Source organism: Cnephaeus nilssonii, assembly GCF_951640355.1.
Source record: "Cnephaeus nilssonii genome assembly, chromosome: 15".
Lineage (NCBI taxonomy): Eukaryota > Metazoa > Chordata > Mammalia > Chiroptera > Vespertilionidae > Cnephaeus > Cnephaeus nilssonii.
This window is the reverse complement of record NC_137086.1, coordinates 23,764,492-24,008,284: the sequence shown is the minus strand read 5'-3', so window position 1 is coordinate 24,008,284 and position 243,793 is coordinate 23,764,492. Positions and strand designations below refer to the sequence as shown.

The following is a 243,793-nucleotide window of genomic DNA, read 5'->3' as shown; positions in this document are numbered from 1 at the left end:
GAGTATTTACCCCTAATTTGTATTGGGTACCTTATAGGGTAAGGGGTAAGCTAAAGCTGGAGGAGGTAGAAACAGGTTCAAAGAACAAGGTTTCTAAAACGTGTACTTGATAGTGCAATAAACTGCCGGAGAGACCAATGTAAGATAATGATGACTGTAGGGCTAAACTAAGGTGACCAGATTTTAACATTGGTAAAGCGGGACACCATTGACCGGGTGTGTGTGTGTGTGTTCTTGATTAAAAATTTGGTCTATATGGAGCAACAAAAATTTTCATAGAACGCAAAAATAGTATTGTAATATATTTTTTTAAATGTCAACATAAGTACAATTTACAAATATAATAAATAAAAAATTATGTATAGTATTTATTATTTGGCATATTTCTCATTTCAGTGAATTTTTTTTAGTAGATTGCTGTCGTTGTTTAAAAGGTCATGAATTTGCCGTAACGTAAGTCGTAAGTGTCACTTTCAAGGCCGGCGCTAGACTTTTTGCCGCCACTATAAAATATAAATAATACGAGTACTGTCTGCTAAATTCAAGAAAATTTATGTATTTATGAAATAAATAAATAAATTACTTACCTAAGTTATCTGAATAGCTGATTTGTAATGACATCACTTGTTTAACTAGCTTACTAGCACGCAGTACGATGTGTATCGTCTGAGAGACAGTTACAAAATGTTTTCGTCGTTGCCAATCCCAAAAAGTGCCATTGTTCATTAAGTCCAAACAATGGTGGTCGAATTCTAACAACTGATCAACAATGCGAACTTTGATAAGCAGTTCTCGATAATCAGTTCTCAGCAATTATTTGTTATTAAAGTTTAACATTATAAAATTAACAAAAATAATATAAAACTCATATCCTGGCTAAAGAGCCACCTGGCCGCCGAAAACCGTATATTCCCTTCCCGTTCTCCCGCCGTTCCCTAGCTTGTCGTGCATTCTTTCCAAAAATCGAGACTTTTTTAAAACGCCGCGGGACGCGGGACAAATTGTTAAAAATCGGGACTGTCTGGCCAAAAGCGGGACGTCTGGTCACCTTAGGCTAAACTCTTCTGTGAAGGTAGAGGGAACCTCCTGGGCTGTGTGAGGGTTTACCAGAAGTCCTAATCAGAAAATTTGGATATTTTCATAACTCCGAAGCAAAACTCTACGTTGGATCTTAGGAAATAATGAAATACGCTAAAAAACAAGTTAAATAAAAACATTTAAAAATTGGATTTTAGAGAGTGTAAAGCTTGACTGCTTTTTATTTTTCTACTGCAAATTCAAATAATGTAATGAAAAGAGAGCAAAGCAGTTCCAGAGAAAGAAAAACAGGGAGGCGGGTCCGCAACTGCTGTCCGTCAGGCTCCACCTCCATCCCTCCCGCTCAGCCCTCCCACCCTTCGCTCAGGGAGCTCAGCCTTCCTGCAGTCAGTCAAGGAGAAGCGAGGCGGGACTTCCGGAGTTTGAAAAACTTCCGGCGGGAACCGGAAGACGCGGTCACACACACAGAATCCCGGGCCTTTGGATACGTGGTGCGGGAAGGTGAGCCGCGCGTCCGCTTGGGCGGTGTGCCTGCGGGCTAGGTTGAGCCCGGCGTCCGGGCTCCGGTATCCTTGGGGCCATGTGAAAAGTTCTGAGCGCTCATTTGGGGAATAACATCTCTTTTTAAAAGTGAGAAGTTTTTACTGTTTGAGTTCTGTATTGACCAACTTGCATCCGGAAAAACCCCTCGTAGCGTCTTAGTAAAAAATGCAGCTCTTAGCTCATAGCGGCAGACAGAGGAAAGCCCGAGCAAGCCTAGGTTGTGTTTATACCTCAGATTTTCGGCGATGGGGGAGGAAGCATCCTTTTCACTATCAGATCATGGCAGAATCAACTTCATTCTCAGCAGTGCGCCTGGCATCTAGGAGGCGCTGAACAGCTGTCGAGGAAAGGATGAGTGGAATGTCTAGAACTTTTCCTGGAACCTCCTACCTGATAGCATGTTATTCATATAATGTATGTGGAATGGGAAACAGGCCTAGGCTTGGTGTTTGGGGCTCTGAGTTCTGTTCGTTCTGCCACATAGCTCTTCCCTTAGAATAAACCCTTTAACCTCACTGGATCTCATTCATAAAAGAAGACAGCAAGCCTCTGATTTCTGAGGCTCTTCCAGGTCTAGTATTTGTTTTTATTACTCAGTTGGGTATCTGCTGGCATTCAGAGCACTTATGATGGTACTCCCCGCCCCCCCCCCCTCCACCCCGGGGAACTTCTCTAGCTACCTCTTAAAAAGCTGTTCCCCTCTGCTCTACTTCTTAAGTTTTTAAATTGTGTTTTTTTTTTCTATTTTAATATTCGTGTGGATGCCGGTTTCTCCGTGCCCTTCTCCCGATTTTCACTTGCCCTAGTTTAGTGCTTTTCCCCTTAGTAACATCACAGAAACCTCCCAAGTTATTGATTTGAATATGCTCATGTGCCCAGAGAAATAAGACAGCTTGGTAGACTGGAACATCTCAAGCAACTAAGAATAAGAATGGTCTTCCATACCGTCACTTTTTCAAGAAAACATTGAGTGCCATGTGTGATTTTGCCTAATAGTGATGGGGAAAACAAATGCATACAGTATTCCACTATAGCGACCATTTAAAAATATATTCTTAGGTTCATTGAACAAGTAGTTATAGAGCAGCTATTAAATGCCAGGCTCTGTGGGATGCAGAAATGAATAAGGTTAACGTGGTTTCTTCCTTCATGGTGTTTACTGTCATGAAGTGAGCAGGGGGGGATGCAGACAAATAAGGATAGTTATATAGGTTATATTTTATGGTACTGTATAAAGGAAGTAAACGGTCCTATAATATTATTTGAGGACACCCATTTTAGGCCTAAAATACTAAGCTCTAAGAGATGAGAAGGAGCCAGCCTATTGGTGAGCAGGAAGAATAGTACTCCACCCAGAGTGAACTTGAGGTGGGAAAGAATCATGCTTGTTACAGGAACTGAATATTATAGGAACGACGGTTGTGGAGATATAGCAAGTGGTAAATATAGTTAGAAAGGTAGGCGGGGGTCAGTCCTGCCGGGCACTTTAGAAGGCAATAGTAAAAAAATATGATTTGATCACCAAATGGGTTTTAAGCATTTTCTAAATGACCTGGACTGGTATGTGGCGAATGGGTTGTAGGGGCAAGAGTGGAAGCAGAGAGGCCGGTTAAGAGGCTGGTACAGTAGTCCAGGTGAGAGATATTGGGGACTAAAGTCTCACTGAATACTATAGAGATTTAATATATATTTTTGAGGAAAAATTTGTGACTTACTAATAGACTGGATGTGGGAGATGAAAAACAGATTTGCAAGTGAAACTTGGGGGGATAATGGATATTTTCATTGTCTTGGTTGTGGAGATGTGTATACATATGTCAAAACATCGAATTTGTATATTTAAAGCATGTACAGTTTATTGCATGTCAATTATAGCTCATTGAAGCTGTTAACATTTTTTGAAGGTTCTGGCTTAGCAAAAAATCATCTATCTTAGGTGGATGGTGGTGCAATTTATTGAGGTGGGGTAGGAGTGGGTTAAGTAGGTGATATAGGTATTTAAAACCATGGAAATAGCCTGGCCAGTGTTGCTCAGTGGTTGAGTGACGTCCTATGAATCGAGGTCACGGTTCAGTTTGATTTCTGGTCAGGGCACATACCTGGGATGTGGGCTGGATTCCCAGTGTAGGGCGTGCAGGAGGCGGCTGATCAATGATTGTAATCATGGATGTTTTTATCTCCCTCTCCCTCTCTGATATTAATACAAATATATTAAAAACACCACATGGAAATAGATGAAATTGTGGTTAATGTAACAAATTCTGTGACACACAGTAAGGGAATGTTAGAGAATGGAGGTAGATAAACAGTTCCTAAGAACATTGGTCTTTAAACATCAGTTTAACCCTAGATAATTTATCAGCTAAAATAAATCTGCTTATTTCCTGTATCATATGATGTTTCTAGCTATTTGTCTTAATTTTTTAGAGTTGGGCCTTTGAATTTGGTAAATATTTTTCAATGGCTTTAGTAATTGTTATTTAAATATTGAAACTTTTATTATAAGGGAATGGATTATCTTGTTTTAGGAATAACGTGGCTGCTTAGTCACTCAATATTGCCAACTTTGCATATAAACTTCTTTATACTGTAAGAAGACATAGAAGAGGGAAAATAGTTCTTACAGTTTAATATAGTTTATAGTTTAGATGTAGTTTAATAAAGAACTTTATAGTTTGCTGTCTGATATACCATCAAGAACACTTGTAGTGTACTTAAGCATATAATTCTAAAAATCTATGAATTGTCACCCTATAGGAGCTAATATTTTTTACCAAAGATGGCTCACACTCATTAGGCTTTTGAAATCATTGGAAAGGTGTTAGCTGCTCTTATAATTGGCAGCCACATAAGAGGGGAAACCTGTGTTTGGGCTTTAAATGACCCCCATTCTCTCCCCCCACTCCTCCGACAACATTTTCTAATAGCAGAGCTCTTGGAGTGTTAGTTTTGCATGACATGTTTTGCAGACAAAATAAGTCATCAGTCATTCAGGTGATTCAAATCATGCTGATTTCATGTTCTATTTCTTCCAGATGTCATCATTGCCAAGAAGAGCAAAACTAAAGGTCCAGCCTGCAGTACCCATAGATGAATTTTCTTCCTTCTCTGAGTTGTAAGCATATTGTTTTCTTTTTATGGGGGTGGGGAGGGTGGGAGAATGGTGTATATTTTAGGGAATTAATGCATTCTTTCACTAACTTCTAAGTCATTTGGATTGAAGAAGGCTGTGCTTTTTTTCAATCATTCATGCAACAGATATTTATTAAATTCATGCTTTGTCCCAGGTTCTGTTTCGGTATTGGTACTGTTGAACAAGGAGAAAGAAAGTAATGAACTAAACGTTTAAAAATACTATGTTTTTATTGGTTTCAGAGAGGAAGGAAGACGGAGGAAGGGATAGAAACATCAATGATGAGAGAGAATCATTGATTGGCTGCAGCCTGCACCCCCGCCCCCCCCACCAGGGAACGAGCTCACAACTGGCCATGTGCCCTGAATCAGAATCAGACCTTAATGTTCATCCACTGAGCCACACCAGGCAACAAACTAAAAATTTAACATAATATTGACACTATAATGTAAGCTACATGAGAGCAAGGAATTTTTAAATACAGGTGGGGCAAAAGTAAGTTTACAGTTGCTCATATGGAAAATAATACAATAATTGATAAATAATAATACAAGAATAAACTCTGTGTTTCACATACAACTACAAATCTACTTTTGCCCCATCCTGTATTGCTTTAGAGCAAGGTTTCTCAACCTCTACACCATTGATCAGATAATTCTTTGCTGTGGGGGACTGTCCTTTTCATTATAGGAAATGGAGCAGCATCTGGGGTATCTATCTACTAGATGCCAATAGCATCTTCTCATTCTCCTTGACCCTCCTGTGAGGACAAAATTGTCCCCAGTTGAGAACTTCTGCTTTAGAGCACCATAGTAGGTGCCCTGAAGAAAGGACCGATTAATGTTAGACAGTAATAGTACTGTAAGGAAACATAAAAGAGGACGAGATAAGAGAGCATGGTGAATGGTTGCAGTGGGAGACATTTTGGTTACAGTAGTTGGGAAAGTTCTTTTGGAGTGTGTGGCAAGAGATCTAAAAGATTTGGGAGTGCAATTAGCAAAGATCTGAGGAATAGATGGGTGTTCCAAGTTGAGGGGACAGCAAATGTGACAACCCTGAGGGAGGAATGAGCTTGGAGTGTTCAGGGAACAGCAAGACCAGAGTCACCAAGGCAGAGAGGGACTGGAAGTGAGATTAAAATGGGTGAGAAGTGGTTTGATTCGGTATATATTTTAAAGATAGAGTAGATAGGAATTGGGGAAGACTGGAGGAGAATCAGGTGTGAGGGTGGTGAAATCAGACGATCTGTTTGGGGCTTGGTAAGTTTGAGATGATTGCTAGACATTGAGTGAAAGTGGGCATTCTCCTGAGTTTAGGTCAAGTTGGAGACATAAAATTGAGATTCCTCTATATTCAGCTATAGGATGAGATAAGGTCATCTAGTAAAAAGAGTGTAGAGAACAGAGAGCTGAGGACTAAGTCTGAGAGGTTCCCAAAATTGAAAGGTTATGGAGAGGAGGGTGAGCAAGCAAAGGGTCTAAGGAGTAGCTGCCAGGGAAGCAGGAGGAAACCAGAGGAGCAGTGTCCGTTAGGTGTGAAAGACGTGCTCTAAGGATGAGTGCCTGGTGCTGCTGAGAGGTCAAGTGCGATTAGGAATGAGCGTTGACTAGCTGTCTTAGAACTGCCTCATGTATAATAAAATAATACCTGTACTGAGCTTCTCTTCCTAATAAATGAAGTCATTCAGCTCAGTTTGGTAATGGCATGAAGAGCAGAACCCTGGTTTTCTGATTCCTTGGTTTTCTAAATGTTATTCTTGTAATTCACCTGTTACTGTGCTATGTCACTTTAATGCTTTTCGGTGTTATTTCTTTATTTTTGACTGCTTTTAGGCTTTAGTTAGTGTCTGCCTCTGAAGATAACTCACCGAGAGACCATCAGTAGCTTCACCTATCGTAACTATGCTCTCCTAGGGCATAATTTAGCTAAGCAGTCATCCAATCATGCTTTGCCTCTAGGCAGAACTTAAACATTAAAAAAGCCAAACATCTCTATTCACTAATCAGTGAAGGAAGTAGTTATCCTTCCTGCCAATATTTACCTTTTACATTGTGGGAAGACATAAAATTAATTGGATTGACAGAGCATGATGCTCCTTTACCAAAGTTCACATGCTGCTTTTGCTCTGCTGTTGCTATGAGTTTGATTCTTGAGTTGTTAGAAATGTCCTGTAGCTGCACCTGATCCCGTTTCATCAGGAAACAGATCCATTCTGTGAAGGAAAAAAAGGGCTAAGTAAAAATAGTTGGAGCTCTGCCTGCATGGATCAGTGGTTGAGCATTAACCTATGAACCAGGAGGTCACGGTTCGATTTCTGGTCAGGGCACATGCCTGGGTTGTGGGCTCGATCTCCAGTGTGGGGTGTGCAGGAGGCAGCCAATCAATGAGTCTCTCACCATTGATGTTTCTCTTTCCCTCTCTCCCTCTCCTTTCCTCTCTGAAATCAATTAAAAAAAAAAAAAGATGCATCTTATTTCTTCCCACTCTGGAAGGTCTGGGAGCGCAAAAAACAAAACAAAACAAAAACAAAAACAAAAAAACCCACAACAAAAACAAAATAGCTGGAAGGGTCTTGGTAGTGGCTTTTTATGTAATTGAGTGTGCTTCCTAGAGTCATTTCCCACTCTTTACATGGTTTGAATAACCTAATACAATTTAAATGAATATGGTTAATACTTCGGCAATTATTTAAGTACTTTTCACTGTTAAAGTGGAAAACCTCACAGTGACTATTGTGTGACATGCTCCAGTACATTGCTGACTGTAATAAATGACTTCCTGTGCATTGAGTGTATGTGTGTATATAGTTGTCTGTTAAGTGAGAGGTGAATAGAGAGACCTGTGATTTACAGCATATCGGGGGCTATTTTTACATTGGTCTCTGATTAACTCTTGTTTCAATTTTTAGTAATATCTGTTCATAGCTTGTGCTCATATCACTCCATTTTATATTAAACACCACATACCTTATTCTTTTTTCAAGATGTATGTTTGTCTTTTTTTTAATTTTTTTTTTTACTTTGACATTTGGCTTCATTTTTCCTACAGTTTTTCTGTCAATTTACTTCTAGATCATCTGCCTCTGAAGAAGATGACAAGGAAGATAGTGCCTGGGAGCCCCAAAAGAAAGTCCCCAGAAACCCTAAGCAACCTGTTTGCAAGGAATCCAAACCGAAGAGGGTGCCCCGGGGGAAGAAGAATACCCTAAAGACCAGTGATGGCTCGGAAGGCGTGGTTGTTAAGGAGCTGGTAGGTCCGTTAGCTGGACACAGGGCCACTGCAGTGCTTTCCTAACTGGTGATGTTACTGTCTCCTTTATTTAGTGCCCAAATGAGTGCCAGGTCTCATTCCTTTACACCTGAGCTATCACTTGGGCACATATGTGGTGGGGGCTGTGCATCAAGTGGCCTCTGGACGTGTGTGGACTGCTTTGCAAACTCCTGACACTACCCTGCTGTCACACTTTCTTCTGTCCTGTATCCATCTGCATAAATTGGTGGCAGGTGTAGCCTGTTGCCTTTTATCAGTGTGTGTTACTCTTTTCTCTCTAAATGGTTGATTTTTTTTCCCCCTCCCCCTGGGCGATCCCCCCCCTCTGTCCCTCGGACGCTGTGCTGCCACTGCGGTGGGCGGGTGGTGGGCGTCCGTCCCCCTTGTGAGAGTGAGACAAACCCTTGTGTCGAGGGCTGACTTTCAATAGATCGCAGCGAGGGAGCTGCTCTGCTACGTACTAAACCCCGACCCAGAAGCAGGTCGTCTACGAATGGTTTAGCGCCAGGTTCCCCCTTTCCGGCCGCACCCCGTTTCCCAGGACGAAGGGCTCTCTGCACTGGACTCCGGTCCTGATGCGCGGCGGAGCGCACCACGCCATGGTGGCATGGTGGTTGGGTGCGACGGCCCGCTGGCGGGGACAGCGGGGGACCAGCTATCCGAGGAAATGGTTGATTTTTGCTTGCAAATTTTAAATCTTGGTTTTTCTGTCTGTGTAGACCTATCCTTTAGTCATTTTTTAAATTAACCTTTTTATTTCTAGATAATTTCACATATAGCTGTAAAAAATATACAGAGATAGTATGTGCCCTTCATCCAGTTTTCCCCAATGGTAACATCTTTCAAAATATAGGAAAATATTACAATGAGGATTTGACGGTTATAAAACCCACTCAACTTATTTAGATTTCCCCAGTTTTCTTTGTATTCATTTATGTGTGCGAATATGTGTATATTTAGTTCTATGAAGTTTTATCACGTGTAGGTTTGTGTATCCACCACACAGATCCTTGTGGTTCCATCACCACAGGGACCTAGTGCTACTCATTTATAGCCACACCTAGCTCCTTCCCACCCTTCCTTTCCCTCATCTCCTCCCAGCCCCCAATTTCTGACTTCTGGCAACCACTAATTTGTTCAAGAATGTTATATAAATATAATCATACTAGAGGCCCGGTGCGTGAAATTCGTGCACAGGAGTGGGGGGCGGGTCCCTCAGCCTGACCTGCACCCTCTCCAATCTGAGAGCCCTCTCGCAATCCGGGACCTCTGGCTCCTAACTGCTCACCTGCCTGCCTGCCCTAACCACTCTGCCTGCCTGCCTGATCCCCCTAACTGCCCTCCCTGCTGGCCTGGTCACCCCTAACTGCCCTCCCCTGCCGGCCTGGTCACCCCTATTAACTTTTATTTTAACGTTATCCCTTTCACACACAATTGTATTTGACTTCCTTATTGGCTTCTCCCTCTCACACAACTTTTCTCTCTCCTTTATGTAACACTTTTTCCTACTGACTCATCATTTATAAACTTTTCTTTCCTCCTTATTTCCTACTTCTGTTCCATCATCCTTCTTCCCATCTTTCTCCTACCCTCCCTCCCTCCCCACATTCCTTCTGTCCTTATCTTTACCCCTGCCCTCCCTCCCCTTTTCCTTCCTTCCCACCTTAATTTTTTTCTTCACTTCCTCCCTGAGACCTGCTTTGCTCCCTCCCCCATTTCTTCGTTCTTCCCATTTTAAGCTCTACCGGCTCCCCTTTAAAAATTTTCTTCCCTCCCTCTTTCTCTCTCATCGTACCTTTCCCATACATTCTTCTTACTTCCACTGTTTTAATATTTATCTATCTACCTGCCTAATTATTCATTATCATTTATCTTTTTTCTTTTCGGACTCCTACTTTTAAAATCTGTCCCCAGTACACAACTATACTTGATTTTCATTATAGCTCCTACAGTTCACTCACACATCCTCTTTCCTTCTTTAACTCTGCTCTCTACTGACTCCTTTATAAAGTTCTTCCCTCCCTGCCTCCCTCCCTTCTTAAAGCTTCTGTTCGGGGGGGGCGTGTTAACCCCTAGCGCAGGGCTCAGCCCCAGCCAGGTGTTTGCTGCCTCCCCTTCCCCGGCCTCCCTGTCGCTGTCCTGCTCCCATTCCCTGCCCGGGACACCCAGCCCAGTGAGGGTGGCTGAGACCTGCACAGCCCAGGTGCTGCTGCTGCCACGAAGCAGGAGTGCCTCCGCCCAGAAGGCCTCAGACCATCCACCACTCCGTCCTGGACCCGTGGGTGCCTCCCCGCCAATAGCCTGTGCCAGGGGGCACCGCCCTCCTCCTGCGTCTGGGCAGGGCTTCTGCCCCGCCCCTCTCTAGGTGCACCTGCTCTCTACCCCCACTCCCCCCGGCAGTCGCCAACCCCTCCTGCATGGAGCCCCGCGTTTCCTTCCCTTTTCCATTCCTGCATCTTTTTTTGTTTCCTTTCTGTATTTCTGTTTCTCTTCTCGGCCTGTATGCATGCAGGCCTGCCTTCCTCTCCCTCTCCTTTCTTATCCCCTCCTATTGTATCTTATCCTACCCTGGGCCTTACAGCTGCCTGAGCAGAGGGCAGGGACACAGCCTGCTGATCTGGTTGTGATGTGACGCTATAACGGATAATTTGCATATTTCTCTGTTATTAGTATAGATAGTGTGTAACTTTTTGAGATTGCCCCCCCAACATAATCTTGAGATTCTTCCAAGTTATTGTGTGAATAATTTGTTCCTTTTCATTGCTGAGAAATATTTCATAGTAATTGGTTTTTGTCTTCTAATTATTGTGTGTTTTCTTTGTGATTTGATAGAATAGTTCTGTGCTTATTGCTGATGTTAATTTGGAAGACAGAAAAAATAAATTGGATACTGTACAGACTCTGAAAACAGCAAAGACAAAACGAAAAAATTCAGCTCAGTCACCTTCAGCTCCAAGGACCAAAAAGCTGAAAGTTGATGAAGAAACCAATAAAGCCAGCAACTTCAAGAGTGAAAGTAACAGTACAGAGACACCATCCACAAGCACCCTGTGGGAAGGGGCATGCAAGAAGGAAGAGGATGAAGATGACTATATATCTGGTCAGTCCCCTTTAAAGAAAATAAAGACCGAATCATGTCCTCAGGGCCAGCCTGTCAGGTTTCCAGCAAATGCCAGCAATGTTATAGAGGAGGCGGAAATGAACTGGGACATAGTACAGGTATGTGCAGCCTTTTTTTTCTATTTTAGTACAGTTGATTCCTTTCCTTTTGACTAGCATAGGAGTGTTAGTGGCCAAGGGAAGGGTTGGGAGTTTTCTCTTTTTGGTTTGTTAGTGATTTCAGGAGGCTTTGGTCACTGGTTCTTTTCCTGGGTATGCTGCTTTGTGTCATAGCTTATTGTCGTCAGCTCTTTAGCTAAGAGCTGTGACCTCAGGCAAGGGATGTCTCTGAGGGATGTCTCCCTCAGGCAAGGGATGTCTCTAGTGATCATTTGCTATATAGACAGTATACCAACAGATTGGGCCCTTAAAGGTTCATTGTTAAGTTTTTGCTTTGAATTTGGACTGTATTTCTCTATAAAGCCGTGCAAGTGATTGGGTCATTGGCCGTTGTACATCTATTTAATACAGTGTAATCTTGTAATATACTATGAACAAGACCTAGCAGTTTCTTAAAGGAAAATTCTGTTTGAATTCCAACTTGAGGTACCATAATTATATCAGGGGAAGTCGGATTTATCCCAGTTTATTTTGCTGCTTTGGGGATAGTAGAGAAGAACTGACCTTAAACAGTGATTCTCAACCTTTTTGTTTGCCCCAACACAGTCTGAGAACATTTCACATAATAATGGCATTGCCCCTCAGGCTACCTTGGGGGTGACCTCCTTCCCTGTTGTCTGTCCTGGGATTCTGATGTGCACTCCTTTCCTGGCTGTGTGTTGCTGCTCTAGAGCCAGGACCTCTGCTGGATCCTAATACTACTCAGTCTGGGAAACTTTAGGTGTGATTTACATTTTGGGGTTTAAAAAAATTTAACAAGATGTAGTCATCTTTGTCTAACCTTGAATTAACTTTTACAGACAGTTCTTGTGGTATGTGTGGATTTCCTTTCCTATGCCTTTTTATTCCCCCATAAACAGGAGAAACTCCCCAATTTTGTGGGAGAGAAAATAATTTCCCCATAGCAGTGCATTCGTGCTTTCTAAATTGACTGAGAACAGAGGCAGGTGTTGGGGAAATGGCGCCTGAGAAGAGTGAGAGTCAGTGATGCCATGTTGGTTGGGAAGGCCTGGAACAATTGAATGCCTATAATCTGTGTATTATCTGCTATAAAGCAAAATGTATGTCCAAGGTCTCTGGGGAAATCCTGAAAAGTACCTAGTTAGTTAGGAGTGGTCAGTGGAAATTACTTGTATAGAAATTATTAATTATTAGTAACTAGAGGCCCGATGCATGAAATTCGTGCAAGAGTAGGCCTTCCTTCCCCCAGCTGCCAGCACCGGCTTCCCTCTGGCTCCTGGGACCCGGGCTTCCTCGCAGCCCTGGCTTCATTCGTCTGGTCTAATTAGCATATGACGCTTTTATTATTATAGATTGAACATGTGAGAAATGACCTTTTTATTTCCTTCATTTTGTGTGATAATCTCCATGAACCCTGACAACCATGACACCTGATTCTCCCCCCCCCCCCCCCCCCCCCCAATTTTCAAGGCATGTTTCCCAACTCTGAAAAGTTGACTGTTCTCTCAGGAACATCACTGTTTTGTTTGGGGAGGGAAAACTGCATTGCCCGTACTTGACTTATTTATAGGCTTCACATATAAACATAGTGTCTATTTACTAATCAGGGATTAGAGATCACTGAGCCAGAGAACCTGCTTCTTTTCAGGCCTGTCCCCCAAGCTGCAAATGTGGGGTTGCCACCAGAAACTAGTTTTTGTCAAAGTACATTATATTATTATGCAAATATGTTGTGAATACCCTGAGCATTATAAGAATTTGAAGAGGTGACTAGCTGCAAGCAGTTTCTGAGAAAATCAAATGCTCCAAAGTGGTGATTGATATTATATGTCTCTTTATTTTGAGGGGTGTAGGGGTAGGGGAGTGGAGCAGCCATATGTAATATTTTTGCAAAGTTTCTAAATTAAGAAGGAAGAGCAAGCAAAACCTCTTCATTAGCTATTTATCCCTTTCTTGTAACAGCTGATGTGTGATTATATGGGTGAAGAAGACTCTGGGATGACAAAATTGGGGAAAGAAGTGGGACAGGAAGGAGGTGAGCTGAGTTGGCTTTCTCTCTGCAGTTTTGCATATCAGCACAGCATCACTCATTAGGTCAAACTGTTTATTCCAGGATGAATTAAGTAAAACAAAGTTTTTGTTACTAATATATAGCTGGTAGTTTTTAAAAACTATTTTGAAGTATACATACAGAAAATTGTAGTTAATGTATACAGTTTATGAATGTTCAAAAGTGTCATCATATATCCAGCTTCCAGATCAAGAAACAGAACATTAACAGCACCCTGGAATCTCCCTTCATAACCTTTTCTAACCAATGCCCTCTCCTATAACCACTCTGATTTCTAACAGCATAGATTAGTTTTTCCTTTTGCAGTCTTTAACAAAACTTTCTGTGTCTGATAAGTGATCCAATAAAATGAACACATAAGGGTGAAAAGAATAGCAGGAATTAACAGCTTTCAGAAGGAATGTATTTAATTGCTGGTTTTTGGAATGGTGTTGAATAGAACATTCTCAATTCTACTCATTAGAGTGTCATTTAATTTCAGTGTTAGCTCTTTTAAATTGTAGATGCTGCCTAAGGCTGATTAAGGCTCTGGTTTATTAACTGATGCCTAGATTTTATTTATTTTTTAAACTGAAGCAGTGAGAATATAGACTTGAAGGAGTAAATCTCTGGACACTGGGAGGATGCCATTTTGTTAAAGGTTTTAGACACTACAGGGGCAGTATGAAGGCCATGTCTCACTTCACTGCAGTAGGATTCAGGAAGAGAAGTAAAGGCAATTGATTAATTTGTGTTTTTGCCTGAAAAGAAAATCATCTTGCTTTGTACACAATCAAATTTTTGAAAGGGTACTATACTAGTTGCCCGGGGGACTGGGCAATTCACTTAACTTCCTTGGGCCTCAATTTTTGTATTTGTAAAATAGGAATAATAATAGTACTGCTTATATAGTTTAAATGAGTTCATATTGAATGTGTAAAAGTGTTTAGAATATAATAAACCCCAATATAGGTGCTAGTTTAGAATATAATAAGCCTCATAATGAAGCATCCATCTTATATAAAAACTGCTGTTTGAAATTTTAACCCTGCTATTTGGCTTCTGTAAATGCTTGCTTGCTTAAATAATAAGGAAAATAAGACTACTCCCACTTCACAGAGGCCATTAAACCTTCCCTGGATGAAGTTATCAGTGCTGGCACCAGGCCAGCTCTTTGGTTGAGGTCTCAAGGCCCCAGCACATAGGGGCTCTATAAGAACTTGCAAAGGGGGCCGGAAACACCCCATATTTGGGAGACAAAGAAGGTAAAAACATAAATAGGAAAAGTTCCTCCATGTTGGGGTCCAGAATTTGAGAGACATTTTCCTCTGGGCCCACGCGTAATAATAAATGTAACTCCATCTCTCTAAGCGTTGCTTGGTTCTCCGGTTTTCTGTAACAATATAGGTGTTAGTTTAAAACACTTCACAAAAAGTACCTCTCTATTTAAAATATATTTTATTGATTTTTTTACAGAGAGGAAGGGAGAGGGAGAGTTAGAAACACCGATCAGCTGCCTCCCGCACACACCCAACTGGGGATGTGCATGCAACCAAGGTACATGCCCTTGACCGGAATCCAACCTGGGACCCTTGAGTCCGCAGGCCGACGCTCCATCCACTGAGCCAAACCGGCCAGGGCTCTATTTAAATCTTATAGGGGAAAAAAATCTCAAGACTGCCTTCTTTTTTACTTTACTCTCATTCTTATCTACCAGTTAACTATACAAATTATTAAAGTAATAAAAGTGGGAATGGTTTAAAAGTAAGAAACTACAGTAGTTCTCTGCCTTACTCCTACCCATCCTTAAGGCTTGCTCTCTACTTTTAACTCTTAAACATTTCTTTGTTGTTAGCCTCGTTTTTTCTAAAATACAGATTGCTGGGCCCCAACCCAGAGTTTCTGAATCAGTCGATCTGGAGTGGGGCTCAATAATTTGCATTTCTAAGAAGTTCCCAGATGATGCATGAGCTTCTACTTTGGGGATCACACATTGTGAACCACTGTTCTAGTCCACAAATCTCATTGACTCGTAGGGGTTACAGGCTATTGATTCAACAGCTGAAACCAAGTAATGAGCAGGTCAGTCATTTAGTGGCTTAATAGTGGCCATAGGCTAAAGTTCAAACTCTTTACAGAATTCATCATTCACCTTTTCATTTTTCACCTCAACACCACTTGTACATTTTAGCATTGCTGGACGTATAGCAACTTAAAAAATGTGCCTCGGTTTCTCATCAGTGGCTTTTTATATGCTAGTCTCTCATCCTGGAATTCCTGCCCCCATTTGGCTGCCTTCATTTTCTTGTTGCTTTTCCATGCTTTAGATGTTTCTACCTTCCCTATGCTCTTAAAACAATCAATATATGTTTCTGACAGAGTACAAATCACCCTGTAGTTTAACTGCTACCCTGTCTGTCTGTCTTCTGTTAGTGTAACCGGACAAACAGTGGGTCCGTGCTGCCTGTCACTATTCAAGCCAATTAAGCAGAGACAGGGGTTGACTCATATATGAGCATTTATTCCAATATTGCAGGCAGTATGGGAGAGCAGCAGGTCATCCACAAAAATCTGCTCTCTCCAGCCCACCATAAGCTAGCTGCTTATGTAGATAAAAGTACAAAGGAAAGGAGGCAGAAGGGCAAATGGGCAGTTTACAATATGCAAAAGGACTGGGAATCTTCCAAGAACTTAGTGATATGCAAGGGCTGGAGTTACATGGGGAAATAGCCAAAGAGTAGGCCAAATGGGCAGTTAACAGGTAAGCAGACTGGAGATTTGCAAAGGCCTGCAGGTATGCAAAAAGGGCTGGGGATCTTCAAAGGGCTGGTGATTCTGACTTCTGGCTCTGGTTTCTGCAACAAAGTTGTTAATCTTTCCATGATTCTCCAAATGCATCTCCAGGTCAGCTCCCAGGTCCCCAGTGTGACTGCCAGCTAGGTTAGAATGTGCTGTCTTTAATAAGAATAAAACAATCACGGTTAACAGAGCATGGTTAATATTTCTTACAATTCTAGCTGGTTCCCTAACATTCTATTTATGCTTCTATCATTAGCTTGTGAGCTTGTTGGGAAGAGGGACTTGGTTTTTTATATTTGATTATCACTGGCTTGGTGTGATTATTGGCATATAATATGAACTAAAATAAATGTTTAACTAAATTAAGACAGAAAAAATCGGATGATTTGGAGGCTCAAAAGTTCTGATTGCTTATATGTAGTTTTATTATTCTTAATTTCAAGGAACAAATTTGCCGTAAGTGGCAGCATACACGCTCTTTAAAAATTTAAAAAAAAATTGATTTCAGAGAAGAAGGGAGAGGGAGAGAGAGATAGAAACATCAATGATGAGAGAGAATCATTGATCAGCTGCCTCCTGCACAACCCCTACTGGGAATTGAGCCCACAACCCATGGGATTGGCATGTGCTCTGACCGGAAATCCAACCACGACCTCCTGGTTCCTAGGTCGATGCGCAACCACTGAACCATGCCAGCCAGGCAGCATACACACTCTTAATACATGTAAACCCACAGCCAGTGTATGTGCCCTGACTGGGAATTGAATTGGCGATCTTTTGGCGCATGGGACTATGCTCAAGCAACTGAGCCACTGGCCAGGGTTGCATTAATGTTTTATCTCACTTCTAGATTGCTAACTCCTTGAGGACAGTGACGTTTGGGGCCAAGCTTTGGGAAGGAATTTTTAAAATATGCTGTAGTGGTTGGACTTTTACCAGTAGATAGGTAAGAGTCATTGGAAGTTATGATCAGAAGAAGAAAAATTAAAAATAAAGGACTTACTATATCTTTGTTTTAGAAATATAGTCATTAGTAATGCAGAGAGGTTGGATGGAAGGTCTAAAGAACATAAAAACCTGATCTCTGGCTCAGACAAAATGTACTTGCAGAAAGGGAGTTCCACTGGAAGGAACAGGCATTTCAGAAGTTTAGTTTGCTTCTTTGGTGACGGATTAGATGGCTGCGATAGAGAACACACTGTGATATTGAGGACATTGATTAGAGGTCTTTTGGTTGCAATAAGAGAAACCCCAGTTGAACTAGCTTAAGCAATAAAGGAGATTTATTGACCTGTACCAGTATAACAGGTAAGTTTTATTTATTGACCTGCGTAACAGGAAAGTACACTGAAATATTCTCTTCATGGTTTTCTTTACACTGTCATCCTCAGCTTCAAGGTTCTACATGTCCAAATCGTTTTTCTCCAGAGAAAAAATATCTTGGTCCAGAGTTCTAGCCCAGATCTTGAGCTTCTTGATGGCTGGACCAAGATACAATTAGTGTTATTTATTTCATCTCCAGTTTTGAAATTCAGTCTATTTTATATATTGACTTGATTTTATTAGCTAGTTGATTATGATACTTCTTTAATGATTTTTCTGTCCTTTCATTTTTTTTGGCAGATCTTGTGCATCAAGATTAAAACACTAATAAAACTTAAGGCCTTTTATATTTTACTTTGAACAAATCTGCCTAGGTTTTGAGAAGAGTTACCGAAATTGCATTTCATTCTTTTTCTTCTCTAGGCTGACTTCTCTAAACTCTTCTGCTTACATGTACATTGTGCTGAAACTTTTACATGTAGACTTGAGTGTGTTTTTAAAACTTAATTACTTTGAATTTGGAGTGCTATATGTGTATGATACAAAATGCAAAGATACAGATATTTCTATCCTAGCTCTCAGCCAACCATTTACCTTTCCTGAAAGTAAGCCCTGTTTCCACTTACTGTTAATCATTCCAAATCAGTCCATATAGGAGTAGTTGTATGACATCCTACTCTGTGGGCATATCATAATTTACTTACCAGTTCCCCATTGCAAAATTAGGTTTTGTCAAACTTTTACCCTGCTGGAAACAATTCTTCCCCCCAAATCGCTATAAATGTCCTTTTCAAGAGGAATAAATATATCAGGATAAATTCCTAGGAGTGGGATTAATGCATTAAAGCATTTATGTATTGTAAATATTGATAGATGTTGTCAAATTGCTCTTCTCTGAGAGGTTATACCATTGTACTTTCTCACTAGCAGTGACTCAAAGTTCCTTTTCTTGTCACTTACGCCAGTACAGTGAATTACCAACTCTTTGATCTTTGTGACCAGTCTGAGGGAAAAAAAGGTGCATATCTCATTGAGCCCTATAGAATATAAATGATACAGACTGGTTTCAATTGTATTTTATTAAATTAGTGAAATGGCTGTTTTATGATTGTCAAATTATATACTATGTATATACATATTTTTTTAATGAAAAAATTTTAAACCGCAGCAAGTAATTTCTAAGCGATTGGAGAACATTATTTGATACTGTATTTTAAATTACATATTATAATATAGATGTTTAATTTTTAGGATTCTAAATCACTAATTATACTTAATTTACAGGTTTTATCTGAGAGAACTAATATTGAACCTTGGGTTTGTGGCAACATCATTCGTCTCTTTAATGATGATAATACAATTCCCTTCATTGTACGTTATCGAAAAGAGCTCATTAATAACCTTGATGCTGATTACTTGAGAGAAGTTCAACAAACACTAGAGGAGTTAAGGTAAGAAACCTGGGAAGAGATAAGCCTAGTGTGAGGGGAAAGAGGGCATGTGATCCAATGAGGAGAAACAGTGAGGAAGTGAATGACAATATATTTCAACAGTTTCAGTGTTTGTTTTGCATCTTTATTATTATCTGGTTATAGTCCTATTCTGACAGAGAGAGTCAGTTCTAGTTTACTTACTTAGGGCTGTACAGAGTCCCTCTGCTGGTGTGTTTACGCATAGCTTGGGCATGTATCAAAAAGGTGGTTTTCAATGAAAGTGTGTGCCTAAGAGTTTGACTGTCATCTTTCATAGAAATGATTGTGTACTGCATAATGGCAAAATTAGGACTGCCAGCAGGAAACGCAGAAAAATAAAATGTTGTCTAAATCTTCAACAGCTTGCACAAAACTGCCCTCTTAATACTATATAAAGACCCTTAGTGGAAAGTTCTTTGGCAGTATAGAGTTTGGAGGAAATATGTATATTTTCTTTTTCTATTTTTTTAGAGGGGATGGTAATTTTATATCGGGATTGTAAGTTTTGCACAGTTATAGAATGGAACGTACCCTTTAAAAATATTATGCCTACATACTTATTGTAATAACTCAGGAATACACATGTAGAAACTATAAAGACTGTAAGACTTTGTATTATTCAGTAAAGTTTATGAAAACACTCTTCATCATTCATGCATTTATTTCATGTCTTCTACATGCCAGGTGCCATGTTAGCATATGTTCTTTAAGTCTACAAAAAGAATTTGATTAAAATTTCATATACTACCATTAAACCATTCTAAACGTATTAAGGGTTATTTTTACAACAAGTCCAATAAGCTTCCTGTGATTTTTGGGGAACTTGCAACTCACTAACCTTTCCACCTCTTTTGTTGAAGTTTTTAATGCCAGGAGAATTAAAATGTTAGTATGTGGAGAGTTATTGTACGTTATTTAATAAAGCTCATTAATAAGCTTGATCCTGATTACTTGAGAGGCAAAAATCACTTAGCCAACTGAGGGAGTCACTATTAAAAAGTAAATTAAAGAATATGATTAAAGAAAAGCTTTCTGTATTTTCTCTAAATATGCCTCTTTTCCTTCTATGATGGTCAATAGGACATTGGTCTATGGTCAGAATGACTCTGGTAGGCTCCAGCCCCCAGGCTCCCAGGACTGTAAAAGGCATATAGAATGTCATCTAAGGACTGCATATACTTCATCTTTAATTTGAAATCTCCTGCCTTTTTCTTTCTTTCCATGATTAGATTTAATTTTATTTTTTATCATTTTTATTATCTCCCTGTCTTTTGCCCATCATTTTAGCAATAGCATTATTAGGCAGATCGTGTAAATAGGAACAGGTAATGAAATAGGATGAAAATAACAGTAGGATTGTATATTCACAGTGAAAAATTATTATAAAGTGGTAGAACAACAGTGCTTTGCCCTTGGCCCCCCCTCCCACCCCACCTGTGCACTGATCCCTGTACATTGATTTCTGGGATCAGCTTCTCTATGAAATTCCAGTTTGTTTGTTTTTTGTATATTTTATTGATTTTTTACAGAGAGGAAAGGAGAGGGATAGAGAGTTAGAAACATCGATGAGAGAGAAACATCGATTCAGCTGCCTCTTGCACACTCCCTACTGGGGATGTGCCCGCAACCAAGGTACATGCCCTTGACCAGAATCGAACCTGGGACCTTTCAGTCCGCAGTCCGACGCTCTATTCACTGAGCCAAACCGGTTAGGGCGAAATTCCAGTTCTTTGTAGTGGAAAACGGTATTTAGAAATCAACTATGAGTGTCAGGTGTACTCGTCTTGAGCAGTGATACCCAATAGCAATGAGTACAACTTTCACCCATAAGTTGGTGTCTAAGTAACATCAATAGTAATTAATGGATTTTGATGGTTATATTATGTAGGAGGAGATTCTTGTTTTAGAAAATGCACATAAACTACTTGAATGTGATGGCAACTTATTCTCAAATGGTTCAGGGCGGGGGAGGGGGGGGGAGAAGTACTTTTTACTTTACCTGCAACATTTCTGCAAGTTGGAGATAGCTTCAAAGAGAAAGTTTTAACCTATAGGTCTTGTATATTATAAAAGTTTTTATTTTCAGGGCTGTTGCTAAGAAGGTTCGTGGTACAATCCAGAAAATTAAGAAGGAGGGAAGGATGTCTGAATGCTTGTTAAGAGCTTTGTTAAACTGTAAAACTTTTGAAGAACTAGAACACGTGGTAAGGAGCCCTTTTTATCTTTTAATGAAAACCAGATTTAGGTCTATATAAAAAGCTAAAGTCATCAGTCATCATTACTTAATTCAACAAAAGATTTATTCTTTGTTAAATAACTATCAGATGCATATTTTTGCTAGGCACTTGGGTTTACAAAGATGAAGAATACATAGTGCTTGGCTTTAAGGAATTCTCAGTCAAATAGGGAAAATGAGATGAGGTTATAGTAGTGTGAAGCTTAAGGAGAATCCTGACATGAAGGCCTAGTTGTGAGTGTCTTCAGCATGTATTTGGTATTTGAAACCATGAGAATAGAAGATTTCACTCCAGGGGAGTTGGTGAGGAAGGCAGGTCAGGGTGGACCACTGAGGCGTGGGTGGCGGAAGGGAGAGCTTAAGAAGGAGACATGGAAAGAGTAGTGAAGTATGAGGAGAATCAGATGATGATCCTGTGGAAGACTAGGAAAAACAGTTTTAGAAGGAGGTAAAATAATTAACCATTTGTACGCAAGTGGCATATATTTTTAATTAAATTCAAAATATCGTGGCAGTTAACTGGTTAAGTGTAGCAGAGAGGTTTGGCAAGATACGGAGGGAAAAAGGTATATTTGGTAATTAGGGGATCCTTATGGATCTTTCTGATATCACTTTGAGCATACTGTATGGAAAGAGCAGTGGTGATGGCGGGTTGAGGAGTGACTGTGGGTTAAGAAGTAGAAGCATTGAATATAGACAGCTTTTAGAGGAGCTTGCTGGAGTTGAGGAGAGGACCTTACAGTTCTTACAGTTCAGGCACTGAGTTTTTAAGATGAGTGAATCTAAACAAACAAATTTTAAGCATACATAAAAGTATAAAGAGTCAGATAAAGAACAACTGTCTTCATGTAGCCAGTATTATCTAATTAATATTAATTAGTCTCTGAAGGAAGATGAAGGGGTTGACATAGGATGTCTTTAGCATTCTCACCATGTCCTCTAATTTTGTGTCCTAATTTTAACTTGCTTTATAAAACTGAATGATGTGGTATGTTTTCTGAATTTTCTTTTCTAGTCAGCTCCATATAAAACCGGGAGCAAAGGCACCAAAGCCCAGAGAGCAAGGCAGTTGGGATTAGAGGAAGCAGCCAGGACACTGCTTGAGAATCCAGGGATGCTCAATCTGCTGTCTTACATTCAACCCAGTGTGAAAGGTACCTGCTTTACTTAAAGAGATCAGCCCTGTTTCTTTTTAAATTTGAAAACATATATTAAAACGTTTGTTTAAGTAATAATGGCTGTACAAAAAACATAACATATAAAGAATAAGGAATTCTTACCAAATAAATCCCAGTACACTTCTTGCTTAGCCATTCAGCTTTTCTTTTCTTTTTTTTTTTAAATATATATTTTATTGATTTTTACAGAGAGCAAGGAAGAGGGACAGAGAGTCAGAAACACCCATGAGAGAGAAACATCGTCCAGCTGCCTCCCGCACCCCCCCACTGGGGACGTGCCCGAAACCAAGGCACACGCCCTTGACCGGAATCGAACCTGGGACCCCTCAGTCCACAGGCCGACGCTCCAACCACCGAGCCAAACCGGCTAGGGCCAGCTTTTCTTTTTTGATGAAGTATCTGTTCTAGACTTTTGTCCATTTTTTAATTTTGTTTATCTTTTTTCTTTAAAAACATTTTTTATCCTTATCCAAGAATATGTTTATTGATTTTTTTTTTATTTAGAGAGAGAGGAAGTGGGACAGATAGAGAAAGAGAAAAAGAGAGAGAGAAAGAGAGAGAGAGAGAGAGAGAGAGAGGAAGAAGAAGAGAGAAAGAGAGAAGAAACATCCACGTGAAAGAGAAATATATATTGGTTGCCTCTTGTATGCACCCCCACCAGGGATTGAACCTGCAAACTAGGTATGCGTCCAGAAAGGAAATGCAACTTACAACCTTTTGCTCCAGCCAACTAAGCCACTTGGCTTGGGCTGTTTCTCTTTTTCTTACTAATTTACAATTATTTTAAGATATTCTTTTTTGTATGTACTTTTTAAAAATATATATATTTTAGTGATTTTTTACAGAGAGGAAGGGAGAGGGGTAGAGACTTGGAAACATCGATGAGAGAGAAACATCGATCAGCTGCCTTTTGCTCACTCCCTACTGGGGATGTGCCCACAACCAAGGTGCATGCCCTTGGCCGGAATCGAACCTGGGACCCTTGAGTCCGCAGGCCGACGCTCTATTCATGAGCCAAACCGGTTAGGGCTGTACTTTTATTTTTTAAAATTTATCTTTATTATTGAAAGTATTATAGACTAGAGGCCTGATGCACGAAGATTCGTACAAGAATGGGCCTTCCTTCCCCTGACAGCCGGCACCACCTTCGCTCCGGCCGGAGCCGCCTTTCTGCCTTAGCTCTGGCCCGGAGCTGCCTTTCCGCCTTCCCACACTGCCCAGAGGCCCAGAGCGGCTGGAGTGGTGAGGAACGCCTGGGTCCCGCCCTCGGCTGCTTGGTTCCTGTGTATGCAACTTAACCTGCCAGCTTTGTTGGGTTAATTTGCATACTCACTCCTGATTGGATAGTGGGTGTCACGAAGGTATGGTCAATTTGAATCTTTCTCTTTATTAGTGTAGATATCTCCTTTGTTTTTTTCCCATTGACCCTCACCTCCTCACATCCGCCCCTCCTAAGCCTTAGCCACACTATTGCCTGTGTTCATGGGCTATGCTTATATGCATACAAGTTCGCTGGTTAATCTCTCCCCACCACCACTTCCACACCCCCACCTTCCCTCTGAAATTCATCAGTCTGTTCCATGATTCTATGTCTCTGGATCTATTTTGTTCATCAGTTTCTTTTTTTAGTTATCTGGGTTGCAGATCTTTTCTCCCATACTTTCTTTATGCTTTATCTTGGTAAATAGAAGGTCTTAGTTTTATTATTGTTAATATATTAATTTTTTCAATTTATTGATCTTTTAAGATATAGTAATTGCTTTATTTCTTTTAAAAATAATCTCTTTACATCCTAAGGTTATAAGGATAATAAGGATTCTTCACATTATAAAGATTCTCCTATGTTGTCTTTTAAAACTTTGTCCTATTTCTAAAAATTTATTATAAAGTCATATCTTGTTTTTGGAAAGAATTTCAACAGTGTCAGCATGCATGAAGAATAAAGTGAAGTCCTCCTCTTACACTTGTGCTCTCCAGGAGTAAAGTGTTTGTCTTTTCTTGAAATGTATCTGCCTGTCCTTTTGTGTGTACCTGTGCACAAGAGAGAGAGAGGAACGGAGTAAGGCCGAGCTATTTCTAAGAAAAACCCAAGGAAAGTGACAACTGACATTTTGGTTTCATTGTCAAAATGAGGGCCTTAGATCAAAGTTTGTTGAATAAGTGGCCTTTTCAGGAGTGCTGATAGGATTTAATGGGGAGAGTGATGTTCTGGTGATTCCGACAATCATTCTAGTTTATCTTGGCCTCTGTTGATTTTTTAGGCTAGGAGACGTAAGTATCTGTAGGGGGCAGTATCTGATAACAGAATCTATAAAACTGTAGAGAATCACAGCATACCATGATCTCGGTTTTTTAAAAAAATCAGCAAATGTGAGTTTGCAATTTAATAAATTGAGTATGTGTGTCTGTAAAAATATATATCTGTTCATATACAAATAACACATCTCAATATCTGTTTTGAAAAGGATAATAATCACAAGAAGAAGCAAGTTAATATTATTTGAGTATAGAGATGGGTTGAAATGAGTAAAATTCAAGTTTATTTTTTTTTAAACATGTAGTTTTAGTTGGATTTTTAAAGGGTTGCAACATTTAATAATTTAAAGTAGCTGAGACTGTATAGCCATGTATTAAGATTGGTCACAGTGGAGACTGTCTATGGCCAATCATAATATGTAAAATTGAATGCCAAAGCTTCAGAGTGTTAGATGCATAAAGGTTTATTGTTTATTTTAATTTTTCTCTTATGGTTGATTTCCTTTCCTTTTATTTTTTATCCCCTGTGCTACAAGGTTTCCTTAGGTCACACTCATATTGAGTTCCTACTGGGTAGGTTTGATAACCATATCTCTCTAGATTGTCATATATGGTGATGCTTCTGAACTATATGTGATGATGGATACTTGGTGATACTTCTGATGATGGGAATTATTCATGGCCCAGCACAGTTACAGTACTACTAACGTGTTTTTCCATAACATGCTTAATCTTTGTAAATACTAGTACTTCATGAAGTAGGTACTATTACTAGTCCTCTTTTATAGGAAACTGAGGCACAGAAAGGTCAAGTAACTTGCCCAGACTCACACATTTGGTAAATGGTGGAACAAGGATTAGACCAGGCAGCTGGCTCCAGAGCTGCATTTTTCTTTCTTTTTAAAAAAAATATATTTTATTGATTTTTTCCAGAGAGGAAGGGAGAGGGAGAGAGAGTTAGAAACATCGATGAGAGAGAAACACCAATCAGCTGCCTCCTGCACACCCCCTACTGGGGATGTGCCCGAAACCAAGGTACATGCCCTTGACCAGAATCGAACATGGGACCCTTGAGTCCGCAGGCCAGTGCTCTATCCACTGAGCCAAACTGGTCAGAGCCAGAGCTGCATTTTCACCACTAGGTTATATGGCAGTGATGGCGAACCTATGACATGCGTGTCAGCACTGACACGTGTAGCCATTTCTGATGACACGCGGCCGCATGCCGAGGATGAAACATTTGCTGCTCCTGAGGATGAAACATTTGCAAAATAATGTTTTTTCCCTCAAAGTGACACACTACCCGAGTTATGCTCAGTTTTTTGGCGAAGTTGGACACACCAAGCTCAAAAGGTTGCCCATCACTGTTATATGGTATATGAAGGTCCTTTGTTATTGCTTTTGAAGACTTGTTTTTGTTGGAGAGGGAAGCTAGTCATTGCCATGATACTTTTGTATCTTAACACATTGTGGGCCAGTAGTTTTATTGCTAGCTGTACCCAGTGGCCAGATAAGTTTCTATTGAACGAATACAAAAAGCGTTTTACATAAATTTTAAAGGCACGCTTTAAAATTAAATACCCATTGAATTTTGAAGTTATTTATTATATGTTCTTACAAGCTAATCTTTTTTTAAAGTATGATACTTTGTAAAATTCTGTGTAATATGAAGGGAGAATTCTCGTGATCCGTCCGCAATGTGTTAAGTTTGTCAATTTAAGGTTCTTTTTGACTAGAATAAATTTATTGTGATTTAATAACAATTAAAAAACAATCTATAGTTCTTGCTTTTGTTTTCTCTTTTGTCTAAAGGGCTTTCGACACTCCAGGACATAGAAACAGGAGTGCAGCATATTTTAGCAGACATGATTGCTAAAGATAAAGAGACACTTGACTTCATAAGAAAATTGTGAGTAATTCTTGTACAGAGTTTTTCTGCTTTGTGGATTCATGTTGTTAAGGGATGCATGGTTAGTGCTAAGACCAGTGTTCATTAAAAACTTTTTCAACCTGGCTGGTGTTGCTCAGTGGTTGATCATCGACCTATGAACCAGGAGGTCATGGTTCAATTCCTGATCAGGGCACATGTCCAGGTTGAGGGCTCAATTCCCAGTAGGGGTGTGCAGGAGGCAGCCAATCAATGATTCTCTGTCATCATTGATGTTTCTATCTCTCCTTCTAACTTCCTCTCTGAAATCAATAAAAAAAAAAATTTGTTTTAAAATAAACTTTATTTTCAGACGTGTTTTTTTTTTTTTTTTAAAGTAGCAGAACTCTGTTCAAACAACAGAACCCTAATGTATAAAACAGATAAAAGTAAAGTTGTTTTAATTGAATTCTGAGCAGGGAGCCTGAAACTGAATACTCATCTTCCTAACATTGAAGCACCTCAGTGGAGGACTTTGAGGAACACTGTTTACAAACCACTAGGTTACACAAACTATGCTAGAGAGAGATTCATATTCATTTAGAGTGGGTGGCATTGCTTTTAAACATATTATGCCATAGGAATATAATTTTAAAACATTTCATTTCTAGTGTTTACTGTGATTAGGCTAACGAAACTATTTCATGTCAGGTATGGCTAAAAGTACTGACCTCAAAATGAATTTTAGCTGATGGAGAGCAGCTTATCCATGGTATCACAGTCCCAGTTTGTACGAGATTTTTAAAACCCTTTGACCTAAACCCTACTCAGGCTTATGGATTTTATGCCTCATTAAAATAAGATATTTTTTAAAATTAATTTTTGCTTTTTTAGAGAGAGGAAGGGAGAGAGAGAGACAGAAAATTGATGTGAGAGAGAAACATTGATTAGCTGCCTCTTGCACAAGCCCCAAGACTGGTTATCAAACCCTCAACCTTTTAGTGTACCGAACAACATTCCAACTGACTGAAACACTTCAGCCTGGGCTTAAATTATTTTATTTTTTAAAATATATTTTTATTGATTTCAGAGAGGAAAGGAGAGGGGGAAAGAAATAGAAACATCAATAATGAGAGAGAATCATTGATCGGCTGCCTCCTCCACGCCGCCCACTGGGGACCGAGCCTGCAACCCGGGCATGTGCTCTTGATTGTAATTAAACCCAGGACCCTTCAGTCCGCTGGCCAACACTCTATCCACTGAGTCAAACCGGCCAGGGCTTAAATTATCTTTTAAAGAACAATTTTTAAAAAATTAGATTTTACTTTGCTTACTTACTTTAATTAATTTATTTATATTTTCCCTTTATCTTTTTCATCACCATTTACCTCCCTTTATCCTCCTCCACCTCACAGTCACCACATTGTTGTCTGTATCCATGAGTTTTTTCTTTTTTTCCCTTAAAAAAAAGTAATTTAAAACTTAATTTTGATGTTCCCTGACCCTCTGTTCTTCCTCTCTCTCCACATATGCAGCTGTGTGAGCTGTGTAGAGAAGAGGAAAGGTAGACATGAATCAGTTGACTACTGTAGCTTGTCAGGGTCATGTTAATTCAGAGGAGAGAACTTTGCTATTTTCTCAGTGACCCTAGCAGGAATGAGTTGAAGTAGGAGAATTGCCCAGCTTTTAAAATGTGTTATAGGTAACTAGAGGCCCAGAGCACGAAATTTGTACACGGGTAGGGTTCCTAGGCCTAGCCTACGATCTGGGCCAATCTTCTCCGGCTGCCAGCAGCTGGCCCCTCCCCCTGCTGCCACTGTTGCCGGTTGCCCTTTGTGTGTGGGGCGATAAGGGCCACGGGGCGATTGGGCCCCGGCGCCGCCTATGTCTGCCGCCACCCACCCCTGGTTCTTGGTGGGCGATTGGAGCCTGCCGGCCCCGGGGAGGAACTGAGAGGTTGGTCGGCAGACCCTGGTCAGGCGTTCTTGTGTTGAGTATCTGCCCCCTGGTGGTCAGTGTGCATCATAGCTGACCGGTCGTTCTGTGGTCCAATTGATTTGCATATTACGCTTTTATATATATATAGATTATACTGCAAAAACTTGGTTGTTTCAATACATTGTCAGTGGGAGCTCTTCTGACACATTTTCTTCTTTTTAGTTTTTAATTGATTCTGACTGGCTTACTTGGTGGTTAGAGAAGGATGATATTTCAACCAGGATTATTGCTCTGTTTCATTGTAGATAGTTTTGATCTCTTATATAACTGCAGATGGAATCTGAATCATTTAGATATTTTATGGAAGGATTGTATTGATACATAAATAGATCAGTAGGACTTAGGATTAGGCAAAGAGTCCTCTTTTAAGGGTCCAATAACTCATAGTTGGGTATCATTTAAAAATATTTGGTAGTGGCTTAACTTTTTTTTTTAATCCCCATCTGAAGATATGTTTTTATTTATTTTAGAGAGAGGAAGAGAGAGGGAGAGAGAGAGAAACATCAATGAGAGAGAAACTTTGATGGGTTGCCTCCTGTATGTTCCCTTACTGGAATGGAACTCGCAACCTGGGTATGTGTCCTCACTAGGAATTGAACCTGTGACCCTTTGGTGCATGGGATGACGCTGAGCCACACTGGCCAGGGCAGTAGCAGCTTAATTTTTTTTTTTTTTAACCTATTCCATATAACATGTTTCCTTACTACACATATTAATAAACTAGAGGCCTGGTGCACGGAATTTGTGCAGGGGGTGGGGTGTTCCCTCTCAGCTCGGCCTGTGCCCTCTCACAGTCTGGGAGCCCTGTGATGGATCGCCCTGCAGAGGGAGGCCCCGCCCACCCACTGCATTGCCACTGGCCAGGTAGCCTGGGCCTCCCTTTTTGGGGCGATCAATCACAGGGCTCCAAAATCGATTGCCCCAAAGAGGTAGGCCCTGCCCACCCAGCTGGGGCTCCATGATGGATCGCCCCCACAGAGGGAGGCCCCACCCTCCTGCTGCAGCGCCGCCGCTGGGTAGCCTGTGCCTCCCTCTTTGGGGCAATTGTGGAGCCCCCTCGATTGATCACCCTGCTGGCTGGTGGCCTGGGTCTCCCTCTTTGGGGCGATTGTGGAGCCCCCCTGATTGATCACCCTGCCGGCCGGTGGCCTGGGCCTCCCTCTGTGGGGCAATCATGGGGCGATGGCTGGGCCCCCGACCAATTGCATCGCACCCACCTTGGCTGGCCTGGTGCCAGTGGGTGTCATAGCGTGGTAGAACGGATGGTTGTTCTGCTGTTCGGCTGTTCGGTCTATTTGCATATTACAATTTTATTATTATAGATAACCTGTTTATTTTAAAATTTGTTTATTTGAACAGGTGCCAAAATAGATATATTTCTATTCAGTCATCTCTGGCAAAAGTGACCTCAAAAAATGTAAATGAGAAAGATGTTGGTAAGTTTCATCTCTACCAGAATTTTTCATGCAACATAAGAAACATCCAACATCATCAGGTAAATAAGGAAACTCCTTATGCATGCTGGTAGTAGTAATAATGATAATACTTTGGATTTGCCTACTTACTAATGAATTAAAGAATTTTATGTCAACTATTTTCTTTTTTCTTCATTGAAATTCTTGTAATATTGTCATATCCTTTCCATTTCATAAATGGGGAACTCAAGGCCCAGAGAAGTTATAGGTGACACTAAGAATTATTAGCATAGCTGACAATATAACACCTCAAGTATCATGACTTTCTGACCCGTGACCTTTCTTATTAGATTCTGCTTACACGTATGCTTGGATTTGAGCTCAATTCTGGATCTTTTCCATGTGAAATTCAAATTAAAGATATTTTCTTTTAAGAGTTTTATAGCTTTAGTTCTTATGTTAAAGTCTATGATCAATTTTGAGTTAATTTTTGTGTATGGTATGAGGAAGGGTTACAACTTTATTCTTTTGTATGTGGCTATTCAGTTGCCTCAGCATTATTTTTTTAAAAAGACTGCATATTTCCCATTGAATTGTCTTGGCATCCTTGTTGGAGATAAGGTGACCTAGATACAGATTTGCTTCTGGACTCTTAATCCTATTCCATTTAGTAGGTCTGTTCTTACTAGTATGCCAGTAACCCTGTCTTGAAATTAGAAAGTGGGAGTCCTCCAGCTTTGTTCCATTTTTCTCAAGATTGATTTGGCTATTCTGGGTCTGTTGAATTTCTATATGAATCTTAAAATTAGTTTGTCAATTTTCGCAAAGAACCTAGCTGGAACTTAATAGGAATTACATTGAATCTGTAAATCAATATGGAGAGTATTGCCATTTTAGCAATATTAAACCTTCTCACCCATGAACATGGGATGTCTTTCCATTTATTTAAGTCTTTAGTTTCTTTTAACACTGTTTTGTAGCTTCCCGAGTATAAGTTTTGCACTTTTTTTGTTAAAATTGTTCCTAAGTATTTTATTCCTTTTGGTGCTTTGGTAAATAAAATTTTAAAAGAATTTCTATTTTCAGAATGCTTATTGCTAGTGTATGTAAATTGATTGTCCTGAAATCTTGCTGAAATCTTAATTCTAATAGTTTCTTAGTGGATTCTTTAGGATTTTTTAATATATAAAATCATACTCTCTGCAAGTGTAGTTTTACTTTTGTCTTTTTAGTCTAGGTGCTTTTTATTTCTTTTCTTTATTAATTTTTGCCTAACTTCCTTGACTGGAATTTGCAGTACAGTGTTGAATAGAAGTGGCAAGAGGAGATGGATCTTAGATGGGAAGCATCTAGTCCTTCACCATTAGTATGGTGTTATCTGTCGGGTTTCTGTATGTGCCCTTTACCACCTTGATGAAATACCTTCTATTCCTACTTTGTTGAGTATTTTTATCATGAATGACTGCTGGATTTTGTCAGATACTTTTTCTGCATGTGTAGAGATGATCATGTACTTTTGTTTTTTATTTCATTGGTCTGATGTATTACATTAAGTGATTTTTGTATGTCAAACCAAACTTGCATTCTTGGAATCAATCCCTCTTGATATGTTTTTAGATTTGGTTTACTCATATTTTATTGAGGTTATTTACATCTCTATTCACAAGATATAATAAGTATGTTGTGTGTGTGTTTTCCTTGTTGTGTTTTTTTGTGTGATGTACTTGTCTGGTTTTGGTGTCAGAGTAAATAGAAAGATTTGGGAAGTTTTCTATTGTATTTTTTTGGAAGAGTTTGTGGAGAATTGGCATTAATTCTTTAAATATTTTATAGAATTCAGCAATGAAGCCATCTGAGTCTGGACATTTCCTTGTAGGAAATTTTAAAATTACTAATTCAGTCTCTTTACTTGTTTTCGATTGTTTCAGCTTTTCCACTTTTATTGATTCTGTTTTGGCAGTTTGTATCTTTTTAGAATTTGTCCACTTTATCTAAGTGATCTAATTTGGCAGACAGTTGTTTGTAGTATTCTCTTATTCTTTTTATTTTTGTATCATCCACAGTCATGGCCCTTCTTTCATTTCTGATTTTGCTAGTAATTAGAATGTTTCTTCTTTTTTTCTTGGACAGTCTAGTGCAGGGGTGGGGAACCTTCTTTCTGTGAAGGGCCATTTGGATATTTATAACATCATTCGCAGGCCATACAAATTTATCAACTTAAAAATTATCCTGCTATATTTAGTCAAACATTTAATTAACTCACCCCTAATGCCTTGGCAGGGCCAGACCAATTGATTTCTTGGGCCTTATATGGCCCTAGTCTAGTGAAAAGTTGGTCAATTTTGTTGGTGTTATAAAGAACCAAGTTTTGGTTTTGTTTATACTTTCTATTGTTTTTCTATTCTCTATTTTGTTACTTTCCCCTGTGTTTTTATTATTTTCTTTCTTTTGCTTACTTGAGGTTTGCTTGCTCTTTAAGGGAAGTTTTTAATATGTTTTAAAACAATTGCTCTTTTAATGTATTAATTTAAGATCATGAGCAGGCTGATATGAGTTTAAATTTCTCCTTTACTGCTTATGATTTGGGACAAATTATTCTTAGAAAATTATATAAAATGAAGATGATAATGCATGTATGTTTGGTGGTTTTGGAGATTAAATGAGGTAATGTATTTAAAGTACGTGGATGGGCCTGACAATTACTAAGTATTCAATAAATGGTACAAATTAATAGTGATTAAATATTTTACTCAGGAATTTGTCTATTTGTATTTATCTTAGCAATTTCTTTTCACAAATATAAAACGTATATCCTATCTCTAGATGATCATTAATTTTCAATTAGTTGAATCTGAAATGAGATTTTAGATCACCAAAGACTCTTCTGGTGAATGCCATAGGTTCTGTACTTGTGTTTTATTTTTTAAAATCTTATAAACTATATAAAGAAATGATTATTTTTAATACATTTTTGGTAAATAAATAAAAAATTGATATAGTTCTAGGTTGGGTAACCACCTGATTTGTTTTATAAATGATGACTGGTTAAATTGATCATTTATATGTTTTGTGGATCATAGTCTTTGCCATATATGTGTGTACTCAGATTCTGGCAATTAACCGTGGAGAAAATTTGAAGATACTGACAGTCAAGGTCAACATTCCTGATGGAGTTAAGAATGAATTCTGTAGGTGGTGCATCCAAAACAGGTCTGTTTATAGATTTTTATAAAATTTCCTTTCTTTTTTTTTCTAAAATACTATACTGATATCTATATGTACTAATATGGAAAGATGTCCATTATCCAAAAACACAAACCAACGATGACAGACAATGGATATAGTATTTTCTGTAGATTAAAAACATTATTGGGGTGGTGAATTCACAATACAATATATAGATGATGTAATTTTAGAATTGTAGCCCTGAAACCTATATAATTTTATTAACCAGTGTCACCCCAATAAATTCCACTTGGAAAAAAAAACGAATTATGGTTTAGCATGCAAGACAAAGGAATCAAGGCATTCTTGGGAGAAACCATAGCATATGTAAAAGTTTTTTCCTATAAGCAAATGGGGACACCTTGGTTTGGCCTTACGGGGAGTGACCCCAGCAGACATCAGATAATAATGCTTTTTTTAAAAAAGCACTCCATTAGGATGTTATCGCCTTAAAAGACTATCTTCTTAGCATATTGTCCCATGACGCAGGACGTGTTATCTTTCCTAAATGGCCAAGCTCCATGGCATGGTGTATAATACTCTTAATGGCCTGCTCATTGCCGTATTTTCTAGCTTATCTACTAGTATCTAAACCTCCCTCTGTCCCTCAGAAACTAATATTTTATGCCCTAGTAGTACTAACCTACTTGTAGTAATTTTTTTGGTAACTTTCTTATATCTGAAGATTTTGATCATTATTATAATGCTTTGGAGACTCTTCCTAGAATAGGATAGTTTTTCCTTCCTTTAGTTTGTATGACCATGGATACTAGGTTTTTAAAAATAACTCCAGATGCCATAGTTAATAATTTTCCGTCATAATCTCTCTACACAGACTGTTACTTTGACTTCAGTAAAGTTATTCCCCCTTTTCTGTTCCACTTCCTCTTTCCTCTTCCAAGAGCCGTTTCCTGGACTTGTTATTGGTACATCAGTTTTAGTATAGCTATTTTTCCCCTCAGGTGGAGACCACGTCGCTTTGCAAGGCCGGAGTTAATGAAGATTTTACACAATTCAATAGATGATTCTTTTAAACGCCTTATTTATCCTCTCCTCTGTAGGGAGTTCAGGTATGCATCTTGTCTAATTTAATTTTGTATACTGTTTATTACTATGTATGATAATAAGCCTATTAAAGCATGTCATAATAAGTATTAGTTGACCCATCAACCAATCCAAAGAACTGAGTCCCAATCACAAAGTCTTAAAATTAAGCCTAGATTTCAGTCTATAGAGGCATTCACATTCATACATCACAAAACAGCTATTAATTATGATATACTTATCACATCTTGACCCCTACTGTGTACCTTTTCCAGTTCTGCAATACAGTCTTTCAGTTTGACAGTCAAGCTAAACAAAGGGTGTTATTGATGAGAGATTTGGCTTGGGAGAAACAAACCAAGAAGTTAATGGAGAAGTTAGCTGGAAGCAGTTTTATGGATAAAGAGAGCCAAAAAAAAGCATAAGGGAATCAGTGGAACACATGATGAATTTATTACTATGAAGAGAGAAAGGTAATATAATGTTTTTCACTCCAAATGCGAGTCATTTGGATGAGTAATTATCAGCAATGATGAGCAAACATTAAAAGGTTATTAAAGGAATCATATAGATGGGATCAGCAGAGGGACTAAGTTATAAAGAAGAACTGCAAAAAAGGTGAGGTACAGTTTTGTCTCTAAGGGAGGAGATGGAAAGAAAAGTAATGTTAGGAGGCAAACCCCTCTTTTCTCTCTAGCCTTGGTCTTGGTAGGCAATCTTTAGAAACCAGCCTTTTCTACATTCTTTCTTATGTGCCACAGATTTTCTTCATTCTCACTTGTTCATAGGTTTCAGCAAGGGTTATCTTGGATCTCTAGATTTACTAGTAGTCATCTCTTCAACCTCATTAATTTATCGTAGCCTTTATGTTTGTTTCTTTTTCTGGACCTGGATATTGAGGTTAGAGGTATTTAGAGCAGAGAGTGAGGAGGTACTATTAAAAACAACACATCGTTCCTTTGTCCAACTTCTTTTTTATCAAAGACATTTTCTCTTGATTCATCCTTTTTAGCCCAGACATCCCTTAAAAATAGTATTTCTTTTGGAAAACTATTTCATTTCAAGTCTGTGTGAAGTAACATCTCTTATTTTTGAGTGGGGGGGCATCAAATTTAAAAATAAGGGATTCTGTTCTTATTGAAGTAAAATAGAAACTTAACTTATTTAAAATTTCATTTCCTTTATCTTGTTTTCTCATGTTGCATATAATGTCTAGTGGCACTTTCGACATTTTTGTATATATTCAATTTGTACAGCTTCACTGCTTGTGGAATAATTTCATTGAGAGTTAATGAAAGTAGTTTGGTGTAGAATTCTTTAATGTATAATCCTTCTCTGACTTCCATTAGTGACAAGCAAGAGCACTTTCCTTCTCTTTTTGTAAAATGCCTGTGGTTAAAGAAATATATCTTATTTCATTCCATAAGTTGGTTTTCAGACATTGTCTATAGATGTGTCTCTCAATAGAAATACTTGTAATTACCTGAACAGCAGTTGAGGGGGGAAACTCTCAATGGATTTTTTTTTTCCAAAAGAAAATTACTTTAATTCTCTAATTAAAAGGAAAATTTTCCTAATGTAGAAAAAAATCAGTAAAACAAAGAAAAAGCACTTAATTTCACTACCTAGACATAACCATTGTGTACCAGACTTTTCTCCATTCGTGTATGAATTAAGTGAGATCATTTAGACTATTATTTTGCAGCCATTTTATTCAGTTGGCTACATATAATTCGTAGTCTACTTCTGCATTTCTTATTTCTCTGATTGTCATGATCATTCATTCATGTGTCATTTTTTACACCTACCTCTTTCTTAAAGCCATCAGTTATTAAGTGCTATTTTATCATCTTTCATTATATTTTGAATTTGGAATTATGTTTATCTCCGTGGGGGATAGTTGGTTCAGGACATCATCATTTTGTCTGAATTATTATAATAGGGTCATAGATGATCTCTGTCTTGTTTCTTTTTCCCATACATATTCCACATTGCCATCCTAAAATTGCCATCTGGTTATTTCATACTCTTCTACTTAAAATCCTTCAATGGATCTTCCTTGTCTCCAGGAAAAAATGCAAAATCTTTAGAAGAATGTGCTTGATTGACCCTTTGTGATCTGGTTTCTTTTTGTCTCTATAGCCTTATGTCTTGGTATTTCTTTTTACTTTAGCATATTAAATTACTTGCTTCTTCTATGATGAGCCATGAGCTGCTTCCATTGTCTGGAGTATTTTTTCCATGCCTTCTATCTACTCTCCCTACCTTTGTTTGCCTATATCTATTACTTATCCTTCTTTGATTCACCTGAGAAGATATCTCTTAGAAAGTCTTTCTAATTTAGCTATCCTCCCTATGTGTTCCCATTAGTATAGCACTTACCATTGTTTTGTACTTGTCTGTTTATTTTTCTGTTTCTTCCACTAGATAGTGGTCTTCACGATAGGGATCTTGTCTTTTCAGCTTTGTATCTCTCATACCTTATATAAGACTGACACAAATGCTCACTCAATAAATAAAGTTAAAAGTGAAGATCTATAATGATACTTTTCATTGTTGCATGGCTAACTGCAGGGAGAATGACTGAAGTGTTAGGGAAAATGAGAGAAGAGCCTTAGGGAACTGAATTAAGCCAGAAAAGCAAATATTATTAGATCTATGTGCCTTCAGTTACATAAAACATTCTACCTCAAAACTGATATGAAATGTACTTTGACTTGCTTTTGAACTCTCACTTATCTTGTGGCCAATGGCATGCATTTTTTTAACCTGGTCTAATAAAGAAGAGATACTTTTTATAAAATCTTATAACTTTTTTGGATAAAATTGGGAAGTTATTTATATGAACCATAGTTCTAGACTGGCATTAGTATCTATGGTCATATCAAATCACTGAGAAAGACAAAGGGGGTAGATACAGGGAATAGAATAGAGTGAGACTATAACATTGAGAGATACATCGGTGAAGGTGTAAAACTTAAGTATTGTTGGAGGAGGCTACTTATGACTCAATAGTTTATCACTCTAATTATGTGCTTATATTTTTAATTTGCTGATAAACTTTAATTTGACATCCATTTGCTGTCCAAATCTTTATACATCCTGTCTCTCTCATATACACAGATGTTTATACATACAGATTTTGTACATAAAAGAGAGCAGAGAGAGAAGAAGCATAGGTATGATGAACTTGGTAGGTTTGATACCACGAAGTTATTTGTGATACTGTGTTTCTGCACTTAGCAAAAATAGACTCAATATAATTTTGTATATGGTGTTTTCTTTTTAAATAATTTTGTTAATAAATGCTCTTGTGAGGAATCCTATATAATAAGGAGCTAATATGGAAATGGTCGTCACGCCCTCATGCCCTCGCGCCCTTATACCCTTGCGCTGGGGCTGGGGGTCCTGAGGCCGGGCCGGGGGACCTGAGGCCGCACCCCTGCCCCGGCACTGGGGCCAGGGGACCTGAGGGCGCCCCCCTCGCCCGGCGCCAGGCTGGGGGACATGAGGCTGTGCCCCCCCACCTGGCGGGGCTTGATGGCGGACCTGAGGCTGTGCCCCCTGCCCTGCGGGGCTTGATGGAGGACCTGAGGCTGTGGTACCTGAGGCTGCGACCCCTGCCCTGCGGGGCTTGACGGGGTGGGGTCGGCTGGGTCTGGGTCTCGTGCGATTTGGAGGCGTGGGCGGGTGGGTGGGAACTTGACTCTAAGTCCCGCAGCGCGCCCCCGAGTCTGACAGGAGGGAGATTTTCATATACATTTTACAAATTTTCTTTCATCTCTGACACTTCTATTATAGCTAAAGTGCAAATAGCAGTAATAAAATATTTCCTCTAATTAATTCCCTTTTAATGTGCACAAATTTCGTGCACCGGGTCACTAGTAACTGTATAAAATGAATTCTGTTCTTTTTCTGGAAAATAATTTGGGTGAATGAAAAACTACATTCTCCTTTTTTTTTTCTTTTTTCTAAAGAGCCAAACTAACATCAGATGCAGAGAAGGAATCAGTGATGATGTTTGGACGGAACCTTCGTCAGCTCCTTTTAACAAACCCTGTTCCAGGGCGCACCTTGATGGGAGTGGATCCTGGTTACAAACATGGTTGCAAATTAGCTATCATTTCTCCTACCAGTAAGCATATCTTTCAGCTTTTATATAAAAGTTGTTTGATTGCTCATACGTTTCACTTCATATATTTCATGAGGACTTAGAAATAATGTTAATTTTTCAAGTCTTAGAAAATGGTTTTCTCATGTACAGGGATGTGTGAATCAGAAAATCAAACTTCATATTCATCTTATTTGTTAACCAACCCCCTCCCCCTAATTCTGTCTTCCTATCACATCTGTTTATTGTGATGCATTTATATGTGATAGATACATTTTATTTTATTTTTACAGCACAGGAAGATAATCTTTATTATATTTTAACTAGAGGCTCGGTGCACAAAATTCGTGCACGGGGGGGGGGAGTATAGGGGGGGGCGGTGTGTGTCCCTCAGCCCAGCCTGCACCCTCTCCAATCTGGGACCCCCTGAGGGATGTCCGACTGCCTGTTTAGCCCCAATCCTGGATTGTGCCTAAACCGGCAGTCTGACATCCCTCTCACAATCCAGGACTGCTGGCTCCCAACCACTCGCCTGCCTTCCTGCCTTCCTGATTGCCCCAACTGCTTCTGCCTGCCAGCCTGATCACCCCCTAACCATTCTGCTGCCAGCCTGATCGACGCCTAACTGCTCCCCTGCCGGCCCAATTGCCCCTAACTGCCCTTCCCTGCCAGCTTGGTCACCTCTAATTGCCCTCCCCTGCTGGTCTGGTCGTCCCTAACTGTCCTCCCCTGCAGGCCTGGTCGCCCCCAACTGCCCTCCCCTGCTGGCCCGGTCACCCCTAACTGCCCTCCCTTGCCAGCCTGGTTGCCCTTGACTGCCCTCCCCTGCCGGCCTGGTCGTCCCCAACTGCCCTCCCCTGCAGGCCTGATTGCCACCAACTGCCCTCCCCTGCAGGCCTGGTTGCCCCTAACTGCCCTCCCCTGCAGGCCTGGGTCTCCCCCAACTGTCCTCCCCTGCTGGCCTGGTCACTCCTAACTGCCCTTCCCTGCAGGCCTGATTGCCCACAACTGCCCTCCCCTGCTGGTCATCTTGTGGCGGCCATCTTTGACCACATGGGGGCGGCCATCTTGTGTGTTGGAGTGATGATCAATTTGTATATTACCTCTTTATTATATAGGACTAGAAGCAGCAGATAGTAAGTTCACGAGATATTTTTTATTATTCTTTTAAGATCAGGCTTCAATAACTAATAATCAAAATGAGTCTTAACTGCACAAATATTTTGGCCACTATTATAATCTTCAATGGCACAAAAGCCAGCAGTATAAGGTAACATAAAGGCAGTGAATTTTCCACAGGCTGAAAATGTAGATCATTGCATTAAACTCTCCCCTTGTATTTTCTTAATATTTTTCTTAAATATTGAGCAATTATTGTTACTCAGCGAAGTATCAAACATGCACACAGTGTTCCTACAAGGATACTGTCTTAATATTGTCAGTATTAATACCAAGCTTTTCTTTCTCCCCAAATTCAATGAATTATGGTTCCAGTCCCTATATGTATTAGTGTTAGTGGTAGTATGCAAACTTGATTTTGTTTCAAGGTTAATCAGCGGTTTAATTTCACATTTGGTGGCCAGCTGTGTTCTTTAATTTTTCATATTTTATTTATTAAATAAATTTAACTACATTTCATAAGTCCTGAGATTTTAATAATCTGCTAGTGATTGTATACTTTTAATTTACACTTCATTCTAATTAATTTGAACCCCACATAAGTATTTAAAATTATTTACAGATGGTTGAAACTAAAGCAGTGGTAAAATTTACTACTTGTACAGTTAGACTGCTAATAAGCTTTTTAAGAGCTGCATACTTTATGCGTTTTTTTACTTGCTAGGAGCAGTTTTTAAAATTACAGCTGTGATTCTCTGTCAGCAATTAGTGCTTATCACTTTGGTTCCTTCCACATGGATAACCAGCTTCGCTTTTTCCATCTCTTGTAAAACAACTTTATTTTCTTCCCCAAACATAAATGTTAATTGTCCAACTGAATAGGTGCCAAAAGAACTTAGAATTTTACAGCAGATTGATAACTATGATGAGTAGCAGAGAAATATGCAGTAACAGGCATTCAATACATGCTTGTTACACATGGGATGCGTGAATTGTAAGGCAACTTAGATACTTTTCATGGTACTCTGTAGCTCATTTTGTTCAACAGGGTAATGCAAGGTTACCAGATTTAGTTTGCCCTCAAATGTTAATCCAAGATTTTGAAATTTTAAAAACTGTTTTAACAATTCTCAGAAAATGTAAACAAGTTAATAGTAGTTGGTACTCCACTATTAGTTGAGAGAAAAAAGGAACAATTCCTTTCTACTAAGTCATGTGTACAACTAAGAAGAAATGCAAAATTAAGGAGTGTTAGCTAATTATTATTTTCTCTAGATTTATCCTTGCAACATGTTTTTTATTTATCCCTGTTAAAACATCTCAGAAGCTGAAAGAGAATTTTATTGTTTGAGTGGATTTCCGTGTCTCATTAGGTACATAATGTTAGTGAAAAGCTGGTCAAAATATAAGATTGTATTTTCACGTCATGCTATTTTTTTTTTGCTGACATTAAACTGTTCCTATTGAAATAATTCTGTAAGGAGTAAAATTAAAACTTCTTACAGTACTTACCTGGCAGAGGAGCTACCATGATCATGAAGGTGGTTTTCCCAGGGTGAGGCTTATCCATTGCACTCCGGATGTGCTGACCCCTGCGATTTCCCCAAATGTGGGAAACTCGACTGCATAATTTGTGGTAGTGGGGGACTGCGTTCACGCTAAAAAAAAGAAAAAGAAAAAACAACAACAACAACAAAAAACTTCTTACGGTACAAAATTATAAATATGGCATTATTAAAATAATGTAAAATTAGATACAAAGGAAAAGACTGTAAGGAAGTAAGACTAAGATATAACAGCTGCTGGGTTTATGGATTTTCATATTTTATCGCCAAATATTCTTTTATATGATTATATATGACTTTATAATTAAAAATTGAAAAGGTATTAATGATAACTTTTAATAGCAAAAAAGCATGCTTTGTAAAAAAGGGAATGATTCTGTATATAGAATATGAGCTAATCTATAAACTTACTATGTGATTGCTTGCTTATAATATTGTTTTTGTTGATTGCTTTGAAGCATGTTGCATACTTGCCATCTAGCATATTAATAAGTAACTAACTTACTTTTTAAAGAAAGGATACACTGACAAATTCTTAAGTTAATGGCTTTGGCTAAACATTTTTAGTGTGTCACAGACAATAACAGTGGCGAAAACATTGACTATACGGTTCATGGTGTGGTTCTCCCATCTTCCATACAGGCTCCATCAGATGTGGTATCCCCAAAAGCATGAACTGGCTGCGAAAGCCATCTGCACTCCCCTAGACCACCATAGATTTATAAGCTTTTCCCAACTTAACCAGACGTACTAAGGATTGTTCCACTATCCTTGCAGTCCATTGGTTGATGTTCTAATTGTAATCTTCACTACCCCACCTTGAACAATGTTGTGGCTTTCATTTGCATTTAGGTCAGCCTTGTTGCAGTGGTGATGGTACTTCTCCATGGTGGCACCTGTGTGATTCATTTTAATTCTTTATATATTTTAAATACCACAAGACATTTTTATTGTTTTGGCCTGTAAATTTTTTTTTCTATTACTCATATATTTACCCTTTTTATTACTCCTCACTCTATTCTACATTTCTCTGTTTTCATTTGAGATCATTTTCTTTCTGCCTAACTTCCTAAGTTGGTCACATAGCTCATCATTACTTTTATTCTTTAGGTAGTCACCCTAAAAAATTTAAATGTATATTTTTTCTTTTTTTTCCATTAAATAGATTTTTAGCTAAAACATAATGTAGTACAGAAAAGCTTACAATTCATAAATATGCAGCTGAAAAAAATTATACAAGGTAAAGAAATTCATGTATCTATAACCCAAATAAGAAATAAAAATATCCAACGTCATATATAGTAAGTATTCAGTAAAGGATAGCTTTTACTATTATTGATAAGTATTATGAAAAATTAGTAATGGTTTTATGTAGCAAAATAGAGTCCTTGTAACTTTGAATGTACCAAAACTTTATAGTGCTTAGGGAGAATCTGATTTATTGAATATGAACGATTCAGGCTGCATTTTAAAAGACAAACCTGTTTCTTTTTCTGTTTCAACTGGCTTAAATCATTGGTGTGTTATGTTTTGAAATGTTTCATAAGTTGGCTTCTCTTCATTTTTTTCTAAGGTCAGATTCTTCATACTGATGTGGTTTACTTGCATTGTGGACAAGGCTTCCAAGAAGCAGAGAAAATAAAGAGGCTTTTGCTGAATTTCAAGTATGAAAATAAGTAACATTTTGAGTATTTCAGTGGCTCAGCCAGTCAGAGACACCTTTGAAGCCCCTAATTTGGAGGGAGGGATTCAGGGGAGTGCACTGGTAAGAGGGAAGGGACCATGTAAAACAGTGCTGGGGCAGATTGCTGGAGAAATCTCCCTTTGGAGACTCCAGAGGAATTCTCCCTTCCTCTGCCACCTTCTAAACAAAGGTGGTAATATGAGCAAAGTGAGCCTTTAATTTTTCTGTTTGGTTCTATATTTTGCTCCTTCTCTTCTTCTTCCCTCCCTTCTTTTTTCCTTCTTCCTTCTTTCCTTTCTTCATGGATCTGAAGGAACGGATATGGTAGTAGTTAGAAGCTTCCTAAATTATTTGACAACATATCACATAATTCAGTCACAATGACTTTATTGTGGCTTAGAATTCACCTAACCATGTCTAAATTTGATTCCTTCTAGATGGGAATAAAGCTGACTGTTATTGAGGTGTGTGACAGCAAAATAGTCCTCCACTGCCTGCTATGCCAAATGAAAAGGCAGTGTTTTGTTTTTAAAAATATATATTTTATTGATTTTTTACAGAGAGGAAGGGAGAGGGATAGAGAGCCAGAAACATCGATGAGAGAGAAACATCGACCAGCTGCCTCCCGCAAACCCCCTACTGGGGATGTGCCCGCAACCAGGGTACATGCCCTTGACTGGAATCGAACCTGGGACCCTCCAGTCCGCAGGCCGACGCTCTATCCACTGAGCCAAACCGGTTAGGGCAAGGCAGTATATTTTAATCTTATTTTTATTTACTTAACTTAAAAAATATATATTTTTATTGATTTCAGAGAGGAAGGGAGAGGCAGTGAGAGATAGAAACATCAATGATGAGAGAGAATCATTTATTGGCTGCCTCTTTCATGCCCCCTACTGGGGATTGAGCCCACAACCTAGGGCATGTGCCCTGACTGGGAATCGAACCATGACCTCCTGGTTCACAGGTTGATGCTCAACCACTGAGCCATACCGGGTAGGCTGTTTTTTATTTTACACGTGTCTGTCTCCCTTATGAAACAGTGGAGAAGTTGCTTGGATGTATGAGAGAGCAGGAGCATTGTGCAGTAGCATTTGTGCATTCTGTACATTTTCTTCCGATTGATTTGGAAGCATGCCTTGAGCTCATCCAGTTTCTCCTCCTGTTTCTCCCTTGAAGCTGCAGCACAGTGGTGATTGGAAATGGAACTGCCTGCCGGGAAACAGAAGCTTACTTTGCTGACCTGATAATGAAAAATTACTTTGCTCCACTGGATGTTGTTTACTGGTAAGGATGTTAGGAATGTCTGTTTTCTTTGAGAAGCAAAGGAACTTCTCAGGTTCCTTCTGTGATGTTTCCTCCCTTCTTTTTTAAAGCTATGCATGTTGTTTGCTCCCAAATCGCCTCTTGCTGTTCACAGGAGCTTTGCAGGACAATGTACAGTGTCCGCCTCTTGCAGAAATTTGAGTTTCAGTATTCCGAAACTTCTTACAGAAGCAGCAAGTTAGGGCTTACTTGGTTTCATGGGATTTTCCTGGCTTTACATTGTGAGGGCTCTGTTTAACTACGGACTAGTAAGTAGGACTGGATAACTTAGTCTTCCTCTCCCAAAGTTTTGATGCCCATGAATCATTGGCCTTCAGAATTAAGAGCCAAGGTAAGTATTACAAATGATGTTTAATATGGTATTTGTAATGACTGAGAAGATAGGGATTTTTTTCTTCTTCAAATTTATCACAATTCAATCTGAATTGGGATTCTTAAGTTAATAGGGTGATATCTCTTAGATCTTCAAAAATTTCAGCCATTGCTCTTCAAATCTAACCTCTGTCACATGTTTCTCTCTGATCTCCCTCTGAAATTCTAATTATATACATTCAGCCTTTCACTCTTGTCTTCCGTGCTTATTTTTCCCTTCATGCTTTTTAACCTATCTCTTTTCATTTCTTACCTCCTTAGCCTACTTTGTGGTCTTTTCTCTAGTTCACTAGCTTTTTCTTTATCTGTCAGACCCATTCATTGACGTTTTTATTTCAGTTATATTTTTTACTTCTAGAAGTCCTATTTGTTAAGTTTTTCAGTGCTTCCGAGAGATAATGTACATAAATGAACTGCACATATTTAAAGTTTTCAATTTTATAAATTTTGACACATGTATACTTGAACGAAACTATGACCACAATCAAGTTAATGAACATACTCATCCCCCCATTTCCTTGTGTTCCTTTGTAATTCACCCTTCCTTCACTGCCTCCTCCCTCCCCCAGGCAATCTCTGATTTACTTTCTGTAACTATAGATTACTGTACATTTCTAGACTTTTATGTAATTGGAATCATACAGTACATATCCTTTTGCTAGCTTCTTTCACTCAGTCAGTATCATTATTTTGAGATTCATCATGATGCTGCATATATTGATAGTTTGTTCTTTTTATTACTGAGTAGTATATCATATGGCTAAATCACAGTTTATTCATTTACCTGTTGATGGACATTTGGATTGTTGCCAGTTTGAGCTGTTACAAATAAAGCTGCATGAATATTCTTGTACTAGTGTGTGTATGGACATATGCTTTCATTTCTCTTGAGTAAATAAATAAGAGTGGGCTGTGCTGTATGGTAGGTGAATGTTTAACTTAAGATACTGCCAAATTTTTTTCTAAGGTGGTTGTATCCAATTACCTTCCCACCTGCAGTGTACCAGAGTTCTGTTTTCTTCATATCCTCATCAATGTGCTTGGTATAGTTGGTCATTTAAATGTAGCTAACCTAGTGGATATTCAGTGATCTCTCATTATGGTTTTAAATACATTTCCTAGCAATTAATGATATTGAGCATCTTGTTTGCTTTTTTGCTGTTCATATATCTTCTTTGGTAAAATATTTGTCTAGATATTCTTTCCACTTAAAAAAATTAGATTATTTTTCCTCCTCTTATTGAGTAAGAGTATTTTGTATTTATGCTGAATACAAGTCTTATATCAGATGCCTGTTTTGTAAACATTTCTCCCAGTCTGTAACTTGCCTTTTCGTTTTTTAAACATGGTCTTTGAAAAGTAGACATATTTTATGAAGTCCAGTTTATCAATTTTTTAAATATAGTTCTTGCATTTTGTGTCCTATTTAAGTAATGTTTGAAAAACTAAGGTCATTATGATTTTACCATATGTTTTGTTTTAGACATTTTATATTTTAAACTCTTTAATTTAGGCCTATAGTCCATTTAAAGCTAATTTTTTCATAAAGGTGCAAAGTTCTTTTTTTGCACATGGGTCTGGATTATTCTAACACTATTGAATGATTTTCTTTTTCCCATTGAATTGCTTTGGCATCTTTGTTGAAAATCAAAGATGACTATGTACATACAGATCTATTCCTGGAGTTTATTCTGTTTAATTGATCTATATGTCTTTATACTAATCTGTGTATCTTTATTACCACCCAGTGCTGATTTATATAGCTTAATAAGTCATGAAATGAGATAGTGTAAGTCTTTCAATTCTGTTCTTTTTTCCCCCAAACTTGTTTTGGCTATTCTAGGTCCCTTGCACCTATATATAAATGTAGAATCAGCAACAGTTCCCAGAACATATTAGGATATGTGAGCTGGACTAATGTGCTCTACAAGTAAAATTACAAACTAAAATCCTTTCCAGATTCTCTGGAAAAGTTACATTAGTGGATAGATTTTCCTCAATTAAGTTTTCTCATGTTAAAGAAAACTTTCCAAACACTTTTATTAACACATGCCAAAGCTTTATTGTAATTTTGTTACAAGGGAAAAGACTTCTAGTAGGCCATTTCAGAGATGCACTCTTGGTAACAAATTTTTTTTAAAAAAAGGAATATAATTTAAGATAGTCACATTAGAAAAAAACCCAAAATGGTTTGGGTGACTGGTTTGCTAAGTGTTAAAACCCATTAAAATATATGAGAAAATTGTTTAAGCATTCTGTTAAGAAGGCTAAATTTTTATTTTATTTTCTTTAGAAGAAGGCTTTGAATTATATTACATGTGAAAGAGTCTTTGCCAAACCAAGTTTAGATCAATGTTTATTTTACACCCATGCATTTTCATAATTTTTAAATACCTGCTAGTACCTAGTATTTGATTTAGCCCTTGTATATTTAATTGTGTTATTTTAAATGCACATAGTCCATTATATTTTGAATAGAGCACATTGACTTTCCAGGGCTTTGTAATCAGAAAAAGATTGGGAGCTAAAAGTAAATCAGTTTGTATGTACTGGCTGCAAACTCTCAGTCAAGAGTGGATTTTAAAAGGATATATGCAAAGCTGAAAAAAGTATAAGTAACCAAGGATATATGTAAGAGAAGAGTCACTAATCTGCCAAAAATATACTGGAAGACCAAAGCTTAAGGTCTGCAACCCTCCCTCATCTTAATTAGTGATTAACAGAAAGTGGAATTGCTCAAATCTTGATTTGTGAGATAGAATGATTTGGGGACTGAAGATAGAATTGTATCAATAAAAGAAAACTGGAAGGTTAACTAAAATAGGGTGACAGTAAGAGAGCTTCTGTTTTTTTATTTTATCTTCTGGCCCAGATGAAACATTTTCTGGAGTTCTAGGTGGACTTGGAAATAAAATATTGATACTACTGTTTGTAAAATTCGGAAATTGTTCAACATGGGCAAATGTTATTTTGATGTTCAAAAGGGGAAATAAGATAGGTTATGCAAATGACTGTTGAGTGCAGTTTTGATCAGACAAGATTATTTAATTTAAATTATAAAAGGATGACTTACAAACACTAGGTTAGGAAGGAACAAAGAACAATCATCACTGGGAATCAGCATGCATTTTTTAATTAATAAAACATTTCAGTCTTCTCCCATTTCATTTTTCTTAGGAAAACTAGACTGGTAGACACATAGAGATTTTAGCACATCTTTTGATAGTCTTTTGATAACCTTATAGAGAAATTAGAGAATTGGAGATTTAGTTAGGTTGTTACCAAAAAGATGTTAGTTATCTAATGGATTGATGATTAGCGTGAGGTCTCTAGGTGCATGCCACAGACACTGTATTAGTTAATGTTTTAATCATTAATTTAGGTTTGGAGGCATGCCTTTCAAGTTTGTGGACATTGAGGTTTATTAGAATTAGGGTCAAAAATATTTTTAAATACTTGAGTTGTTGGACCTACTCTAACAAGATGAACTGTAACAGGGATAAAGATTTTTGTGATGCTAGAGGCAATTTTCAGTAATAATTTTGATGGGCTGATTTTCTCAGGTTTCCTTGAAACAGACCGAAGAAAATTCTCTCAGCGTAAGGTGCAGCGGATTTCCCAGGTCCTGAATCACCTGGATCTGATTTGTTTTGTTTTGGTTTAAAGAAATTGACTTCCCAACAATCATTAAGCTTAGCTGTACAACTTAAGATGTATTAAGCTATGTAAAGCTTATAATGTTGTGAAGTTAAAATTATACGGAGGAAAATTTGTGGTTGTTGTTACTTTTTTCTGACTAGTGCAATAGTTTAAGTTGTACATGTGGAATGTAAAATCAGTTTCTTCATTTATCCTCCTGTAGTTTCTAGTAGTGATGAAGACCATGAATTAACCTTGAAACTTGGGACAGCCTAAGTTATTTTTTGGATGTCAGTTTGATTATTATGCTTAATAACAAGTTAAGGTGATATACTATTAGTAGTTGTCTCTCTTCTTTGGAGGCTTGAGACAATGTGCTGTGATGGTCCAAGCTATTGTTTCCTTTTACCTATTGATATTCTTCTCCTTTTCTGTTACTATTATAAACTCGTGTTTATAAGACTTCCTTTCTGGGATGTTTGTGACATTAAATAAATTTAAAAATAAAATTGTTTTATAATAAATATAATTTATTTTCATTTTGTTGAAACAGCCAGAATATTTTTAAAAATGCGTGTTTAAGTAGACCATAATGAGGTTTGTTAGAAAGGAGGTATAAGAAATGAATAATTATGGTGTGTGTGTGTATGTGTGTGTGGTTTTAAAATATTATTTGGATTCGGATTCACTTTGACAGTTTTTGCTCAAAATAAAATACACTTTGCTAGTTATGTAACCCATGTGTTTCTGTATCCCTAAGTCCAACTTAAGTATCTACAGGAGTTCCCTTAACCCACCCCCCAGCCCTCTTTAACTGTAGCCCCTCTTACAGATCTTTGTTTATTGACTTAGATTAGTACTGGCCTTGAGCCCAGTGATGGTCATTTCTCGTCTTAAGGTTTTGGTTACAAATCTGCTTTTGTTGCCAGATCCAATAAAGATTCTTGATTGTTTTTGTTCGTTTTATTACAAGTTCTTGCCAAAGATACAGTATATTATAACCAAAACAGATGTTCTATTTTAGACAAGTGTATTTGCTATAAAAGAACTTAAAATATAAATTAAACAACAATATGTTCAGCATTAAGGTAACAATTGATGAACTTTGGGATTTTATGAGTGTTTTAATAACCTTTATAAAAGGAAGAAACACACCTTATTTTGAACAATTGTTTTACTTTGTGTATGCACAGTCTTAGCTTGTGTCTGTACAGATTTAGGTCCTCCTAAACCCTCCTACAAACTAACATCTTACTGTGATCTTGAAAGTAGAGTGGTGTTTACCAATTTCATATATATGCCATTCTGTTATTTCTTAAAGCATACATCATAGAGACAACTGTTGAATAAAAAAGAATTGTTTTTAAGATTATAATGCTTAATATAGGTAGGTGAAATAATTGTACATAGACCTTTTTCTAAATGGTGTACTTGTGAATTTAGAAACCATATTACAGGGTTGTAGTGTAGATCATTTGGGACTTGAACCATCTCTGATTTGGACCCAGTGCAGTCTTGATTTATGCCGAATTCTGTGTTGTAGTGAACACAGGTGTGTAGTGAATACAAGATGTGTGTATTTATAGGCTGTAATTTCAGCTCTTTTTAAAATCATGGTTCCTAGAATAAATTAGATGTGTAAGGGATAAGACTGCATTATCAACAGACTACTAATGGAATGAGTTTTACCTTGAGATTGTTAACTCTTTGGCCTATTCTTACTCATATTTTCCACTTTTCTTTGGCATTAAATAGCTCACCTTTGGCCAACACCTTAGGAAATGTGTTCAGTTGATTATTGGGGAACATTTAAGTTTTTGTTTGTGTTTTAGACCTGTTTGGGTTGTACAGAATCATTTCGGTTCTGTCTCTTATTTCATTTGCATTAGAAAAATGCAAAATTGCTAGAATCCTTTGTTGTTGAGATCCTTTTTATTTGGTTATATAGGACTTGAAGATTCTCTGGCCAGAACTTGATATTTGCAAAAAGGAGTTCTTAAATCTACCTTATTTGTGTTTTATATGTGTGTGGGGGTTTTTTGAGGAGTAAATCTTTTGATTTCAATATATTTTATATGGCTAAATCTTTGTATTATGCTCTCCTAACTTATTGAAATAGCACTTTCAAGTTCCCCACATCCGTACATTTCTAAGGTTACACCCAGCTTAATTCCCATTACTTTTCCGCTTCACAGCACTTGCATTTTGAAGGGACCCTAACATTTGGGTTCGCATTATGATAATTAGGTTTCAGGGGCATGGGGGATTAAAGATGTCTCAGGTCTAGTTGCAGAAGAAAGTTCAGAAGCACTTGTAAAACTTGCCTGATTGGTGAGTAGAGGTGCTTGTATTTATTCACTACTCATGCAGCATTAATCCGTATTTCATCAGGTACCTACAGTGCTGTAATTCTAGATGTGACCTTGGGACTTGATTTACTTCAGCTTCGTTTTCTTTATTAATGTGCCATGAAAGAGGTACATGAAAGATAGCCAACATCAAAGTACCTTTTAAAGTAAAATGGTTGATAGGAATTCCTTGGTATTTAACACTCTCTGTCAAATATTTCAGCTGGTTTGCATCCTTTTACAAGCTATTGCTTGCTGCACTAAAAGAAATTTAAAGCAGTTGTTTCAAGGCAGGGGTTGGGGGAGGAGGGCATGGTTATGGTGGTGGTGGTGGTGGTTGGGTGATAATAGTTAGGGAGAATAAATGAGAATTTTAGAATATATTCTTTTTCAACTGTGCTCTTCCCAAGTTGGTCTGTTTGTGTTTTCATTTGGGTCAGGTAGTTTTTAGTCCAGTGCAGTGCTTATGATTAGAGTGAGGAGGCACTCGTCTTGGTTATAAGACAATTGAAGAGGATTGGAAAAGAAAATTCATCAAACCTCTGTGAAAGAAAGAATAAAAGTCAGTGTCAGTATCTTATTCAGAGATTGTTTAACTACTTTAACTTCACAGCCTGTTTATTCTTTACTGAACCATCTAAGAAAAAGCTTTAAACACAGTAATAGGGGAAACTGAGATTTAAGAACAAAGGAAACGGGACTCAGGGAAAGCTTGCCATATACATTGTGGAGTATTTATTTTCCAGGAAACACGCATTTTAGAGGCAATTATGTTCTAGGCTTAATATATAAGGGTAGAACTTCTTGTAACTCAGTTTTGAAACTCTGATTCCTTCTTTGACTCATAAATATTTGTTGGCTGTTTCTCCCTACCTAAGAGAAATGGTTAAAATTAAAAGTATTTTGCATTTTAGATAATCACAATTGTGGATCTATTCCTAATGTCTTTACCATAGAACTATCTCAGTCTGAATAGTGAAAAGTATAAATCAGAGAATGTTTTAGAAAATAAAATCAACTGGCTTTCAAATTTATACTTTATGTTCAACTTACTAACATAACTTTACCTTGTAGAAGCTTTTCAAAGTCTGTTGTAATAAAAACTTTTTGTAATTAGTATTTGTTAAAATTAAAATGTTTTAAAAATAGCATATCTTCTTGATATTCTGTAATTTTGTTTACACTTACTGTTTAACTAATTTTTATTCATATATGGTGGGAAAATAAATTTCAGCCTAGACCTGATCTTGGTGATTTATTGAACTCAAGTTTTTGGCCTGTAAAGTATAAGAAGTCAGCCCTACAACTGACACAGAGGAGTTTGGTAATGGCCTTTTTTTTTTCCAAGGAAAGTAGATATTAATAACAGGCAATCCGTCAACATGGAATGTGCTGCAGAGATTCCTGAAGCGAGATACCTAGTGTATGTGGGCAGTGAGCAGTGTATGTAGTTCATTTGGCATTTGAGTTCTTGATTGAGGAATGGGGTAGGAGAGCTTCATCGCTCCCATTTGTTGATATAGGAAATGCAGTACTTCTTGCTGCCATTGTCACATGTATGGCTCACCCCAGGCATTAGGAAGATTGACCTGGGGTTGAGAGAGTAGTTGAGTATTAGGAAATAGGTAATAGAATGAGAGCTGGAAGATGTATACTCTTCCATTCATGTTCTCTTTTTCTTTAATTCCTTTCCCCCCCTCTTCCCTGCATATTTAACAGCATCCTCTTTTGATATAAGAAAGGTTCTGTTAATAATATATGACCCATCATAGTCATGGGAATTGGGAGACATTGAAGTGTGATACTGCATCAGGAAAAAAAAAGCATTTTCGCTTTCCTAAGGCAGAGCACTGTGGAGTCCTTTGGTTGACAGAGTGACTCATGCTTTGATTTTGTTTTTAAAGTTCTGACGTTTTGTGTATCCTATCTAATTAGGACCATAGTTAAAACACATGAATTGGTTCGATATTGTTTATTTAATCATTCAAACATATTAACTATAAGTTAGTCTAAAGCTTGATTGATAAGGGTCAACATAACCAAGGATCCTAAGTGGTACTTATCATTTACTTAGTGATAACCAATTTAAGCTTGCAAATGATTTACTTGGTGATAACCAATTTAAGCTTGCAACTTCTACCAGCTTAGAAGTTGATCAGTACTTTCTTTTGACTAGTAATTTCCTGGGATGTAATTTTCCATTCTTTTACTCTTGTCCTTTCTGTGTCTCCCGTTTTAGATATATCTTTTTTAAACATGAAGGGCAACTTTATGAGTTTGTTGCAAGGATTAAGTGAGTTAACGTGTGAAAGTACTAGAAGAGTGCTCCACTGCTGTGTATAGCAGAGGCAAATTCTAGCCTCTTGGAAGAAAAAACACTTTAAATATAGGTATGAAAATTTTTCTAGAGTTTCCAGGGAAAATGAATAAACAAATACTATATATGCCTGAGTTAGCAGAAATCACAAAATTTGCTTTTGAACCAGCAAACATGCAATTGTTGGAATTATCACATAAAGAATGTAGTACACATATTTTGAATATTTTTAAAGATATAAAAGTATCATTCTTAATCAAATTGCCTTGTAAATTCCTTAAGTGATCCCCTGGGCCTTGGAAGTACAACAGGCCACAGGAACATTTTGCATCGCTTTTTGCTTTGTAAAGCTTTTCCCTGGGCCAGTGAAGGCCAAGGTTTGGTTTGAAAGGGGTGGGGTGTAAGGTGAGGTGATGATGAGGGCAAAAGAATACCCATGTTGGAGAGGTGAGGACCCTTGAGTATGGGAGCATGGTAAGGACTATAAAGTTGTTCCCTTTATCTTTCATCTTTGTTTGAGGAAAGTAAACTTTTGTTTCTTTTTCAGTGCCCTCCTTTAAATCTATCTAGTTCTTAACCTCATATTTTTAGCCTTTTTCATTTTCAGGAGCATACATTGAGAAAGCCATAGAGAAAGCGCAACTCTTCCATTTCTCTGAGCAACATGAGATTTAGATAAACATTTTAGTTGTAAAAACTAAAAAAAAAAATAAATACATGCTTTGGTAGTTTGTATATTGGCTCATTAATGTAAACAAAATAATCAGATCAGATATTTGTGTTTAAAGAGATTTAATTGTTTGAATATAGCTGTGTCCTTTATATAGAGAAAATTTAGGTCATTATCCTGTGATCTGTCCTTTTCTAAATGATTGCTTTATAGTCTGTAGAAAACATAAAGAAGATGTTTCCCTGGTTAATTCTGAAGAAAGCTCCAGACGTGTTATAAAATGTAAAGTGGAAGATTATTGCCTACCTATCCTTGGCTGTGGTTTCTAAACAAGGTGCTATGGATTAAGGTAATGAGAGGCATGACCTGGGGCTTTGAGGCCTCAGCCAGTTCTTTCTTCCCTCTCCCACTCTACTTACAAACGACTGGGTTGTCAGCCTAGTTTGGAAATTACAATGCTGTTTTGCCATTCATTCTGTTCAAAGTAATCTCATATTAGCAGTGATCAAGTAAGTTGGGAGGGGCTGTGGATAATTACTTAATATCCAGTAGGTTCTTTAAAGAGTCAGGCTTCATAGAAGAGCCAGATGTGGAGAAATAGGTGTCAGCATGATTGGTGAGGGGTGTGGTGGTGATGGACTCACTGCCTCCCTAGTAGGGGGTATGTGTGGTTCTTATCTAGGAGCACAGATTTTAGAGCTGTACAGTCCTGGGATTGATTCAGCTCTGTTTCTTAATCTCTCGGAGCTTCTGTTTTTTAATTAGTAAAATGAGAATAATAATATCTACCTTTCAGGAATATGAAGATTAATGAGATATCTGTTCTATGCTGAATATAGTACATAGCTCAAAATAATGGTTAAAAATATGGGCTCTTGGGTCAGACTATCTGTGTTCATATTATAACTCTGTCACTTACTAATTGTATAAACTTGAGCAAATTACCTGACCTCGTACTTGTTATCGTATATAATAAAAGGCTAATATGCAAATTGACTGAATGGCGGGCGGAATGACCGGTCACTATGAGTTGCACTGACCACTGGGGATAGATGCTCAACAAAGGAGCTGCCCCCTGGTGGTCAGTGCGCTCTCCCACTCAACCAGAAGCCAGGCTCACGGCTGGCAAGCGCCTCTTCTGCCTCCACGTCAGCACTAAGCCGTCAGTTGGGCATCCCCTGAGGGCTGTTGAACATCCCTCATGGGCTCCCGTACTGTGATAGGGCGCAGGCTGGGCTGAGGGACCCCCCGAAGTGCACAGTTTTCATGCACCGGGCTTCTAGTATGAGATAATGACAAGATTGTGGTGAAGAGTAAAGAAATTATTACATATGTAGCACGACAGTGTGTGACCGTATAATAATATAAGTCTCCTTTCATTCTGAAGTTTCACACTTTTTGTCCAGTAGGATCTAATTTCATGCACTCTCTCTTGTGCCCAGATTCTCACTGAATTTGCTATTCTTGAGCTTAACGCACTATTAGACCCCAAGTGTCTTAGTCATATTGCTCAGTGGTATGTTTTCTCACGAGATGCACAAATTCCTTTTAAAATTAAAGAGTGACATGAAGTGATAAAAGGACTGAATAAAGACATTTGATAAAGAATATGATCTGTCATAGCAGTTCAGAATCTAAGACAGACTTGGTTAGAGTTTTTGGTTGAAAATGCTTTGAAAATTGTTAGAACTATAAAATTTGATGGTATAAGGAGGTTGTTAATAATTTTAAAAGTAGATTAAATGAGAATTGTAACACTTTGAAAAGCATTTATTCCAGAGAGACTGTGATGAAATAGATATTTCTTTTGGAAACCTAGACTCAGACTATTTATTGATTTCCATAATGATGGAGCCAGGGGTCTCAGACAGTTTATACACCCTCCTTCCATTTTATTCTTGCTGAGAAGGGTCCAGAAGTGTGATGTGTATTTTTTTCACTTCAGTGATGAATTGTTTAAGCATGTAAGAAAATTATTATTTTGCCTGATTTTAGCCTGAAAGCTAGATAAACGAAGTCATAGTTAAATCATTTGTGTTGGGAAGTGTTTCTGAATGTTGTTTTTGCACTTTAGGGAATGATGTGTCCTAGCAAAGTAATGTTTTTCTTTCATAGGTGAGTTGCCAGATAAATTTTATTTCCCACAGTTGATTTTTTTGTGATAATTTATACCCATTGCTGTGAAGTACTTAATACTTCTGGTTATCCACTATGCTGCCTTACCACACCAAATTATCCTACTGATATGCAGGTCACTGCTTTGTAGAATGTGATTTCATAAACTGGAAGGACACTTAGTAAGAATTTCAAATAGTTTGTTCTTTTGTTTAAAAGAAAAAAAGGCTACTCCAGTCAAATATTTGCCTCCAAATACTGACTTTAGGAGTTACATGGGAAGTATTTTTACTTTATTACGTATCAGTTTGTGTTATAGTATGAATATTTCTAATTTAAATTATGATGTCCTTTTCTTATAGGTTGATAAAAATAGATTTTAGTAAGTTGTATAATTCAGACTTTCTTTGTAATAACAGCCTATAGGTTTACTACTGCTTCTCAAGAAGCTTAACGCCTTTTACTTGTTTCTCACAGTAAACCCCTAGTTGGAAGTATTATTTGCATTTACAGGTGAGGAAACTGAACTGTAGGCGGATATGCATGAAAGACTTAGCAGAATGGGGACTCAAATCCAGGTTATCTGATTTTAAACCTCAAGCTGTTTCCAGTACACATGCTTTTTCATTTCTCTAGTTTTTAAATATGGCAGGTATTTTCAGAAAGTTTGACTTAAGGTAATAAATGCCTATTTTAAACACTCTTGAATTTACCTTTTACCTTTGATCATTCATTTGAGATGGTGGAGACAAATGGCAAAAATCTTCTGAACAAGGCTGAGTTTATATTTAGATTAATCCATGTTCATCAGCTTCTTAGCATTAAGAACTTTCTCTAAATTATACATGATATGGTATTAGAGGCAGAATACCCTCAAAGATCTAGACTAACTCCTCATGTCCCAGAAAGGACCTGAGGCTCTGTGATCAAGCCAGCCAGATTTTGGTCTTGGTGGGTCCTAAAACTCTTTCAGAGTTTATTATTAAGGTAGTGGAATGCAACACCTCTTTTGAACATTTTCCATCTTCTTCAACTTTTAAATGTTTTAGACTTCAGCATGAACTAAATTTGTCTCAGTGCCAAATTGAAACTAATTTACTCTTTTATTAACTGCTCAGTGTTTTTTTTAAGGGAGTGTTCTCCAGGAGAAAAACTTTCAGGGGGTAAACTAGCCCTTTTTATGTTACTAAAGTTTTTTAGACTATGTAGTACTAATATGTTCTCATCAGTACCCAGATAGTTTTTGAGCCTGAAATCTCAGCAGATGACAGGAAATAATCACTGAGGGATTACCTTTGGACTAGCTTCTTTTGTAAAAAAAACTGAATTTAGAAAAAGGAAGAGAGAGAGAGAGAGAGAGAGAGAGAGAGAGAGAGAGAGAGAGAGAGACCAAAATGTGAGAGAGATACCTGCAACCTGAGTGTATGCCCTGACCAGGAATTGAACCTGCCACCTTTTGGTGTATGGACAACGCTCCAACCAACTGAGCCATGCTGGCTAGGGCCTAACAGTTTTATATGATGAAGCATGTAGAGGAAGGAAGAGATCTGTGTGCCAACCTGTAGATAACCATTGTTGGAGCAATGGGTTAAATGTAATAGAAAAATAGTGACATGACAGGAAGGAAAGAGTTTGAAGGTAGAGCTTGATTTGTTGCTTTTGTAGGGGAGGAAAAACTTTACCCTTGACTCTAAGGTCCCTTGCTGGGCTTGAAAATGACCAGAAAAACAACAAATTTATTTGACATAAGTTTTCCATGACATGAGAGCCTTCATTCTGAAATGAAGACTCAAAGAAATGATTAAGCCTGAGCATATTTGTACTAGATTTGAAGAGTGGAAAGTTGTGAAAAAACGTGATGGGAGACAAAAAGTATCTGATCTACGAGTAATAAACTGGAGGAATCTTAGAAAAGGCCTGTCCGTTTGGATTCCTCTTGGCCACACACCTGTCCTCGGAGATAAGGATGCCCCTCTCCTCCAAGTTCTGGGAGGACACCTCTCATGAGTGACCTAAGACCTGCTTCAGGGCAGAAGGGGAGGGTCAGAGAGCCCTTTCTGTACCTGCTGTTTCTCAGATTCTTTCAGCTTAAAATAATTATTTCTCTCAAAGTGGCATATTTTGGGGTGACATATCCTGATTCCCTTCACTTTCTGATGATGCTTCCTGTTAGCTGAGCCAAGGGTAATTTGTAAGTGGTTATTGTGTTCTTGCTTGGTGCTTCTCACCATGAGATTTTACTTCTTTCCATTTCCATGGGAACATAAACTAGATGTAGTTTCAGGGTTACAGACCTGTCTTTTCTCTCAGAGTAGAGATGGAGGTCCACGTTTCCACAATTAACATAGATATGGTACAGGCTTAATGAAAAGAATTGTTCACTTATGCAAATTCTGGACAGAAAAGTCCAAGTTAAAAGCTCCTAATGGAAGGGGGTCATGATGTGGCTTTACCCATGAATTCTTTACACTATGAAATTTTATGTGATAGTTCCTTTAGCTACTAAACTCTCTTGTTGCATTCGGATGCATTTACAGTGGAATTTGACTTGTGAAAAGTCTGGTTAAGAGCAGATTTTTATGAATTCATCTACAGGTAAAGCAGAATCATCACCTTTTTGTTCAAAGCATAAGTTAGCTAGTTGTGTCTTGGAAATAGTAGAGACTTCAATATATGCTTTTGGTAAAAATGCCTGAATTTGGTGTGCCAGGAAATTGTGTTATTCTTTGAAATTTTAAAATATAACTTCAATGGGTAAGCATAATTTGGTATGTTGATAGGATTGTCCTATGTAATTCGGGTTTTCTTTACATTGGGTTAAATGATGGATATTTTCCCTGAGTAGACCAGACTGAAAGTTTTTCAGTCCAGAATTGTAGTTAGCAGTAGGGCTCTGGAAATTAAATATACTCAAGTCATGCAAATGTGTATTAAACTAAGGGAGTATAGTATATTCTACAGGTAGAAAACTTGGGGAAATGTGAGTCAATTACGTGGAAATTTTCTTTTCCTTCCTTTAAACAGTCTTCATGTTTAGAAACATACTTAGAAAAACAATGTTTTAACTGTGGGTCTCTGTGCTGCTTTGCATAAGAGATGGATGATAGTGATGGGGGAGGAGAGAAGGGATTCTAATGTAGTATTTTAGCCCCTTTGCAGGATAAGGCGACGCAAAGAAAACAGCCATGCTAAGTGTCTCAAAGGGCCCTTGTATGGGTATTTCAACTTAAAAAGGGATTAGCGTTGGAAGTCTGTGATCATGTCAAACATTTGTAATTGAAGGTGGCTGTTGGAAGTAAGTCTTAACATAACTGGATTCTAGCCGTCTTACTGATGATGAGGTAAGTGGAGTGAATAGGAAATCATCTGTTTGTCATCGCTTGAGCCACAAAGCCAAGAAATTTAGTATCTGGGACTGGAGATTTTAAAAAGCAGCAGCACTGGGAAATGTTTGATAATCCAAATCAAAGAGGCTTTTTGTGAAAAGTACACAAGGAATACATACATGGGAATATATACCATTGAATTTTTGTTTTTAACCCTGCCCCTTGCCACAGTTAAAAATGAACCTTTGGATGACTTTAGTAGCCACAGGTCATAAGGATAGTAGCCATAGGTCATATAATGAATGATTCTTGCCAGACTGTAAGCCTGAGTAACTTAAGTCCATGTCTCATGTAAACAGTCTTATTTTGTGAGCTTGTTTGTCCTGTTACCTACCAGTATATTCCTGTCCTTTGAAATCAAGTTTTAGAGCTTTTGGGGTTAGTTCTTGGACAATCAACAGTTTTTTCTAGTAGATGAACATGATGCCCAATTCTGTGGATAAATTACAGATGTACTTTATGAATCCATCTGGACTTTCAGGTGAAAAAGATCTAGTATGATTGGCTGCCAAAGAGCATCTGTTATATCTCTGCACTTAACGCTGCTAATGGATGAACACATCTGCTACAAAGCAGTCTCAGAGTGATATGCAGCTTTTGGAAAACAGCAAAGTGAACAGGAAATGTTCTTCTCAGGATTTTACTTGCTCATCCGAGGCCGTAGAGAGGCATTAAATGATTTGTGGTGGATTTGATTTTCCTGAAGCACCTTCTATACCTGATATTCAATCGGTTATTGTGCCAGGGGATGGGTGCAATGACCTTGTCAAAGGAGTGAGCAGGGATTTCTTTGCCTGTGGTTTGTTAGTTCACAATGAATATCTGGATCTCTAACCTTGGCTTTTTATGACTCTGTAATCCTAGGTAGTCATTCACTATGAAAACGCTTGTGTTTCTCTTTTTTCTTTGTATTTGTTCATTTGAAAAGCCTTTCTAAAGGAATTGCAGCCTGCGTGTGATTATAGCTATCAGTAGCACTTTAACTGCTGAGATGAAACTTTTCTCTCTGGACTCTGCTAATTTCAGATATCCATAGAAAAAGAAAAAATTTCCCCGTTACAAGGCCCAACTTTACTAATTGGTTGCTGCTCTTTGGGTTGAGGTAGATTCCTTAGGGACGGCATTTGATAGAATAATTTTTGACATTTAATTTGACAAAAAACAATTTAGGGAAACGACTTAGACATGCGCCTGAAGTGAAGTCTCCTGCTCTGAGTGTGATACTTGGAACCGGGAGTGCTTTTGATCGTCTGCAGCGCTTTGTAAATAAATCCTGGGGGCCATTTAACATGATAATTCAAGCTTCTTGGCAGGTGTTCTCATAGGAGCATTACCTAAAATACTTGTATATAGTTGAAAGACTTTTTTCTATAGATATTATGGTGGGGGGGGCTAATGCAGTAATGTCTAATCTTTGTGACAAAAAACACAGCTTTCCGTAAGGACAATAGATTTAGGTAAAATGTGTAAATTTTATGTTTCCTCATTTGTTAACTAGAGGCCCGGTGCATGAAAATTCATGCACTGGACGGGGGGTCCCTCAGCCCAGCCTGCCCCCTCTCACAGTCCCAGAGCCCTCAGGGGCGGGAGGTGACCCGGCAACCATGGGAAAGCGACGACCCATCACACCTCTGCTGCTGCCACTGCTAGCAATGCAAGCCTCGGCTGGCCCTGGTTACCTGAGCCTTGGCCGGCCCTGAGTGCCTGGGCAGCCGCCATCAGAGGCTTGACTGTACCTCGGGCCGGCCCTGGGTAGCTGGGCAACTGCCATCCAAGGTGTCCTGCATCTCAGGCGTCAGCTGGGCAGCCTCCATCTGATGTCTGGCCAGCCCTGGGGGGCTGAGGAGACGGGTACTCCAGAGGCAGGTGCGTGGAGCGGCCGGACCCGCCTGGGGGTGGGCCCGGCCTTGCTGTGTGCCTGCCACCCCGGCGGGGCTGAAGGGACTGGGCACTGCCATCTTGTGGCTGTGGGTGCTGCCATCTTTGAGGGTGTGACAGTCAATTAGCATATTCCCTCCTTATTGGCTGTGGGCGCCGCCATATTTGTGAGGGTGTGATGGTCAATTAGCATACTCCCTCTTTATTAGATAAGATTATATTATAGTCTACGTCTTCCAACTTGGAAGTATTATTTGCTTTAAAAGTTTGCCCCTGGAATTGAAAATGTTGGAATAGACTAATTTCAGATACAAGTTTTTTTGTGTGTGTGTGTGCTGTTGTATAACTCTAATGGAAAATTTACATTTTTAAATGAAGTAAAAGCTTGAAGCAAAGATAGCGTATATACACACACATATCATGTATGCTAATCTGTTTCTGAAAAAAATATCTTATAAATCTTTGTTTTACCAAGTACTTAGGGCAGTGGTCGGCAAACTGCGGCTCACGAGCTGCGGTTTGCCGCTCTGTTGACGAATGAGTTTGCTGACTACTGACTTAGGGGACTATTTAAAAGGCCAAATTGGAACTGAAATGGGTGTTTGTAAAATATCTGCTGACAGTTGACTGGTTTCTAAGTCTGGGAAGTAGGTTGAAAGAAGAAGAAAAGTGATTTTTAATGTCTTCTTTTTGTGTGTATGTGTTTCTAATAAGTGAGGTTTTGCTTTTTAACCACTAGATAAGGTTAGAAATGGATACTCTCAAACTTGCTCATAATGATAGTGATTTATTCCAGGTGAGGAAAATACATTCATTTTAACCCCTGAGATTAGGGTGGGTAGAAGGTTTGGAGAAGCAGGTTGCTTAGGGTTGATTGGTTACATTCTGTTACTTTTTCTGCAAGCCATTATTAGATTGTATCCTACATATTTTGGTGAAAAATATATTTTTTAAAATATGTTTTTATTGGTTTCAGTGAGAGAGAGGTAGGGAGAGGGAAAGAAAGATAGAAACATTGATGAGAGAGAGACATCCATTGCTGCCTCTTGCCTGCCCCCTGCTGGATCGAGCCCGGAAACCCGCCGGGCATATGCCCTAACTGTGAATCAAACCAGTGACCTCTTGATGCATGGAATGATGCTGAATCCACTGAGCCACACCAGCTGGGCTAGTGAAAAATATTTTAATGAAAAAGTTACTTTAATGAATGTACCAGTCATGTATGTGTATGTGTGTGCTCGCTTGCTCCCTCTCCTGAAAATATTATCTGTTTGCTTCCCTTCCTTCTCTCTTCTTTCTTTTTTTTCCTCCCTCCCATTTAAATATGAGGAAAAGGTTAACATCTTTCATATTATTGTGTATGAATGCCCATGATCATAAATAATTTGTTTCTTGAAGATTTATGCTTTAAATCATAGTTATATCCATTTTTAATAAAATCATCTATTTCATTTAGCAATTCAGTTTATAATTGTTCATAAAGAAGAAATACCACTACCCAATTTTCCTCCAAGGATAAAAAAGTCAGTTATGCTTGGGTTTGTATTCTAACATCTTTTTGTTTGTTTTTTTAACTTTCAAATGAAAATGATGTTGAAATATTACTCCACATTTGTGTGATGTGCTACATTAATATTACTTTAGAGATTGTAATCTTATAATTGTCCTATGTTTGAGTTAGAAAACTTGAAATTAACAGGAAAAATTCTTTGGAGCTCTTTGATATAAAATATATTTTCAGAACAACATCAAGTCATTTAAAATTTACCTTGGAATGGAGATTTCATACTTAAAACAAACTAAGGGGAGATGAAATAATTCTAAAATTTCTTTCAGTCATTGTGCAGAGTTCCTGCTGGAGGTGATTGCCAGCACTGGGGAATCAGGAAGTCTGTAGTTTAAATTCTTCAGGATCAGATTATATCGAGGATTTTCTTTACACATGGTGTTAAGTACATACAAGTGACAGTTATAACTTTCTTACCTTGGGGAATCTCAAGAGCACAGCTTTAGCTTTCTTCTAATCTGTGTTATTTTCATATTTGTTCTTAATTTTCAGGAATATACTTGTAAGTTATGCTGTGACTGAATATCTGAACAACCTTCTAACTTTTGTTAATATATTGTGTTTTTAAAATTCCTTAAGAATCTACTGAGCAAAATTTAAGAACTTGGGACATGAAACTTTTTAATGAAGGGATGGGTAGATGTCATTGTAGTACTTTTAGGTAAGATTAGACCAGGAGGTTATGTTTACTCATGTGTTAGTCTTAGGATCTACACCTCCCCCGCTTCCCCCCACACGCACCCATGATTTTGTCTTAGTATTAAGCACTGTTGATATAAAATACATTTGTCAAATAAGATTTGACGGTCAAGATTTAAAATTGCCCGGGATACCATAGAGATATTAAAAGATTTGAGAGATCTAGAGGGAGATTTGACTGCATGTGGATTCATTTTTAAGTTTTAGAGAATGTCTAGTGACTTTAATAAGCATGGTCTTTTGTACTTTGATTTCATCAAAGAGGTTGTTGCAGAGTATCATTGGCCTACTTACATTTAGGTGCCCTAGTTTGTACTCTTCCTTTGTTGTGGAGTGAAACTGGTGGCTCTTTACAATGACATTGGAAATGATGAGATAACTGTGTCTGGCTTACCCTACTTCTGCTTGTATTTCAGTTGAAATATATACCAAATCCTGTTGCTGTGCAAAGCTTGTCCATTTCATGAGTCTGTTTACCATTTGCATGATTTTGAGCAATGAATGTTCTTTGACATCAGCATCACTCTTTGTTTTCAGCAACACTCATCTTTATTATACTGTAGACCTGAACAGAGAATAGTTTTTATCCATGTTTATGAAAAAAAACCCCACAATTTCCTCCTCTATTTGTAAATGGGTAAAGCATATTCTGGAAAGTCTGGAGTGAAGTTAGCAAATGGGTAAGAAAAAAGACAGTAGACAGCCCTAGCTGGTTTGGCTCAGCGGATAGAGGGTTGGCCCGCAGACTGAAAGGTCCTGTGTTCTATTTTGGTCAAGGGCATGTATCTTGGTTGCAGGTTCAACCTTGGCTCTGGTCAGGGCACCTGCAGGAGGCAACCAATTGATTTGACTCTCTCACATGGTGTTTCTCTCTCTCTCTCTCTGTCTCTCCCTCTCCCTTCTACTCTCTCTAAAAATCAGTGGAACAATATCCTTGGGTGAGGATTAACAACAAAAAAAGTAGACATGGAAAATTTTAATCCAATCAAAATAACTTGTTTTATGGAAATGGAAACTTACATACTAAACGGTGAACAATAAATAAATTTAGACAATTTTACTTTTATTTAGTATTTATCTTAACTTATTTAATTTTATTTAAAACATTTGATTTTCAGAATGTAGGCTACATAAGTGAGAGTACTTAGTCAAATGTAGGTCTGTGTTTAGTATTTACTTTTATCATTTCTATGCTGTATACTTTAGTTGGCCTTAAAATAAGATTTGAAAATACAAAGATGAGAAGTTACTTGAGCAACTGCACAGAGTTGAAGAGTGGTACTTGCTGGTTGCTTGGAAGGCAAGACAAGATCATGTAGACTCCAGTGAACTGGTTTAGTGTGAAAATAGGCATAAGTGTATGGCAAATAAATAAATTTGAGTGGGGTCGCCATAGGGACTAAAAGTGTTGTAGAGGGAAAAAAAAAACAATTTGGGAGAGAATTAGAACATGCTTGTTCTAGATGGTTCAGAGGTCCTCGCATTGACATTATATTATTTTAAAATACTACTAACTTGAATCTAAGCAAGGTCCTATCTTTTTGTGTGTGTGTGTGTGTGTGCTCTGCCTTTGAGATATGAGAGGAAATACAGTGTTTTGAAGTGTTCATGTTTGGCCCACTGGTCCCTTTGTATGTTCCAATAAAGTATAAAAATATAAATGATACTGAATTTTCTTTCCCATGGGTGAGTTATGTCATTTATCATGCACTGCTTATCTAGGCGAATTCGAGTGTGTGTCGTTTCTGATGTATCTAATCAGATGACTTGATAGCGAATGCTCCTTAACAAGTAACTTATTTTATGCCTCTCCAGCATCTCCTGCTTTGTGTATTCCTCAGAAATCATTAGTGTTTCTTGGACTCAGATCTGAGGAGAAAAAAGTAGACCATGATGCTATGTAACCTCTGGAACAAAAATGCTTATTGATTGACCTTCATAAACAACTTTCAAAGGCTCCAAGGCTTTCTTATTATTGGGAAACTCTGAAAAGATGATTGGAAGGAGAGGAGTGAGCAGAGGGTAGGTATCTAAATAGAAAGAAGTCTGACCTACCAGTCCAGAGGCCAAATTTTGGTTTGTTTTTTAAAAATTCTTGGTTTCAGATGATCTCAGTCTAATTTCATTTAACTCTTTCGTTCTCTCTTACCCCACAGATAAAATGAAGAGGGTACGTATGACCCTGACTCTCTTATAGGAACGTAGTTGATTTAGCAGATTGTAAAGCACTTTCATAAAGCTCTAAGTATTAGGCAAATGCAGGAGATTGATATAATTTCCTTTAGAATACCTGAAAATGACTTTGAGAAAATAATACCCACTTTCAAGATGAAGTAAAGCATTCTGTGGACACTTTATTCTCTGCATCGAAGGAGCTAGTTTGAGCAAGTTAACAGACAGACAGGTGCCATTACACTCAGCTCTTTTACTTTTGTGAAAGGCTTGAGTTGAATGTTTTTCTGGGCAGCTAATCTTTGGCATCACAGCTTTGTTCTGATAGTGGCATCTGGCATGAGATTGATTTAAGCAAGTCTGAGGTTTGCTCTTTTCAGAATGTGCTCTCTAGGCAGCTCCTGTGCGGCTCTGACGTGGCCACATGCTGCTGCTGCTTTTCCTGCCTCCCAGCACCACTTGTGAGGCTAAGGCATTCTGACACCTGCCATTTGGAACCTTTACTTCCTGGAAAATGTCAAGATTTTTGGACAAGCTGAAGACAGATTTAACTGATCATTCTTCCCTTCCTCAGGATTAGGCTGAGGGCACTTGTTCATAGATGGATGAATCGCCAAAGTGGTACAGTCCTATGAGTTTTGAGAAGGCCACACAGGCTTTATACAGAAGATTGGGATGTATTAATCTCCTTGATCCCTATTTGGTGTGATAGTAACTTGCTGTTTGTATAAGCAAACGTTTTAGTGATTATCTTTTTGCATTTCACTGGATAGATGGTGAAGGTTTTGGGGTAGTTCTTACTCCTCATTGTTATTAAGACTCTCACAAGGAAATTGCAGATTTTTGAGGATGGACATCTCTTATGATCGTATTGCCATGCAGAGGCACACACTGATGACAGTCAGATCTTAAGTGGGGAGGAGTAAGACCTCCTTTGTGAGGTCCTTGCTGCTGCTTTCCTTTTTTCCACTGAGCCATCTTCGTGTTCTAGGTCCAGAGTACTGATTTGTAAATAAAAGGCAGAAAAATGATCACCTAATGAGGGTGTTCCCCCTGGTAACTGTAGTTGATTAGGGAAGGGACTTGAACTCTGGTATAAAAGAAGGCCTAAAAATTATTATTTTTTGCTTATTCTTTCCTTTCAGTCTTTCAGAATAATTATAATGATTGTATGCTATTTCGGAAACTCTTTCCTCTGTTTCACATATCATGATTTTTATCTCAATCTCAAGTTCAGTAATATCACAGAGATGGTAATAGCCTACTGTGGTATAATTTGGGAGTGATGTTCCAGTGACTAGTTATTTTGAATTGCAAAAAATGTAAAGAGGTTAGATGAGATTCCCTGTAAGTTACTTTATTGGGAGCCAGACTGTGTTGAGAGACAGGATCACATAGGAAACTACACTGAGTTGCCAGATTATTATGATCTCTGAATGCATAATAATCTGGCCACTCAGAGTGTGTGTGTGTGTGTGTGTGTGTGTGTGTATTAAAGGCCCAGTGCATGAATTCGTGCATGGGTGGGGTCCGGCCATCCTGGCCAGGGGGAGGGGACATGGGCGGTTGGCTGGCCTGCCTGCTGGTCAAACTCCTGGTCGAGGGGACAATTTGCATATTAGCCTTTTGTTATATAGGATATACACTGAGTGGCCAGATTATTATGCGTTCAGAGATAATAATCTGGCCATTCAGTGTATATCCTCTCTTTTGGCATCTCTTTGGACAGCTTCTTCTTAAGTGACTTCACGTGGCTCAGAGGGAAAGGGAGAATGAGTATTGGCCAACTAGCTTTTCCTTGTACTGCAATTTATGAAGACTAGTAGAAATATAAAATATAGGCTGTCCCAAGAAATGTATACACACACTTTGAATAATTATAAAGGTTTATTAAAATACATTTCATTTTAAACTTATCAGCTGTTAAAATGTATATACATTTTTTGGGGACACTCTGTGTATCTCCAGCAATTTGAAAACAATGAGGACTAATGGATTGTATGTTATCAACAGAATATATGAATTGGAACATAAATATTTGAAAGCACTTTACAGTGGAATCCTGGTAGTTCTTAAGTAAACAAAGCTTGTTTGGGTCCTAGGTCAACTTGAATTATATGAAGAAGGATTTTTGTTGAACATTTAAATAGATTTTCTTCATCTTTTAACTATCCTATTGTTATAGTTTTTCCAGAGTCACCGAACATGTCTGTGGTCATGGTTATAGGAATAGTATTTATATCAGTTTCTTTATCTTACGATTTGCCTTTTTGATATCAATAATCCTCAAGGAGTAAACATGTAGTATTTTTGGTTTCACCTTGGAAATGAATAATCTTAATATTGCTTCTACCTGAATCAAACATATCCTGTATATTCTTAAAGTATGTTTTATGCATTTGCAAATATGGCCCCATATAAGGCTTGAATGTTAGCTGCCAACTTGACTCCTCTTAACTCAAAGTACATTGGATTTTCAAAGAAAGGGTTGTATTCGTATATGACTTACTTTAAAAGGTCCTGAGATGAAGAAGAAGAAAATTAGATAAAAATATCAAAATAAATCAAATGTAACTCTCTGGTACTATGCTCTTTTTTATAATCTCTACCACTGTGTAACATTTATCTTTGTTCCCTTTAATTTTTGTAAGGTTGACATCTTTCTTATTCTTTAAGCATGGTGTCAATGATTCTGAAAACACTGGCTCAGTAGCCCATGTTTTGTAGTGCCAGCAGGCCACCCCATGTTCCCACTTTAGGTCCATTTGCAGCTGAAGTTGTTCATTCCATAATGTATTAAAGCCAGTTTATTGCAAGTTCTCTGTTCTTCCTAAAAAGGGTGAATATGTTTAGGATGATAGTTATGATAGGCTTTGTTAAAACAAAACAGAAAAGCAGATATTGTGAGTGACATTTACATATTGTTTATGCAGATGGAAACCACTAAGCTTTTACATTTTTCCAGAGTTTAATTTGTTGTTAATTTTTTTTTTTTAAATTTTTGAGGCTTTGCAGCAATGGTTCTCAAAGTATAGTCTAAGACTTCATTAACATTTAAAATTTTGTGTTCCAAAAGACCATTAAGAGAATGCAAGTGCAAGCCAAAGATTGGGAGAAAGTATTTCTAAATCTTGTATCTGATAAAGGACTTGTATTTAGAATACATAAAGAATACTTATAAGTCAGTAACAAGGAGACAGGCCAATTAAAAATGGGCAAAAGATTTGAGTAGATATTTCACTAAAGAAGATTAGAAAAGGCCAACTAATATATTGTGGTTATGCTCAGCATCATCAGTGATTAAAGAAATGTAAATTAAGCTACAAGTAAATACCATTTCATAAGTACTAAAATGGCTATTGTCAAAAAGACAGTCAGTGACAAGTATTGTCAAGAAAATGAACAAACTGGAACCCTCATTCATTGTCCCTACACAGTTTCTTACAAAAATTAAACATAAATTTACAATGATGCATTTCCACTCCTGGGAATCTGTTCAAGAGAAATGGAACATATGTCCACATAGACTTATAAATTAATATTTTAGCAGCATTATTCATAATACTAGAAAATTGGAACCAGCCTAATGGCTGAGCAAAATGTGGTATGTTCAGAACAGTGGAATACTATTCGGCAATAGAAATGAACATTGATCTGAAGGAGACACACTTATAAATTAATATTTTAGCAGCATTATTCATAATACTAGAAAATTGGAACCAGCTCAGAATGGCTGAGCAAAATGTGGTATGTTCAGAACAGTGGAATACTATTCGGCAATAGAAATGAAGTGTTGATTCTAACAGTGCGTATTAATTTATGATAAGTGCAGAGGCTGGACAGAAAAGACCACATATTTTATGAGTGCATTTATATGAAATGTAAGGTGAAAGGTAAATATATAGAGACAGAAAGTAGATTAGTGGATTCCTGGGCCTGGCAGTGGAATGAGGGCTACAAATGGGCATAAAAGGATCTTTTGGGGACAAAAATGTTCTGAAATTGGATTTGGGGGATGGTTGTACAACACTTATTAAAAACTAGAGGCCTGGTGCACGAAAATTTGTGCATGGAGGGGGGTGTCCCTCAGCCCGGCCTGCCTCCTCTCACAGTCCAGAAGCCCTCAGGGGATGGCCTACTGACCACTGGGGAGAGGGCCTAAGCCGAAGTCTGGCCTTCCTCTGTGGTAGGTGACCGAGCTGATCAGGGGAAGGCGCCGCCTCCATCACCCTGCTTCTCTTGCCACTGCCGGCCGCTGGGCTCATGGGTGCCTGAGCCCCGGGCCTCACAGCCGCTGTGGCTTTGTCTGGATGGACTGTCTGAATGGACGTCAGGAAGATGTCTGCCCTAATTAGCATATTACCCTTTTATTAGTATAGATCGTTGAATTATACATTTAAGATGGTTGACTTTTATAAAATGTAAGTCGTGCCTCAACAAAACCTTAAACTGGTGATCCTAGGACCAGCAGCATCAGCATCACCAGAGAACTTGTTAGAAATGCAAAATCTCTGTCCCACTGAACCAGAAACTATGGGGGTGGGCCCAGCAATCTGTGTTTCAACAGCCTCCATCAGATTCTGACGCAGGATCCAGACTGAGGACCACTGCTCTGAGTCAAGGAAAGTTAAATAGAGACATGGGTAGTTTTGGGTACAGTTTATGTACATTCAGTTGACCCTGTTCCTGTAGCTATAGGGAAGGTTTGAATTAAGGGCTGTTGTTGTAGAGTTAAAGAAAATTACAGGGCAGTGGGAGTAAAAATAAACTGGCCTTTCATGTTCTTGCTGTGTCCCCACGAGAAGCTTCACGACTGTGATGTTTGTGTACCACATATGTTAGTAAATTCCTGGATTTTTGTAGGCTTGCTGTTACTTAACGAACATAGCATAAACAGGTTCATTTGCCATAACGACAGTGGAAGTTTAAATCCTTGAAAGGAATTATTTCTTCTAAATATTTACACAGTGTAATATAGCAGAGTCAGAAATGTGTAGTGATCCCAAAAAGTAAAGATCCAACTGTAGATAACAAAGTAAATGAAGCAGCCGGCTGAACTGAACCACTCAGCCTCCCCTCCATCTGTTCAGTGTACTTTTAAAATCACGATTAGAAAAGGGGTTGATTAGAGTTGTCTTCTAATGCATGGCATGTACACTCAGGGCTGTCCCCCTCCCCTACTCCAGCGTGATCTGGATGGCCCAAAGAAATTCTGAAGGTTAAGGCTGCTCCAGAAAAGGGCTAGAGACCCAAACAGGAGGCTGCTGGTTGGTGAATGCATTAGATAAAGTGTGTAGTGTCTCCCTTCACTGTGGGGTGATGACTTCTGCAGAGGTGGGTGGGGATGGGGGAGTCCCCTGAGGTCATCAACAGTACTGTTTATTAGTGGGTAAACCCCATAGATATATTTAAGCTAAAAAGAAAAAAAAAAAGTAAAAATCAAAGGTTGGTAGAAAAGAGGAAATGAAGCAAACTTTTCATAAGAAAACTTTACAGTTCTCTATGTACAACTCTTGATTTATATTTGAATAAAATTTCTCTTGGAAAAAAAAATGGATCGTAGATGCAAAACGACAATAGGCTCAGTTAAGTTGATCTTTGTCAGGGTAGATACCCAGCCTAGGACATGACTACCCACCATAGATTGCTTTTTAATTTAAAAAAGTTTTAATTAAAATAAAAAAAATGAGCACAATCTGTTGTCATATGGTAAATACAAATTGAGCACATAACAATTTGACAGTTTTGGAGTTCACCTCAATAATCAGGAGAAACATTCCGAAACCGGTTTGGCTCAGTGGATAGAGCTTCGGCCTGCGGACTCAAGGGTCCCGGGTTCGATTCCGGTCAAGGGCATGTATCTTGGTTGCGGGCACATCCCCGGTGGGGGGTGTGCAGTAGGCGGCTGGTCGATGTTTCTCTCTCAGCGATATTTCTAGCTCTCTATCCCTCTCTCTTCCTCTCTGTAAAAAATCAATAAAATATATTAAAAAAAAAAAAAGAATCATGAGAAACAGCCCTAGCCTCAGTGGATAGGGCGTTGACCTGCAGACTGAAGGGTCCTGGGTTCGATTCCAGTCAAGGGCATGTACCTTGGTTGCAGGCTCCTTTGCAGCCTGGTCCCCTGGTCGGGGTGTGTGCAAGAGGCAGCCAATCGATGTGTCTCCTTCAGATCAATGTTTCTTTCTCTTTCCCTTCCACTCTCTCTAAAAATCAATGGAAAAATGTCCTCGGGTGAGGATTAAAAATGTAATAATAAAATAAATTTTTAAAAAGCCTATATGAACAATTGCTATATTAAAAAAAAAAGAATGAGAAACATTTTTTGATGTGTGTGTGTGTGTGGGAGGGTATGGCAGGTGGGTTGGCATCATGTTCTTTAAATCAATACATTTCAAAATGTTGACCAAAGGACAGTTTTAATTACAAAATTAGATTAGTATTTGTTCCCCGCTCTTAGTTATTGTGTCTTGTTAGTAGTGAGTGTGGCATGTTTACAGTATAGTTGTAAACACCACCTTCTTGCCCAGTTAGTGAGTGTTCTTCCCTTAAGCCTGCTTTTCTTGTCCTGGAGTCAGTGGGGCCTTGTCTTTTTGCTTAGTCTAACACCACGTAGGCACCAGGCCTTGTGGTTGCTCCAGTGACTTTTCCTTGAGTTCCCTTGGTGGTATTGGTGGTATTGTGTAACACATTCAACAACTTCATTGTGGAAAAAGAAATAAAGGAAAGCAGAAGAAGGTGAAGATAAGGGGAAAAAATTAAAAGGGATGCTAACTATGGAGGGTGGTAGAGACTGTAGAGACTGACAATTGCTGCTGGTTTCATTCTTTGTCAGAAATTGCTTCTACCCTATTGGAGGGACTCAACCTACAAATAGATATAAGTAAGCTCTCTGTCTTCTTTGTTCTTCAGTTTGATTTGCTTTCCCCTACAATGGCATTAGAAGGTACCAGTGATTTTGACATGTCTATGGACAGCATTAAAAGTGTAATGTTTTGATACATTGTGGGTACATTAAAGCAGCTCAGCATCATTGAACATAAATCTGTGATGCTAATTAGCAGAATCAGATTCTTACATTGGATACTATTGTGTTTATGGCACAGAAGGATAGGTAGGTAGGTAGCAGGTGCTTTGAGGAATCTGAACTCCAAATTAAAGTTCTGCTCGGTAGTTGTGAATTTGTGTCTGTCCTTTTTAGCTTTCTTTGTGGCTGGAAAATATTATTTTCATCTGATGAGGTATGAGGCGCTGAAGGGAAAAGTAGCCAAGGGTATTCTGTGCTGTTGAAATACTGCCGTGTATAGAAGATGTGCTAGGATGTCCATGTGGGTATACACTCACCCTGTGTTTGGTAGACATGCTAAGTTCTTCCAGGCTTGTTATGGATCCTGCGTGTAATTATTGTAGTATTGCTAGACTTGTTCTCTTTGGAAAATGCTCATCTTTTGAAAGATAGCCTAGAATATTTTGTTTAAACTGTGGTAATTGGAGAATTGCTTCTAAGTGGTCTTCCACCAGATGGTGCTGGTGTTACATATCTCAAGGTAAACTCCTTCGGTGCCATTGAGATCCTGATGTGTTGTACTTTCTCTCTCTTTCTGTTTCACCATATTTTTAGAGTTTTTTACACATGCTGCTTTTCTGGTACACTACTGTATCACCTCACATCTTTTTGTTATGAATTGTGAACTGGTTATGCCATGATGGTCATGAAGGATAAGAGGCCAGAGACTAAGTAAAACTTTAGAATACATGATATGTGCTTTCTGGTAAGATTTTTCATCATGTATTTGCTTCTTATCTGACCTGTGTGTACAAATTGAGAACTTCTCTTGACTTTCCTGCTTAATCACCTTTCTTTTATGTTATAACAATATCATAAAACATTATTGCTTGAGATCTCCGAGAAGCCATGTTTGAAAATTATTAACAATAATTGATATATTTACCCACATTTAAGTTTAAAATAACTTCAATAACTTTAAAAGAAAAAAATGTTGGCCATATGTGGTATTGTATTTCCTGGCCCATTAACAATTGCCATTTTAAACTTAAATTTTAAATTTTTTCTGTTTATAAATAAATTATGTTAACATAAGGAAGCATGTAATTACAATTACATGGTTATTGAAAAAGAATTTAAAGAAGTTAAAGGACTGACTTAAGTTCTATTAACATTATATTACATAAACTATTTTTTCTTTTGTATATGTCTATATTTTTAAAATATCAAAGTTGGACTTACAATTTTGAAACTAATTTTTTTCTCTTAATTTTGTAACAATAATTTTTAATGACAATATAGTTTTCCATTTAATGAACCTTTAAAGATAGGCATTTTGTTTTTAGTTTCTTTCAGTCAGAGCTGTGCTATGATGAATAGTGCTTCAAATGTTTTGTTATTTTAAAATTTCTCTCCTATATATTCTTAAAAATATAATAGCTCGTTCATAAAGAATGCATATTTTTGTGACTTTTGGTCCATATTTTCAAATTACCATCCAAAAGAGTTGTACAGTTTGAACATCTTTAACAGTATACTGTTCAGTTTGTTTCCCTGCATCCTCTTCATCCACAGATTACCTTCCTTTTTCAAGTGACTAAGGAATGCTTATTTGAGATTCCCTGAAGTGATAATTTGTCACTAAATAAAGGACTTTAAAATTGCTTTGCTATTTTCTTAGTGAAGAAAAACACTAAGCCTTACTAAACATTAAATCTTAGACCCTTTTCTTTATGTGGTTTGGTTTTTGGCCTCGTCTCTTGTTCCTAAGATACAAACAGCTATTCTTTCATACTTCAGAATAGATTATCTCATATGCAGAGCAAAGAATTTAGATCTGTGTTTGTTAACTTTTTTAGCACTTATTGAGAAACGTAGGTCATTTAACCTTCTCTTCATATGAATGTTTCTCTGTGAAAACTTGGAAGAATGGTTTTTTTAGATAAATAATTTATAAAACTTTAGTGAAATGGTCTATGCATTTAGTAATTATTTAGTATATATATATTTTGTGGAAAGAAGGAAGAAAAGAGCTACTAGATATTGATAAAGCTTAAGGAATTTTAGTATACTTTGTGAAGAATTAAAAACACATATATATTTTTTTATCTTACCAAATAGCTGTGTTTTATTTAAGTGGATTACTTTTGAATTAAATTCTCCTATTAACACAAGGAAGCATGTAATTTATTCTAAAATAATAAAAAACAACAACAAAAGCTCTTTTCCTATTTGGGGAGTGGGGAAAGGGCCTGGAGGAGACTCATACAGAGGCTTCATGAAACCTTGTAAATGAATGTGAAAACTATTAGCCCAATAACTTAAAAAGACCGAACAGCTAGTTTTCCTGTCTCATGAAAAGAATTCCCCATCTCAATTTGCTAAAAGAAATTGCCATTCTCTTACTGTCAGAATGAATAGTTACTGTAAGAAAACTACTTGCAAACCTGGTTTTAAAAGATACATCAACATAAAATCTGTCTTGGTAGAAGAGACTTAGAGCTGTGGAGATACTAATTTTGAAGTTTAAACGAATGCTTCTTTAAAAAAATAAATATATTGATACATGGACAGATTTATATAACATTGAATTTTACTTAAGATAACAAAGATTAGTATTGTTAACTTAGTTTTTGTAAAAAAATTTTTTAAATTTAAAAGTAAATGCATCTATATTGTGGGCATTTTACCTGCTTTTTTGTATGAGTGTGTGTGTTTTTTTAATATAAAAATTTAGAAAGAAAGTTCCAATTCAAGAGAGTTAGCACATTAATATATAGGTCTGGTAAAATGAAGTCCAATCATAGCTTCTGAAGTACACCTTCATATATTTAAAGTTTGCGATATCATATGTATCTATTGAGATGTTTGTCTGAACCAGTCATTTGAAGGGGCTTCGGTGTACTGTAATACTAATCTCAAAACCTTAGTTCAGTTGCAACTGTATCAGGCAGATCCCCTCCATCGAATAAATTCTGCTCAATCTTGTCTGCTTTATGGCACAATATGCAAAATAATCAAATTGCTAAGATTATGAACCTAATTTGTTTACAACTGAGAGAAATTTGTTTTGTGAAATATAAACCTTATTAAATTATTAGATATCTGATTGTTTTACAAAGTTTATTTTTGCTTTCCTCAGAAATTAGAGGTAATTGGAATAATTTTCAAAAAGTTTCCCAATAAATAGAAAGTGACTTCTAAAATCTAGTATACTTTCTACAGAGTGTCTGTCTTTGAACTCTAAATAGGAATGAAAAAAGGAAGGGAGGAGACATTATAACTTTTGTTCTTAGCAGCTTCTCCTGGAAGAAATCATCGCCACTCCCAGCTTGATTTGTTTCATTTAATTCTTGCCACATATACTTCTTAGATCGTTACATGTTTTATATTGAAGTAATCAGTGTTGAGGTTTTTCTGTTCATTTAGATTATTGAAGCATTCTGATCTGTGCTTAGTTCTAAACTGTTTATTGGATCCATGCTATCTAATAACTAAAGCATATGAAATTTACTGCATTTTGTATTGATTTAATATTAATGTTAATCTAAAATCTTTGGGTGCAGTGTGTCACATCTGTTTTGTATTCCTCTGTTTAAGAGAGCTGGCAGTATGGTATTTGAAGGAATATTTATTATCTGAGTGTTTTTCTTCACAACAGTTTCCCTTAGTCTACTGAGAATTATAACTTCCAAGAGACAGTGAATCACCCAGCAAATTCTCAGGTACCCATTGCTGAAGGCCACAGTTAATTGGAATTTTTATTTTTATTTAAGTTCCCTTTGTTTTAATAGTGGTAATTTTGGAGGTTTCTGGCAAGGATAGAATATAAATTCGCAGTGAAATTAAAAAAAAAATTTTTTCCCCTCTTAATAATAGGTTCAACTTGCACTTGATGAATTCTCTCTCTCTCTCTCTCTCTCTCTCTCTCTCTCTCTCTCTCTCTCTTTCTCTTTTTTTTTTTTTAAAGAAAAACTTTGTTAGACTGACTGTTAATTTGTGTTTGACACCAAATTTTCGATGGCTAGTGATTGAATATTCTTATCCTATAGTGGTTCTTAAACTTTTGGGGAGTATACATTTCTTTAAGTAATTAGTGAAAACTATAATCCCCTTTTCTAGAAAACAAATGCATAAGCACAAATGTTTTGCATACAGTTCTGATTAATTTGACCTCTCTGTCCAGAAGTACAAGGGCCCCAGGTTAGGAAATGTTGCTACAATGAAACTGAAAAACCACTGCTAGTATGTTGATTTTAGTATCATATTATGCCACACTGAGAATTTTCTTTACTTCTAGCTTTATTTGACATTACATTTCCTCCATCATTATATAGTAGAAGATAAGCACAATCTAAATCTTATATTGGAGAAAAATCACTTTTAATTTTAAAGTCAGTCTCAGAAATTGTAGAACATACTCGAATGTTTTATGCTTTAGATTCTTCTTTAGATATATAAAAAACAAACTGACTTTACCTTTTGATCAAAAGTGAAGGCGACAAAATAGAGAAATGAGTTCTTCTGGATCTGTTAAGAACATAGTTCTTAAGATAATGTGACATTTGTTGTTTAGCATAAAAATGTAGGTTTTCATTTTAATGTGAAGTTGTGAAGCTAATCAGAAGTTACTTTATGCTAAAGGAAATAAGCCAGCCAGAGAAAGATAAATATCACATGATCTCACTCATTTGTGGAATATAATGAACAATATAAACTGATGACCAAAAATAGAACCAGAGTCATAGAAGCATCGAATAGACTGTCCAACCTATGAGGGAAGGTGTGGGGTGAGGGGGTAAGAGATCAACCAACGGACTTGTATGCATGCATATGAGCATTACCAATGGACACAGACGAGGGAGGGGGGTGAGGGCATGTGCTGGGGGTTGGGAGTGGCCAGGGAGAGGTGAATGGGGGGAAAAAGGAGACTTATGTAATACATTAAACAATAAAGAATTTAAATTAAGCAAGAAAATGTTACTTGTGCTGGTTATGAGCTCAGACTTGGGGAATCAAGCAGGTTAGGCTTCAAATCCAGCTCAGTTGCTTACCAGCTGTATGATGTTTGACACATTACTTATCTGTGGGAAAAAAAAAAAATCCCCTCGAAGGATCAAATGAAATAATGTCTGTAAAGTGCTTGGTTTTGTGCTTTGTGTATGTTGCATGCTCGGTTACCTCTTAGCATATGATGTTGGTGTTGATGAAGAACAGGGTGAGCCGCCTTGCTTTTCAATTGCTGATGTTCATTTTTCCTATTAAATTTAGGATAGTTGATCTTGGTTGCAAAAATTTAATTAATTAATAAATCTCCTTACCCACAATAATCGTGCATCTTGGTGGCTTGTAGTTGTCAAAGTTCAGTCAAAAGTTCTTTAGCCCTGACTGGTTTGGCTCAATGGATAGAGTGTCGGCCTGTGGACTGAAGGGTCCCGGGTTTGATTCCGGTCGGAGGTTAGTGCTCAAGTTGCAGGCTTGGTCCCCGGTGGGGGGTGTGCAGAGGCAGCCAATCGATGATTCTCTCTCATCATTGATATTTCTATCTCTCTCCCTCTCCCTTCCTCTCTGAAATTAAACATATATATATATAAGCAAAATGTGAAAAGGTTAGTTATATATATATTCTTTAAAGGCAGGGGATAGCAAACTAACCTTTTCACATTTTGCTTATCAGTGTTGAATTGTTACAGGGGGGCAACACATTAAAAGTTATCCACTGAACTTGTCTCAGAATTGAAGTAAATATTGATGAGCAGAGAAAGAGGAGGCTCCTAAGAATCTTAAGCACTAAAGTGTTTCTGCTTTTGAGTCTTCACACCTAGATGGCCTGTCTCATGGTAGAGAGCTATAAGTATTGTGAATACTTTAGGTAGATGAGGTTTCTTTGCATAAAATGTGTAAAGAAGAACTCTTGATTTTTTAAAAATGTTTGATAAACCGTACAAGAGTCAACCAATCAAATGTCATCTGTAAGACTGTTGCCATTGTGGTTTGAAAAGTATTTTTTGGAGCCAAAAAAGAGAAGATAATATGTGTGATGCTTTGATTAAATAAATGATGGAATGAAATAGTTTAACATCTGCATGAAGTGAAAATGTTTCAAGTTTTTCAAAAAGATGATTTACTAAAAAGAAGTGGGGTAATACCTATCTGATCATTTTGCTTTTTACATTGTAATGGTTAATGATAACCAGGTAATGACAATGGCGCTGTTTATGGCAGTGGTTTTTTGTGCTTATTCACATATGGACATATCCACACATGTTCATGTGCTTCCCAACATGCTCTAGAATGACTGATTCAGATGGTAGTTGTAAATGTCAGTCAACAGTGGATTATAGTAAACACAAGAGAAGCTAAGTATATTCTGAAATACACTTAGTTGCATCATGGGGGAGTATCTATTGTGTTCATCTATAACCTCTCTCATTACTACTGACAGAAATTGACTGAATGACTTCATTATGGATTAAAATCTGTGTATTTCCTATATGAAGAAAACAAACATTGCTTAATACGTTATGTTAATGAAAAATTGAGCGTTATAGGTATTATTGACATATAAAGAGAGCACTTTGCCCTCCAACTATTTTCTTACCTAGTGTCATTTATTTTCTTTGATCGGACAAAAAGTTTGGAAAATGATATTCCCCCTTTCTTTCTTAGTATTGTCAGTGAAGCAGGAGCATCAATCTACAGTGTCAGCCCTGAAGCTAACAAAGAGATGCCAGGACTGGACCCTAATTTGAGAAGTGCAGGTAAGAAGCTGTGCACCATCACAAAAGCATGTGATTTTGACATTTTGGACTGGTATTTGTAGAAAGCAAAATATTTAAATATCCAAGAAAATTTAGAATATGTATACATAAGAATAGGCAGGCATGTTAGAAAGTGGTTCGAATAATAATTATAATTATGGAAAAGGAAGAAAAATACGTTTTCTAAAGAACTCAGCATAGTATTCTAGAGTATACTGAAAAATCAGCTCAAAACATCTCTAGTAAAGTTAAATGTTAGTGTTCATAAAAGTAATAAGATACTCTTAGCTTTCTTATTAGAAAAAATATTACTTATTATGGCTTTTTGTTGGCAAAAGTAATATATAAACAAAAATATTTACAATCAAATGTATGAACATGCACAGGCTTTCAATTTATTGCTGAATATTTGTCAGATAACCAGTTTCTTTTGTCTTGCTTTGATTTCTGTGATGTGGAATAGTTAAAATCTTATGTGTGAAGAAATTAAGATACTTTATTAGAAATGGATTTTTTATTGATTTTAGAGAGAGGAAGGGAGAGGGAGAGAGAAAAACATCGATGTGAGAGAGAAGACATTGATAGGTTGCCTCCCGCACACACTCTGACCGGGCATCTAACTAGCAACTTTTCTGTGCACGGGACAACGCTCAACCAACTAAGCCACACTGGTCAGGGCTATTGAATTTTTCTCCTTAAATATGCTCTTCAAATTTCATTGGCTATTCTTGAAATCTACACCTGGAGATATGCACTTGACATTTTTTTGCATTAATTTAAAGCTATAAACTTCTTACATCTAAAAGAGCTGGTAGTTTCCCTTCAATTGTTCATTCCAGGACACAGTTCCCGTCTAAAATGATCATCTGCTCAAACTCAGATTCCAGCTCAAAATCTTGCCTCTTCTAGGAAGCTTTTCCTTATCACACTAGCTCAGCACAGTTTCTGCTTTCTTGCCACATATTGTTTTGGTACTTTCCTTGTAATAATAATAATAATAATAATAATAATAATAACAATAGCAGTAATAGTAATAAAGGGGATTAGATAACAGTACAGGCAGTCCTCAGGTTACGTTGGACTTGATGTATGTACTTACTTACGTCATTTTGTGGTTACGTCATTATCTCCCATTTATTTATTAAAAAAAAAAAAGTTCCATCATTTCGACATGTGTACATAGGTGCTTTATGTTTTTATTTTATTATTTATTTACCACAAGTAAAGGTCAGGAATTGTTATCTTTTTTTAAAATTTTTTTACTGTTTCACTTCCTTACTGCTGTGTATGTGCTCCATGTGAGTGACGTAGGTGCTTATGTAGGTGGGTTCCGACTTATGGCAAAAATCACATTATGTCGCGCTGTAGGAACAGATCTCCGATGTAACCCAAGGACCTACTGTAATCACAGTGGGAGCTGCTAATATTAATCTTTTTAAAACACTTAATATATGTGAAACATTGTATTAAATGCATTACCAGTATTATTTAATTCTCACAGTTGTCCTCTGAGAGTTTTATTATCCCCACTTTATAGATGAGGAAACCAAGGCTGAAAGAGCTTAAAGAGGCCACATAGCCTGTAAATGTGCACATAATATTTGTATACTTCTATAATAGAAGGATACTTTTCTTTATAAAAAATAAGATTCAGAACTCCCTAAGTTGGCACTGAAACGTAATATTACTATAGGGTGTTGGAAAAAAATATTGTCTAGGAGTTGGGAGTCCCTCAGACCTCCCACTGCTAAGGGTGCTGTTTCCTTTTCACCACTGGCCCACATAGGTACATAACTATCATACTATTATAGGTGAGACAGAATTGCTACAGTGCAGCACGACTCTGTGAAAATAGGAAGTAAAAAAATGGAATTGGTATCTGATCCTAATTACTCTGATTTCAAAATCTAGCTGTGCCTTCAGTTTGTAATTCACTGTAGATATGCCTCCCTTCTCTGTCTCAGCTTCTGTCCATATGGCAATGACTGTGTTTGATCCATATCAACTCAGAAAATATATTTTTTTAGTCTTCAGAGTCTGGTCCTCCAGGCAAATACTGACAGAATCTGCGAGTCTTCACTCTGGGTTTTCTAGGGCCCACACACTTCAGTTCTTGTCTCTTTTGTAGTGATTAATGCCAGGGATGACTTCATACTTCATTTGAGACCTGACCTACCTGTGGCTATGGGTTTTACCTTTCAACTCTCCATAACTTTGCTATATCAGAATATAACAGAACTTCAACATTCATACAAGTGTAAAACATATGTAAGCAAACGACCTTCATATTATTACTACATCTTCTTGATCAGTTTATCAGCTTATTGAAAACAGAGGTTATCTTTATATGTGCTTATATTCCCCCATAATAAATGTAATGTACTTGAGAGGCATTTAAATCAAATGGATAGAATTGTAGATAGATGCTTTTAAAATCTCATTAAAATGATAGTAACTTGATAGAATGAAGACATAAACTCACTAGGACAAAGAGAATGGGAGAGGAGATAACAGCAACATTAGTTTTGAAGCTGGAAAGCAGATGGCTGAGTAATAAGTGATCTAGCCAACTTGAGAAAGTGGAATACTAAGACAGCATTGTGGAAAACAGAACTAATCTGTAATAGATCATGGAAACTCCATAGGTTCAGGAAATGTAACAAGCACCTTTAGAAGTATTTTGGGAGGGCAGAGTGGATGTCAAATAGAGCATTGATTAAAAGTCTGTTCAAAAAGCAATTAGACCAAGTTAAACATATGGAATACCATATAACTCAGCAATTCCATTACTAGGTATATACCAAAAAAAATTGAAAACAGGTACTCAACAAATACTTGTACACAAATGCAGTGAACTTGATGTTCACAGTAGATTTTATCTCTGATGAGATGTACAAATCAGTGACGGGAGAATCTGGTAATCACTTGTAAGAGGTGACTTCTGTTGCCAGTCTTGGAACATTTTAACATGAAAACTAGCAAGGGATTTCCTTTGATGGCCTTAATGTTTTCACTTAAGAATTTAGTTCACTTAACCTTCTGTATGAGTATGTGACACTGACTAGTTTTCACATGCTTATAACATAAAAGCTTTTCATACGTAAGGCTCAATGTAACACTGCTACTTGGAAAAAAAAAAGATATCCCTTTAGAAGATTCACATTAAATTTATTTTCTCTAGCAAAATCTATCTTAAAAGCTAAATTTGATATAAAAATTTGTTAACATTTGGTTTAAAAAAAAGGCAATAAATGATGCCCAAGTAAAATGACACAAGCAAAGGAATGTTTGAAGTTAACTCCAAGTCTCTTGAACATGAATTGTGATGGTTGAGAAAGAGATGTGATTAGGAGTGTATGTGACAGGGTAATCTAGCAGTCATGTTCAAGGCAATGCAAATGTTCTCACTAGCCAACTTACTTGGTCTCTGGTTGCAAGATATGATCTTATCATTTACTCATCATTATCAGGATCTAGTCCTTATAAGCATATTTGCCATACAAATGTATACCGTGTTTATAATAATACAGGATTATTTAAAAGTAAAACAAATATCTACTTGTTCTTTAAAGTGTGAGGTACTCTATTCTTTTGTATTTATCTTTAAAGAATGAACAGGTAATTGTGTAAATGTAGCAACTACGTATTGTATTTGTTTTTTTTGTTGTTGTTTTTTAACGTATAACCCTTTTATTTGTGCTCAGAAATGCCTCGGGGTCCTGGTAGCGTAATAAATCCTGAAATTTTATATTCATTCTTTTGTGTGAAATTGTTGGTTTGTTTGAGAGGGGGTGGAATCAAGTACTTGCATCATGGGGAACTAACTTAAGTGATTATCTGGATGCTCTTTTTACATTAACATACTTTTTACATTAACATACTCTGATTCTTTGTGGGATTTTTTTTTTTTTTTTTCAGTTTCCATAGCAAGGCGTGTACAAGATCCATTAGCTGAGCTGGTGAAAATCGAGCCAAAACACATTGGAGTTGGAATGTATCAGGTAAAGCAACATGGATCATTTAATTTATGAAATCCATCAATACAAAAAGCAGTACTCAAACTTGGCATAGTAACTAAGTGTCAGTGGGAATAGATTCCAGTTTTCAAAGGTTAGAAGTTTGTGGGAAGATAGATAGGAGTTTTAAGTTAGTAAAGAAGGAAGTAATTTTTTCTGGTGTTTATGGTTCTGATTCAGACTTAGAATTGAGTGTAGTCAGATTTAAAGGCTGTTCAAACCTTAGATCTGACCAGTAGCTTAATCTGGAGAGCCTCTGCTTTTAACATTTATTATAGAATTGGAGGAGTTTATGGAACATGGGGGATATGTTGGCTGTTTGTCTAAACCAGTATGAACTATTCATCTTTATTGATCCTTCAGGAAGAAGCCTTTGGTACCTACTGTGACTTTTTCCCCTCTGTTTTCCTTTTCTATTTGATTATTATACCTGGTAGTTAATTTTTGGTCATTGCCCAGTATGAGATTAAAGCTTTCAACTGTTACTGTGTTGTAGAAATAGTGCTTCTTGTTGTTGTATTTTTAGTTCTTGAGGTTATGAACATTGGGTACTTGAAGACAGCACTAAATTTTGGCATAGTGAATCCGTAGTTGTCTCTGGAAACCTTGAGTTGAATTATTTTTCCTTTGATGAAAGTCCCTCTTACATAGGAAGTAGAATATTACCTTCTGTATGATTTTCATGGAATTTGTATGATAGGCACTGCACTTAAAAAATGTTTTTATTAATTTCAGAGAGGGAAGGGAGAGTGAGAAACATCAGCGATGAGAGAGAATCATCGATTGGCTGCCTCCTGCACACACCTTATTGGGGATCAAGCCCACGTCATAGGCATGTGCCCTGACCAGGAATCAGACCGTGACCTCCTGGTTCATAGGTCAACAGTCAACCACTGAGCCATACCGTTCTGGCAGTACTGAACTTTCTTAAGGAAATATTCGATTAGGTCATGGAATCTGTGACGACTAGAAATGGAAGAAACCTTAGAAATCATCTGACCCTACCCCTCGCTTGACAGAAGAAGAAGCTGCGTCCTAGTTAGGATTTCTCCCCAGGACCACACTGGCAAAGCCTGCTGTGACCTGTCATACATTGATAGCAAGTTAGATGCAGAGGCATCCAGACCTTTACCTGGACTTGTTCATTTGGGAAGCATAGTTACCGAAGGGTCTGATTTGTAGCTACAGATACATATACCTAGTATCTAAAGAGCTGTAGCACTTTTATGATATAGACATTGTAGTTGAGAGGAATTATAGTTGTTCAAAATAAGTCAGCAAGGTAGTGGGACAAAGAAAAGGAAGTCACACTTACAGAAGCCAGGCAGGCTAATACACTATTGGCATCAAGGAAGTCTTTAAGTAAATAGCAGAGGCATAGTCTCCAGCTTTGGATTCAGAGACAGCATTTAATCTGAAAAAGTTTGGACCTCATTCCAACAGTACTGAGAAGTAATGAAAGTGTTAAGCAGGGGAATGCCATGATCTGATTTGTTTTTTTAAACATTGACTCTGGCTACTCTGAAGAGAATGATTTAGAGGGGAAGAGGAAAAGCAATAGGACCAGTTTAGAGGCTATTTACATAGCCCAGGTGAGAGTGATGGTGGGTTGGACAAAGCTAACGGTAGTAGAATTGGAAAGAAGTTAAATCTATTTTGTAGGCATTACTTGGTAATAAGTGAGGGGAAGGAGTTGCTAAGAATTTGCTCCAAGGGCCCTGGTATGTGGATGATGCCTGAGTAGAGCAGGTTTGGTAAGTATAAGGTCAGTAGTTCTGATTTGGACATGTTAAATTTGAGATGTCTATAGGAAATTCACGCAGTGATGTCAAATGGAGTTGGATATGCAAGTGAAAGATTTAGAGAAATAGCCTTATTAACATTGGAGTATAGACTAGCAAATAATGACACCTGGCAAGGGATCAAGATGGTAGGCTGAGCTCATGATATTCTTTAACTGTCACCATCGCCATATCCACAGCTCCAAATTCCATAAGATGTGCATATATATCTGTACCTATATAAACACAAACTTATATGAATAAATTGATGATGGCCTGGGAAAACAAGAAAGGGTCCCACCAATGGATGGAAATTTTAGGAATTCCTGAAAGTTATTAAGCACGAGGAATCACATCCATGGAAAAAATAAAACCTGGTGGACCACTCCTCACAATATATAGAGCATTAGTGTTCTCAAACCAGAATCTCATTCTGGGGAGGGGCCTGTAGTGTTAGGTAAGGAGGTACATATCGAGTGGGTAGGCCCATTGTAACCCCTCGCTCAGTTTACTGTAAATTTAAGCTAATGCACTGAGTATAACACAGGGGCCAGAGAGGCTGGGGATCCTCAAGTAGCCTTTGATTGTCAGGAAGCCTCATCCTGGCAAGACAAACTTCTGACCTATACTGACACCTGGCATCATATCCCACATTTCTCACGTTATCACTTGAGGCAGATGATGGTAAATAGAAACAGCTTGTACAGATAGCCAAATAGGAACTCTGAAGTGATGTAGCTACCAAGAATCACTAAATATTTGAGGAAGACTTATAATAGAAAAAATGAGACACCAAACATAATAAGGAAAAATAGCACCCAATGAAACAATGAACAGGCAACAGACTTTGAAATAAGTAAAATTAACATTCACAGTGAGACAAGAGAGGTTATTGCATTTATAAAGCAAACATGGGATAGAATGAAATGAACCAATCTTAGAATTTAAAAATATGAGTGTCAAGATTTTAAAACCCCCAATAAACAGGATAAATAGAGTGGACACAGCTAAAAGTAAATTAATGAATGGGAAGACTGAGTAAAGATTTTTTAGAATGTAGTCTTACACTGAAAAAGGTGGAAAGCATGAACAAAAAAGTCTTATGATTTAGAGGACGTTCTAAAGCTTTAACATTCATCTAATAGAAGATTAAATAAAAAATGAGAGTTAAAGGGGATTATAATCACAGAAATAATAAAGAGAAAATTTCTCAAAAACCGAAGATGGAGAAGTCTTTTGAAAAGGCCTAATGAGTACTGAATAAAAGAATAACAAAAGATCTACACTCAGCCTGACTGGCTTGGCTCAGTGATTGAGCATTTACCTATGAACCAGGAGATCACAGTTCGATTCCTGGTCAAGGCATATGCACAGGTTGCGGGCTTAATCTCGTGTGGGGCAAGCAGGAGGCAGCCGATCAATGATTCTCTCTCATCATTGATGTTTCTATCTCGCTCTCCCTTTCCCTTCTTCTCTGAAATCAGTAAAATGCTCTACACTCAAATGTCAATAACCTATGAAATTTTAGAATGCTAGTAATAAAGATGAAAAGACTAAAAGCTCCCAGAAAGCAGACATAGTTTATTTACAAAGGAAAGAATCAGGTTGATATCATTCCTATTATGGGTAAAAACAGGGGATAGAAGATAGACATGCAGTGGTTTTGAAGTTGTGGGGAAAAATTATTTTGAACCCATAATTCTATATTCAGGCAAAACAGCAATTCAGTGTGAGAGGAAAGTAAAAGCATTTTTGGACTTGCCATGATTCACCTTCTCTGATTGTTACAGACCTCTTTTGAAAGTATTATTTATGGAAGTACTCCTGACCACAGAAGGGGAGGCGGGGTCCCAAAGAAGGGAAAGGCATGTTGTGAGGAAACAGAAGTGAGGGAGGCAAGGAGACAGTGGAGAGCTTCACAGTACATATACGCACAGTAAAATGTACATCTTTTTAAGTATTAACATATTTAAAAATCAGTCTAGATCAGCTCAGCTCAACATGGGAGGGTAGAAGAAAAAGAAGTTATAAAATATTAGGATTTTTTTTTTCAGGGAAAAGATTTAGATATAATTTGTTAGAAAAACATAATCTGAAATATATGAATCATAACCACAAATATAAATCATGAGAGTAAGAAATAAAAAGTTATCATTCTAACCAAAGGCAGAGAAAACAAAGTATAGTAAATAAAATATATGATGACAGGAATAAGTTTAAATAATAGGTAAAGGTAAATGGGTTAAATTGCCCTAGTAATAGAATATCAGATTTTTAAAAATAAAATGTAACACTAAGCTACATATGTGCAAGAAAAAAGCAACCTTGATATTAGAAATTTGAAGAAAAATATTCTGCATGAGAATATTTTTTAAAGAAAGTATAGCAATTTAATATCTGATGAAATAGAATTTAAGGCAAAGTGTATTAAACAGGTTAAAGAGGAATATTTCAGATGAATGAGATACAGTTTTCCAACAAGATACAGTTACCCTGATCATTCTTTTATCTAATAACATAGCTTTAAAAAATATGCAGCATTAAAAACCTAAAAATTAGAGCAAGAGACATTTGCTTTTTTTGTAGGTGTCTTAATAGACCATCCTATATTAACACATGCATTTAAAAAAAGTTTTATTGAGATATAATCACATTCCTACATGTATAAACATACATAAATTCACCCACTTAAACTGTACAAGTCAGTGATTTTTAGTATATTCATAGGGTTGTGAAACTATTACCACTAATTTTGAACATTTTTATCACCCCTAAAAGAAACCATTAGCAGTCACTTTCCATCACTCCTCCTTCCCTACCCCTAGGCAACTACTAATCTACTTTCTGTCTCTATAGATTTGTCTATTCTGAATATTTCCTATAAATGGAATTATACAGTATGTGGCCTTTTGTGACTGGCTTCTTTTCATTTAGCATAATGTTTTTAAGGCTTACGGATGCTATAGTGTGTATCACAACTTCATTTTTATGGGCAAGTAGTATTCCACTGTACATATAGACTACATTTTGTTTATCCATTCATCAGTTAAGTTATTTTCACCTTTTGGCTATTACGAATAATGCTACTATGAATGTTTCTGTGATGTATGTTTTCTTTTCTCTTGGATATATGCCTAAGAGTAGATTTGCTAGGTCATTTAACACATAAATTTAAATCGGATGATGAACTAAGGAAACTATTTGCTACAAGTATATATGTGTATATGATAACTACCTATTTTATTAGTAAGGTTTTGGGGTTTCCTTATTGATTTGTACACAATTTATATGTAGGTTTACAGTTGTTTGTAGGGAAAATTGCAGTAATCATAACCTGCATGTCTTTTTCCATATGAACAACTATAAACCTATTTTCCCCACCCCTGTATTTAAACAGCCTCTACATATCATTTACCATAGATGAAATATGAATATTTCTCTTTATGAAAGAAACCTGAATTAAACAATTGAGTAAAATCCTCCTATATAATAAAAGGCTAATATGCAAATCGACCGAATGGTGGAATGACTGGTCGCTATGACGCACACTGGCCACCAGGGGGCAGACGCTCAATGCAGGAGCTGCTCTCTAGTGGTCAGTGAGAAGCTGGGCTCATGGCTGGCGAGTGCAGTGGCAGTGGTGGGAGCCTTTCCCGCCTCCGCAGCAGTGCTAAGGACCCCTCGGAGGATGTCCGGCTTAGGCTCGCTCCTGGGCCTAAGCCGGCAGTCGGACATGCACCGAGGGGTCCCGGACTGGGAGAGGGTGCAAGTCGGGCTAAGGGACTCCTTTCCCCCTCAGTGCACAAATGTCATGCACCGGGCCTCTAGTCCTACCTAATAAAATGGTAATATGTAAATTACCATCATTCCGTTACACCCACGATTAGGCCAGCGGGAGGTGCAGGGGGCGGGACTCGGGGTGGCCGGGGTAGCCGATTGGCTCAGTGTCTGTGCCATGGCTGTGCTGCGGAACAGAAGGGGCCTCTGGGGCAGCGAGCTCACGTCCCGCCACGGACCATCAAAAGCGGGGGAGCTGGGTGCCTGTCTGCTCCGGCAGCAGGCCTTTCGGAAGCCTCCGCCGAGCAGGAGGCTTCCAAAAGGCCTGGTGCACCAGCAGACAGGCACCCAGCTCCCCCACGATCGAAAGCGAAATCGTGTAGGGGACCCTACACGTGCATGATTCAATCATGCACTGGGCCTCTAGTTTGTAATAAAATGATAAACATCAGTGCAAGTGAGAAGGATACAGTGAATTGAGCATTCACATACACTGTTAATGAAAGTGCAAATGGTTATTTTTAGCAAATATTCAATACCTATTAAGATGCACTTTAAAAAAATGGATCCCTTGGACCTGGTAGCTCTCCCTTTAGGAAGCTCTTAAGGCAGTAATAAGAACTACTGATAAGACTTATTTACAAGTTTGCTGTTATAGCAAAATATTGGAAGCAGCTACAATAGAAGAATAGTTAAATGAGTTACGGATTATCCGTCAGTTGAAATATTATACAACCATTAAAAAGTCAGACTTAGGGAGGATTTAATGACCCAAGAAATTACTCTTGATATAATATTTTTTAATTGCAATAAAGTTATTGATACAGAGTTAAAGATATTTATATCTTTGGTATGATTAGGGATTTTTATTTTTTTCCTTTTTCAAACTTTCTACAGTGAATGTGTATGAATAAACTTTGTGGTAAAATACACATCTATTTCTCTATCCCAGCCAATGGGCCACTTAATATTTAAGTCTTAATAGAATAAACATCCAACACAACCAGAGTGGGACTGAATTTCTCTTCATTCGAGACCTCTAAATGCTTTTAGTATAAACTTAATACTTATATGTATTTTGAAGCTAGACAAACATTGCTAATTTTAAAAAATGAAAACTGTTCAAAGAAAGAATGTTAAATGGTTAAATGAAATAATAGAAGCTATAATATTATTTCAGAAGAAACTAACATACTTTTGGTTTAATAACAGCTCAAATGCTAAAGACAGCACTCCAGTCCTTGTCTTAGAAATGGAGAGAACTGATTTTAAAAACACATGCCTGTCATTATTTCTGGAGAGAGAGGCAGCCAGTGCGGTCAAATGACAGCATATCCCTAACTGACCCCTATAGACTTTGCTGGAAAGTGGCTTGGTGTTACTCCCAAGAAAACACTCCAGGGTGAGAGCAGGATGATGCAGGGTTGGCTCTGTTGAGTTCTCTGGGACATGGGGAATGGTGGTTTAGCTTGGCCTTGTCATATCCTGAAAGCACAGCTTAAGCAGCTTGGATTTACTTGCTGCTTATTCCTTCCTTGGACCATTTTTAGATACTTTCATGCTCATTAACACCTCTTTGTTAATGAGCACACACACAGGAAAGTCGGAAAGACAGAACAGTTCTCTTTCTTCCTTTTGTGCCTCTCTGTTAAATCATTTGACGATGTTAGAGAATGAAATGGTTTTCCAAAATGCGGTTTTGGAACCCTTAGTGGATTTTCTCTATCCAGGCCATCTTTATTCCTCATTATTTTGGATAATGAGGAGTCACTGTAAAAGAAAAATCATCTTCCCAACTGAAACTTTTTTATGGTAAAACCTTAAAGGTGGGAATTTGTATTTTATTTCTCTATCTCCTGTGTGGGATCAGTTTTGGGTAAAAACCAAAACAACTCTTTGGTGGTGACAGTAACTACAGTTAACATGTTGAAATTAGGAAATGCAGTTTTAGTTTAGGACTGTAAAAGGTTAGTAGGTTCCTCATCTGCCCTATATTATTTGCCCAAATTCTTTCAAACATTTTAATCCTTTAATTATTTGTTATTGTACAGTGGGATATAGAGAAGAGTTTGTCCTATGGATATCCACTTAGAGGACTTTTGACTAGATTTTTGCCTCTATACTAAAGCAATATTGTGAAATAGATAAACACAAAGATGGAACACAGAATTGTTCTAAAAATCAGGCATTGTTTATAGAGATGAGTTCCTTGCCAAAAGTTTTTTTTTTCTTCTTTCTTCCTTTTAATCCTTATCTGAGGAGTGAGGACATTTTTGCCATTGATTTTTAGAGCAAGTGGGAGGTGGAGAGACAAAGACAGAGACAGAGATATGTGACAAAGACACATTGAATGGTTGCCTCCCATGCCGTGAATGGAAGTGGACTTGCACCCCAAGACCATAATTGAACCAGAGACACTCTGGTGGGCAGGCTGGTGATCTAACCATTGAGCCACACCAGCCTGGGCCCAAAATGTCTTTACAATATTGCCCCTTAACTGTCCCAGGATATGAGCTGTGCATGAATCTCTGCTTTACTTACTGGATATTATGAATGAAATTCACACTTAGCTTGTAATTAAGATAATTCATTGCTGACCATAATTGAACTCTTTCCATAACTGAAAACAAGTAATTGACCTTTAATGGGAGCATGAACTAAATGTATGTATTAGAATTTGCTAATTATTCCTTAAACTTAAAGTTTCAAAATTTCTGTTCTGAATATTTTTTTCACTCCAGATGAATAATGCTTCCTACATTCAAGTATTAAATTTAGTTTTCTCAGATTCTTAGAAATCACTGACTGTGTAATAAGCCATGTATATACACACACACTCTAGTATAACACCATTACTTATCTTTAAAAGAAATGTGAAATGTGAGTATGATTTGAAAGAACTTTTACCAATAATGCCCTTAATTACTAACACATATATAATTTTTTAATCTTTTGTTTGCTTACTCTTTTATGTTGTTGACCTTGGACAATGAAACTAGATCAATTTCAGTTTCTACTACAGGTCACCTAGTTTTCATACATCAGCACAAAAATCATACTTAGGATTTCTAAAACTTTAATGTATTTTCAATGTTTAAAATGTTATTATTATGGATTATTTTAAAAATTAAACATGACATTAAAGGTACTACCATAAAGGAAAAGATTAATAAATTCTACTGGTTTAAAATCTAAAATGTCCCTGAATCAGAAAACAATAAATAGAAAATTCACAGGCAAGGAGAAAGTATTTTCTACCAATATAACCTATAAAGGACACAGAATATACAAAGGTCTTTGACAAAACAAGAGAAAAATAGACAATTTAATAGAAAAACAGGCAGGAGATATGAACAGGCAATTAACAGAAGATGAGACACAAAAAAGTGTAGACATGAAAAAAGTTATCACTCTCACTTGTAATTGTGGAAATGCAAACTAAAGCATAATGAGAAATCTTTCAGGTTGTTCATATTTGAAAGAATTGTTGAAAACTCAAATATAAGATTGTACTAGACAATTTTAGTAATAGGGAAGATAAATAAAATGTGTAAACATTAGGAGGGTCACTTCAGAGAATTTAAAAACTATATCCTGAATATCTGATATTCATATTGTTTAGAAATGTTGATTGTCTCATCCCTTCATGTATATTGTTGAGGGGGTGGGTATTGATCATGGTGTTTAAGAATAGTACAGGTAAATTTAATTACTTGTGAGATTATATTATATTTTAACTAGAGGCCTGATGCACGAAATTCGTGCAAGAGTAGGCCTTCCTTCCCCTGGCTGCTGGCACTGGCTTCCCACTGAAACCCGGGACCCGCGCTTCCTTCGCAGCCCTGGCTTTGTCCAGAAGGTGCTCCGGAAGGACGTCGGTCTAATTAGCATATTATGCTTTTATTATTATAGATACATGTCCTTTTTAACAACTTTAGGAGATATCTTTGGTTTGGGGTGAGATAGTAAGCTAGTTGGCTGCCTTCTTAGTGCATTGTTAACTCTGGTGATATATTTCCTTTAATAATCCAGATCAGGCTACCCATGCTGTTTATTGTAAAATATTATTTAAAAAGATGTATTTTCTTTTCAAAATATAATTGAAGGAGAATTTTCTCCTGACATATACAAGGCTTTTGTTTCATTATTTATTTGGAATAGATGGGGCCAGAGGGTATGCGTGCAGTTAGGTTTTGTTGGTGGGGGCTTGCAAAGACTTTTTGAGGCATGATGTGCAAGTGAGTGTTTTTAAATCTCAGAGGTGTGATTATGTCATAACAGCCATAACCTCTGGGCTTGCTTTATTACTTTTATTAAAACAAATCTGTGTAGGGGTGCTATGTATATTTTGGTGATGAAGGAAATGAGGTGGTTAATTTATTATGTGAACAGCACTTTCAACTAACCACAGCGTGATTCACTGAGAGAGCAGTGGAAAAGCCTAGCTCTGTAGAAATGACTGCTTTTTGATTTGTGGACCCTAACTTTCAACACCAGAGCATGAAGTTTATCTACAAATTGATTCCTTTTTTCCCCTGTACTAATGTTTTTGTCCAATTTTAAACTTGAAATTTTTTTCCTCCATTTTATTACGGGCATTCACTGACTATGAATGATCTAAACAGTCCTTACCAGCAAGTTAAGGAAGAAAAAAAAGGGGTTGGGGGTTGGGATCCATGTTTTAGGGCATTAGGAAAGTGGGTAACATCTTTCTGGTTTCCAAACAGCCCACACATACCTCAGAGGAGGACTCCATAAAATGAATCAATATACAAACCTTTAACCAATGATAATACCTACCTAGTGTCAGGTATGAGAGGTATGAGTTTCGGAAAAGTGTGGCACCTGTTGTTCCTCCCTTTTGTAGCATGCATTTATAAACATGCTATATTGGAAAAGAAAATCAATCTCATGCTAAATAGCCTCTGGTAAATGTTTGCTTGGAAGTGGGAGTTGATTATGAGAAGAAGTGACGATGTAATGCCACATAGAAGTCCACACACTATGGAATGGAATCAAAAGAAGACCCGTCCGTCTAATGAGTTCTCAGGGCACAAAGCACTTGTTGTGTACTCATAAACTGCCATTGAAAGACCCCAAAAAGGTTGTTTTCTCTGGAGTTGCGCCATACCCAGCATCATGGTGATGTGAACCTGCCTAGAGAGAGTGGAAAATAAGTCATCTTCCTGGCAGTAGTTCTGAAAGACCCCTTCATTTTCCAGATGTCCCAAATACCAACCATTTACAAACAGAAAGACTCAGAAACAAGGCAGGCATTTAATTGATAAGAATTCCTTAAAGTATTTTATATCTGAAATATTATAAGGCTCCATGAAAATAAGGATGACAATCAGTTTTTATGTTTTATCTCTACTTTTGGAGTAGCATAACTCATTTCTCTTTGGAGCCCTAAGTTTGCTCTAAAAATTATGTCATTCCCTCATAGCACTTCCCCAGCGAGTTGGCAAAGGCCAGTAGAAACATTATTTGTGTAGTTTAAAGACAGGGTAGAGGAGGGAGGTCTAGGCCTGTGGTTTATGTAAACAGGGTGGCTGGGGAGGGGGCTCTGGCACCCCTAGTGAAGTTGTTGCTCAGTCATCATGAGCAGTCAGTCCTGGTAAGAATGTGTCCACTTTGAGACGGTGATTAGTGATGATCATCCACAGTCCCAGATTGTGGTAAAAATTTAATTTCAAAAGGAATTGGATTGTAGGCAAAACTTCATTTTAATGACTTGGTTGAGTCTTTCAAACTTTCAGGTATCCTCACTAGTAGGCTGAAACTATGATTTGGGCATTTCCAAGGGACATTATGTTCGACACCACGTAAGCTAGCATTTAATTTGTTGTAAGTGTATTGGTCTTCATAATGGTTTGGTTGCTTTTTAAAAGAATGAGATTTAAAAATTATTATTGGGAATTGTCTTTAAAAAGTCTTATATGCTTTCCCCCCCGCTAAATGCCCATCTCAAATCAATGCAGAACATAAACAGTAATTTTAAAAGCTCGGATAATGGAGAAACCCTAAGTGTAAATGTGCCCTGCATTCTTCTCTACCTTGCTTGGCATTTTCTCCTACTATGCCCTCTTTGCTCTGCCACTTTCCTCATCTCCCTTCCAGCCTCCTATTAGCTGCTTTTTGAAGAGGTAGTTTGTTCCCTACTCCCTTACTCAGGGCTTCTCCCTTCATATGGTGTGAAGTACAACCAGGCTTTTAAAAAAGTGATTCTACCCTTGTTTACGATTTGAAACCTACTCAATTTGTGTTGACAAATTTAGGCAATGGTATGAATTTTTTAAAAAACAAATTTGTTCATAGGCATGCTACCAGAGTAACATTAACCGAACACAGACCCAGTGATGGCAGCAGAATGCAGAAGACATCCAGCCCCATCTGCCAGATGGGAAAGGCATGGTTTTCAATAAAATGGGCCTTGGCCAGGTGGCTCAGAGCATCGTCCTGTACACCAAAAGGTTGTGGGTTCGATTTCCAGTTCGATACCTAGGTTGTGGGTTGGATCCCCGAGTATGGGAGGCAATTGATCCATGTTTCTCTCTCACGTTGATGTTTCTCTCTGTCTCTCTTTCCCCCCCTCTCTCTAAAATCAATAAACATAGCCTAGGGTGAGGATAAATAAATAAATAAATAAAATGGAACACTATAGTTGAGAGTGAGACAGGAGATATGTTCTTTTAAGAAATCCTGAATTTATCATGAAGTTTACAAAGGAAAGTTGGATTCTAGACTAAAATACTTGGTTAGTTATATCTGGGCACATAACTGTGCTCACTGACATATGCCCCTCCTTGCAGTTGGGTATTTATAATTAAGGGTGTGTTTAATCACAATTTTCCCGAGAGGTGAAGCTCCTGTATGGATAGGGAACTGTCTTAAACTGAAACTGCATAGACATTTTCACTGGTCCCTTCCTCGTTTTAGTGCAGTTCAGTCAAAGGGAACACAGAGCCTCAGCACCAAAGGGAGCTATGTTCTTACCTTAGTTGAGCTGCATTTGTTGTGTGACCTTGGGAAAGTAATTTCACTTCTTCATGGTTTGTTGGCAAATAAAATATTACCTATGTGCTTTCTGAAAGAGTATTAAAAGGAAATTTATATTTTTTACATATATATTTTTTAAAGATATGAAAATGCCTGAAGATATAAATGGGAAAGTGATTTTATTTCCTATGATGGAACTATCAAGTACACAGAGTCCATTTACTTTGGTGGGGTTTTATTTATTCCTGTTATCTATTCAATATGCTAAGCTTATTGAGTATTCCTGAAATCATTTAATTTTAAGTTGCAAAGGACCTTAGAAGTCATTTAGTTCCCACTGGCAGGTATGAGCATGTCCATTGCCTTCTAAACAAGAGGACGGAAGAAGCTGTGGGAGAGCTTTCAGAACAAAGGATCTGCATGGTGGCATTGCTGTGGTCATGGTCCAGGAATGAGGAAACAGGCTATTGCTGAGCTGCCTCGGATACTACAGTAATGACAGGACGTGTTACACAGGGAGAGATAGGCATTTGAACTTGCATTGGAAAGTACACTTTGAACTTATGTTAGTTATTATCTACAGGATTTTTTGTAAGCTGATAGTGCTTTACTTGCTATCCTTGTATACCTGATTCTTCTGTTGTGGTTCACATCTAATGTTTAAAGTTAACTCAGTATTTTGGAGATGGGAGGGGAAGAGGGTAGAATAGTTAAAAACAAACAACAGCAACATCAGAAACAAACTCCTCAGTTTGTTGGGATGCAGGATTGAGTTATGGGTTGTCAATGTGAAACAGCTGTTTGTTTGTTGACAGCCTGCCTTGCCTCTACCATAATCAAGCTGTTTCTCATCATATATTACCAACTCTTTAGTATTTGAGGCTTGCTGTAGATTTATAGTTGGTTATGTATAACGTTTGTCAAAACGTCATGGTTTAGATAAAAAATTAGTGATTCCCCTGTAGTCATTCTACTGAAATATGAATGTGAATTGTATTAAAAGAAAGATGCCTAAAGAGACTTCTGCACTTCATTTAAAAATTGAGAGAACGTAGAGTCTGTTTTGTATGTGTTTTCTAAGGGGGAATATAAGTGCAAGTCTTCCCTGTCTTCTAGACTGTATTGCCAGTCAGAACAGTGTTCTGTGTTCTCTTTCTTTCATTTCCCTCCCTGTGTCTCTTTTCATCAGTGTAGTTAGGCAGCACTGATGTGGGCAGCAGGATAGAGCTGAGCCAGAAGGCCATGATTTTGTTCTTTCATTCTTTTATTCTCCCCCCTACCCCCCTCTTAAAAACCTGTTCTGTGGTCGAAGCCAAGAATGAAAGGAAATAAAGTCAAGTTTAAGTTCTCTGAGAGTGGAAGGTGATGTTTTAGTCTCCTGGGTATCTTTACCAGTTGAAAAAAAGCCAGATGTGCCTCCTACTCTAACGTGAACCTATCTAGGACATTTCTAAACAGACCCCTTTTCAATCTGGGTTATTCTGAGTGAGGTCTATTTTGAAATAAGAGTAACCCCGTGTTTTAGAAAAACAAGTCAGAGAGGGGAGGTTTCTATTGCTTCATTTAGTTTTACTCTTCAAAATAGAGCAGAAATGTTTTCTAATTATGCTTAAGTCACAGCTTCTCTAGGAGGGAAAAGTTTCTCTCCTTAGGAAATCTTTTCACAGTGCAGAGTTACTTCAAAAACTCCTCTGGAAGACTACAGAGTAATGTCACAATTTCTTCTTCCTTTAATAGGTTTAATATTATAATGGAATTTAGAATATTTTTAGTAATTTTTAAAATTTTGTCTCAAGTGCATTACATAAATTAATTTTTCTCTATATAAATATATTTCTTAAGAGAGAAGGTAATATGGGGACAGTAAACGCTTTTTTTGTAATAGCGGGTGTGATTAGGAAAGGGAATACTTTAGTTTAAAATTTGTAAAAATAAAATTTTGAGGGGAAAATATATTTTGTATGATTATAGTTTTCCTATTGTTCATACTATATCTTTCATCAGAAGTCTACATCAACTTATTTCTAAAAGCATAAGTCATAGAAATATTTTACTTGACTTTAAAAGAACGTGTCAAAATGCTTGCTTTCTCATTGCCAAATGATTCCAAATGTCAGTGGGAATTTTACTAACAATGATTTCACCAGGTGGCTAGTGACAGTTTATGTAGGATTATTACCAGAATGTGAAATGTTTTGATTTTGTGTATTTTTTAATATACCAGGACAATGACATTTCACATAGCTACTTTAAACTATTTAATTACAATTAGCATTAGGGCAAGATTTAGTTCTTTATCCTAACACGTGAGTTATACCATGAAGTTGAAATCCAAAATTGAAAGATTATGTCTGGCTTAATTGGAACAGGTAGGAAGTGATGGAGTATAAAGATGAATATTTTCATATATGCAGCTGTGTATATATTCTTAGGGCTTTATTAATTAGCCAAAATCTGTTGTCTTAGTAGTACCCAGGTGCCCAAAAATGAATCGCAGATGATCCATTTTAGAAGCCCTTTACTATTTGGATGTCAGGGGAAGAGAATTTAGTTGTAATTTTAAGAACGTCATCCCAAATTATTTAATAGTATATTTAATTTTAGCTGCCCCATATCTATTTGGGCAAGAATTATTATTATAAGTAAAAGATGTGCAAATCCTTACTCCAGCACTTTTTGGGAGGCCAGGGGATGGGGAGATTTAGGAGATGTTACAGGATATTGTTACAGGTTTCTGTTTTGTTTCTCTGTGTTAGACTTTTCTATTTGGTGAAGCTTTCTCAAAAACTATGCTAAAAATTCATTATTGCAGAACCATTAAAAATATTGGTTTATTATCCAGTGATTAATATCCATGACCTTTATTTTTGGATCAGCTTCATAAACATGTACATTTTTCTGTGTCAGTCATTGTCTAGAATTTCATTTTTGTTCTGCTTTCCATTACATACCATGAATTATATGAAATTAATTTAATCGCTACTACAAACAGAAATTAAATGTGCCCTAATCCCGAGTTACGTTGTTTGCTTTTACAACTGTAAGTCATAAGTAATTAATTTTCCAAGGAAAATTAATTCGCTTACCATTCCCAGTAGCATCATATGTTGACACAGGGTTATAGATAGTTTAATATTTTTCTTCAGCACGCTGGCCTCAACTTTAGAAGACCTTAAATGAAAACAAATTAAATTTACTCAACTGTATATAATTTGGAGTTATTTAAAATAAGTGTTGTTGTTATTGCTATTATCCAGGTGATGACTCGAAAATTATATTCAAACTCTACAAAATCTCCATTAGTATATTAACAAGTCTGAAACAATATATTTTTAAAAGTTGTTCATGTGACAGCCATTAAAATTTTTATTCTTTAGTTCTAAATAAAACAGTTTACACGACAACTGTCTGACAGCAGCAGCATGGAGTTTTACCAGCACTGAATTAATAGGAAAGCAAAAGGAGTAACTTACTTGCTGGACATTTTGACCACCTCGGATAGCAGGTCATCATGTCTGATTCTTATGGCGCTTATTTTCAGTATCTAACCTCAGTCAGTAGGAACATTTCTAGCAAAGTCATCGTAAAAACATAGAATATGAAAGATACTTTAAAACCCCAAAATATTTCTATTATATTGATTGCCCTTCTCTAATTCTTCCATCCTTTTCTGTTCAATACTTTTCCCCCTTGTTTTACAGAAAGGCTAATGTGGAAAATGAAATAAGCAAAAGCCTTTCAGTTAAATAAGCTAGGTTTCCCCTAGCTGCTGCTTATATTCTGGGAACTCAGAAAATATGGGCAAAGCAAAGTTAGCTTTTCTTTTGCATTTGCCAGGAGGTTATTTTGTAAGGTGATTTTCCCCCCTGGTTCATAGAACTCTATAAAACATATAGTGTTTATTACTTTATTTATATTTATTTAAGTCACTAAGGTGAAACTCTAGTGATGGTGGCAATGTTACAGTTTTAACAAGTGGGGGCTTATTTTATAAATGTGCCTTTGTGGCCATAGCTTTCAAAAACGCAGGGGGTTAGCGATGAAATGCTCTTTATGCCTTTTGGAAAGAAAATTTGCCATTTAATTCCAGTGTAAAAGTACTATTAGAATACAACATCACTACTGTTATTTTTTGTTAGTATTCATTGTTATGCTCAGTTTTCTCTATCTGTACGCACAAGATTGAACTACATGCATTCTAAAGTTGCATCAGGAAGAACGTGTTTTATTTGCTGCTGCTTTCATAAGGAGGATGACAGAGCATTCCCCTTCCCTTTGCTTCAGACAGTTTCTCTGAGTGTCCTTCAGAATTATGTAATGACTTCCTTTTTAATCAGACAAAATGCAGAAACTACAGGCATCAAGTCCTGTACATTTATGTTTATGCTCTGATTTAAATATAGATTGTTATACAATTAGGTTTAAGGGAATGCAGACTTCCAAAAATAATTTATGTAGGCATTCCAGGCAATGATTATTCTAAAAACTTTATTCCTAAATCTATCACCACATAGCTATAATATAGTTACATATAAATATGCATGATAACTCCACATGTGTCTTTACACAGTTTTAAAACTGCCTCTGCCTTCTTTCTGAAACGAACATACAGGTTTGGTTTATCCTCGTTTTGAGATAGAAAAGAAAATGTATGCCTATAGAAATTTAATAGCATCGGTCTGTATTTTATTTCACAATATATTCTCATAAAATTACATTTAAGTGAGAATTTTGTCTCATCTTTTATTAACTTATTTTATGTTAAAATTAATATCTTTTAGAGAAACATTTAATTTTGTATTGAGCTAAGTGTAGAGGGGCTGTGTGCATGGTGTGTGTACAAAAGACGGTTGCAAGAACATGGAGAAAAGAAGTGCTGAATTTAAGCTCCAAGGGACTATACGAAAAGCTGGCAAATAAACATTTTATATTAGAGTATATAAAAATTATGGATTCAAGAAACAGAGTTTGGAGAAGCAAATATTTTTACTTTTCCACAATTATTTTGTTGAGTCTGATTAGAATAGAAATGACAAGACTTTGTAGTAGAAATATGTATGTTACTTTTAAAAATTGTATAATGTGGAGATAGTGTAAGGTGTATAATTTACTGAATAATAGCTGTGGCATGCATTAAAAACTGTGTGCTGCAAGTTCATGTGTGTCGTGAGGACGCCGAGGAACTTCAGACTCTGGCTTGAGTTTGGTCAATAAGAGTTTACTTTTCATCCATAAACAGAGTATATGTAATCGTAGTTATTCCTGAACAGCTCCCTAAAGCATGGTAAAGGAGGGGTTGCAAACCTCTGATACCTGTAGGAGGACAATATTGATGTTTTATAACATGTTAGCATTCAGTGGAGTCGTTAGCAATGCCACTGGGGTAGAGAAGTTAATTCGTACCTAAAGAAATATACAATTATTAATTTGCATTCTGTTCCACACTGTTCCTTCAAAAGAATAAATTTAAATTAGTTTGCACTTCTATTCACAAAGGTAATAATTAAATTCAGGTGATATATAGAAAGGTAAAATGGCAGTTTACCACCACCTGAGATCGACAAAACTCTCCCAGGTCCTTCAAAGTGAATCATGCTCTCAGTTATTATCCCATCCGATTTTAATCTTACACATAGACAGTGGGGTAAATTAGGTTATATTTCTGCTTTTACTAGAAACTGAAATCAATTCACAGTCAAGATAGGGAATACTGCTTTGGACTATCCTGCTTTATGCTTTGGTAAGCCCTCATGTTAACCTTTGTTATAAAAAACAACTCACCTAGATATTGCCCTTTTCCTTTGCAGCACTGTTCAAAGTTTCAGGCCATCTTTGGTCTGATATGTAAGAACCTACTTTAGGACTGTGTTTACAGGGGTGGGCCAAAATAGGTTTATAGTTGTGAGAATGTGGAAGTTTTATTCTTGTATTATTATTTATTGTATTACAACTGTAAACCTACTTTTGCCCAACCCGTATATAAGAAGGTGAAATAATTTGATGGTTCTCTTTTGATGAGTTTAAATAACTAGAGATTTAACTCAACTGCAGTGGATGGATTTCCACATTTGTCCTGCTAAACCTGCTCATCAGAAGATGAAAGTGGGCAGGGAACCTTTAATAATGTCCTGTCTCCAAATTGTTCTTTCATGTATGCATGTTAATCCAGAGCATCTTTCCTCTAGTATATATATTAGAGGAGTAATTTTTGAATTGTGATTTTTATCCGATTGCAAAAAACTAAAAAGAACCTCTTCCCATTAAACATTGCTACTACCTATAAGTCTATCATTTTTAGAAGAAAGGAACAGTTAGAATCTATTTGATTTTTTTAGTTTTAACATCTACCAAATGTATAGGAACTCTCAAAACATAATTATTTTATCTTTTTCCCCCTCCATATATAAGCAGAATGAAGGTAAAATTAACGGGTGATTCCTTCCCTGGAGAGATTAAAAGAAAAATAATGTACTGTTGTGTTTGCTAATAACAAACTTGGACTCATGTTGAAGTCATTGTACATTTTATATGCTATAACGTGGAAAAAAGTACTCAAGGAATATGGAAAGAAAGGCTGTTCTAGTTACTAAGAGAGCTTAATTCTAGAGAGGCCACCAAGGAGTCTATCATGATTGACAGGCATTCTAGTGGAGTCTTTCTTTTTTTTATCTCTTTTTTTCCCCTATAGCTGTGTTGAAGTCAGTCAAAGTATATATACAAAGCTGAGTGAATACCAGTTTCCCCAGTACAGCGGCTATTTTTTCAGGAAGTCTAACTCAAACCAGATGTTTTGCCTAGACCCAGAGTTTGTTGCTGCCAAGCATCTCATCAGAGGTCAGAGTTCTGGGCTCCGGGCCCTGCTAGAATTCTTTCACAAATTGCTATTCGGTGAGGTTTTAATCCTAATGGAAAGAATAATGTGCTTGTAAAATCTGCAGTTATTACAAACACAGTATACATATTGTGGACTTCAAATGACTACATATTTCATTCCCATAAACAGGGAATGCAGATGAATGCCTTGTGTGATAGCTTTAGACATTCTAACTAAAATCTAGTATACAGTTTATACCACATTCACCATTTGCATTTGTAATACCCCAATAAATGTAACTGTTATCTTTGGGTGACAACTGGTAACCAACTCATGCCCACCCTCCCCACCACCAAATTCTTTTTCACAAGCTCTGCAACCTCATACAGCTGTTTGAACACAAGAATTAAAAGCATTTGGAACTAAATATTGGATATTCTCTTAGGAAGATGTGTGCATGCTACAGTACTAACTGAAAAGTTCTAAAAATAAAGTAAAATACACCCTTGTGCCAAAGCTTAACCATTTCATATTTGGAAGTATATATATTAAAACTGAATTTATTTACTCAAATTAGGATGAAGAGTATTTTTCTCTATAATGGAGAATGTAATTGGTATATGTAGCTATATGTTCTGGCTCTTTTGGAAACATTAAGGGAGATTAGTGAGCTTTATTATATCTTACTTTATATACAAATAAGCACCTAATAATATTTGTATATAACCCAAGAGAAATTCCCAGGTAGATAAAGGTATGTGAAATCAGAGAACCACAATTTGGGCTCGAGATAAGCAGGTTAATTAGACCATAACTACTAAAATTAATTAAACCTGCATTTGGGATAGATGTTTGTTAATTTTGTGTCGTTAAACCAGAGAAAGTCCAAATTCTGAAAATGCGAGAAATTGAACTTTTTTTTGAAAAATAAAAGAAGGCAGACTTTGGTGTCCCTGAATTATCCCATACCATATTACAGCACTTTTTGGATTGAACTGTTTGTAGCATTTATTTGGGGGTAGGAGTCTAAGTTCTAACTACCTTTTTGTTTTCATTCGAGTGACAACAATTTGGGATGTAATAAATATATAAACAAGGTTCAATAACTTCTCTACATCTTCCAAATAAATAAAAATTGGTTAACTGTGGGAACCAAAAAATTTCTAATAGAACATTATGATATAGATAGTGCCTTTTAAACTACAGTTTTCATTTTACCTTTTACTTCTACAAAAGCAAGTCAACATTGATATTATCTCTACTGCACAGACCATTCCATTGGTGTTGAGAGGAGTCATCATGTCAATGAACATACTTAATTCTCCTATCAGCTGCCAACAAATGAACGAAAGATTTGTTGAAATGTGTGGTGTATGAAGAAAATATTTGGAGGGTGTTTGTGTTGTATCACTCTTCAAGTTGTGAACAATTTAAAAAAGCTATTTTCTGATTACTCTTTTTGCTATTTTATACGTCTGGAGCTAAAGCATGGTGGTAGGCCTTCTTCAGAGTCTTATTTTCTCATGTACGTCTCCGTAAGTCCTATCTCCTTTCCACATAAACTCTTATAGTATATCATATTTACTGCTCTATTATTTAGTTTCACTTTATTATAGCATTGCTTACAAGGGACTTTTTCTTGGAAGAAAGAAGCAATATTGATGCGTAGTATTTTTATTATCTTTGACAATTCTGAAAAGTGAAATAATGTTTCTTTTTTATTTGTTCATAAACTGTAGTCGATGAATCACCCTCTCTCCTTTTAAAATGAAGTGATACCATCATCAGTTTCTTTAGAGAGGTTGAAAATAAATGTCAAAACTTGAAGCTACATTTCATTCTGTATGGCATCATCATTCAAGTGCAATTAAAAGAATAGTCTAAGACTGTGATCAGTTAATGAGAAACAAACAATTTCATATTAATGAGTTCCCATTTGCCAGTAATTCTGTCATTTGTAACTTGAATCAGTCATCACCCCTGCAAATAGCCCTTTCAAGACATTATTTGCAATTTTGTCCTCTGTTTTCTGTCCTTGATGTTGTGAAAATGGCCGTCTACTGTTACAGGAATGAAAAGAGATCCCGTTCAAACATCTTTTGTGTTTCCACTTTCAGTGAAAAATGTTTTTCAAACCTGCAGCTGGTTATTTCTGCAGGAGTTCCCACTTATGCTCAGATTTGATTGACATTTTGAAATGGCAGCTTTTCATGAAAAGCTGTTAACTTGTAGAATTCAGTTATGGTACTAAGACAGACTGACTTTGTTCTGTGGCTGGGACCTGTCCAAACTAAATAGAACCCTGCATCTGAATTTAATAGTGCTACTCAGCCAAGATAGGGCACTTTTGCTTTCCCCCCCTCTAAAACTCTGATGCTTCTTATGTGTTCTAAAACTAACTTGATGGATATTCATCCCAACATCTTTCTGTTCTATAATTGCTTTAATTGACATATATAGTCATTTTCTTGTCTCCTCCCTTAAATATCTAATGGACTAAGACAGTGCTTCATTTTAAGATAAGATGCTGATTGAGAATTTATTTTGCAATGTATGTTACAGAGCACAAAAATTAGGAATAATGTAATAGTTTCTAGTATAGAGAATATAAAATTTTTAGAAACATGTTGCTACTAACACTTGTAGATTCATTAGCTATGTGAAAATATTTTGAAAAACATTTTACATATAATACAATTCAAATATAGCTTATCAATTCTGTTTATTTACTCAACAAATAATTATGTCTCCAATTCAAGGGCAGTGTGCTAGAAAACACGGGAATCACAACATACATGATCCTGCCTTAAGGAACTTTGAATTCAGGAGCTTCTTTTTAAACTTAACTGATAATTATTGCTTCAAAAACACACCAGTTTATAACATTATCTAGTGGTAATGATGTTTTATTTTTCAAATGCCTAGCTGTTCTTATATTTGATTTTTATATAACAGTCTCATGAGATAAATAAGAAAATATAGTATCCTAGCCCTGTGGGGTTTGTTTGTTTGTTTCTTTGTTCTCATACTATCAGTTGGGAAATGTTTAAAACTCTGGTTATTAACCCTCTGAACATCTTATGGGATGCCTGCTTTCACCTGTCTTAAGACAGAGGGCTTGGGGCAGAGAATCACCATAGAGTCTGATCGCCTTTATAAAGCCCTGCTCTTCACATCAGCTCACACCCCTGCAAGTTTAATTGAAATAGCTGACTCAGGATGATTATAGAGTTTATATTAAGTGTCGCTGACATACTGGTGCTGCTATACTCTTAGGTAGATAGACTTTACATTCTGTAGTGTACCCAAAGAGAATGTTGCTGTAAGATACACTGTTTTAATTTTTATTCTTATAATTAGCTCTTATAATTTTTATTCTTATAATTATTATTCTTATAATAAGCTCTGAAGCAGAGGAATTTAGGATTGACATTGCTTCAAAAAATTGGCTGGAATGACCATTTTAATATTATTCCTGGATTTAATATTTAATATCTCACCCTGGTTTTGCTCCCCAATAACTTAAATAATTGACATCAAATCATACAGATCCATTTGTATTAATATAGAGGATTTCAGAGGATCAATACATTATAACCCACTATTAGTAAAAATAATATAACTTTGAAGTTACATTGGCATTAATTTCAGAATCAAAATCACTTCTTGTGTAAGACTTTAAATTTACTTCCCTGTTTTAATGATGTGTGAAGAGCAATTTTGGAATTTTAATTTGAAATATGTGTTAAAAATACCCACAGACCCATAGTTGCTGAACAAGTAGCCAAAAAGGCATTCTTTCCTCTATTCTTCTGGAAGAATGCCAATTCATAGAACTATTTCAGTGTGCAAATCAATATGTATCGTTGTCCTTTTTTATTTTGATCAATTAATTCTTTTCGGTGGATTGTGTCCTAAGGAAGCAAGTTAATTTTTAAATCTTATGCATAAACTTACTCTTACAGTGTTAACTATAAAATTAAAAAACTGAGAAAGCGAAGGAACATGTTCAATAAAAAAAGACTGGATTAACTAATGTGTGTCTATATACTTGAGTAATTTACAATCATTTAATATTATGTTTCCAAAGAATCCTAATTAAAATTTTCAAATATTCAGCCAGAAAGTTAGATTCATATTTGTATTGCAGAAGAAAAATATGCCTAGGAAAAGTTGAAGGAAAAATTCCTAAAAGTTAAGAGGAGATGCTCCTAAGTGATAAAATTGTGTGTATTATGTATTTTCTCCTTTACACACCTGTGCACTTTCTTAATTTGCTATAATAAAATGTGTAACTTTTATTCTTTGGGCGAAAAACAAATTTATTAAATGAGAAACCACGAAAAATAGCAGTGATACATTGGAATCTAGGAATCCTGTTTTCTAATTTCTTTCAGGGCAGCTTGAGGGCTTGAATAATAGTCTCAGTTCACGAGGTGAAAAACAGTTACCTACAGGCCATATTCCACAGGATTTTGTCTGGCTAGCACAGAAATTTTAAAAATAATTCAAGTTTGAATGCCCTTAGGAGAGGGTATCTCTAGGCCCTACCCTTCTCTCTCTTATTATAACGGGGTCTGATTCATACATTTGTGTAAACTCTGAGATGCAAATGTTGTATTTGTACAGCGCTGTGCCTAATGCTGAATACTCTGTCTATGTTAGAATGGTTCACTCCAGTTTTTGTTTTGTGGGCTTTGTTTTGCTCACCCAGCAGATGATAATGGTGGTGGTGGTGATGCTGATTATAACTGTTAGCGTTTATTGAACCCTTATGTGCCAGGCTTATAGTAAAACTTAATCATATAATCTCATATTCACCAATCTTTAAAACTAGTTGCTATTTCCCCCTATTTGATCAATGAAACAACTGAAGCTCAAATGAGTTGGGAATCTGTTAATAGTAGAGCAAGATTTAAAGCTAAGTCTACTTGGATTCAAAGTCTTTGCTCTTAATAGGTAAGCTATCTGCATAATGTTTATGCTTAGCATCACTAGAGGTCTTTAACCACGATGCTTACATTATTGAAGAAAACTCGGTGACAGTTGCCATTCTTGTTTATGCATGTCACAAATGAAAGGGGATACTGTTTTTGGTATTATTCCTTATACTTTTATTAAACAATAAACTTATTTCATTTTTAGTTTGCAATTGAACATTGTGTATTAAGATAGAGAGAGAGAGAGAGCAAATACTGGTGTTTACCATGGAAACGTGTCATAAATATTAGTCTCTGTGTTAAGGAATAGTATACCTATTTCTTACATAAAATTATGTTGACTTCAAATATATAATTCTGATATTCCAAGTTCCTTTTACATACCATATTCAGGAACATAATGTAACCCCTACAGTAATTGCCTAAGTGTATAAAAATAAATCTCTCTGGTAAATACTTGGATATACAACTTTCATAGCTCTATATATCTAATGCCTGCTATCTCAAATATGTTTTGTTTTACTTTTTGGTTTTCTTTTGGCAGAATAAACCCAATTTCGAGGGTTCTGATTAGACAGAGAAAATTGGTGTCTACATGGGAAAAAATTTTAGTCACCTCATGAGGTTTAAGTCACTTGTATCTGAATCCCATTTAGGAAATGTGATATGCTATTTTTAAATTATTTACAAGTGATGGGAAAAGGAAGAAAATCAAAGAAATAATCTCTGCTTTAAACTCTATAGGGAAAGGGTGTTCATTAAGCAAATTCAAACCATTTATTACACTAGTACATGGAAAGTCAGAAAAGAAGAAAAAACATTAAATAAAATTCTATTACTAAGGATAACTGTTTGGAGGTAGGTGAGAGAGAAATGTTCTGAGTTTATATGTGTTGTAAAGGTATTTTACTCTCCCACATGAATAATAATTTCCCTGGGTGTGAAATTTTAGGTGGAAAATTATTTTTTCTCCAATATTTTATTGCATCTATTCTGTTGTCTTCTATCATCCAGTGCCATTGGTGTTGATCTGACTTGCCTTCCTCAGTGTGCTGCTAGCCATTGAACGTTCTAGTAGCAGGTACAGTGTAGAGGCTCAGACAAGGGAAAAAGCTCTGACCTTTTTACTTTTAAAGCTATATTTCCATTTTGGTTACACTTTCTGGAGAAAAGTTATAGATCTCAAGTCTTTAAATTTAGTGCTTGTGAAGATGGAAAATTTTTCTAGTGAGTTATCAATAGTTAAAAAGTATGCCTGACATTTAGTATAATAGCCATTATTAAAACAAGTATGGGCCCTGGCATGGATTTGAGTCACTGACAGTGTAGTTTTCCATGCTGTCTGTGTGCTGGTTTCTGTAATGTGTTTCTAACTTCATTCTATGGCTTGACTAACACTAATTCCTTTTCTGCTTTTTCTTTACTTCTGGGAAGGTATTGCTTCTGTAGATTTCACATTATAGAGAGAAACTCACCTCTTTGTGACCCCTAACCTATGTAGTAAATCCTCTGAAATTAATTTTGGTTCTTTCTGATCTGTGCCCCCACATGACTCTCCCCAAGATTTCATTATTAGATTTTGACAGCCTTTTAAATTTGTAAGTGCCACAAATTTGTCACTAGAGATGAATGGGTAAAAAGAAAATTCCTTGCAGTGGAGGATATGGGTAAAATATTTCAAGCGACAGATCTGCATCAATAATGTTAATGTTTATAGGGTGATGAAAACCATATAAGTCTTAAGCCAGAATCTTGTTTCAGCTGAGTCCCAGAAATTTTGACCACAGAAGCCAAGGCACATTCCATTTATTCCAACAAATGTTTTTCTCAAGTCCTTTCCAACTGTCTGAAAGACGATTGTCACTCTTAAATGCCTGAAACTTAATGCTTTTTCTCTATATTAATGAAATGCAATGGAAACTGCCTACTATTCCCATGATGACTTTTGTCTTGCTTGTAATTCCTAAAATGGAGAGTAGATTTGCCAATGTTATTTTGCCCTCTAGTCTTCATGTTCATGCTCTGGCAAGGTTTTAAAAAAGTTTTGCATCATACTTTTATAAATTTAATATTATTCTCATTAAAGTATAGTTGATATACAATAGTATATTAATTGCAGGTGTACAACATAGTGATCCGACATTTATATACTTGCAAAGTGGTCACCACGATATCTAATAGCCATTTGTCACCAAAGCTATTGTGATATTATTGACTATATTCCCTGTACTGCACATTACATCCCTGTGATTACTTTGTAACTGGAAGTATGTGCCTCTTAATCTCCTTCACCTTTTTTGTCCTTCCCCCCGTATAGCTTCCCTCTGGCAACCATCAGTTTGTTCTCTGTATGTATGTGTCTGTTTCTGTTTTGTTTTGTTTTGCTTTTTAGATTCCACATCTGAGTCAAATCATATGGTATTTGTCATTCTCTGTCTGACTTATTTCACTTAGCATAATGTCCTCTAGGTCCATCTATGGTGTCACAAATGGCAAGATTTAATTCCTTTGTGGCTGAGTAATATTTCATAGTGTGTGTGTGTGTGTGTGTGTGTGTGTGTGTGTGTGTGTGTGTGTGTGAAGAGAGAGAGAGAGAGAGAGAGAGAGAGAGAGATCATCTTTATTCATTTATTGATGAAGACCTAGGTTGCTTTCATTTCCTAGCTATTGCAAATAATTAATAATGCTGTAATGAGGATAGGTTTACGCATATCTTTTCAAAGTAGTGTTTTTGTTTTCTTCAGACAAATACTCAGAAATAGAATTGCTGGGTCATATGCTAGTTCTGTCTTTAATTTTTTTGAGGAGCCTCCATAATGTTTTCCCGTAGTGGCTGCACCAATTTACAATCCCACTAACAGTGCAGGAGGGTTCTCTTTTCTCCAAATCCTCAGCAAAGCTTGTTATTTGTTGTCTTTTTTTTTTTTTTTTTTTTTTACAATAGCCATTCTGACAGGTGTGGTGAGGTGATATCTCATTGTGGTTTTTTGATTTGCATTCCCCTGATGAGTAGTGATGTTGAGCATCTTTTCATGTGTCTGTTGGCCATCTGCATGTCCTCTTTGCAGAAACGTTTACTCGGGTCCTCTGCCCTTTTCTTAATCAGTTTTTTTTAATGTTAAGTTATATGAGATCTTCTTATATTTTGGATATTGACCCCTTATCAGGTATATCATTTGAAAATATCATCTCTCATTCAGTAAATTGGCTTTTCATTTTTTTTTTTATGGTTTCCTTCACTATGCAAAACTTTTTAGTTTGATGTAGTCCCATTTGTTTATTTTTGCTCTGGTTGCCATTGCCTAAGGAGACTCCAAAAAAATATTGCTAAGACCTATGTCAAAGAGTTTACTACCTATGTTTTCTTCCAGGAATTTTATGGTTTCAGAACTTGTATTTGTCTTTAATTCATTTTGAACTTATTTTTGTATATGGTGTAAAAAGTAGTCCAGTTTTGTGTTGTTTTTTTTAATGTATCTGGCCAGTTTCCCATCACCAGTTATTGAAGAGACTATCTTTTCCCCATTGTATATTCTTGCCTCCTTTGTTGTAGATTAGTTGACTATATAACTCTGAGTTTATTTCTAGACCTATGAATCTGTTTTTGTGCTAGTACCATATTGTTTTGATTACTATAACTTTGTAGTATGGTTTAAAATAAGGGAGCGTAATACCTTCAACTTTGTTCTTCTTTCTCAAGATTGCTTTGGCTATTTAAGGATCTTTGTGGTTTCATGTAAACTTTAGGATTATTTGATCTAATTTTGTGAAAAATGCCATTGGTATTTTGATAGGGATTGCATTGAAATCTGTAGTTTTGTTTAGGTAGTATGGATATTTTACTAATATTAATTTTTCTAATCCATGGACACGGTATATTCTTTCATTTATGTGTTGTCTTCAATTTCTTTCATCAGTGTATTATAGTTTTCAGAGTATATTGGCAGTGAAAGATATTTAAGAGACTAACAAGGATATTTTATGTCCTTTCTACTACAACAGATTCTAGAATTTGATGTCATGGACTGTAAAATAATTTTTTAAAAATTTGTGGTCCTGGTAGCCATTTTCCAAGATGGTCCTCAATAATGCTGCCTCTTGGTATTAACACTTCCCAAGTTGTACTGGTCTTTGTAACTAGTAGAGTATGGCAGAAGTAATTGTGTACCACTTCTGAGATTAAGTTATAAAATACATTGTGGTTCTGTCTTGGATGCTTTTGTTCTCCTGGATCACTCACCTTGGGGAAAGCCGTCTTTCATGTCACGAGCATCCCTGGGAGAGACCCATATGGAGAGGAACTGAGGCCTCTGGCCAACAGTGACATGAGGGAGCCATCTTGGAGACAGTTCCTTCAACCCACTCAGGTGTCCGGATGATTTCAGCCCCAGCTTATATCTTGTTTTTGTGTGTGTGTGTGTTTTAAATTTTATCTTTATTGTTGACAGTATTATAGATGCCCCCCTTTCTTCCCCAATGACCCCTGAATGTAGCTTCGTGAGAGCTACACAAGAGGGCCAGAGCCATCCAGCTAAGCTGCTACTGGATTCCTGAGCCTCAGAAGCTATGTGAGATAATAAAGGTTTATTGTTTTAAGCTGCTAGCTTTGGGAGTAATTTGTTGCAGTGCAGTAGATAACTAATGTAGTAGGGTTATGGAGAACTGACACATTTCCAAATTTTTTTCTTCTCACACAAAGAAAAAGGAAAGGACCATTTAACTCCAAAACAAGAATTTCATAATTGTATAGTAAAGTACAGTTGCTTAAGTCACGTACATTTATCTTGTTAGAAAACTTTCACATTGCTCTTTTTCTCATTTTGCTATTGACCACTGAGAACTTTGCCATGAACTGACATTTGGGAAGCATTGGACTTCATCATACTATATTTCAATGAGTAATTTTCAACTTGGCCTCTTTTTGTGCCCTCGGGTGTTTGGAGATAAAGGATGTGTGTTTTCTTTTGAAATGTGGCTGTAGAGAAACCAAACTGGGAAACTCAAGTTGTTTTTATTCATGATAGAAGATACAATAACATAGAGACTATCCTAACTGTAATCACTCTGTGTCTCTGTGTTTAGCTTTTTTCATCTATGAATTGAAGGGTTATACTATAGTTGATCTCTTGAAGGCCTTTTCAGTCCTAAAATTATGAGATTTCAATAGAAAACCTTTGGACAATTTTTTTTTCTCCTATATTATTTGTTGCCAACAAAAGGGAGGTAGTGATCATAAAATGTTTGCTTTTTACGTTATTAAAATGCAATTGTTTAAAATCGAAATTAGAAGTCATCAGGACAAGTCTAGTTGCCCGGGAGGAAGAGGGAGAACTGCCCGGGGAAGGGCTTCCTCATTTTCCTCTGGTTCAGACATGTGCACACGTAGGTCCTGTCCTCTGTACTTACTGTTCTGTTTAGTTTTTGTTTGTTTTTTTAATCCTCACTGGAGGATATTTTTCCCATTGATTTTTTTAGAGAGACTGGAAGAAAGGGAGGAGCGAGATGGGTAGAGGGAGAGAGAGGGATTGACTACCTCCCACTCATGCCCCACCTCCTGGGGATTAAATCTGCTTCTGAGGTAGGTGCCCTCGACCGGGAATTGAACCTGTGACCCTTTGGTCCGCAGGCTGATGCTCTAACCACTGAGCAAAACTGGCCAGGGCCATATTACTGTTCTACCATTCGAAGGAACCACCAGGAAGGAAATGTTCCCAAGCAGTCATTTTTCCTTTGAGAAAGAAATGCATTTATTATTCGTGGCAGAGCTGGTTAGGTGACAAAATAGATTATTTTCAGAATATCAAATAAAATGCTATAATTGATTCTTCTTAGTGATAGAAGGATAGAAATTTAGAGGGGAAGGGATCAGGAGAAAGTAAATTATAGTTTCATAATAAAAAAGACTAGTGCCCTGTCAAAGCAAGTTGCCATATAGTTACTTCAGAAATCTATCTCTTTTCTGTTGTTGTTATTGCATAGACACTTATTATTTATGTAAGATTTCTAATGAAAACAATGTGATTAAGAATTTAGAATCATGTCTATTTTTTTCAGAACATTTTTGGTCATGGTAAGCCTTATGAATGAATAGACAATATTATCTTGTAAACAAAAAAATGTGTTCCTGATTGTTACAGAACTTTTCTTTTTTTAAAAGAAAATAGGTAAAGTAAATGGTTTTCTTTGCAACCCAAGCAAGAGAGCTGGAGTTTGCATTGCTAGGTCAAGTGATAGTACTTAACTTATATGAAACAGGGGGACATAGTGTTTAAAAGCTTGGGCTCAAAAGATTGATCCTTAAAATTCAGCTACACCCAGCAGTATGACCTTGGGCAACTTACTTAACCTCTCTGTGTCTCAATTTCCTCTTCCGTAAAATGGAGAGAATAATAATATAAGAATAATAGCAACCTTGGAGACATGAGGATGAATTAAGTTAGCATTATAAAATTCCAGATGCCTGTTACTCCCAATATAATTATTTTCTGGTTTTATTACTGTAAAGTGGATTTTCTTGTATAGGGACTTTGAATAACTTTGGTAGCTTAGTATAGCTTCTCAATAACACATTATATTTTGCCCCTTTATGGTAGTAACAACTGCACCAAATTATGAATTCTCTCTTGAAAGTTCAGCTCTGTCACAGACATTTCAATTACCAATACCTGTCATTAAAGATTAAACGCCTCATCCAATTAAAATCGCTAGATGCATATTAAAAGGATTCTGAAGGCAACACTTATTATAAAACAAGTCGGTAGCTATCACTTCCTCTTTTTAAGATGAATTTCAGAATTAACTGCATATAGCAACAACAAAAGAATTATATTAAGCTTTTCATTTATATAACTGCTTTTGAGATGCACATTTCCGCTTTTGTTCCTTGATGCTGCTGGATCCTTCCCCTACACTCTCTCCCCCTCCTGAGGTTTTAGATGTTTATTATGTTCCTCCTTTTTTCACAATAGACCATTCATACTGAGAATGCTTCACACAGATCTCTTCCCCGAACTCCAAAAGCCATATATCCACTTGCCAGCCTAACTTTTTGTGTGCAGCAGATGATGGCAAGTACTGTAGATAAAATAAAATAGGAAATGGGGCTAAGAGTGGTTTGGGGGCAGCGTTTCAGAGCCCTGTCTTCACCAGTGCAGGAGGCTAAGTGTGGGACTCCTCCTGGGCGCTCTGTTGCCATAGACATGTGGAGCGGGACATGCAAACAAAAGGGAACCTTCCCTTTCCCTATTAAAGCTTCAACTCTGTGGAAACACATTATGTGAATCCTGTGCTGGCAGAGTCAGCCACAGGTCTAATAGGGAAAAATTTATTGTCTATATAAATGGACTGGAAGCCAATTCATATGTGGCTGCGTATGTGGCCACATATGAGTATATGTATGTGAACTGGGGGAGAGAAGATGGATCTTTAGAGCTTAACTCCTGGATATACTAACAAGGAACCTAGTTCTTATAATTGGGGAGGAAAAAAAGCCATTTTTTTTGCATTACTGCGTCCTTCTATCCCTAACCCCTACCCCCTCCACCTAAATCATCTAACACAAAATTGTCAGAGTTTCTGTGCACAAGAATCAATCTCTCTCATACATATACAGAAGAGTTTCAGATCAGATTATCTACATACTTTTAATTTATTAGAAGGGAAATTTCTCTCTTGTGGCCAAATCTTTGTACTCTTTGTTTTTCTGAAGTCCACTTTTATGACTAAGCTATAAATCTCTAAAGATAGAGACTTACAATGGAAATGTTGACATCTTTGTATTACATTGCATCAAAATACCTAGCTAATTGGTATGCATTTGTTCATGTATATGTCATAGGTCAGGAATTGTGTTTTAGCCTAGACTCTATACATGACCACACATGGGACAGATTGGTGTGGTCCAGTTTAGATGTGTTAATGTTTTTCTTTATTTATAGTAAATTAGGCATTAGTTTGGAAAAGTATGTGAGCAAGACAGGCATTTAAGACTTAGGGACCTTTACTTAGGCAGAATTGCCTCTATCTTTCCTCCACCATATCGACCTGTATCCACTAGGGGACATGAGAGCACCTACTAGAAGACAGAATGAAAGCCAGACTAGATTAAAATGTAAGCACTGTTCTCTTAAGATAGCATAGTAAAAGACTCATTTTGTAGCTTCATGATTCACCAAGAAGTTATATACTTTAAGTTTTAATCATCATGGGAAACCTTTAAAGGCAGGATCAGTATCTTATGTTCATAATTCTGGAATGAAAAGCAAACAAGCAGGTAACTAGCAAGTGTGTGCCATCTAAACTGCACACTCTTTTTCATTAACTAAGTTCCCCTGTAGTCTACTGATGCTATGCTGAGAATGACTCTAGCCTTGAAAATTACTGTCTAGACTGAGGAGAAAAGAATTACCTTTTAGGTTCAGGAAGTGAGACATCTGGGGAGGACATTTTCTATCAGATTCCATAGAACAAAAACCATGAGTGGTCTCTATTTTGTACCCCAGCCGCCTGCTATAGAGCAAATTAAGACAGACAGACAGAGAGAGAGAGAGAGAGAGAGAGAGAGAGAGAGAGAGAGATAGATCTGTAATTAGGGACATCACTGTTCCCTCCTAAAATGCTTGTCTGCCTTAACAGTTCATAAACTAAAACTGGATTTTTGTTTATTTACAATTTTTTAGGTATAATTGACGTGCAGAAAAAGGTGGTGATACAGTGCAATGTGTTTTGACAAATGCATAACCCTCATCTATTAAGATGTAGAACAATTCTACCCCAGGAAGTCACCCCTGCCCCTTCTTACACACAGGGGAGCACTGTTTGGGTTTTTTCACCACACATTAATTTTGTCCTAGAAATTCACATAAATTAAATACAGTACTTCTATGGTGCTGTAGTTAGAGACATGGTCGTGGTCTCTAAAGGGAATATTCTAAAGACCTCTTGTATACTGGATTTGAAGAATTGGAGGAGGAGCTACACTTAAGCCACAAGTTCTGTTTTCTCAAATGTTTTCCATTCTTCTGTCAGTTCTGTTTTTATAGGTCATTCAACACTCACTCTGCTGGATGACTTTCAAACTGTCACATGTCAGTCAAAGGAAAGTAGATACAAGATGAGGAGATGAATTGCTTTATCTGAAATTATTGCCCTGTAAAGCTTTTTTGCATCTTTAGTTTCTAACTGCGTTTTGTATTTTGGCAACGTAAGAGACACGAGTGAGTGATAATTGCTAAAGAAAATAGTCAAGACTATTGCATCAGAAAAACACTTGAGAATAAACTTAAAGTTTAATATGGAATATACAACATGAGATTTTGTTGCTGTAGCTGTAGTCTGTAGCTATAGTCCACAGACAATGTTTCATCTGAAAGGACATTTTAAAAAATAATTGTGAGATAATTTTAGTGCTTCAGGAAAAAAAAGAGAAGAGCAGTTGGGGTCCACAGTTCTTCACAAATTTGTGGCAGAGTAACAATTAAAATGTGGCTTCTGACCTCAAAAAGGCTGACTAGCATAAATGACTGTTTATATTCCTTTTTAAAAATCTCATAAATTTTAGATAAAAATGTAATGGCCCAAACAATATTTCTTTGAGTTCAAAACAGACTGTTTATACAATTCAAATAACTTGCCCAAAAATTCAGAGTTAGGTAACTTTTACAAAACGGAACAATTCATTTTTCCTGGCATCAGGTCCTTGACAATTAGCATAGTCAGTCTTGGGGTCCTCTTGTCTCTTACACTCTGACTGCCAGGTGGGTGATGTGTCACATCTCAGCTTTCAGCAGGTGTAAACTGAGCTTCTTGAAGACATGTAGTTCACTTGCTTTTTCCTGTACTTTCAACACGTAGCACAACTAGCACGGTGTCTGGCACATAATAGTTGCTTCAAAAATGTTTTTAGAATGACAGAATCAATGTGTCTGCTTTAATGTCAAAGACATTATTATGGGGACAATATTGAACTTTGTTCGGTATTTCCTCCTCTAAACATAAATGATTTTTATAAAATAGTGTTAACTCTTTAGTACTTTACTAAGCAAAAGTTGGGGAAGAATGTAGGCAACATCCAGGATTACTGATGACAGCAATCCTTGCAGAAATTTTTCTCACATGAGTGTAGCTGTTAGAGGAATTAAAAAATATTTCAACTCAGTATATTATGTTGGACCTTTTTTCTTGCAAGGTATTTTGGTAAAAATATCTGTTCTATCTTACCTTATACTTTTTAATGACCATAATAGTTCATGTTTTGTCTGTTTTATAATTTATTTGTATCATTCCCCTCAATTTTTAGATTGAATACAAACACACACACACCTTTTCACATGTCTTACTATATTTCCTTTCAATAAATTCTTATATATGAAGATGCTACATGAAATCCTATACATATTTTGTACAATTGTGAGGATTAAATTAGATATGATAAAGCCTTATAATATTGCCTGGCAATAAAGTCTCAATACAGTTATTGTTCATTGTTTTTATTGTCATCTTTCTCCTAGACTTTGAGCCCTAGATAAAATGATTGCTTTAGTTAGATAAAACACCAGAGATCAACAATAGGAAACTTATTACTCTTTGTTAAATAAAAAGGAAAGATTACAAGGTCAGAGGATGGGTGAGTCTAGAACTGGTTAATGCAGGATCTCAAGAGTATCATGAAGAGCTAGAGTCTTTGCATGTGTGCCACCTGCCATCCTCAGAGAGTCAGCTGCAAGTTAGTCCCAGTCGCATGAGTAGAGTGCTTATCCTGGTTCCAGGAGTCATACTTGAATGGAAAGAAGAAAAGACCAGCTCTTCATAGAGGTTTGTATTTACGAGCAGTGAAGTCTTTCTGAAGCCCGCAGCAGATTTACACCTTTCATTTGCCATAAGTGAATAAATGGAATGGACCACCATGATTGGCTAAGATTATTTTTCATAACTTGTGATCATGACACACAGTAGGAAGAAAAAACATTTCATTGAATCTATAGATTGCTTTGGGTAGTATGGACATTTTAATGACGTTGATTCTACCAATCCATGAACATGGTATGTTCTTCCATCTATTTATGTCTTCCTCTATCTCTTTTTTCAGTGTCCTATCATTTTCCAAGTACAGGTCTTTTACCTCCTTAGTTAAGTTTATTCCTAGGTATTTTCATTTTTTTGGTGCAGTGGTAAATGGGATTGTTTTTTTAATCTCCCTTCCTGTAAGTTCACTATTGGTGTATAAAAATGCCATAGATTTCTTGGTGTTAATTTTATATCCTGCTACATTGCCAGATGCATTTATTAAGTCTAATAATTTTTTGATGGAGTCTTTAGGGTTTTCTATGTACAGTATCATGTCATCTGTGAATAATGACAGTTTTACATCTTCTTTTCCAATTTGGATACCTTTTATTTCTTCTTCCTGTCTAATTGCTATGGCTAGCACTTCAGAACTATGTTGAACTAAGTGGGCATCCCTGTCTTGTTCCTGTTCTTGGGTGAAATGGTTTTAGTTTTTGCCCATTGAGTATGATGCTGGCTGTAGGTTTGTCATATAAGGCTTTTATTATGTTGAGGTAGGATCCCTCTTTTCCCATTTTGCTGAGGGATTTTATCAAGAAAGGGTGTTGGATTTTGTCAAATGCTTTTTCCTGCATCAATTGATATGACTATGTGATTTTTATCTCTTAATTTGTTTATGTGATGTATCACGTTTATTGATTTGTGGATATTGTACCATCCTTGCATCCCCTGGATAAATCCTACTTGGTCATGGTGTATGATCTTTCTGATGTAATGCTGCATCTGATTTGCTAGAATTTTGTTGAGGATTTTGGCATCTCTGTTCATGAGGGATATTGGCCTATAATTCTCTTTCATTGTGTTGTCTTTATCTGGTTTTGATATGGTAATGTTGGCTTCCAAAGCAATCTATAGATTCAATGCACTCCCCATTAAAATAACAACAGCACATTTCTCAGACCTAGAACGAACTCTCCAAAAATTCATCTGGAATAAAAAAAAGATCCCAAAAAGTTGCAGCAATCCTGAGAAAGAAGAACAAAGTAGGAGGGATCTCAATACCAGATATCAAGCTATATTACAAAGACACTGTTCTCAAAACAGCCTGGTACAGGCACAAGAACAGACATATAGACCAATGGAATAGAATAGAGAACCCAGAAATCGACCCAAACCACTGTGCTCAGTTAATATTTGACAAAGGAGGCAAGAACATAGAATGGAGTCAAGACAGTCTCTTCAATAAATGGTGTTCGGAAAACTGGACAGATACATGCAAAAAAATGAAACTAGATCACCAACTTAACTTACATTATACACAAAAATAAACTCAAAATGGATAAAGGACTTAAACATAAGACAGGAAACCATAAAAATATTAGAGGAATCCACTGGCAGCAAAATCTCAGACATATGCTGAAGCAATATCTTTACCGATACAGCTCCTAGGGCAATGGAAACTAAAGAGAAAATTAACAAATGGGACTACATCAAAAACCTTCCATACAGCAAAAGAAACCATCAACAAAACAATAAGAAAGCCCCCTGCATGGGAGAACATATTTGCCAATGTTATCACTGATAAGGGTTTAATCTCCAACATCTACAGGGAACTCATACAACTTAACAAAAGGAAGATAACCCAATCAAAAAAATGGGCAGCAGATCTAAATAGATACTTTTCAAAATAAGACATAAGGAAGGCCAAGAGACATATGAAAACTTGCTCAAAGTCACTAATCATCCAAGAGATGCAAATCAAAACGACAATGAGGTACCATCTCACACCTGTCAGATGGCTATCAACAAATCAACAAATGACAAGTGCTGGTGAGGATGTGGAGAAAAAGGAACCCTCGTGCACTGCTGGTGGGAATGCAGACTGGTGCAGCCACTGTGGAGAACAAAAAACTAAAAATGGAATTCCCATTTGACCCAGTGATCCCACTTCTAGGAATATATCCCAAGAAACTAGAAATACCAATCAGAAAGGATATATGCACCCCTATGTTCATAGCAGCACAATTTACCATAGCTAAGATTTGGAAACAGCCTAAGTGCTCATCAGCAGCTGAGTGGATTAGAAGACTGTGGTACATCTGCACAATGGAATACTACACTCCAGTAAAAAAGAAGGAATTCTTACCATTTGCAACAGCATGGATGGAACTGGGGAGCATTATGCTAAGTGAAATAAGCCAGTCAGAGAAAGATAAATATCACATGATCTCACTCATATATGGAATATAATGAACAACATAAACTGATGAACAAAAACAGATCCAGAGACAGAAAAGCATCCATCAGACGGTCAGAACTCAGAGGGAAGGTAGGGGAGGGTGGGGGTAAGGGAGAGAAATCAACCAAAGGACTTGTATGCATGCATATAAATCTAACCAATGGACACAGACACTAGGGGGGTGAGGGCATGAATGGGGGGGGCAATGGAGGGTATAAGGACAGATATGTAATACCTTAATCAGTAAAGAAAATAAAAAATTTTTAAAAATATACATTTCATACCATGGCTATACCTGTCACATAAATATTTCTGTATAAGTGTATATCTCTTTATACAATTAAACATAATTCAAACAAAACTTCTGAAAATACTTATTCTTTATCTGTGATAAAACTAAATACTATTTTATTTATATTTAAATACAAGGTTTTCACAAGAATTAGAAAAGATTTAATTGAAAGTATAGGTATAAACTGCTCACGAATGTCCCAGTCTAGAACACATGAGGACGCTGAGCACATACAATACACTATTAAGCTTATTCTTTTACATTTTGATTGAGTCAAGATTGAAACTACTTTTTCACCCAACTTGACATTTGAATGTAAAATAATCTTAGTGATAATTGATAGAGACAAGAATCGTCAGTGAATTCTTGGTGCAAGGAGACAGGAGGATTACACAAGTGCAGAGTGCCAGGAGTTGGGGATCACTGTGAAACCTCTTGAAAGCTGCCTAGCACAGAGTATACAAGGACAGGATAAGTAAATGCGATGTGTGATCATGGATGAATTCTGGACTGGGAAGGAAATGCTACGTAGTAGAATTGGGACAATTGATGAAACTTGAGTAAAGGATGTGCCTTAGGTAATATTATATCAATGATAACTTACCTGATTTTAATTATTATACAGTGTTATGTAAGACAGTGTCCTTGGTATTTGGAAATACACACTGAAGTGTTTATTTGAATGAGGCTATAAGGAAATACTTTTACTACTCTTAAAAGTTTTTTCCCCCTAAATTTGAGGTTATTGCAAAATTAAAAGTTTAAAAATTCCAAGAGAGATTGATTTTCAATGGAAAAAAGGGTGTATCTGGTTCTTGAGTTCACATACACCGAAAGCATAATATGTATGTCATTGTGTTTAATCCTTTTAATATGCTGTTGGATTTGGTTTACTAGTATTTTGTTGAAGATTTTTGCACCTATATTCATAGGGAAAATTGGTCTATAGTGTGTGTGTGTGTGTGTGTGTGTGTGTGTGTGTGTGTGTATGTGTGTGTGTGTTTCTGGCATCTTTGTTTGGCTTTGATATCAGGGTTATGCTGGCCTCATAGAATGAGTTTGCAAGTGTTGTCTGCCCTTTTATTTCCTGGAAGTGTCTGAGAAGAATTAGTGTTAATTCTTCTTTAAATGTTTGGTAGAATTTATTAATGAAGGTCTCTCATCCTATACTTTCCTTTGCTGGGAGATTTTTGATTACTGATGAACCTCTTTACTTGTTATAGGTCTGTGCAGATTTTCTTATTTCTTCTTGAGTTGGTTTTGACAATTTCTGTATTTCGGGGAATTTGTTCATTTTTTATTTCTCTACAGTTTATCTAATTTATATTGAATAATGATACATTTTAAATATATCTGATTTGATTTTATGTTAAGTTGTATTTTGCTTCATAACTCCTCCATCTGTCTTGCAAATCTGACTAAAATTCATTGATCATGTTGATATTTTGAGTGTTTCAGTTTCTTCACATTCTTACCAATACTTGGTATTCTTCATCTTTTTCATTTTAGTCATTCTGGTATGGATGTTCCAAGTGTTTTTATTTGGTTTTTGATTTTGAAGGTTTTAGATTGATATCTAGGAGGACATTATGATCAGTAGTGTGTCTGGGATCTGTCATTTTTATTGCTTTGTATATTTGTAAAATCATTTTTAATGTCATGCTTTTTTTAAAGATTTACATATAGATAGATATTTATATCTAGCTATAGATAGATAGATAGATAGATAGATATACAGATATATATTAAATGTGGCTCAAGTCAAGTGAAAGATTGCTGATTGGAGTCAACATTTTCCCCTCAATTTTGTCTGTCATTATTGACACTTCCAAATCTGGTAGTTTAGCTTACTTCATTTTTTTCCCTTCAAAGTTTAAATTGATTTACTTTAAGGACAACTTGTATTAACTCCGTTATATTACAATTTCTAATAATTTGAAAAATGTTATGCTCAATACATTCTTTCTGAAAAATATACTGAAAGTTTGTAACTAAACTTGATTGAAAGAATCAGCATTTTGTCAAAAGATGGTAAACTTCTCATACTTAGTTTTGATAACTTGCTTCATAACTCTGAAATGTACCCTTTAACCTCTCCATCAATCAGTGGTCAAAATAACCATCATTTACCAGAAAATCAAATGAGATATCAGTGAACAAAACTCATATTCCTGGTTCATGTATGTATTCCTTTCAGATGATAGCCTCAATAGACTGCATTATTTATTGTGCTGTTCCTTCCATGTTAAGGATATATACAACATGCTGTATGTGGTCTATTCTATTTCTTTCTGATTTTTTTTTATGCTGGTGGCAAGCCACCAAATTAACTTTATGACCCACTAATTGGTCACAACCCTCAACTTGAAAACCACTAGTTTTTAACCAGTCATTATCATCTGCTGGAGATGGGGCCAGCTTTCCCAAAGCACATGGCCTCACAGAGGTAGGGTGGATGCGGGAAACACAATCAGGCTTCTGTATGGAAGGAGAAAGGGGGTTAGAGGCTAGAGGTAAGATAGGCACCCAAGATTGTCTGCTACAGGGGCTGCTCCTCATTTAGGAATCTCAGGCACCTCCTGTGCTTTGAAGCATGTGGAGTGTTTGTCTTTTTCCTATTGGCTCCCAACCATTACCCTTCGTTTTTCCTGTTCGTTTAGTTTTGTCTCTTTCCTTGGATAGTTTTTCTTGTTGCTGTTGTTGTCCTTGCCCTCACTTTTGTTTTTAAATCCCCTTTTCATTTTGCTGTTCCTCATCTATTTAGATAAAGGAAAGACCATCAGCTTCTTAAAAGCTGTAGCTCAAGAATGATCAGATTCTCAGTGAGGTATTAGGTTTTTCTTTACTATCTTTTTCATAATTATGTTTGCTTATTAGATTTTTAAAATAAAGTATTTTAGCTGTGACCTGAATAGTTACCAACTAGGTTATTTCTGCACCCTTCAGTCTTCAGACAAAAACTTCTGCGGTTACTAAGTGATGATGTAATCACAATTCCTGGGCACCCTGTTTACTATATTGTCTTCCTAAGAGTTTGAGGTTGTCAAGCCTGTCCTTGTTTCCTAGAGATATCTGGAAAAAGACAAGGTTGCTAACTCCCAGTTCTTATCTGGGAACAACAACAGGAGGATCTTCAATTTTAGGATTATGAATAACAGCAAGTATGTTATGAACTATTCATTGTAGTAATCTAGCTTCAATTAGTCAACAAATACGTACTTTCAAATACTGCACTTCATCACTTCTGAGATGCACATTTTCTTGCATGTTCACATCTTTGAAATCAGGATGCATCTTACGTTTAGTGGTGTCTGACAGTTGCCGTGGGCCTTACGGCAAATCGTGCTGTATTTTCTGTTTGAACTTGTTAATCCTGGAGATGTGACTTTTGAAATTCACTGTTTTAATCAATAAGCCATCTAACGATAAAGCATTTAAGAAACTTTAAGGTAAGAATAGCAATTTTGTTGCTGTCCAGATATCTCCTGTTGATACTTTCTGTTAAGATTAAGTTGGGACTACTATCGCCCTGGCCCGTGGGTTCAGTTGGTTGGGTGTCATTCCAGGTACTGAACGGTTGCCAGTTTGATTCCTGGTCAGGGCACACATCCCGGTTGGGGTCTCAGTCCCTGATATGGGGTGTGCAGGAAGCACCGATCGATGTTCCACTCTCAAATCGATGTTTTTCTCTCTCAAAAAAAGTCTTTAAAATTTTTTTAAAAGGATAGGACTATCATCAAATCTTACAGAATGAACACCTGAAGCTTGAAAGAAAATCCAGATACTGTAGAATATTTTTCTTCTAAGTAATGCTATATTATCAAGGCTCTTGATAACATAAAGGAAAATATTGTGTAGAAAACTTGGACATTTCAGTAAAGACGTGATTCAGAAGAGTTGAATGTTGAATGTGAAGAAATTTTAGAATTACCTTAACCAGCTTAGATTATTTATATATTTTTTATCTATGCATGATATATGGTTATAAAACTTTCTGAATAAGTCTAAAAGAGCTCTTCTAATATTTAAAAAATAAAAATTGGAATTAATAGGAAAGCATTGTATCTTTGTTAAATAGTAGTGTATTTTCTTAGTGGTACATAAAATAATGGTGCTTCTTAAAAGCAATACTAGAGGCCCAGTGCATGATATCACGCAAGACCCAGACCCACCGTGCTGGCGGGACCCAGAGTCAAGTCCCCACCCACCCACATGTGCCTCAAGTCCTCGCCGTGCATGCAGCCTCCTGGTGACTAGTCTGGTCATTCCGCCGTTATGGCATCACGACCACAGGCCTTTTATGATATAGACTAGATTCCCAGTGCATGAAAATTCATGCACTGGAGCGAGGGGTCCTTCAGCCCAGCCTGCTCCCTCTCACAGTCCGGGAGCCCTCAGGGGCGGGAGGCAACCCGGCGATCAGGGGAAAGTGATGCTCCCATCACACCTCTGCTGCTGCCACTGCCGGGAGCGCGAGCCTTGGGCGGTCCTGGGGGGCTGAGGGGACTGGGTGCCGCCATCTTTGAGGGCATGGCAGTCAATTAGCATATTCCCTCCTATCGGCTGTGGGCACTGCCACTTTGAGGGTGGGACAGTCAATTAGCATATTCCCTCCTTATTGGCCGTGGGCTCTGCTATCTTTGTGATGGTGTGAGGGTCAATTAGCATACTCCCTCCTTATTAGATAGGATTATCTTCCATTTGATGAAACAGAGTTTGAATTACTGTCAAACTCAGTGAGTATTAGAGTACTGCTTCCTATTATAATTATAAGAAGAACTAAGGGAATACACATGCAAGTGAAGATAACATTGCAAAGCAGAGAGTGAATGATAGAGTGTGTTGCAAAGTAAGCTCCTGGAACCAGCTTGTTAGATTGCAAATTCTCAGGCCACACCCTAGACCTACTAAATCAAAAACTCTGGATGTGGGGCTCAGCAACCTGTGTTGTAACAAGCCCCCTGCAGGTGATTTTGATGGCATGCTAACGTTTGAGAACCACTGCTCTAAGCAGAATTTTGGAAAAGGGATAAATGCTGGTGCTGTTATATTTGAGGGAAGTATATGAGTAATTTAGAGAGTAAGAAAACACAGATTCCTTAAGTTCAGCTTAATTACCTCTGCTAACAGTGTGTTTAAAAGAAATGACATTTACTATGCTGTGTCTTAGCCAGCTATACAGGCAAAGTAATGGAACAGTCCAAGAATTTCATGCATTTTATTTTCAACTGATATTTGATTTTTGTCTTTTAAGCATGATGTATCCCAGACTTTACTCAAGGCAACACTGGACAGTGTTGTAGAAGAATGTGTCAGCTTTGTGGGAGTCGATATTAACATCTGTTCAGAAGTTTTGTTAAGGTGAGACAAGAAATCTGTGGATGAAGATCACAGAATCTTGAGTTTAACTGGCTATCCAGTTAGACCAAGGGGACATATGTGTAAAGTTGTCAAGTACAGAAAGTCTGTGTGTTCATACATTGCTTTAGGTAATCAGTCAGAAGGGAAGACATTATTTAAGAAAAGAATTGTGACAGTTCCCATTATCATTTTTAATACTGCAAATCTAAAGCGAAGAGCATATGGTTACCATTGAGCGCAATAGTTTTGCTAATAGAATTTAAATAAGGTTAACATGGAAAGGAGCTGTTTCTCACCACACGAGAGTAGATATTTTTCACTAGTTTAGTCTCTTGCATGCATCTGTCAAAGTTGGCAGGAACCAAAGGATAAATTCTGAGGGTTCAAGCTATGGTTACCATATTTTTACCTTGATTCCGCAAGTAACATATCAAAATCTTCATGGCACTATAATCACGTCTTATATACTTTGTCTTTTTTTTTCTGGGGTTATGGAAGAGCTGCCTTTCTGTTGATAGTTTGCATTTGATACACAAGTCTTCTGATGCAGCACAAAATGTTGGACTCTGGAAAAGATCTGGACCCTTTTCCTTTGAAACAGATAGAGCAGAAGATACCCTTCCATTTTGAGGTGTTGCTTTTCTGCCATAGCTATAAGCATCTATAATTCCACATATGGAATTCTGTAATAGAATTAAGATTCTCTTGAATAGTAATCTTTTAATTAACATGAAGCAAACTACCTAATTATATAGTTTTCATAATAACCATGACATTCATGGATAAGCACCTTTCTATAGTTCAAGTCTTTTACATAAATTAGAACAGGCTAAAAAAAAAAATAGGGTAGTAAATGCAAGTGTAGCTATTATAACTTCTGCTGTTACCTCATCTTGTAGGCTAAACAGGAAGAGGCAAAATTGCAACTTGACTCAGAAATATAAGGAATGTGAATAGTGTAGAAATACTGCGGGAGCAGTCCTCTTTCTTGCACGGGTGATACCAGTGTACCAGCATCTTTATGTTTCTACTAGTTTAGTCATTGTTTTGCATTCTGTTCTTCATCCCTCCTCTTGGACAACTCTTTTTTTCCTCTTTCAGTTTAATTCCCCTTTTTTATTAATTAAACTTAGAGACATGACAATATGTAATTAATTGCAATTTTTTAATGATACAAATGTTTTATATCATTGTCTTTTCAGATGAGAGCTTTTCCTTCAGTACTCTTGGAACTATTATTTCTCATTTTGTTTATTTTCTTAGGCATATTGCAGGACTCAATGCCAACCGAGCCAAAAATATTATTGAATGGCGAGAGAAAAATGGGCCCTTCATCAACCGAGAACAGCTGAAGAAAGTGAAAGGACTGGGGCCAAAATCTTTTCAGCAGTGTGCTGGCTTCATCAGAATTAACCAGGATTATATTCGAAAATTGTGCAGGTGATTATTAATGTGTACACTTTAAAATATATATATTTATATTTTATTGATATCAGAGAGGAAGGGAGAGAGAGAAATATCAGTGATGAGAGAGAATCATTGATTGGCCGCCTCCTGCACGCCCCACACAGGGGATCAAGCCCATAACCCAGACATGTGCCCTGACTAGGAATTGAACCTGTGACCTCCTGGTTCATAGGTCGATGCTCAACCACTGAGCCACGCAGGCTGGGCTAACATGTACACTTTTGATTTTGTTATCAACCTCCTTTCTTACTGTTACCCATCCTACTCACTGGCATAAATCCTAGGTGTCTGTTTATTTCTTCACTCAACATGTGTTGACTGTCTAATATTTGCTAGGCACTGGGAATACAGCAGTGGACAAATCAGCAAATTCCCTGTTTTTATGGAGTTAAATTTTAATATGTGAGACAGACAATAAATAAACTAGAAAAATAAATAATATCAACTATAGTATTATAAAATTAGAGAGGTACAACATTATCTTGGGGAGGAGCAGTACAACTGCTTTATATGAGTTATTCATTGAAAAGTTATATTAGCCAAATTTTGAATAAAATTAAGGAGCCATGTCCTGGCTGGTGTTCGGTGGTTAGAGCGTTGGCCTGCACATGAAAGGGTCTCAGTTTGATTCCTGGTCAAGGGCACATACCTCGGTTGCAGGTTGGTTCTCTGCTCCCGGTTGGGGCGCATGCGGGAGGCGACCAGTTGATGTGTCTCACATCAATGCTTCTCTCTCTCTCTCTCTCTCTCTCTCTCTCTCTCTCTCTCTCTCTCTCTCTCTCTCCCTCTCTCCCTCTCTCCCTCTCTCCCTCTCTCCCTCTCTCCCTCTCTCCCTCTCTCCTCCCCCCTTCCACTCTCTCTGAAAAGCAATGGAAAAACATCCTCATTTGAGGATTAACAAAAAATAAAATTAAAAAACAAGAAATTAAGGAGCCAGCCATACAAGGAAAAGTAAACAGTACGTGCACAGGCGGGCCCAGTGTTGGTGTATTCAGGAAACTCAGGCCAGTGTGATTGGAGCTTCCTAAGTGGGAAGGCCTGGTACAAGGTGAAGTGACAAAGAGGACTTCACAATGGCCAGTCCATATTGGCAGCTGTTGTCCTGAGCATGGTTGGGCTTCCCCATTTCTCTATCCCTGAAAACTGACCAAAGCATTAATTATCAGTTCTGTTGATAAAAAGCTAATTTTTGCTTTCTAATTCTGTTAGCATAAAAGTAGAGAAATTGGGCAAACTTCTTAGCATCATTTATGAAATAATAGCTTTTATGTATTTTCTACCTTGGGACCACCTGGTTCATTTATTTATTTTTTTCCTTTGGCAAAATTATAACAAAAGTAAAATGGACAAATAATCTTGATTTTGGAAAAGACTAAGAGAAAACCAGCCCCATTGGATAGTACAATACAATGTAAATCTATACTAACTAAACAATTTGTTTTTGTTGTAGAAATACATAGAATAGAATAGAGTCTGAAATCCACAACATGTACATGGAATTTAGTTTATAATAAAGGTGATGTTTCAAATAGTGGGTACAATGATTAATTATCAAATAAATGGCTTTATGACAACTGGCAGGAATTTGGTATGTGTGGGGGAAAAATCTCGTTCCACCTCATACCCTATATCCAGATAAATTCCAGATGGATCATAGACTTAAATGGAAAAAATGAAACTATAAACGTACCAGAAGAAAACATGCGTAAATTATGCAGAACATTGGAGTGGTGGAAGTTCTTTCTAAGTAGACCACAAAACCTAGAAGCCAGAAATGGGGCGGGGGGGCGGGGGGAGAATAAAATAATCACATGTTTTTCAGTTTATGTTTTTTGAACACTTGGTTAGAAAATTCATACAGTAAAAATAGAAGAAAATGTAAAGGGCACCTCAATCTCTTATTTTAAAATAGTTTCTTATAATGCTTTCTAAAAATAAAATTTTATTTATATCAGCTTATACATGTGTGTTATTTTAAAATGCATATAGAAGAGATCATTCTATACAACTACTTAAAACTTGCTTTATTTCAGTAATATATCTTGGATCTCTTTCCAAATATTACTTATAGATTTATATCATTTTTTAATAATGTCTGCATAGTATTTAATTTATGGATGGGCTGTAGTTTAATCAGTGTCCGGTTGGTGAACATTTGTTTTAAAACTTTCCATTTTTTCAACTAATTATGAAGTACTCGAAGATTCATGACTGTTGTGTCTTTTTTTTTTTTTTAATATGTTTTTATTGATTTCAGAGAGGAAGGGAGAGGGACAGATAGAAACATCAAAGATGAGAGAGAATCATTGATTGGCTGCCTCCTGCACGCCCCACACTGGGGATTGAACCCGCAACCCAGACATGTGCCCTGACAGGGAATCAAACTGTGACCTGGTTCATAGGTCGACCACTGAGCTATGCCGATTGGGCTGTTGTATCTTCCTGATAGGTCATACCTTTATTCAGAATGGACTTTTCTATCTCATTGAATATTTTTTGCTTGGAAATCTATTTTGTTTGCTGTCCATGTTGCTATATTTGCCTTTTAGAACATGCTTGATATACTTTCAAATTTTCAATGGCAATTAATTTCTGTAACTCTTGTAAACAAATATATTTCATGGTTTTGCCAATCATTTATTAATATAATCAAATTTATTGTATTTATTGCTTTGCTTGGACTTAATTTTCCATACTCTATATTTTCTCTCCATCATACTTTCTTATTCTTTTCCTTTCATGCTGTACATCGGATTTCCCAGTTAACAAGTTTTCTCCTTGTTTTCCACCTCATTTTTTTGTCTCCCCTTAGTGATTTCATGTTGTATACATATATTTTATTCTTCTGGTGATTGTATTTGAAGTTAATTTGGACTGACCTCTGGTGTCTCTGTCCTTCTCCTGAAGAAAACCAGAACCTTAGGGTCCTTCCCAACCTTCTACTTTTCCTCTACATCCCGTGGTGAGGTGACCGGGGATTTTATTTTCAGACTGTCCTTTTGTATGTCATTCATGAGAAATTATCTAACTTAGTAAGTTTTTATGGTTTTTGTTTTTATTGTTTCTTGTAGCCCACGTTAACATTTTTTTTGAACTCATTGTTTTTGCTGGATTTCTTTTCAGAGAGGATATATTATGAGGGTTATACTTTATTTCTTACATGTGTGAAAATGATTTAAATAAATGCTACTTTGGCTAGGTATATGATTCTAGATTCAAAATTATTTTCTCTTAGAACTTAAGATATTGCACCATTGTGTTCTGTCTTCTGCTGTTTGTCAGTGAGAAATTTTATACCGGTCAGATTCTAGTTCCTATAGAAGAAATCAGTTTTATTTTTCTCTCTTGATTTATAAAATCATATTCTAAAGCTTCTCTACACTGTGTCAAATATGAGTCATTTTTCAATTTATCCTATTTTGTACCTAGTAGGTTCTTTTAATTTGAGAATTTGTATTTTTCCTCTGCTCTCAGAAATCTTTTCCTTCTCCTTTCCCTCCTTCTTATTTATTTCTCTCCATTTTTCTCTTTTCTCTTCTAGAAAGCCAATTATACAGGCTGAATCAGTTAAGAATGTTTTTGGCTTTAAGTAACAGAAAATCCTATTGACAGTGTTTAAACAAAAATAAGTGGTAATTTCTGTGAAGTGAATGGTCAGAATCTGGTTGCTGTTTGTGTATGGCAGAGAAATAAGCACATTTTTAATGAAAATTCTTTTCTTTTGTACCCCACCCTCACCGTGCCCCCCACCCCTGTTTCACATGCTTACAGTAGTCAGCACACTGAATCTGCAGGCTCAAGTCAGAGAGTTGCCGTGACATCTCCAGCAGGTGTTGAGGTCACAAGTGAGAAGCCGGGCAAGAAGAAGAGCAAAACCGCAGCGAATGTTGTACTGAAGCCAGATCCTTTGGACCAAACTTGTATTCATCCGGAGTCGTATAACATAGCCATGAGGTAAGTCGGAGGCCCATGTGAGAATTCTCCATGCTCAGTATAAGTTCTCTACAGCAAATGGCCTTTGTTTTGGTATAATGGAGACTTTAAATATATGACCATGTTTAACATGACAACATTTTTCAGAAGTTCCGCATTGCTGAGTTATGTGGCACATTATTTTATTTCAGTGAGGAATGAAACCATTATTCCTGGAGCAGTGTCAAGCCAATAAACCCTGGTACTAATGGGGAAGTGTGTGTAATGGAAATTGCATGGCACTCTCCTCTGTTTGTTTTGGAAATTAACAAGACACAAATGACTAGCACCTGGCTTAAAGCTCATGCTTATCTAAAGATAAAGCCCTTTTGAAAGTAAACAGCCAACACTCAGATTTCTTGAGAAATATTGCCCAGCTTGGCTATTACAGACCATAAGAAATGATGTACTTTTAAAGAGCATGCATTAACACAGAATGATATGGGGTGGGGAGCGGGGTAAGGCATTAAAAGAAAAAAACTTTTAATATCACATTCGATTAGTTCAACAAATTTTAGTTCAAAAACGGTGACTTGCTACGTAACAATAGTTTAAGGTTTTTAGTGAGTTAAGTGACCGTGGGCTTAAAAATAGTGAATATTTTAACTTTGGTTGACTTTAAAGTGAGATTTTTAAACTTATTTTGACATAACTGATATTTGATAAATGTAATCGGTTTGCTTTCTTTCAAAAAATGTTTAAAATTATAGGCTATATAACACATTATAGAGAACTTAGAAAATAGAACAAAAGAAGTAAAAAATAATATTTTAGCAAAATCAAAACAGTGGTACTTGTTTTTCTCCCATCATTTTATTATGAATTTTAAACATACACAAAAGTTAAACATTGTTTTACAAAGAATTCCTATATACCCACACCTAGATTTTATAGTTTACCATGCCTGTTTTTCTACTTATCTATCCATCTATTTGTCCATCAGTCCATCTTATTCTTTTATTTATTTTAAGAAAAAGTTTCAGATATCTGTACACTTTCAACTAATGCTTCAGTATGCATATTATTAACTAGAATTCTATCATTCTTAGCAGTATGTGTGTGTGTGTGTGTGTGTGTGTTTTGTTTTGTTTTTTAGGTAAAATTCACAGACAGTTTAATTGCAAGTGGACGTTAGCTGAGTTTTAGCAAATAAATACTTGTATCTATGTAACCCAAACCACTATCAAGATAAAAAAAAAAAAATGGCCATTATCCTAAAAGGTTCCCTTATACCTCTTCACAGACAATATCTGCCCCAGCCTGCAAGAGCTAACCACATGTTCTGACTTTTCTCTGCCAGAGATTAGTTTGCCTCTTCTAGAACTTCTTATAAACAATACCATGAATCTGCCACAGTTTATTCCCCTTATTAAAGGAAATTTGCCCACTTCCACTGTTGTTATTGACATTTGTTTCCATTTATCTTGGAAAAATACTTAGGACAGGATTTGCTGGGTCATAAGGTAGATGAATGTTTCATTCTCTTTGAAACTTCCAGACTTCACTGCAATGTAGTTGTACCATTTCACACATCCACCAATAATTCTTAAAGAGTTCTGCTTACTTGGTAGTTTGGCCATCACTTGATGTTGGTCTTTTTAATTTTAGCCATCCTAGTGTGTGTGTAGTAGTATTTCTTTGTGGGTTTGATTTGCAATTCCCTGGTGACATTGAGCACTTTCTCATGTACTTGTTAGCCATTTGTATATCTTCTTTTGTGAACTGTCTGTTCATATCATTTAGCCATTTTCTAATTGAGTTGTTTTTCTTTTTATTATTGAGTTGTGGGAATTTTAAAAATATTTTTGGAATCAGTCGAATGTATGCTGGGCTTACCTCTTTATTTTCTTGTTGGTATCTTTTTATGAGCAGAAGTTTTTTTTTAAATTTTGATGATGTCTTATTTAGCAATTTTTAAATAGTTATTGCTTTCTAAGTCCAGTGTAAGAAATCTTTGCCTACCTCAGGTCATGAATGTATTTAGTATTTTCCTCTAAAAGCTTGATGGTTTTAACTTTTACATTTAGATCATCTGAAATTACATTTTGTGTATGCTTGAAGTAGGGGTCAAGGCTCATTTCTTCATTATGAACATTGTTATTCCAGCACCATGGTTGAAAAACAGCAACAACAAAACTTGCCTTACCCATTGCTTTGGTGACTTTGTTGAAAATCAAATGACTGTCTTAAGAGTGGGTGGGCCTGTTTCTGGCTCTCTGTTTTGTTTCATTGATCTGTTTCTCAATACCACACTATCTTGATTACTGTAGCTTTAAGGTAAGTTTTGAAGTCAGATAGTGTAAGTCATTTAACTTTGTTCTTGTTAAATAGTACTCCGAATATTCTAGGTTATTTGTGTTTTACTATAAATTTTAGAATGAGATTGTCAGTGTTCATTAAAAAACAAAACAAAATAAAAATCTGGTGGGATTATGATTAGGATTTATTGAGTCTGTAGGTGAATTTAGGGATAGTTGATGTCATCCTAATATTAAGTCTTTTTACCCCCAGTTTATTATGTCTTTCTATTTATTTAGGTCTTCTTTCATTTCTCTCCACAATGTTTTTTAGTTTCCATTTGCAGGTCTTGCATATAATTTATTAAATGTATTTTTGTTTTTCAACACTATTGTAAATGGAATTTTTAAAATTTTACTGCTAATAGTAAAAAGAAAATTAATCTTTATAGTAACTTTGTATCCTGCATCCTTGCTTAATTCATTTTACTAGTTCTAGTAGATGTTTGTAGATTAAGTTTTCCTATATAAGCAATTACGTTGTCAACAAGTAGATAAAATCTTTACTTCTTTTTATTTTTAATCATCATGCTTTTTATTTCTTTTTCCTGCCTATTGCAATGGTCAGCACCTTCAGTACTGTGTTGAATAGGAGTGGTGAGAGTGGGCATTCTTGTCATGCTCTCAATCTTTTAGCACATGTTCTCATTTTATTAATAAAATAAATTTGTGGTCTCACATTATGGTAATTGTATTTTTAGGGTTTGTTGTTTCAGAAGATAGTTTTTTCTATTTTCTTTCTGATATAAGCACAATTTTTTGTTTCTGAATTTCTTTTTAAAGGCTAAATCGTGTGATTGAACTGTAATTTAGTAATAGTAGTACTAGTAGTGATCTTTATGGGGGATTCCTAGAAGTGAAATAACTCTGCCAAAGGGTTTGAAAGTTTATGTGACTCTTGCTATACATTGCCAAGTAACATACTGATTTATAATGCCACCAGCCATGTTCAAGCCTGAGAAATCTTTAATTTCTCCAGTCAGACAGGACTTTTCTGCCAATTTTCACATGAGCCAGTTTCTGCACGTGGAGCATAAAAGCCCTACCAGTGACTTCATCCCTTTCTATGCTTCCTTTGGGAGTAGCCTTGTCTCTCAGAAGCAGGGTACTTGTACCCTGTTTCATGAGAAATTTCTACACGGAGACAAAACTGGTAATTTATCTAATTAAGCTTACCATCCTCATTATCCACTTTTGAACTCTGATAGTTATTTCTGGCTTTCAGGTATACTTAGTGTAGACATCTCTCAACATAGGTAATTCATACTTCCTGTAGTGTTACGTAAGTATCTTCCTAGAGAACAAAAGGCCACTAGGGATATTAGGTCATTGGTTTGCCTTCAGTGTTGTGAAAGTCAGTTCTATTGCAGTAACTTTCAATTTTAGTTATAACAGAAAGCCAATCCTATATAATAAAGAGGTAATATGCAAATTGACCCTCAGGCCCTCACACAAGATGGCCGTCCCCATGTGGTCAAAGATGGCCACCACAAGATTGTCGGCAGGGGAGGGTAGTTGTGTACAAGCAGGCCAGCAGGGGAGAGCAGTTAGGGGCAACTGGGCCTGCAGGTGAGGGAGGGCAGTTGGGGGGGAACCAGGCCTTCAGGGGAGGGCAGTTAGGGGGGACCAGACCTGCAGGGTATGGCAGTTGGGGGCGACTAGGCCAGCAGGGGAAGGCAGTTGGGGGCAATCCGGCTGGCAGGGGAGCAGTTAGGTGTTGATCAGGCTGACAGCGGAGTGGTTAGGGGGTGATCAGGCTGGCAGGCAGGCGAGCGGTTGGGAGCCAGCAGGTCTGGATTGTGAGAGGGATGTCCAACTGCCGGCTCACAGGGATCAGGCCTAAACCGGCAGTCGGACATCCCCCGAGGAGTCCCAGATTGGAGAGGGTACAGCAGGCTGGGCTGAGGGATGCTACCTCTCCCCCCCCACCACTGTATGAATTTCGTGCACTGGGCCTCTAGAAGGAACATAAATGACTTTAATGCCATCCTACCTATAATGTCACTCTCTGAAACACACCAACATCTGAAGCCATTAAGTCTTTTTATTTTTTTATATATGGTCGTCTTTCTTACATTCACATTATAGAAAATTGAGATGATATTTTGTAACTTCAGTTAGTCATTTAAAAAAAGTCTCTCTCTTGTTTTACTATTTTTGTTGTTTATAAAGACTTACATGTAGGGATTATCTATTAAATGTTAAAGTGGTTTATTATATGGGCTGAATTTTTTTCTAGTTTACCTTTTATTTCTACTTGTAATATCGTGTTTTTGAAATATGGATGTTTAATTTTTAAGAAATAAACTTTTTATTCTTTCTCTTGCTTTTATTCAAATTGGTATTCTCTTAAGATCAATTCATTGATCCTCCCTTCTTTTCCCAGATTTTTTATGATTTTATTTTTTACTCTTATGAGTTTTATTTTTTTAAATATGTTTTTATTGATTTTAGAGAGACAGGAAGGGAGAGGGAGAGAGATAGAAACATTGATGAGAGATCTATTGGCTGTCTCCTACACGCCCCCTACTCGGGATCAAGCCTGCAACATGGTCATGTGCCCTGATGGGGAATTGATCTGATGACCTCTTGGTTCATGGGTCGATACTCAACCGTTGAGCCACACCAGCTGGGCTATGAGTTTTACTGTTTATGGTGTTCTTCATCACTTAGAATGTACAAAGCACTGTGATAAGACCGGAAGAATATAACAATGAATAGAGGTGATTTTCGTTCTCAAGAGGCCTCCCAAAATAGGGTAAAACTTACCGATAATCATAATAGAGGTCAATAGTTAGTAAGTGCTCTTTAAGTGAGCACAAAGATTGTTCAGAGGAGAAGGAGACTATTTCTAGACAAGGGCATGTTATAAGGTTTCATGCAGGAGGTGACATTTGGGTAGGTCTTTTAAAGATTTCAACCAGTAGAGACTGGAAAACATGTTTAAAGGGTTAGGGAAAGGAAAATATAGCTCTGGTCAGGTTTGGGGAATACTTAATAGTCAAATGAAAACAAACACTCATTGAATACTTCCTCATTACCAGGTACTTTAGAAGCATCATCTTGTTTAAACCTCACAGCAATCTTGTAAGATTGGTATTATTATTATTCCCACTTCTTTAGATATACTACAGAATCTCAGCTGGTTAGAATAAATTGTCTAAGATAACTCAGCTGATGGAAACACAACTTGAACCACATCTGTGACACTCCAAAGCCTGAGCTTTTAACTAGGTCACAATTAAAAAGCTGTTTTGGAGCCAGATTTAGATGTAATCATATTGGTCGTTCAGATTAAGGGTATCACACCCTTAAAGACAGTATGTGTTCAGCACAGAAAAAATGAGAGCATTGTGACTTGTCTTGTGTGTGCCTCTTGAGGAAAAAAAGAGAGGAAGAAAGGACCAAGTATCTGGAATATGTGGGCTTTGAGTGTTATTCTCTCTCATCACATGGCTGAAATTAGACTCTGCCTTTCCTCTGGAGAAAACATTACCTCCTCCAATAAAGGAAGCTTTGCCTATTTATTTTATTAAAGGATCTATAGGAAATGGATGCTTCACTTAGAGTATGCAGAATTTTATGCTGTTTTGCTGCAGATGTGATGTTTCCTGAATTTTGCACTAAAAAGAATTCCCTTTCATTATGTGTTTTGGAATGAGGTGTGTGCATTTCAAAATAAGCAGCTTGATGGTGATCATATTTGGTATCTACTCATTTTAGGAGAGGAACTAGTAGAGAGCAGGAATAGCATATTCATCCTAGTGATGTGCCCATCTCTGCCAGAAGATGTTTTTAAGTAAGAGAGAGAAAAAGAGAGAGTTGAGGAGTAGTGCAAGGTCCTTAGGAAATGTCAACTTAAAAACATAATCAAAGAATCAATATTATAGAAGGTTTAACGGGAGCATGGGATTAAGAGACCTACTTTTACTACACTCAGATTTTCCTTCAATATTCCTTTGAAGCTATTTTGTTCTAAATCTCTTTTACTTTCAGGATCTTCTCACATTTACCTGAGTACTTTACTAAGAAAATACAAAGCTACCTTACAATCCCCTTCCTTAGATTATCTCCATATCTTTACTCATTCTGTCCCATACTTGCTAAGCTACCCTTCCATCTCGTGATTCTGTTTTTCCCCCACCTTCACTCCTCACAGGTTGCTGCTGAGGACTCAACCTTGACATTGTCTTGGTCTCTCTGTGTTGTTGCCTCACCTCGAAATATTTGGGGAGGGGGTAGGAGGTGGTGACAGCTAAGTGAATAAGGTCTTTTAGCTTTGTAAAGTTTTATGACTCTTGTATCTTTAATGTCTCCACCACTTACTCCTTTCATTTTGTCCCACAGACATATTATTGTGGTGGTCTCCCCTTTCTCCATTCCCTAAGAGCTAAAAGCAGCACCGCCTTTTATCTTATTTACCCAGAACTTCTATCTCATTGCTCCTTCTTTTCATTGCCAAACTTCTCGGAAGAATAACCCGCCTCTAATTCTTACTGCTTGCTTCCTCCCAGTTCCCTTCCAGATTGGCTTCTCTCCGAACCGCACTTCTGAAAGTACTCTTTCAACTAGTCATCTCCTGTTGTCAAAAGCAGAGGCCTCTTTCTGTCCTTAAACCACTTACTCATTCTGCCACATTTGACACCATCAGCTTACCGACCTTCCATGACTTTTGTTTCCATTTTCTGCCTTCTCTGAGTTCTCTTCTTCTCTGGCTCTTTACATATATATATATTCTTTGAGTTATTTACCTTTGCCACCTTCTCCTCTTGTCCCGCAGGCTCTCTGGGATGACTTTATCCACTCACTGAACATCTTTATCTCGCACCTCTCCACTGATAATTCCAACCCTACATGTCAACATCTCTAGTCCAGATCTATTTGCCTGCAAGAGATTTGTTCATGATTATCTTAGCAACTCAAACTCAATATATCTAAAAGTAAAACTTGTTTCTTCCTTTTATCCCTTCCTTTGTAACTCCCTCCTCTTCTCCCATCAAGTGAAAGATGATGATGACTGAGAGTAAGATAATAGTGGAAGAAAGACTATACTTTCAGGGATCATTTATATAGTTCGTTACTAGAGAAGTTTCTCTGATCGTGTAGAGCACCCGAAACCACGAGGAGGAGGTGTAGCGTTCTCTCCTGAGCGTGAAGCTGGCTCTTGGTGTTGCTTCTGCAACTACCATTAGCCATTGATGATCGCTCTTCTCTTCCTAATGGGAGAGTAAGAGGGAGGGAATGCAATCTGAGTGGCTTTTTAATAAAAAAAATAAAAAAAAAGATAATAGTGGAAGAGTTGGTGAGAGGTGGTCAGATTCACCAGCCCCACACAAAAACAAGGCAGACAAATAAACAAAAGAACTTAGTCTTTCTCTCTCGTCCCATAATGAATGGTTAATAGCACTACTGTCTTTCCATTAACTGGGCTAGAGTGGACAGGATCACTCATTTATTCATTAAGCACATACCTTCTGGGTGCCTGCTGTATTCAAATACTGTTCTGCAACCTTGGAATACATTCAAAGATCCCTGCTCTCAAGGACAGAGACAGTATACAGTCAGCATAATAAATCAGCTGTGTAGAATAATAAAGGTGATAAGTGATGTGGGAAAAAGAGAAAGAGCAGATGAATGGAGATCAGGATTTATCAGAATTATGGGTAAGGGCTTGAAACTTAAATAGAACAATCAGGGTAGGTCTCGTTGACAAGGTGACATTTGAGCAAAGTCTTGGTGGAGGTAAAGGAGTTAGCCGTGCAGACATCCTGGGAAAAGTGTTTCAGGAAGATGGATCAGACAGTGTAAAGGCTGTAATGTGGAAGCAGGACTGCCATGTTCAGGGAATAGCAAGGAGGCCAGTGTGGCTAAGAGCCGAGTGAGCAAGGAAGTGAAAAATAGGAAAGTAGGCCAAAAGGGCATTGGGAGGTTATGTTAGGGACTTGGCCTTAATTCTGAGTGATTTGGGAACAATAGCGGGATTTTATGCTGAAGAGTGACATGCTGTGATGTACATGTCAAAAGGATTCTGTTGTCTGCTGTGTTGAGACTAGATGATAAGGTGCAATAGTAGAAGCAGGGAGACCAGTTAGACTAATTAAGAAAGCAAGTGAAAGATGATGATGACTGAGACTAAGATGATAGTGGAAGAGTTGGTGAGAAGTGGTCAGATTCTGGCTATATTTTAAAAGTAGAGACAATGTGATTTACTGACAGATTGGATGAAAGGTATGAAAGACAGTAACTGTGGGTGTGAATGGCAAAAGTAATATGAATACCAGAGACACTGGGAGACGAAGTGAAACTCATTGTAATGGAGGGAAATGGGGGTGAAAGAAGTTGGGGAACTAAACTTTGATCACTCCCATGGTGATCTCTTCTAGTCTCGTGGCTTTAAAGACTTTCATAAGCACTTGAATCTTAAATTCATGTCCTCTGCCCCATCCACTTTTCCACACTCCAGACTGGTGCATCCAGCTGCCTATTTGACATCTCAGACCTAAAATGCCTTAAACTGAACTCCTGGTCTTCCTCAACATCTTGTTCCAACTATGGCTTTTCTTATTTCAGATGATGATGATTTATTCTTTCTGTTTTTTAATCCAAAAGCCTTGAAGTCATTCTTGACCTTATGAGATTCCCCTGTCTAGAAATGACCCCTTTCTCCTGTGAACAACTCTGTGTTTCACAGAGGCACGTACTAATTATTGACCTTATTATGGTTATTGGTAAGTTTTATCCTCCCTATTTTGGAAGGCTCCTTGAGGACATAATCACCTCTATTCATTTTTATATTCTTCAGGCCCTATTGCACTGTTTTGCTAATTCTAAGTGATGAATAAAATTGCTAACAACAAAATACATTGACTAAAAAATGAAACCATAAAGAATATAAGAAAATATGGGGAACATTGATTGACCTTAGAAATCAAGGATCTTAAGGGACAACTCATCTATATATATATTTAAAAGCCTAAGCAACTGAACAGCCAGTTGACCGGTCAAAAAGTTGCTATGATGCACACTGACCACCAGGGGACAGACGCTCAATGCACAGGATCGGGCTCACCCCTGTTTGGATAGGGCCTGTGGGGATTGGACCGAAACCAGCTATCCGACATCCACCAAGGGGTCCTGGATTGTGAGAGGGCACAGGCCAGGCCAAGGGACCCCACCAGTGCACGAATACGTGCACCGGGCCTCTAGTCTTATATAAAAATGAGAAAAAGAATACTAGATTTAAAATTTTGTAATTAAGAAGTTTCTTTTTTTTGTGGGCCTCAGCTCTCCACTTTACCCCACTTATTCATAATAGACTTGGGTTATCAAAAGGAATATTGTGGTTAAAGTAAAGCTGTGAACCTCTCTAACTGTCCTTGTCCCTGTAAAATAAATAATGCACCTGAAATTTTCATACCAGATTTGCTAGGCTGGTTAGTTATAATTGTAGGCTGTAAGCTACAGGAAGGCAGGGACCTTATGAATCTCGTTTATTCTATCCCCATCACCAAACACAGACTGATATGGCAATATTTGTTTAATGAAAGAATAAACAATAGTAATAAAAAATATAAAGATGGCTATGTAGAAGAACACGGAGGAAAGGGACTACTCAGGAATTGGCAATTTTAAGTGTCAAGGAGCAAAATGAAATGTCTAGCTTTACTTCAACTTAAATATTTTTTCTATAGTCTAAAATGGCTGAGGTCATTGCAGTTGTGTAAGCAGAACTGTTGATAGAACATCTAGATCATTATTTCTGCTGGTGCCTGTCCCACCTGTTGAGTGAGTAATTCTTTCAGAATCCCTTGTGGATTGAAGGGATTTGAGGACCTCCCCACATTGAATCTCATGCTCCACAGAGTATTGTGTTCAGAACCCGGCCTTCCTAGTTTTTATAGACTAGAAAACAGAGACAGACCATGAAAGAGGATCATTTACCATTTGTTGTCATCAACCAGAAATTGTCATGGTGTCCCCATGTGTGAGTGATTTCATTGTGTTGGGTAATATGGGCTGGGAGTAAAAGTGCTGCTACATTATGAGTAAAATGAAGCCCAGAAACTGGTTAGCAGTTGCTACTCCCCCATGCCTCTTCTGTTTTTGTCCTCCCATCTTGGTTGATCAAGAGATCCAAAAGCAAGTATCCGATTTCCCCTTTTCCTTGAATAAGGTGCCAGGAGGTAATGCTTTGTGCTGCAGATTATGCTGATTTGTACATGTCACAGTGAGACCTGGCAGTCTCCCAAAGAATCTGCTGCATTGAGAATTTGATTCACTCCAGATAGTTAAGCTTGAAAGTTATGTTCTTGATTCAACTTGAAAAATTCCAGGAAATTTAATGTCAAGACTGTCATTCGGCACTCATTTTGATAAAGCATTAGCTAGTATTTAATTGTTATTTCCATTTCAGCCATTAGGGAGAAATTTTAAAAGACCAGTTTCTAGAATTGGTTAGCAGCCTGTGTAGCAGGAATGTGACCTGCAATACCCTTCTAGTGGACTAGGGAAATGTATACCAAGGAGTGATTTGTGTCAATATCTGTACTATAATAGTAGTATTATGATATTCCCTTTATTACTGATGATGTACCTATTACTGACCCTTATACTCAATGTTGAAAAGTATGTTTTCATAGAGTAAACAACCATTAACGCAAAATACAGGTCTGGGACAGAAGAATCACATAACCCAACCAAATATTTACTTGGAAAGGTAAGGATCTTCTGTACAAAAAGCAAGCAGTGTTTATTCTTAATTTGTAAAAATCTTGTGTCAGGTTTTTAAGAGCAGAAGTTGGTCAGAGGGTACAAACTTGCAGTTGTAAGGTGAGTGAGTTCTGAGCATATTATGTACAGCAGGGTGATTATAGCTAATAATACTGTATTATATACTTTAAAGTTAGTGAGTAGATCTTAAATGTTCTTACCACAAAAATGGTAATTATGAGCCCTGATGAAAGTGTTTGCTAATGCTGTGGTGGTAATCATTCTGCAGTTACATAAGTGTATTATCTTGAAATTACACTGTCAATTATATCTCAGTAAGGCTGGGGATGGGAGGAAACCCCCACACACAAAAAGTAGAATTAACGCAACAGATACACAAGGGCTCTGTGATGAGATAGAAGGACTTATCTGATGCTCATGGATTAAAAGCAGTTGGAGCAATATGGTGGGAGGCCCTGTAGAGGTATTCCCTTGCCCTCTGCCATGCACCTGCAGTAAGTCCAGCCGGATAGGGCTGTTGGGCCCTGCTGAAGTCTCTTTCTTTCCTGTTCAAGGGTTTAGTGTCTCCGAACTCTTCTTTTTGAATCGCTTGCAGCTGTAATGCAAGAAGTTTAGATTGTTTTTATTTTAAAACAAAACAGCAGCAGTAGAGCAATGACATTCACAGATTTAATATTAATAGTTTCGACTGTCACCCGGAAGGCCAATGACTTGTAATTTTTTTGAGGGGTAAGTCATTTAGCCTACTGAGTGTGTCTAGCTCACCTCCTCCCACATCTAAAATTTACTGCAGCTTTACTCTGCATTCTCACGCCAACTAACTTCTGCAATGGTAAAAACATGCTTCTTTGTGGGAACCTTGCCTGAAAAGAAACCCAACTACAAATGCTGTAAAAGAAATGAAGATTAAGTTAACAGACCTAAGAAATTATTTGCAAATTTGAAAGATCTTAAATTTTTCTGGTCTTGCCTCACAAAAGTTGGCAGCATTCAGACATGAAAATTACGGCAGAATGATTGCTGGCTTTTGATAAGTGATGTCTTAGGATGTGTATCAATAGTTACCTACATTAACTTCTATGAAGCTATGATTAGACAATATTAGATTGCCTTTTCATAAAGAAACATAACATCATTAAAGAGAGGTCAAACCTAAAATCTAAACATGATAAATAGACGAATTATTGAAAGGGATTTTTTTTCTTGTTAGTAGTTAAAACTCAAACATCTTACTGTAATTCCCAGGAAGTTAACATTCATCATATTTTCCAAAGTGCCTTCACAAAGAGAAAAATGATGAAAGAGAATCTACCCACTGGAGAATCAGATGATCAGACTGTGGGTTTCTTAGGAATTGATTGTTATATCAAATGTCCCACACGCCATTCCCAACACACACCCCACATGAAGTTTGGGGCAAAGAATCCCGAGTCTTTACTGTGGATAGATAGAACCCATAGTAAAGGGCTGTTTCACAAGGGAGAAAGCCCTCTATCAGTAGAGTGCCAGCCTGCCTGGGTTCAGATCATGCCTATTTGATCTGGGAGAGTTGTTTAACCTCCCTGTACCTACCTCAGTTTCCTTGTCTGTTAAATGAGGATAGTACATATCTCATGGGATTACATAAGTTAATATCTATAGAATTCTTAGCACCTGGGACAATAAGCTTATTGGTGTTGCTATAAGTATTATTACTGTTATTTTTGTTGTGGTTGAGAAGGGGCTATCAAGCTGAGCCATAAAGAAAAAGAGGGTGGCTTATGACTGGTAGTCTCCCGGGGGTGGGGGTGGGGTTTATCATGAGATCTGGATATCATTGAGGTCATTTAACATTGTTAATGAACATTAACACTGGGTCTTGGACCTGTCTTTCCTATGTGTCTGGAGCAGCCTGTCAGTTCCCGGGGGAGGAGGAGTGAGGAGTTGCTGGCCAGCCATAAGGTTGTGCTTGCCTCAGTCCCTTCCATCTCCAAAGTATCTGCCCTTCTCTTCTCTTCTCTTCCCCAGGTTTAAATCATTCAGTCTGGAGCCTGAAACGGAGTAGAATATCGACTTAGTCTCCATTATCTCCCTCCTCCCTGCCTCCTTCCTGCCTGTCTTCTGACTTTCTGTGTGACCATAAGCAACTTACTTTGACCTTAATTGCCTACTCTTTAAATGGAATAAAAATGGCTCTGCCCATTCAGAGGACAACCAGGGCATTTATGGAAATGACAGATGTTAAGCATTTTCCAATTTCATGAAAGGAGAATTCCTTGGCCAGATAGATAGAATCCACCGGAAAAGGGCTGTTTCCAAGGAGAACGTCCTTTACCCTAAAACATGGGCTTTATCCCCTAGTAGCGTCGGAGCTGTTTAACTTTAGCTCTACCATCTCTAGCCGTATGTTTTTGAATACTACTTTTTAATTTGCCCTTCTCTTTCAAATATTCACAGGCACTAATACATGTTATGGCTTTACAGCCAGTAAATTAAATTATATGAATTCTAAACAGGGTTTTTGAAATGTTAGAGAGTCTGCAGCCTTTGAAACCACTAACTTAATTTTTTCCAACTCTTATTCAGTAACTCAAACAGAGCCAAACCTTTTCCTTTTGAATTTGGTTTTAAAAATAATAAATTGCTCCCAGGCAGTGGTCCTGGGTGCCAAATTTTTATCTGGGATCTAAATCTTCTGTCTGCATCGAAAATCCCCCACAATAAAGGGGTAAGGAGTGCTAATGATGATGTGATATATGACAACTTTTACCTTAGCTACAACCCGTGGTCTCAGCTGTGTAACGTTGGGCAGGTCACTTAATCTGAGTTTTGATTCTCTTATCTGCAAACCTACAGCCACAATAATTTTTTGAGAGAATGAAATCATCTTTATGAACACTTTCAAAATATCTATTTACCTGCATGTAAAATCCTACCTCTAAGAGCAGGTCTAAGTGGGAGATTATTTATTCCAGCAGTGTCATTGCTTAAAAGTAAACTGCAAGCTCATTCAGGGCAAAGGCTCTGTTACCAAACGTTCAGTCTTCTCCACAGTAAATGATACTTAATGAGGAAGCTGGATGTGCGATTTTTTTTTTTTGCCTTTTATTATATAGAATTTTATTGGGGTGACATTAGTCTACATGAACATATAGGTTACATGTGTGGATTACTAATTTATAAAATCTGTATATAGGACCATATGCCCACCACCCAAAGTCAAATCTTCTGTCACCTCATATTAGGACCCCTTTCTTCCCCCACCCCCCTCCCTCTGGCAACCAGCACACTGCTGTTTGTGTACATGAGGTTCAGTTTTATAGTTCACATATGAGTTAAATCATATAGTTCTTAGCTTTCTCTGTTTAACTTACTTCACATAATGTTATCAAGGTCCATCCATGTTGTTATAAATGACACTATTTCATTGTTTCTTATAGCCGTGTAGTACTTCATTGTGTATATATACCACATCTTCTTTGTGCGATTCTAAATTATCCTCCAAGGCTTCAGCATTTTGTCACATTCTGTTGAAGAGCCTGAATTTTAGCAAATCTTTTATCATTTGAGGTTGTGTGGTATGTGTTTAAAATGGCCGGACTCAGTGGGAAGAGGATGATCAAACCAAGTGAAGTTGAGTTGTTTGGATACTTTTGGTTTTCTTCATGGGGTCAGGGGGTGTTTTTAAAAATGTGAAAAACTGATTTTCTTTTGTTACTTATAAGTTAATTTCTAAGGCAATTCCTGAAATAGGATTTTAGAAATCGTTAGAGCAACCACAGCATTTCAGCAATGATGCCTTCTCATTTTTATATACTCGACTCATTTGTATGTATATGTATATACATTTGGGTTTTTTAAATGATAATTTTAATCTACACTAATAAAAGAGAAAGATGCAAATTGACTGTACCTTCACGACGCCCACCAGCCAATCAGGAGTGAGTATGCAAATTAACCCAACAAAGATGGTGGGTTAATTTGCATATGCAGGCACCGAGTGGCCAGGGGCGGGGCGGGACGCAGGCGTTCCACACCGCCCCAGCCGCTCAGGGCCTCTGGGCAGCGTGGGAAGGCAGGGCTGGAGCGGAAAGGGGTGGCTCCGGGGCTGGAGGGGAGAAAGGCGGTTCTGGGCCCGGAGTGGAAAGGTGGTGCCGGCAGCCAGGGAAAGGAAGGCCCATTCTGCACGAATCTTTGTGCGTTGGGCTTCTAGTTAAGTTATAATCACACAGTATATCATACCTGGTTCTGACATAGGAAAAGCTACATCAAAATCAGTGCTACTTATTCTCTGTGATATCAGTTATTTCATTGGTCTTAGGTATTTTCTTTGATGTAACTATACAAGCAATGTCTTCAACTATATTTCTAAAGAGAGCATCCTAAATCTTTTAACTAACTTTTTATTTTTACTAATTTAATTTTCTCTTCTAAATTGCTAAAATAAAATAGCTTTCTAAGGATATGTTCTCCTACATACAACTAATGTAACATGCATCAAGTATCCAGTTTCTGTGCATGCATACCAGACCTTTCAAAAAGAAGGAATAGTTAGTTCTTCCGAAGTTAGAAGCAGGTAACAGTCTGATACTTATAAACTGAGTCTTTTGGAAGACAGACTGTATTCCTTAGGCTTATCCTTTTCAGCTCCTCCTGTTTTGTTGTTGTTTTTATTCTTAGATGCAGGAGGTGTCCCCAAAGTCTCCAAATGTTGCCAAGCCAGTAGTGCTGAAAAGGCCCCGCTGCAGCCCAGGTAGCTGCATACCGTTTGAAACTGTACCCTCAGATCAGAATCTGTAAGGACTTGTGGAACAGCCTCATTGCCCTTTCTGAAAGGGTTACTTTTTTTTTTTTTAAGTTCATCTGCAATAAGTTTTCAAAAGCCAGTCAGCTGTAAGTTCTTGTGAAAAATGACTTGCTGTAACTTTCTGTGGTTGATTAAGTGCTAAGAAAAGCAATTTAAATATTATCCTCACTTACCTACCAGCTTCTACAGCACAGTAGGTGTTCTGGGGCCTCTCCATAAATGCACTCTACTTGAATTTACCATTACTCATGGATTTTGTACCAGCAAAGGTTTTTAAGGATTCTGGCTCAGTCCAGGGTCTCAGTTTAACAAAGAGGTTAGAAGTTTGAAACGATTCGTTGATGATGATTACAGTGAATTCACATTGCTGCCCCTTCGAGTTGACTGCTGAAAGGTGGGTAAAGCCAGGGCTGCCTTTTATCTAATTGCGTGCTGCTCCCTGCTAACCTGTATCAGTTCTCCTGTGGATGCTATAAAAGAAATAGCAGGTTTTTCTCCTTTGCCATGTTGGAATTTATAGTCAGTCTTTAATATTAAGTGCAGCAGATTTAAAAATATATAGTATCTGTGGTTTTTAGTATAACACACTATCACTAAATTTTCATTTGTGTCCCAACGCTTACTCTACAATCACAGTTAAGATGGCAGGTTTTCTCCTCGAATAAGCTTTCTTTTTATATCATTGAATGTCTACCTGTATTACCTATTATGACCTGTTTTATCTGTACCTTTTTATTTCTAAAATGACTGTGCTCTTGGAATTTAACGTTTTGTTTATTGACGTAATGATTTTAAAGCTGAGTAAAACTAATGGATAAAAATAAACAAGTACAAAAAGCTCTCTTAAAAGTGTTAAGAGTGGCTAGACAGCTAGCAGATCTTTGCCCTTGCAGCATGTTCTTTGTGGAGTTATAAATCCTGTGAGTTTGGCCTACACATATGGGCTAATATTAGGCCGGTTTTAAAGTGATGGTGTTGCATCACCGCGGTTCTTCTGTGCTCTGTGGGATATCACGTTGCTTTAATGTAATGAGCCAAGCCCTGGGCTCCTAAGCTTTTTTTCTCCATGCTGGAAATGATTACATAAAACTGAATGCCTATATCGGAACTCCTGTGAGTCTTGAGAATTTCATATTCTTCAGGAAAAAACCTTACAAAGACTTTTATTCTTTGAGTGCATTTGTAACAGGTTTCTGTTGAAAATGTCAGTGATTTTAGGTTCTATGGCATTCTGTTTGAAAAACAAGCATGCTCTCTACAGCAAGCTCTGTATTTTAACTTTGTGCAGATGTACGTGAAAAGAACATGATGTGCTCATTTGTTGCACTTATGCTACTTTCTTACTTTAAGTAAGATGGGTGAAATTACATATTAAATAAAAACAGCAGCTCAGACAGCACTCCTTAGCAAACTGAAATGCCTTCCAGAGACAGTGGAGAAATGAGACTCACTGAATTGTGAGAGATTGTCTACTGAAATGCATTTATATAACAATTTCTTTGTGGGATTTATCAATATTAACTGTCTAATGTTTAAAACTAATCTGCCATTAAGTTGTGCCGGTGAAATGTCACCAAAAGTATTGTATTTTATAGCTTAACCAAATATTGCCATTTAATTTTTGACATAACTACAGTTATAAACAGACACACATGGGTGTGTATGGTATGAAACTCTGTTTAGTGAAAATAGCTGTGTGTCCTTGGGAAAATTATTTAACCTCCCTGAACCTCAGTTGTCCTTTTCTGAATGACATATCTGTCTTTTAGGGTTATTGTCAGGGCTAAATAAGAACATCTGTCAAGCACTAACATAATGCTTCACGCATAGTTATCAGTACATGTCCATTTACATTCTGTGTCCAAGCGTCATAGAGCACATTATGTTTTTATATGGTACTTCTGAGCCAGAAAGGACTTTGTACTGAGTATTACATACTCAGTTCTAAGTGAAGCTTTGTATTGAATAGTCCTTATCACGCTCAGTTCTAGGGTGAAAATTCAGAATATGTAGAATAAAATTTTTTAGGATATTTGAAGAACACATGTTTGAGTGATTACTGAGCATAAAACATTGTTTTCTGTCATTCACGGTCAAACGTATTTGAAATCCAATAAGGTAGAGGTCATTCTGAATGCTATTCCCAGCTCATTCTGTAGTTCCTCTCCCTTGTGTTTGCTATGTTCCTTTTTCTGCAATCCTGTTGTAACTTTTAAAAAGTTTTCACATTTAAAAAGCATTTGACTTTGTTCCATAGTCATTTAAAAATAGCTCTAATCAATATGAAGCATTAGCTAGGAGCACAATTTGGTCATTTTTTTATTGATTTCAGTTACTAGTGCCCTCAGGCTTAGTGTGTGAGAATGAAAATGATATATGAAATATGCATTCAGATTAAACATACCAACCTTCTTTTTACATCTGCAACCACTATAAACGGAATTCTTTCAGTGGAAGTGACTTTGGTAGATGTTAGTTACACACAACAACCTTAAGTCTCCTGAGCCAGTATTTCTGTTTTGGTAAGTTGCTGCCATTTAGTTACTTGTACTAACTATGAGATGCTATTCAAGGTTATAGATTTACAGCTCATGAATATACTTTTTTGGCACTTTAACAGTTGATTGTAGGCCAGAGTCTTGGGGATTTGAAAGATGTTCTGGTAAATACCAGGGAAGCCTGCTCAGCAGGGCATGTATTATTTAGAAAGTTGAGCAAGGAAGTTGGCTGTGGGCAGAGGTTGTCATGTATCATCTGCCCCATCAGTCAAAGCTCCAGCAGCTGTTCCCTGTCACCAGGGCCCATATGTGCTACTGCCCATCCATCAGCACTAACAGACACTGGCTGCCTCTCTGGTGGGCTGGGGAAGCCATGGACACAAATAGTGGGTAGCTCACGGGCCGCCAGTTTGGATGGAAGCTCCTTTCTGAAAAAGGAGACCAGGCACCGACTCCTTGATCTTTCATTAGGTCATTAACCAAAATACATTGTCAAGAGAATTAATTAGATTTTAGAGAATCTGTTTTTGACCAAAAATATGGCTTTCGAAATGTATGGGGGTTGCACATTTGAACCCAAAGAGACACATTAGTGAAATGAGAGATGTGAGAGTTTACTCCAGCAGATATCAGATTACCAGTACCAGATTATCAGCAAAGAGGCCTTTCTGGTTGAATACAACAATGCAAAAAAGACTTGAAATCACAAGTATTCCTTTTGCAACAACCTGCAAAATGGCATAGATCCCAATTCTGATCATAGACAAGTCTCCAACATTTTCCTTTTTCCCATCTTGTATTCCAGAGACATCCTAAGAGGAAAGGATTTGACGGCATTAGTATCACTGTCTGATTACTGTGTTGACGTTTTTAAAGTGCCATTAATCATAGGAAATGAAACTTAATGATGTAGAACAGCGATTTTCAACCGGTGTGCCGCAAGAGGCACACTGGTGTGCCACAAAAATTTTTAAGACATGCAATACCTGACTATTTAGTCAGCAGCACTGACCTCTTTTCCCTTAGATTGTAAAAAAAAAAAAAAAAAATGACAACAGCCAACATAATAGCTGGCTGATGTGAATGAATCAAAGTTATACCTATTTTTTTTTTTTGTCAGATCAGCAAAAAATAGAATATATTTTTTGGTGTGCCTGCCGCACAATTTTAGTAATTTGTTTGGGTGTTCTTTGAGATGAAGAGGTTGAAAATCACTGATGTAAAAAAATACCCAGCCAAGGAATATCAAGAAAGTGAGCTACACCCCAATATTCAGATGAAATTTAAATGAAACACAGCTTAACCCTTTATTATTTTTTTCTTAATTAACTCATTATTGCACTCCAAAAGCTAAGTAATTGATAGGTTGCTATTCAAGCAAGAGAAATGGAAAACATAGCAAAGGGAAATTGAGAAAGGCAGATAATTTTATTTTGTAAATATTGCAGCTATCTACACTAATAAAAGAGAAAGATGCAAATTGACCGTACCTTCGCGACGCCCACTTGCCAATCAGAAGTGAGTATGCAGATTAACCCAACAAAGATGGTGAGTTAATTTGCATACACAGGCGCTGAGCGGCCGGGGGGGTGGGGTGGGATGCACTGCCCCAGCCGCTCCGGGCCTCTGAGCAGCATGGGAAGGCAGAATGGCGGCTCCGGGCCGGAGCAAAGGCAGAAAGGCGTCTCCAGGCCGGAGCGAAGGCAGTGCTGGCAGCCAAGGGAAGTAAGGCCCATTCTTGCACGAATCTTCGTGCATCGGGCCTCTAGTATAATTATAAAGCTTATAAAGATAATGTTCATCTTAAGGCTATATAATTGCAATCTTACTTTCTATCACTTCCATTTTTCTCTGTTGATGCTGAATATACTTAGTGTACTGATTTTAATTAGTTCATGTGAGGCTTGCCTGTTGATGGCATTTGAGAATTACTATGCTTGCACAGGTGACACAAGTACAAAGCAATGATATAGCACCTGACTAGAGTAATGCATTTGTCAAAAGCTGGCAGTGCTTGTTGGGGATTTTTATATAATCAATTCATTGTTGGTATAAAATAATTTAAATTCAAATAAGTTTTCCTAACTGAGATTTTAGGAATCATGAGGTAAGTATAGGTATCCTTATTTAGCAAACACATATGACACTAAACTCTAATGAACATTACACTGTAAAATATTTCTGACCTGTAGGTGCAAGAACCGCAATGCATCCCTTCCCCCCCTTTTTTTTTTCAAGACAGATCGTGTATTATATCATGGACACATAGTAGGTTTTCAATAAAGACTAATAGATTACTATATGGATCTGAGATGACTGAATTTTAGGGTGGGCTGTATAAGGAAATTGGAAAAGAAGTAATATTATTAATAAGTGTTGGTCCCCTCCCTTTCCTCTCTCCCCTTGCAGGTTTTTATCCTTCATTGGAGGAACACTGTGTGAAATTGGGAAGCCTGAAATGCAACAAAAAATAAAGTCATTCCTTGAAAAGGAAGGAATAGAGAAACTTGCAGAAAGATTACAAACAACAGTGCCCTCTTTACAGATCATCATAGATGGTCTCAGCCAGCCTGAAAGCTTTGACTTTCGAACAGGTAAGCAGTTGAACTTGAACAGTAGCACCTTTCATTTGCATAGCTCACGATAGGTCCTATGACCCTCACAACAATCCTATGCGATAGGCAAAACAGATGTTATTCTCCCATTCTACACATGAGAAAACTAAGGCATGGTAACCTTCCTTCAAAGTCATTTCAGTTAGGTAGTATCCAGAGCCAAAGCTAGAAGCTAGGTCTCCAGATTCCTCGTTCCCCACTTACTGTCTACATGCATTATACATGTGCTGCTGTGTGCATGGAGGCACACATTTTTCATCATCCTTTTCTAAACGGTTTTTATCTCATAGGAACCAGAAGTCCAAAGTAAGGCATTCAGTTCACAAACTAAAAAGTGAATCTTCCTAAATTAAAGCCTTCCAAGTTCCTGGATTCTGTGTCAATGAACACATTAAACAAATAAGATACTATCTCTCTGTTGATTTTTCCTTCTAATTAAAAGTGCTCTCAGCTTTCAGCACAGGTAGATGGTGAGGGAACTATGCCAGCCAGAGTTGTTGAGAGCAGTGACCCGGTGAGAAAGAATTAAGGTATCAATTTCCCAAGGAAATTTGAATAGGAAGCCCTGAGATTTGAATGAATCTGCACTTGTCTCATAACCATGCTGAGGGCTTGGTTCTTTTCATTCTTTGTTAGGCTGTATTGGGGTGATGGGACATAATTTTTTGAAAAAGTTTAAGGGAATTTAAAAACACTGCCAGCAAGCTCATTATACTTTTACCTCAACTTTTCAGTAAGTTTGAAATTAATTTTTTTAAGTTGGAGAAAAGTAAAATAAAACATAGAGTAAGATCTATGCCCAAAATGTAGGAGTCGAAGTCTCTGGGCAGTCCATCCAAAGTGTCGTTGAGTAGGAATGCAAAGTAGAGCCATGGTTCTCAAACAGGGCGGGACTTGAGGGTGGTGTGCCTAGAACCACTGCATTAGAAGGTTGGCCAATGTGCTCCAGCTGCAGGCATCCTGAAAGGGTTTTGCTGTCCATCTTTATATTTCTGTCTCGGGGTTGATTGCTCTGTTATTGCAGTTACACTGTAGGCTCAGGGCAAAGATCAACTCTTAAATTATATAGTTCAGTTAAATAGCCAGCAGCCAAGTAGAGATCCTCACCTGGTGATGCCCATAGTTGAGCCGAAACCTGATGCATGTAGGCTCTCGACTGGGCTTATCAGTTACTGCAGTTTTTATCATTGGACAAGTGAAATTTCAAATGAGTCTCATCTCTCTTCTCCATTTTCTCCAAAGGATTTCTCTTCTTGATGCAGCATTCTTTTCTGATACTCATCCTATCTTCTGTGTTCTCAGTGACACAGTTCTATTTCATTAGCACTCTGGTTGCTAGTCGATTTCCATAATTGGGTTCTTCCTAAGCAGCTTTATGACGGGACTGAATAAATGTACCTTGCCAATCAATGTGTTAAAGTTTGCTGGTACGTGGTGGATTTTCTGATTTCTCAGTGGCCCAGGCTGTCTTCAGGAGCATATCAGGTAGTTCCTGGCTCTGCTTTTCCGTGCAAAATCAAACTAAGCAGCTGATCAAGAACCTTTGGGGAATCTGTACCAGCCGGACCTCTACAAGAAAAAAGGGGGGAAAGACTTTTCAAGCATAAAAACAATGCCTATGGGGCCTCGGAGACCATCTTGCCTCTGACCCTGATCCATGACTTAGTTTCACTTTGCTTGGACACAGTCAGTGCCCAGCGTAATATATCCTCTCTATTAAAATGGTAATATGCAAATTAACCATCACTCCGCTACATAAACCACGCCCACCAGCCAAGCCACGCCCACCAGCCAATCAGGGCGAGTATGCAAATTAACCCCAATCCAAGATGGCTACAGCCAGAGAGAGCAAGGTTTCCCAGGTAACAGAGTAAGCCAAGCTTTCCATAGCCATTGCAGGCCTAAGCCTCCACTCAAGCTACAAAGTTTCAATTATAGAAGGTAAACAAATTCAAACAAATGGCGGCAGAATGGAGCTTGAGAGAGCAGGCCATGGTTGCCGGCGGCAACAGGGGAAGCAAAGCTTTCCGCACACCCTGGCCAGGCTCACCCGCTTAAGGCTACAAAGTTTCAATTGTAGAAGGTGAATTAACTGCCACAGAAATGGCTGCCGGAGCCCCAGGCTTGGCTCCGCTCCAGGCTACAAAGTTTCAATTGTAGAAGGAAAATAAATTCCAGATACCAGGGCCTCCCCTTGGGTTGCCAGGGGGCATGGCCGGCCTCCAAACCACCACAGGCCCCTCGCTCAGGCCGCCCCACACCCCAAGGGAACCCCCACCCTTATCTGTGACACCCTTCAGGGCAAACCAGCTGGCCCCCACCTGTGCACCAGGCCTCTATCCTATCTAATAAAAGAGTAATATACAGATTGATCATTACTGCAACACACAATATAGCTGCCCCCATGTGGTCAAAGATCCTGCCCCCATGTGGACACAAGATGGCCAGCAGGAGAGGGCAGTTGGGAGGCACCCGGCCTGCAAGGGAGGGCAGTTGGGAGGGACCAGGCCTGCAAGGGAGGGCAGTTGAGAGGGACCAGGCTTGCAAGGGAGGGCAGTTGGAGGTGATCAACCCTGCAGGACAGGGCAGTTAGGGGTGACCAGGCCAGCAGAGGAGGGAAGTTGGGGGCAAACAGGCTGGCAGCAGAGTGGTTAGAGGGTGATCAGGCTGGCAGGCAGAAGCGGTTAGGGGCAATCAGGAAGGCAGGCAGGCAAGCAGTTGGGAGCCAGCAGTCCTGGATTGTGAGAGGGATGTCCGACTGCCCGTTTAGGGCCCGATCCCACCAGGAGTCCCAGATTGGAGAGGGTACAGGCTGGGCTGAGGGACAACCCCCTGCCGTGCACGAATTTCTTACACCGGGCTTCTAGTTACATTATAGTAGGTTTCTGCTTCGGCATCAAGTGAAATTCTACAGAATCAGTTCCAGTGTTAGCATATTCCTATTTTTATGAGATTTGAGTTTTAAAGAAGGCTTTTGTTTTACAGGAAGAAGGTGAGTTTGTAAAAAATCTTGATTTCAGTGTGGTTGGGCTGGGGAAGGGAACAGAGAGGTGACCAGTTGTTAATACAAATGTAAAGGATCGCTTCAACAAGTAATCAGGATAAAGCCGGCAGCTGTGGAGGAAAAGGAAATGGAATGGGTGGGGGGAAATGAGGTCTCAGTGAAAGGAGATCCAAGCACAGAATGTGTTCTTTGTTACTAGAATCAACATCCAGTAATCCTAGGAAAGGGGGCCAAGAAGAGCGTGGATAAATGGAATCCAGAGATAATCCAAACGCCCCATTTAAACTGTTGGTTCTAACCTTCTCCCTTATAAAACCTTTGTTTTTGTTTTGTTTTAACGAGGGCCATAATGATTCCTTGCATGCTTTATGCCCACCTTTCGGGGGCTAGTATTATTAGTGAGCAGAAGGATGTGCACCGGGGTGAGCAGGAAAAGAGGGCTGGGAGGACCTTGAGAACAGAGCCTGCACGGCTTCACCTTTGTGTCCCTAGCACCCAGCAGTGCCTGGCAAGGAGATAATAGGAGTTAATAAATGTTTGATGAATTAAGAATCCATAAATTTTGATTGGATAAATATATTCAAAATGGATAGAAATTGATTCCTGAGCTCCAGATTTGTTGGGGAGAAGTGAGACAAAAGAACATTTGAATTTCATCTACGTTTGACCAGATGTTGGTGTGCTTTCTTCCACCTTTAAAAAGTGTGAGGATTCAGGCACTGGGTAAAATCTCCCAACCTTCCGTCTCCCAGGGTCTGACTTTCTCAGGGTTTGTGATTCAGCCTTGTGTATTCATTGGGCAAAATTATTTCCTAATCGCCTCATGAAGAGGAAAATAAGAGTCCTTAAGTGGAGTGCCAGTGTTCACATGTTAACAAGAGAGTTTGAGGAGAGGAGAGTGTGTGAGTAAATTTCTTGACTTATTTCTACTGTGTGAGTGCTGATCCTCCAACTAGGATGCATTTTCTCCAAAGGCAGGCCGGAGTCCAGCTCCTTTTGTGTCACCCCTGATTGCTTAATATTGGTCTGGGCACATAAGTGAGATGTAGCCAATGCTTACTCATTTGTGTGTCTACGAAGTGCAGATCCTTATTAAACTAGATGTCTTTGCTCCCCTTTCCTTGCAGATTTCAGTCAACCCGATTTCAAGAGAAGCATAGTCTGCTTGCAAGATCTGGAGGTTGGGACAATTCTTACAGGCAAAGTTGAGAATGCCACTTTGTTTGGCATTTTTGTGGATATAGGAGTGGGGATAACAGGGTTGATTCCCATACGAAATGTAACAGAAGCAAAGCTTTCTAAAACGAAGAGGAGAAGGAGTCTTGGACTGGGCCCTGGAGAAAGGGTGGAAGTCCGAGTAATCAACATTGACGTCCCCCGATCTCGGATCACTCTGGACCTCATTCGGGTGTTGTAAGTGTCCCACTGAAGGCCAACCACTTTATTTCCTCATTTCTACTGATTGGCAAGAATAAGTCAGAATGTTTCTGACTTCTAAATAACAGAAGTCACTTAATATAAGAAGTGTTTTCCATACACTTTCCTAATTTTTCTTTCTGAATAAATAGCAAACCAATAGTTTGATTTCTTTTCACCTTAAAGAAAACAATAGGTGTCCTTATGTGGCTTTATATAGTAATGATTTTCTGACCAAAATTTTATTTTTTTGTAACTCATCTTTGACTCCTTTTGCATTTTGTATAAGAGATTATTTCAACTTCCAGTTGCCAACTTGCCTTGCTGGACTTGTATGAAATTGTCTTTTTTATTTGAATTATGCAGTTTTAACTCTCATTTTTTATGGATTTTTAAAAATCAGACTTTTTGAATTTGATTTGTGGCTTTTCTTTCTTGACAAGCAAACTAAAAATATATCAATAAAAACGATCCTTATATGTCTGTAACCATCAGGTGGATGGCTCAGAACATTTCTCAGAAGAATATATGTATTGGTGACTTCAATAAAATTTTGTGTCAGTGACCTGGTTTTTGCAATGTTGTTTCAGTGAATGACCTTGGAGTCATTTTGATTAAAGAAGGTGTGGCGCACACTTATACAAATTTCGTATCAACCAACTGTGCTTTGGCGGAAGAGGGAAGCCTTTGGAAATTTGAAGAATGACTCTGTTTGACTTAGCATAGAAGGGTACATTCTCTCTAAAGCATTAGGATTAAGCTTCAGATTGGGACAGAAATGGCCTTCCTGAAGATTGAATGTAGACCATGTGTGAAAGGGAAGAAAGGCTAGTAGATAAAGCAGGTGACTCTGCATTTTTACTCAGGGGAGATGGGAAGTATTGGCGTGCCCACTCAGGGTAGACATGACGTAAATGGAGCCCATGCTGGATTGTGTCGGGCATTCAGGGTGCTGTGGTTGGTTTGCCTGGTGGAGTCATTTGCACGGCTAAATGGGTTGTTGGTTCTCCATGTGTAAGCAGTAGAGCAGGCGTCCTCAAACTACGGCCCGCGGGCCACATGCGGGTGTTTTGCCGTTTTGTTTTTTTACTTCAAAATAAGATATGTGCAGTGTGCATAGGAATTTGTTCATCGTTTTTTTTTAAACTATAGTCCGGCCCTCCAACGGTCTGAGGGACAGTGAACTGGCCCCTTGTTTAAAAAGTTGAGGACCCCTGCAGTAGAGGATGGTCACTAAAGACAGTGATAGATCCTGCTCTTTTGCCTGAAACAGCCCTGGTAAACACTTATTGTCCTGGCATAATTTTTAATAGTGCCTCTTTTTATTTGCAAAGTGCCCCATATTGGATAATAAGTCATATGACCACCTTAGTAAATCCCTTACCAAGTGGTAAATAAGGCTGTGTTTATTGGTCATTCTGCCTGAAAAGTCTCTTTGGATTGCTTCTGTTTTTCTCATTGAAATATAAAGGAACATCATCAAATGAGACTAAAGATGGAGAGGGAAAAGGGTTGGAGGTTTGAGAAGAAAGGGAAAGATAAGAAAAGGATAAGAGAGTGAAAAGCCTAAGGAAATAGTGTGTGATTTCTGGACAGTGTTAAATGTTCCACTTCAGGTTAGTGACCAATTGAATGTAGGATCAGTCAGCTTGGCTATATATTTTCTTCAGTCACATTAGCTGCATGGGCACAGGTCCTGATTTTGTGAAGAGGTAGATCAGATTTGAGAGTTTGCCAAATGAGGTCAATATAGAAGGGCAGGGGAGTTGAGGGCATGTGGACAAAGAAAGTATTGACCATGGAAATTAAGCTCAGTAAGAAGAAAAGCAACAGTAAGGGGAGTGTGGGGGGCAGTGAAAAAGTATAGGATTAATGGATTGTAGGTCCTCGTGGAGTTGGAGGAATGTTAGAGTGGGATTAATACAGGGCATAATGGGTGGAAAAAGTAGTTGTCAAAAGGAGGATGCTGAACTTTGAAATTACAGTTTTTTGGTATTGCAGTTTTGAGTAATTACAAAGGGTAAGGAATGATCGGGCATGGGAATAAGTAGCAGAGGTGGGGGACAAGGATAATATCATTAAAGAAGGGGAAGTCAAATGACAGTTTAAGGAAGGATTATCTACGTGGCTAATGATTTTGGGAGGCTGTCGCAGAGTGCAGGCGTAAAATAATGGTGGCTTGGACCAGAATGTTAGTGGTTAAAGTGGTGAGAAGTGGTGGGATTGTGGCAATAGTTGGGAGGTGAAGATAGAGTTAAACAGAATTTTCTGGAGTATTGGACGTAAGATGTGAGACACTGGTATCTAGGACGGTTTTTAGCCTGAGCAATCAGGAGGATGAAATTGTTGTCTGCTGACACGGGACGGAAGGCTGAGGGAGGACAGTTTTGGGGAAGGAGTTCATTCTGAACGGGTTAAAGTGAGATACTCATTAGACATCTGAGTCGAGATGCCAAGTAGACAGTTGGCTATTTCTGTCTGAAGTTCAGGGGAGAGGACTGGGCTAGAATGTAAGTTGGTAGTCACTATCATGCGACTCCTTGCAGCCCTGGGATAGAATAAGATCACCAATAGAATGAGTAGGACATAAAGTACAGAAGGGACTCAAGTACTGCGTTGTTGAAAAGCCAAGACACTCGGATGTAAATTCTTTGAACATCTCTATACCAGTAGGGGCAGGAATTTTGTCTTATCCCGGCAGGGCCTGCTAGATGCCTGTTCAGAATTCTCCCCTTCTTCCTCACTATGAGAATTCTGATTTGAGGACAGCCAAAATGTAACCAATGGACGTGCATGTGGCCATGTGATATAGTTTTGGCCAGTGAGTATACTAGTAAGCAAAAGTCATAGGGTGGGATTCCAGGAAAGCTGGCAATGTTGGAGAGGTCAGGCTCAGCTCTCATACTTCTCTTATCCTTTGCCCTTGTCCTCCTTCCTGCCTGGAATGCAGACAGAATGCTGGGAGTGCGGGAGGTCAGATAGTGACCAGCACTCAACAGTGCCTGCTGGACAGATAGAAAGTTCGTGAGTCCATCTTGGCATTGTGGAATTGCTAAAGCAGGTCCTGAGCTCCCTATTCTGAACTTCACATTATGGGTGAAAACAAAACCTTCATTCACTTAAAAGCTATGGGGGAGGAGGGTGCTACAGCAAAGGGTATTTCCTAATAACATTTGTGTGGTGCCTGACTGTCCTCCTCTCCCTGCCCCCAGCACATAGCAAAATTTCTAGCATGTGATAGACAGTAAGTGTTGATTGATTAGATGAATAAATACTGAATAAAAGTTCAATAAAATGGTTGAATATAAAATAAATGTTCAAAAAATGCACAATTATTCTTAATCATGTTAGTCAATATGATGGAATAAAAGTTCCTATTTATTACAACATATTATAAATATTTAGAAATAACCTAACAAGCAATATACAAGATCCATATGCAGAAGAATTATAAAACTTTACTAATGAATGTTAAAGTAACTGCAGAATGCATTAATGTATTCCATGTTCCTGGATTGGAAGACATGGTACCATCCTCCCAAAAATTATATACATCTAGCTTTGCCAAAATTCCAGTCATTTCAATTGGCTTTGCTTTTGTTTGTATGTTTGTTTATTTATTTTAACTTAAAATTATAAATAAAATTTATTTAAAAGAGTATGTGAAAAAAAGTCAATACCTTAAAAGAATAATTTAGTTGGATAGTATGGGGGAATTTGTCCTATCAGATAATAAATTATATTCAAAAGCTTAATAGGAATAGACAAACAGAAGAGTGGAATAAACAATTCAAAATCAATAGGAATTTATGTTAAAAGTGGTAAAATCAAATTGCCATACTACATACAAAAATAAATTCCAGATGGGTTAAATATAAATAACATTTTTAAAGATCAACAAGCAAACATAGAAGGGCTTTGAGAAGCAATCAACTAGGCATAGTATGGAATGCAAGAAGAAATAGAGGAGACGGGCCTATAGACCTAAATTTCCATTTAGAAAACATTTATTCCACCTACTGTGAGACCCTATGCCAGCTGCTGAGGATGAAAGATTAATCTGATATCTTTTGAGAACCTCTATAGCCTAGAGGAGTTGCAATTTCAGCTGCAGCAAGGGATATTTGAAGTTTAAAATCATGGACATTTTGGGGCTAAACCTGGCTGCTATCTACTTCACAATATGGTGTCATCCCATCTCATTTGACACCACAAGATTCCTTGGAATGCTTGGTTTTAGGTTAATGGAGTGCTCGTGTTGAGTGTCTCTATATCTGACCCTGACCTCAGAATTAGCACTTGTGTTAAAATTGGAGATGGAAAGAAGGGACAGGATGGAAAAACCAAAGATATATTTAGCCAATATTTTCATTTTGGCTTCCTGCCTAAAATCAGTCATAACGAGTTGGATTTAAATAACAGATCATGAAGAACTCCTGAATGACTGGGCTCATTGCCAAGGCTGCCTGTTCTACAGGAAGAAAGATATAGGTTTCTTCCCACTCATTTATATGGTGAGGATGATGCTGTGCGTGAAGGCTGGGGTTATTATTTAGGGGGAGAGTGGGATAAGCAGACTCTGATCCTGTCATCACTAACAATTACCTTTTTAGAAATTAATTTAAAAACCACGCTAGAAAAGATTTGCTAGCCTCTTGCCTCATATCAAGAATCTAAGGATTCTAACGTTCCCCCAAAATATTTAAGGAGAAAAGTCTAACCCTAAAGAAAGGAAATAAATTATTAATCTAAACACTACAGAGAGAAACCTCTCAGATACCAGAGAATCTGTCACAACTATATAGCTCATCTCATGTGACATGTCTGAAGTATTATGTAGCTCAGTCCTAGCAGAAAATCTAAAGTTAAAGACATACTAGTAGTGGTGAAGGCACGGGAGGGGGGAGAGCAATGGGAGAGCCCAGTGTTGTTGGAGCACAAAGTTTTGAGTCTTGTTTTATCCAAGTGATTAGGCCAAATAGATCTCCCAATTTATTGCAGCATTTGGGGAAAGTAACAGATGGGTGAAATCCTGCTACTGAAATCTTCCCAGTTCTGACTGACTTTCCACCTGCTCATAGACTGTACTCGGGTTTTCTTGGGATTAATAACCTCAGGGAGGGAAGAGCAAGGGAAAAGGGTAGTGAATCCCGGAAGATGAGAAAGCAAAAACAAAGCTCCATGTACAACCTCATAAGAAAACTGCCAGTTTCTTAGTTGTCCTCGAAGACACTGTAGAGCAAGATGGTGACTCGGAGAGTGGAAGGAAGGTAGGGAAGAAAAGTTTATCTGCTGTCTCCCTCCTCTCTCCTGCTTGTTTCACGTCATCCTCCCAGGCATCGATTTCCCACCCTTCTAGGTTTTATTACTTGACTTCTGTGGATAGCTGCTAAGGATGTGAGTCCAGTTGGGTCAGACCCTTATGCTAGAGCTACTTTGGACTCACTGCACAGGTGTGATCGAGGCCATGCTGGATTCTGGACCTTACCCCCACTTCTCCAGCAAGCAGCAGTGACAGTAGCCGCCAGGCAGGGATGGGGACCGTCCGGCCCACAGGCCATGTAAGGCCCTCAAAATCATTTGGTCTGACCCCGGCAAGGCATTAGGGGTGAGGTGAGTTAATTTAGCAGGTTAATTTTTAAGTTGATAATTTTGTGTGGCCATCGAATGATGTTATAAATGTCCAAATGGCCCTTGGCAAAAAAAAGGTTCCCCACCCCTGGTATAGAGCTTCTGGCTGAGGGTGGGGTGGGAGCCTCATAGGTCCAGTATAGCCTCTGCAGCATTAGAATTGAGGGTCTTCAACACGAACTTAGCTTACCATATCCACCAGATCGTGAGTGCCCACCATCCCTCCCTTTTCTGCCCCGTTACCCTTACTTTCATTCTGTACTTGTGGAACTCAACTCTAACCTCATAAGAAAGCACTGCCAGTGTCTGAGTCACCAGTTTGTCCTCGAAGAAACGATATAGTGACTCAGAGTGGAAGGAAGATAGGAAAGAAAAGTTTATCTGCTGTCTCCTTCCTCTCTCTTGCTTCTTACTGGTCAGAGTTCCTCCTATCAGGCATTGATTTCCCATTTCTAACCCAGCATACCCACCCAGCTCTCAGGGAAACCAGCCCCAGACCTAGGCATCCCTCACCTCCCAGTGTTTAACAGGACTGGGTAACCTAGATGCTAAAAACCCTCTATTTCTTCCTTGTTTACAAGGCCCTCTTAGATTACTTCCCTCCCACCTGGACCTCTAAGAACACTGAGCAGAGGCTGCACATCCACTAAAGAAAGGAAATTAGAAATTCAGAGATGTGGGGCGATCTCTCAGCCTCATGGAGAGTTTGGCTCCTGCGTGATTGATTCTGGAAGCTGTTGGAGTTGAAAACGGACATGAGTCAAGGGCCAAGAAAACCAAGACTGACAATGAATTGGCCCTTAACCCGTCACATCCTTCAAAGAGGAAAACATATCGTCCACGTTTCACTCTGTCCCCAAGATAAAAACATCAAAAACCCTAGGAAAGGATAGGCAAAACCAGACTGTGCATGTCTAATTTGACAAAGGGTTATTTAAAAATAAATTGCTCAAGGCAAAGCACAGATGAAGAGAGTTCTTTGGGCTCTGGCCAACTTTTCACTAATACAGTCTGCTGGCCCCAGTGAATAGAGCCAGGACCAAAGAAAACAGTCTGCAATAAAAAACTTTGCCTCCAGAAACTTTACCTTGCTCTTGTTTTGGTTTTGGTTCTGGTAACAGCATTATTGAGATGTAATTCACTATTTAAAGGGTACAGATCATTGATTTTGAGTACATTCAGATTGCTGCAACCATCACCACAATAAATTGTAGAACATTTTCATTACCCCAACAAGAAGCCCTGTACCTGTTTAGCAGTTGCTCCACACAGCCCTAGGCAACCACTAATCTGTATGGATTTGCCTCTTCTAGACTTTTCATATAAATGGAATAATATACTATGTGGTCTTTTGTGACTGGCTTCTTTCTCTTAGTATAATGTTTTCAAAGTTCATCCATTTGTAGTATGTATCACTGCTTCATTTCTTATTGCTGCATAATCTACTATAGGTACACTACATTTTCTTTATCCATTTATCATTTGATGGACATTTGGCTTGTCTTCCACTCTTTGGCTGTTACAAATTATTTATCCATGAACATTCATGTACAAGTTTTTGTGTAGGCATATTTATTTTTTAAATATGTTTTTATTGGTATTTTATTGAACCCATAACCAGGGCATGTGCCCTGACCGGGAATCAAACCAACAACCCCTCAGTGCACAGGCTGACACTCAACCAGCTGAGCCACACCAGCCAGGGCTAGACATATGTTTTCATTTCTCTTGGGTATACACTTAAGGAGTGGAATTGCTGGGTCAAGTGATAACTCTATGTTTAACCTTTTGAGAAAATGCCAGCATGTTTTCCAAGGTGGCTGCACCATTTTACATTCTCACCAGCAATGTATGAGAGTAACACCTTTTCCACATTCTTGTTGACACTTGTTATTATCTGTGTTTTTACTTATAGCCATCCTTGTGAGTGTGAAGTGGTTTCACATTGTGGTTTTAATTTGCATTTCCCTCATTGATGATAATGTTGAGCATCTTTTCATGTGCTTATTTGCCATTTGTGTATCTTCTTTGAAGAAATGTCTATTCAGACTCTGACCACTTTTTAATTAGGTAATTTTTCCAAATTGTAGCAGTTCTTTATTCTAGATATAAGCTTCTGATTGGCTATATGTCTTATAAAACTTTCTTTTATTCTATGGTCTTTCTTTTCACTTTCTTAATAGTGTTCTTTGAAGCACAAAAATTTTAATTGTTCTGATGTCCAGTTTATCTATTTTATATTGTATTGCTTATGATTTTGGTGTCATAGTTAAGAAAATCTTGCCTAATTTAAGGTTGTGAAGATTTATGCTTATGTTTTCTTCTATGAGTTTAATAATTTTAGGTTTTACATTTAGGTCTTTGATCCAATTTGAGTAAATTTGTATATGGAGTGAGGACGAGCTCTAATTATTCTTTTGAATGCGGATATCTAGTTATTCCAGAACTACTTATTCAAAAGACAAGTCTTTCCACATTTAATTATCCTGTCATCCTATAGACATACAGACAAATTCTATTCCATTGATCTTTATGTCTATTCTTATACTAGTGCCATTCAGTCTTGAGTACTGTAGCTTTATGGTAAGTTTTGAAATTGTGTGTGTCTTCCAATTTGATTTTTCTTTTTCAAGATTGTTTTGGCTATTTTGGATCCTCAGCATTTGCATATAGATTTTAGGATCAGCTTGTCAGTTTCTGCAAAGAAGCCAGCTGACTCTGTAAATCATTTTGGGGAGTATTGCCATCTTAGCAGTATGCAGTGCTCCAATCCATAAACATGGAATTTCTTTCCATTTATTTAGGTCTTCTTTAATTTCTTTCAGCAATGTTTGGTTGTTTTCAGAGTTTAAGATTTGCATTTCTTTTGTTAAATTTATTCCTAAATATTTTATTCTTTTTGATGCAATTATAAATGGAATTGTACTCTTATATTCATTTTCTGAATGTTCACTGCAATAAAGTAGAAATACAATTGATTTTTTTGTTTGATCTTGTACCCTGTAACCTTAACTGAACTAATTTATTAGCTTTAATAATTGTTTAGTGGATTCCTTAGGATTTTTTATATATAAGGTTATACCATCTGTAAATGGAGATAGTTTTGCTTCTTTCTTTTCAACCCGGATTCCTTTGATCTAATTTTCTTGCTTAATTGGTGACTAGCACCTTCAGTACAATGTTGAATAGAAGTGATGAGACTGGACATTCTTATCTTGTTCCTAATCTTAAGGGAAAAGTATTCAGTTTTTCATCATGAAGTATGATTTAACTGTGGGTATTTTGACATGCCCTTCTATTTCTAGTTCTTTAAAATGTTTTTTTAAAAATTATGAAGGGGTGCCCTAGCTGGTTTGGCTCAGTGGATAGAGCGTCGGCCTGCGGACTGAAGGGTCCCAGGTTCGATTCCAGTCAAGAGCACAAGCCTGGTTCGATCCCCAGTAGGGGGCATGCAGGAGGCAACCAATCAATGATTCTCTCTCATCACTGATGTTTCTATCTCTCCCCTCTCCTTTCCTCTCTGAAATTAATAAAAATACATTTTAAAAAATTATGAAGCGGTATTGTATTTTGCCAAATTGTTTTTTTGCATATATTGATGATCATGTGGGTTTTATCCTTTATTATATTAATATGGTCTATTAATGAACTTTCAGATGTTAAGCCAACCTTGCATTCCTGGAATAAAATCTACTTAGTATGTTATGGGTTGACTTGTGTGTCTGCAAAATTCATATGTTAAAGTTCTAACCCCCAGTACCTCAGAATGGGACCTTATTTGCTATTAGGGTCATTGAAGATAAGTAGTTAAAATGAGGTCATACATAATTAAGGTGGGCTGTAATCCAGACTGTGTGATGAAGTACACGCTTGGATACACACATGGGAAGAATATTATCTGAAGATTGGAGTTATGCTGCAATGAACCAAGAAACTACCAGAAGTTAGGAGAGAGGCCTGGAACAGATTCTTCCCTAGCACCCTCACAAGGAAGCAACCTGCCAACACGTTAATCTCAGACTTCTAGCCTCCAGAACTGTGTGAGACAATAAGTTTTTGTTAAGCTACCCATTGATACGTTGTTACAGCAGCCCTAGAAACTTATACAACATATGATTCTCTTTACATGTTATTGGATTTGGTTTGATAGTATTTTGTTGGGAATTTTTGCATCTGTATTAATAACAGATGTTGGTCTACAATATTCTTTATTTGTGATATCTTTGGAGTTATTTTCGTAGTGTTTCTCTAGGCTAACCAGATACATCTTAACCAGAACCTACTTCAGATATGTAGTAACTTTTCCCAGTGAAGTGTGGAAACATTATTCCTATATAACTCTATTCCCTGTCCCTTTTTTTGTACTTATGTTATATCATATATAAAATTATAGTATTATTACATCTATATAGGTTTCTAACCCAATAATGCATTGGTATAATTATTACTTTATATAATTTTATCTATTAAAAAGCTGATAAAAAATAAAGCAAATATACTATATTTATAGAGTTTATTATGTTAACGTTTTTATTCACCACTAGAGGCCTGGTGCATGGAAATTCATACACTGGAGGAGGGCAGTCCCTCAGCCTGGCCTGCCCCCTCTCACAGAACGGGAGCCTTCAGGAGCGGGAGGCGACCCAGCGATCAAGGGAAGGTGACGCCCCCATCACACCTCTGCTGCTGCCACTGCCGGCAGCGCAAGCCTCGGCCGGCTCTGGTTACCTGAGCCTTGGGCGGCCCTGGGCAGCTGGGGGGCTGAGGGCAGGTCCGGCTGCACCGTGTGCCTGCCGCGCCCCCTTCCCCCCCCCCCACCCCCCCACCCCCCGGCTGGACTGAAAGGACTGGGGGACTCAGGCAGGGCTGAGGGGACTGGGTACAGCCATCTTGTGGCTGTGGGCGCCGCCATCTTTGTGACGACCTGATGGTCAATTTGCATATTCTCTCTATATTAGATAGGGTTCCTTGTTCTCTTCATTTGTACATTATTATCTGAGGAAAGAGGATCCACTGAAGATTTTTGGTAGAGGGAAGGAGATGGCCAGCATTTAAATATGTACAGTGATATTTGAGGACAATTGCTCTGTCAGACGTGTAAATGCATTGGGTGGTATGAGGGATAGAATTAAAGGAGGTAAGAGGCAGTTGTAGCAATCAAGGTACAATTCATGAGAGCCTGGATTTGGCTTGATTTTGGATCTGTTGCCTTGCATTTTGCCTGCTGGTTCTGGGAATATCTAAGTCAGTGATATGGGCACTGACTCAGAGTAGCCATGGATATAAATACATTCATCAGGGCTCGTTGATGAACTGAGGTCAATTTAAGGATGAAGCCTCCATGGGAAAACATGACCTGTCTGGTGATTTAAGGGGGCTCAGAAGGAGAGACTTTCCCAAGGCAAGCCTCTGTGGAGAGCATGATGCCTAGCAAGTGCAGTCCATCCTAGGCCATCACAGTTATGTGTGAATGCAAGGGCAGAGCAGGTGGGGGGCGGGGGGAGAGGAGAAGGAGAGATTCTTCCCCATGCACGTGCCCCTGCAGCTGTCAGGGATGAGGTTACAGAGCATGGAAGAGAATGCAGAATTCCTCTTCCCTTTCCCAGGGCAGATGACCTTTCAGAATTAAACAGATCAATTCTGTGTCCTCCAAGGAAGCATATCTGACTGCCCTGACTCAATGGGCTCTATTGTTTTAGGTGAAGCCAGGTGACTCAATTCATCATTGATATCCTCGCTAAGAGGTTTTGTCTGTGAATTTTCATCTGGAATATTTTTGTAAGGCGTGGATTAGACATGCCTCTACATACCATCAAAACAAAACAAAAAAGGCAAAGCATGCACTCCTGAGTGTAGAGATGACATTGGTACTATTGATAGTGCATAGTGGTTATTCCAGTACAAGGCAAAGGCCTGAATAAAGTAGTCATGATAAAGGTTAATTTGCAAAATGCTCATCAGGTAATCAGGGTTAGCAAAAAAAACCAGTAATAACAAGTGTTTGGAAGTTTTAAAATATTTCTAAATAATCCATGAATCAAAGGAGAAATCAAAGTGAAAGTTAAAAAACGCTTAGCACTGAAAAAGAAGAAAAATGCCACCTATCATAAAGAAGAATGCTATTAGCACTGCTAATTCCATACTAACCACATGATCCCCAAATCCTCAAGTCCAGAATAAATGGCGGGAGGTAATCAACCACAAAGACCTTGTATGCAAGTATGCATAACCCATGGACACAGACAATAGGGTGCTGAAGGCTTGGGGGGACAGGAGGACTGGAGGGGATCAATGTGGGGGAGGGGGATGGGACATATGTAATACTTTCAACAATAAAGAATTATAAAAAAAAGAAAAGAATATTCTGTTTAAAATGACTGTGCCTCCTTGGCAGCTGCTGAAGGGAATGCAAGTCTTCTCTGGAGGACAATTTTCTCAGAAAAGTTCAAGGAATATGATATCACAGTCAAAAATTTAAAAGCAAGCAAGCAGAATGAAACCAAAACAAGAAATAAGCCACTATGAGTAAGAGACAGTAGGAGAAAAGCAGAGCTGAATGAGAACCACAAAGTCTTCCCATATTGGAATTATTAGACACAGATTATAAAATAAGCATGTTTAATATAGTTACGGTAAATGAAAGAAGGGATTGGACACGTGAATCATTTGACTAAGGAGAAAGAGAACATTTTTAAATGATCAAATAGGTCTGATAAAAGGAACGAAACGAGTATTTGGGAATGCAAAATAGTATAATGGGAATATTTTGACAAAGAAAAATTTTTGTAAAGTTAAAAGATTTATTTGTTACCTTTATGTTTATTTTTTTCTTTTAAATAGTTTTACCTAGAATTTAATTTATTGTAGATGAGTGAATCCAATTTTATCTTTCCCAGAGGCTACCCTTGTATCCTAATACCCCATTCATTTGAAATGCCACCTTTATCAGAATCAAATCCATATAAATATATATTTGTGTCTATTTCTGGGGTATCCTGTTTCACAGATTTTTCTGTTCATGTGTTAAACTAACAGTTTTAATTAATATAATGTTTATGATACTCTTCAATATCTGGCAGGGCTAGTCCTCCTTCATTTCTCTTTTCTTGCTTTATTCCCAAAGTAATCGTGTTGGTATTTTTGTTGAAGAAGTCAGGTTTATACGTTTATTTGGAGAGGATTATTATCATATTCCATTTCTTTATCTAAAACTGTCTTACTGTTTACTCAAGTCTTTTTTAAATGTCCTTTCATAGTGTTTCCAAGTTTTCTTCATATGAGCCTCGCACATTTCTTAAATGTATTTCTAAGTATTCTATCATATTTCTTCGTTTTGTAAATTGGATATTTTGTTATATTTTCTACATTATTGTTGTTTGTATATCAGAGAACTATTGATTGTGTTTTAAGTTTGTTCTCAGCCACCTTACTAAATTATCTTACTATTGGTAATAACTATTTTTAAAGTTGATTTTTCTGAATTTCTGCCATAATATCACCTCTACAAATAGTAATGTTTTCTTCTCTTTCCTTTCTGATATTACATATTTATTATTTTTCTTCTCCATTGACAATGGCTAGTCTTGGCTAAACAAAGTTAACTAATACTGGTAATAATTACATTCTTGTGCTTCTGATTTTAATAAGACTCAGTGTTTCACCGTATAGTTTCTGGCCTTTGAAATTAATTGTGTATACTTTTCATGTTAAGATACTATTCATCTATTGCTATTTTATTTATATGTATTTTCTAAATCAAAAGGGTTATTGAATGGTAATAGATGCCTTTCTAGAATCAACAGGAAAGTTCATGTCTCTTTTGATATGTTTAAGTTATACTATAATAGTAGATTTCTTAATATTGAGCCATCTTTGCATTCTTGGCATGAGTCTTGCTTGATCATGATACATATTTGTTAATGTGCTACTAGAGACTATTGGCCAATATTTTATTTACAATATTTAGGTATTGGACTGTATCAATGTTATGTTGAGTTGATAAAAAGATTTTGGAAACTCTCTGGAACTATTTAAATAATTTAGAATTACGTGTTCTTAAAGATTAAAAACATTTTTTGGAAAATATGTTTTCATTAACTTTTGTTTTTATAGAGAGAAAAAAGAAGGGAAAGGGAGAGGGAGAGGAGAGAAGGGGAGGGAGGGAGGGAGGGAGGGAGGGAGGGAGGGAGGGAGAGAGAGAGAGAGGGAGAGAGAGAGAGGGGGGGGGAGAGAGAGAGAGAGAGAGAGAGAGAGAGAGAGAGAGAGAGAGAAACACTAATGACAGAAATATCAATGGGGATTGAGCCTGGATTCCGAGTCTTTTTCTGATCAGGAATCAAACTGGCCACCTCCCAGTGAATGGCACGATGCCCAACCGACTGAGCCACACCAGCCAGGGCATTCCTTAAAGATTTGATAGAATTCACTTGTAAAATTTTCTGAAAATTGATTTATTTGTATTTTCTTCCTTTTTTAGGGTCACTTTTGATCATTTACATTTCTCTAGCTAATTATCTATTACATATATTTGCATAAAGCTGAGCAGTGTACTCTTTTATAATTTATTTAATTTCCTCAGCATCTATGCATATTTCTTCATACTCATTTTTAATATTTATGTGCCTCTTCCTTTATTATTTATATTATTTGACTAACTTGGCTAAATTTTTGCCTAAAATTTTTAATTTCTCTTAATACCATTCTTTAGAATATGTTTATTTGTTCTATAATTCTTCTCTTTTCTAATTCTTTAATTTTTTAAATCTTTATGGTATCTCCTTTCTTTTGTTCTTAAGATAATTGTGTTCTTTTTCTAACTTATTGAATGGGGCACTTAATTATTTTCATTCTCCATTTGTCTTTCAATTGACAGAGCTATTCATACGAAAAAGAATAAAAGAACAACTTTATGCAAATCAATTCAACAACTTAGATGAAATGGACAAATTCCTATAAAAGCACAAACCACCAAAGCTAAAGAAAAAGATAGTTTGAATTATGCTAATATATTGAAGAGATTGAATTTACAGTTTATACCTTCCTACAAAGAAAACTTCAGGCCTAGATGGCTTCACTGGGGAATTTAAACAAACATTTAATGAAGAAATAATGCCAATTCTACATAAACATATCCAGAATACTGAAGAGGGGAATGCTTTCCAGCTCATTCTATGAGCCCAGAATTACTCTGATACTGAAACCATAAAAATATGTGGATAAGTATTGACTATAGAAAACACATATTACCTTGATGTGTTTAAAACATGTACAAATAAAATTCGTAACAGTAATAGCACAAAAGGCAGGAAAAGAGTAAAGGAAATGAAAGTGTGCTATATAATCCTTGCATTGGTGCAAATACAAATTTATGATAGATTCTAGAAAATCATAATGGTTGTTGTAATCTCTAGGGTAACCATGAAAAGAATCATAAAGTCATGTGTAATTAACAAGCTAATCAAAAGGGAAATGGAATCATAAAAAGTATGTGATTAATTTTCTTCTGAAATGAAAGAAGAGTTAAAGAAGCATAGAACAGATGGGACAAGAAGCAAACAAATATAAGTTGATAAATGTAAACCCTAATACATCAATAATTGCTCTAAATACAAGTACTTTGATTAAACGGCGAAGATTACTCCATGTGGGTTAAACATAAAAACAAAAGCTGTGGAGCTCCAGCAGGGGAGCGTGCAGAAAGGAGCAGAGAGGATTCGCTGCCTGCAGGCTTCAGCACGGCCTGCCCGGGTGTCTCAGAGCTGAGGGGCACATCCTGAAGCGGAGACCCAGTCCTCTGCACAACAGCAGAGGGAAATGCACAGGCCAGTAGCAGAAGTTATCCCGAGACCGAGTTTGGTTTTGAGAAACCAAAGGAGATGGACTAAACCAGGAACCACACATTTCAGTTCAATAGTGTGTGCTCCTGAGAAATGTTTAACAATTGTCTCTCCAGTGTAGTTCTAACTTGAATGCTGATTGATGTTTTTGTTTACATTCACAAGTCAGATCAAACTGAAACAATGAAGAGGTGTGGGAACTTCACCCATTCCCCAGTTGTCACTGGCATACCTGATGGATGTCTTTGCTGAATGGGATAATACTTTTTGAATACTGGAAGAATAGGGTTTTTTTGTTTTGTTGCTTTTCACAATGCAATGGCTATAGACATGACATTTTTTAAAATTTCATCTACATTATTAACATTTTCTCTATCACTTTCTTAAATCTAGACCAGGGTTCAGCAAACTACAACGCAAGAGCTACATTAAACTTAGTTTGCATAACTCTTTTAAATTATCCATTCTTATCTAAATATTACAATGCTTTGATGTGTACCAAATACATGAATATGCTTTTTAATAATCAATTATCATACATCATTTCTTTTTTCCTTGATCTTCTGTTTTCTTTTCACTTCTTCCATATCCCAGTGAATTATCATTATGCTTAAACATTTTTTATTGATTACCCTATTGTATTTCTCTGCCAAAAAACTATACAAATTAAAATTTAGTTATATTTCTTATCTCTCTAAGGCTTATAAATATTAATTTTTTTACAATGATGAAGTTATTGCAATTATTAGAAGCGTACAAGTAAAATAAATCATTTTCAATTAGTTTGTGTAACCACAGGTATTTCAATATGATTTATTTTCAGAATGAGACAGGCTTAGCATCAATTTTATTCCTACTTTTAGTTTTTATAGGTATAAAAGGAATTTTATTTTTAAAATGTCACCCAAGGGTTGGATATCCTTTTAAACTGCCTGGCGTGGCTCTGCGGTTGAGGTCAACCTATGAACCAGGTCATAGTTCGATTCCCGGTCAGGGCACATGCCCAGGTTGCAGGCTCAATTCCCAGCGTGGGACATGCAGGAGGCAGTCGATCAATGATTCTCTCTCATCATTGGTGCTTCTATCTCTCTCTCTCCTTTCCTCTCTGAAATCAATAAAAAGACATTTTTAAAAATAGAAATTTTTTAAACTACATGCCAAAATCATGTAGTAATCATAAAAAGTTATTTTTAATGATAATAGCACTGATAACTTGATTAGATTTTTCCTCAATTTTGTTGAAAACTAACAATTAGAAACGATTCAATTAAAAAAAAAAAGTTTCCTAGTCTCTAAATCCATTCACTTTCTCAATTTCTGATAATTTTGCCCCAAACGGCCTAAGATTTACCAAATTACTATTAATTATTATTTTAGAGAAATCTCATTTTTGTAGCTTTAGTTAAACTGAGATTTGCAAAAAGAACATCAAATTGGAAATTGCACATCCTTTGTGAGTGAATATAATCGTGCTGAATTTCAGTTTCCTAGAACAGGCAAGACTGGACAGAGTTGGAGACGCGATACCTGTGACATAAAGATAAATAAGTAATTTAATGATTGAACAGGAGCATGTTTATAATTACATCTTTGATATTATTATAAAGGCAAATCAAAATCTGAGGGGGAGGGATTATCAACTAATTGAATAAGTTGGTTTTGTAAAGTTCAGGATATTATGTTCTAGGTTATGTTTTGGGAACATTTTATCCGACACATCTGTACGGAGGTAGATGTTCTATCTTTTTAGTAAACTATTTGTTAGAACAATTTTAAGTTCACAACAAAACTGAGCAGAAGGTACAGAAATTTTCCATATACCTCCTGCCCACACACACGTATAGCCTCCCCTATTGTCAACATCCCCCACCAGAGGGGTCCATTTGTCACAACTGAAGAACCTGCATGGATACATCACTATCACCCAAAGTCCATAGTTCTTGGTGTACATTCTTGGGGTTTGGACCAATATGTAAGGACATATATCCACTGTAGTGTCATACAGGGTAGTTTCTGACCTAAGAAGTTTCTAAGCTCTGCCAATTCATCCCTCCCTCCTCTCTAATCCCTGGCAACCACTGATCTTTTTACTGTCTCCATAGTTTCACTTTCTCCAGAGTGTGATCTAATTGGAATCATACAATACGCAGCCTTTTCAGATTGGCTTCTTTCACTGGGTAACATGAATTTAACCCTTTGCACTCGCTTGCTTTTTTCTCGATTCCTTTATTCTAATGCTAACCGTGTCGAGTCACACTCGACATCCGAGTGCAAAAGGTTAAGTTTCCCCCATGTTTTTTCATGGCTTAATAGTTCATTTCTTTTTGGTGCTGAATAATAACCAATTGTCTGGATATGTCAGTGTATCCATTCACCTACTGAAAGATATCTTACTTGCTTCCAAGTTTGGGCAATTATGAAGAAATCTGTTATAAACATCCATGTGCAGGTTTTTGTGTGGACGTGAGATTTCAATTTCTTTAGGGGAAATACTAAAGAGCAGGACTGCTGTATCCCACGGTAAGAGCATGTTTAGTTTTGTAGGAAACTGCCAAACTGCCTTCCAAGGTGCTGTGTGCCATGTCACATTTCCACCAGCAGTGAATGAGAGTTCCTGTTCCATATCCTGGCCAGCATCCCGTGTTGTCCGGATTTCAGCCATTCTCACTGGAGTGTAGAGGTATCCCGTCTTAATTTGCATTTCCTGTGTGAAATAATGGGCATCTTTTCATATGCTTATTTGCCATCTGTATATCTTTAGTGAGGTGTCTGTTAAGGTCTCTGGCCCATTTTTTAATTGGGTTGTTTGTTTTCTTTTTTGTTGTTTTTCTGTACAATCTGGTATTTATTAGTACTTTGGTCAGAGAAATCCAAAGTTCACTATACTGGAGGGACTCTGGAATTCCAGGCTGTTTCTTAGACTGTAGGTTAAATGCCCTCAGCTTGTCATACTGGACGAGGGTTGCCCAAACAACAGACCTAAACCTGCATCAGCAAGGATGCTAAGAGAAGAACCCTTTTCTTCTAGCTGGGGCCTGTGGGCCGGAGATACTGATATAGACAGTGGAAAGAACAGTCGGATATTTCCTCCTCACCAGGAAGACCTTAAGTTCCAGGATTTGCTCTTTGGTATGGGCATCAGGGAACAAGGCCAGAAACAGGTTGTTTGTTTTCTTATTGTTGAGTTTTAAGTGCCCTTTGTTTATTTTGGATAACGGTACTTTAACACATGTGTTCTGGAAATACTTTCTCCCTGTCTGTGACTTGTCTTTTCATTCTCTGGATAGATGTTCTATTCTTAAGAAAGCAACTTACACTACTTAGTGGAAAGTAATAGCAAACAAGTATTAGACCATCAATAAGTGGGGCACTTAAAAAAAAAGTTTATTAATGATTGTTGCTTGTGTGTTATTTACATATTCCTATAATATATTCCTGTTAAAACAACAGTAATATAAATATATAAATATATTTTTATATAATATAAATCTAAAAACTCCATAGTGAAAAAGAATAATTGATCTGCAAGTAGAGATATATACAAATAAGTAAATATTAACTTACCACACCCCATAATCACTTGGCAAAAAGAGTTAATGAAGATATTTTCCCCACCAGTCTGAATAAATGTTCAAGAAACGTAAGACCCTAACTTAGACGTATGTTCCATTTCTATATGTAACACTAATCTTCTGGAAGCACTGGAAATTAGTGTGAAACTTTCACTTCCTTCTTCTCAAAATCATGTAGATCAGCAATTTTCAACCTTTTTCATCTCATGAAACACATAAACTAATTACTAAAATAAAAACTTTTTTTTCCGATTTGACAAAAATAGGTATAATTTTGATTGATTTACAAAAAAGTAATATTGATAGTATTTACCTACCCTTTTTGCTCCAAAGTGACTTTAAAAAAGCAGGTGCCTGTTACTTATTTATAAGGATTGCTGGTACCAAAAATTAACCAATTAGATGCAATCTTATTATGCATATGACCAATAAGATGCAACGCTATTGTGCGACCTATACTAGTATATGTATGGTTCAAGACAGGGCATTCACACTGGAAGGCTATTGTTATGTTGGCTATTGTCATTTTTTTTTTTATTTGACAATCTAAGGGAAGAGAGTTCAGTGCCCTGACTAGTCAGGTATTGCATGTTTAAAATTTCTGTGTGGCACACTAGTTGAAAATCACTGATGTAAATAGATGGACCAAAGCATGGTCCAGGCCTTGGATGAGAGTATTCTCCAAACTTCATCACTATGAATAGTGAGAATTCAGGAAGAGGGATTTGTGGCAGATTGATATATCATTTTAACACACATTAATACTAAAATTCTTAGATTAATGGATATGTAGATAAGATAGATAAGAGCCAGAGTTTGTCATGAATGTGTCACTTGCATGCTCTCACAAGACTCGCCCTTAGGGGCAATGCATTCTTGACAAGAGTTATGGATGGGAAGGGATAAAATTAATAAGCAAATTTGTCATATTTTTTTTGCTGCCTCACTCTACAATAAATTCAGAACACGACAACATAGGCAAAATACTCAGTTTCTAATACCTTACTTCAAACTTAACAAATGTATTCAAGAGGGAAAAAAACCATGAAGTCTTACTGAAGGGTTATGGTGCCTTGATTAAAGGAGGTTTCACTTACATCAGTGATGTTGAGTGATTGTGGAAGAGATGATGGAGAGGGGGGAAACACCTCAACTTCAAGTGTATTTTCTGGCAAATCAATTTCTGGAAAGAGTACGTATGGGAAATTGAGAATATGGAAGTTGATGCTCTTAAAACTATGTATGCTTGCATATCCCTTAAATTAGAAAGTCTTTGCCCAGGGGTATACATAGAATAGAAATAAGGAAAGACAGCAAAATGAAATGAAAACAAATTAAGTAGAGGCTTAGAGGGGAAATAACAGTTATGGTAGACAAGCCAAGGAGTTGAATGTAGGACCTTCAAAGATGGCAGCAGAAATAATGAACAGAAGAAATATTCGAAGACATGCCTCAAAAAATTTTTCCTGAACTAGAAAAAAAAGTATGAATCTGTATATGGACATGGCACAGCCAGGTAAAATTGAGCCAGAATGATCAATCAAGAAATAAATTGTAAAATTACTGAACCTTGAAGAATTCTTTGGGAAAGCAGGTAAAACAAAATGAATGGGAAACAAGCCTCAGAGTGACTAAAAGACAAGAGAACATACTTTCTTTTCCTGAGGGAAAAAAAAAGGAAGTATGATTCAAGAATTTTATTCCCAGCCAAACCATCATTAATACTATAGTATAGCAACCAACAAATGACTTTAACATGCAAGAACATGACAGTGGAGGGGGTATTGTTTCATTGTCCTTTTTGATGAATAAGAACATGTACTTCAGTTACCTAAGAGAAGACAGGAAAAACTACCATGAAATAATCTGATGGTAAGCATTGACTCTATTTTACTGACAGTAGAACCAAAAGTAAAACAAATGTGGGTTTGTTTTTTTTATTATGGAAGCGAATATAAATATTCTAAACCAAGACATTGTAAAAAAATTAAAGGAACAAAAGTTAGGAGGAGAAGGGATAAAAATAAGGACATTAGTGTAAGTATAACAAAATCTCTAAAAACTAGGAGGTCAAAATATATCATTTAGTAATAGAGGTATTGATATCTTTTCTATAACAATATCTATAATAATAAAAGCATAATATGGTAATTAGACTGGGCAGCTGAACAACCTTCTGGACATTCTTCTGGATGACCTTCCGAAGCTGGGGCTGTGAGGGCCGAGCCCCTTGCACAAATTTCATGCTCGGGCCTCTAGTTTTTAAATAAACTTTAAATGGAAGTAAAACATACAGAAAAATACAAAAATTATAAGTATACATACTATAGAACTTCACAAAATAAACATGAATACATTCATATGAAAGGGGCCCATATCAAGAAATAGAACATTATCAGCACTCCGAGCCTACTCCTGCCTCCTTGTAGTCACTCAAGGGCATCCACTATACTAATTTCTAACTGAATATTTAATTTTGTCCGTTGTATGTTATGTAATTGGATTCTTATACTACAATGTGTCTGGTTTCTTTTGCTCAATGTTATGTTTTTGAGATTCACTCATGTTGTTGCATGTAACAATAGTTTATTCATTGTTATATACATAAAGGATTCAGTAATATGAGCATAGCACAGTTTATCCACTCTTCTGTTGATAGGCATTTGGATAGGTTTTAGTAAGGTATTAAGTAATCTTACTGTGAATATTCTTATACTTGTCTTTTTGTTGAACATATGCCTGCTTTTCTGTTGGGAATAATTATTTGATGGGGAAAAATATTTTTCATATTTGCAAAAATATTATTCTTGTCATATATAATGAAGAGATTTAGTAAAAAAATTAAAACATAATTATAAAAAGAAAATGGGAGAGAGAAAGTGGATAGGTTGAAGAGAGCTATAGCTTTGCCTAGTGACATAAGAAATTAGTACATAATGTGTAGTATGGATAAATGAAGAGAGAATATTATGAAATATTGAATTACAATATTATAATAGTCAATATTTATAATATATAACACCAAATTTAGATATTTGCCTATGCAAAACTAAATCACTTTAAAATAATTTACGAAAGAAAATTTTTACATGTCCACAAATATTTTTACTTAAAAATTGAAGTATTAGGATATTGTGTAAAAATATGGAGGTAAATGTGAAGTATTTACAAAATAATTCCAAGTAGTTATTTGGGGCAGGGGACTTTTTTGTTGTTATAAATCCAACTTTTCTCTAAGCTCCCTAAATTATTTGATTTATCATGTGCATATATTATTTTAGTAAAATGAAAGGTTTTGTTGGTTTGGTTTGGTTTTGCACAAGGACGGCGAGCAATAACTTGACATAGAATTGATTGATTGATATCTGATCAAACCCAAGCTAAATGTATCCCCAACTCAGCTTTCATATTGCCAGATGCTACAAATGCCCTATGTTGCTCAAAGGCCACCCAACACTAGGTAAATGAGTGAGAGAGGAAAGTCAGAATGAAGAGCGAGTGCTCTCTTAACTATAGTTCAACATCGCACTTCTGTAGATTTTACAAAAATAGATGGACGTATAGACACAATGTGAGGGCCCCTCCAGGGTCCTGGAAGGGAAGGGAGCACGTGTGGGCCTGAAGCTTTAGCTTCACAGTAAATCGGCTCCTGAGAACAAAGGCAAGAAAATAAACTAAAAGACCCAGATTCAAGCTTAGCTCTGCCTTTCAGGAACTATATAGAAAGTCAAGTACTGACGCAACTTCTTGGCGCCTCAGTTTCCCAGTCTGTAAAAGGGTAACAGTAAATCCCCATGGGTTGTGCTGGGATGCTAATGAGATACTGGTGACATCATGTTACTGAAATACCAGCTCGCCTCAAAGTCAAAAGCAGTTGTCCCAAATCCCATAGAGATGCCTGGGTTCCTCATCTCCATGGTGCAGTATGAATTTGGAAACCTCTGGTTATCAGGTATAGACTTCGTAGCTCTGGTCCACATTGTTTTAGAGAGGAAAATACAGAATTCCAAACGACAGCAATTTTTTTTAATCTTTGAAAAACTTATTGAGCCAGTCAGATTACTAGAAAATTATGTTCCAAAATCAGGCCCATCTAGGAAATGATGTTCTAGCTATCTTCCCAAACCACAGCGAACGAAGCACGTTCTGAGTGGTATCTCTTCCTCCTATTCGTTACCTAGTGATCTCTTAGAACAAGATGCTGTATAACATTCAGGTGCAGGAAAAGGGGTAACAACGAAGGGTTCTATACCTTCCATTTGGGAATTCCTACTGCATTTTACCAGGTTTGTAGTTGGCTCACTTATTATAAACCATTTTGTATTGTTGTCTTTCATGCTTATGGCTTTGTCATTTCAGGGTATGGATTGTGTCTTTTTCATGTCAACAAATATTTATTGAGTCCCTGCTGTATCCAGGGTTTGGGGACAGGGCTAGGCAACGAAGCAAGAAAAATGACCAACCCGTTTTTCTATTCTGAAGGAACCTAAACTCTAGTTACAGAGCATTCCCAGTGCTAGGAATTGATCCTACAGATCTACTCACAAAAGTTCGCCGAGTTTTGTTACAGGAATATTCCTTGCGGCATGGCTTTTATGGGGTTAAAGAGGCAGCAGGGGTGGAGGGGGGGAGACCATCTAAATGTCCAGGTAACACTCCATCAGCTTTTCTTAACCAGGGTCCTCATCCAAATTCCAGAAAACAGAAAGTGATCTAAGTGACTATTTTCTCAACGCTGAGGATTGTACACAACTAGTACCATCCTGGCTGCAGAGGAGAGACGTTAATTCATGACATGCATTGTGGCTTTTCGGGGCATTAGGGCTTAATTCTTTCATGGGAGCACAAGTAACATGGAAATATCTACAAGATGTAGGACAAAGTGAGATAATCAAGATGGATAACAAAACGCATAGGTAATCCCTTTTGTGTAAATAAAAGTGGTATCTCCCCGGTTGCTTTTATGTGCAGCGAGTTGGTGAGCAAAGGCTGCCGCTGGGCCCCCTGCAGCACTGAGATGGGCACCAGGACGGGTCCCAGTCGCGGGAGCCCAGCCGATGGAGGTCAAAGGGGCAGGGCAGGTCCTCTGTCCTGGGCACAAGCCCGCTCTGGCCTTCTTTCTTGCCTCGGGCCCCTTTCCATCTCTTCGATGGGGCCCCTCTAATTGTCAGTGTGAGGGTGGAATTAGTGTATGTTCCACGGGAATGATAACAGTAGGAAAATAAATCGGAGACACTTGCCATTCGGTCCTGACTCCTTCTCTGCGTGGCCCCTGCCCCGGCAGCCTTTCCCTGGGATTGGGTTTCCGGCCGTTCCTGTGCATTTACAAATAAAAGCAGGCGGCTCTGGGCACGCTTCTGAGGGGAGGCCTGCAGCCCCGCATGCTCCGGCCAGAGATTGATACGGTGTGTGCACGCCTGGCCCGGTACGACTCTTTTGATCTATTTCTGAAGGAGGCTCTTTTACCTCCCGAACCAAGTGATTGATTAAGTTAGGATCTCTTTTAGGAATTCTCTCCGCTCAGGCCTCCTCACTGGCTCACAGTGAGCCCTGCCAAATTTGACTTTCCTTTTATGCTACACATTGTTCTGTTCCAAGTGAGTAAATGGAAACTGTGTTCTTAATTCGCAGTCAGTCCCCCAGCCCTTTACATGCAATCAGTTACCTTGGAATTCCTGGTTTGCATTCAGTACTGTACGGGCACCCTCTTATCACATCATCAGTCATGTTTCCAGCACAGTTTGGGCCTGGTCGTTAGGGAGTAGCTTTGCTTCAGAGCTTTCCTTCCCCCATGTGTCCCCCAACCCCATTTTGGTGCGAGAACCATTGGGGGGATCAAGGTGATACCATTTGTTTTAAAACAAGCCAATGCACATGTTTGTAGACTTCTAAAGACCCCAGGATGGAAGTGGACTCCTGTGAGGTTCGGAGGCCCCAGCTGGAGAAGGGGACCTCGGTTTGGTGGGTTCTGGTGGAATGGAGACACGAGGTGTTTCAAGAACACCAGCTTCCTGGTGCAGACTGATTTCAGCTCCTACTCCCAGTCGTGGTGTTGCTGGTAAACACTGGGATTGCATTTTCTCTCTTGCATGAGTGGCGAGGACGGCTGAGGTGACTGAGGAAAAGTGTGAGCACATTCCCATCTCCATTCCTCCTTCTACCACCAAACCTTGTACTGCCTTTTCCCAAGTGGCCCATCCACTCATCTCAGCAAGACTGGCCCTCAGTGAAATGTCGCATCCGGAGCACGTTCTTCCCTGTCCTGGGCCCTCTCACAGCTCCTGGTGCACGCTCACCGTATACCCAGCCTTCCCTTCAGTTTGCCAGGGCATTTGGTGAAGCCTGCTCAGTTTCAGCTCCGAGAAATTCGAGCAGGGCAGGAAGAGGAATGGTGCAGAGCCCTTAAGAGGGGAGGGAGGTCCAGCCACACCTCCTAGGACACCCTTCAACCGTTCACAGCCTGGGCTTTGCTTTGTTAAGGGAGCTAGAGGTTCTCTTCATGATCTGTGCTGTCCTGTTGTCAACCCCAGTATTATTTCTTTCTTTGGGGCACCATTTTTCCCCACAAAGAAACCCAGTTAAATTACTCCATGACAGTTACTGTGTACATAATGTTGTATTAGTTTATCGTTTATTTATTTATCCATTGACTAATTTACTCACTTAACAAATACTTACTGAGTACTTTAGTGTGCTAGGACAATCCAGGCACTGAGGATGTAATAGCAAACAACAGTCCGAAGCCCTCCTCTCATGGGTCTTATCTCCATGGTGTCAACAAAAGCAAAAGACATTGTTCAGGCCGTGAATGTGAAGAGGATGAAGCAGGGAAGGGAGTGAAGAGTGACAAGGCTGTGGAGGTAAGGGATTGTAGGCAGGAGAGAGGGTCTTTGGAAGATGACATCTGGGTAGAGGCTAGAGTGAAATGAGGCAGGGAACTCTACAAAGATCCGGGAGAAGAACACCTTGGATGTGGAAAGAAAACAGGGTGATGGGTTCAAGGAACCCACCTCATCTCTTATCAAGTCTTTAAGAAGCCCCATGTGGCTGGAGCCCCAGGAGGGCTTGGTAGAAAATGAGGCCCCAGCAGGTAGGGCGTTGTAGACCAGGGTTTTGGATCGTATGTTAGGCCTAGTGAAAGCCAGGAGAGGGTTTTGCGTAGTGAAGTGACATGGCTTTGATTTATGATTGTAGAACATCCCTGGGACTGCTCCGTGGACAACAGGGAGGAGGGAGCAAGTTGGAAGCCAGGAGACCGGCTGGACGGCTGCAGCAATTCAGGCAAGAGGTGTTGGCTGGCTCCGAGCAGTTATTGTGGAGGAGGTGGTGGGAAGTCATCAAATTCAGGATAGCTTTGGATTATTTTGCTTTAGAGAGAGGATGCAACTTTTTCATGCTATGTTTTGGGAATACGGGCAGGCCATCTAGGAGACAGGGAACGTTGCTTTTCTAACTGGGGCAGAAGGGAGGTATGGCAGGCGAGGGAAGAAGGTTAAACAAATGGAAGACTGAGCCCTACTCGGAGGGGATGAGATCAGCCTGCGAGGAAGGGGGGTGTATTTGGGGAGTAGCAGGTACACACTATGCTGCTCCTTTTTTTTTTTTTTAAATATATTTTATTGATTTTTCACAGAGAGGAAGGGGGAGGGATAGAGAGCTAGAAACATCGTTGAGAGAGAAACATCGATCAGCTGCCTCCTGCACACCCCCCACCGGGGATGTACCCGCAACCAAGGTACATGCCCTTGACCGGAATTGAACCTGGGACCCTTGAGTCCGAAGGCTGATGCTCTACCCACTGAGCCAAACCAGTTTCGGCTATGCTGCTCCTGAAAGCCGATTTAGGGCCTGCAGGGGAGGACTCTGCCTGCCCTGCTTTGCTCTGCTGAGGGTTGTCATTCATAAGGAAGAGAAATTGTGATGTCCTTCAGGTTGCAGTGGGAAGAGGGTCAGTGTCTGAGGGGCCTTGAAGGGGCAGCAGATTGGAGAAGAGAAACAGGGGTGGGAAGGCACTCTGCCATCCTGGGGCCGCATCCAGTCCCTGGAATCTCGCTGATGTGAGCCGAGCCCCATGTCCTGTGGCCTAAGCTGTGGCAGCCCCAGAGCAAAGCAATCAGCCAAGGCAGTTCACACCACAGTTGTGAACGGGTTATTAACAGTAGGATATCCTGTATTTGGGCAGAATGCTCAGGCAACAGCTTAAAAACACTTCCGCTCTCATCTATCACTCAGCTCTCACAGCTCAGCCATAAGCCTTTGAATTCCCACCCAACAGAAGGAGACGGACACTCTCAGAGTGAGCCCAGGTCCGCATATTGGCAAGGCCACAGCAGGCTGTGCCCCTGGCTCTGAAGCATCCACCTGAGTGACTTGGGAAGTCCAAGCACTGGGTGACCTCTGCTCTTGACCCCTAGCCTTTCAGGTTGGAAGGCACAGCAGACAAGGGAGGGAGGTGTGACCGTCTCCAGGACTGGGGCCCAAATGGGAAGAGGGAAGGAGAACTGATGGGGTCCTAAGGTTTCCATGGTTAGCAGAGATGCAAGCCTGTCACGCAAGACTGGATGGTGTCAAGCTCTGTCCTTTAGACCTCAGCCCCCGTGCCTGGTGGGCTGCCACAGAGGGACAGACACAGATGTCCACGGTGCAGAAGGGAGGACCGCGCCAAGGCTGTTCTTGGCCATGGAGAGCGGAGACCTGGACATTGAGGGAAAATTGCACTTCAGTAGTTTATATGCCCATCCTGGTGTTACGGGGGGCCTTGGCTCCGATCATCTTTATTTCCTGCCTCCCAGGAACAAAATCCCAACTTAAAACAAATGCTCAGCTTACCCAACAGAAAAGGAAAACAGTAGATGACAAGAAAACATAACAAAAAAGAGCATGCTCCGAGCCATCTTTGTTCTGTTATCATATTTTGATTCCAAAAGAAGCATCTTTACATGCAAATCCATTTTTTGTATATTTTGACTGATTGCTGGCAAGATAGAGAGACATAAATATTTCTGGAAATGGACATGGCATAAACATATCATTAGCGGGGCTGCGACTGTGTGTGTGTGTGTGTGTGTGTGTGTGTGTGTGTGGTTTGAAAACATGTTTATGACGAGCTCAGTGAGCAGATCCTCCTCTTCTCTCTCTTATCAAGCCTTTAAGGACTTGGGAGCATCAGGCCCGGAGAGGATAGATAGGGGTGTTTCTGGGCGTTAGAGGAACATTCCAGATTTTAGACATTAATTAAGTTAGAAACCCACCATCTGCACACTTGCTCGCAATCCTCCTGATTATCTTTCTTAATTTTTAAATGTGTGAAGCGTGCTTCGTTGTCCCCTATGACGCTGATGTTGCTTTAGAAATTCCAGCTGTTGCAAAGCTCTTCTTAATGACATTACTGGGCAACTCAGCCACTGTGAGGGGGAAGGCGTTTGTGACCTCAGACTCCAGCAGAGCCCAGGCCTGTAAAATATGTGTAAAGAGATGGTTGCAACTTTTTCTTTAAAAAAATCAGCCCTGGTCACAGTGAGGCCCTGCTCCAGCACGGGAGGATGGAGCGCAGAGATGTGAGCAGCCGAGTTGCGATGGCCGTGTCTGCATGTCTGGGATATATTGCTTTGTCTAACAAGGCGCCCCAGCGAGCCTCCAATTGTGGTCTCTCTGCAGACCCTCCCAGCTGCACGGGCTGATTGACAGACTGTGGGCAGATGCGGTGCCAGACTCTAATAAAGAGAGGGCCTTGGGAAAATCTAAGGCAATTATTGATGGGCAGCAATCCACTAATCAGACAATTTCAAAATTAATCCCATATTCCCTCACTGTATTAGCTTTCTTTCTTGTTTGTATTTATATAGCAAATTCATGACTTCAGTGGAAATTCTTCCCTCCAGCCCAATTATATCTCTCCGAGGGCATTAAATTAAAAAACAAGAGATATTGAAAGTGGCTTGCAATTAGTTTCCTTAGTTAAAGGTGCGGTGTGCACTCAGCGACAGTGGGATTCATAACAGGATGCATAATAATAAAAGTAAACACTTGTTTTTTTTTTTTCTTGTCTCGACAGGGTGAGGGCTGGTAAGAATAATGTGCCTGGCATTACTTTGGATCGGTGATAATGGGTTAAATAATTGTGATTTGATTTTGGAACTGATAAGATTTGCATAAAATCCCACTCAAATATCTTGACAGGCTCCCACCGGCTTGGGACACTTGCCCTCCTCCATTGCCACGGCCCATCCTGGTGGCCCCCTCCCACTTCCCTGTGCCTCATTGAGAATGTAGATTTTGTACAATAAAGTCATTCAGAGGAAACCAGCCAATTTCTGTTACAGGTTACACATGTAGGATTACCTTCCAAGTTAGTGGTATAAGACATTTAAATTTACATAAGGAAGTTTCAAATATTTTGCCAGTTACTATTGTAGAAGTCCATCTCTCCATTACTATTTCCACCCTCATTCCATCTCCCCACCCCACCCCACCCCCATGTGTTTTTACCTGAAACAGATGGGATTCTCTTCTTGTTCACTGTAAAAATTGCTTCTGCAGAATGCTTCCTGAATGCATAATATTACCACCTAATCTGAGCAAAGTCGAGTATCAGCGGGATTTGTCGGACTTCCATGGCTAGAACCTCCTGTTGGGGGCCCACGGACTGTGGCTGTCCAGGCCCGCCTGTGTCCCAGCCATGGCTCCGCACAGGCTCAGCTTGGCTGCACTCTGCTCCCACGGTCTTGTGCTCCGGCGGGAGGGGTTGAAGCAGCTCTGGTCCAACAGCCTCAGGTACCATTTGATGCTCTTCCCATTCTGACCCTGGCCCCAGTTCTAGCAACTGACCTTGGACATACTCTGCACTTCATGTCCCTACTCTTCCCTCCTATTCCTGGAGTGACATTGGTAATCAATTATGAAATTCTTTCCTACAGATAGTCTTAGAATCTTAGAATCTACATGAATCAGGTGTGGGGCATCCAACCAGCTGGGTCAAGAAGAAAAAGCCAAATGTGAAGAAGCTGAGACGAGAAGGGAGGGCTTTCCATTCCAGATTGTTGGGAAGGGGACTGAGAGAAAAGGAGGAATGGGACACTAAGGAATAGAGTGTGTGGAGGGAATCCTGAGGAGCCCAGCCTGCCTGGGGCAAAAAGGCCAGAGATGTGACTGGACAAACATGGGAAGCAGAATCTTGTTCAGTATCGTGCCCTTGGATTCACTGCCAAGCAGTCACAGCTGTCATGCAACCTGGCCAACACCAAGCCCTCACCCAGACCCAGATCTGGGGCTCAACTCTCTGTGCCTGTGCTTTGTACTGATGGCCTTCACAGAATACCAGCCTCCTTAAGCCTAGGACCCTGGGCCTGAGGTGTGGCCACTTGCTGCAAAGCTGCCCTAGTGCTGTCTGCTGGCTCTTGGGGTATTACTAGTTCCTGGATGTCCATCTCTGGGCCATGGGGAGATCTTCTTTGACCCTCACTGTTGGACTGACTCCTTGGTGGCCACTGCTCATTTTCCCATGCCCTTTAGATGTCACATTCTGCTCTTATATTTGACTTGCTCCCAGATCCTACTATACCCAGCTGGTGGGTCCCCGTTGTCGCTCTGTCATCTGTGCATGGTTGTGCCACTAGATGTAACACTTGGTAGTGAGGAGGAGATGCTTATACTAAAGTTTCCTATGCAATGCTCACCCATGGAGGGGAAGATTAGAAGTGTCTTAGAGGAAAAACAAAAATATTAACATTTCCTTCTCTAAAACATAAGAAATGAGAAAAGAGCACACTGACTAGGACAATTTAGAGCTTCAACTCAGTGTCATATAAAAAATACAAAGAAAAGAATCATTGAGTGGGTGTTGAGGGTACAATAGATGGCTTACAATATTGAAGGGTCGTCACGGGGAAGAAGGAACATATATGTTTCTGAATGTCCCTAAGAGGTGGAGTGAGGTCCATGAGTAGAGGCCCCAGAAGTCATGATTTGACTTTATTTAAGAAACTAGTGGCCCAGTGTATGAAAATCGTGCACATTAGATGGGAATTAATTAGAGGAAATATTTTAATATTGCTATTTGCCCTTTCTCTATAATAGAAGTGTCAGAGATGAAAGAAAATTAGTAAAATGTATATGAAAATCTTCCTCCTGTCAGAGTCTGGGGCACACTTCGGGACCCAGAGTCAAGTCCCTGCCCACCCGTGTGCACCTTGAAATCGCGTGAGACCCAGATCTGGCCGGCCCCACCCCCATTGGGTGAGACCCAGACCCGGCCGGCCCCACCCCCATCAAGCCCTGACGGACGGGGCGGGGGGGCGCGGGGGGGGGGGAGGGGGCGGCACAACTTCAGGTTCCCTGGCCCAGCGCCAGGCAGGGGACGCAGCCTCAGGTCTCCTGGCCCGGCACCGGATGGGGGAGTGCAGCCTCAGGTCCCTGTCAAGCCCTGCCAGGTGAGGGGTGAGCCTCAGGTCCCCCGGCATGCGCTGGGTGGGGGGCACAGCCTCAGATCCCCCGGTGCATCCTCAGGTCCCCCGGTCCAGCACTGGGGCGGGGGTCATGGCCTGAGGTCCCCTGGCCTGGCACCGGGGCAGGGGTGCACCCTGAGGTCCCCAGTCAAGCCCCCGCCGGGCAGAGGACATGACCTCAGGTCCCCTGGCTCAGTGCTGGGGTGGGGGACGTGGCCTGAGATCCCCTGTCAAGCACTAGTGGGCGGGGGGCACGGCCTGAGGTACCCTAGCCTGGCACTAGGATGGGGATGCAGCTTGAGGTCCCCTGTCAAGTACCACAAGACGGGGGGCACAGCCTCAGGTCCCTGCTGATTGCTCGTTAAGGTTGGTTACGGGAACTCCCCCCCCTCCACTGTGGGCGCAGCCATCTTGTTATAGTGTGACAGTCAATTTGCATATTCCCTCTTTATTAGATAGGATAGTTTCTAAAAACCAGACATTTCTAAAGGTAGAGGGGATCACCAGTCTTCAGAGGCTTGTCAACAGTTTGGAAAAGACTTTACTTCAGAACTTCCACTGCACATGGACGTGTCAACGACTTCAAGGTCACTTTCAGCTGAAAGAAGAAATTACTTGGTGTGACTCAGAAAAAAAGTGATGAGACCATTGTCTTTGCACCTATTGAATCCAACCAGTGCTGAAGGGAATCAGTTTCTATTCTGATGAGGTAGTAGGGGGATCAAATGAAAACAAGAACATGGGGATTTCATGACCTTTCCCCAACATCTCAGAGTTAGTTTCTGTTCAAAAGTCTTACACTCCTTTAGTTCCATTCCTCACAAGGCAACCTCCACCTTGGTTATTTAAACCTTTCTTGGCCACCCACAGAAACTAAATCTGAGGCCCACGAGCAGGTGGTTTTCTTTTTAATGGCTTTTCCATCTGGATAATTTATACTATGGAGACTTATACGAACTCTCATATCAGGCCCCTACTCCAGAAGTTGCAATGGCTCCCTCCTGCCCTCTGGAGTGGCCTCCCGCCTTAGCCTGGCAGCCTTGGCCTTTTAAATCTGGTTCCCACCTGCTTGTTCAGCCACGTCTCTGATCTTTTTTACTCTGGGCAGGCTGGGCTCCTCAGGATCCCCTCCACATACTCTGCACAGTCTCCACGCTATTCCTTGGATTCCCCCTTCTCCCTTTTGCTCACTCTCCATCCCAACAATCTGGAATAGGAAGCCCTTCTTTCTCTTCTCAGCCTCTTCACATTTGGCCTTTTCTTCTTGACCCACTGATTGGATGCTCCTAACACCTAGTTCATCTCTGTTCGTAAAAGCCTCTGAACTGCGTGAGAAGACTTCTTCCAAATGGTGTGGGCCTTCCATGGGGCAGAAAGGAAACAGGAACAACTGAAAACAGGGACTTCCTTACCGCCCTTGTTAGTGTGAGATGTCTAGTTGATGCCAAAAGCAGCGGGATCCTGGAAGTCTTCCTTTGTGTAGTGGGCAAGAATGAGAAGCAACTTCTAATCCAGGTGGTGGGTGCCTAAGTGACTGGTGCTGTGGGGCAACTCCGTGCCTGGGAGGGACAGGAGTTGGATGACTGGTGTGAGGCTCTGTCTCTCTGACCTGTGGGATGTGAAATGTGGAGGCCCAAAGCTGGATACGGTCAGGGATGCTGCCCACATAGATGAGGCAGAGGGCTGAAGAGGAAGGTAAGTCAGGACCATTTGGAAGTGGCTCGCTGTGGTGAAGACCTAAACACATTGTTGGCTGAATTGTGTATCATTGGTAGGGAAAAAGGGTGTTGGCATTCAAGGGCTTGAGTTCAGTTCCAACTCTTCCACTTATTAGCTGGGTGATCTTTGCCAAGTTGCTTCATGTTTCTGAATTTCAGTTTCCACATCTGGATAACAGCCATGATAATCCCCGTCTTCATGGCTGTAAGATGTAAGGATCAATTAAAAGGTAACTTGCAAATTGTGAAGTGTCAGAAAAAGTGTTATACTAGAGAGGCTTCCCCTTGAAAACAGTCCTGCTCTCAGGCAGCAAGGTGATGACGAGGCCTCCTGCAGGGCACACACATGTGGGTGCAGTGGGAGTGAGTGCTCAGTATAGTCTGTTGTTGTTTCTATTGAGATATAGTTCACATAATACAATAGTCACTATATACTATGATGTGCAGCAATCATCACTAATTCCAGAACATCCACATCACCCCAAAAAGAAATCTGTGCCCATTAGCACTATCTCCCTATACCCCACAGCTGTGTGTGGGAAAGTGGGTAACCATAGCAACCACTAATGTACTTTCAGTCTCTATGAAGTTCCCTGATCTGGATATTTAATTTCAATAGAATCATACAATATATGGCCTTTTGTGTCTGGCATCTTTCATTCAGCATAATGTTTTTAGGGTTCATCTATATTGTAGAATGTTGTAAATTTTATTCCTTTTTATGGCTGAACTAGAGGCCCCAGTGCACAAAATTAGTGCACGGGTAGGGTCCCTAGGCCTGGTCGGCAATCAGGGCCAATCTGTGGGGCAACCAGCAGGGTGATCGGGGGGGGGGGGGCCCACTGGCACCCGCCTTGGCCAGCCTGGTGCTGCCTGCTCGCTGGTTCCCCCCCCACCACCACCACCACTGCCAGTCACCTCCCTCTGCGGGGCGATTGGCCGGGCAATCGGAGGGGGGGGGGGGCCTGCTGGTACCCGGCTTGACTGGCCTGGGGTCTGCAGGCTGGGGGAAACTCCTGCATTGAGCATCTTCCCCCTGGTGGTAAGTGCATGTCATAGCAACCAGTCGTTCCGCCGGTTATTCCACCGTTCGGTTGATTTGCATATTAGACTTTTATTACATAGGATAATATTCCATTGTATGGATATACCTTACTTGGTTTTCCGTTTATTAGGTAACCAGAGGCCCGGTGCATTGATTTGTGCACCAGTAGGGTCCTCCGGCATAACCTATGGGGATTGGGCCAAAACCGACAGTCCAATGCCACCTGTTGCTCCTGTTCATCCTGGCCCTGCTGCATGTGCTGCTGCTGCTTGGTAGGCTCGCTGCTGCTCCATTGTGGTCTCTGGGCTGCAGCAGCCAGCCATGAGTCCGATGTCTGGTGCCATCGTCAGCCGGCTTCTGGCTGAGCAGCGCTCCCACTGTGGGAGCACACTGACCACCAGGGGGGCAGCTCTTGCATTGAGCATCTGCCCCCTGGTGGTCAGTGTGTGTCATAGCGACTGGTCGATTGGTTGTTCGGTTGTTCAGTTGTTAGGTCACTTAGGCTTTTATATACATAGATAGACATTTGGGTAGTTTCCACTTTTTGGCTGATGTGAATAATGCTGCTATGAACATTGGCCTACAGTATCTGTTTTTGGTCCCTGTTTCAATTCTTTGGGGTATATATACCGAAGAGTGGAATTGCTGGATCATATGGTAACTCTGTGTTTAACTTTCAAAAATATATTTTTTTATTGATTTCAGAGAGGAAGGGAGAGGGAAAGAGAGAGACAGAAACATCAATGATGAGAGAGAATCACCACTTGGCTGCCCTCTGCATGCCTCACACTGGGGAACAAGCCCACAACCCGGGCATGTGCCCCGACCAGGAATCAAACTGCAATGTTTAACTTTTTAAAGAGCCACCAAAGTGTTTTCCACGGTGGCTGCAGCACTGAACATACTCACCAGCAATGTCTGAAGGTTCTGATTTCTCTAATCTTCACTGGAATTTGTTATTTCCTGTTTGTTTGTTTTTTTATTGTAGCCATCCTAGTGGGTATAAAGTGGTATCTCATTGTGGTTGTGATTTTCACTTCCCTAATGAGAGCGCCTAATGCATTCTTAGGAGAATTGAACAGTCTATGGAATAAGATAGCTTTACAAGCTTCCCAGGATACCTTCCTATAGCAACAGAGGCTCTGAGGTTTATTTGTCATCTCCACCTTTACCACCACCATCTTTACTCCTAGTAGCTAATGCTAAAGGTGCTTCTAGGTGCAAAGACTATGCTGCAGGCTTTAAGGATAACAGCTCTGTAAATTAAGTATTATTGTCCCATTTTATAGCCAAGAAAACGGAGGCTCTGAGACTTTAAACCCAAGCTTGGATGCTGAGTGGTGAGGCTGCTAGGATTCCAGTCTGTCTGACTCCTTATCCAAGCTCTTAACCACAATGCCATAGTGATCCCTGGTAGAGAAGAAAACCAACAGACTTTCCACTCTTTCAAAATTCAACACATATTTTCCGAGTGCCCACTGTGTGCCAAAATCTGTGCTGGGCCATACGTCCACGAACGAGGCTGCTCTGTGGGACACCTCACCGTCTGGATAGTTCTGAGTTTGCCAGTGGTTTTTGTAGAGTGGAGAAATGAGCTTTATAAATTTTATTTGATTTAGCCCTCAAGTTGTTAATATCTCCAGTGCAGGGGCTGGGGAGAGGATTGTCTATAAATATTAGCTCCCAAAGTAAAAAGGACTCTTTCATCTCGGGAGACCTAATGAAGCTGTTGATTGGACAAGGCTCAACACCTCCGTCTGTAACAAAAGGCACTGTCTGTCAGCAGGAGGGTCTGTCAGGGCCATTTCTCCTGCAATTTAGAACATTGGAGAGGACAGAACCCAGGCAACCCCGCGTGTCAAAAAGGACAGGGCTTACTTCACACAACTCCCCCCCCTTGCCCCCCGCACTCACACACACACACACACACACACACACACACACACACACGCACACACACACACGCACACGCACACACACATGCACTGCTCTCCTGGAAACTCTGTAGCCTGCCACCTGGGAGGCATTTAACATCTCTTTAATAGAAATAGAAGCTCCAAGCAACAGACAAATTTACTGACAGAACTGGTACAGCTCATGGGGCACAAATGGAGCCTGGCAGCTGGGGAAGACCTGCATTCATGTGGGCGCTGAGGCCAGCGCGGGTGAGTGGCAGGCCAAGGCTCTGATCCTCCTGGCGGGGTGACCAGAGAAGCCAGCCCAGCCTTCCGCGCCCCCTCTTGTCAGGCTCACTGGTTATCCCCGAGGGCCACGGGAAAGCCTTTCATGGGGGTGGTTGTGAGAAATTAACTTCCCTTGTGCCTCGCACAGGCCAGGCTTTTTCTGTGGGGACCCTGCGCGTGGGCCTTTGTGGAACAGACAGGAGCGAGACATCTTCTTGCAAGAAAGCCTGCCTCCCCGTGTGTGGGGATCCGCCAGGTCAGCCAGCAGCAAGGACTTCTTGACCTCCATCCAGTCCCCATTCCAAGGCCAGCAAGCTTCACCGAGTGGGCCTCCCTGGGCTCAATAGCGAGTGACGACAGCCACCCACGGGAGCAGTCTACGTTGCTTAGGGATGAAGGGGAGCAACTGTGTGTGTGGGAGGTGGAGAAGGTCACTCTGAGCTTACCATAATAGCGGTTGACCTTTATGGAGCGCTTTCTATGTGCCGGGCTGTTATAGGCACTTTCCATATATTCACTCATGAAGTAGGTATCACTGACCCCAAGTTACAGATGAACATACTGAGGCACAGGAAGACTAAGGAACTTGCCTGCGGCACACAGCTGACTAGTGGGCACAGGCTGCTGTCATTGTGGTGTCTCTAACCACCACGCTGTGGGCTGTGGGCACTGGTCTGGGCATTTTCAGTCACCCCATAAATGGCTCAGATGCCTCTGATTCCCTTTGTCTGCTTGTCAGCATCCTCAAGATGATATGGGAGGGAAGGTTGCTGAAAGCGGGGGAAATCGCATAAAGGAAGGGGAGGAAGCTAAAGAATAATCTATCCCTTCGTTAAACACATTTTTATCGAGCAACTACTATGTGCCAGTTACAGTCTCTGAGTTCGCTGAGCCAAACAAATTGACAAAGAAGTTTTAAAAATTGCACATTGTGAGCCATGGAGGTAGCAAAGGGGACCGAGATAGGGGATGGTGAGGCTGGACGGAGAAGCCAGTGTTAGAGAGGGGACCAGAGCAGGTGACGATAAAGGGGAGGCTGGCGTCAGCCCTGTGGTGAGCGGAGGGAAGGGCATTCCAGGGGGCTGGTATTGCAGGCTCTGAGGGAGAAAAGGCCGGAGGACGAAGTCTCTGACAGACCCAGGTGCCCGGGAACTCAGCTGCGGAAGGGCAATGAGAGAAGCTGGAGAGCCGAGGCAGGACCCGACCAGGCGACGGTGAGACTATTGATTTGGTTCTGAAAGCAGTTAATGGGTTTTCATCAGAAGAATAATTTGCAAAAAGGACTGCGGCCTCTGTGAGAAGAATGGATTAGAGGGGGCGACTGGGAGCAGGGGAAACTAGGTGAGAGACCCACAGCAGTATCATCTAAGGGTACAGGGGGGCAGAGAAGGCCCGGAGGCCTGGGAGCCGCAAAAAGGGAGTTAGCAAAGGAGCCAAGAGCGCCTGAAGATGGGCGGCCCCTGAGGAGGTGGTGTTTCCTCTAAAGGCCACACCTCTGAGGGTGGTTGCCAAGGTGGACAACTAACAAAAGTCCCAGAATTGCCTGCATTTATCAGTGACAGCAAACACCTTTGAGACCTCAGAGAGCAAGATTCGGGCAAAGCCAAAGGCGGGTGGCAGGACCCTCTGGGATGCCCGGAGGGAGAGTGGGCGTGGCTTCAGGAAAGGCCAGAACTCAGGCGCCCACGGGAAAGGACGTGGGAATCTTTGCCGGGGAACCAGAAGGCCAGCAGGGCGCCATTCACTCACAGGCACAGTGGGAAGCAGGCTTTAGGGAAGCAGGGAAGGCTTCATGGTGGAGGTGACCTTGCCAGTGAGCCTGGAAGGCTGTGTAGGAGCCTTGCAGGTGGAGGGCAGAGTAGAGGCGAGGAGAGTGCTGCCTTCTAGATCCCAGCAGACAGCACACAGGAGACAGTTCCCTGTGTGGGCAGCCCAGCTGGGGAGGGAAGCGGGAGGCGGGGGGCCAGACTGTCAAGGGTTTCCCACTGACAGAGCCCTGAGCCACCCCACCCGCTAGGAAGGAGTCGCCTAATTGGGGAGGATGGCTCAGCCTGGCCTGTGGATGTGGGCTGCCCACAGGCCTAGGGCAGAGCGCTGTGCCGCTCACGCCCCACAGCCTGCCCGTGTGGCCGCCTCGCGCACAGTGCATCTGCGAAGAGAAGCCGTCACGCTGCATCTAAATGTTAATAAAAACGAAATCCCTAAGCAGTCACTGAAATTAGCCCGGGCATGATTGAAATGCCAAGGCAGGTCTTGTTATTTTTATGAAGCCGTGAATAATATAAGTATCCAATTGATAAAATGTTATTAAAGCTGACAGCCCTTAAGTGATCTAAGTGGTAAATATTGAAATGAGGTCTCTGCCACACTGTGCCCGGGGGGCCCGCGGCGGTAATAAGCATTGAACAATGATTCCGTGGGCTCTAGGGAGCTTCGAGTGTGGGGGCAGCAAAAGCGCTCTTCCTAAATAATTAAACCGGGATTCCGGGGATGGATCGCAGACCCTTGTAGTGGTTTGTTCAAGTCCAAAGGAGCTGGCTTCAGGCAAAGCCCCTAGTGGGCCATCCCTCTCCCAACTGGGGTGGGAGGGAGCAGGGAGGGGCTGGCTCCATGCCTCCTTGGCCCCCAAGGAGCCTGCCCTGAGCACGCAGCTTATTTCAGCCTTTATTTATAATATAAACTGACTGGTGCAGCCGGAGGGCAGCTACAATTGATGAGCACTGGGGCTGCCACGTGGGTTGGAGATTTTATTAGCACTGTTTAGGGACACACACACACACACACACACACACACACACCATGGAGAGAAATGTAAAATGCAGCACCTTCCTGATAATCAGATCGTGTAAGATGTGCCAGGGAGCCTCCTTCTCTTCCCTGCTTCTGGGGAAAGGAGCCAGAGGATCCCTAAAAGTTGGTGTGTATTCCATCTTCAGCTAAAGGCGCCGTGCTGGGCAAGGCTGGGTCTCCCTGAGTCTGGCCACGGAGCAGTGAGACTGTTTGCAGCCTCTTCTAGGGCTTTGGGGGTAGGATGCTCCTCTGGTGGCCCGTGGGCTCGCCTGTGCCATCCATCTACCTCCGACCCCCGTCAGGCGCTGTGTGCCTCTGGGAGTGGGGATGGGGTGGGGAGCCCGGCCACAGGCCTGTGGAGCTGGCCCACGCCTCTCCCCCTCCGGAGCTAATTCCAATAGAGTGTGACAGCAGAGGGCAGGCCGGGGGGCCTGTCCTGCTTGCTCAGTGCCCCTGGCAAGAGCCGTGAGAGCTGCAGGGGCACAGGCGGGGACAGCTCTCTGCCGATCAGGGAGGTCCAGAAGCTGTTCCTGGACGAGATGCTCTGGAGGCTGACCCCTGACAGACAGAGGGCAGAGGCAGGGCGGCGGGGCTATGGACAGAGCTCTGTGCGACCCCTACTATGACCGAAGGTCAAGCAGAGGTGACTGAGCCACAGACTCAGGTCCTGGCCTGGCTGTGTGGAGCACTTGCCAGGGCCTGTCTGGGACGCCACAGGACTGGGAAGGGTGGGGCGGTAAGTCTGGAAAAGGCACATGAGGCCCCTGTGATCCCGGGAGCCATAAGGACATGATGCCAGGGGTCAGGATGTGGGGCAGATGGGGAGATTCTTCTTTAACCCATCCCTTGTGAGTCCAGGGCAGACACACCAAGAGCCTGGGGAATCAAAATTGAAAAATAAACCCACTTGAACCCAGGGAGCCAGGGCTGGGAGCCTGGCTGGGTGTGCACTGTCGCTGGGTGGCTCCAGCCTGCCCTTTCACATCCTTCCTTAAAGCCAGAGCGGGCCACGTGAACCCTTTCATTCATTCGATCCTCCAGGCTTCCAGGTGCAAAGGGGCAGGAAGGATAATGGTACAATCATGGTTTGCATAAGACTTTTCGCTTTAGAAACCTGTGTCCTTATTCAGACTCTGTATTATAGACAAGGGAGCTGAGGCTCAGAGAAGTCAAGCAGCGTGTCCCAGTGACACAGTGGCCTGGAGTCCTGGCTCCACAAAGGAACACTGCTGACGCCCGCCCAGGGGAGAAGCTTTTCAAAAGTCGAAGCTCTGCTCCCCCCTCCCGATTGTGTCCTTTATTTGCAACCAACTGCTGCTTCTGTAGCCTCTTCTCTCTGTCTTGGTGTGCTGCTCACGGCGTCCATCTCCAAGTTCCGTGGAGACAGGAATTGCTCCTTCCCCACCCTCTGGTCCTCCCACTCCAGGCAATACAGTAACATCAGACGTACTCATCGGCAAACGCAACACCTCCTTGCGTTGGCCAGGTTTCTCATGCCCGTTATCACATTTATGCTTGCCCCAACCATGGGAGCAGACGGGGCAGGTTTTCTTATGTTGCATGTGGGGAAACTGGAGATTAGAGCAGCAGAGGTGGACTTGGCCTAGCTCACCTAAATTTCCTGGCGCCGAAATGCTCTTTCTACCGTGACCCACTGCTGGCGCAGGCTGTGGGGTAAAGGCAGACTGGATGTCTTCATGAAGAGGCAAGGAGCTCCAGAAAACAAGCTTTTCTCTGGGAGAGAGGAGCCCTTCGGATGAGGATGAGCTAATGGGGTGGGGCTTGCCTTGGCATCCATTTGGAAAGATTATGGGATATTTTTTTAGGAACAGGTGCAAGAGCTCTTGGGGGTGGGCAGTGGCTTTGAGTCTAGCGGACAGATGCATGAAAGACTATGCAGACTTCCAAAAGCTTCGCTGCTATGCCTCGGCGCCTCGTTGGGCCTCTGTAAACAGCAAATCGATGGAGTGTCAGGCTTGTTTTCAGAGCCGTCCTGCACACTGGGAGTATTAGATGAAGCAAAGCTTTTATTTAGTTCCTGACAGGTAATTAAATTTGCCTCTGCATTGATGTGTGATCCAGCCAAGGGGCCGGGAGCCGCATTCTGAATGGCTGTAGCGATTTGCTGAAATAGTACAGCTTAATTTTGTCTCTCCAGTTGCAAAAAAGAGATCTTGGTTCAGTGGAAAGTTTGACTCAGGGAGTTGGGGCTTCAGGTTGCAGATTTCATTTTTTCCAACAGGAGTTTGCTCTCTGTCTCAAACATGTGAAAGCCCCGTTCCCACATTTTTTCCAGAGTGACACACTGTGAGAAAAACTGAAAGTTACCAAGTAAAGAAAAACAGCACTTGGCAATAGCGAGGGAAGGAGTCCAGTGCCTTCCAAAAGACCCGCTTCTTTGGAACCAGAAAGACATTATTTCGGCAACAGAAAGTTCTGGATTCCACGTTCATCTCAAATGCCAGAAAGAGCTACCGTGGTTCTGAAAGTTTTCATAAAGCACTTGTTGGACTGGGACGTGTGGGAGGAAGCGGGTAGGCTCGGTTTCCTCGGCGCTGCCAGTGTACGGGGGCATCTCTGTGCCAGGCTGACTGCGAGGAAGCGGGCAACAGCTCCTTGGTGTCGGGGCCAATCTTGCTCCTTGTTCCGTGATGGTACCACTTCGAGGCCTGAGCCTCCTTCAATATTCCTTCCCTGAGAGCTAGTGGGGCAGGAAATAATGTGTCCTTCCGGCTCTGCAGTTTCCCTATGATGTGTCAGGCATTTTCCTTTATCCCCAGTACCCTGTGCTCAGTGACGATTTTCAATCTGAGGAGTCCTATCTCTTCGATTTTGGAAAATTCCCATCATAATCTCTTTGAGTGCTGCTTCTGTTATTCCTTCTATTCTTCTTTTTTTTTTTTTTATGGAGCTTCTATTAAATATATACTGAGTGACCAGATTTTATATATATATATATATTAGAGGCCCGGTGCATGAATTCATGCATGGGTGGGGTCCGGCCAACCTGGCCAGGGGGAGGGAACATGGGCGGTTGGCCGGCCTGCCTGCTGGTCGAACTACTGGTCGAGGGGACAATTTGCATATTAGCCTTTTATTATATAGGATATACACTGAGTGGCCAGATTATTATGCGTTCAGAGATCATAATAATCTGGCCACTCAGTGTATGTTTGAACCTCTCCATCTATCCTCAGGTCTTTTCAATTGCATATCTATCTATCTATCTACCTACCTACCTACCTATCTACCTATTTCCCCCCCCTATACTGCATTATGAACAAATGCCTCAATACCATCTTCCAAATTATTATTTCTCTAACTGAATCAATGTAGAATTTACTCTAGTACTTTGTATTTCATCAACTATATTTTTATTTCTAAGATTTCATTTTTGTTTATTTTATTTGTTTTTATTTCTTCTCTGTTTTATAACTTAAAAAATATAATTGCTATTTTTTCCTTTACTTCTTCTACCTCCTTTCCCTAAACATACTTACTTTAAATCTGTTTTCAGATTTCTCTTTTATTTTCATTTCATTTCGAGTAAATTCATTTCCTGATTGTTGATTCTTTCAGGCTTTTTCTCAGAGGGTTAGTTTTCCTCATATGTTTGGAATTTTGCTTGCAAGCTTATCTGGAATGGAGTTTCTCTCTCTGTGTTAGCTTTGCAGGGATCCCAACAGTGTCCAGTAATCACGTGTAGGCCCAGGCCTAGTGTGTGTGGCTCAGGTCTCCTGTGCTGAGCCAGTGGCAGCTGGGCCCAGGCCCTGGCTGTGAGGCTGCACTGCTTCACCCTATTCCTCCAAATAAACCAGAGCCTTGAGCAGCAGTCAGAGCTATTTTCCGTGTCCCAGCCCCTAGTTTCAGCCCATGAGCCTGGATCCAACTCTTTGCCGCTGTGGGACACTTTTAGGCCCCGCTCTGCTTCAAGAGCCGAGCCGCCCCCTTTTTGCTGGCTGGCTGTTTGGTTTCAGGTCCTCCGAGGCGTTTATCTGGTTTTGGGCTATTGTGACTGTGTCCTTGTAACTTTCTCATCTTATGTTTGATCGAAAGCACTAGCAGGAACGAATAACACCATGGCGATGGGAAGTTCTAGGACATGGCCTTGACCTGTGCGGGGAGATATAGAGGAAGAGGGCCTCAAGTCCCTGCCCCTCCAGGAGCTTCTGGACACAGCATTCGCCAAGAAAAGCTGGAGACTGCCAGCAAGTGCTGGTTTGAAGGATGGAGGAAAGGTGGCATGCTACTAAAACACAGACGCAGAAACCTCTCCATTGGAAAGGGCATTCAAAACCTTCACATCTCACCCTCTGCTCCCCTATTCCATAACTCTCCCTCTCGTCACAGCAGGATTGAACACCCTGCGTTTGAACACCTCCCGGGATGAGGCGCCGCTGGGCAGCGAGGCAGCCTTGTGTATCCCTGCAAGCTGTGTTCTCCCCTTGACAACCTGAGATGGGTCTCCCCTTAGCTTCTTCCCAGTGGGCCTCATCCCTCCCCTGGGAAACATGAAAAAGTTCAATGACCCGCCTGCCTGGCACATGCAAATGCTCAGTAACTGCTCACTGCAATGATTACTTCTGAACACCCGAACCCAGCCAGGCTCCCTGTGCACTGCTTGCCCCGTCGAGTCACAGCTCACCCCAGGCACGATGTGGGTTGGCAGTCTGGTCCTGCTGCCTGGCGTTTCCTGACACTGGAGTAATACCACTGTTATGTTTGACAAAATGGGGATGGGGCCCACTACAGCACTCTTCCTGCCCACGCAATGGCATGTGCTCCCTGCTCACAGAGGATACAAAAGGCTCCTAAAGCCATGGGCAGGGGCAGCTGGACCTTTCCTTCTCCGAGCCAATGCAGGGAGGGAATCCTGGGGCTCCAGGAAGCATCCCGGGAGGAGCAAGTAGAGCCCATAGTCCTGATGACGGGGCAGAGACTGAGAGGAGATGGCCTGACATTGCATCTGCAAGTATTAGTGTCCCCAGAACCCTGAGTTCAGGCCTCAGGGCTGAATTGGACTAGGGTAGGTTATGTGGAACTATTCTCAGGTTGAGTTTGGAATTCAGATTGGGCCATTCTAGGGTTCTCCTGGTTCATTCCTCTGCTTCTGAAAATAAGTCCTAAATGCCAGGCCATCAACCAATCAGGAAAGCTATGTCTTTAAGAATTATGCCCCTACCATACGTTGGTTCACAAAACTATAGTGGGAATGTTTTGAGAATATGGAGTCAGAAGTCCTGGGTTGAAATCCCAGTTCATTCCATCTCTTGCCATGTAACCTTGGTATGTCTTGCAACCTCCCTCATTCTTTTTCCGTTTTGAGTCGTCATTCCTTATCTGTAAGGTGGGGCTAATTAATTATACATGCTACATTCTTCAGGGTTGTCCTGAAGAGTAAATGCTATGTTTTGGGAATACGGGCAGGCCGTCTAGGAGACAGGGAACGTTGATCTCACATTTGAAAAGTGTTTAGCATGGTGCCATGCACATCATTCATGAGATGCTGTTCATCACCGTCATTGTTATCTTCAGAGGGATACATAAAGTGATTCTAGTGGGGACCAGATATATTGGTTGGGCTATCTTTCTGCCCCAATTTGGGGCCAAAGAACAATGACTGTCACCTTACTCCAGAGGCTAGTGAGGGAGATATCACCAGACAGTAGTATCAGCGTGTCCTGTAGGGAAGACAGGTGGTTTGGTGGACAACCTTGGATACGGGTTCTTTTGTTTATACATGTATTCAGAACATATTTACTGAGTGCCCTGACATACTGTGTGAGGCATGGTGGCAAAGTCTTTTGGATACTGAGAAAGAAAACTCACCCTTGAGTCAGCTCCACGTGGTGGGTGAGTATAGAAGTTCCATAGATCTGGTCCTTGCCTGACCAAACTCTAGAGAAAATTTCTCCTTTAATGTTTGAAGGTTAGAAGGAAGGGAAGAAGGAGGAAAGGAAGGAAGGGGGAGGACAGGAAGTAAAAAAGGAAAGAAAGGAAGCAGAAAATGGCCATTTTGGAGAGCCTCAAAGAAATCCAAGGACCGATGCATTCTCAGAAAGTTACAGCCTGACTGGCTGTGAGGGCCAAAAAAATCTCAGAGCCAGCCCTGAGTGTGGCTATCAGCAGGACTCAGGGTTCCTGAGGAAGGCAAGGGGCTTTGAGGGCCAGGGGGTGTGGGGCCACGGGTCTTCTGGGATCCCACAAGAATAGTGCTTCATTGGGTGCCAATCTGTGATTCTCCACAGGCAGGAGGGACTGGCGCTGCCATTTCTCCAGGACCGGAGGTGCTGGGGCTGCTTATTGCATTCGCAGGTTCGAAGGGGATGTATGTGTTTTATAAACGGAGCAAATGCCTTATGTTTCTGATTGATGGGCCATCAGTTGCACAGTTGTTGGGCAGTGATTGATTTTCCAACCCAGCTGCTCCAGCTGAGCCACAGATGCTCCTTGTCTGAAGTCAGAGGGCTGGTATTGTAAGCCATGGAGAAGATCCCAACTGGAGTGATCCCTGAGAAATCGGCCATCGCAATGGCTAACAGCCATTGATTTGGGGCTTTGCTTGGGGTGCTAAACCACTGGTAGTAATTGCCATTCCAACGGGATGGGTGCCATTTTGAAACTCACGATGACGCTGGTGGGGCCCAGATGAAGTTTACTCTTGTGAAGTCTTGTCTCCATGCCCCTGTTCTGTGGCTGAGTAGGATGGCATCAGTGACCCTGGGAAGGAGCTACGACTTGGCAGAGACACTTAGAGGAGATGTGGGGAGGGGGGAGCAGGCCCTGCTGACCTGCAGGTTGCGGGAGGGCGGTGCTGGACAGCAAAGAAGCTGGGAGTGAGGGCACCTTCTCCCAACTCCTTGAAGTGCAATGCTCCCCCCTTTTTCCAACTGCAATACGACGGCCCCTTTTTATAGTCTGAAGTTGACAACGTGCTTTCAGGAACCTTTCCCTCTGGTCCTCACAGTGGAGCTATGTGGAAGGAGCTGGAGGCTTTACCTCCACTTTGCAGATGGAGCAAAATGCTGGGAAACGCCACAGCCTTCACCACAGGGTGAGAACATCTTGGAGCCTGCCTCCAGCCCTCTGGTATTTTCGGCAAGTTTCCTAGGGGGACCTTGGTGAGCCCCAAAACCAGTCTGTTGGTTTCCAGGCTCCAAGCACCACTAACGCACTGTCCTCCCTGCCCAGCTTCGGCAGGTGGTCCTCAGCCCCGCAGTGCCAGTGCTGAGGGCTCCTGGCCGGATGGGGAGCACCCTCCCCCACCCCAGCCGCCCCAGCTTGAAGAGGTCTGTTTGGTCCTGTTTTCCCAGTTCCTTCTGACCCCCCTAGTCACCCAGTCTCAGCGCTTGGGTGTTCCTCCCAAGCCAGCCTTCCCTGGGCTGGTGCCCACCTTGGCCTTGAGAGTTTCTGAGACTGGAAGCGCGGGGGTGGGGAGGTGCGTTGGGGGCGGGGCCGAGGGCTGGTGAGGAAGCCGGGCTCCGGGTCGGTGCGGAGTGAGCTGAGCGGGGAGGAGGGAGCCTCCGCCTTCTGAACCAGGTCGGTGCACGTGGTGATAACCGCACAGGTCCTGTCCGGAGCCCAGCGGAGGCAGGGAAGGCGGGCATCCCAGGCCCCGGGCGTCCCAGGCCCCGGGCGGCCGGTGGAGGCCCGCGTCTCGGCTCCGGCCTGCGGGGCGCAGGTGCGGTTCGGTCGCCAGGTCCCGGGCCGGGCCGCGCCGTTAACAAGGCCCCGCGCCCCGGCGGCCTCCCGGAGGCGGGCGGCCTTTGAAGCGCACAGCCTGGATTATTTAATATAATGGAACAGTGTTAAACTCGACCCATCAGAGACATAAATTTCCAGGTGTTTTACATTTGTTTTCCCCTCAGAATGGTAAACGGCGGATAGTAAAATTCGGCACCGGGTTGTGGCTGTTGGGGGGGCGCAGAGTGGGCCCCTCTGGGCTCGCGGGGCGCGGGGGAGGCGCCCTGCAGCCCGGGTCCACCAGAGACTGTGGGCCCAGAGCTCCCCAAGACGGGGCTCCCGAGCCCGGAGAGGGACATGTGCCAGGCTGGGCCAGGGTTCCGGGCACCGAAATCTCCTGCCCAAGAGGGTCTCTCACCCAGACATCTGCGCAGAGAGCCCACAGTCCCTCCATTACCCCCCGCACCCCCCAGGTTAATTGGGGTGCGAGGGCCTGTAACACCTATAACGAGGTTTCTGTTGCCCTTGCCAAGTTCAATTATGGGTGCATCTGCTTTCTGATTTTTCCAAGATGGTTTGATTTAAAGGGGGGAAAAAAACACCCCAAACTACAAAGGAACAGACTGCACAGTAGCTTTTTGCAGAAGGTAAGAAATCCTGACCACTTTTTCCAGACTCCTGCTTTTTCGAGATGTGTCAGAATTCATAGGGTGGCTGCTGAGGCTAGATATTACTCTGAGTAATTCTAGAGAAATCCGACCCTTCGGCCCACTCCCCACAAGGCCCTTCACCCTGCTCCCTTCAAAGTAATAAAGGATGTCTACCTTTTATAAGGCCGGCTCCCCTGCCTGCTACCCAGAAACCCACTGTGATCCGTCACTTTGAATGGAGAAATCATTTGACATTTATTTCCCGAGCAGGAAGCACTGGCTCAGAGAAGGTGGAAACCTCAGAAATTAGTTCAATTTAGGAGATGAAAGTAGAAAAGGCCGTTGCTCCTTACCCATAAAGAGATTATCATTCTCTCTTTGCTTGTGGGCAGGGCCTTAAACACGGGTCTGGGGGAGGCAAACCCACTAATGAAAGTTACAGTTGCACTGAGCAGGGTACCCTCTGTCGGGAGCATTGCACGTGTGCATGTGAGTGCACGTGTGTGTTGGTAGGGGAGTGAGTGTGGGGAGAGGGGATGCAGAGCTGTGCAGACATGTAAGGCTGCCTTGTCCTCAAAGAACCTACCCCATAGTTTCCAGCAGAAACACCCAGTTCACACGGTTGTGTGTGAAGGGTGCCAACGGGACAGAGCAGAGCTGATCATTGGGACTGAAGAGTTCAAAAGCCAGAGATGGGACCATCCTTTTTTGGCTTCCTTGGTCAGGGGAGGCTTACTAGAGGAGCTGGAAAAGCTGGGACTGGGAAAAGGCAGCGGGAGGGGCGAGTAGGAGCCAAGTGAACAGATGGGGGCAGGAGGGAGGACAATGAGAGGTGACTGGTCAAGCCCACATTCAGCGGGGACAGGGTCCCAGGTGTCCTCAGAGAGCTGGGAGCCCCCTATTTGCCCTGCTGTTTAGTTTTCAGCCCTTAGTTTCTTCCTGATGACATTCCCTCAAGAGCAAGAGGGTCCTTCAGAGGTCAACTTCTGGAAACAGGAAACAGTGATTAACAAATCAATTCATTAAGGCCCGGTGATCCATAGGATTACAAAGAGCCGTGAGTTGGTGAGTGAAGACAGACCTTGGGCCCTGATGAGAGCTGATTCTTGGAGAAGGCTGACCAAGATCACATACCTAAGATGCACACAGGCCCTACCTGTGTGTGCAAGTCCAGCAGCCCCGCTCTGCTGATGACAGAAATGGCTGTAATAAAGCGGGGAGGCCACAAGTCAAACAAATAATTTGGTTGACAAATAGGAGTATAAACAAGACCTTGATTAATGCATTTCTTAATAGTTCTCTGTTTATTGACATTAGCTCAGCTTGGTCATTAGGCCTGACATTGCCCATATATGTTATAATATCTTCCAGTCATTCTAAGATTGCTTTGTAGCTTTTATGTTGGATATTTTATGTAAGTCCTGTCTCCCTGACTGGACCATGAGCCCCCACTTCTGAGAACCCGTGTGCTTATTGAATAAAGAGTGAGGTCACAGAACTCCCTACGAGGGATAAGTAGAGAAGTGAGAGCTTGAAATGCCCTGTCACTGTGACTTTTGCTGTCTTTTTAACTAGTCGCCGGATCCCATTCTGCTGTGATTGCTCTGCCTTTTGAAGGAGGGAATCATTCCAGCAGGCTTCTCCTTCTCAGGTGTTGCCGGTCTTACAAAGAGCGCAGCACAGTTGGGTTCCCGGTCAGGGCACATGCCCAGGTTGTGGGCTCCATTCCCAGTGTAGGGTGTGCAGGAGACATCTCTCTCACCATTGATGCTTCAACTCTTTCTCCTTTTCCCTTCCTCTCTGAAATCAATACAAATATATTTAAAAAAGAGAGAGCACAGAATGAGGCAGTAGATGGGAGAACACACTAGAGCAGTGGTCAGCAAACTCATTAGTCAACAGAGCCAAATATCAACAGTACAATGATTGAAATTTCTTTTGAGAGCCAAATTTTTTAAACTTATATTTTTTCTAACGCCACTTCTTCAAAATAGACTTGCCCAGGCCGTGGTATTTTGTGGAAGAGCCACACTCAAAGGGCCAAAGAGCCACATGTGGCTTGCGAGCTGCAGTTTGCCGACCACGGCACTAGAGTGGAGGGATGCCATACAACAAGGGCTTCCCCTGGCTCCTCTTGGCCATGATTTAGACTGATTCTAACAGCGCTGACCTTACTAACGTGTTTTGGGGGACTGCAGCCATGGCCTCTGATGACCAGAACCCAAGACAGGGTTGTCCTGGAAGGTGCCAGCATGCCTATAGTGAATGACCGATCCCTAGCCAGGACATGCCAGGAGCCATGTCCTTCTCAACATTCCAGCCTTGGCGACCCTGGCTGCAGCTTTAGAAACTCGGTGAAAAGCGAAGGCGGGAGGAGTTGGAGCTGTAAATGCCAGCTGTATTTTTATTGGTCATCTGCAACTTCAAAGGGTTCCCTGCTTTAAAGGAGGCACAAGCAGGTATCCAGTTGGCTCTCCGAGCTCTCAGCCTTGATGCCTTATTGATTTTCAATGTGGCTTGACTCCCAGATGGGCAGACTTCAAACCCGTCTGTATTTTTCTGCTGTCATGTTTTCATCCCCGTTACTTTCCATCTCTAGCGAGATCCCGGATATGTTTGAGGGCAGCGTTTCCTTCTTCAGCTTTCTCCCAATAATTTTCTTCTGGACAGGATTTCAGACAGCCAGGGCCACTTCTGCTGGGGTGTGTCTTGCATTGTTTGTACCGAGCTGGACCAGCTGCTGGCAAGTGTGAGGGAGAAGATGCAGTCCTTGCCCTTAAAGGGGTCAATCCTATCAGTCCACCTAATACACTTAGAGTCTGTGTTCTAAATGCGGCACTGTGGAAGGTATGACCGACGGTGAGGGTGGAGCCTGTGACCTGATGGGGAGTTTCACACATATTCTTCGTAACTGACCTCATGCCAGCTCTGTAGTGTATTGAGCTATTGTGTATGGGCCTACTGCAAGCCAGGTAAGTGCCTACTATAAGCCAGGCCCTGAACTTCACTGACATTTATTGGTAGCTTTCCTTATATTTCATTTAAATTCTGTACTGCTGTGGGAAACTATTTTTCATAACCTGCCCAAGTTCACTGAGCAAATGAAAGGCAGAGCAGGATCTGACCCCTGGGCTGCTCTTGCTACCACGCAGGCTGGGCTGGGTGTGTGCCTGTGTGTCCCATGTGTTGTAGGGAGCAGGACAGAACACTGGAAGTTTGTTCTCTCATTGGCAGACAAACCTATCCATATGGAACAAATGGGCAAGAGGAGGTTTATGTGTGGTAATGACAACAGCAAATACTTCTATAGCATCTACTGAGTACAGGGACTAGTCAAATACTTCACCAATATTAATTTATCCCTAGGAGGAACCTGAGGCACAAAGAGGTTGGGTAATTCTCCCAAGGTAACACAGCTGAAAAACGTCAGAGTGGAGATTCAACCCCAAAACCCAGAGTCTGTCTTACACACTGGATTGAGTTTCAGGGCTGCCAGAGAGGGATGCCAGCATTGTGGACCAAGCAACGGGAGGGAGTTACTGCCTTCTCCCCACATCTGACCTCTTTTAAGCCCCCAAAGTACAAGGCGGCCAGGCCTTCATGTCACCCCCCTGAATATAAGCAGCACAGACATGTCAAGCGGATGCCCAGGGTTATCCAGGCCTCAGCCCAGCCTCCTGTCTTGCCACTACAGAGTTTTCTATAGGAAAAAATGTTGGGACATTGAACAGATGTTTGGTCACAGTGTCATGCCTGTAAACTAGGACATACAGGCCCATGAAAGCAGTCTCCTAAACAAGCCGCTCCCCGTCTGCTGTGGTCACAGAGTGGTGGCAAAGTGATATTTGTGAATACAAAGATGGAGGTAGGGCAGGCTGGGGAGAGGCTGGGTCCAGGTCCAGGGGGATTCCCCGGTGCCCTGGGCACAAGGCCCTCTGCTCTGCAGCCTGCTTGGCTCAGCCACGCAGGAGAGAGGCCTTTGAAGTCACAGACCACCAATAAAACTGCAGCTGGCACCAGGGCTTACGGGGCTCCAGGCGTGAGATTTTACACCACTAAGGGGCTGAGCCAGCGCTGACAGGGTTGGAATGTGCCCTGGACTCCCCTTTCCTCGGCGAGAGCCACCAGGGTGCCTCAGCCCCTGGCCACCCTGTCACCCAATCAATCAAGGCTGCAGTGAGAGCCCATTAGGCACCACAGGGAAGCAAGAGAAGGAGCAGTTTGTAGTGGAGGTGTGGACCCGGGGCCAGGGCACATGCAGCAAACAGCCAATGCAGGCAGGCTGTGTGAGGCCGGGCTGGTTGAGCGCACAGGCAATTCTCTGCTAAGTGATGGTGGCCAGACAGCGAGGCCACAGACAGAGAGAGGGGTGAGGGCTGGAGTGGTCATGGGCGACCTCCTCAGGTTTCAGCATGAACGATGGCACAGAGGCTAGAATAAGAGGGCACTCTTCTTCTCCCCCCTCTTCTTCCTCCCTCTTCCCTTGCCCATCTCCCTGTTCCCTTGGTCACCTTTAAATTACTGTTATGCCTGGCCCTGTGCTGGGAGTGGCCCCATTTCTCCTCTTCTGGAGCTCCTATCTGAGATGGGCAGCATTCTTGAGAATGGACTTTGGGTCAGGACCTGGAGGAAGAAAGTCAAGGACAAGGGGAACCTGGCCAGGCACTGATATAGCCCTTGTAGCCTTGAGCGCAGAGGGGGGGGGGGGGGGGCGGGCGGGAGGGCGGGGGCACTATCCTCACCCCTGCTCAGAGTTTTCTAGTGCCCTTCCCCCTTCTTCTTCAAGCAGCTGTTGATTCAGCCCTTCAGAGGTGTTTGGAGATAAGTGGGTTAACTCCCCTCAACAATGGTGAATGGGAGGAAGAGCCATTGTCTGGAAGTTGTAGCTGAGATAGAGACCATACATACATAGGGAATGAGCAAAGGGATGAGCAGGGAGGATGGAGGAGGAATTCAGAGGTGCCACGTCTACACTGTGGGTGCTCCCAGAGCATAGCAGCTGTCCAGCTTGGGCATAGGTACTTAAAAGAGGTAACTGGCCCTGGCTGGTATGCTCAGTGGTTAGAGTGTCAGCCTGCGCTCCATTTCCAGTCAAGGGTACGTACCTGGGTTGTAGGCTCGATACCTGGCCCCGGTTGGGGTGAGTGCTGGAGTCAACCAATCAATGTGTCTCACATCAATGTTTCTCTCTCTTCTTTTCCTTCCTTCCCTTCCACTCTCTCTAAAAAAATCAATGGAAAAAATATCCTCAGGAGGGGATTAACCAAACAAACAAAAAATTAGGAAACCAATTAATCCAAAGGAACAGAAACCTTCATGGGAGACCCTAGAGCAGGGGTCCTCAAACTTTTTAAACAGGGGGCCAGTTCACTGTCCCTCAGAAAGTTGGAGGGCCGGACTATAGTTTTAAAAAAAACTATGAACAAATTCCTATGCACACTGCACATATCTTATTTTGAAGTAAAAAAACAAAACGGCAAAAACACCTGCTTGTGTCCCGCAGGCCGTCGTTTGAGGACGCCTGCCCTAGAGTCTGCAGGGGCTAGAGAGTCTTGAAGAGCAGAGCAAGGAAGCATTTTGATGTTCCTGCCCTCAGATTCCACAGATGGCTGGCCCAGCCGCCCTCCTCCTCACCCACCCCACCCCCTTGGTCTTTTAGGAAAATTGGACCAGGGAGACGGCAATGCTGCGGGAACTCTGAGTATCAGGGCTTGGTTCCTCCAACATTGCAAGGCTTTTGTCCCTGATGTCATCACTTGACTCCCCTGTGCAGCTGCGTGATGAATTGGGGCCAGCACCAATGAGGGGAGGGGGGTAAAGAAGGGATGATAGATTGGATCACACACACAGACACAGTACCACCTTTGCATCACCCACCAGCATGATGCCTGACTTGCCACATCCTATCTGGGGTCATGGGGATGTAAAACATCATCATTTTGGTCAGGAAAGTGGGGAGTTGGGTGACATTTTTTTACTTTATCCTGAGCGTTAAGCCACGATATTCACCATCACATCAGCCTTAGACATTTCATTGGACTCTATGAGGAATTGATGGACCTACCTGCTGTGTAGACACCTTAATGCACCATATGATCAATATCATGTGTGATTAATCCCTAAGTCCATCCACTTTTTGGTAATTGTTGACAGGCATTTAAATGTGGAGAAAAATCTCTCTCTAGGAACATGAAATCGGAAATTATTACGTGTGACTAGTAAGAGAATGAGCGTGGCAGTTTAAACACTAAGTTTACAGAAGGTACACAGCCAGGTGAGGCTTGTCCCCTGCAAAGCAGTCACCTAGCAAAGCCAGCATGTGTGTGTTTGGCTACATACCCTGCCTTGGTCCAAAAGGAAAGTGAGGTCCCGGTCAGCGAGGACTCAGATATTGCTGAGTGACCCTGGTCTGTGGCAAAACATTTGACCGAGCTGTACCTGATTTCAGGAGAGAATGTGCTGCCTGAGGTGTAGCACTCAGCGAGAGAGGCTCTGAATGCTGTGTGTCTTGCTGCTTTGCAGGGTGGGGTGACATCGGGCTGGCATTAGCTGGTCGTTGGGAACAGATGGAAGGGACCATCGCCTTCCTATGGTGCTGCTCCACTGCCTGGAGCCTGAAATCTAAATTGACCGGAAGTTCAGTAATTTGGAGTCTTGCTGGATTGAAAAAGTGTGATACTGTGATTTATAATAAGAAATAGGTATTTCCTGGCACACAGCCCCTAGAACTCTTGGAATTTCCTAAGCGGTGAGGGCTATGAAGGTGTCTTTTATGTTAATGAGTGACTTTAGAAATGCCCTTAGTTCGCCCCAGGGGAACAAACCAACTGATTAGAGGTTGAATTTTCATTCTCAGCCCCCCTCCCACCTCTGGGGAGGGGAGAAGGGCTGGAGGTTGAATCTATTACCAATCTACCAAGCATGCCTATATAATAAGTAGTAGCCCTGCGCACAAATCTGTGCACCAGTAGCTCTGTGCGGGGCCTGGCTGCTCCGTGCCTGCTGCCCAGAGGCTCTCCACAGCCCGGAGGCCCATCCGCACCCTGGCCTGGCCAGAGGCCCATCCGTGGCTGGCACGGAACAACGCGGCAACGAAGCAAACATTCCACCAGGTTGCACACGCTGCCTGTTCTCAGTGGTGGACCCCCAGGACTGGGGGACTTTGGTAGGACTGAGAGGACTGGGCACCGCCATCTTGTGGCTATGGGCACCACCATCTTAGTGATGGAGTGATGGTTAATTTGCATATTACCTTTTTATTAGATAGGATATGAAGTTGCATAAGCCCCCAAAGGACAGTTTGGAGAGCTTCCAGGTTGGTGAACAGGAGGAGGAGATTTAGGAGAGTGGGGTGCTTGCAGAAGGTGTGGAAACTCTGTGCTCTTTTCCCCAAACCTCAACCCATATGGCTCTTGACTTGGCTGTTGATTCATCTCCTTTACTATCCTTTGTAATAAACTGGTAATCTAGTGAATGAACTCGTTTCCTGAGTTCTGTGAGCTGCTCTAGCAGATTAATCAAACCCAAAGGGAGGGGGTTATGGAAACCTCTGATTTATAGCCAGTTGGTCAAAAGCACAAGTGATAACCTGGTCTTGCAATTGGCCTCTGAAGTGGGGGGCGGGGGTGGGGAGGAAGGAGGCAGTTTTGTGGGACCCAGCCCACCATCTGAGTTATCAGATGTTGTCTCCAGGTAGATAGTGTCCCAATAGAGTTGAATTGTAGGCCACCCAGCTGGGTTGGGGAATTCCTTGGACGTGTGGAAAATCCCCAAAACACATTGGAATCGGTGATCAGTATCATTAAAAAGCCAATTGTTTTTTTGCCTCAAACTGAAGCAGAGGTAAGCGGCATTTGAGAAGCCACAGACTTGGCAGAGGATGCAGGTAGTATTCTGCCTACAGCGGTGGTGAGCCTGCTGACCTGGGTGGGTACAGGGATGTTGCCTTCCCACCCAAGCCTGTCGTTTCCCATGGCCTCAAGACTGTGCCGTTAAACGGCGAGCTCTGGCAGAGCCCAGCGTCTGTAAGTGGAAGAACAGCATGCAGGCTTAGAAATTACGAATAGGCAAGAGCTTGGGTGGTAGTTTCTTGCACGTGGAATGAGCAGAAGCAAAAGTATTTTAGAAGCATTTGAAGAAATGATTTTACCAAAGGAACCATAATCCTGGCTTTCAAAACCATTCCTGGGTACCCAGTCCTGAACTAGCAGGAAGGAGCCTGCCAAACCTGTGCCACCTTCTGAAAGTTCATATTTTCCAGTGACCATGTAGGTGTGGCCATGAGGGACAGGACAAGGGTGTCCTTTCAGGGAGAACAAGGTTCCATCAGCAGAATCTACTTTGGAATGACGATTTTGGAAGCAAAAAGCTCTGTGTTAAGAGTAACCCACTTAATGCAGAAAATCTGAAAAACAATGATAACCTCTTCCCATGGTAACCTCCCCCATCCCTGCAAATAACCTGTTATTCTACCACATTATAAGATTTTTGTGTGAGTCGGGCATTTTTCTAGGAACATCTATTTTTTTTTTTTTAATCCTTGCTCAAGGAGTGAGGATATTTTTCCATTGCCCCCTTTTTTTTCCCCAAGAGAGAGTGAAAGGGCGGGGGAGGGAGAGAGAGAGAGAGAGAAAGAGAGAGAAACATCAAAGTGAAAAAGACACATCGATTGATTACCGCGCCCCCCCCCCCAAACACGCCCCAACCCTGGGGGGTGGGGAGTGTGGATCAAACCTGCAACCAGGTATGTGTCCTTGATCCAAACCTGTTCCTGGGCTAGGAACATCTGTTTATATATTTAATTGAACACGTATTTATTTGCTATGAAGGATTATGTTGTGTTTACTGTTTTACTAGTATATTCTGCTTTTTAACCCTGTGTATGCCATAAGCATCTGTAGACGCAAGCGGCGGACCTTCCCCACCCGCCACGTGGGTCTATAGCTGAAAACCTCTACGTGGAGAAGGTGTTTGGTGTCCTCTTCTACTAGCATTGGTACAAAACAGCGAAAAGAAACCAAATGCTTTTGTAAACAATGTAATGTTCCGTTATATTCAAAATATCATGGCGTGTGGGGATGGTTTTGGACGCATGGCAGTTTTAAATTTAGCACTATGAGTATCATTTCCTTTTCTTATTCTTCTCAAACGTGCTTTTTTAATGGCTGCAAAGTATTCCATTGTGTAAATAACATAATGTTGGACATTTAGATTATTATTTTTCCTACCATAGGATAAATTTTTTCACAGGGAAATACCTGAGCCACAGGATTACAGACAGTTCTACAACTTGATATAGAATGTATATTACCTTCTAGGGTGGTTTTTACCAGTTTGCCCTTCCTCTAGCGCTGTTTGAACGCTACACTGGCTGTCAGTCATTTTCATCTTGGGGATGACGAGGACCCAGACTGGCACTGCTTCTATGCAGTGAACTTACTGCTTGAGTTTTTTTTTTTTTTGCTTGAGTTTTTGTTTTTGTTTTTTACCTTGGCTCTGGCCACTTGGGAAGGTGGTGCACAGAACTCAGGAAACCAGTTCATTCACTAGATTACCAGTTTATTACAAAGGATAGTAAAGGAGATGAATCAAGAGCCAAATCAAGAGCCATATGGGTTGAGGTTTGGGGAAAGAGCACAGAGTTTCCACACCTTCTGCAAGCACCCCACTCTCCTGAATCTCCTCCTCCTGTTCACCAACCTGGAAGCTCTCCAAACTGTCCTTTGGGGGCTTGTGCAACTTCATATTATTACATAGGCAGGAAAGCCATTCTTTACTTGGTCCTGGTCAACTGGCTCGTTTAAACATCAGTGTCTCAGGAAGACTTTCCTTACTACCTGCAGCCCCTCAAGTCTAGGCAGGTCCCTCTCTTCTATGCTAGCCTGGCACTCTTTGCTTCTCCCCACTAGCACTTAATTACCATGTATTTAGGTTTGGCTTCCCTAAGTGGGCTAAGCCTCCAATGAGGGCAGGCTCTACCACCGTCTCCTTCACTAGTGTACCCCCAGCACCCAATGCCGGACACATAGTAACCGCCCAATGAATGTTTGTTGAATGGCCAATGGGACTTCTGACCCTCCAGTCAATATTGGAGTCCTGAAAGTAAGACTGTATTGTCTGCTGAGGCTGTGGGCATAGTGTCTGACCTGGTGCAAGCGGTTTAATTTCTCTGACTCTCAGCCTGTCTGCATGCTGGATGGGGAACCAGCTCGATTCAGCAAATGTGCATTAGGCTAGAATTGTGTGTAAAAGGACTCTGCTAGGCTCTCTTAGTGTCTGCAGAGATGAAAACCACAGGGGGCTTGCCTTCCTTGCCCTCAAGGGGCTTGTAGTTTAGTGTGATAAGGTAAGACTTCTACAGTAATAAGCACAATACAAGGCACATTTGATAAAGTTTCAAGATAATTTGAAAGGACTAGGGAACGCATAGAAGAACCCATTTCCAAATGAGGCTGAGAGGCCTTGTGGAGGAAAGGCCATTGGGCAAACCTTAGACCAGGGAGGACTCAACAGGCCCAGAGGTGAGGGAAACAAGAGGGAATCTTCCTATCAATGCAGTGACATCGAAGGCCCAGAGATAGAGGCGCCTGGGGCATGCTGGAGGAGCATCTAGAATCCAGCTTGGCTGCTATATAAGATTGCTGAGCTGTGCAGAAGCCTGAGGGTATCCGTCAGTGTGACATCTCTAACCTTGTACCTTGTATCTCATCTGGATGGCCCCGTGGGTCCCTGTACCACTGCAGAAATCCTAGCTGCTCCCTTGAGGTAGATATCCAGCAAAAACAATGCCCAGGGGTTGGAACACACATGGAAGTAGGAACCGCGCAGCCACACGTGCCCAGGTGCTTACAGAAAGGGTGCAGCACCGTCCTCACAAGTGGTGGCCCTCCGTGACTGCCAGGTCGCTCCTGTCCAGCCTGGTGACATGCAGTTCTCACCAATAGAGATTTCTGATTACAAAAGTAGTCCTTGTTTTTTGTGGACATTTTTTAAAAAACAGAAGAAAATAAGTCATATATGACCTCCAAAAGAAACAAACAAACAAACAAAAAATCCCAAAGCACTGTTGACATTTTGGTGTATACATTTTCAGAATTTCCTCCTCTACATGTTTTTCTCAGAATTGAGATTATATAAATGCGCAACTTGCTTTAAACATTATAGTTTCAAGTTTGTCATAAACATTTATAATGGCTGCATAATACCCAAACATGGGGTGTTCTACAGTTTCTTTGCACACCCCCCTATTGTTAAACATTCAGGTATTCCAGTTCTTTTATAACAAAATCTGCAATGGTTCCTAATATCTTTGTGCATAAAGCTTATATTTATTTGGATCATTTCCCCATAATCCATTCCCATATGTGGAACTGTATGTGTTTTAGAAAAGATGTATGCCTATAGGCCATGTGGGGGAATAGTATTTGGGGAAAGCCACCTGGCTGCCAACCAGATCCCACCAGATTGGGATTAAGGATCAGCCAGAGAAGTAAATGTGTTGGAAGGCTGAATGGCCCACAAAAGATGTCCACGATGTATTCCCCTGAACTGTGGAAGGCTGAATGGCCCACAAAAGATGTCGACGATGTATTCCCCTGAACCTGTGACTGTTATCTTACATGGTAAAAGGAATTTTGCAGATGTGATTTGGTTAAGAATTTTGAGATGGGAGATTGTCCTGGATTATTTGGCTGGGCAGTATAGTCACTTGGGTCCTTATAAGTGGGAGGCAGGAGGGTCAGAGTTATAGAAGGAGGTGTGATGATAGAAGCAGAGGTCAGAGAGATCTGAAAATCCGACAATGTTGGCTTTGAGGATAGAGGAAGGGGCCATGAGCCAAAGAATATAGGTGGCCGCTAAAAGCTGGGAAAGGTCAAGGAAAGGATTCTCCCTTAGACCCTCCAGAAGGAACTAGTCCTGCCAACGCCTTGGTTTTAGTCATTGTGACTGATTTGGGACCTCCCACCTCTGGAGCTGGAAGATAATAAAGTTGTATACTATGTTAAGAATACCAAGTTTGTGGTAATTTGTTACAGCAGCAATAGGAAAGTAATATAGTCACCAATCTATTATAGGAGCTAAAATGTCACTGAAATAAATGAAAAAAAATGTGGTATGGGTCACATGTTCATATACAGACTTCAAATATCAGTGTTTAACACACTAGGTTTACTTCTCATTCATACTAGTCCTGGCAACTCTGCAAAGCGAACATCCTCCATGTGAAAACTCAGGGATCCACGAGGGTCATATGTCCATAACATATGGCCTCCTGAATCAGTGAGGCAGGGGAAGAGAGAGGGAAGCCCATGCATGAGCTTGGCCCTGCCTCAGGCTGGGAGTCCCTTACTCTCAGTTTCACTCTTTCCCTTGACTTCACATCCAGTCACCCCCTAAATCCCGCTGCTTCTCGTTGGCAGTTCTCCGGTCTCAGCCTCCTCCTGTCCCTGCCTTCCACACTGCCCTCTGCCTTCTCCTTTCTCTCCTGAAGAACTGCAGCTGCCTCCTAACTGATCATCCTGCCCCAACCTGGCAGCTGATTAACACTTAATGGTTAACATGAGTGTAGCTCTCATTGGTCACTTTTCTGCTCACAGCCCTCCAGCATCTCCCTGCTGCCTTGGGGACTTACTCCAAACACCCGAGTGTCATTTCCAGCTCTCTTGCTGTGACTCCAGTGCTCCTCTGTATCTTATATAGCAGCCAAGCTGGATTCTAGATGCTCCTCCAGCATGCCCCAGGCGCCTCTATCTCTGAGCCTTCGATGTCACTGCATTAATAAGAAGATTCCCTCTTGTTTCCCTCACCTCTTGGCCTGTTGAGTCCTCCCTGGTCTAAGGTTTGCCCAATGGCCTTTCCTCCACAAGGCCTCTCAGCCTCATTTGGAAATGGGTTCTTCTATGCGTTCCCTAGTCCTTTCAAATTATCTTGAAACTTTATCAAATGTGCCTTGTATTGTGCTTATTACTGTAGAAGTCTTACCTTATCACACTAAACTACAAGCCCCTTGAGGGCAAGGAAGGCAAGCCCCCTGTGGTTTTCATCTCTGCAGACACTAAGAGAGCCTAGCAGAGTCCTTTTACACACAATTCTAGCCTAATGCACATTTGCTGAATTGAGCTGGTTCCCCATCCAGCATGCAGACAGGCTGAGAGTCAGAGAAATTAAACCGCTTGCACCAGGTCAGACACTACGCCCACAGCCTCAGCAGACAATGCAGTCTTACTTTCAGGACTCCAATATTGACTGGAGGGTCAGAAGTCCCATTGGCCATTCAACAAACATTCATTGGGCGGTTACTATGTGTCCGGCATTGGGTGCTGGGGGTACACTAGTGAAGGAGACGGTGGTAGAGCCTGCCCTCATTGGAGGCTTAGCCCACTTAGGGAAGCCAAACCTAAATACATGGTAATTAAGTGCTAGTGGGGAGAAGTAAAGAGTGCCAGGCTAGCATAGAAGAGAGGGACCTGCCTAGACTTGAGGGGCTGCAGGTAGTAAGGAAAGTTTTCCTGAGACACTGATGTTTATTTTTTATTTATTTTTATTTTATTATTATTTTTTTCAATTTTTTTTATTAAGGTATTATATGTGTACATATCTTACCATTGCCCCCCCCACCCCACTCCCATATATGCCCTCACCCCCCAGAGTTTTGCATCCATTGGTTATGCTTATATGCATGCATACAAGTCCTTTGATTGATCTCTTATCTCCCCCAGCTCTCCCTAACCTTCCCCCTGTAATTTGACATGAGAGAGACACTGATGTTTAAACGAGCCAGTTGACCAGGACCAAGTAAAGAATGGCTTTCCTGCAGGGGCAACAGAGTATTTAAAGGCCTGGCGGCAGGAAGTATGAAGAACTAAAAGAAGGCCAGCTGGCTAAAGCATGGAGCGGGAGGGAGACGTTGACAAGAAATAAGCCTGGTCAGGGGAGGGTGTCTGATGGCAAAGAGACGCACGGGCCATTTAAAGGCCACTTACAGGAGTACTTGAAATATCGGGGTATCACTTTGTAATGTATGTGATAGTCTAACCAATAGGCTGTGCACCTGAAACTAATACAAAATAATATTAAATGTCAACTGAACTGAAAAAAAAAAACAATAAAGTAAATAAAGGCCATTTACAGGACGGGTTGGTTGGAAGTGGTATGGAGAACAGGGTAGATGTAAGTAGAGGAAGGAGATTAGTGGGGAGATCACGGGAGCCTCTTTGGTTTTCATTTTCTGAACCATATGGTGAAATCGGGTAAGCCCTTCACTTGATGCCAGTAAAACACTTTAGATTCTCTATCAGACTGGTTCTCTAGACATCCTCTAAAGAATGACCATCATTTACACTCTCCTAGTTACTGTTGTCCCTTGAGGAGGAGGTCCATGTATACAAGAAAATGCTAAAATAAAAATAATAAAAATAAAGCAATTGGCAGCCGTAGGAATTTCTCGTTGCAGACTGGCCTTTGCAAGGTGGACAAACCCTTGCTGTTGGGAAAAAAAAAAATGTAGCCAGCACTCATTGGATTAAGAGTGTAGAAAAGCAAACGTGTTCAAATCTTAAACACATCATAATTTTAAGCATCCACAAGTGTTTAAAAAGTGTTAGCTGCTATGAGCACATACATCCATTCACTAGTTAAACATCATAACCTGTTTCTTTTCTAAACACGTGGGTTGGAGAACAGAGGACGGTTAACATGTTAAACACACTGACATGTTTACAATGTGTCGCAAGAAGGTGTTTAACTTTTTGTGTTCCAAAGCTAAACACTTTGGAATTAGAGGGTTGGCTAATTCCACCTCCAGTTAGTATGACTATCACCTAGTGGTCCCCTTGGCTTTGGGCGGAGGCCCCTTTGGAAACACAGACAACCCCAGTAGTAACCTATATTTCATAAACAGCAGGACAAGGCTGCTTACTGCAGGACCCTGGGTGCAGATGACACATTTGTTCTGGAAGCAAATCATAAAAGGAATTCGTCCTGAATGTATGCATTGCTGGACCCAGCCCATGCTCTGGGTTAGCGTGGTTGGTTTCTCCTCTCAGGTGTTCCTTCTGTCCTGCTGTTGGGAGCTTTTAAGAAGGCCCCAGACATGGGCCAGCCGGGGCCTTGGTCTCTGCTCCACGCTGGCTCAGACTTTCGTGGAGAATAAACAGAGCCTTGGAAGCTAAATTGGAAAGAGGGATAGAGGGGAGAAGGAGAAAGGAAGAAAGGGTGACTATTGGTTTTCCGTGGCTGCTGTAACAAATCACTACACACTTGGTGCTTAAAACAACACCGATTTATTATCTTACAGTTCTGGAGGTCAGGAGTCCTAAATGGGTCTCTTTAGGCTAAAGCCATGTGTCAGCAGGGCTGCGTTCCTTCTGGAGACTCGAGGAAAGAACTCGTTTCCTTGCCTTTCCAGCTTCTAGAGGCCGCCTGCATTTCTTGGCTTGTGGCATTTCTTCACCTGCAAAGCCCGCCAAGGGAGGAGATGGAGTCTTTCCCACACTGCATTACTGACGCTACTCCTCTCTCATCTCCCTCTTTTACTTAGACAGGCTTACCTCACAGATATTGCGGGTTTGGTTGCAGATCACCACGATAAAGCAAGTCATAATGATTTTGTTGATGTTGGAGTGGGTGGGGCCTTGCCTTCAGTTTGTAAAAATCGCAGCTACTATGAAATGCAACAAAGCGAAGCGCAATAAAACGAAGTATGCCTATAACGTCCTTTGTGATTACATTGGGCTCAAATCCAGGAGAACCTTTTTAGTTTAAAGTCAGCTAATTAGCAACCTTAACTTCCCCTTGCCTTGTAACAACATTCATGGCTTCCAGAGATTAGGACATAGACCTGTTTGGGGAGGCATTATTCTACCTACCACAGGGAGTTATAACAAGAAAGGGAAGGAGAGAGAGAGGATTGGAGAGCAGGAATTACACTAAATTGAAATCCTGTTTATTCTGGGCTTAGAGACCATCTCAGACAACCACTAGATGGTGGTCTGGGAGTGTGGGCCAAAGAGCAAGGACTGGCACGTGGCAGCTGTCTAAGCTGTTTTCAGGGATCCAGGTCCCTCTGAAAATTCATTGTATCAGTTAGGGTATTGGCTCAGCTGCTATAACAAAAGAAGGTTATTTCTTTTTCATGGTAATAGTGGAGGTGGGCAGTCCAGGGCTGTTATGATGACTCGACCATTCCTTAGGTCCAAGAAATTGCTCCAATTTTCCTCAACTCATAGCCTGGGAGAAAGGAGTAAAGAAGGAAAGGACCAGAGGAGGATATGCATATTCCTTTTAAGGGCATAATCTAAAATATAATTTCTCAACTTTGACATTGCTAACATTTTGGGATGGATAATTCTTTTTTTGGATGAGGGGCTGTTTTGTGCATTGTAAGATGTTTAGCAGTATCCCTGACCTCTACCCACTAGATACCAATAGCACCACCCATTAGTGGCAACCAGAAATTTCTGTGGGGATTAAAAGTCACTGTTCTAGAAAAAGCATATGGTCATAATAAGCTGGGCAGTCATATCCCATCTAAAACTTGTGAGTTTTATTATACAGAAAGAGTGGGTGAACGTTTGAAGACAACTGCGTCCATTTCAGGTATCTGGACCACCAAATTACTGAAGTCCCACCTCATATCTGAGATTCTGGCCCGGCCTTCACAATGGGAGGGAAGGGATTAAGGGTGGTCCCCTGTAGGAGGAAGGTCTGGGGTCCTTGGCAGGAGCTCTGGATGGTCATCTGGCACCCCCTGGGCAGAGCTGCCTGAAGAGGCTGGGCCATCATTGGAGCCTGGCTTCCTAGAGCTGGGGGTGGGGAACCAAAGACATTTCTGGGAGTCAGGAGAATGGCATTCCTATACCATGCATCATGACATGTGACTTGACGGGTGAGGGCTCTCATCTGGGCGCTCTCAACCTATCGTTGTCCTGGGGGGTGAGGGCAGGATGACCTTGGGGACTCACTGGGCTAGAGCCATCTGAGATAGAGGGTAGAGACATAATGGGTTCTAGTTTTGTTTCTGCCATATTATCTATGTGACTCCTTATCACCCTATTTTTCCTGCCCATAAAATCAGGACAGTGTCATCTGCACTGAAGGAGGTTATTGAGAGGATTAAAATTAGATCATGTGTGGAAAAGACTTAGTGCCATCCCTGGGACTTAATAGGCACTTGATAAATGGTGCTCATTTATTCTTTTATTCCCCAGATATTTACTGAGCACAGTAGCCTTTCTTCGTTATCTGCAGTTTTGCTTTCCATGGTTTCAGTTACCCATAGTCAACTGTGGACTGAAAATATTAAATGGAAATTTCAGAAAGAAACAATCTATACATTTTAAATTGTGTGCCATTCTAAGTAGTGTGATGAAATCTCACACTGTCCTTTTCCAGCCCATAGGTAAGTGAATCATCCCTTTGTCCAGCGAATTCACGCTGTATCAACTATCCCTACCTTTAGTCATTTAGTAGCCATTGTGGTTATTAGATCAACTGTCACAGTATCACAAACTTGTATTCAAGTAACCCTTATTTCACTTAATAATGGCCCCAAGTGCAAGAGTAGTGATGCTGTCAATTTGGAAATGCCAAAGAGAAGCCATAAAGTGAAAAGGTGAAATTCTCGACTTAAGGAAAGAAAAAATAATTATACGCTGAGGTTGCTAAGATCTATGTTAAGAATGAATCTTCTATCTATCAATGAAATTGCTTAGTTTATAAATATGTATAGGAGAAAATGTAGAATATATAGGATTTGGTACTGTCTGTGGTTTCAGGCATCCACTGGGGATCTTGGAACATATGCCCTGCGGATAAGGCGGAACTACTGTACCTACTATCTTACCTAATAATAGAGAAACTTGTAAACTGACGTTACCTCTGGTACGCCCACAGCCAATCAGAGTGAGTATGCAAATTAACCCAACAAAGATGGCAGTTAATTTGCATATATACCTGGGTCCCGGGAACCTCCTCGGCACCAGGGTCACTCCCAGCTGGCCATCGGAGGGGTGGGGGGAGGTCTCCCTTCCCAAGCCTAAAGCCTGGGGTGGAGGCTTTAGGCTTGGGAAGGGGCTGAGCCTGCAATTGGAGGTGCCGGGTGGGGGTGGGCAACCCCTTCCCAAGCCCAAGCCGAGCCTGTGATGGGAGGGAAGGGGAAAAAATCAATGGAAACATATCCTCAGGTGAGGATAAAAAGAAAAATAAAGAAAGAAATGTCATATTCTATGAAAGACACATCTTGAAAATGCCTAAAGAAAGTTGACATTTTTTCATGGTGAAGGGACTGGAGTCCGTGTTGATGAAAATACCTTGGTGGCTGCAGCAGCGGGGTGATGGGGCTGACGCCTTCCCCTGATCAGCCCAGTCACTTCCCACAAAGGGAGGCCAGACTGCGGCTTAGGTCCTCTCCCAATGGAGAGCGGGCCTAAGCCATCAGTAGGACATCCCCTAAGGGCTCCCAGTATGTGAGAGGGGGCAGGCTGGACTGAGGGACCCCTCCCCAGTGCACAAATTTTGTGCACTGGGCCCCTAGTACATAATAAGGCTCTGTGCTAGACTCTGAGAGCAGAGTAGATTGGGTTCTTATCTCCTTAGTAGTTATATCATGGTAGTTACTGTTGTTATTGTGATCATGATTCTGGAAACAGGCCTAGAGCTTGACTATCTGCCAGCGGATGGGTGAGGCTGAGCTGACAAACTCTAGGGCTGAGTAAGTAGGAAGAAGGCTGGCTGGTGGGGTGGGTGTGCAGAGGCCCAGCCTGTGTGTTTGATGAGACCAGTTGGGTGGAAAAGAGTGGAGAGCTGACTAAGTTCGAATAGCAAAGACTTGGTCATATGAGCCAGAAGCAGAGATTCAGAAATCCCTGTGAACTCAGAGGATATGAATTGAGGTGGGGCTGCCATCTCAGGAATAACAAATGGGGCAGGGAAAGATCAGCCATAGAAGGGAGGCAGGAGGATAGGGAAGGCAACTGCATGGTGGAGCTCCTTTGGCCCAATTGGAGGAACTGAGAGATCTGAGTGAGGTCAGAGGGACTGCTAGGGCCACATTAGTGAGGCCAGGCTTGCTGATAAGGCAGGGAGGACTGTGTCTTTGGGGTGGATAGGATGCTGTACAGGCAGCGTAAGGACAGATTTGGTACAAATAGGATGGCCCCTTACATCCCTGTTCCACTGCCATTCGCTGCACTCTGTCACACTTCTTGGCAAGCAGATCATGAGGGCCAGTTTGGGAGGCAGCTCACCTCCATTAAATCCTCTGCAGTTAATGATGGCTCCGGGGCAGTGAGTCTCAGACTTTTTCCATCTACAGCTCACTCTTGGCTAAGTAAAAGACCTCACGTGTTCCCACTTACTAAAATGGAAACCTTTCTTTCTAGAATGCCACTTAAATTCCATGGTCAATCATTGTAATCACTTTCTTGCATCTCTCAGTTCATTGTTACTATCTTGGCAAAACCACAATCAAAGCTAAAGTCAACTCTCCATTTACTTCATGTCTGTTGGGAGAAAAATTACAACTGTGCTGAGAGGTCTCACTTTAAACGCATGACCATAATTTTCAAGGATGCCTTCATTTGCTGCCAGCTCATTATCCTTTATTCCCCTTGTCCATACCCTCTCCTACTGTCCTAGGTGGCAACTTTACACCAGACCACTGATGCCTTCCTATCATGTTCCTCTTCATCTCTGCTGATGACCTTGTTTCCCTCTTCACCAACAAAAGTTGAAGTTATCAGAAGAGAATTTCCATAGACTTCCCCATCACATCTCCCTGTCTTCCTGCATCTGCTCTCACATCCTCACATCCTTGGCTGTAATTTGATGAACTTTCCACACACTTCTCAAGAGCCAACCTCTCCACCTGTACATCAGATCCCCTCCCCTCCCATTTACCCAAGGACATTGCTCCAGTCATGTTACCCACTTCTCTCCTCCACCTTCAAGTGTTCATTTTTCTCCTGAATCATTTCCATCAGCATACAAGTTTGATTATTTCTTTCATTTTATGAAACCTTCTCTTGAACCTACTTTTGCAACTTTTTGTTTGCTCCCCATTTGCAGCAAAATTGCTTCAGAAAGTTGTCTTTATTCACCGTCTCCAATTTGTTTCCACCTACTCTCTCTCATAAACAACTATTGATATCTTTGGAATATAAAATCATATTTAAGATGTACAACTTGATGTTTGATATATATAGTGAGAGGATCACTGTGCTCATGCTCCGTAACTTGTCCATCACCTCTACATAGTTATCATTATATGTGTGTTGAGAATATTTAACTTAAGATTTATCCTCTTAGCAAATTTCAGGTATATAATACAGTATTGTCACTAAGCTATTCATTAGATATCCACAACTCATTCATCTTATATAAGTGAAATTTTCTACTCTTTGACCAACATCTCATACTCCTCCCCATCCTCCCACTGCTCCTGGCAACCATTTTTCTACTCTGTTGCCATGAGTTTGACTATTTTAGATTCCTCATGTAAATGAGATCATGCAGTATTTGTCTTTCTGTATCTGGCTTATTTCACTAGCATAATTTCCTCCAGGTCCATCTATGCTGTCAAAAATGGGAGGATTTTCTTTTTTAAAAGGCTACACAATCTCTCTCTCTCTCTCTCTTTCTCTCTCTCTCTCTCTCTCTCTCTCTCTCTCTCACCTTCACTCTCTCTCTCCCCCCCTCCCCCCCATGTGTGTGTGTGTGTGTGTGTGTGTGTGTGTGTGTGTGTGTGTGTGTGTAATATTATTTTATTCATTCATTCTTCAATAGACCTTTAGGTTGTTTCCATATCTTGAGTTTTGACCAATAGCAATCCACTTTCATTCTTCTGCATGTGGATATTCCATTTTCCCAGCACTATTTATTAAAGAGACAGACTATTCTTTCTCCATTATATGTTCTTGGCATAAATGTGAGGAATCCTCCCAATCTCTTTTAAAGCCACTCTGATCAGCTTTTTGCCCCTATTACTCAACAGAGTGCTCTTGTCAACCTTCATATTGCTGAATCCAGTGGTCAAATCTCAGTTTTGACCAATTAGTTGATCAGCTGCACTTGACACAAGTTGATCACTTTTCCCTCCTCAACATGTATTCTTTACCCTACGTCAGAACAGCACATCTCTTTGTTTTCCTATTGTCTTGCAAGTTTCTTCTTCTCGGTGTTCTTTGCTGGTTCCTCCTCATCTCCTGATCTTTTAGGGTTGATGAACCATAGAGCTGAGTCCTTGCTCCTCTTCTTTATCTACATTAATTCTTTTGATGATCTCACAGCTTTGTGTAGCAAATATCCCTGATGATGCCCAAATTTAAATTTATACTTCCAGCCTTTAGATCTCTACTTGGATGACAGCTCAAGCTCAACATGCTTTCCTGATCTGCCCCATGCCCCCTTCCCCACCTCACAAACATGCCCCACCCACAGTCATCTCCATCTCACTTGATGGCAACTCCAGACTTCCAGAGGTTTAAGTTCACCATCTCCATGGCTACCATCCTCGTAGAAGCCTCTATCATTTCTCTCCTGAATTACTATAATAACCTAATTTCTTCCACCTTGACCCTCTTCAGTCTATTCTCAAAACAGCAGCTAGAGGGAGTCTTAAATTTTAAATCAAATCATGTCATTCCTCTTCTCAAAACCATTCAATGGCTTCCCTTTCCATAGGCCTCACAGGATCTGCCAACCCATCTCACCTCTACCTCTCTGAACTCACCTCCTACTATTTTCCTCTTGTTACTCCATTCTAGCCTACTGACATCATGGCGGTTCCTCAAACATGCTAAGCATGCTCCACTTTACAAACTGCACTATCTGTTCATTCTCCTGGAAGGCTCCTTACCTACTCCATCAATTCCCTCAAATCTTTGCTCAGATGTCACCATCTCAATGAGATCTCTGATTCCCTTATACATGGCCACCTGCTTTGCTCAGTTCCAATCCTCCTTACCCTGTTCTTCATTTTTTGTTTCCACAGTGGTTATCACTTTAGGACATACTATGAAATTACTTATTTTTTAAAAATATGTTTTTATTGATTTTATAGAGAGAGGAAGAGAGAGCAAGAGAGAGAGAGAAACATCGATGAAAGAGAATCATTGATTAGCTGCCTCCTGCATGCCTCACACTGGGATTTGAGCCTGAAACCTGGGCATGTGCCCTGACCAGGAATCGAACTGGTGACCTCTTGATGCATGAGTTGATGCTCAACCACTGTGCAACACTGACTGGGCTGAAATTACTTTTTTTAAACATTTATTGTTTATAGGTCTCCCCCAAATAAAATATAAGCTTTCTGAAGGCAGTTTTTGTGTGTGTTTTTGTTCACTGATGAATCCCAAGTGCCTAGAATAATGGCTGGCATTTAGTATGTGCACAGTAAATATTTGTTGGATGAATGCACAGAAGAACTGTTCCCGCTGTGGGACAGGAAGGATGTCTGCCATTCATCCATCTGTATGTCTGTCTATCTACCCATCCAGCCTAATCATTCCACAAGTGTGTTTAGGTCATTAGGTCATTTTTTACCTAATGTTTTGGCCTGTGGACAAAACTGTGTCTGCCCTAAAAGAACTGCAATAAAGTTATGGGGGCGGGGGGAGTCCAGACACAGGAATCGTGAAATAGACCTTGTTAATCTAAGCCAGATTTTAAAGCATAGATATTGTCACTCTGGAGGGCTGGTGACAGGGGTGGCAGCACAATATTTATGGCCTGGATTTGAGGATCTAAAGCTCAAAGAGCCTTTGAGGACCCCACATACTGCACGTCCAGGAGATGCTGAGAATCTGCTGGGAAGGAGAGTGGGAGGGGAAGGCGGAGGGTCGGGGGGAATAGCCTTTGACAGTCCTGGGAGCAGGCAGCCTACACTGGGAGCCCCGAGGATGAGGCTGTAAGTTGAGCTGCTGCCTGTCTATTTCCTCCAGGCTTTCTCCCCAGGAGAGCGTGGAGAGTGTTAGCTCCTGGGACAGGGGTGACATCCAGCTGCCTGTGTTCAGGGAGGGGCCACTGCCTGAGAGGCACTTGTTGGGGGAGCTACAGTTCCCAGCAGCAGCAGTAACAGATGAGAGCCGAGAGGCCAGGCCTGGGCATCCTCAACCTGGGATCCTTCTTCTCACCCCTGACTGCACCAAACTGAGAAGGGAAAGCAGTCCTAATCATATAGCCCCGAACCAAACAGCTCACAGCTGGCCAGCTCACCAAAACAAATAATCCAGGTCCCCTGCGATCTGGAGAACCGGAATGGGTGACACCCAGCCCCCTTGCTCCTCTTCTTTTTCCCATGGCCCAATGAAGCCTGTGGGGAGAGAAGGGGAGGTGGTGAAACACATAAACACATCTGGAGGTTCGGCTGCAGCTGAGGGAAGGCTGCACTGAATGGGGATTCAGGAAAGGAGGCAGCTTGGAAAATTCCACAGCCCATCCCCACCCCCCACTGCCTGGCATAAGCAGCCCCACTCGGGCCTTGCAGTCCTGGTGGAAGAGTGGACCCGGGATAGTTCACCCCGCTCTTGACTTCTCCACAAAGAGCTCTGAGTGGGCCTCTTGCACCACGTAGCTATTTACACGTGGACAGAAGACCACAATCCTCAGAGCGTGCACTAGAGTTGAAATCACTCGGACCACATTCATTTTGCTCACAGGGTGGCTGGTTCCATTACCACTGCTTTTAGCTTCCTCTTGTGTCAGAAACTCTTGTCCTCCAGGCCTCTAAATGCCTCCTAACGTCCTTATCCAATGCTTCCTTCAAACTGTACAATGTTCGATACAATTGATTCCTATTTATTGTAGAAAGTACAGAGAACTTAAAAGGAGAAAATTCCAGTCACCCATAATTCCCTCTCACTCTCCCACCCTGAGATAACTACATTCAGGCACGCACTGGCAAGATTGTCTCTGTGCACATACGTACACACGTAGTCAAATAATTTGCTGTGCTGGTGATTGTGTGGGGTCTCCCTGCCTCCTTTGTCCGCTGTTCTCAGTCCTTGCATTCCTAGTGTGGGGATCTTCTGGAAGAGGAGGAAGCAGAAGCTGTCTCTGAGTCTCTCCAGAAAGCCCAAGCTCACCGGGGCCCCATATTATGGCAAGTGTGCGTGGGGGAGTGGAAGAGGCGACAAGACAGTGCCCAGCCCTGATCAGGGATGGAAGCTGATGGACCCCGAGTTTCAGGGAACCTGACCTGTCTTGGCAGCACCTGAAGAGGGGGCAGGACACTTGAGGGAAATGATGCCCCCAGGGGACAGGCAGAAGACACCTGAGCTGCCAGCCTTGCTGAGGAGCACCATTGCACACCCCCATCTCATGGACAGTCTCATGTCCACATGGGGCCGATGGACTTGACTATGACGATGTCAGTGCAGCCGTGAGGGAAGGGAGGCTAGAGGCTGGCTCTGTTTTCTGGGCACTATGGTAGCATAATGGGCTTTGGTGTGACACTGGGTAGGGGAAGAAACCCAGCGATGCGTGAGTGAATTTCCTGCCAGCCCAGCAGAGTGGAGTCAGATTTGAATTGACTTAAATAAAATAACAACATGTGATACTTCTTGCATCTCTGAGCTTGTGGAGTATGATTTATACATGCTGCATGTATAGACTTTGAACATAAATGGGACCATCCCGTGCTGCTACCTTTTGCCTTCACTCAGCACAGTATCACAAACATCCCTTCATGTGTGTTCATGTGCACTCACCGTTATTTTTAATGGTCACATCACATTCTATCACACAAATGTATCACAATTTACTCAACCAACTGGTCTAAATAGTTTCTAACCCAGTCTCTCTCCAAGACCCAAATCCCTAAAGGGCTGGTGGAGGGGCCAGTCTTCATCTTGCTGCTGCCACCAGGAGCACTGGGATGGCTCCTCAGATCTTGATTTTTCAGGGCTTGGCACTCAAGAATGACTGGCAGGAGCTGTGAGGACATTGCACCCAATAATAACAGTAATTAACATTGATGCAGCACTTTGAGCCAGACCCTATTCTAGGCACTCTACACATATTATCTCACTTAATCTTTACCATACCCTCTGAGGTAGTGCTATTTTTATCCCTATTTTATAGGTGGGGAAGTTGAGGGGCAGAGAGGGAGAGTAACTTGCGGAGGTTTCACAGTAAGTGGCTGGACTGGGATTTGAACCCAACTTTCTGGCATCAGCATTACGCTTCAGCCACCAAACGATCTGCCTGGTGGGAGGGTTTTGGCTAGTTATTGGGACGAAGCAGCAGGATTTGTTTGTTTATTTTTTACCTTTCCCTCTAAGTTTTGGCAAATTATATTTTGAGGCTTGGATTTTTTTTTTTAAACCAAGATAATATTTTCTAGTTTTTCTCTATAGAGTTCAAGAGCCCATACCCTCTGGGCCAGTCATTCCTAGGCTAGAGATCAGTATTTTGAACTGTGCCTCGATAGCATGGCCTGACACTCCTCTCTCCAGCCTCCCAGGATTGAAATGACAAGGTGTGGGGACCCTATTCACAGTATGCTGGATGCTCAAGGCCAATTAGAGTATGGAAGCCTTGTTCAGAGTATGCCAGATGTTCAAGGCCACTCTGAGTGTGGGAATCTTAATCAGGGAGTCCAAGGACTATACACAGGCGCAGGGGCAAGGCCACAGTAATCTGTACGTACAATGCACAAGCATGCCCTTCTATAACCCAAAAGACTGAGGTCACTAGTTTGGAATGAAGCCTCCTTTGTCTAAGTAGTATAAAGTTGTTACTGACCAGCCAGTGCGGCTGCTTGCTGAGGCTGCTCCTATGTAGGGCTGTATTATGGGGAAGATGTATTACTGATCAGCAGGCTGCTGCTGTGGGTACAGAGGCTGCTGCTGCTGTGTGGGAAAGATGTATCGTTACCAAACCGATGTGTGGCTACTGTATGGGACTTTGCTTTGAAGAACTGTTTTGTCTAGTGGCTCCTTGTTAGCAATGGTGACTTGGGCTCCTACAATAAAGACTCTCTTATATACCCACAACTTCTCATGGCTTCTCCATCTAACACCCGGCATCCAAGAAGGTCCAGCCCTAGCAGAGGGGCTTGGACCCAACAGTTGGCTTAGGGGAGCAGGATGAAGGAACTGAGTTCCAACATAAGGATTTCCCACTACTAGCAAAGGGTCACCCTGCCAGCCTTCTTCATCCTGGACAAGTTTGTTTCTAGGTAGAAGCTGGCTGCCTTGCTGGGTCAAATCTGGTGGTTCTAACAAGGGCGGGCCTACAGGCCTGTTATGTACTATTTAGCTGTGTATGGTGACCCTGGGTACACCCCAGAATCACTGAGCCGCTTTTGCAAAGTGCAGGTGCCTTGGGTTCAGACCTGTAACAGGAACCCCTGGGGGTGGAGTCTGGGATTGTACCTTTTGAAAACGGCCACCAGTGAACCCGCTGCCCAGCCTGGCCCAGGGCTCCTGGGGCTCTGACCAGCTTCAGCCCTGGGTTTTCTCTGCCTGTAATGGAACAGTCTCCGCCCATCTCTAGGAGGTTTGATGCCAAGGTTGAGGCTATGCGGGTGGCAGCCCTCTGCAGCCTGTGGTCTGAAACCTGAAGTGACTTTGAGTTGACGCCCTCCCTCCCTGCTGGGAGCCAGAGCTTGGAATTGATTAGTGTCAAGGGTTCTGTGATTGTGAACAATCTTAGAAATACTACTAATTGCCACTGGCACCATAACAGATGGAGAGAAGCTGCCTCTTATCTGCTGCTCAGGGAAGCCACCCATATGGACACATTTTATAAATGTGCAGCTGAAGAATCAAAGGCTTGGGCCACTCTTTAGCTTAAGAGAACATTGATTTTTGTTTTTCTTTCTCTTTTCCGTTTTTCTTAAGGTGGATCAGAAAGACACAAAACAACACAAACAAAAACAATGAATTTTATTGATTTAAAAGAGAGTTGAGCCACTCTTTAATGTAAGAGTTACCGCCAGGGGAAACAGAGTGAAGGAGATGATAGTAAAGGAACTCTACTATCTTCATAACTTCGTAAAAATCTAATTTCTTTCTAAAATAAAAGGCTTATTTTAAAAAATTAGTTGGTAGAACTTCCTCAGCTCTGGTTGCCTAATTCATCTGCCTAAACCTGGCTCTCCCTCTGCCTCGTCACTTGTTTCCCGAGAGAAGAACAGGTGAGAGGGTTCTATTGTGCTGCTTTGGCATTTTCTCCCCCAAAATTGCTCCAACAAGAAGAGGGATGTAGCCAGGCCAGTGTGGCTCAGTGGTTGAGTATTGACCTATGAACCAGGAGGTCAAGGCTTGACTCCAGGTCAGCGCACATGCCCGAGTTGTTGTGAGCTCGATCCCCAGTTGGGGGCGGGGGGGAGGGGGGGCGTACAAGAGGCAGCGGATCAATGATTCTCTCATCATTAATGTTTCTATCTTTTTCCCTTCCCCTTACTCTCTGAAATTAATAAAAAGGGGAGAGAAAAAAGAGAGATGTAGACCCTGCCGGAGACAGAGCAAGAATCTATAGTCATCGCAAAAATGCACTGAGTCCATGGGGTCTGCGGGTGGAAGCCTGGGGGTGGGGGTCGGGGCAAATGTTTGGGACACAGGACAGAGTCACATTTCAATGGAAGACTCAGGGGTTTTCTTTCCATGTTGGGCAGATGTGACAGAGACAGTATGTTGGTAGAAGTTACATTCTCCAAGGGGCTGTTGAGCCTGTATCTCAGACAGAGAGGAGCCCCTAAATCTCACCACTAGTCATGGGGGTGCCTTGTCATGGTCAAAGATATTTTAGGAGTAAAATGAAAAACTGGAAACTAGGAAAATGCATATGAAAAGCAGCAGCAGAGGAGAAGGAGGTAAAAGGAGAAGAAAAAGTAGGAGTGGAAGGAGGAATAAAAGGCTGAAAAAGCTCGGTGGGTTGTACAAGGCTAAGTGCTCTATCTCTGGGATCACATCGCCCTGCCTGCCTCCACCTAGGGCTCCTTCTGTCGTGGGGACAGTTAATAATGTGAGATGTTAGTGGTGACAGGCAGCTATGTAGAACCCGTGCAGGGCATAGCAGGGGTGGAAACTGCCTCCGACTCTGTTGGGGGCACTATGAAGTGGTTCAGGGGCCGAGTGGTTTCCCCAGCTGCCTGAGGAGGTCAGATCACATGCTTCTCAAACTAGCACGTGGCTACCCTGAGCCCAGAGCAGTGTGCTGGCCAACCAAAGAATAAGTGAGGCACATGCAAAGCATCCAGTGGTAACTAAACAGCTGCTTTGTGCCAGGAACGTGTTGGGTGTTGGGGATGTAGAGTTGACAAAGTCGAAGAGTGCCTGCCTTCAGCGTCCTAGAGCAGTGGTTCTCAAAGTGTGGTCCCTGGGCCTCAGCCTCCGCATCACTGGGAACCTGTGAGAATGCATATTTAATCAGAAACTCTCAGGGAGTGGCCTGGTGTTTTGTGCTTTAGCAGGGTCTTTAGGAAGTTCTTAGGTGTGCTAACGTTTGGGAAGTCCTGTCTGGATGCCATCCCCTGCGTGGAGTGGGTGCTCAGTGCCCAGGAATTGGCAACAGTGGTGCCAGCAGCAATAAATAGGACTCTATGACCCCAGCCCCTACCTCCCCTCGAGCTCCAGGTCAGTAAGGCCACCGATGGCACATAAAAGGCAACTGATATGGAAAACCCAGAGCTCTCCCAGGCACACTAACAATGATCAAACTAATAATACCAACTTAACGGCTAACATTAAATGAGCACTTGCTATGTGTCAGCCACTGCTCCAGCTTCATGTTGGACTCAATCCTCACAATCCTAAAGCAGCGCTACTATTATCATCTCCATTTACTGGTGAGGAAACAGAGGCTTAGAGAGTTTACAGATCCTGGAGGGTGTGCAGCAAGTGAGCAGTGTGGACAGGGATGTATTGAACTGAAGTAAGAATCATCTGGTGGGTGGGAAGGGTTGGGCTGGGCATCATGGCAGCAGAAGGGCAGTCCTGGGGTGAGTTCAGGTAACATCCTATATAATAACAGCCTAATATGCAGATTGACCATCACTGCAACACACAAGATGGCTGCCCCCATGTGGTCAAAGATGGCTGCCCCCATGTGGACACAAGATGGCCACCACAAGATGGCCAGCAGGGGAGGGCTGTTGGGAGGGACCAGGCCAGCAGGGGAGGGCAGTTGGGGGTAATCAAGCCTGCAGGAGAGGGCAGTTAGGGGTGACCAGGCCGGCAGAGGAGGGAAGTTGGGGGCGGCCAGGCCTGCAGGGAAGGGCAGTTATGGGGGAACCCAGGCCTGCAGGGGAGAGCAGTTGTGGGGGACCAGGAATGCAGTGGATGGCAGTTGGGGGGGACCAGGCCTGCAGGGGAGGGCAGTTAGGGGCAATCAGTCTGGCAGGGGAGCAGTTAGGCATCAATCAGGCTGGAAGGAGAGTGGTTAGGGGGTGATCAGGCTGGCAGGCAGAAGTGGTTAGGGGCAATCAGGAAGGCAGGCAGGCGAGCAGTTGGGAGCCAGCAGTCCTGGATTGTGAGAGGTATGTCCGACTGCCCGTTTAGGCCTGATCCTACCAGATCGGGCAGTTGGACATCCCTCGAGGGGTCCCAGATTGGAGAGGGTGCAGGCTGGGCTGAGGGGCACCCCCCCCCCCCCCGTGCACAAATTTCATGCACCGGGCCTCTAGTTCAAGATGAAAAAGCCAAAAGCCATGGGAAGCCTTCTTGCTTCCCCTTGATTTCCCAGAAGGCATTACCCAAAGGCTTCCACCATTAAGACCCATCCTCCTGAATATTGGTGTCTGTGGACTCCGCCCATGTTATCTGGGAGCTCAGGGGAAAGTTCCAGGCCAAATCAGGAACCTCTAGTTTAATAGTAAACAACAGTCCTTAAAATATGGGGTGTTATTTCCCCCAACTCTTGGCTTGGTCCCAATGGCCATGAGAGCCAGAGTTCTGTCTGAGGAGCGGTGGGTGGAAGGTGAGGGTATCTTAGCTGGGTCTGTCCTGGATCCCAGGGCTTCCCCATCCTCTGCAACCAGGGGCTGCCCATTCCCCTCCACTTCATTGCCCACGGCCCTCAGTCTGACCAGCCTCTACTGCTGGGGTTGGGAGGTGGGCTGAGTCCTCTGAGGGCCCTCAGCTGTTCCCCATGCTGCCTTAGCGCCGGAGCAACAAGAGAAGGCCCAGACTCCGTTGTTTGGAATCACACCTTCAGGTTGGGCACGGGAACTGCAGCCTCCTCACTTGTTCCCTGCACCCTCCCAGCTCTCAGAGTTCTCCAACTGTGTGAAACCGCGGAGAGATGCGGAGCACCAGGTGTGTGTGCAGGGTGAGGGGGTTGGTGGCAAGAGGAGTGGGAGAGAGGACGGACAGCTGAGTGTCCTAAGTTAAGCTCTGAAGACCTCGCAGCCTTTTTTTATTTTTTATTTTTATTTGAAAGCTCACAGCTTTTCGAGGCTGACTTTGTTCCCTTGAGTGTCTCCATTGGGATAATGACAGGAGGGGGGTGTCCTTAATACGAATTTGTTTGCAGGTTCAGAAAAGAGTACTTTTGGAAGGAAGGGGGGAGTAGTTTGAGAGTAAATCACAGGAGGCAGTAGGTGCCTGACTGTTCACTGCGGTAGCTAACAAGAGCCAGTGAAATACCTGAGGGAGCAGTGTGTGTCTTGCTACCAGGCCAGGAGTGCTCCTCACTGTCCCAGCACCCCGGACAGTAAGCCCAGGAGGAACCAGCGTATACTGAGCGGAGAGGAGGGGAGAAGTTAAAAGGCGGTCTTGCCCAGCCGCGGTGGTTGAGGGTTGACCTATGAACCAGGAGGTCCCGGTTCAAATTCTGATCAGGACACATGCGTAGGGTGTGGGCTCGATCCAGTAGGGGGTGTGCAGGAGGCAGCCAATTAATGATTCTCTTTCATCATTGATGTTTCTATCTCTCCCTTACCCATCCTTCCTGAAATCAATTAAAAAATATAAAAAATAATCTTAAAAAAATAAATAAAAGGCAGTCTCTCTCCCGGAGGAAAGAGGGCTGACTAAGCCTGGGAGATTCCGAGCTGGCAGGAGTTCCAACAGGTGAACACCCTGGGGGGTATGCTTTCCAGGCAGGGACATCACTGGGGGAAATGTGTAGGTAAGAAGGGACCCCAGGAATGAGTGAGCCACCCTGAGGCTCTCTGGTCCCTTGGGGCCTGCACATGTTCCTGTTGTGCAGTAGGCTCCCACAGGATACCTAATGCAGCAGGGGAAACACCTGCCCCTAGTCTGTGCCAGGATTTTTATGCCGTCTTCATTGCTTCGTGCTTATCACATTTATGATTATAGAAAAGATTCCTGACAGCTGTCATCAAATCCTAGCAGTGCCTTTAATGTCCCTCATATATCCTGGACGTGTCAGTAATTCCATACTGTACATGTATGCATTTCTTTCACCTGCACTAAATGATTCAAAAAATGTAACTTCAATGGAAATGCCTGCGAGGACAATAAAGAATATAAATGCTCACTCTTGTAATGCTTGATGGAGGTGGGTGCACATACCTGCCAAGAGCGTGGACTGAAGTGGCCAGGGCCTAGGAGAAATCGGGGGCTTGAGAGAGACATCAGGCTGCAGGCATGTGGAGATTTTACACACGTGGGAAAGTAAGGCAGTTTGTGTGATGGCTGGGGGAGCCTGGGCTTCCTCAGGGTTATCTTCCAAGGACATCACCAGTGGTGTATTTACTTTCTCACCTCTCTGGGGTTAGGATGGTTCTTTGGCTTTGACTGTTGAAATGATATGAAGAGGCCCTAGCACCATGTGTTGGGACCACGCACAGGGCCTTAAGCACAGGCCTACCTGTGAATCTCCTCGTTTGGACCCTGAATGACTAAGTCCTAGTAGGTAGGACTTTCATTCTTTGAGTCCTGGGACACCCAGCAGGTACCCGTTTTTGGATGTGAGATAACTTCTGATGACCTTGTTTGTCCCTGGAGGCTACATGTAGGGAAGAGGTTCCAGGCTCTCATGACCTAAACAGGTTCAGCCCTTCTGAGATCTCTTGCTGTCTGCTGAATAAGAATTTGGAGGCTGTTTCTGATTTGGAAATTACAGCCAGAGTGTTTTTGGTGCCGTTTTCCAAAGTCAACATTCCCAAGCACAACTCGGGGGGAGAGGAAACAGTGCCCTGGACCTTGGAAGAAAGGATCAGTGTGGTTCCATTATTTAATTAGGCTGAAGAATGCTCAGGGGCTTGTCCTGAGCAAGAGGCAATGGGGGCACAGGCAAGGGGGACAATACATGCTACTAGACCAACCTCTGGACCTAGAGAGGGGTCCTGTGGTAGAAAGGAGAGAATAGGGTGAAGGGTCAGGATGTTGGCCTCCAAGATGCCACCAATTGTATATATTTACATACAATATATACATACTATATATATATATATATATATATATATATATATATATACACACACACACACACACACACATATACACACACATGCAATATATACATATAATATATATACATACTATATATATGTGTGTGTATGTATGTGTGTTTGTATGTGTGTATGTATGTGTGTTTGTATATATACACACACACACATACAATATATAAATCATTTAGGGCCTCAGTTTTTGCATTTGCCAAATGTGAATATGTTGTTTCTTATAATTATTGTGCAATTCAATTTAGGCAATCATTATTTAAAAAAAAAAGCTTTAAAAAACCCACTGTGGTGTAATGAAAAATATACTGGGTCATTCATGAGCTATGTGGTCTTGTTTAAATCCCAACCTTCTCTCAACCTCAGATTCTTAATTTTTAAAAAAATAGACTTTGGATTGGATTGTCCTACAGGTCATTTTGAGTTCCAAAAGTTTGCTCTTCTGATCAGTGGAGCCCCAGAACACACACACACACACACACACACACACACACACACACACACAATTAGTTGGCATTTCAAGATTCACTGGTTGGTCACTCTTTTTGTATTAATAAATTACTGCCATTGTCAGGCAATACCTCATAAAGTATTGAGTACCCTTCATGTTCTTGTGCCTCTTGACATTTTATTGTTTGATTCTTGTGTTGACTTCATGTGTACACATGTCTTGTGGTCGATTTAGATCAACACTCCCTGCTGTCTATTTTATATTTACAGCCTGTGTCCATTTTCATAAGTGCTCATTGGCCACATGGCTAGTAGCTACCATATTGGACAGTGCAGGTCTAGACTGTAAGCTGCTTAAAGGTAGGGATTGTATTTTGCAGTATTTAGTACTTGGTAATAACACTGGGGTTCACAAGCCGTTTATGACATGTCATCTGCTTTGATCCTTACTATTATCTGGAGAGGTGCATACAGTTATTAATGCCAGTTTATAGTTGAGGAAACTGAAGCTTTGGAGAGATGAAGTGCTTGCTCAAGGCCATAGCACAATAACAGAGCTGGGATTTGAACCCAGATATTCTGGTTTCAAATGTAGAGGGAGTTGTAAGAGAGCAACTATCTTCATTTACTTGTCAATTCACTTGTTAGCTAATCTGGTGGAAAGTTCTGTGCCTCATGCTGACATTAACCAGGCACTATCCTCCTTCTTTTTAAGAGGAAACAAAAGTAAAGATGGTTTCTTGTTATTTTTCTTCCTTCCTCCCTCCTTTCTTTCCTTTTCTTTTTCTTTCCTTTTTTTTTAGGTTTGAGAGAAAGATGAGTTTGGCAGATGACTAGCATTATTGTCAACATCTTTATCTTTTTATCTGCATATCTGTTTGAATGTGTCTGTTGAACCAGGGCCGGGCACATTCCTGTGTTTGTACCTCGTCAGACTGTGTTTCCCATCATCTGTTATCTCCCAATTCCATGTGTCCCCTGCCCAGCTCCTCTTTCCTCCTTGGTCTGTATCCCCTGGCCAAGCCTGGAGATGGTTATCACACACACTCTCCATTAGACCCCACTTTAGCCAAACTAAATACATTCTCTCTCTCTGATGTGGTGATCTCAGCTCATTGCTTTTAAGAAGGGACACCCTCGTTTACTTTCCTGACAAGGAATCTCACTCAGGAAGCCTGAAGTCTTCCTGCTGCAAGGAAAGGTTGGTCTATGCTGCTCTGAGAGGAACCTAATGACCTGGCAAAGCCTATGGCTACACGCTCCTCACCAGAGGTGTTGGTGATGGTTCTAGAAAACACTGAGGGTCCCACATTGAGGGCAGGTAAAGGAGATGCTGGAGGCAGAGACAAACCCACAATCAAGTTCGGTGCTCATTTGGAAATTCCCAGCTGAGGAGGGAACAGGGGGCAGAACAGCGCCTGCACTGAAGTAGACGCTACCACAGACAGAGCCCTCCCTAGGCAGGAGCTGAGCTTGAGATGGAGGACCCCTCTGTAGGCAGGGACCATGACCCATGTTCTGTGTGCCCCCCTTGGTGTGTTGGTATATTAGGAATCACAGAATCTTTAGGAAGAAGGAATCTTAAGGTCAACTATTCTGATCCCCTACTTGAAGCCAACATGGCCCACAGCAATGGGTCCAGTCAGTGCTCTGGGGAATCCTAGTAGTCCTTGCAGGTGTCTCAGGGGTAGGGTTGTCCCATGCAATATTTGGGATACTAAAAATTTACTGTTTATCTGAAATTCAAATGTAACTGGGTGTCCTGTATTTTTATTTGCTAAGTTTGGGAACCTTATTTAGGAGCTCTGCCAAGAGAGGAAGGGGGATTTCTACCACCTCTGCTTTTATCTCTGTATGGGTGATAGTTAAAACTAACAAAACCAATCCCTCCCCATCTATGGTCTATGATCAAGGAAGACTTCTAGGAAGAGATTTGGGTATAGTGGCCAAGGTTATCAACTCTCCCCAAATAGGTCAAAGTCATGTTAAAGGAGGATTATAAATTTCTCCTGAAGATCAGCCATCGGATTTTGTTGTTTGTTTTTCTAAGGAATTGATGCCAGCAAATGAAGGGAATCTAACCGAAGATGCCCTGGGGATTGCTCTGACCTGGCTGAGGAACACTTTCAAAGGCCCAAGTGACCGCTCTTCTCCCGAGCGGTATGCTTCTGAGTAGAGCCCTCAATACAGTGGTGGCCAGCAGGTCCTTGCCTCTTTCCACGAGCAGAAGAGAATGGCCTGGCCCAGTGTCGCCAGTTGTTGGGAGAGGGAGGGGCAGAGACCCCTGTTTCTTTCAGCGGGGCCACAGTTAGAGACAGTAGGTACATTGGGTAGGCTCACAACATTGACACCATTTCCAATGGATTCTCTTTAAATATGTGTTCCCTTTGCATTTGGAGGAGAGGTGGAGTGCTTTGGGGCAAGGACAGGAGACTCTTTCAGCTGCAGTTTCTCCTGTCTTAGCATTTCTGTTCTGGCTCTAACTTAGGTTCCCCTCTCAGTAGAACAAAAGTCCTCAAGTTCATTGTGCCTTTAAGTGCAGTTTAGAGACTGCCCATTATTACATGCCCCCTCCCCACCCTTCTATTGTTGTGGGAGAATGCATGGGAGAACGATCAGCCAGTACTCTGTGGGAGGGAAGTTTAACCTTTATTTCACAGATCTGCTAGTCCAGGGGAATTCCGGATCCAAATCCTGAACTGAACTCGTGGGGAGGCTCTGGCCTCTATATCTCCTCCTGTGGCGGGCCCCTAAGGGTCTCTGCAGCTCACCCCAAGTCAGTCAGAGTGGGGAACTAAGACTACAGTTTTAACCAGATACTGAACTAGGTTGCAAGGCCCCCCACCTCCCCCCCGCCGCCATTTTCCTTTTCACTATCAAAATATTCATTCCAGACACAGAGCCCTGAGGAAAGTTCAAGTAAATGCAGTTTTCTCCACCTCAATACATGACGGCTCAGTTTTTCAGTCCTAATAGGTTGGGCCACTAAGTTGCCTGGCTGGCCACCCCCAAATATGGCGCTGCCTCAGAGAAAGATGTCTGAACCCCAGAGACCTGGAGGATGAGCCTTGACAGAGTCCTGTGAGAGGAGATTCCAGTCTCACGTGCATGATGGTGGGCGAGCCTTGCTTCTCCCTGTGTTCGAAGTAAGGTGGGCGGTGCAGGCGAGGAGATCCAGCTACACAGAGGAGTTCTTCCGAGGTGCTGCTGGGGAGCCTGCTGTAGGGAGTGGGCAGGAGGTCACCCTGCACTGGGCCTTGAAGCCTGAGGGTCTAGATCAATGAAAAAAGGGTAGAAAGTTGTTCCACGGTGGAAGAGTTTCTTGTAGACCGGGAATAGGTTTGGGGGTGAAGATGGTGGGAAAAGAGGCTGGTTAGGCCTAGAGTTTAGAGAGCTTTGAATGTCATGCTGAGTATCCTTGGAGCTAATATTTTAAACTATTTCTTGCTTTTGATGCCTCTTACTAGATTTACCTCATAATGCCAAAAAGACAGCATTCCACACTTGCCTGTCCACTGCCCTTTCTCACTCAAAGCTCCTCAACTACCTGCAAAACCTGCCTTCTGTCTTGGGCTGGAAGAGGCTCTGGCATTGCTCATTGACCCTGGGAATCCAGATGTTCTCCCTGTTGGGAAGGAGCTCATTTTAAAAAAAAAAAACCAATAGTTTGTAATGAGATACAATTTTCTCTTGAAAGCGATTATGCCTGCTAATTTGTTTGCACACAATTGCTTTCAAGAATAAATTCCAGATTCCTTATAATATCTCATAAATCATCTCAAAAGATGTCTTTCTCCTTGTGAATTTTATTTTTAAACAGGTTCAGAGAAAGATTCCAAAGTACATACAAACTCCCTCCTCAAGATGTGAGTTTATATATGAGATTCCAGATTGATTAGAATCCACTTTATGTTGTTGATGGATGAGTCAGTTTTGCTAGCAGCAAACTCCTCTGTCATTTCCAGGTGAGAGGCCAGTTGCTGGTGCTGTTGGATCATCTGGGATTCTAGATGGAGTATGAGAAATGGTTGAAGTGAAACAAAATGGGGTCAGCTTCAGGAAGCCCACCATGTAGGACTGGCCTATCTATGTGGTGGGAGAGGGAATAGAGGGGAGAAGAAAGGGGGGAGAGAAGAGAAATACTTTTAGAGCATGGAGCACCTTGATGGTGGAGGAGGTGGGAGGGGACATAGGGTTCATTCCAAAGTGGGAAAGCCAGGGACCTGAAAAGGAGCCCCGGGAGTGCTTGTGTATAACAGCGGTTATTTCAAAATTCTATTTAAACCAACTCTGCATCAGAAAGGAGGGTTGCCCTACCTCTACAACCCTAAACTCAAATATTACCCTTCGTCTATATTGTGAGGTACAAAGGTTAGCCAGAGAATAGACCAGCAAACATAATAGGACTTCGCTGGGGAGGTTTCTTCTCAATTAACTGACGTCTAGAGCAAGAGGACTTGTAACCAGGGCTCCCCAAACCTGGTTCGTCTATATTCAGGCAGACCCTTCTTGGAACATGATGTTGAGATAGGAAGGTAATTTTCTCAGGACTTAAATTCAAACATCCACAATTATTCTCCTTCGTGCAACTATTGAACACAGGAGATTTCCAGATACACTCAAAGGCTTATCTTCAAGATATTCGTACATCTATATTCTTTTTTTTTTTTTTTCTTTTTTTTTTTTTTTTAATTTCTTTATTGATTAAGGTGTCACATATTTGTCCTCATCCCCCCATTCCCATCCCACACCCCTCCCCTTGGATGCCCCAACCCTCTGTTGAACTTAAGCATTGGTTAGGCTCATATGCATGCACACAAGACCTTTGGTTGATCTCTCCCCCCTCCCCCCACCCTCCCCTATCCTCCCTCTGAGGCCCGATAGTCCGATCGATGCCTCCTTGTTTCTGGTTCTGTTCTTGTTCATCAGTCTATGTTGTTCATCATTTCCCCTAGATGAGCGAAATCATGTGTCACTAGAGATATACTTATAAGAATTGAATGTGCGACGAGCAATAATAGTTATGCTGACAGGCAAATGAATCAGTCTGTAGTGAGTTTCTTTCTGGACCAACAGTTCTTTTGAGACCCAATATCAATGTCCACCAGTTCCCTATGAGTACATGTCGGCACTGACCCCTCAGCTCTGGATGGTGGACAAATGGTGGTAATGCAGGTCCGACTCCCTCTGGTTTGGTCTCGGCCGGACCCAGGGGCACTGATTCACCCGGATCCAGGGGCCCACGGCCTCACCCGGACCCGGGGCCAGGCTCACCCGGATCCAGGGGCCCACGGCCTCACCCGGACCCGGGGCCAGGCTCACCCGGATCCAGGGGCCCGCGGCCTCACCCTGACCCGGGACCCAGGCTCACCCGGATCCAGGGGCCCGCGGCCTCACCCGGACCCGGGACCCAGGCTCACCCGGATCCAGGGGCCCGCGGCCTCACCCGGACCCGGGACCCAGGCTCACCCGGATCCAGGGGCCCGCGGCCTCACCCGGATCCAGGGGCCCGCAGCCTCACCCGGACCCGGGACCCAGGCTCACCCGGCTCCAGGGGCCCGCGGCCTCACCCGGACCCGGGGCCCAGGCTCACCCGGCTCCAGGGGCCCGCGGCCTCGCCCGGACCCGGGGCCCAGGCTCTCCCGGCTCCAGGGGCCCGCGGCCTCGCCCGGACCCGGGGCCCAGGCTCACCCGGCTCCAGGGGCCCGAGGCCTCGCCCGGACCCGGGGCCCAGGCTCACCCTGCTCCAGGGGCCCGCGGCCTCGCCCGGACCCGGGGCCAGGCTCACCCGGATCCAGGGGCCCGCGGCCTCACCCGGACCCGGGACCCAGGCTCACCCGGATCCAGGGGCCCGCGGCCTCACCCGGACCCGGGGCCCACGGCCTCACCCGGATCCAGGGGCCCGCGGCCTCACCCGGACCCAGGGGCCCGCGGCCTCGCCCGGATCCAGGGGCCCGCGGCCTCACCCGGACCCAGGGGCCCGCGGCCTCGCCCGGACCCGGGGCCCAGGCTCACCCGGCTCCAGGGGCCCGCGGCCTCGCCCGGACCCGGGGCCCAGGGCTCACCCGGCTCCAGGGGCCCGCGGCCTCGCCCGGACCCGGGGCCCAGGGCTCACCCGGCTCCAGGGGCCCGCGGCCTCGCCCGGACCCGGGGCCCAGGGCTCACCCGGCTCCAGGGGCCCGCGGCCTCGCCCGGACCCGGGGCCCAGGGCTCACCCGGCTCCAGGGGCCGGCGGCCTCGCCCGGACCCGGGGCCCAGGGCTCACCCGGCTCCAGGGGCCGGCGGCCTCGCCCGGACCCGGGGCCCAGGGCTCACCCGGCTCCAGGGGCCGGCGGCCTCGCCCGGACCCGGGGCCCAGGGCTCACCCGGCTCCAGGGGCCGGCGGCCTCGCCCGGACCCGGGGCCCAGGGCTCACCCGGACCCAGGGGCGCACAGCCTCGCCCAGACCCAGGATTCAGCCTCACCCGGACCCAGGGGCGCATGGCCTCGCCCGGACCCAGGGGCACGTGGCCTCACCCGGACCCGGGGCCCAGCCTCACCCTGACCCAGTTCCCAGCCTCACCCAGACCCAGGGGCACGCGGCTTCACCCGGAT

At 40.5% G+C, this 243,793-nt stretch overlaps 1 protein-coding gene across 3 annotated transcripts; it reads left to right on the top strand.

Moving 5' to 3' along the window:
* Positions 1-1,480: 1,480 nt before the first annotated feature.
* Positions 1,481-157,468, top strand: SRBD1 (S1 RNA binding domain 1). 3 transcript variants are annotated; one of them, XM_079791774.1, is made up of 21 exons: positions 1,481-1,539; positions 4,617-4,696; positions 7,786-7,963; positions 10,817-11,203; positions 18,681-18,847; positions 20,955-21,072; positions 22,120-22,258; positions 26,351-26,447; positions 29,763-29,898; positions 32,925-33,028; positions 34,006-34,113; positions 38,065-38,222; positions 42,456-42,546; positions 43,746-43,853; positions 78,731-78,822; positions 82,741-82,823; positions 125,939-126,045; positions 127,309-127,485; positions 131,284-131,466; positions 152,205-152,389; positions 156,542-157,468. In XM_079791774.1, the coding sequence occupies exons 2-21, from the start codon at positions 4,617-4,619 to the stop codon at positions 156,829-156,831; spliced, it is 2,988 nt and encodes a 995-aa protein (XP_079647900.1). In that variant the 5' UTR covers positions 1,481-1,539; the 3' UTR covers positions 156,832-157,468. The 3 variants fall into 3 exon arrangements, with proteins under 3 accessions (XP_079647900.1, XP_079647902.1, XP_079647901.1); XM_079791776.1 differs by having other exon boundaries at positions 131,287-131,466; positions 156,542-157,467; XM_079791775.1 differs by having other exon boundaries at positions 1,528-1,668.
* The last annotated feature ends 86,325 nt before the right edge of the window (positions 157,469-243,793 follow it).

Excerpts from the sequence above, each read along its gene's own strand:
- SRBD1 (XM_079791774.1), top strand. The coding sequence starts at position 4,617 with ATGTCATCATTGCCAAGAAGAGCAAAACTAAAGGTCCAGCCTGCAGTA. Across the intron at positions 33,029-34,005 it reads AGGTGGTGCATCCAAAACAG|GTGGAGACCACGTCGCTTTG; the intron begins GTCTGTTTATAG and ends TTTTCCCCTCAG. Across the intron at positions 127,486-131,283 it reads TATATTCGAAAATTGTGCAG|TAGTCAGCACACTGAATCTG; the intron begins GTGATTATTAAT and ends ACATGCTTACAG.